Source organism: Anopheles ziemanni, chromosome 2, assembly GCF_943734765.1.
Source record: "Anopheles ziemanni chromosome 2, idAnoZiCoDA_A2_x.2, whole genome shotgun sequence".
NCBI classification, from domain to species: Eukaryota; Metazoa; Arthropoda; class Insecta; order Diptera; family Culicidae; genus Anopheles; species Anopheles ziemanni.
The window spans coordinates 64,634,679-64,919,770 of NC_080705.1; the positions used below are offsets into that span (position 1 = coordinate 64,634,679).

General features: G+C 44.8%; 23 protein-coding genes and 1 pseudogene across 23 annotated transcripts; 17 read left to right on the top strand and 7 right to left on the bottom strand.

Annotated features, from left to right (window-relative positions):
• The first annotated feature begins 17,557 nt into the window (after positions 1-17,557).
• On the top strand, positions 17,558-19,452 carry LOC131282890 (nascent polypeptide-associated complex subunit alpha). Its single transcript, XM_058312436.1, has 3 exons — positions 17,558-17,620; positions 18,148-18,301; positions 18,368-19,452. Exons 2-3 carry the CDS (start codon positions 18,169-18,171, stop codon positions 18,874-18,876), a joined length of 642 nt encoding a protein of 213 aa, XP_058168419.1. The 5' UTR covers positions 17,558-17,620; positions 18,148-18,168; the 3' UTR covers positions 18,877-19,452.
• A 39,375-nt stretch (positions 19,453-58,827) lies between these two features.
• LOC131282561 (NAD kinase 2, mitochondrial) lies at positions 58,828-62,204 on the top strand. The gene is made up of 4 exons (XM_058312061.1): positions 58,828-59,119; positions 60,514-61,208; positions 61,265-61,664; positions 61,735-62,204. The coding sequence occupies exons 1-4, from the start codon at positions 59,083-59,085 to the stop codon at positions 61,839-61,841; spliced, it is 1,239 nt and encodes a 412-aa protein (XP_058168044.1). The 5' UTR covers positions 58,828-59,082; the 3' UTR covers positions 61,842-62,204.
• Positions 61,902-65,109, bottom strand: LOC131282560 (diacylglycerol kinase epsilon). The gene is made up of 5 exons (XM_058312060.1): positions 64,435-65,109; positions 63,821-64,368; positions 63,588-63,753; positions 63,345-63,505; positions 61,902-63,278 (listed from the first exon to the last, which is right to left on the bottom strand). Exons 1-5 carry the CDS (start codon positions 65,093-65,095, stop codon positions 63,159-63,161), a joined length of 1,656 nt encoding a protein of 551 aa, XP_058168043.1. The 5' UTR covers positions 65,096-65,109; the 3' UTR covers positions 61,902-63,158.
• Positions 65,110-65,951: 842 nt separating this feature from the next.
• On the top strand, positions 65,952-67,675 carry LOC131288214 (probable ATP-dependent RNA helicase Dbp45A). The gene is made up of 3 exons (XM_058317334.1): positions 65,952-66,027; positions 66,093-67,160; positions 67,223-67,675. The coding sequence occupies exons 1-3, from the start codon at positions 65,952-65,954 to the stop codon at positions 67,672-67,674; spliced, it is 1,596 nt and encodes a 531-aa protein (XP_058173317.1). The 3' UTR covers position 67,675.
• Positions 67,676-67,713: 38 nt separating this feature from the next.
• LOC131282948 (small ribosomal subunit protein eS24) lies at positions 67,714-68,662 on the bottom strand. The gene is made up of 2 exons (XM_058312499.1): positions 68,576-68,662; positions 67,714-68,266 (listed from the first exon to the last, which is right to left on the bottom strand). Exon 2 carries the CDS (start codon positions 68,255-68,257, stop codon positions 67,865-67,867), a length of 393 nt encoding a protein of 130 aa, XP_058168482.1. The 5' UTR covers positions 68,258-68,266; positions 68,576-68,662; the 3' UTR covers positions 67,714-67,864.
• A 1,183-nt stretch (positions 68,663-69,845) lies between these two features.
• Positions 69,846-176,030, top strand: LOC131282494 (neogenin). Its single transcript, XM_058311975.1, has 10 exons — positions 69,846-70,153; positions 168,176-168,487; positions 169,463-170,219; positions 170,328-170,443; positions 171,418-172,033; positions 172,113-172,894; positions 173,464-174,756; positions 174,822-175,023; positions 175,096-175,229; positions 175,305-176,030. Exons 1-10 carry the CDS (start codon positions 70,060-70,062, stop codon positions 175,541-175,543), a joined length of 4,545 nt encoding a protein of 1,514 aa, XP_058167958.1. The 5' UTR covers positions 69,846-70,059; the 3' UTR covers positions 175,544-176,030.
• Positions 176,031-184,616: 8,586 nt separating this feature from the next.
• Positions 184,617-188,577, top strand: LOC131282169 (probable cytochrome P450 301a1, mitochondrial). Its single transcript, XM_058311574.1, has 7 exons — positions 184,617-184,936; positions 186,558-186,708; positions 186,793-186,905; positions 187,221-187,616; positions 187,693-187,858; positions 187,928-188,176; positions 188,251-188,577. Exons 1-7 carry the CDS (start codon positions 184,617-184,619, stop codon positions 188,575-188,577), a joined length of 1,722 nt encoding a protein of 573 aa, XP_058167557.1.
• Positions 188,578-189,916: 1,339 nt separating this feature from the next.
• On the bottom strand, positions 189,917-190,669 carry LOC131294105 (uncharacterized). The gene is made up of 4 exons (XM_058322152.1): positions 190,604-190,669; positions 190,425-190,544; positions 190,077-190,350; positions 189,917-190,011 (listed from the first exon to the last, which is right to left on the bottom strand). The coding sequence occupies exons 1-4, from the start codon at positions 190,667-190,669 to the stop codon at positions 189,917-189,919; spliced, it is 555 nt and encodes a 184-aa protein (XP_058178135.1).
• Positions 190,670-191,137: 468 nt separating this feature from the next.
• Positions 191,138-191,980, bottom strand: LOC131294106 (uncharacterized). Its single transcript, XM_058322153.1, has 5 exons — positions 191,927-191,980; positions 191,814-191,858; positions 191,626-191,736; positions 191,284-191,557; positions 191,138-191,199 (listed from the first exon to the last, which is right to left on the bottom strand). The coding sequence occupies exons 1-5, from the start codon at positions 191,978-191,980 to the stop codon at positions 191,138-191,140; spliced, it is 546 nt and encodes a 181-aa protein (XP_058178136.1).
• A 3,169-nt stretch (positions 191,981-195,149) lies between these two features.
• LOC131294108 (uncharacterized) lies at positions 195,150-195,999 on the top strand. Its single transcript, XM_058322154.1, has 3 exons — positions 195,150-195,380; positions 195,454-195,711; positions 195,784-195,999. The coding sequence occupies exons 1-3, from the start codon at positions 195,150-195,152 to the stop codon at positions 195,997-195,999; spliced, it is 705 nt and encodes a 234-aa protein (XP_058178137.1).
• A 1,921-nt stretch (positions 196,000-197,920) lies between these two features.
• LOC131294109 (palmitoleoyl-protein carboxylesterase NOTUM) lies at positions 197,921-204,852 on the bottom strand. The gene is made up of 5 exons (XM_058322155.1): positions 204,847-204,852; positions 200,006-200,420; positions 199,628-199,924; positions 199,126-199,332; positions 197,921-199,050 (listed from the first exon to the last, which is right to left on the bottom strand). Exons 1-5 carry the CDS (start codon positions 204,850-204,852, stop codon positions 197,921-197,923), a joined length of 2,055 nt encoding a protein of 684 aa, XP_058178138.1.
• A 34,381-nt stretch (positions 204,853-239,233) lies between these two features.
• On the top strand, positions 239,234-243,669 carry LOC131289180 (molybdenum cofactor biosynthesis protein 1). Its single transcript, XM_058318392.1, has 2 exons — positions 239,234-239,764; positions 242,875-243,669. The coding sequence occupies exons 1-2, from the start codon at positions 239,362-239,364 to the stop codon at positions 243,579-243,581; spliced, it is 1,110 nt and encodes a 369-aa protein (XP_058174375.1). The 5' UTR covers positions 239,234-239,361; the 3' UTR covers positions 243,582-243,669.
• Positions 243,670-243,720: 51 nt separating this feature from the next.
• Positions 243,721-244,347, bottom strand: LOC131283123 (B9 domain-containing protein 1). Its single transcript, XM_058312698.1, has one exon. It carries the CDS (start codon positions 244,345-244,347, stop codon positions 243,721-243,723), a length of 627 nt encoding a protein of 208 aa, XP_058168681.1.
• Positions 244,348-244,745: 398 nt separating this feature from the next.
• On the bottom strand, positions 244,746-246,031 carry LOC131283124 (probable prefoldin subunit 2). The gene is made up of 3 exons (XM_058312699.1): positions 245,936-246,031; positions 245,676-245,861; positions 244,746-245,549 (listed from the first exon to the last, which is right to left on the bottom strand). Exons 2-3 carry the CDS (start codon positions 245,837-245,839, stop codon positions 245,240-245,242), a joined length of 474 nt encoding a protein of 157 aa, XP_058168682.1. The 5' UTR covers positions 245,840-245,861; positions 245,936-246,031; the 3' UTR covers positions 244,746-245,239.
• Positions 246,032-247,073: 1,042 nt separating this feature from the next.
• Positions 247,074-247,765, top strand: LOC131281359 (uncharacterized). Its single transcript, XM_058310685.1, has 2 exons — positions 247,074-247,300; positions 247,365-247,765. Exons 1-2 carry the CDS (start codon positions 247,192-247,194, stop codon positions 247,490-247,492), a joined length of 237 nt encoding a protein of 78 aa, XP_058166668.1. The 5' UTR covers positions 247,074-247,191; the 3' UTR covers positions 247,493-247,765.
• Positions 247,766-251,734: 3,969 nt separating this feature from the next.
• LOC131286100 (F-box only protein 28) lies at positions 251,735-253,665 on the top strand. Its single transcript, XM_058314972.1, has 2 exons — positions 251,735-252,005; positions 252,076-253,665. The coding sequence occupies exons 1-2, from the start codon at positions 251,880-251,882 to the stop codon at positions 253,219-253,221; spliced, it is 1,272 nt and encodes a 423-aa protein (XP_058170955.1). The 5' UTR covers positions 251,735-251,879; the 3' UTR covers positions 253,222-253,665.
• A 277-nt stretch (positions 253,666-253,942) lies between these two features.
• LOC131294112 (uncharacterized) lies at positions 253,943-254,697 on the top strand (annotated as a pseudogene).
• A 505-nt stretch (positions 254,698-255,202) lies between these two features.
• On the top strand, positions 255,203-256,535 carry LOC131294113 (uncharacterized). Its single transcript, XM_058322157.1, has 3 exons — positions 255,203-255,239; positions 255,920-256,117; positions 256,186-256,535. The coding sequence occupies exons 1-3, from the start codon at positions 255,203-255,205 to the stop codon at positions 256,533-256,535; spliced, it is 585 nt and encodes a 194-aa protein (XP_058178140.1).
• A 1-nt stretch (position 256,536) lies between these two features.
• On the top strand, positions 256,537-257,798 carry LOC131294114 (F-box only protein 28-like). The gene is made up of 3 exons (XM_058322158.1): positions 256,537-256,541; positions 256,680-256,683; positions 256,730-257,798. The coding sequence occupies exons 1-3, from the start codon at positions 256,537-256,539 to the stop codon at positions 257,606-257,608; spliced, it is 888 nt and encodes a 295-aa protein (XP_058178141.1). The 3' UTR covers positions 257,609-257,798.
• Positions 257,799-258,774: 976 nt separating this feature from the next.
• Positions 258,775-259,501, top strand: LOC131294115 (uncharacterized). The gene is made up of 3 exons (XM_058322160.1): positions 258,775-258,856; positions 258,916-259,113; positions 259,176-259,501. Exons 1-3 carry the CDS (start codon positions 258,775-258,777, stop codon positions 259,499-259,501), a joined length of 606 nt encoding a protein of 201 aa, XP_058178143.1.
• A 338-nt stretch (positions 259,502-259,839) lies between these two features.
• On the top strand, positions 259,840-260,582 carry LOC131294116 (uncharacterized). Its single transcript, XM_058322161.1, has 2 exons — positions 259,840-259,930; positions 259,999-260,582. Exons 1-2 carry the CDS (start codon positions 259,840-259,842, stop codon positions 260,547-260,549), a joined length of 642 nt encoding a protein of 213 aa, XP_058178144.1. The 3' UTR covers positions 260,550-260,582.
• A 2,562-nt stretch (positions 260,583-263,144) lies between these two features.
• Positions 263,145-264,596, top strand: LOC131285727 (chymotrypsinogen B-like). The gene is made up of 2 exons (XM_058314587.1): positions 263,145-263,592; positions 263,656-264,596. The coding sequence occupies exons 1-2, from the start codon at positions 263,334-263,336 to the stop codon at positions 264,456-264,458; spliced, it is 1,062 nt and encodes a 353-aa protein (XP_058170570.1). The 5' UTR covers positions 263,145-263,333; the 3' UTR covers positions 264,459-264,596.
• A 46-nt stretch (positions 264,597-264,642) lies between these two features.
• On the top strand, positions 264,643-265,488 carry LOC131285738 (uncharacterized). The gene is made up of 3 exons (XM_058314598.1): positions 264,643-264,749; positions 264,819-265,016; positions 265,091-265,488. The coding sequence occupies exons 1-3, from the start codon at positions 264,662-264,664 to the stop codon at positions 265,438-265,440; spliced, it is 636 nt and encodes a 211-aa protein (XP_058170581.1). The 5' UTR covers positions 264,643-264,661; the 3' UTR covers positions 265,441-265,488.
• Positions 265,489-266,321: 833 nt separating this feature from the next.
• LOC131294117 (chymotrypsin-like protease CTRL-1) lies at positions 266,322-267,461 on the top strand. Its single transcript, XM_058322162.1, has 2 exons — positions 266,322-266,607; positions 266,659-267,461. Exons 1-2 carry the CDS (start codon positions 266,322-266,324, stop codon positions 267,459-267,461), a joined length of 1,089 nt encoding a protein of 362 aa, XP_058178145.1.
• The last annotated feature ends 17,631 nt before the right edge of the window (positions 267,462-285,092 follow it).

A 285,092-nucleotide genomic window follows, 5' to 3' on the forward strand; every position in this document is an offset into this window, starting at 1 on the left:
TCCTCCGGCTAATCACACTAATCGTAAAAGGGACGCTGGGAATGGATTTAATCCAACGTTTATCACCCTAAACTAAGACCCGCGCTAAAGGATGTCCTTGGTTTCGTTCATATTTTTGCGTAAAAAAAACCTCAAATTGCCGGGCTCGTTAAATTAACCGATTGGCTTTTATGCATTAACTGTTAAGACGAGTTGTGGCAAAAATATCATTTACTCATATGACGAACATATGACTCCAATTAATGAATGTGGGAGGAAAAGCTAACTCGTCCGGGGTGGAACGAAAGCCGTAATCAGACCGCCTGGAAACCGGCTCCCGGGAACTCTTCGATGCGAAAGGAAACGTTTATTTAGCTAATTTCGCACGTCACTACCTTGTTGTTTCGAATCGGTAAGCTCAGCATGGATAACCAAAGAGAATCAAATTTATCCACCTCCTTTGTTAGATTTCGTTCTTGAGAAGAATTCTAATGGTAGTTGCGTACGGTCTCAATTTTGAATTGGACAAAAACGGAGAGTCGAACTTCAATAAAGGCTTTGTATTATAGGTAGGGATACCGTACAATGTAACTTAGTTTATTGCAAAATTTTGATGAATACGATTAATGTTTCTTCTAAAATTAACACAAAGAAAAAGAATATCATTTCTTTCCTCCTCGGTTTCGACGCTTGCATATTGTTCTAATTTCAACAATTCAAAGTTCATCGAAACAAAGTCGAAAACTGTGTTCCAGAAGTTAAAGTGTCAATTTGAAAAACATTTTCTCATACGGGGTGGTGAAAAAGCGAAAGAACAGCCTGTTTCCAGGCCCGTTGTCGTGAACCGTGAACGTGTTGCCTCAGGCGATCGAGTGTGGCTTATGCGTACTTCTTTTTACTGCCACCGCAATACCATACTCTCCCCACACTTGTCATGAGGTTCCTTTTCCACGGTTTTTCTAACCTGATTCCGGTGACGCTGAGTCCGTCATCAGGTTCTGTCACACTCTGGCACCGAAGCCGGAAGTTCACTGTGTCGATCAAAGGCACACGGGAAAAAAACAGTTTCCGCCTTGCACTAGAACCACTCCAGACGGTCTAGGGCGAACGGGTTTGGCTGGAGTTTATTCGTCTAATGTGTGGTTGCAAAGTGTCATCGTGCCCAAGAGGAATAACAGACCACTCTTGGTGGGGTCGGATGTGGAGGTAGGGAAAATTGTACATCCACTATGGAGTGATCGGCAAAAAGAAATCCATCGACCGCTTGTTCACGATCGGCATGGTTGACATATGGAGGTGGCTTGCTTGGATTAAATTCACTTAAACGAGCAACAGCCTTTGAAAAATAAGTTTCACGTTGAAGTTCAAATCTATCGCTTTTAATTGTTTTCTTAAAGTTTCTTTGCTTTTTGTCCTACTTTTATTTGAAATCTGGTTTCAAACTTCCATTTGCAGAAATGAAAACGACGCTCTGTTGTGCTAAAATGAGCCACATTCGAGGTAGAATCTCCACCACCACAGGTTCATTGTGGAGGAAAAATCTCCACTTTTTCCCAAGCCAAACAATTTTTAGGTGTCCTTAATGCCGCTAGCATTGCGTAACATGTTCACGCTGAAGGAAAACCAACAACCAAGTCAAATTGGTATCGTAAGAATCAATTAAACCGTAACGAAAGTAGTGGTTTGTCTCGACTGTCGAAGCAGCCGGCACATTCCCGTTTACTTAATTTTCCCACCGGACTCATTGCATAGCGAGGAACCTTTTTCTTCATCGTTCCTCAATAAACGTGGTCACTGTTCAACCCAGCAAGCGATACCATTGGGCTCAACCATCTTTAGTAGGTCGTCGTAATTATACGTCCCACAAAAGGAGTTAATCAATTGCATCATTACCGGCATCAAGGTCGTTGCCGTCGGAGGTAAATTGCGTAACAAAAATGGAGGAAGAGATTGTTTTTTTTCTGCAAGTTCTAACCCAGTTCGTGATCAGTTGAGTTATTTCAAATTTTGAACGCTTCCAAAGAACAAAAATTACCAAACAGAAGAGTTATTGGAATGTGAAGATCAATTTTAATTAATCTTAATACGAAACACGAGGGATGCATGTAAGATATTTATGGTCGTATAAAAAGTCGCACTCTTCCGAGAAAGAATATTTGCACGCGGGCTGTAAAAGTCTTTCCGGTTGGAAAATTCTAAGGTGGGACCAACCGCGCATAGAAACCGGAAAATGTAGGCCCAGACCACCGGCATGTCCACTTTATGGCACTCCATTTTTTTTTGTCTATTTTACTTCCCTTCTTCCAGTATCATAAATCCCATAAATAGTTTTGTCTAAGGAACACCACGTGCCACAGTCTAACCATGCATTTCGTAAGGAAATTGATAAAAAGCGGAGAGAATCAAAGTGCAGTGGCCGGGAAAAGAAACACAAAAAAGCCAATCGAGAACATCCCTCTTACGGGCAGCCTAATGCACTACTCGGTAGGTAATATAATTTGTGGTCCGGTCGCAGGCGCTGCACCGGGGCACATTTTCCCCTCTCGAGGAAAAGTTTTCACTCGCCTATCGGGTTTCGGTCGTGGTCGCGGCCGCAAATACCGTTGACACGATGGCTTCAGGAGGATGTACGTACCGAGGTTAACTAATAATTAGTTCGTGTAAGCCTTTTTCGGTTGTATCCTGCTTAAACAGTTGGTGTCCAGTTTTAGAGCGACCCATTTCATAAAATTCTCCCTCAGCTTGAATCGAGACTCCCGCACGCGAAGGATGTATGATTGAAGGGGGACAATGGAAATTAAAATTCATTCATCATACCATAAATCTCTCAAACCGACAACCTGTTGCTTATTGCTCCACCCTAGTGTGGAAACCGTCAACAACGGGTGGGTTTAGTAATTTTTCACGTTAACTCGTGCTCGACGCGATCGTGCGTTATTTTTGCATCGAACAGGATTCGCAAGTAAGGCGACGGAGAGCGGTTTCCTATCGTAAATCATACACTTGGCGTGTCGTTGCGTGGAGTACCGAGATCAAACCCATTTGATGTGTTCCGTGTTCTGTTGTGTGTGTTGATTTAAATCAAAGCAACTTCGAACAGTCGATTCGTGGGACTGTGATCATGTTACTGGAATTTGATGATTTCACACTCACCACGCACCGAAGAATAATCAGGCCAATCGATTACGTTGGCTTTGCCGAATTTGAAATAAGCCGTTTATTTAATTTCCTCTGTGAAACTCTACCAGGCACTTCCATTTCAATGCTCCAAAAGACTCGTATTATAATCGAATTTGTGTGTTTAGCGTAAAACTCAACGTAAAGTACCTTCACTGAATGAATTTCGTTTTACCTTATATGTTTCAGGCTGTCTATGCTCTTCTTCCTCGTACGTGTTAAAGAAAATCGAAGCATGATTGATGAATAAAATATATTGAATTGCTTATTTACAATTATATGAATATATTATATCATACTATATCAATATTCTAAGATCCTATAAAAGTTTGAGTTTGTTGGTAAGAACAATCATTTGCACAAATTTTCAAAATCGTTGTCTTTTTTTAAATAAATGCGAAACCAAAATAAACATATAATTGAATGAATATTTAGCAAAACTCTCAGAGAAAAATGTATCAAATAATATTGTTCATTCCACTGATAAAATATATTTATCCTTTCCAACTGAACAAATTTTGGGAATCCAATGTAAATATAACGCAATTTTCTATCGAAATTATTATTATCTATTCACGGGATTCTGATACCGGATGTGATGCCTGTTAAGTACAATGTTGCATTTCAAGTCGACCAGTTGCAACCATCAAAGTTCCCTTTTTGCCCATTGGTAAACTCAACAAGCACTACAACTACTGTGTTGGTCATGGTGATTAATATTTTATCACATTACTTGACCCGTTGGCAACGCCTCTGATCTCTGACTACCGAAATGTCTCCATCATGTAAGTGCTTCGCCATCGAACCTCCATTCATCGTTGGAATTGAGTGAAATCTCTTCCCATTCTCTGAGAAGCAACCAGCGGCAGGAAGAGGGGAAAAAATCAAATCAATCACCCGAATCGACTCCTCGTCACAGAGATCGGACAAGAGTGTTCTTCAGCGTTCGCCAATCATTCCCCCCGGGGGGACGCATGGCATCGAAGATGCGTGTCAACAATAAATCAAATTCGCGCCCATGCCAAAATCACAGGCCAGGTTGGGTTCGTTGCTTTTGTTCGCCCCGTGTTGTACGACGAGGGCGAGCAAACAAAGTCTCCCCACGACTTGGTCGCAACACCGACGCACATTTTCGCAACAATTTTGGTGGATGTTTTCCGGGCCTCGGTCAATAGGTTGTACTTTGACGTAGTTCCCGGTCGGTTGACTCCTTTGCAAGGCGAACTCACCGTGCGGCGGATGCGATCGGAGTTTTTTTTCGCTTTCTCCTTACACAGAATAAAAGGTAGGCAAATAGTGTGATACTTCTTCGCACAATCTTTGCATGAAGTTTACTCCATCTTACACGCCATAAATTGTGCCAAAGGTGGTGGAGTGTAGATTGCGATGTATTCTTGTGCGTGTGATGCTGTTTTGCCGCTACACACTTGCAAACGGCTGAACAAATAACACTATAATCCAAGCAAATCGCGACAATCCCCCGAGGAAACGGTGCCTATGATCAGCGATAAATTTCCCACGGCAACGGACTGTGGATCGCATCAGGATGCGTCGAAGACGTTCTCGGAAAGTGCGTGGTCCGATGGCCACTAATATGGGTTGATTGGTCGCGAACGAATCGTTTCGATAATTCACACGTTTCCCCCCCAAAAAGCTGATGTTGCATTTTTGTGCTACCAAACTTGTCCTCTATGAGACACATTCACATTTTCATCAATAATGGTTTCATTTTCTCCCTCGAGAAAATATCAGATAATACGCAAGCAGCACGCAACAGGTCATAGTGACCGCCTGTCAAGGAGATGACTTTCCTTTCCGTTTCGTCCTTCGAGTTTCTTTCTGTTCGGGGGGAAAATAACTCCCCAACGCTCCGGGCCGTATAAGTGTGTGTTTAGGTAGGGGTTTCCATTTTTTTTTGTACTTACTCTCTTGCCGCCTCGCTTGGCCACAGCACCAACACGTTGCCGGCAACAGGTGGAAAATTACCAACTCTCGCCGCAGTCATTTGAATTTTTATGCTTATCGCACGCCACAACGGACGGGCGTAAACATAATGCATGCTCTCGGTCCCACCGCGTCCACCCCGGGACGGGTGTGGTCGAGCGTGTTCATGTGCAGACAGTCGTGAACCTCACAGTCCCATTAGTGCAGTGGGACGAACCTCACCGTTTTTCCCACATTCAAATCCATACGCCGGATGTATTAAATGCGGCACTGTCGTTCCTTTCAATTGAAAAGCAATATCGTTTTGGAAGGCGAAACAAATGTCCGCAAAGCGTTAGAATATTTCTTTGTAGGTTATTGATATATGCCACATTTTCTTTTATTTCGACACAAAATACTACTTCAATGGAGGCGACACATCTCAATGGAGGCGCCTGGTGGTTCACACGTTTTTTTAACTAAATTTAAATTCAACTAATAAATTATATAAAAAAAAATTGGCCTTATGATAGGAAACAGTAACGATCAGCCAACCTTTGTTTTCCGTAAAAACTCGAACGAACGCATTCTGAACAGAAGTATTCAACAGAAGTATTCCCTTCCCCTCACGCCGAGTGGTGTCCAATCGGAGCTAAATCAGCGGAAAGTCACCACTTGCAATCTTTGAAGAATGCTAAGGACTATCCCAAGCCACTGCCAACTCTCCCTCTACCGGACGTAGGTTGATCCGTGGCTTACCGGCGGCGTTCGCGACGCTAGTGATTTCTATACGCGAATTTATCTCCATGTTTGCCTTAGTCGCCGCGAACCATTTATGATTGGTATCTTGTGAAGCTCGTAAACAGTCAGATAAAGTCCGTCGTTCGAGGAAAAATCGTAAGGTACGTTGGCGGGAAGCATATCTTAACACGTTCGCTGTTGGAAGTGTATACTCGACATGGGATTCGTAAGAAAAGGGATTGCTAACACGTTCACTTGAGCAGCATGTGTTTGATAAAAAAGATTAAAAACACTAGCTAGTCTCTAGATTAATCATGCATTCAAACATGGGGGAAGTTACTTTCAACGTAATGAGCACAACGGGATTATAGAAACAGATTGAGTTAGTTTCAATGCAACATTTCGTGAAATCTGCTCATATTCGAAGCACGTTTCTTTTAATTTATGGTTATCGCTTAAGTGTCCTGTTCTACCGAAACATGGGGACCAATATGCACATGAGTAAATAATCATGTTTCATTTCTTAACACTTTGTCTTTAGAGCGAAAACTTCCACCATAATACAACCAACCCGCTTTCACTGAAAGGTTCATTTCAGAATTCATATTACGTTACCGTGAAAAGTCCCACCATGGAACAACGAGTCCTTGTATCAGGAACAGGAAAGTATCGAGGTGCACACCTTTGGGAAATGAAGAAAGCAAGCGAACTTCGAGCGGGCGCCAACAGGCATACGATTCACCGCCGTTCAAATGGCCGTGAAATCGTATAAAATATGGAAAATAGAGTAACAGCAATCCCACGTCAGCAAACACTCGTTTATCTACCGCAAGTCAGCGACACTTCTCACGGATGATTAGTTGTTATTGTTGTTACCTTTCATGTACGGTGGGTGGAAATATTCCGATGCATGATTTTCAAATCTCGAAAGCCACCCCAGAGAACGGCCTGAGTGGATGATAGTTGATGCTAGCTTGAAATTTGTACTGAGTGTTTTTTGTTTTTTTGTTTTAGATTTATATTTCTTTAATGTAAGGTATAAAAAACTAACCTTCAATTTTATTGAAGCGATACCATTACCGCGAGCATTTTAACGCCACACATACTCCTGCCCGGGGTTGGTAAAAGCTTTTAAAATGAGTCACGCATTGTGGTGAAATTTCTACGTTCTCCTAATCAATGCACAGGCTATGCAACCAGAGAGGGTACAGTTAATAGTTTTAAATATAACTATTGGTAAAGTGATAGCGCGGCAAAGACAACACTCAGAACCCAGTGTCAGTTCCAGGGACTCATTAGTGGTTATATTTTAAATTTCTTATATGGTTGAGTTTCCATCATAAAGTTTATAAATGAAATATGTGACCGATTTTTCCATTAAGCGATTTGATTAAGGAAACACACTTTTAGAATAAGATTTAAATAAATAAGCTAAAAATATCGAATAACATCTAAAAATTAATCGTTCCCCGGAAGCTGGTTTAATAGTTATCTACTTTACACTTTTCCTATCATCCTTCTAGTATGATAATACCAAAATCAAATGGATGAACACTGAGTCAGCATGAGTTATTGCTTTTCTAAAATATACCCGATTTATATTGTGTCTACACCGACAGCAACAATTGTTTCCTTGGAATGTAATACAGTAGATTTTTTTATGAATTTGGTAGTTGCTTTGACTGAAACAAAAACTAGTAACGGTTCTATCACGCAACGCCTAATTACACCTGGTAGCTCTCAAAAAACTCACTTGCAAAATGCTTCACTTTCCAGGATTCTTACGTTAATAACTGTGTGTTAGAAATAATAACACACGTAACATTACTTATAAATTATATAATGTTTCCGAAAAACCATATTAGTCATACAATCATTCACTTTATCGTAAATGACATGTATATTTTACTCGCGAAACAAACCAGTCCTTTTCATTTGAATAACTTACCTTCTTTGGCGGGGTTTAGTGGCACCAACTTTTCTTTCTCAAGCACCACTTTTGATAAATTAATAAGAATTCTTGAAAAATCAAACTCACGGATGGAGGTCTCTTTGCTCTACTACTAACTTTCACTATTCACTAGACTATCTCAAACCGCTTCCTGATTGCCGTCACTGCTCAATCACTCGTCAACCAGTCTGCAATCCCGGCTTCTTCAACACTGAACCATCGAACGGAAATGCAAACGCTTTTATACGATATTCAGCGTTCGACGGGTGCCAGACCAGCGGCAAAAGCAACAGCGCAGCATAAGCATAGGACTCTCGTGTCGCGCACAAGGACCCCCTTTTTCTGCTCGTTCCCAGCCCCTCGCCCCATAGGTGCTAATGGTGATGGGCCCCCGGGTAGTGTAGGAAGGAACTTGCGTGTGCCTCTCATACACTCTGCCTTTCTCTCTTTAGCGGTCAGAGTTTTCGTCCGGTGGTTTATCGTGAGGTAGCGTGCGTGCGTGGTTGCATTTGTTGTATGGGAACAGCGTGCACGTTTTTTGCACGATTTTTACGCCGGGATTTTCCCATCGTTTTTCCCCTGTCACATTCTGGGAACTACAAGAGCTTTTACAGACATTTGGAATGTATTTAACAATACAAAGGCAGAGCTCAGCATTGTAGTCAACAATGTGGGGAAATCATTTTGAAGAAAACTTATTATTACATTATGTTTTCAGAAATTACAAAAATTACATTAATTATCAATCGTTTCGCAACACCTCATACTTTGGAATTACCAGACCCAAACCGAGTTTGTTGCACGTCGTCGTTGTGATATTTCGGTAATCTTATCTAGTGACAGCCATCAAGAATAACACGTTAATTTGGAACTATTGCGACAAGCTGTTGCATTGGTTTTCATTGCCACGGTGATTGGAGCTAGGATATCTTACGTCCGTCAACGTACACATTTTCAGGGCATTCATTCATTCGATAATTAATATTTCCTCCCACATTGCATCGAAGGTATCCGCTGGTTCAACTTTATGCACTTTTTACTGCACTCCGAGCGTATTACTACCCTCGCTGAAGGAACTACGTTTGTTGTTTGTTCGTCATTCATTCGGTTGGTTGTTGAAGCATTGTGGTTGCTAACAATTACAGATCCTTGGACTGAAGCAATCATTCAACGGATTTTTGATTGGCTTTATTGTGCAAACTCTGATTGATCGTTCGAGACTGTTGGAGATTTGTTCTATATGTGGAGAAACCGGGTTGACTCTGTAAACATGAAACGAGTAAGATGTGACAAGCAGATGTCAGTCTGTTTGACAGCTATGAATAAAGGCAAAGCTCTCTTCCTTTTTGCTAGCCAACTGAACAACACGTGTTCCTTGCTCTGCGTAAATATCATTTCAACAGGTTATGGGCCCAGGTCAGGAAACAGTCAAACATATCCAGTGAAAACAGCATATTGAAAAGGTAATACACAGTTGAAAGCATGGCACAGAACGAGAATAATATTGTAAGCACGAGTGATCCAGCTGCACGCGGAAACGGAGCACCCAGCATGACCAGCTTCCCGGGAATCGAACGCCTCACGGGCAGGGACAATTGGGCCACATGGAAATTTGCCACTCAAACATTTTTGGAGTTGGAGGATCTGTGGTGTGTGGTAAAACCGGAGCCGGCTGCGAACGGTACGAACCAAACGGTGGATACAGCGAAAGATCGTCGCGCGCGAGCAAAAATTATTCTGCTTCTTGATCCAGTAAACTATGTTCATGTGAAGGACGCCGCAACGGCGAAAGACGTATGGCAAAAATTGGAAGCAGCGTTTGAAGACCACGGGCTAACTCGACGTGTTGGATTGCTTCATAAGTTGATCAAATCAGACCTAACAGCGTGTTCATCAATGGACGAATATGTTAATCGTATAATATCGACGGCGCATCAACTGAACGGTATTGGTTTTAAGATCTCAGACGAATGGGTCGGAACATTATTGTTGGCTGGACTCCCAGACGAATATAGACCGATGATAATGGGTCTAGAAAACTCAGGATTACCTATAACCGGTGATGCGATTAAAACTAAACTGTTGCAAGAAGTAACATTTTCGTCGGCGGATGCAGCGCTGGCAATAGGCAACAACTATAGAAAGGGTGGCTGGAACGGAAACAACATGTATAATGCCGCAAATGAAAACAACAACAAAGACAATCCACGCAAAGGTCCTAAGTGCAGAAAATGTCACAAATTTGGTCACATAGCTCGAGAATGTTTCACAAATCAGGTAAATGATCAAACCTTATGTACCGCATTATCAACCATTTCCTTTAACAACAAACATGATTGGTTTATTGATTCCGGCGCCAGCATCCACATGACTTGTAACGAAGATTTCCTAGAAAATCGAAAGCCTCATACCGGACAGGTGATAGCAGCTGACGGCGTAAAGATGGACATCTCTGGTATAGGAACAGCAAAAATAAAACCAATCTGCGGACAAACAGAACTATTAGTGCATAATGTACATTTCATCCCTGGTTTAACAATAAATTTGCTGTCCGTGAACCAAATGGTCAAGAATGGGTGTACAGTGACATTTACGGCAAGTGGTTGTAATATCTTTGACAAGACTGGGAAAATAAAGGCAACCGGAAGACGTGACGGTGATCTTTTCAAACTTGAACAGCGTCCGGAGTACACGGAAGTTGTTTATGCTTGTTCGTCAAAGGTTAGTTTCGATATTTGGCACCAGCGTTTGGGACACTTGAATACAAACAGTATGAAGAATCTTGCCAACGGGCTTGCAACAGGTATTGACATCGAGGGGTCTCAAACAAATAATTGCAAAGTGTGTGCAATGGGCAAACAATGTCGTTTTCCATTCCCAAAACAAGGATCACGAGCATCCGGAATATTAGAAATAGTCCACACTGACATTTGCGGACCGATGGAGGTAATGTCTAACGGCGGGCATCGTTACTTCTTGGTATTTGTTGATGATTTCTCTCGTAAGATATGGGTTTACTATCTAAAAACGAAATCGCAAGCGGAGGTTATAAGAAATTTCAAAGAATTTCATGTTTTGGTGGAACGACAATCGGAACGTAAGCTGAAAGTGCTGCGGAGTGATAATGGAAAGGAATTTACGAATAATGAATTTCAGCAATACTTAAAACAGACTGGTATTTTTCATCAAACCACAAACCCTTACACTCCTGAACAAAACGGCATGGCTGAGCGCACAAACCGATCTATTGTTGAACGAGCGAGATGCTTGCTATACGGTGCAGAGCTGGAAAAAAAGTTCTGGGCAGAAGCTGTAAACTCGGCTGTTTACCTACTAAACCGTTCGCCCGCGCAAGCTACTGATAAAACACCAGAAGAAATTTGGAGCACAAAAAAACCCGACTTGTCACACCTACGGATTTTCGGAAGTACAGCTATGGTCCAAATCCCAAAGCAACAGAGAAGAAAATTCGACGCAAAATCGAGAGAATGCGTTTTTGTGGGATACGATGAACACACCAAGGGTTACAGAATGTATGACCCGCAGTTAAGAAAAGTAGTCATCAGTCGGGAGGTCATATTTATTAATGAAGGTACTCCTAGTAAGATGAGAGATGAAGGGCAACAAGTGATACACTTAAACATCAATGATGCAATGCCGCAACCAATATGTGAAACAAATATCGGCGATGATGTTGTAGATTCGGACAACGATTTATTTTATGACTCAGAAACGCACGAGATAGCCAATACAACAGAACCACCATCGAATCCGTCACCTCAAATAGTTATAAGACGAAGCGAAAGAGAACGTAGAGTTCCTCATCGATACGACGATTACGAAATATCACTGCCAAGACCTAATGAACACAATAGCAACTTATACGAAGGTTCGCATACATGTGCAGCTACGGCGTTAGTAGTGTGTGGCGATCCTATCTGTCATGAAGAAGCCTTGTCTCATGAATATTCTGAAGAGTGGAAAAAGGCTATGGCAGAAGAGTACAGCGCATTGATAAACAATGAAACATGGTCCTTAGTCAAATTGCCGAAAGGAAGAAAACTAATCAAATGCAAATGGGTTTATAAAAGAAAATCGGATGCTAATGGTAAGATCAAATACAAAGCACGACTGGTTGTCAAAGGATACTCGCAGCGAAAGGGGGTCGATTACGACGAAACTTACGCACCAGTAGTTCGTCACAATTCTCTGCGATATCTCTTTGCTCTCGCTACCAAGCACGACATGTTTGTTGATCACATGGATGCAACAACAGCTTTCTTACAAGGTGAACTAGAGGAAGAAATTTACATGGAGCAACCACCTTGTTTTGAAAACGAAGAAAAAGAGCTTGTTTGTCGCCTCAACAAGGCTCTCTATGGCCTTAAACAATCAAGTCGCGTATGGAACATCAAGCTAGACGCCACATTGAAACAATTTGGACTGGTTTCGTCAAAATATGATCCATGCTTATATTATCGAATTGCTGATGGAAAAATGGTGTTTGTTGCAATTTATGTAGACGACGTAATCGTTGCTTCTGACAATGAAGCGCTCAAAAACGAAATTAAAATGAAGCTAGGTAAAGCATTCTGCATGAAGGATTTGGGACCGGTCAACAGCTTTCTTGGAATTCGTATAACGCGTGGAAACGATTACATTGAGTTAGATCAGCAGGCATATATTGAATTGACGCTGGAAAAATTCAATATGAAAGAAGCAAAAGCAGTTTCAACACCGTCAAATTCAAGCATACACTTAACTAAAGATATGTCTCCACAAACACCAGCTGAAATAGAAAAGATGAAACATGTGCCGTACCAAGAAGCAGTTGGTAGCTTGATGTACCTAGCTCATTGTACTCGCCCTGACATCATGTATGCAGTAAATCAACTAAGTCGTTACAATAACAATCCCGGAGTGAAGCACTGGGAAGGCGTTAAGCACTTGTTTCGATATCTTCAAGGAACAGCTGGAATGAAACTCAAGTACCAGAAGCAAGACAACTCTAAGCTTATAGGTTACTCTGATGCGAACTGTGCAGCTGACTTAGATGACAGAAAATCAACGAGCGGATACATATTTATGTTGCAAGGAGGTGCAGTTTCCTGGTGTTGCAAGAGACAACATACCGTAGCATTGTCAACCTGTGAAGCTGAATACATGGCTTTAGCTATTACCGTTCAGGAAGCTTCATGGTGGAATGGGCTTTTGGCAGAATTAGGCGAAAATCAAGCAATTGAAATACGCTGCGATAACCAGAGCGCAATTTGTATAGCAAAGAATGGAGGGTACACACCGCGTACGAAACACATTGACATACGTCATCATTACATCAGAGATGCACTTGATCAAAACATCGTAAAGTTGAGCTATGTCAGCACTAATGAACAAACTGCAGACGGCCTGACTAAATCTCTGGATCGTTGTAAGCTGGAGCGTAATAGATCTTCGATGGGCATTAACACTTCAGCTTAAGGAGGTGTGTTGGAGATTTGTTCTATATGTGGAGAAACCGGGTTGACTCTGTAAACATGAAACGAGTAAGATGTGACAAGCAGATGTCAGTCTGTTTGACAGCTATGAATAAAGGCAAAGCTCTCTTCCTTTTTGCTAGCCAACTGAACAACACGTGTTCCTTGCTCTGCGTAAATATCATTTCAACAGAGACGAATAACTCCTTTTTACGGCGCTAGAAAATTAATCCTATATCATAAATTCAAAATGCCTCGAAGCTTGGTCGTTGTCTTTACTTTACGTCACGTATACTGGAATGCAATGGTCATGTTTGTCATGGTCATGCTTTTTCCATACCGTCTTTCTTTGTATGAAATCGCCTCAATATTAAAATAAATAATAAATAAGCAATGACACCCCAATGTAACCTACTACTAAGTTATAAACGCAACTTTCCACATTTTTAAAAACCATTTTGCATTTATCGATATTATTCAGAAAATAAATATGTGTTAAGTATTTTTTATGTTTTTTAAATGTTCACCGCATGTTAACACCTTGTCTTCCGGAAACTCCATTGTCCACGGCAGGAGAACGATGTAAAAATGTGGAATCACCAAGGAATGGATTCCAGAATGTGGATACCACGTGGGACTCAACTTAAATTTGATTTAACGGATTTTGTCGCCTACCACGTGCCAGCTAGTATTATAGCCTCGAAGTAGTTACTGTCATCACGGTGTCCGAGACATATTTAAATGCCCATAGGGCAGTTCTTTTCTAGGAAAACCTTTTGAGGCTGCTACGAATAGTGACGTTGTGACCCGCTGCAGAGACCACGAGGTAGGCTAACAAGCTCCACAAAAACGTAAGAAAATGTTTATAGTCGTTTCGTAGACAAATATCATGGCATTCAATCGTTTGAAATATTCGAACTGTTTTATTAATTTAATCATCATAAATGAAAGTCTTCCCATTTAAAAACTCTTGCACACCTGAGCAATGCCTGCCAAGGTAATACCAAAGCAATACTTGACAATCTCTGTTTTTCTGTCAGAATAGCTTACCTTGGCATTGCTCATGTGTGAAGTATCAGCGCAAGTTGTCGACAAGTTGGCGACGACAACATTGTTTTAAATTTCATTCTATACTCGTTTTTACATTAAAAATAAACAACACCAGTTGTGTTTCAATGCGAATGGTTGTTTACGCTTGGTATACTGGTTTGTTTACCATTTCTGTACTAGGTAATATTGAATTGTCAAACATTGGCGAGGTTGCAACCAAAATTTTTTGGTTGAGCAAGATTTGGTTGCAAACTTTTCCGACAGATGGCGATACTATAGAATCTGCATATTGGCAGTGAAAGTTGGCGCCAACATTGGCAATGTGTGCAAGAACTTTAAGTTGATCCTGATTCTCAAGATTAACCGCCTGTTTGAAACAGCTCTACAGTTTGTCGTTTAAACCCAGTTAGTTAAAGCGATTTCCAACGCAGCGCTGTAGTCAACTTCCTTTTGCCATAATTGACAGCTCAAACGTCAAAGCTGTCAAATCGTTCAGATTAGTGATGGGGAAACTGAATCCCTACAGGGATTCGAATCTTTCGATTCAAATCCATTATGAGATCCGGATCTTCGAATCCGAATCCCAATCCGTCATATCATACATGATCATCCAATGCCGATTTTTCATATGTTGTGTTTAATTCAATGAATGATTTACATAAAAATATCAGTACGGTTGACATTATTCTTCTAATTGTATTCAAACAACACGAACAATCTAGTCCTTTTTGGGAATATGCAGACTAACTGATTTACCCGAGTTCATTCCAAGAAGAGTAGCATTTATTATGTTTTACCTCTACCTCTAAACGCTGAACCGGTAAACCGGTTCGGGCAAAACGTTGTTTCTGACACGAACCGCGCATGTGCAACACAAGTGCGCGAGAGGAAATTTTCTCTTTTCTCTCGACGTGAGCTGATAGAATAACTAGAAAAGATGGATAAAATGTAATATGTTCCTTGAGACAAAATTACGCGTCTTGCAAAGACCTTTCATTTGAGGGGTCATTTGTGGAAATCGGCCAAGGAACTAACAAGTTATGTGAGAATGGGCTTATTTAACCTAAATTGCCAACCGACCTGATTTACCATTTCGCCCCCTCGGGCGAACACATTCCCACCTGTGGTTTTTTATCAAAAACAAGAAAGTACGGAAACATCTACCTTCAATGCAGTTGTGCGTCTTGAAAAGACCTTTCATTTAAGGGGTCAATTGTGAAAATCGGTTAAGAGAATCAATAGTTATTAACAATTTGGCAATTTTTTGCGTTTCAGTAATCGAGGTTTATTCACCTTGTTCCCGGTAAAGTGCTGTCGCTTTTCCACACAATTAGTTTTCTCAAAAACTAGAAAATATGAATAGATCTATTGTAAGACATAGTTGTGTGTCTTGAGCAGACCTGTCATTTGAGGGGTCACATGTACAAATCGGTTCAGCAATTGTAAAGTTATTAACAAATTAGTTATTTCAGCAGAAAATACCAACCAAGGTTTCTGCACCTACGCCTTAGAATTTCATAAACTAAGAATTGCGGAAGAGTCTTTGTTGCACAGAGTTATCAGTCTTTCAAAGACCTTTTATTTGAGAGGTCTGGTGCTAAAATTGGCCAAGCCACTAAAAAATTATTGAGAAATTAGTTGGTTTTTGAAGCTTGTTGCACAAAGTTTCGCAGCTTCGTTCGTAGTGGTGGGTAAACCGAATCCCCAAATCCGAATCCCAATCCAAGAAACAGTCGGAACGGTCCAAGCAGCGGATAGTGTCCTTTTGGAACTGTGGTCTTTGTGTACAAAATTTTGAAACGCCTAGTACCGCTGGTATTTGGGGGAAAGGATAGTAGTTAGGACTCACACTCCTAATGCCGGTGAGCCAAGACTTCCCGGCTATCTGTCTGGAAACGCCCGAAATTCGTTGTTTTGCAAAGGAGTACAATGGTACAACAGGATGCCGAGAGAGATTAACCAAGCGTGAAATCTTAGAGAGTTCAAACGCCTATGCGCCGTATACGTAAAGCGGGTAGTCTGACGCTGTGCTTGCAATGTATTTAGTAAATGTTGTAGTTTTTGAGCCCGTAGTATTGCATTTGTCAACACGGTCTTTGACTATGATGATGATGAGTAAAAAAATGAACAGGGACTCATTATTTTTATTATTTAATTTAACTTAATAGAATGAATGAGTCTACATAGTTTTGAGACACGCGCGCGTAATTGAGGACAATTGGTGGTCATGGCTGTACGAAAAGAACTAATAGTATCAACACATCTCGCTGTAGTTGGGTCCCTTTCTGTGCTTGACAGTGGCACCACATTATCAACCAATGGTAATTGGCGGAGGAACTACAAACAGAGCCAAAATATTCTCTTACACTCCGGAAAGTGGTGCCTCGTTAACCTTGGGGGACTCGAACCTATGGAAGAAACGAGATCGGGTCCCTTAAGTGGGTGGGTTTCACCACACTATCAATCATAGATAGCTGGCGGTGTTAACCAAAACTGTGCGAAAATATCTGCCCTACTCCGGAAAGTGGTCTCCTTTTGCTAGTTGGGAAACCTCCTTGTGCAATTGATGGCGACCGTTGTATGAATGGAGCAGAGTTGGATACGATTGTTCTGGATAGTAATGCCCCAATGCCCCCTCTCGTTTGGTGATTTATATTTAATATCGTAAGATACTTTCGTCCCTCTCAAACCTATGTAGGGGTAAGCGGTGGGACTTCTTATCATCATCATCATCATCATCATCATCATCATCATCATCATCATGTAAACAAATCAATGTCGGTCTGGAAATTGTTTATCCTAATCTGAATCCCCAGAATCCGATTCAGAATTCGGTAAAAATGGTCTGGTCCTGATAAAATGGGTTTGGTTGGGTAGAACAACTCGGATAATGGACATTCTACTGTATTTCTAGGTAAAAAATAGGTTCCAGGAATTTTTCTCTCTTTAGATCGACTAGTCAGGAAATCTCTAGATCGACTATTTATGTGACTAATTCGACTCACATCATTGTGAGTCGATTCAAACAGTTTAGGAACAAGTCAGAATCGAATCAAATCGAGTGTCAAACCAATCAAATCTGATTCGAATCCTAATCGAATCAAATCGTTAGAATCCGTCAAATGGGATTCAAATCTTTAGAATCTGTCAGATGGGATTCGAATCTTTAGAATCCGTCAAATGGGATTCGAATCTTTAGAATCCCTCTAGGGATCGAATCTTCGAATCTTCCGAGTCCCGATTCTGCCAACACTAGTTTCTTTCTGTTTCCGGCATCTCGTGCTGCTGCTCGTACCGCGTTTTGTTCTAGTGTAATAAAACTGGTGTAAGTAGTGTTTTTACGATGATAAAAAGTATTTATCGCTGATCCTGCTGTGTAACATTCTCAAAAGCGTTGGAAGACATGCGATTGAAACATGTCGGAATCGATTTCGAGTGTGAATCAGCTACCGCTTGCACAGCCGACGCACCTGAAGTGGTGCACAGGATGGATTATGCGCTTACAAGGAAATTAATGTCGAAATTAAAGCAGCATCGTGTTGCTGGCGATTGTGGGGGACAACCTTTCTATGCGCACGAAGTTCTTGCAATCGATTGTCTCATTGTACTTGATAGAAAATCATATCAACCGAATGAAATGTTGACAAATGTCGGGCCGATAAGAAAGACCGCAAACAGAAAATATTGCGGTTGAATGCGGTAGTGGCGGCTATTTTTGTTCTGGAACTTCACATTGATGTGCTCGTACCGCAGGCATGCGCCAAGGCTGTGCGGCGGAAGTGTTGTTGCTCTGTGCCTCCTGTTTTAATTGAGTGATAATTTACACACAGTTTTACTTGTTTTGTTTAACAGCTCAACCAACAACAATTAAATATGCCTGAGCTTACTGAAATTACGGAAAGCGCTGCGGCCGCCTCGAGCGCAACTGGCACCACAGAGGCGAAGCTGGAGGACGCCCTTAGCGACACAGAGACCGAGGATTCTATCCCCGAGCTCGAGGATGCTGGTGAGTAACTAAATATCACTGCTATCAGAAAAAAAAAAACATTCTAAATGGATCCATTTTTTCAAGGCGCTACCTCGGCACAGCTTTCGGCCGGTGAAATTCCGGACATCTCCAAGGCGAAACAATCGCGCGGTGAGAAGAAGGCCCGCAAAATCATGTCGAAGCTTGGTCTGAAGCCAGTGCAGGGCGTGAACCGAGTAATGATCCGCAAGTCAAAGAACATTCTGTTCGTGATAAACAACCCGGACGTGTACAAAAACCCGCACAGCGATACCTACATCATCTTTGGCGAGGCCAAGATCGAGGATCTGTCGCAGCAGGCGCAGATGAAGGCGGCCGAGAACTTCAAGGCACCGGAACCCACGCCAAGCGCGGCCGGTGAAACGTCCGGCTCGACCAACGTCGTCACCCCGATTGCCGAAGAGGATGAGGAGGAGGTGGACGACACCGGCATCGATGACAAGGATATCGAGCTGGTGATGTCGCAGGCCAACGTTAAACGTGCGAAGGCCATCCGAGCACTCAAGAACAATGAAAATGACATCGTGAACGCGATCATGGAACTAACAATGTAACCTGTCCTCGCCGTCCGGGGAGAAGGTGCAGCGCATTATCGTGAAGCAAAAATCCGCTCTATTAGTGTCACCGAAAAGGCCATGTTGGAAATCACATACATACACATTACGCAGAAGAGGAAGAAGGTCCGTGCGAGTGCCCTGTCCTTCTTGAGAATGAATTATTGTGCAGGATAAGCTTCGGTGCTCGCCGGCTTTGCTCGCATTGCATTGTAGGACGCGCGCATCTGTGCCATGCCGTGCGTGCGTTCATGTTAATGCTACTTTCAACATTAACTTTACATCCTTAAAACTGAAAAAAGTCTAAGTTTATATCTTAAAAACGGTAATAAAAATAACCACCAAAAGAAGTCACTCGCATTTTCTCGAAAGTTTACTTGTAGGGGATCCACTTTTTCTAAACACTTACCGCATGATTTGACGAGGGCCTTGGCACACAAATAGACAAGAAACCATGGTGGCATTACTCTTTTAATTGTATTTAAGTACCGAACCAAAACTGGAATGGTGGGAATAGCTTCTATTAGTGGTTGAATTGATGCGATAATAAATTTACCTGTAATTGAAGCAACTTAAGCAGGTATCGAAGCTGACCGTGGATGATTTTATTTCGATGGGGAAGATAGGTTTGTACACAATTTATTTTTATTTTGTGACTAGTGAAGTCAATAAATCCAAACTTAAACTAGCTTTTTTATTTGCAACACCAACCAAGATTACAGTTTGAGAACCGCTGAGTGTCGATTACTTTCGAATAACAAGAGATCGGCGACTGCCGTTAAAAACTAAAAAGAATGGAAAATCATTTGATGTTGTTCGTCGTGAAAAGAACTTTCATTTGAGTGGTCTACTGTTCACATCGACCTAGGGATTAAAAAGTTGTGAACGAATTGATTATTCCAACCATTATTTTGAATTATGACCAAGATGTTTGAAGCTTACTCAACTAACCTTGGTCTTTCAGACAACGCAGCTGTCACAGCTCGCTAAAACAAAAAGGGACCCAGGTAACCACGAGCTGTCATCTTTGGAACATTCAATGTTTATACCATGTGCGAGAGCGAGAGCGCACGACTAAGGAAGCAATTCCACTGTGCCTCTCCCTTTCCACCGCATCACACAAATTTGTAAACAAAATCGGAAGCAACGTTGCAAGCTTCCAGCACTTCGGAAATTTTGATTTTATCAAAAGTGGTGTCCATAACTAGTGAAAATGGCATACAAAAACAACTTTCTAGGGCAGCTTAAGCGTTCAGGTAATTTGTACAAAGTGAATGGGAAAAGATTTGATCAGGAGAGCCAACATTCTTGTGGAATGGATCGTAAGTGTTTGTGCTTGTGCTGCTCAATATTTGAATCCGAAATTTAAATAAATAATTATTTATTTTAGAAGCTCCTAGTACCAGTGTGGGTCAGCTAGAGATTAATGATGATTCTTTGATCGTCTACGATCTAGTTGTCGAAGAAGACCTCAGAAGAAAAAACGCGTTCTGGAGACGATCACGGTCAAGACAAAGTCTCAAGAATCGATGGTGTACCGGATAACGTGAGCAGTGTAGATAGCTTTGGTGGAAGTACTTTGAAGTAAGGCAACACGACGATGGAGGAATGTATAAGGTTTTTGGCAGTTGTTCAAAATCTGTTTCATTCGATTGTTGCAGTGAATGGTGGTCGATATTGGCACAAATCCATCCTATGTAGTTTGTCCAAACGATTCAGGTAAGATGATTGAAATACTAGTCGAATGCGCTAACACGTATCGTGATGTTGAATTATTATTTATTTCTAGCAATGTGAAATGTCGATATCTCTAAATTTATCTATCGATGGGTTGCCACTACACGGACGTGGCCTGGACACGTTTTGGCCGATTCTTATGAACATCCATGAGCTACCACAAGTGGCTCGGTGGCAATCTTCAGCGGCTCGTCAAAGCCACTAAGGGTCGAAGAGTTCCTAAGACATGTGTGCAGGAGCTTAACGACTTTGATTACGGAGCCATCATCAACGAAGTGCAACATGAGATAAAAGTTCGTGCAATTATAGCTGATGCAGCGGCACGAGCATTTATTAAAGGTAAGACTTTCATTCTCTCTAATTGTTACTTTACTCATCTTTGTTACGTCCGTTTTCAGGTGTGACAAACTTCAATGAAAAACATGGTTGTTTAAAGTGTACTGCCGAAGGCGAATATAATTTGAATTCCCACACATTAGTTTTGAAGGGCGTTTGTTAATCTATGTGAACCTACTGGCCTAAATGTTTGGCTAGGTTTGTTTACCTCACTGAGTGGAACCAATGCCAGGGAAATAAAATACAAGCTTGCGGCCATTCAAGTAGATGAGGAGGGTCAACATCTATTTATACGTTTATCTCATTCATTAGTGGAGTAAGTTAAGAAACGACTAATCAATCGAAAGAATAATATAAACATGTAACATATATGGGCATCCAACATAAACAATAAATACAAAATATTGGTTTTTCGTTTCATAACGACATCGATTCATTTTAATTAGAATTTGACTTTAAAACAATTCTACACATAAAAGAAATATCGATTATTAGTATACATAAACACTAGAGAAACCAATAAACAAAATGGAAATCACAATAGTGTAGTTAAAAAAACCCAATAGCAAATCACTTTTCAGTTTTCAATCCACAATCATTCCATGGAATTATGAAAAGCACCATTCGGTTGGAAAAGTAGCCAAATCAATGAAACACACAATGAAAATGATGCTCCACCAAGTGATGCGCCGACATTCATTTCCACGGAATTACCCAAAGCAAGCAACCAAATGTTGATCCACAAGACGCACCTGCAAAACCAAGATCAAAAAGAAAGATTTAATCGTTTGGCGGCAGCATATAATGAATCAAAGCAAAAGCAGTGCATCAGCATACAGATACATACTGATATATTGCGGCTACTTTTACAGACTGGTGCTTTTCGTTGTGCCAAGGAATAACTGTGGTCATCACCTGTTGAAAATGTTTGTTGATAGATATGTTGAACCAACCTGGTTTGACAAGAAGTGTTGAACCAAGCTGGTTTGAACAACTACTGAATTGATGACACTGGCAGCACTGCATGTGTCAAATGACCGGAACTGTTGAATAAAGAATTGATTCCTGTGTGTATAGTGGAATCGGTCGCACGTGTTCCTTGTTTCCCGATCCGAAATTAGACCATATACCTCTAATTCTAACAGGTTATGGGCCCAGGCCACGCGGTGTGTATTAAGTGTTGTTAATCTTTCGGGCGAAGTTTTTTTTTTTAAAAGTGAAATTAGTCGCAGTCAGAAAAACAAAAAATACAATGGATCTCTCTAAAGTGAGTGTTGTTCGATTGAATAATCGGAACTACCGAGCGTGGGCGTTCAAGGTAAAAATGGTGATGATGCGGGAGGGAACGTGGAAATACGTTGACCCGGGTGTCGCGCCGGCACCGGTAACTTCCGATTGGACGGAAGGGGATTCGAAGGCGCGAGCCACCATCGCTTTGTTGGTTGAGGACAACCAACATAACCTCATACTGGATAAAACAAGCGCCAAATCCACGTGGGATGCCCTGAAGGCTCACCACCATAAAGCTACATTAACTGGAAAAGTGGCACTTCTAAAGGAAATATGCAGCGCAAATTTCTGTGAAGGAGAGAGTATGGAGAATTTCCTCTACAGCATGGAGGAATTGTATTCTCGTCTCGAGAATGCTGGAGAAAAATTGTCACCATACATGCAAGTAGCTATGATCTTGCGGAGCCTACCAAAGGCTTTCGATACCCTCACCACCGCTTTGGAAAACCGCTCCGACGAAGATCTAACAATGGAGCTGGTGCGGTCCAAGCTACTGGATGAAAGCGAAAAATTGTATAGCGGTGATGCGGCGGAGGAGCGGGCGCTGAAAACGGGCAGCCGAACGAACAAGGAGTCTATTGTGTGCTTCTTTTGTGGAAAACCCGGTCACAAGAAGCAGGCGTGCAAGCAGTTCCTGAAGCAGAAAAGCAGCGAAAAGAAAAAGGTGATAGAACGAGCAAAAACAGTGCGCGAAAACGACCAAGCGTCGTTCCTTTTTTCGGTGCGTTCCAGTGTTCCCGGAACTACGCGTGCGTGGCTTATTGACTCTGGTGCAACATCACACTTAGCCAACGATGAAAAGTTGTTCAGCCGTTTAGACAGAAGTGTGCGTCCTGAGATTTTTACAGCGGACGGCAAATCTATCCGTACGGGTGGAATAGGGGATTGCGTGGTTATTTCGTGCGACAATGACTATGGAAAGAACGTGTCGATAACACTAACGGACGTTATTTTTGCCCCGGGTATAGAGTGCAACCTTATATCAGTGCCCAAACTTTGCAGTAAAGGTGTTCATACAGTGTTCGACAAAAGCAATTGCAAGCTTGTTTACGGTGCGAAAGTCGTGGCTACAGCTGATAAAGTGGGTGGCCTATACCGACTGAATATGGCTGATGAACGGGCCTTATTGGTGAATGACAGCCGACACACCAAGGATTGCCTTCATACATGGCATCGCAGGCTTGGACACCGAGACCCGGCAGCTCTGGAGGAGTTGGAACGAAGGAACTTGGCGTCTGGTGTTCGCATTCGTGACTGCGGAGTCAGAGTGACCTGTGAATGCTGCATCAAATGCAAAATGGTTCGACCATCATTCCCATCGGTGGCAGAAAAGACATCGACTAAAGTGCTGGATATAATCCATAGTGATGTGTGCGGCCCAATGGAGGAGACGACGCCAGGGGGATGTCGTTACTTTATGACCTTAATAGACGATCACAGTCGTTATAGTTTCGTCTATTTCCTGAAGAAAAAATCTGAGGTCGAGGATAAGATTCGCGAATTTGTGAAATTGGTTCAAAATCAGTTCGGACGTAAACCGCGGATCATTCGCTCCGATCAGGGTGGAGAATACTCCAGCAAGACACTTAGGAGATTCTACGCGGATGAAGGAATAAAGGTGGAGTACACTGCGGCGCATTCACCACAGCAGAACGGGGTTTCGGAGCGGAAAAACCGGTCTCTGAGTGAGATGGCCCGGTGTATGCTTCAGGACGCGGGCATGCACAAGCGATTTTGGGCGGAGGCAGTCAACACCGCTTGTTACATGCAAAATCGTTTGCCATCTGTTGCAGTAGACCGTACGCCGTTCGAGATCTGGTTCGGAAGAAAACCAAATTTGACCCACTTGCGACTATTTGGATGCGTTGGTTACGTGTTCATTCCGTCGGTAAAGCGTAAGAAGTTAGACGTCAAGGCGAAACGAATGACGTTCGTCGGCTATTCCGCGGAACATAAAGCGTATCGGATGCTAAACACACGGACGGGAGAAATCCAAATCAGTCGGGATGTTCGTTTTCTCGAATTCAGCGACGGATCTAAGGAGCATCATCACGATGAACCCAAACTGGAGGATAGTCCGACTGGAAGGGAAGAAATCGAGTGGTCTTTCGATGTAACAGTGAAACAGGAAGCTGAACCCGATTTGACTCACGAAACAACCTCTGAGTCCGAATTCTACGGCAGGGATTGTCCAGGTGATGGTTGGCCACGAGGGTTTTGGAACGACAACGACAACAATTGGCTTCGTGGACTGTGGGATGATGATGACTGTAAAGTTCAAGCTGGAGCTGCGGTGCCAGAGATCGAACCTCCGGAGTCTACTGATACCGTTCGTCGTTCACAGAGGAAAACAGCAGGCGTTCCGCCGGTAAGATACGACGAGGAAGTGAATTTGGTGATGGAAAGTTTGCCTGAACCAAGGACGTATAAGGAAGCTGTATCCGGTCCACAGAGCACCAAGTGGAAGTCGGCAATGGCAGAGGAAATGCAGTCCCATCGCGAAAATAATACGTGGGAGCTAGTGGAACTGCCGCCACAACGGAAGGCAATCGGGTCGAAATGGATCTACAAATGCAAGGCGGACGAAGACGGCAATCTCGTTCGTTATAAAGCACGTTTGGTGGCGCAGGGCTTTTGCCAAAAATTCGGGACCGATTATGATCTAGTTTTTGCTCCAGTCGTAAAACAGATAACTTTTCGGACGATGCTGGTTTTAGCGAGCAAAAGGAAGATGTTGGCGAAACACGTTGACATAAAGACAGCGTATCTTCATGGTCATCTCGAGGAGGAGATTTTTATGCGACAACCACCAGGGTACGAGAGTGGTAAACCGAATGAAGTCTGCAGGCTGCGTCGCAGTATTTACGGGCTCAAGCAGGCAGCTCGTGTTTGGAATAAGAAAATCGACGACGTACTGAAAACTAAGGGTTTCATTCAATCAACGGCGGACCCGTGCCTATACATTTGCAAAAAAGCGGATAAGTCCATTTTTGTACTCATTTACGTAGACGATGTAATTGTCATTTGTTACACGGAGGAGGAATTTTCTGAGGTGGTCCACGTCCTGGAACAGAACTTTACAATAAGTGTCATGGGTAATCTAAGATTCTTTCTTGGAATACGTGTTAGGCTAAACAAAGGACAATTTTGTATTGATCAGCAAGCCTACTTGGAAAAAGTTCTGGAAAGATTCGGCATGAAAGATGCAAAGCCGTCAAAATATCCGATGGATCCCGGCTTCTTAAAACGAAAGGAGGAGATTGGCAAGAAGTTGGATTCGGCGAAAGCGTACCAAAGTCTTATTGGGGCTCTGTTGTACGCTGCTGTGACCAGTAGACCCGATATTTCAATAGCTACAGCCATTCTGGGAAGGAGAGTACAAGATCCATCAGAAGCGGATTGGAATGAGGCTAAGCGAATACTACGTTACCTAAGGGGTACACTGGACAGCGTACTTTACCTCGGAAGAAGCGAACAGAAGCTGGAATGTTTTGTGGACGCCGACTGGGCAGGAGACGAGAGCGACCGCAAATCCAACTCAGGGTTCTTTTTTAAGTTCGGCGGCGGGCTCATCGGATGGGGCTGCCATAAGCAGAAGTGTGTGGCACTATCTAGCACCGAGGCCGAGTATGTATCCCTTGCCGAGTGTCTGCAGGAGGTAAAATGGGTCCTCAAGCTAATGGCAGATATTGGCGAACAACAGGTTGGTCCGGTCGTGGTCAATGAGGACAACCAAAGTTGCATTGCGATGGTTAGCGGAGACAGAGCTGAACGCAAGGCAAAACACATCGATACAAAATTCAATTTTGTGAAAGAAATGGTTCGGGACGGCATCGTGCTACTGCAGTATTGCCCGACCGAGCACATGCAAGCTGATCTACTCACGAAACCGTTGCAAGCGGTGAAGCTTCGACAACATCGGGAGGCAATCGGCATCAAAACGTTCAGCGTTGAGGAGGAGTGTTGAACCAACCTGGTTTGACAAGAAGTGTTGAACCAAGCTGGTTTGAACAACTACTGAATTGATGACACTGGCAGCACTGCATGTGTCAAATGACCGGAACTGTTGAATAAAGAATTGATTCCTGTGTGTATAGTGGAATCGGTCGCACGTGTTCCTTGTTTCCCGATCCGAAATTAGACCATATACCTCTAATTCTAACAAGATATTGGCAATTAAGCTACCAATCGTCGAAGCGGAGCGTGGCTTATGTGATTTGGTGAGCCGACAACAACATACCTCTTCTTGTCCCAAGCAGTTCGCGCCTCAGAAGCAGCAAACACCAACACAAGTAAGTAACAATACTAGTTATAAAAAGATTTGAACCAAATGATCCATATTCCCCTCTAAAGCTGGCCGTAAACGTTGCGAACTTGTTCGCGCGAACAATTTGACAACCAGGCATAATAGGTTGGACAATAATAGTTGCAACTAAATGACAAGCGAGACCGGTGGAAATACAGCGGCTGATCCCAAAGAGTGGGAGATGCAAGATCGTCAAGTGGAACTACAAACTATTTTAAATTCACCGTTTTTTTTATTTCATATCGCTATACTTTTTCACCGGGTTTGACCGTCGGTAAAAATGGCCGCCTCCATGAGTTGTCAAAACTCAAACGGCTGGGTTACAGTTCCTAATGTAGCGGTTTATTGGAAGGTGGAAAAACGTTCTAAAGATCAGACAGAATGTTCCAAAGATGCTTGTCAATTGTTAGTTGGGGAGTTTCATTTAAGGGGTCACATGTACAAATCGGTTCAGCAGTTATAAAGTTATTAGCAAATTGGCAAGTTTTTGCCTAAATGGCTATTCGAAATATTGAGTACGTTGTTCCGGAGATTTCCGAAGCTTTTCGAAAAATAAACTTTCTCAAAAACTAGACAATATTGAACGATCTATCGTTACACAAAATTGTGTGTCTTGAGCAGACCTTTCATTTAAGGGGTCACATGTACAAATCGGTTCAGCAGTTATAAAGTTATTAGCAAATTGGTTATTTCAGCAGAAAATACCAACCAAAGTTTCTGCACCTACGCCTCAGAATTTCATAAACTAAGAAGTACGGAAGAGTCTTTGTTGCACAGAGTTATCCTTTGAGGGGTCTGGCGCTAAAATTGGTCAAGCCACTAAAAAGTTATTAACAAATTAGCTATTTCAGCCATTCATAAGGCAGCTTGGTTGTTTCAATTTGAAATCTTTAATTTCTGAATGAATTTCACGACAATGACGATTCACCAGCCTGGCCATTCAACAAAGCTGCCAACTTTATCACGTTGTGCCAACGCAAAACCATCTGCCACAGCGTAAAATTGTCGCCTGAAAGGCCATTCTAAGAATCGAACCATTGTGGTCTGCCAGACGAACGTTAACGTTTCGTAACGTAAATCGTTTTCAAAGCAAAGTGAAGTTTAATTGGTGTAAATATGTCTCAAATGGTGAATGCTTTGCAATGCACTTGTAACAATAGTGAAAGCAGTGTGCCAGACGGGATATTGTGCCAAGATGCACCAACAGTCACATTCTCGGAACCTATGGTAAGTGTGGAATGTTTAAGTTTTCGTTTTTTTTTTGTATGAAAAATGTTTGGAAAACGTATATAATTAATCTATATTGCTTACTGTAATATGTGGTCATATGTGTCTTTTGACCCACGTCGTTATTACATAATAGAAACATTAATCTAATATATAAAAGTCACCGTTGTCTGTGTATATATATCCCTACCCCTCCCGAACACCTCCCCTCTAAAATTAATGAAAAACAATTATAGTTCAACAATTATTGAACGAGTTTTCACAAAAATTAGTACACATACTGCTCACATAGGGACATACCATGGTTTAAAATTTCATCTTTCTAGGAGAAAGGGAAAGGGCGGCTCCCATACTACCCCCTACCTTAAAAATGGTTAAAATGCAATATGGGTATCAATTTCGCAGTATTTATGGTTTCTAAATCAAATGACCTCACTATTAATGTTCAATCTTAGCCCAAACTCCCTCTACCCTCCTCCTCATCTTCAGCAAATCAATAGCATAGCTCAAAACGAAAAGTGTTAATTCTTATCACAAGTATGCAACGCAAAATCTACTAAGTGTATCTGTGCTAAACTTGGCTGGAGTATAATTCATTTTCTCGAACTAATTCGAACCCAGACATCCCAGATTTCTTCTATCTTCTCTAACGTAACATATATTCTCAATCACACTAAGTCGGTCTAATCAATTTATACTACACATAATCATAAGAAAGACAATTTCTCAAGTGTAAAATGTCCAACATTCTTATGCCTCCTTCCTGCCTATAACTTTCTATCGTCTGGACGATAGAAATTAAGTAAAACAATTTAATGCCACATTACTACGGATGCGACGAGTTTACAAAAAGCGTACATATCATGGGTTAACGGTTTTACTGGGGTATTTCTCATACTTGCTTCAATTGATTAATTTTAAATGGTTTAACCAAGGTGGAAGCACAATAAGATAGCTAATGCAAAATGTATATCAACATGGTTTCGTCGACTAAAGGTAATACTAAAAAATACCACTATCCCCAAAACGCTAAATTTAACATTGCAAAACTCAAGATACTGAATGAAAACACTCTTTCGTTTGGAATTTCTTTCCACCCGGATGAAATCGGGTTAATCAGCTAGTATTTGTATAAAAAAAACTGCCCTCCTACGAAAAAAGGCTACAATTGAAGCGCGATAGGCACAAATATACTTTAAATAAAAACGACAGGAACCTAAAATTCCAAAAGGAGGATTTTCGAATAGATCAGCTTTTAACAACTTTAACTTGAAAAGACCTTTCATTTAAGGGGTCAATCGTGAAAATCGGTTGAAAGAATCAATAGTTATTAACAATTTGCCACGCGGTGCCGCCGGTGGGTTGTATTCTGTTCCAATCATCTTGCATGCGTGTTTAGAGATTGTCCGTTTACGAAGGAAATCATCTAAAATCTTCCATAGGTGTTTTACCAGGTTCATATCTGGACTCTGTGGGAAGCGAATGGAGTTGTTTACGGCTGTGTGTTTAGGCTCGTTATCTTGTTGGAATAGGAATCTTACTTGAAATCCTAACTTCTCGGCGCTTTTTATACAACTGTCTTTCAAAATTTGAACGTAGGTTTTGTGATCCTTTATGCCATCAATGAAGTGCAACTACCCCACTCCTGCTGCTCTAATGCAACTCCAAACCATGTCGGAACTTTCACCATATTTCACCGTTGAAATAAGATTCTTTGTTTGCATCTCACTATTGCATTTTTTATGTGGTTAAAGCTCGTGGCTCCACCTTTTCGTTGCTTATTGTCGAATGTTTTTGTAACGAAGAATCGATCAATTGCCGATTGAGCTTTAAAACTAGGTCTGGCCACAAGTTTTGCTATCTCATTGGTAGACTCATGCAATCAAACGATTCGTTTTTCTCGTCAAAGGTTGTCTCTAACGCCTTTCGATCTATGTTGTGAACTAACTGGACATTCCGAATTAACACATTAAGCGCTCCGTTCATTTTCACTACTTTCCGTTAAGTCATTAATTCGTCATAGATCATCGACGGTAGGTAGTGAGCAGTGGTTGCATGTTCAAACATTCCTTGTTTTGGGACCTGGTTTCCCTACAAAAACGGCTCTGTCGGTTCAACGAGACTAAGAGAACGCTTAACGCGCTTTTGCCAGACCGTGGTATACTAGATTTCATTTAAATTGAAGGTAAAATCCCAAATGAGGCCCCCTAGTCGCCGCATCGTCATCATTTTTTCGATGTTAGCGCCTGGAATTAATGTAGTAGGTGGCACATCAATTCAGTTTGAATATTTGAACTGTTGAATTTCCGTTAGAAGCTGTAATGATTTGAACTAATCGGATGAACTGGGCAAGATGGACAGCATAAACCAATGATTTGGAGTGAAATAATGAGTATGAAACGGCGGCGCGCCCGCAGCGAGCGCAGCGAGCGGACTGCGCTAGGTCTACCGAAAAAGGGAGTTTGCTATAAATTTGTGAAATAAGGGGGGCCCTTGGGCCCCCCTCATACCGCACCCCTAGGTTGATAGCGTAGCCGAATTTTCATACACTCCAATCCTGTTGCACATACTTCATTGTATTTGTGAACTCCAGGAAGCGTCGGTTTATCAATGAATTCATTCATAAGCATTGTTAATGCTGTCCAAACCAGAAGTAATCTCCAACGAGCAGATTCTTTGAAGATAATTAATTATTATCACCAGTGATCGATCGAGCAATTTTTCGTTGATTCGAAGAGCGAATATACAGTGGATCACGGAAAATCACAGATTTAAGCATAAATTATATTAATATCAGCTTCAATGAAGTCCGTTACGGTGTATTGCAAAAAGCAGCAGTTTCGAGGATTGGACACTTCTCAAATAGGGCTCCGCAATGGGGAACCTATATCGTACAGTGTATAATAGGTATTGTTTTGGCTTTCCTCCATGCACCCGGAAAGTAATTTACTTTATAACAGCAATTTAGGATGAATAATAGAAAGATCCCGCTAGGCAGCTCGAAATATCATCCTAAAAACGTCCCACGCGCGTGTAACGAGCTGGTTGTCCGTTGTGGTGGTCTGGATCGTGTGCGTCGGTAGTCTTCAACGCGAAAACCTTTTACTCTCTACTCAATTCCTTCGGGTTTAGTATCAACGTGTTCGGTCCGGGCCGGGACTATGCCGACGCCGGAGAAAACAACGTGTGATGCTAAGACCTGGACTTGAAGATAACCGAGAATTCGGTCCGCGATGTGACTATGCCGACGCCGGAGGAGACGCTCTAGAATTTTCCTGAGTCCTTCGGACTGGAATAGGAAGGTTGTTTCGGTACGATCGGTCCATGCCGTGACTACGCCGACAACGGAGAAATCGCAACCGGGTTGGGAATTGAACTTGCGGATCTTCCGATTGTTTGGTCCGTGCCGTGACTATGCCGACGCCGGAGGAGACGCTCTCAAAATTTCCTTTGGGTAAGGAGGGGATTGGGACCGCTAAATTTTCGGATTGCTACAAGTGTCATGCTCACAAGTGTCGAGGTTGAGATGATGATTTATTCAATAATTTCGTCGGCTTATATACCTAAGTTGTTCCTATCGATTAAGAAGTGTGGGCGAGAAAGAAGATCTCGTTCCATAATCCGTACTTTATCGCGTTCGCGAATTACGTTCAATCCCTGTTTAAACCTGTTTATAAAAGTTTACAGTTTTCGCGGGTTGAACTTGACATAGAACTGTGCCAGGATGCGTGGTTTACTTTCTAACTTCTAAAGCTGGGGATAGACGGATGCAATATTTCACTGCAATGAAATAAAATTTGACATTGCTACCAAAAATGACAGTGAATGCAATATTTCGATGCTTAACCATCTCGTTTGGATCTTTGCAATATTGCAATGAAATACGCATAGCAATATTGCAATGACTGTCATTTTAGGTAGAAATGTCAAATTTTATTTCATTGCATTGAAATATTGCATCCGTCTATCCGCAGCTTAAGGAATTGTTCATGTTTTACTTTCTAACTTTCTTTCGTTGTTTAAGTTTGATTCTTTCCTCATTCTCTGGCCTTTTTCAACATTGCTAGCGTTGCAAGTTCCTTCATTCATTTCTCAATTTTCAAGTTCGCGCCTGTCTGTTTTGGTTACGAACGAACATATGGTCCGTCCGCTACAGCGCTAACAAACGTCCCACTTTTTTGCTATCTATGAAGAGAGGTCGATCATTTGAAATTAGTGTAGGGATAGTTGTGTTGTTGTATTTGATTATTTTCATAAACTTCACAATTCTACAGCTATTTTTGTCAAGGACTATTTTTTACTTTGTTAGCGAAGTTATTGGCCTGGTTTTCGGAGCTAAGTTTCTTCCATTTTATTGTTATCATGTTTCTGAGTTTAATTTTAACTTTTATGTCATTGAGAAGAATTAGGTTATAATAATCAGCGTGCATTAATGGGACGAACTTATAATGAGCTTCATTGATAGATTTAAAGAGAAATTCTATCATAGTATGAGTAGGGAAACGTTACTAATGTTACTCAAGTTGAGAATAGTTGAATCGATTTTGCTATCCATGAACATTCAAAGCTCTGCCCGAGAATAATTCGGGATACCTAAACGGGAAGATTGTCGGAATCGAAATTCGTAAAAGCATGTAACTGAGACAAATAAGTACTAAACCGAGAAAAGAATTAGTTAAATTCGTATACTAAAGAGTTTTTCTTTGGTAAATAAGGTTCTCCGTTTGTTTTTTTTCATTTTTAACATTTTAGGGCCGATTTGCACCAACTAAAGTGTGAAAAACCTTTTTAAGTTTTATGGTGATGTCAGGTTCCTTATTCTGTATCGGATCAACCACCATATTTGGTCATTTTATAAAGGTTTTATCACAGCTTTTAATAAGAATGTTTACTCTTAAAATTATACTAAGTGATTCGGCATCTTTAGAACCATGATAAAACATAAACATTACTTGGGTACATAATATTTTTAAATTCATTCTTTGGGTAGTATGAGGGAAAAATGGAATGAAAACCCCTCGAGATGAATAATTTAGTTAAATGAACTATAAGCCTACGTTAGTGTTGTTAAAAACTTCTACACACTCATTAACACTTACTGACTATTAATCTGGATGTGATAATGTTTCCTTAATTTTTTTCATAAATCTGTTAAACCCCCGAGGTTGCTTCATCTTAAAATTTATCTTGTTAAATTTACGTTTTGACACTTTGAGGATTTCTGATGATGTTTTTTACTTTTCAGAATATATGTCTTCAGAAATTCCCAATGTACAGCAGGAGCGAGTGCCCACTTCGGCCGCACAAGGGGCTTCGCCTACTAAAAAGCAGCAGCTTCACTGCCTCACTAAAGAAAAACAGCAGGAGAAACAAATAAAAATGATGGAGAAACAACTTTCTGAAAAGGAGAAACAAATGGAAATACTGCAGCAGAAACTTTTGGAAGAGCAAAAGGCTACCTGCGCGTGGTGCCTGCCGGTGGTACACGTGGGGTCTGATGGTGTCATATGGCATGTGTGCAGAGGCGGATTAAGTGTTCTAGAAGCCTCAAGCAGCTACAAGTTGAAGGCCCCAAAAGCATACATTGCATTCAACATTCAACATTATATTTCAACTACATTACAAACTAACATTTTCCTCAATATTATCCCATGTTTTAAATGCTAAAAGCCTTGTTTTCAAAATCATATTTCACGCCAAACCATCTTTGCGAACTATCCAAGAGAATCATTTTTCACAAATAGTATTTTCTATTAACAAAATTGACGAATAATTTAATGTGTTACATTTTAATCTAATTAGTTATTGAGTCTTTTGAATACCGAATATTTTTATCAAAAAATTCGTAAAATAACAGCTTAGTGCAATGCAAAGTATTATAACTATGTTTGGGGCAGGGCATTACTTTTGCTAGCCCATGTGCATTATCTTCAAACTATTCTGAGGATTATCCTCTTTTGCAAAATGATCTTTACACTGTTCGCTTTTATACATGTTAGTTCATCAGTATTTTTTATGTTTACTTTAAAAAACTCAAAAATGCGACGTTTGATCTCCTTTTCGTAATCAAAGCCCAATTCATTCGCAAATTCATCACACATTTGATAAGACATGCAACTTTTTTTAAAAAATAATAAAATTATTTCAACATTAAAATTAAAAAAAAAAAATAAGGTGGGTAAATGATGGGGCCCTCGATAACTTGGGGCCCTAAGCAGCTGCTTAGTTTGCTTACCCTATGATCCGCCTCTGCATCTGTGCCTCACGTAATTATATATTTAACGTGTTCTTCAAAGTTAAAATTCAATATTATTTCTCTCGTTTTGAGGTGTCGCACATTTATCTAAATCGTGCAGTGCTGTACGAAATTGTAAGGCTGCCACATATACTTCTTCTTCTTCTTCTTCTTCTTCTGTTTTCCGATTTCGGGGTATATCCTCTTACGTTGATTCGAAAACTATGTTCACTTTCACGTATTCAGAGGCGTACTGACTCTGTCCGAACTCCTATATAGGGGTTCGTCCTTTGGGAGATATATAGTAGCAGTTAGTTTGTCTGTTTTGATGGTAGTAGAGTGATAGTAGCAGTTAGTTTTGTTAATGTGAGAATACGAAATACAGTTTTGAGCTTTATTCCACGGTTTGCTACGACTACGAATAATACTTCACGCGCATCGGTTTATATACCGTTCTGGTCGTCACAACAGTGATGCCAGATCCTTAACTCTCCAAGCAGAGAAATGTCTACACAAGGTAGTTATAACTAAGGTGTGCTAAACGGTGCTTATTTCTAACACTCCTCCTCAACGTTTACACACATTACCAAAGATTCAAATTTTTACTAAATTTTGAATGTTTCACCGTTCCTAACGGCTTGGTAAAGATATCCGCAGTCATATCTTCAGTGGGACAATACCGCAGGGTCACTACATTCCTGTCTATCAAATCCTTTACATAATTTTGTTTTGTTTCAATATGTTTCGACCTTCTAGTAGTCTTTCCTGTTCCTGCAAAACTTATACATGATTGATTGTCTTCATGTATTATTGTCGGTCCACTTATATTTTCTCGCATATCTTCTAGGAGACGCCTTTGCCATACTATTTCCTGACATGCCTCAGTAAGTGCGCAATATTCAGCCTCCATAGATGATAGACTTATGCAACTCTGACGTCTACTTGTCCATGAGATTACTCCTCCTGCGTAAAGGATCATAAACCCTGTAGTAGATTTCCTACTATTAACATCTCCTGCCCAATCTGCATCCGAAAATCCTTCAAGTGTTTGATGCGATTTGCCTCCGAGATGTAAAAGCCAATTCCTTGTACCTTTCAAGTACCTTACCACTCGCTTTGCCGCTACATAATCCTTTTCGGTTGGTTCGCTGAACTTTCTTCCGAGTATTCCAACACATGCCGCAATATCAGGTCTAGCGCAATTTGCAATGTACATCAGGCTGCCTACAATGCTCCTATACTGCGTACCTTCTTTCAAGGTCGCACTTGGTTCTTCATCTCGGAAATAACCTTCATCCATTGGTGTCTTCGCCACTTTAGCGTCTGTTAGTCCAAGTTTTACAATCAATCCATCGATATGATTTTGAGCGCCAAGACTAAAAATACCTTCACTATTTCGTGATACCTGAAGCCCTAGAAAATTTTTAACTTCACCTAACATATTGATATCAAAATGGTCTTTCAATTTCTTGTAGATACTCGTTATTTCACTTTCGTCTTTACAAACAATTAGCAAATCATCTACATATACCACCAAATATGTTATTCCGGCCTTGTTTTCACGTATGAAAAGACATGGATCTGCTTCACTTGCAATAAACCCTAGTTTTTCAACTACATTGCAAAGAGCTATATTCCAACATCTTGCCGACTGCTTCAGACCATATATGCTTTTTCTTAGACGGCAAACTTTTCCTTCTTGACCAACTATTTCATAACCAGCTGGTTGACGCATATATATTTCCTCATCTATATTACCGTGTAGATACGCTGTAGCTACATCAAGATGTTTTGCGTACAATTTATCTCTTCCTGCAATTGCTAGCAGTGTACGCACCGTATTGTATCGCGTCACAGGGGCAAAAGTTTCATCATAATCGGTACCGTGAACCTGGCTAAAACCCTGCGCTACTAACCGCGCTTTGAAACGAATTACTTCTCCTTTTTCATTTATTTTCCGCTTAAAAACCCAGCGACTTCCAATAACTTTCTTACCAACCGGTAGTTCCACCAAATCCCATGTGCCATTCCTTTTATGCGACTTCAGTTCGTCGTCCATAGCAGCTTTCCAAGAAACAGCATTCGATGAGTCCATCGCCGCACGCCATGATTTTGGTTCTTCTTCGACGATCACCTTCGCCATACCAAGCACGTACCCGTCCAAGTGACCCGGCAGCTTTCCCCTGTTGCGCCGAACTGGTATCACCGCTTCCTTTTCGTTGTCGTGTTCGTCCACTTGTTCTGGGAAGTCAGCAACGGTGTCGAGGAACATTGAGTCGTCGGAACTAGTGGATCGTACGGAAAGATCCACATTGTTCGACACTACACACTTCTCAGTGTTTCCCTTTTCGTTAACTTCGTCGAAAACTACTGCGACATTAGGCTCGACACACTCACTTGCACTGACCGATTGTTTGTTCCTTATTTCTTTTTCTAAGAACTTCACATCACGACTTATTGTAATTCGATCGTCTGCCAAGTCCACAAAACGGTAGCCTTTTTGTTGTTCACAATATCCTACGAACGTTAGCTTTTTCGCTTTGCTAACGAACTTTTCCCGCTTTTGTTTTGGGATGTGTACCCATGCATCACAACCAAACACACGAAGATGATCCACCTGCGGTTTTCTGCCGAACCATTTTTCAAACGGAGTACTGTTAACAGCAGTTGAAGGCAATCTATTCTGCAAATAAGTAGCACACAGCACTGCTTCACCCCAGAATTTTGTGTCCAACTTGGCACCCAACAACATCACTGTCGCCATTTCCTGCAGGTAACGATTCTTTCTTTCTGCGACACCATTTTGTTGTGGCGTGTATGGAGTGGATGTTTGCATTAGAATGCCGTGCTTCCGATAAAAAGCTCTTAGTTTATCGTTCACATACTCCCCACCTCCATCCGACCGTATTATTTTCGGAATCTTGCCAAACTGGTTACGCATAAGAATAACGAAATCGATCAATTTATCCGGTACCTCGGCTTTAGACTTAACCAAATATACTTTTGTATATCGGCTAAAATCGTCTATCAGGGTAACAAAGTATCTGTTTCCACTTGGCGTTTTAACTGGCATTGGACCGCAGACATCACTATGCACCAGATCTAATATGCCTTTAGTTTGACGTTCTGACGCCTTTGGAAACTTAGTGCGTGAAAGCTTACCTTCCAAACACGTTTCGCAACTAAAGTTTTCGGGACACGAACGCACTTTCGCACCTTTCACTAAATTACTGTCAAACAGCAATTTCACAGCAGAATCTTCTCTGTGTCCGAAACGCTTATGCCACAAATGCCAGCAATTGTCCACATGCTGCCCCGTACGCACTACATAAGCCGAGAGTTGATGTTGCACATATATGTTCCCATTCAAAAAGCCTTGAATTACAACTCGGTCACTTTTAATGATGTTACAAAGGTTGTTCGTAAACCTTACGTCGTAACCCTCAGCACACAAACCGGACACTGACAATAGATTAGTGTTTAAATTAGGAACATATAAAATGTCTTTTAACACAATCTCACTAGCAATTCCTTTGTCATTTACGCCGCGAATCACGCCATGTCCAATTCCTGCTGATTTGATGATTTTTCCATCCGCCAAAGTTATGGCAACTGCATCATTCGCCCGATGCTTCACAACACTTTTAATTAGTTTTAGATCACTACACATATGCCTACTGGCACCGCTATCGATGATCCACCCATCGCACTTAGCCGATGAAAAATTGGCAAACGCTCTTTGCCCGACTTTATGTTTCTTCAATAAGAAACAGTTCTTTCGAACATGTCCTGGTTTCCGGCAGTGATAGCAAACCTTACCTTGTGGTTTGGACGATTCCGTATGAAGGGCTTTATCTTCCGATGCACTGCCATCTTCATTTTCCGTTCTTCTTCGGTACTCTTCGCGTAACTTGTTCATCGCGAAGTCCGAGGTCAATTCGACCTCCGGACGATTTTCTAGCGCCACTATTAAATTACCGTACGAAGGCGGCAGGCTTGACAAGATCATCGCCATGAACACACGATCTTTAAGCCCTTCGTCCATCATTTGCAGACGCGTGTGTAATTTGATCATTTCACTTAGGTGATCCGGAAGATTCCCACCTTCACATAACCTCAATGTGCATAATTTCCGTAATACGCACAGCACCGACGGGAGTCCACTACTCTTATGAACCGAACAAAGAGTATCCCAAATCTGCTTTGCCGTGGTTTTATTTAAAATATAAACCACTTGGCTGTCCTCGACAGTCGAACTTATAACTGCACGAGCCTTCGCATCTCCGGCTATCCACTGTGCATTCGCCTCTTCCGGTTTGGCCTCAGAAATGTAAGACAATAAATTCTGGCGGATTAATTCCATCTCCAAGCGGAATTTCCAGATTTCGAAATTGTCATTTCCCAAACGAGGTAGCACTACTTGATAAGCCATTTTTTAACAGAAGCCTTTTTAGACTGGGCCCATAACCTGTTAATGTGAGAATACGAAATACAGTTTTGAGCTTTATTCCACGGTTTGCTACGACTACGAATAATACTTCACGCGCATCGGTTTATATACCGTTCTGGTCGTCACAACAGTGATGCCAGATCCTTAACTCTCCAAGCAGAGAAATGTCTACACAAGGTAGTTATAACTAAGGTGTGCTAAACGGTGCTTATTTCTAACAAGTTTGTCGGTTTTGGATTAGAAATAAGGTTGGTATGTGTTTCAATACATAATTTTTCTAGTGATAGGAAGGTGTTATACGTGAGGGGGCAACAGTATTATTTTCCAGGAGCTCGAATTGGCTAGTGAATGCTCCTTGTAGCTCGAGCGTATTGGAATTTTTTATTTTCCCCGGAGATTTTTACCCGGTAGAATGCTCAAGTGGTAACCTCGCGACACTCGTTTTTGCAGAAGCTGCATTTGAATGCTGGAGTTAATTGGTGAGATAATTTTCTTTGCATTTGGAGCATTTGGCAGATTTGGCTTGGTTTAGATTATAGCTACACCTATTCTGCGACGAAGGGTATACAATGCAATCTAAAGGTATACAATGGGTGATATAAATACCGTTATGTGAATTGTTTGTATTAGGTGTCCTGTCAAACTTTTATCGATGAAAGAATAAATGAGACCCCTGCCTTCGTTTTCTTGTGCGATGATATACCTAAACTTATGCAATTACTGATATATTAGTTCGGCAACGCAATCAACCTAGGGGTGCGGTATGAGGGGGGCCCACGGGCCCCCCTTATTTCACAAATTTATAACAAACTCCCTTTTTCGGTAGACCTAGCGCAGTCCGCTCGCTGCGCTCGCTGCGGGCGCGCCGCCGTTTCAAACTCATTGGTTCATGCTGCCCATCCTGTGTAGTATAATTTACAAGGTACTTATATATATAACATTATATTACTTCTTCTTCTTCAATGGCCCGCTCGCAGTTGAGCACGTCGTGCTGACATGGCCTGGTCACCAATCGTTCTCCAGGTAGCTCGGTCCATGGCTGCAGCCCTCCAACCCCGGTCGCATCCGATGTCTCGCAGGTTCTGCTCCACTTGGTCCATCCACCGAGCTCGCTGAGCTCCTCGTCGTCTCGTGCCGGGCGGGTCGCTGGTGAGCACCTTCTTGGTGGGGCATGAGTCCGGCATCCTCATGACATGCCCCAACCAACGAATCCTGCCGGCATTCGCTACCGTCAGGATGTCCGGCTCGCCATACAGCTCAGCTAACTCGTGGTTCATCCTTCTCCTCCACACGCCCTGTTCACACACACCGCCAAAGATAGACCGGAGCACGCGCCTCTCGAAGACTGCGAGGGCGTTGGCGTCCTCCGTGAGCAGAGTCCAGGATTCATGCCCGTAGAGAACGACCGGTCTAATCAGCGTGCGGTATATGACACATTTCGTGCGTGGGAGAAGCCATCTGGACCGCAGGAGTTTGTGGAGTCCATAGTAGGCACGATTCCCCTGAACAATGCGCCTCCGGATTTCGCAGCTCACGTTGTTGTCCGGAGTTACGACAGTGCCGAGGTAGCAAAACTCCTCTACTACCTCAAGTTCGTCGCCGTCCACTGATACACTGCTCCCCAACCTGGCTCTGTCACTGTCAGAGCCTCCGACGAGCAGGTACTTCGTTTTCGTCGCATTGATCATCAATCCAATCCTTGCGGCCTCGCGTTTCAGTCGGGTGTACGCCTCGCACACCGTCCTTGTGTTCCGCCCGATGATGTCGATGTCATCCGCGAAGCCGAGGAATTGGAGAGAGCGGGTGAAAATCGTGCCACGGATGTCGAAGCCCGCGCTCCTCATGACACCTTCCAGAGCGATGTTGAATAGAAGGCAGGAGAGTCCATCACCTTGCCTCAGACCCCGATGAGATTCGAACGGATCCGACAGCATGTTCGAAATCCTCACCTTACACTGCACCCCCTCCATTGTGGCCTCTAGCAGTCGAACCAGCTTCTCGGGGAAGCTGTACTGCCGCATGGTCTTCCATAGCTCCTTCCTATCTATGGTATCGTAGGCCGCCTTGAAGTCGATGAAGAGGTGGTGCGTCGGGATCTGGTGCTCCCGGCACTTCTGGAGGATCTGCCGTAGAGTGAAGATCTGGTCGGTGGTGGATTTGCCTCCAACAAACCCAGCTTGGTAGCTTCCGACGAAATCTGTAGCAAGGGGCGCGAGTCTGCAGAAGAGTATCTGGGATAGGATTTTGTAGGCGGCATTGAGGACTGTGATGGCTCGAAAGTTGGCACAGTCCATTTTGTCACCCTTCTTGTACACTGGGTGGATGACACCCAGCTTCCAGTCCTCCGGTATCCTTTCCTGCTCCCAGATTTTCACAATTAGCTGGTGCATACTGACGGCAAGCTCTACCGAACCCATCTTGAATAGTTCTGCCACCAGCCCATCGCTGCCAGCTGCTTTGTTCTGTTTCAGCTGCTTGATGGCACTAGTGACACCTCGTCATCTACCTCCTGGCTAATGTGCTGCTCAATTCTGCCTGCGCCGCTGCTGGACTCCCCCAATTCCGCTCCGTTCAGGTGTCCGTTGAAGTAGCACTTCCACCTTTCGATCACCTCTCGCTCGTCCGTAAGAATGTTGCCCTCCTCGTCACGACACATTGCGACATTTGGCGTGAAGCCGCCTTGTGTCTTCCTCAACATCCTGTAGAACTGGCGAGTTTCCCCCGACTGTGTTAGTTGCTGCATCAGTTGTTCATCCGACTCCTCGAAGCGGCGCTTCTTGCTCTCGAAGAGCCGGGTTTGTTGTGTCCTCAGTCGTTTGTAGTGTTCCACGTTCTGACGGGTTTCGCGCTGCAGCATTCGGACGCGCGCTGCGTTCTTCTCGGATAGTGCCCGCCTGCACTCGTCATCCAACCACTCTTTCCTCTGGTTACGTGGTTCATGGCCCAGTGTCTGCTCGGCTGTGCTGCTGATGACTCGCTCCACCATACGCCAGTGGTCATCGAGGGACATTGTGGCGGTCGCGATGTTGTCCGGTAGCGCTTCCCCAAGCGCTGTCGCGTAGCCCTCGGCAACAGCAGGTGTTCGCAGCCGATCCGTGTTTAGGCGTGGGGTAGGCCGGTGACGCAGTGTGTTGACAGCGCAGAGCTTCTGCCGTAGCTTCACCATAACCAGGAAGTGGTCCGAGTCGACGTTTGCGCCCCTGTACGTCCGTACGTCGATGATGTCCGCGAAGTGCCTTCCGTCTATGAGAACGTGGTCTATTTGGGAATATGTCTGCTGTGGTGATCTCCAGGTGTAGCTGAAACGAGGTTTGTGCTGGAAGAAGGTGCTACGGATGTTCATGTGTCTCGAGGATGCGAAATTTATGAGCCGGAGGCCGTTGTCGTTGGTTAGCTGGTGGACACTAAAGCTACCAATCGTAGGTTTATAGGCCTCCTCTCGCCCGACCTGAGCATTTAGGTCTCCGATGACGATCTTCACATCATGTTGTGGGCAGCGGTCATACTCCCTTTCCAGCTGCGTATAAAAGGCGTCTTTGTCGTCATCGCTGCTCCCAAGGTGCGGGCTGTGCACATTAATAATGCTCAGGTTGAAGAAACGTCCACGTATCCTCAACCTGCACATCCTGTCGTTGATCGGCCACCATCCGATCACACGCTTCCTCTTAGCACCCATAACAAGGAACGCCGTACCGAGCTCGTGCTTGTCTCCACCACTCTGGTAGATCATGCAATCGCTACGGTAGGGGCGCTCCTAGACTCCTTTCCAGCGAACTTCACTTCTTCTGCGAGTATTCTGGTACTCCCGGGTGAGGTAAGAGACCTGCAGTTCCATGTACCGAGTATCCAATCGTAGTCCTTTTTTCGTCGCGTAGGTCTGGCATGATTGGTCCAAATCGGGTTTTCTTTTTGATGACTGTTCGTTGCAAATGTACAGCACGCAGCAAACGCAGCACTCATTTAGAATCAACTGTTTATGAGACGAGATGGCATGCAGATGTGATATTATTCGCTACCGCTCAAAAAGGCGCTCAACCCAAACAACAACTATACTTAGCGCCTTTCTGAACTTTATATTTTGCAGAAAGAAAAGGTCTTCACCGACAATGGGAAATGTGGTGGGGAAATGTGTAGATTGCCAACGAAAATCAACAAATAGACGCGAAGGATTTAAAACATTGTTCACCATCTTAGACAACGACAAATATGGCTATACAGCGGAAGAAAAAGAACGCAGGAGGAACACCCAGATTCCAATATATTACAAATTTAGGTATAGAGATAGAAATTATAGGCCTGTAAGTAGATATAAACAACTTTTTCGTATAATAAGGTGTTTTTAGATTGAAGAACGGTATTTAAGCAACTTTCGTTTTATTTATTTTCAGATCACGAAGAAACCGAGACTCTCGGATATTGATGAAAATGAGGAAATTTTCTTCTGATGTTTAATAGTTTATCAGTAATCGATTAATTATGTATTTAGTTTTCTCTCTTTCTTTTCTTTTCTTCTTTTTTTTTTTAAATGTAATTTAATAATAATCGGGTAAAGGCAAAATGAAGCCTCGTGTGCCGTGTCTACTGGTTTTGCTGTATGCATACAGCCTTTGCCTCGGCACACGGAAAGATGTGCCTTGATTATGGCAACCTTCGCCGTTGAAGCCCTAACTGCGGCGTGGAATGCGGTAATAGCAGCCTCTTTTCCGAATACGTGGCTTTACAAATCCGATTCGATGCACTCTTTCTAACACTGCATATCTTCAAGCATTTGCAAGCATATTAGAATACTCTCAAAGAAGATCAGTCTCTAAAATTAAAGAAACAAAAATTATTTTTTATAAAAAAAATTATTGATTGGTCCTTTGGGGATGTTCCGATCAAAATATTCCCAAAGAAGATCAGTCTCTAAAAAAACACAAAAAAAAATTTATAAAAAAATTATTGATTGGTCCTTTTGGGATGTTCCAATCAGAATATTCCCAAAGAAGATCAGTCTCTAAAACACAAAAAAAAAATATTTTTTATAAAAAAATTATTGAGCGGTCCTTTGGGGATGTTCCAATCCGAATATTCCCAAAGAAGATCAGTCTCTAAAATCAAAAAAAAAATTTTATAAAAAAATATTGAGTGGTCCTTCGGGGATTTTCTGATCAGAATATTCCAAAAGAAGATCAATCTTTAAAACTCAAAAGAAAAACATTTTTTTTATATAAAATATAGAGTGGTCCTTTGGGGATGTTCCAATCAGAATATTCCCAAAGAAGACCAGTCTGTAAAATAAAAAAAAAACTGCAAAATTATTCAGTGGTCCATCAATTGCATATCTTTGGGGGTGTTCTGATATGCCTTCCAAATGTCTGAGAAAAAGGTGTGCTAGAAAGAGTGCATTGCAATGCATTTCTAAAGCTACATTTGGTGAAAAGAGGCAGCTATTACCGAATTACCGGCGGCAGTTACGGCTTCAACGGCGAAGATTCCCATAATCAATGAACATCTTCCCGTATGCCGAGGCAATGGATGATCTTGCTACTATGTAGCAAAACCAAGAAACACGACGCCCGAAGCTTCATTAACCCTTTAACCGATTACATTTGAGTATTCCAAACTAAAAAAAAAGATAAAAAAAAGAAAAAAAAAATAAAAATACTCATGTCCCAGGAGTTTTCTTAGTGGGTAGGAATCCCACACTACCCATTCTCTTAGGAGAATGGGTGTCTTGATCGGGGATAACACTTGCCCTCCCGAACCAGAAGATCTTTCTCCTGGTAAAATAACAAAAAAGAAAAAAAAACGATTTCTCTCTTTTCAGAACCGGAACCAGCGCGTTGTATCGAATGAATAGATGAAAACATCCCTAGATGAATGTATGGAAGCTCCTTATGAAAACAAACTTTTCCTCGACATGTTTAGTTCGATTCACTTTCTACATGTGTATAAGATGCAACACTAGTCAATTCGCGATACGAGCATTTGGTGGATTTCAGTGGATTAAATTGGTTCGAATGTTGCCATCCTCTCTTCTAGTGGTTGAATTTGATTCATTTATTTTCATATATACTAAACGTTTTGAGCTACGAATCCGCACGCACTGAAACAAAACTATATAAACGCACAGCCTACCGTGGTTGTTGAGAAATTAAAAAAATGGGAAATTAGTCAACCAAACTTCGCATCAAGTAGTCTGATTGTGGAAAATGTAACAAAAATGTTTATAAATCAAACGCAGCACTCTTCTTCTTCTTCTTCTTCAATGGCCCGCTCGCAGTTGAGCACGTCGTGCTGACATGGCCTGGTCACCAATCGTTCTCCAGGTAGCTCGGTCCATGGGCTGCAGCCCTCCAACCCCGGTCGCATCCGATGTCTCGCAGGTTCTGCTCCACTTGGTCCATCCACCGAGCTCGCTGAGCTCCTCGTCGTCTCGTGCCGGGCGGGTCGCTGGTGAGCACCTTCTTGGTGGGGCATGAGTCCGGCATCCTCATGACATGCCCCAACCAACGAATCCTGCCGGCATTCGCCACCGTCAGGATGTCCGGCTCGCCATACAGCTCAGCTAACTCGTGGTTCATCCTTCTCCTCCACACGCCCTGTTCACACACACCGCCAAAGATAGACCGGAGCACGCGCCTCTCGAAGACTGCGAGGGCGTTGGCGTCCTCCGTGAGCAGAGTCCAGGATTCATGCCCATATAGAACGACCGGTCTAATCAGCGTGCGGTATATGACACATTTCGTGCGTGGGAGAAGCCATCTGGACCGCAGGAGTTTGTGGAGTCCATAGTAGGCACGATTCCCCTGAACAATGCGCCTCCGGATTTCGCAGCTCACGTTGTTGTCCGGAGTTACGACAGTGCCGAGGTAGCAAAACTCCTCTACTACCTCAAGTTCGTCGCCGTCCACTGATACACTGCTCCCCAACCTGGCTCTGTCACTGTCAGAGCCTCCGACGAGCAGGTACTTCGTTTTCGTCGCATTGATCATCAATCCAATCCTTGCGGCCTCGCGCTTCAGTCGGGTGTACGCCTCGCACACCGTCCTTGTGTTCCGCCCGATGATGTCGATGTCATCCGCGAAGCCGAGGAATTGGAGAGAGCGGGTGAAAATCGTGCCACGGATGTCGAAGCCCGCGCTCCTCATGACACCTTCCAGAGCGATGTTGAATAGAAGGCAGGAGAGTCCATCACCTTGCCTCAGACCCCGATGAGATTCGAACGGATCCGACAGCATGTTCGAAATCCTCACCTTACACTGCACCCCCTCCATTGTGGCCTCTAGCCGTGGCGCCACTGGACCCCCTGGAAACAAGGGTGACGAACAGAGATCTGGGTGGGAGGGATATCCGCCCTCTCGTACACTATCAGAGTGAAACTCTCGAAGGATTTGAGCGAGATTCCCGTCCTTTCCCGCCGGGACCTGGATGATCAATCTGCCTGGATTGAGTTTGGTAGTGTGCCGCAGACGGAACGGGCCTTGTAAGGTATCTTTAATCCTGGTTTTAGGTATCTAGCCCTCTGGTCTGTTCAGCCTCTCCGGAGGTTAGGATTGACCCTATGTCAGTGGACAGGACCGCGAAGACGTAGGGAGTGTTTCGGAAGGGATGCACTCTCCTGGAAGATTCACGAAGGTCACGAGTGACCCTGGTTACGAAGGAACTGTTGATTTGTTTCCGGGGGCGACCGGTTACAGATGTGTAGAATGGGCTTAGAATTTAAAAATCCCCTTTTGACCGGTAAGCAGGGCGCTGGGGTTGCTCGTGGCAAGGAAGAGGGCAGGTCTGGCTATGGGGCGACCTGTTAATTGTTGGTTAGGGATGCACCGGTGAGCTGCCCACCAAGGTGGTACCCGTCTGACTACGACCAGGTCAAACTAGAACCAGATTTGCAAGGGGCCCGGCAGAACAGCAGCCGGGCCAAAAGAGTGCACCATCAGGTGCAGAAGGAGGAAGACGGTGGGTCTTGTCTATGGGGCGACCTGTTTAATGTTGGCAAGGGTTACACCGGTGAACTGGCGCACCAAGGTGATACCCGTCTAACTACGACCAGAGCAAACCAGAAACTAGACCCGCCAAGGGCCTGGCCTGACCAGCCAGACCAAGGGATAGCACCAGCGGGTGCAGTACGAGGACGGCACGTAGACCGAGCAGGAGCTCGGTTTTGCGGGCCAGCGATCACAACATCTGATCAGAGGTGTAATGTACCGGAAACCCAGACGTAGACTAGGCAGGAGCCTGGTTTTGCGTTCTGACGATCCGTATGGTACATGAACCTGCGTGCAAGTCCCATTTACGGGTTTTTAGGAGGTATTGGTGTCAGGTAAGTCAGCTGTCGGATCGATCTTCTGAGCCGCTTAAGTTGCACTGCACCGAGTCCGTCGCCTTAGGCTTGGGAAATAGCCCCTGGTAGTCAGGGTAGTACCTGTTAGACCTTTGGAGACACGCGCTTTCACCCTTCAGGAGTTAGTTGCGTGCCACAGCGTCCGTAAACTGAGATTTTAACCTAGGGACAGATGCCTCTTCCGTCATTGCTTCTACCGTGTAGGTGCATAGCGTGACGGAAGGTGAAAGGCAAGAGGAGGGAGTAATGTTGATTGTGGTCTCGGGAGGCCACAGCCAATGTGAACCCTCGTCCAAAAAAAAAAAAAAATTGTGGCCTCTAGCAGTCGAACCAGCTTCTCGGGGAAGCTGTACTGCCGCATGGTCTTCCATAGCTCCTTCCTATCTATGGTATCGTAGGCCGCCTTGAAGTCGATGAAGAGGTGGTGCGTCGGGATCTGGTGCTCCCGGCACTTCTGGAGGATCTGCCGTAGAGTGAAGATCTGGTCGGTGGTGGATTTGCCTCCAACAAACCCAGCTTGGTAGCTTCCGACGAAATCTGTAGCAAGGGGCGCGAGTCTGCAGAAGAGTATCTGGGATAGGATTTTGTAGGCGGCATTGAGGACTGTGATGGCTCGAAAGTTGGCACAGTCCATTTTGTCACCCTTCTTGTACACTGGGTGGATGACACCCTGCTTCCAGTCCTCCGGTATCCTTTCCTGCTCCCAGATCCATTTCATTTTGTCACCCTTCTTGTACACTGGGTGGATGACACCCTGCTTCCAGTCCTCCGGTATCCTTTCCTGCTCCCAGATTTTCACAATTAGCTGGTGCATACTGACGGCAAGCTCTACCGAACCCATCTTGAATAGTTCTGCCACCAGCCCATCGCTGCCAGCTGCTTTGTTCTGTTTCAGCTGCTTGATGGCACTAGTGACTTCGTCCAAGGATGGTGGGAGCACCTCGTCATCTACCTCCTGGCTAATGTGCTGCTCAATTCTGCCTGCGCCGCTGCTGGACTCCCCCAATTCCGCTCCGTTCAGGTGTCCGTTGAAGTAGCACTTCCACCTTTCGATCACCTCTCGCTCGTCCGTAAGAATGTTGCCCTCCTCGTCACGACACATTGCGACATTTGGCGTGAAGCCGCCTTGTGTCTTCCTCAACATCCTGTAGAACTGGCGAGTTTCCCCCGACTGAGTTAGTTGCTGCATCAGTTGTTCATCCGACTCCTCGAAGCGGCGCTTCTTGCTCTCGAAGAGCCGGGTTTGTTGTGTCCTCAGTCGTTTGTAGTGTTCCACGTTCTGACGGGTTTCGCGCTGCAGCATTCGGACGCGCGCTGCGTTATTCTCGGATAGTGCCCGCCTGCACTCGTCATCGAACCACTCTTTCCTCTGGTTACGTGGTTTATGGCCCAGTGTCTGCTCGGCTGTGCTGCTGATGACTCGCTCCACCATACGCCACCCTGGTGGCAAAATCATCATGCTTTCTCGTTCTGGTGGTATCAATTGTCAATTGGACAGAATGAGAAAGCATGCTGATTTTGTCACCGGGTCATCGAGGGACATTGTGGCGGTCGCGATGTTATCCGGTAGCGCTTCCCCAAGCGCTGTCGCGTAGCCCTCGGCAACAGCAGGTGTTCGCAGCCGATCCGTGTTTAGGCGTGGGGTAGGCCGGTGACGCAGTGTGTTGACAGCGCAGAGCTTCTGCCGTAGCTTCACCATAACCAGGAAGTGGTCCGAGTCGACGTTTGCGCCCCTGTACGTCCGTAAGTCGATGATGTCCGAGAAGTGCCTTCCGTCTATGAGAACGTGGTCTATTTGGGAATATGTCTGCTGTGGTGATCCAGGTGTCCAGGTGATCCAGGTGTAGCTGAAACGAGGTTTGTGCTGGAAGAAGGTGCTACGGATGTTCATGTATCTCGAGGATGCGAAATTTATGAGCCGGAGGCCGTTGTCGTTGGTTAGCTGGTGGACACTAAAGCTACCAATCGTAGGTTTATAGGCCTCCTCTCGCCCGACCTGAGCATTTAGGTCTCCGATGACGATCTTCACATCATGTTGTGGGCAGCGGTCGTACTCCCTTTCCAGCTGCGTATAAAAGGCGTCTTTGTCGTCATCGCTCCCAAGGTGCGGGCTGTGCACATTAATAATGCTCAGGTTGAAGAAACGTCCACGTATCCTCAACCTGCACATCCTGTCGTTGATCGGCCACCATCCGATCACACGCTTCCTCATAGCACCCATAACAAGGAACGCCGTACCGAGCTCGTGCTTGTCTCCACCACTCTGGTAGATCATGCAATCGCTATGGTAGGGGCGCTCCGAGACTCCTTTCCAGCGAACTTCACTTCTTCTGCGAGTATTCTGGTACTCCCGGGAGAGGTAAGAGACCTGCAGTTCCATGTACCGAGTTTCCAATCGTAGTCCTTTTTTCGTCGCGTAGGTCTGGCATGATTGGTCCAAATCGGGTTTTCTTTTTGATGACTGTTCGTTGCAAATGTACAGAGGGTGGCTTGCAAGGCCTCTCCCCCCGCCTCCTATCTCGTCGGTGGAACAACGCATCCTAGCTGTTTTACGTCCCGTAGGATGCCAGGACAGGGTGTACAGCCGCCCCTAACATGGGGAACAGACGCTGGTTCGAGCCGCTCCTAACATGGAGAACAGACGCTCGGGGATGAACTACTAGCAAGTAGCAGTCCATTCCCCCTCTCAATTCAGCCTTGCCACCCATCCGCCCAAGGGGGTGGGTTTCCCCGTGTACCCAAGCTTGGATATTTAGGCGACAAGTTACCGTTCTGTACGTCGCGGACGTATTGAGTAGGAGTTGGGGAGGAGAGCCTATAGTAGCCTTCAGGAGGCGTCGGATCCAACCCTTTACAGAACTTGATATTAACCAGCATTAAATATCTACTGTATGATTATATTATTGTTATATTTTGCAATTAAAGCATGCTGTGATTAATGAAATTTTATAAATTTAAGTCAAAAGTTTTAAAATTTTCTTTCTATCATCAGGGGAAAGATTCTATATAATAATAACCCTTTGTAATGTTAGAGATTTTACATTATCACAAATGACATAGAATGTATTAATTACAAATTCTTAATTGATAGAAAATTTGTGTTCGTCTCGCTTACGCACACGATTTTCTTCTGAACTGAACTATAAGATGACTCGTTAGCTGTTATTCCTACATTCGCAAAATCTGCGGGAAAACTCTTGATGAATGTTACTAACGATTGCAACAACACTGATCCTTGCATTAGTTCACATTCAACTGTTTGAGGCGTCTTGCTTGTAGCATTTATTTTCTGAAGCAGCGTGTTCCAAATTACGGCTATTAAAACAACCACATATTTACTCATTTGATGGAGAAGCGTGTTTGTTTCATCTATTGTTATTGCTTTTTTATCTTTACCGTTACAAATTTTTTGCAATGCATTTTTGATTTCTCCAAACCTGGGTTTTAAAGCTAAGATCGCGTCGACTCTAGTTGACCACCGAGTCACTGAATGATTGTTTTCCTTTTTAATTTTTTTTTTGTTACAATTTTCCAACGATGGGTTGAAGAGGTAAAAATGCGTTTTAGCTGAAAAAATTGCACTGCTGCCTTATAATTTGTAGCTGTAAAATTAAAAATTGAACTTTATGAGTGATTTGCACATGGTATATTCCACTCATAGTACCTGCACTGTTCCGGTTAATGCTTGCGCGAAGGCTCAAGTATTTAGCAGACATATTGCAAAGTCAGATGACTGTGCTCTACAGTTTGCAATATCCATAATTATTGTTTTTTTACTTCTTTTTTTCAGTTTTTTATAAGATCTTAGTACTTCTCTCCAATAATTGTGTTTCTTTCCTTTCATTTATTAACTTTGTGTCTTTAGTTTGGGTTACCGTATTTTATCGAATATAGTGCGCATTTTTCTCAGATAAAAGATCGATCAAATACTATCTGCGCACTATATTCGGAAGTTACCCATTAGCAAGTAACCAAGATGAACTTCTCAATACTTTTGTTTTAGTTTAGGTACGCACTATACTCGTCTGCGCACCATACTCGATTAAATACGGTAAAATAAACCTTTTGTACAAGTTACAAATAGATGTGATGTGTTCTTTTGATTCATGGGTAATAATAAACACTTTTGGTAGTTTCCGAAAATAACAACCAAGTGCTTTCTTCTGATGCTCCGTTGGTTTTTTAGTCAAAAATGTTCTGTATTGAACTTTCTGCAGTAAACGTCATCCTCATCTTTATAAAGAGGTTTTAGAACTCTCGATATTGCCATAATCTGCAGGTTTTTTTTCATTATGTGGTCAATGAAAACATCGGAAAAGATTAGTTTTCATGTTGCAACAGTTTCAAAATCAAAATTTGAAGTTGAAACAATTATTTCAGTTTCTTGTTGGCTTTAAGACATGGTAGTTGTTTCTGGCTCCAGGATCTCCGGTGCTCCTAGAGACGGTTGAGGAGTCTGCATTTTCATTGTCAACCAATTTCGAACCATTTTAAATCTTATAAATTTACCCAAACCATTTTCTTGAAAATGAATAAATTCTTCTTCTTTTTTAATTTTCAGCGGTTTACTGCTCCACTTTCAAACCGCTTCATTAAAGTCGCTTGTTTTGCGTGATTTTATAGTGGTTAATTAACTTGTATGTCGCTAATAATTACCAAACTGAACATAGTAATATGGAATTTCTAGTAAGAATTGCAAGAACTCTTCACTTCTATCGGTCGTTTGCACACACGATCTTGGTTAAGTCTCAATTATGTAGTATGTTTAAAGGGATTCTCTGACCGGCGAGGCCCCTAGCGGCCGCCAAGTTCACCCATAGGATAATCTGCCACTGCGAATGATTTATTGTAGAAATTTGCGCACGATGCGCTCCCAGGTGGCACTTCCATCGACGTAGGAGCTAAGAGTAGAATACTAACTCTATTTTTAGTTCCATACGCTTTTTTACAAATTATAAACCTGTAACTAGTTTACTTACTTGTTTATCGGTTTTTGCCCGGGTAATCGCTTCGCTTCGTCGGCGGCTTTTTTCGATCCCTACTGACCGACCTACAGGCGCAGCGCGTACGAGGCGTCTACGGTTTCGCTTCCCTCGACGACAATTATCATATTCAAAATTGTTCATGACTTAACGCTTGGTTGACGGGCGCTTTCCGCTAAAAACAACGTTAAGCCAAGCTACCCCGAGAGTGCACGGGCCCCGTCACCAAAGTGTTAAGGCCTATAACTTGGCTTAAGTTGTTTTTAATATTATAATATCGTTAGCCGTGGGGGCTATCGTGTGTCACTCAGGTTAATGGACAATCCTCGGTAACATATTTCAACATCGGCCGCATCTGTCCCACATGCGGTACGTGGAGCTGGCGGCTCGTCTTTATCCGAAAACATTTTTAGGCTATCTGAAGATGTCGCCATCTGTGTTCGCCTTGCAGTGCGATCTTTGCGCGAGTTACAGGATGCTACCTGTACCACACATACAGAGCATACTACCCGTGGCTACATTAAGCATACTGCATATTTTGGCAGTATATACCTGATTGGTAATTAAGCATAAGACATATCTGCTTACCCACATTCATGAACTATACCTATAGAATAATATAAAAGCTAATCAAGCAATGTATACATCACCCTCAGTACATCAGTCGAATAATAAACGTCGTAAAGACGCAGAACTCGAAGAACCTGGTTGTGATTGATTTCACCCCCGAAATCCAGGAACGTTAACTGGCGCCCGAATAGGTTAGACATTCGGATAGTGAAGTGGCAGTACAGTAAAAAACAGTGAAAGTTAAGTTAAAGCTATCCTGCGCTACGTCACCGCCACCTGCACTTCAGCGATTACATCGAGAAGGACGCCGAGGACCCTTAGTAGAAACATCAAACGGGACCACTCCAACGTGTCGGCAGTATCACACCGAGTCTACGAGGCCAGATTATAATGCTGGTCCAAGTCCTCTGGTTACTGTGAGTCACATAATTTTAATACAGAAACGAAAACCTTATGTTACACAATTGAAGAAATTCGGAAACAAGCGAAACAATTATTGAAAGTAACAAAACACGATATCCTTAGAGAAATGGATCAATCAAATGACACACCTTTAACTCACAGTGAGTTCATAGAAATGGGTAGAGTACCTGACATTGTTCAGAGCATCCCAACATATAATGGACATAGCAACATATGGACCTGGATTGGTCATGTTGAAGACGTATGGAAAATATATTCACGGCTAGAGAAACATTCTATAGAATACCTCATTGTGCTTTTAACGATAAAGAGAAAAATTGTAGGAAAAGCTGCGGCAATTTTAAGCACAAGTTTAATTTCGAATGATTGGGAGACTATAAAATCAAATCTGCTTCTTCACTTTAAAGATCATAGGAGTTTGAATACCCTGTACGATGAATTAAAATCATTATACAGAGGATCGCATGAGCCGTTAAGATCATTTTACAAAAGGATACATCATGTACACGAAGCAATTGAAATTTTAGTCCGAACAGAACCTGAATATATTCAGTGCTCAGAGCATCTATTGAATTTTTATCAAAGTGAAGTTATAAATATTTTGTTTAAAGGAATGGGTAGTACATTCTTCACAAATATGTTCTTTCGAAAAGATAAACCAAAACTTTTGTCAGCAGCGTATAAAATGTGCATTGATTATGAATCTAACTGTTTTCCTTTGGTTCAAGACAGTCACTATAACCAAAATATTAACTATCCTGGAAGGCAAAATGTGAATAATAATCTCTTAACAACGGAGTTTACTCACGGTTTCCAATCAAGTTTGCAGAGTAGTCATACACAGCATGTGATGCCACTTAATAGTCAAACTAACCTACATGAAGAAAGAGCGAAGGAGTCTCATAATTATAATACGGATCCTCCGTCATTAAGACAAATGCATATTGACGAGCAGAATCCATGTGAACTATACAATGGCGAATCGTATTATTTCGATCGAGCGAAATTCCAACCGATTCGTGAAGCTCCGGATAAAATTACGCAAATAGAATGCGGAGATAATAAACAAACCCTAACTCATATGAAATCACATAAAACAGCGTTGTCCAAAAGTAAAGATGTTTTGATAAACAAATATTTTGAAAGTGTAGAAAAAGAAAATACTCTCAAAGATAATCATAAGACGAAAAAGAAAAAGAGTATACTAATAGAAGAGAATGTATCTAAAAATCAGTCTACTACAAAAATACCTAAATGAGAAACAATGAACAAATGCAAGATGATCGGAATCGACAATACTAACAAACGAAAAGTTCCTATAGTAACTTCAATATCAAGCAAAGATATTTAACGTTAACGGTAAGAAGAGGAAAAACAGAGAATTTATTAAAAAATTTATAAAAAAAATCAGAGATATACAAGATACATTTTCAAACCTAACGAAGCGTTTATGAACAAATAATTGTAAACTTAAAGTGATGGATACACAATGTTTACCTCGGAATTAGGTAATAGCAGCAAAAAAAAAAAAAATTATTAACCTGCATCGGAATCTAAGAAACGCCTTACCATCCACCTGCAGTGATGGAATATTTTCGTACGGAGCCTCAAATTTTAGAGGGGGGCAAGTTACAGGATGCTACCTGTACCACACATACAGAGCATACTACCCGTGGCTACATTAAGCATACTGCATATTTTGGCAGTATATACCTGATTGGTAATTAAGCATATGACATATCTGCTTACCCACATTCATGAACTATACCTATACAATAATATAAAAGCTAATCAAGCAATGTATACATCACCCTCAGTACATCAGTCGAATAATAAACGTCGTAAAGACGCAGAACTCAAAGAACCTGGTTGTGATTGATTTCACCCCCGAAATCCAGGAACGTTAACTCGCGCCTTATATTTCACGAAAAATATCAGGTGGAATACAATTGTCCACACAGGAACAAATAGCAGCTACTTTGCTTTATCTAATAACCGGACGAACGGTACCGGACTTGGTGACGTCCACATTCATTGAAAGACGCATGCTGCACCAAGTTATCGCCAGCTGCTGCAAAGCAATCCAAACGGCCTTAATGCAGAAATTTCTGCGCGTAAGTGCTAATTTCGAGTCTGTTGTATTGCATGCCAAATTTATTAAGGTACACATTTTTCAGTTTCCACATACCCAACATGAATGGGACACAATTGCACCGAAGTTTGAAGAAAAGTGGGACTTTCCATGCTGTGTGGGAGCAATCGATGGAATACACGTACCAGTGGCTGCCCGGAAAGGAGAAAAGAAGATGCCGGAGAATTATAAAAATTTTCGTAGTATTGTTTGGCTGGCATTAGTGAATGCAGACTGTGAAGTTCAGTTTTCAAATGTCGGTGCTCCAGGTCGGATGGCGGACGGTCGGGTCTATCGATCCAGTAGTTTGGAAACTGCTGTGAAACGAATGCCACCCGACGTGCCAGGACCAGAGGGAATTTCTAAGTATGTTCTTGTTGGAGACAAAGCATTCCAAGGATCAGAACAAATGCTGGTCCCATTTGTTGAGGACACACCAGATCGGCGTATGTTTAACAAGAGGCTTTCTCGGGCGCGGCAAGTGGTGGAGCGTACGTTCGGCCAAATCACCAACCGATTCCGAATTATAAAAATGAGCGACAAAAATTAAACAGCAGAAAAAAAAGTTCCCATTGTAACAACTTGTGTTGTTTTACATAACTTTTAAATTGCGGCCGGTAAATGCAATTTCCGCGCAGACCGGTTAACAGAATTTATCCATAATATTTCAACTCTATGCAGAAGACGTTAATTTTCCCGATGATGCGCTCATCCCCATTATCACCGAAGATAAGCGCCTACAACGAGGCGAAAGAGTTAGAGAATTATTCGTAAAACATTTTCAATCCAACGTAGTTTCTGTTCAATAAGTTCAGTATAAAGTAACAGTAACTTCAAGCTCTAATTCCTATAACTAATATTCCATTGCCATTTTATGATTTGCAATCTGCGGTATCTGGTGTCTTGACTTCCATCACTTGTTGAAGGCTTGTTGATGAACATTCGCTGCTCTGGTGTCTTTCTTCCTTTAATCAGGTGCCAATATTTCTGTAGGAGTGTCTTTTCTTGCAAAAAACATATTGAGATATTCAGTCCTGGCACGTTCAGTAGAATTCGTGGCTACAGCCGTGGCTGTCTGTTAGATGACCTGTTGATGTATCCTTTGAGTATATGGCTTCTTTATGTCTGCAATTTAATGCTAATATTTAATGCCCCAAACAACACTATGAAATGTTTATAGTTGAGCCCATCTTCGAAGCGTCCCACGGCTGAAACACGGTTGTTACTCCTTCCTCGTGCAATCCTATACTATATTTTAAAATTGTATTAACTCAGTATCCATTACAGCCCATCCAGAAGACACAACATAAGATGACATCGTAGGGACGTCTGAAGTACCAGCTAACCAACCTGCCAGTCAGCCAGCCAGGCAACGCCAGTGCGTCATTATTCCCTTAATTAGGGAAATGATAGGGCAGAGCTAGTCAGGGATGCGGCACTAGATGAAGTGTAGGAGATGCGTAAGTATGGCTACTTAGGCAGGGATAGTGTACTATGTATTTCGTTAGGGTTAGGTTAGTTAGGAGACGTTCGAATCAAACAACTGATAGGGCAGAGCTAGTCAGGGATGCGGCACTAGATGAAGTGTAGGAGATGCGTAATTATGGCTACTTAGGCAGGGATAGCGTACTATGTATTTCGTTAGGGTTAGGTTAGTTAGGAGGTTCGAGCATTTTCGAGCTCTTTTAGTTACTTCAAAGAGTTTTACATAGTCAATTTTGGTATGCCACCTATTTTTTCCTTGGTCAGGTACGGAGCATACGGAGATAGTAAAAATGTACCACCACCACCTTTTCATGCTTAGCGACAGGCCACACCAAATTTTGATTAGGGTATATTTCGCCAGGGATGTCAGGATCTAGTAAGACCACTATCTTTGAACGGAATCAACAGTAGCTGTTGCGTGGCTAATATCTTAGTTAGGACAGGTAACATGCGAGGTTGGTGGTGTAAGAAACAGCTTTTTGCCGAGTTTTTTAGGGAGTAGTGAGGGATGCTCTTATGACACCTTCGAGTCTGTTCTTAGGAACCGCCCGCCTCTTTGGGTGCCCACGGAGTGCATAATATGCATTTTTCTTGGCTTTAACAAAAAAAAAATCAAACTAGCTGTCGTAGAATACACGCAACAATCGCACCAACGTGTTTGCTAACTAGTCCGGGTACCGGGAAAAAACAAACTATCCTATCACCATGTTCATGATTGAATTCTACCCAAAATAGATGGATCCTCTTGCCCCTAAAAGTTTACCAGTTACTGCCGCATGCTACCCGCGAAGTCCTTCCTACATACACGCTCCTCATAGTCGTACTGTGTTTTTCAACTGCCATCGCTGCCAGGCCGGTAAGTATGATACAGAAGTAATTAAGGATTAGCTCACTGTTCTAATTGCACTGTTCTTCAATACATTGTTTTTACTTACATGGTCGCCTAGATGATCTTTCATATCATCTATTTGATGAATCTATGGGCCCGAAAATGCTCGCCGGAGGCTGCCGCATGTCATCGTTCTTTAGATGTTAACTGCCATTGCTGCCAGGCCTGTAAGTATGGAAAAAATGTACATCAGCCTAATGTTCCGATTGTTCATCCTTTTCATTTATGGGGTTACATGTACAAATCGGTGGAAAGAATCAAAAATTATTTACAAATTTGTTATTTCAGCAGAAAATACCTTGAAGGTATCTGTATCTAAATCCCATTCAAATGTTTATTTCATTAAATAAGAATCGAGGTAGAATATTTGTTGAATCAAGTTGTTTGCCTTGAAAAGACCTTTCATTTGAGGTGTCTGTTGCTGAAATTGACCTAGGCACTAAAAAGTTATTAGCAATTTGGCTATTTCAGTTATTATTTCAAGCTGCGACCAAGTTTTTGAAGCTTGTTGGCGCGCTGCAGCTTTATGCTAGTGGTGGGTAAACCAAATCCCCAAATCCGAATCCCAATCCAAGAAACAGTCGGTCCAAGACACTCGGATAATGGACATTCTACTGTATTTCTTTGTAAAAAATAGGTTCTAGGAATTTTTCTAGAGCCTAACTTGCAAATCGCGCAAAAAACTCAATCTATGTCCATTGGACATTCTACCCAGCGTTCGATTTGTTTAGGACAGTTTAGGAGTCAGGTTTTAGGACACAGTTTTAACAGTTTAGGATCAAGTCAGAATCGAATCAAATCGAGTCCCAAACAAATCAAAACAGATTCGAGTCCTAAACAAATCAAATCAGATTCGAATCCCAAACAAATCAAAACAGATTCGAGTCCCAAACAAATCAAATCTTTAGAATCCGTCAAAAGGGATTCGAATCTTTAGAATCCGTCAAAAGGGATTCGAATCTTTAGAATCCGTCAAATGGGATTCGAATCTTTAGAATCCCTCTAGGGATCGAATCTTCGAATCTTCCGAGTCCCGATTCTGCCAACACTAATCCCGAGCCGGTATCGGTCTATAAATATTTACCTCCTATCAATGGAGTGTGCAAAAATCTTACATTCAATTGTTTTTACAAATATATCCGTGTTTTATCGATAGCGTTCCTAAAGAGGGTAGTCGAAACGACGGTTCGAAGTGTGTTTACGGAAATTCAACATCGTGGGCGAGGTACATGCTGTGGAAATCTTGGAGCAAAGCATCTTTGGTAACTTTCCAGCCAGAACCATACGGGGCCCAAAATCGCCTTGAAGTAAAGACGATAACCACATGATGAGCACAGCGTGAGCTAGTCGGCAAGGAAAGGGAGTGAAACCTGCACCCCTGAGGTTCTTATCGCGTCAGTGTACAGCGGTGGGGAAGCCATTCGGCAAACAAGAGGCAACTGTTCGTGGACGTCGAATATCCTTATCAGTAACGAGACGCGTGTGCAAGCGGACAGTCGCCGAGTACGGAAAGACCGAATATATCCGTGGTCAGTAAAGTGAGCCAATTTTTCCAGCGTTTTTTAAACATCGCTTTCAAGAAATCCGTTGGAAATGTGAACGATTCCAACTGCACGGTTTTTAGCTACTACGAACCGATCGTGAACCATTTGGAAAAATAAGAAGTGCCTTGGATACAGCGTCGAGGGAGTGCCAGCGCCACGTTATCAAACGGCAATACAGGAATTTCCGGACCCATCGTCAACGTCGAGGTGGATTAGCACCAGACACATCTGCTCTGTGATTATCAACAACGAAACGGACGGTTTCTTGCCAAATGTTTCAACTAAATCAACTCATCCGCAATGTTTCAGGTGAGAAGCGAACGTAAATGTGCAAAACACGGTGTGGAACCGCGTCGGAACCGGTTTTTCTACGGTGCAGTAATGTTCGCATAATGACCTCGCTAAAAACAGTGTTTACAGAAGCGATACGTCGATGCACATGCACAAACCGGATTGGCAAACGTAATTTTAATCGCGCTCTCAATATCACACCATTTTTTAAGACTCACCCAACCTTGCTTGATCTTGCTTTCAAACCATGGGTTACTTCGTGGCTTTACTCCTACTCTTATTAATCTACGCACAATTAACACATGGAGCCCCGGAGAATGCGCAATCGATCTTGATCGATCTCTCCATGTGTGTTATTTGTCGAAAACTCATGCTTCGCTGGTAATTTGCGCTGTTTGCGATGAAGGGAGAGTAAAATTCTCCGCCACCAAAACGTCCAATAGACGCCAGTCGTCGCGGAATCAAAAAGAAGAGACAATCTTATCATTTCGATTACTTCCAATTGCGTGACCATTATCAGCAAACACACCCCATATGCTCGCACGTAAAAATCGGACAGCCCAGATTGGGTTCAGCTTCCAATCCATTGACGTCGTCATCCAGAAGATATTTACCGCCAAATTGTTGGGGAAAAAAAGTTCACCGAGCCGAGACATTTCAAGGTCCTCCCCCCCGCATGGATGAACGGAACGTTGCAAAAAAAAAAAAAATAAAAAAAATACAGGACCAACTCGTAGGCACAACCTCTGCGTCATGTTATGACGCCGCGTGTCTTCTTGCCGATGTGGAGATAGTACATGTTTTTATTGTTTGAAGAATAATAATAAACACATCGCATCACATGTTTGATTCACGCTTATCGTGTAAAGTATTTAAGCAAAACATGTGAGGTCATAACACGCTGGTCACTTCCGCTTACAATTTCCTGAAACTAATATCCTAGATAAAATGCACCACGTTTGCAATGAAAAAGGCGATTAGTTTAATGAGACTTATAGCTCGTAATAGTGAATGCAACTTCGGTCTACATAGACAAACTCAAGGTTTATCTGGTAGATAAGAGGTACAGAAAATCTGCATATTCACAATTTTCCTCCGTGTACGTTACGTTTTTGCCGTCCTATCAGAGAAGTGTTACTGTTATCTACTAACATTAACAGGTGATTTGTATGACTGGTAACTTACAAACTACTGACATGTTAAGATTTAATTACATTCTACCTAATAATAACAGATTGAATGAGTATAGATGGGCACGTGTACAACTTTAAGGTATTTTCTTTTCTAAAACTCGTTTACATAAAATTTAAGATTTACGGAAATTAATTTTTTCCCACCAACTTGTACTTGGCTCACTGCCTAAAAGCTTTTGTAGATTACGAAAACAATTTTTCTTCTCAATTCCGTCGCAGGATTTAAACCAGTGCTGCTCCAAAATATTACCAAACTGCGCCACTTCGGCACGAACCCGCGGGAAAAATTGCGTCGCGTGCTCGTAGTATCGAAGCTGACACGTCTCGAGTTCGAAAAAATCCGTGAAGAGCGGCTGAGCGACGAAAGCTTGGAGCAGATGATCCGCGATCGCGGCACCGACTACGATGCGATCAAGTACTACCACCAGCTGCACAAAACCGTCGAGGAGAAGGTGGTGCAATCGTTCCGAGCGCACGGCATCGAGGTGAAGGTGGTCAACCGGATAACGATCCACAAGGATGCACTGCAGTGGGCCGATCTGATCGTGCCGGTGGGGGGCGATGGTACGTTCCTGCTGGCGGCCGGCCGTGCCAGTCCGTTCTTTCTCTCGAACGGCAAGAAGACTCCCGTGGTAGGCTTTAATTCTGATCCTCGACGATCCGAGGGTCGCCTGATGCTGCCGAAGCAGTACTCGAAGCACGTTGGGGAAGCAATAGAAAAGATCATCGGTAACGATTTCCGGTGGATGCATAGGTCGCGAATCCGCACGACACTCGTCGGCACGGACACGAACGTGCGACCCTCGCCGATGGATCTGCACGAGTTTCACTCGCAACCCGTCGAGCATAAGGAAGTGATGTCGACGGCACGGAACGGGAAAAGTCGAATTTTACCCTACCTTGCGCTAAACGAGGTATGATCAAGGATTCACATAAACCTCGCACGATTTTAAGCACTCTGCATTTTTAGGTTTTTATCGGTGAAATGCTGTCGGCGCGAGTGTCCCACCTGCATCTCCGCATCGATCAGTCGGAGCTGGTGACGAAAACGAAAAGTTCCGGGCTGTGCGTCAGTACCGGCACCGGTTCGACCTCTTGGTTGACCAGCATGAACCGGCTGTCGACCAACAACGTAAAGGATCTGATGGAGATCATCAAAAGGCGTACGGCACCGGGGGCACTGGACAGCATCGATGCCGAGTCCGTGTCGCAGGAGTATAACGACGATTTAGTGTTCGCACCGGACGATCCCAGGCTGTGCTACTCGATTCGCGAACAGATCTGTGTCGGGGTGTGGCCCAACCCGAAGGGGTTGGAATCGCGCGGCTTTGCGAAGGAAATCTTTGTCAAATCGCGCTGTGTGGATGCCAGTACGTATACGGCAGGGTTATATCTCAAGAAAGTTCCAATAAACACCTTCTACTCGTACATTTCTTTCAGGTTTGGTGATAGATGGCAGTATTGCTTATAACTTCAACGACGGTGCCCGAGCCTTGCTGGAGGTTTACCCGGAAGATTCCCTTCTAACCATCGATATGGATGACTGATGCTTTTGCAATCGTTTCTACAAATGCCTGCAGGACTTAAAAACATTGCACACACAAAAAACCGTTCCCCCCTTCGTTTTGTCCCGCGCCGGGCGAATTGGTTTGGGTGCTTTCCAGATTATGTTTATGTTTAATTTTCTCCTGTTCACTCCCTGGCGCCACGTTCCGTACCGTAAAGTCCCGGGGAGGCCTGATTTGTTTCGTTATAATCGTTTATGCTCGCGGTTGGATTATGTTTTGTAATTTATTTGCGAATTTGCACGGTTTATGGTGCTGCTGACGGTGCATTTATTTATCGATCCTCTCCCATGTTATAGTACATAACTGTAAGTAGAAAGTTTAATAAATTTTATATAATGTTTTTATACAACGTTCTTCCCTCTTTTTCCTTCGAGCAGTTATCATGCGTACAGTACTTAGTTTTGATTGGTAGCATTGTTTGTTCGGACAATCAAACTATTTTGAAGAAAATGTACGCATTTATTTTGTCCCTTTCCGTTTACCGCAACCCGTACTAGACGTTGGATCCGATGCCTGCTTTTTTCTCTACTGTGGGTGTTTTTCTTTTCCAATAAAATATTCAACGATTTAACGCTTCCGATGTACACGATGAGTGTTATCAGGAGATAATCTAAACATCGCCGAACAGAAAGGGCAGCAATAATCGCGCTTCTCGTTTGTTGAAGCTGACTGATTCTTCTTTGTGGAAGCTGATTTTAAAAAGTTTAAATACATCTATCTAGAACCGAGTGTAACATTAGTTTTAACAGATTGGGAGAGATTGCAGTTTGCTTGATGATTCGGTGTAAAAGTGACGTTCTTCTTGAGATCAACATTAGCGATAGAGTATGTGGGTAAAAATTCACTTGAACGGTGAGAATACACCAGTACTAGAGAGTGGTTATATCGATTACATCTGTGGTTTAAGTTATTTCGCCTAAGGTGGATTGGTGGCTTACGCTATAAATATACTTCAATCGGTATGCACGATAGAAACAAAAGATTTTTCATGCAACACACTCGCAAACACGCCATTTAACGTTTGTTCTAATAGTAGTAACCCGGTAAAATCGGTTGCAACCCGAAAATGTTCAATGACACATAAAAGCATAAGTAGGAAGGTAAGGACTTTTGTTTGGCAAATCCGCAATTCGCTGCGGTGATACTAACAAAGACGAGCCCCAACGTGGAACCGAACACGTGATGCAGTCCACAGTTGAATAGCGGGAACATCTCACTTGAACGTGAAATATCAGATACCTCGTTTTGCTCAAACATTTTCGACTCACATCGGAGCAGTGGCTGGCTTTTCATTGCTCACTTTTTGACATTTTTCAACATCGTCGCCTGGCCGTAGTGCTGAATGTTGATATCACAGGGCGACTGCATCCACGGTTCCCCGTCCGCTTGCATCGGGAGGGTTCGTTTTAGCACGATCTAAAGGAAAGAATGGAACATTTTTGACCTAGTTTACTACTTCCGACGTTGAGTGCGTCCACTTACCCGTACACTTTTCGCCTGCCCCAACCGGACCGGTTTGCTAAGGCCCACCTGCAGCTGGGCGATATGAAATGATGAAACCACACCAAACACTTCCAAAATGCCATCGGAAATACTGTGAATTTCCTTCATGATGCTATGCGTCGGGGAGTTTTTACTCATTTCTAAACGTGGGATGGAAGAGGAAACCGTTTCGATCACGTTTTCATTTGATAGTGCCTACTAGATGTTTAGATGTTTGCTTACCCCACAGTTTGACACCGGCACCCCATGAATCAATGTTCAACACAACGACGGACTGCAGCTGAGGTAACTCGATTCGTTCGCCATCGAGGTAGAGTTCAAGGTTTTTCTCTAGTTCCACGCAATCCTGTTGGACCACTTGCTGGGTTCCGAAGCACAGGTAGAGTAGCTATGACAAAAGAAAATGATAAGCGAATGAATCTATTGCCCCAGTCGTTCCTGTATTTGAAATTTACCTTATTCACAAAACGACTACTGTACAGATAGAAGGAACTTTCTCTTGCTTTGTGGAAATTCAACGTCACCAGGGCATCAACGCCGACGCTCAAATAATTGTACACGTAAAAATGTCGTCCCGGCTTGAAACCGGGCATGTGGAAGCGTGCCAGCGAGGAGTGGGTTGTAATGGCCGCCAGCCATCGATCGAGTTGCACCGTTTCGGCGCTGGCAATGCGCGTCAGGTAGTCGATCGGATCGAACTCGTCCGGACCTTCGGCGCCCCAGCCAAGCACGCGAGATAGATCGTTTCCGGTGCCCATGGGGAGGATGGCCACCTCCGGGTGCGGCTCCACCTTCATCTGCAGGATCGTATTCAACACCCAGCCGACGGTTCCATCACCACCAGCCACTAAAATACGGCAGCGTGTCGGTGCGGCATGGATGGCCCACTGGAGGGCTTCATGGGGTCCATGCTGGCCCAGCTCGAACACTTGCAAGGGATGCAAAATGCCCCGCATTAAGGCAACAACCTGGTCGGCACCACTGCTTCCGGATTTTGAGTTAGCTATGAATGAAAAAAGAAGAGAATTAAACAAACTGTGATTACGTTGTGGATACACGGAAGCCCTACCGACGACAATCAACGGCCGCCATTTGGCTTTCCACTCCGGTGGAATGATGCCGGTGAGGTGCACTTTCGGTGCCACCTTACTCCGCGACGCTAGGATACACTTGGGTGGGAAGATCATCTCCTTAAATGGGCCAAAGTCGCACAGGGTCGTGGACACCTCACTGAAGCACTTATCGTGTGCCATCCGCTGGCACCAGGCGCACCGTTGTCCGAACAATCCCAGCTCGCTCGTTTGATCAATGTCCTCGCCGCACACGCTACACTCCGCCCCGAGCGGAAGGTTGCCCTTCACCCACAGGTGTCGACTGGTGGACCCATCATCTGCCCGGGTGCGAATGCGAAGCTGTTTGCAGGGGAACTTTTCGTCCGCCTTCCGGACGCATCCATTGTCCGAACAGACGCCGCAGCTCTCACAAAAGTGCCCGTTCGAGGACATCGACGTATCGCACACGGAGCATACGCAGGCCCGCGACAGCAGCTTCACCGATTTCCACGCATGCCGTCGGCAGTTGTCCGGTATGTACACGACATCCTCCTTCAGAAAGAAGCGCCCGGCGAGCCAGATGAACCCGAGGCCGAGCAGAACAGAAAGGAAAAGCGTAAAGCTAAAGTCCAGCATTACGCCACGAGTGTTCGAGAAGGGACGGAAGGTTAAGCGCATTAAGTGTGAACAGTCGCAAATTCGGCCGCCGTTCTGCCTTCTTTCTTCTGCCCGGCTGCAGCAAACTTTCTTTGGAATGTTAACACACACTCACTACTTTCACTTGCAAATGCATCTGCATCACGCACTATCGGTTAGGGGAGGGGAAATGTAAACGAACTCAAACCCCCGTGGAACGTTTGTGTCCCATACGACAAATCGAAGCACAAAACACCATAAACACTACGCGCTTACTCGTAATAAAACAGAACCCGTATCAGAGAAGGTTAAAGCCCGAACGCTTCAACAATATTTCAACTTCATTTCTACATCTAGCTACTTCGGACGGGCTCCTACGCCATTGACAAGTGAAATGTGACGGAAAAACGATTTTCCACTTTCTTTCTGGTGCGCGCTTGCTGGTGTTGTTTTTCCTCCGCCTTTCGCCGCAGAACAGCTGATGCGTAGTAAGAAGAACTAAAGCACGCAAAGATGTGGCGTGACGCATGTTTATTTACATTCTCCAGCCAAGGTTATTTAATTCCCTAGTATGGCTGTATAGTAATCTTGAATTAAAATAATAGAAAAAGGACAAATTTGTAATAAAACCAATAAACTGAATGAGAAGCTGACATAAATAAGTGTGCTCATTGCCAACCATCATTGTAGGCTATTTAAATTAAACTCAATTCAAAGCAACGATTTACAAGTTCGTCAATTTAAAAAATATACGGTCCTGCGTAGCTGTCAAAATTGGCCAGCGTGCTGCGATAGAAAACATTTATCACCACGCGCGTGTTGTTTGAACATTTTTGTTGATTGATTGTAATAGTTTCAACTAGGTATTTTCGAGTTATTTGAAGCATTTTACCTCAAAATGAGTTTGAGGACGGATAAGAAGTTTGCGGATTTAGGATTAACATACTGGATCACACGACAAACCGAGAAACTAGGTACATGTTCATGCCGACAGTTGCTAGAATCTTCGATGGATATGATCGCTTATATTTGTTTTCAGGATTGCGCCGGCCGACACCAATTCAGGTGGAATGCATACCTCGTATCCTGCAGGGGCAAGATTGTATCGGTGCAGCCAAAACTGGATCGGGTAAAACGTTTGCCTTCGCCTTGCCCATCCTGCAGAAATTAAGCGAAGAGCCTACGGCAAACTTTGCCCTCGTACTAACGCCAACGCACGAGCTGGCGCACCAGATAGCGGAACAATTTATCGTTGCCGGAAAGCCGATGAATGCGCGGGTTTGTGTGGTTACCGGCGGAACGGATCAGCTGCTCGAAAGCCAAAAACTGCAAGCCCGCCCGCACATCGTCGTAGCCATGCCGGGCCGGTTGGCCGACCACCTGTCGGGTTGTAATACGTACTCTTTCGCTGCCCTGCAGTTTCTGGTAGTGGACGAAGCAGATCGTGTGCTTAGTGGAAGTTTCGACGATGATTTAAAAGTGATTAACAAATTCCTGCCAGCGAAACGACAGAATCTGTTCTTTTCCGCCACGATGAAAGATTTTCTTAAGATGTCCTGCGTGCTCCCGATAGCGGACGATGCGTACGAGTGGTCGGAACAGTCGGAAGTGGCCACGGTGGAAACGCTCGATCAACGGTATATCCTGTGTGCGGATTACGATCGCGACATGATGCTGGTGGAAGCGTTGCGTGAATACAGGGAGGAACATGAAGATGCTAGCGTTATGATTTTCACAAACTCCAAGAAAGACTGCCAAGTCCTGTCGATGACGTTGGATAAGATTGGGTTTGAAAATGTGTGCCTACATGGGTTCCTACGACAGAAGGAGCGTGTGGCCGCGCTGAGTCGATTCAAATCGAAACATGTGCGAATACTAATTGCGACCGATGTGGCTAGTCGTGGACTTGATATTCCTGACGTCCAGTTAGTGTTGAACCATCGGCTACCGAAGATGCCGAATGAATATATCCACCGGGTTGGACGAACTGCTCGTGCCGGGCGGTCTGGGTTGGCGCTGTCGATCTTCCGCTTTCCGAGGGATTTGGAGTTTTTGGGAGAAATTGAGAGCCTCATCAACACGAAGCTTACCGAACATCCAGTCGATGGTGGGTGTAGCATTGGGTGATCTTCTAACCGTCTTTCAACTCAAAAATGTTTCCATTTACAGATAAACTAGTTCAGCGCATTTTCATGCAGGTGAATGTAGCGCGACGAGAAGCAGAGATGAACCTGGATAATAAGGACTTTGATGAACGACAGAGTAATTATCGTCGTATGGGTTGGATGCGGCAGGGCCTTGATCCGGACGAAATGGAAGCGAAGTGGCTGGAGGAAAAAGAAGCACGTAACCAGGCTCGTCGTGAGCGATTGAAAAAGGAAAACGAAGAACGTCGCCGGCGAGGAACGGACCTGGAACAACAGAATGCAGCCGCAGCGAGTGATCCCCGATTCCAGATGGCCGCAGCGGATAAAAAGTTTAAGAAAAGAAAATTCATTAGCGCCAACAAGCTGGACGAGCTGGTAGAAAAGAAGAAAACCGAATCGAACACCTCAGCAGGCGGCGTCAACGAGAAACGCAAAAAGATTGTGAAAAAGAAACCGAAGATTGCACAACAATAAAAACTGCACCTGATAAACAAACACAAAACACTGTCCGGGTATGGTTTCTCCTTAAATGGTAGTTTGTTGCTTATATTCTCATTCCTTTTGCGGAATGTTTCTCATTTTTCCGCGCAAGAGAAAACATATAAACTTAAAACACGGACCGACGTCGACCACCTTCGGCAGCACCGCATCAAGAGTAAGCGTCTTACTTCTTGACGGCCTGGCCAACCTTGGCCTTCTTGGTACCGCGCACCTTCTTCATACGGTTCTTGCGTTCCTTGCGCTGCTTGCGAGTCATCTTCTTCTTCTCGTACAGTCCGTGGCGACCGAGGCGGTGCTTGGGTTCGAACTTCTTGGCGTAATCCAGGGTGTCGTAGATTAGGGCGAAGCCGGTCGACTTGCCGCCACCGAAGTTGGTGCGGAAACCGAACACGAACACCACATCGGGGGTCGTTTTGTACATCGCAGCAACCTTGTCACGGATCTCCTTCTTGGGGACCGAGGCAAGCCCGGGGTGCAGGACGTCGCAGACCATCTGCTTGCGGGCCAACAGCCGGTTGGTCATGAAGCGACGAGTACGAATGGTTGCCGTGGTCATCTTGGGACTCTAAAACGATAGATAAACGAAATATTAGTCATTGTTTACAATAGCACAGTGATTTAATGCTGAGGCGTCTGTTGTTCACGTTGATGGAACATCCGCTTATTGGTCCGTCCGGTTCGTACGTCGGCACCTGGGACGTACACACACTGGAGCATAACCTCACCACGTTCCGTCAACGTTTCAACAAACGATTTATGAGCGTTTTTTCACAAATCCACAAGCCAATTTACAAATTGGTGCAGTTGATGGTTAGGTTAGGCTGTTGGCATCAGTTTATGGCATGTTTCGGGGTAATTTTGGCACGATAAACACCTTTATTTGCAGACTATCTCCGAAGTCGCAACACGTCTTCGCGAACGCACTTTATCGAAAAGAAAGAAGCATGGCGGGCCGATAGTGATGCAAGCACAGAGAGGGACCTGGTAGGTTTTTACCGATCCTTTCAATGGACTTACGAACCCATATTGAGTTAAAAGGAACTTACAATTATGTTGCCAAAAAAATAGTGAAATGAGCAAACAAGTTCGAAAAATTTTAAATAATAAAAACCCTGACTTAATGAAGCAAATTTTCCCCGAGAAAGCAGCTTTTAGTAACCAAAATACCTATAATATTTTGCTTTTGACATTCATTCTTTTTTAAACATATTTCCAGGAACTAACTCCCGTATTCCTATTCCATCGCTACTAGAATGACATATTTGACAGCTCGTCATCAGGTTGGCAGCAATGTCATTATCAAGATACTTAGTACTATGATATGCCATCTTAGAAACCTTGGCCAAGAATGACGTTTTATTTTCGACCCTCATTTTTCCGGCGAAAAGGCGAATTCCCTCTCATAATTCAGGCGAAATTTACTCTACATTTGAAACGGTAAAAATAGCCTTGAAATGTTCCGCATGTTCTAGCTCAATGACCTGAACCGGCAAACCGTTTTTTCCCGGTTCGTGTACATACACGGATGTGGAAGTGTTTGTGTACAAAATGCAAATGGGTTTGTGATCCGGTTCATTCTTCGACAGAGAAAATTGTTCTCTCTGTTTTAGGAGGGAATTTATAGAAAACATTGGAAAAGATGGTCAAAATATAGTCTCTTTCATAAGAAAAAGTTACGTGTCTTTCATAGACCTTTCGTTTAAGGGGTCATTTGTCAAAATCGGTTGAGGAGTAAAAAAGTTATTTGCAAATTGCCTCTTTTCAACCTAAATTGCTTTACGTTTTCGCCCTAAGTGCTATCTCTTTCCCACACAGGTTCCTTTCATTTTTCGCCCGAGGTGTCCTCTCTTTCCCACAAAGGTTTTTTTTCCGAAGCCGAAGCGAAAGAACAAGCAGATCAGTTTTTGTTGGACTCTCGTGAAGTGCGGAGCTACGTTGGACGTAGTGCACGATTGTACGATTGGTGGTGTGGTGTTTGTGCCATTAAAGAGTGCTTCTATTATTATTTTATCGCGCGTATCGTGCTGTGTGCAATGTTTCATTAATTTCACGACACATTTAGCATCACCAAAGCCTACGGCGAATAGTGGCTTGCCAACGAAATGAAATCGATGCTGCGGATGCGGTCGCAGAAAGGTGGTGAATACATTAGCGTGAAGTGATAATACAGTGAACCGATGCTCCCCAACAGCCATTGTTGATCGAATTGTTGATTAACAATTTGTTGGTCGAAGTCCCGAGCGAACGGGTTGTTGCACAGTGGTTGGCACACTCGATGTGCGGTGCTGGCAAGCGATCTGCGTGGAGTAGTGCCAGCAGCGTGAAACAACAGCATCAAGCAACAGCGGCAACGAGGAGATGATGCTCCGAAGCTGCACGGCACGCCGGCATCTAATCGTATGCATGGCGACGGTGTTTTCGCTAATGTTTACAAAATGTTACGCCAGTCAAGGTAAGGTAACCCAGCGGGGGAAACAGGGGAAACAAAAAGGTCGTTGATGGACATGGATGGTGCACGATGGTGAGTGCGAGTGAGAGGCGTGATTGGCGGTGCGGTATAAGTAGGCTGTGAAACGTAGACATAGCGCAGCATTAGCCAGCATAGGATCGATAACCCACCGTGGTTGGAGGCCGCGCGGACGAAAAACCGGCTGTTTCAAACTGTCCCGGCCGCTGCATACACGCGGGGTGAATAATTGCAAAGCCAAACAACATGCCTTTTTGGAGGGAAGCAGTCGGACGCCGCCGGGGTTTCCGAGGGGTCTGTTGTCGAACACGCGAAAGCTAAACTCGCGTGTCGCGTTGTGTCGCCGGTTTTGGAAAACAAATCCAACATCCAACGGGAGCAGCCGTTGGGTCCACGGCCACTTGCGCGCCTTCCCTTGCGCCGGGCAGGGAGTTGAAAATGTGACACAAATGGCGAAGAGCCTGCTAACGTTAAGAGCTAAGGACAGTCTACTATGGTTTTGTTTACTCAAACAAAATATGCAACAAACTATCCTACGAAGGGTCGCTCCTGTTTGTCGATGTTTCGTCGAAATCGAATAAATTCTGAAATTAAATCTTTTTTTAGTAAAAAATTATGAAAAGGAATGTAATTCCATCCTGAGAAAACTCTACTAAAACTAAAACTAGAAACTAAAACCAAAGGTTTAGTAAGGCATACTTCATATTTCCTTCGATTGAAAATTGCACAATTCAATCTTTTCGGTGACACGCTTTTCGTAGCTTACCACTCGAATTCTCCTTCCCGAAACGCCTAATCATTAATAATAACCCGACCTTGCACGACCCCACCAGAGATCTGAAGAAACCATTTGGCATGCAGCTTTGGAGACACATCTGGTGCTACCATTTTTGGGAAACGTATCATATTTCCTCATTTGTGGTTTTTCTTTAATTTTTTTTCCTCTTTCTTACCATAACCATACCAACCCGATTATTCAACTGTCCCGCACCAGCGCGCCAAAGCCGAGTATTGTGCAAAATGGGAGAAAAATGAAATCAACTCCTTAAACGTACCAGGGCGATGAAAAATGGCCCCAAAGACACGTCAAAGAATCAATGGGACACATCCCTCCCCGGAGCAGGGGGTGTTGGAGGGGCAATTATTGGATCTCTCTGTTGCGGGGTGCGGGCTAGCTTATGCTCTCGATGCGGTGGCGAGACGGTGGTAGGCCTCGCGTCCTCACGAGCATTATGTTTGCCTTCACGCGCCAACCGCGCGGATCAAGCCGACGACGAACCCGTTTGAAAAACCATTACTTCAACCTTCCCACCATGGGAGGGAGGAGACTGCAGGAGGCCTTTGGAGCAGGGGTGGTCGATCGACGAACCGGTACTGTTCACGACGCCGAGTTGCACACACGTCTGTGTGTGTGTGTGTGTGTGTGTGGAAACAGGAAAAGGTACCACGAGGGCCGAGCCGGCCGAGATCGGTAACAAATGGCAGTAAAATGAAGTAATTAGCCATGTTCGGACCACGCCGGCGACGTTCGCAGGTGATAATCATGCACGAGATCGGCTAAATATCGCTTACACCACCGGGGCACGGCTTATCGACGCCCGGATCGCTTTAAATTGGCCGCCCAACGGTGCAGCCGGCCGCGGTCTGGAGAACCCCCCACCCCCCCCGTCTCGCCTTGGAGAGGCAAACAAGTGCTGGAATTGTGGCGCGCGAAACAGAAGCCCGGGGCTTGCGAAGGACACACAACGTTTCGGTGCGTCCGTAAATGGGCCCCCGGTGAAAGGGGACACCGTGGCGTACCAATTCTCTGCACGCGTTATTAGGCCGACCGGGAAGATGGCAGGAAGTGATGGCAGGGGGCGATCTCTGGATCTGGGGAAGAGTGTGGTCAACCGTTCCCAAAATCCCAAAATGGATATACACCCCGATCGAATATGGAGTGGTAAGTCCCGGCACGTAAAAGGACACATTGCCCCGATTGTCGTGGATTCTTGAACAGCGTCTTCAGACGTACGACAACGTGTGGAGCACAACAAGAAAAAAACCCTACGTGGAAGATTCTTGCGTGAAGTCACGCAAACAACGCAATCTCTTTGGCGAGTCGGTGGCCATCGATAGGAGTAAGGTACACTGCAGCACAAAGTGGACAGCGACTTGCGAATGAGAGGACGACGAGAGCGAAACAATTCGAAAGTGCGCCCCTCCGTCAGGCGTCAAAAGGCGAAGGAGGACGAACCAGTTTGTGTTTCCATCTAAGGAACCATTTGTTGCTTGCCGTCGTCCGTTTCCTTGTCTCATCTCCCACGGCGCGGGAAGGTTGACCGTGGGTCCCGTTTTTTACGCGTACAAAACTGTATGTCCAACGCGGTAGTTCCCGCGTACACAACTCATCGCGATGATGTTGGTGGCTCCGGGAACGCGTTTTCTACCAGCAGGTGAAATATGTGGAAAGCTGATGTCGTCTGGGGTGTTGCAATTCACTTCAGTCTAGAACATATGCTCCAGGGATTGAGGCTTCCGATGTTAACGAGGATCGCTAGAACATCCCGCGCGAACAAGGTGCTAACTCAGACACAGACTTGGAAGCCGTTCGGTGCAACGGTGTTAACGAGTCGCGCGTGGGGTCATTTGCATCGCACGCCGGGAGCGGATTATCGTGCCTCTAACCCCGATGGCGGATGCAGGCCAGCCGCCGGCAATTGGGCTCGGTCAGACGCAGCCCGAAACGACCGTAGGCCAGCTGTTTGCGCTGTAGCGTGTCGGAGATAAGGGACAATCCGGATCGGGTCAAGAGAGCGACGACGTGGCAGAGGGCGCGGGGGAATTGGCAAGGAGCACGGACAACCTTGTACACGCGGCTGTACGTATGACTCAGCGATACCCGCCGATGACGGAAGAAGATCCGCTATGGCAGATTTCTTATCGGCTTCTAACGATGTTGTTTTAGTTTTTTTGCTTGTCGCTTCTCAACTCTGACAGTTTCTTGTCCGGCAGCTTGTCGAGCCCCAGTGAGTGCCAGCGTTTTGTTTCGGCTAATTAATTTCTTCTTTCGAAAAACAAAAAGTTGATTCCAATGTTTAAGACCTCGCGTCGGTCGACGGGTTCTTCATTAAAGCCTATTACAAAAGAGCTGAATCTTTCGAAACTGGTTGTTCGATCGACGAAATTATAATACTCCCGCATGTGAAACTGTCGCCACATTGTCCCAAAAAAACCGGATCCTTGCCCCATTAACTCGATCGGATCAAAAAATTGGTCATCGAATTGGGACTGCGCTTCCTTTCCAGAACATGCAATCAAAAGCAGCACACAAACTGCGGCATTTTTAGCTTAATGGACACCAAACGGGGCCTGTCTTCTGGTATCCGGTGGCGAAGTTTAGACGATTGAAAATCTGCTGCCAAACGGCCCACAGACATCAGCTCCTTCCCTCCGGCCTGATTGTGGCGCTTTCATTCAGCTGAATTTTGAGAATGAATCTGTACCACCAGAGGTCGCGGTGACGCTCCCATCGGTTTCGGATGTCGGGTAACACATACACCATTCGCGGTGTGATTAGAAAACCATAGCAAACTCCGTGGTTTACCGTTGGTATTAGCGGCGAGGCTGGCTCGAGTTATCAACATATAAGGTCCTGCGCGAAGCCAACAACGTGTAAACCCGGTGGCTTGGCGGAGTTTTGATGTCTGATAAGGTCACCCCAACCGTTTCCCCCCACCGGATGAAGATGGGTTCTTGTAAGGTGTTGAGGTGTTTGGGGATGATTTGAAGCTATCAATCTATATTTTAAATTGGACGCCAGTTTAAATTACTTGGTAATGAGTTGTTTTTATTTCCTACATAAATTACGCAGAACAGGAGTTCAAAAGGTAGACGGGGAGGCATGATACTGGCCGGATGATTTCTTCGGTCGAAACCGATAGGCAGATTGCCAAAATCGCGATCCTTCTTTATGGAAACGGGAACGTCAGTTGTGAAGATCACTTTATGTGCTTGCATTATTGTATCAAATAGCACATAGCCATAAACGGAGCATGTTACTACATTCGTCCGATATTTTTATTAGCCCTACACAAACATCTTTCTGTCTCTGACACGCAAACAAACAATACCCAACGATGCTCTCGGTTTGATTCGTGTGTGGCATCGGCGTATTATTACTCTGGTCGTGGCCGTGTCTATAAACGACAACCATTCGAGCCATCGCACAGATGTCTTATTTCGCATGCAAATCAGATGATTGATGTTGGTCAAGTGGTGTTTCATTGATACCCTTTTTCGTACGCCCGATCCCATCCCCCGATATTCGGGTGGTGGACATGGTGCTAATTTATGCGAAGACTGGGTGGAACATGGGGAAGAGGGCGTCGGGTGGTCGTCGTGTGGACTTATTTAGCCAGCCAGCAGGAGAGTGGCTAGGAATGAAAATAATCCATGTCCCTTGTGTTTTCTTATGATAATTCCCGCTCCGTAACATATTTATTTAGTGCCCCTGGCAGGGTTTGACCTTTTTCGGGGTTCGGGTTTATGACTTTCGGACCGCTTGGGAAAGCCGTTGTGAAAACATACAAACTTCCAAAAATCAATGCCATCCGATGGAGTGTGGTTAACCCCTTTTCTCCACAAACCCGGCCAGTGCCGTTTTGCCTTATCTTCACCGAGTGGCTTAGCAGTGATTTATCGATAACACGGTGATGATAAAACAAAAAACTTTGCAGAAGATAAAGGTTGCTGATTGCACAATCGAATTTCGGCTTGTGGTATGATTTACACATTGCGAATGGCAGCGGACACCTAATAACGTTATTACCGGTTTGAAGTGACAACCAACCTGAGCACTTCAGACCGAAAACCATCCGCACTTTGGAGCGCTTTCGCCTTCAATGGTGGCTGTGTGTTTGGAGTGGATGGAAAATTGAAACCACAAGTGTCCCCGGGGGCAGCCACTTCAGCCTGGTACGATGTCCGGCAGCATTTACCGAGCCAAGCGGAGGAGACCTCTTCAGGCGCTTCGAAAGTAGTTGACGTTGACGGTTCGGTTATGCTTACTTCATTAAATGGAGATTTTCTTGGCTTCATCTGACTCGGGCGCGAGGATAACCGTGTCAATTATCGCGAAGGTACTTCACTTTTGTCCTCGTCCTTGTCGAAAGCTGTCCCTGTGTCTTGTTTGAGCTGTCTGTGGTCAATTTCGATTATCATCATTCTCATGGACACACTACGCCGATAAGAAGTTGGCTGAAAGTCTTGAGTAAACAGTAAAACACATTCCAACAAGGAATGGATAGACCAGACCATCTAATGCTAATGGTAGTTGCTATCAAAACCGCTGCTCGATCATTTCCTTTCTCCGGCAAAAGCGACGCACCACGCATAATCCGCACAAAAGCCTAAACCAGGGGTCGGCAAAGTCCGGCCCGCCAACTGGTTTTATCCGGCCCGTAAGAAAAGTATGTAGTGCTTCATACTAAACACCAATCTGAATTATTAACGGATTTGTTCACGATGTATGGTTTGTTTTCTTACCAAATATGAAGGTTAAAATTATTCAACGAGGTGTTCCTGTTATACATTGAGAAAAATTCAAAACTCATCGAAAATAAGTATGAAAATGGTTAAAAAAGTTTAACGATGAAGTTTCAAACACTTTATCTTTTAAATCTTTTTTAAGACAATTTACTATTGAAAATTCAACATCAATCAAAAGGATACTACTTTGAAAACATGAAACGATGATTTAAGGTATTCGGCCCGCGCTTTCCGTTACCTTTTAATCATCTGGCCCTTTTCAGCAAATGTATGCCGACCCCTGCCCTAAACGGTTGGGCGTGGGATATTCTGGGAACTGGAACTTCCCGTAGGTTAATCGATTCGATACCATCGCATCTAGCAGAAAGGTGTTAGATTTCGATTTGATTAGCTTTTTATCGGGCTTCGCAAACGTCGACACGATCCGCCCTGCTTGGTGGACAGGGCACATCCAGCCACCCCTTTGCGGTGGCCATGCGTAGCTGATTATGTAAAAGTGACACGTAAACGATTGACATGTTGGCTGGCCATCCCTCCCGGGCGAGGGAACGCGGGTGCGCGGTTTATGTTGGCGGATTTGTTCTTCCCCCATGCTTCCCGCAACTGATGGAGTGGATTTGGTGGATTTTATGGCAACACCCGACTGTTGACACACCTCCTGTACACACTTTAGTTCAATTGTTGGTTCTTGTAGATTCAATTTGCATTTCGAAAGTCATTAAAATTAGGTTTAAAAATCTGCTCATGTTCTTGCTGTCTGCCAGAGATTTTATTGCTGTTCTAGGTAGTTTGTAAAAACGTATAAAATCATCAAATCGCGTCCTTGATTAGTATTTAAATTGTTAAACATCAAACAAGTCTATTCCAATCTTAATCAACATATTTGGATATTGTTCTACATATGCTGCTTCTAAATGAAATCGTTTCAAATATTCCTCCTTTGCTTTGTTATCGCTAGTTTAAGCAAACTGCTTTCTGCCACATTTGACGAGTTGGGCCAAAAACCGGGCGACTCACTTGATTCGTCTCCGGGCAATTGTCTGTGCGGCGGGCCTGACAGCATGTATGTATGTGGCAGCATTGGGGGCCAGACGGACATCGTGCGCGCATCGATTAGCATAACTGAATTGGTTGTTCTTTCGCTCGGTTAAAATGCCATTCGCTTTTGTTCGCCGCGTCACGTCCTTTCGCTGTGGTGTTCCGAGGGCGAGAGAGGGAGAAAACAATTCAATTTGAATAATTTTACATCGCCAGCAATTGATGGTGGAAACGTTGGGAAAGGGGGTGCCCGGTTGTTGGAAGTTGTTTTTCTCTATAGTGTCCTTTCTTCGGAGAGTTAGATGGTGAGGTGTGGATGTGTAAATTCCATATAGGTGGCGCCAGCGTGTGTTCCAGTGGGGTCCTTCAACATCGGATTCCGTGGAGACAGGTCCGTGGAAAACATCACCCACAATCGCATATGCTATCCCAAACCCAGCGACCACCAACACCACGAGGGGACGAAAGGGAATCGTGTCGGTAAATGAATCCCACCCGCGAATCCTTACGACACGTTTAACGTCACGAGGGTAGGTGACCATTCAGGGTTGCGCACGGCTTTCGCTGATAATCATCGATGTGTCCTGGGTGTGAAGCGTTGTTGGACCGCTTCCTTCTCCCCCCTTCGCTCGCTCCGCTTCCCCACGCCGAATCGCGTTTTCATCGGAGCATGTTGTTTTGTTTACGTACATGTCACACGTGAAAAAGGCGTTGTAAAAGTTGTCCGGCCCGGAAAATGTCCTTCGACGCCATCCTCTGGGGGAATATCTGGGGTTCGCCTGGTTGTGTGTATGTTTTTTTGGCTGTTGGCACAATCGACCAAATGAGGAAACCCACGATGGGCTCGATCGCGCGCGGTTTCGGACGGTCCTTTCGATTTGGCGCGCAGAAGCGAACGCGATTTATGGACGGCGCTCTTCTTGGACAAGGAGTGGCCTCAAGGATAAGGTTGGGAAAACCAGGGATGGAGGGGGAGGTGGGGAAGGGTATTCTATCGTGCCCCGTTGTTCATCGTGCCGGGCTGGTTAAAAAAAAGCCTCCAAGGAAACGTGCAGCATTTTCGGGGTCCTACCAAGTTGGTCACTTTTTGTGCGTTCCTTTTTCCACGTACGTTTATGCCGTACGCTGAACAGCGTAAGGAAGAGTTGGCGAACTTGTCTGGTGTTGTAAAATAAATATTATTTTTTTGTTAATGACTGTATAATCGATGTTTCCTAAGGGATTTCCCAGAATTGTTTTGAGTTCGTTTTGTTTGAAACAGATTTTTGAACAAATGCTTAGCTGAGGTTTTCACTATTTACAACTTAATTAACATTTTCGTAATCTAGGTTGTCTTAAAAATGTAAAAACTTAGGTTTATTCTTAACCTGTGTGAATATTGCTTTAATGTCATTAGGCTGAGTACAGTTGTCTTTTAGGCTTTTAACACATACACTGCAATGAAATTACTTTTAAATGAAAATGCAACATAAAAACTATAGTAATATTAAAAACAAGTTCTTCGGGATGCTATGTCTTTGCTTGGCGTTCGAAAACGATCGGTTTAATAAATGTTATAAACATTTTTTTAAAAAATATTGTACTAAAAGAGTGTGCTAAAACCGCTTGGCCGTCGTCGTGTTAAAGTAACAAATATCAAGTAACTTTAATCTTGATTTGATATTCTTGATATTCTCCGTACAAAGTACTACGCAACTAATTTTATTCTTTATTTCGTAAACACTACAAGAACTTATTGACGGTCGCTAATGATTTGCCATCCCTGAGGTATGGTTTGAAATTTCGTGTAGAATGTTTTCCCCAATCGCCGCTTTTTTGTTGTTGTTTTCCTCAATCCTCACATACCCTTCCGGATCAGGAGCAGGTTGTGCCATAAAGAAGTGTTTCACCGTTTTTTTGTGAGTTGGTTCGCGTTGGGTTTGGCCGGCGCGGACGAATGTGTCGTTCCGATTCCGGACCGCCCCGTATAGACCGGGCCGAACGTCGTACGACATTGTCGTCGAGTGTCGTCGGGGGCAAGTTTTGTAGGCGCCCATTTTGGCGCTTGTCGGGCCCGGTCGTGATGATCCTTTACTACCGGCGAAGTGTGCACGGAAAACACATGTTTCAGTTCGACGGGCAACGTCTGCAAACTTGTGTGGAGGAGGTCACACAAGCCGAGGCTTGCACGGTTGGCATATCGTACTCATCTGTGCGCTGGCTTAGCTCGTCGGATCTCCGGAACGATGGCGCAATGGCCGCATGCGGATGCGAGGATTCCAAGCAAAGCAATAAAAACCAATTCATCAAGTTCTCCGCTCGGGACCGTCCACATTACAGTACGCGACAAATGATTGCACCATCACCGCTGGACTAATTGATTAATTCTAGCCTAGATGAATTGGTGGAGGCCAAACGGGGCTACAATCTGGGATAGGGGTTAATTCGGAACTACCCAACATCCAGCGGATCAACGTCTGAGCTCTTCGGTCTCGGTGACGGTTTCATCGTATCATTATTACCAGCTACGAACGGAAGGAGCTCAACTGTAGTTGGTTGTGTGACGAGATTCCTGGAGTTTGCCCCGTGACCGTGTACTCCAACTTTCGCACCATAGTGTCATGACATCGAGCAAAAGGGCGACGAGGACGTTGGTGATGCTGATGATGATGATGATGATGAGTTGCTTCCATCTCGGATGACACTTTCTTTCCGCCGGCCGGTGGTGATTATTTACGTGGGCCGTTTGTGGCCCCGAGACTCCCGGAATTGGACCGATCATTTCTCTCGTTTCGCCGTGCCAAGTAAGGCAGGCATTTATTTCAGGTTCCCCCCGTCAGCTCCGGTGAATTGCTGTTTATTAGCCCGCACTCCGGACGCATCGCGTCAGAGGCTATCGGGGGGCAATAAATCAATTCTGGCGCACAACGCAACCGCACGGCCAAACCTCTGTTTGGTGTGGGTGTGGAACATCGTCCGTGAGCTTCCGAATCGGCCGACTTGCAAATCCGCATCCCGAAGATAGATGGCCCCGCGTGCATAGCTGCATTTTGCTGCAGGTCAACGTAGTTTGGACGGAAAATGGGTGCGCGTACACAATTTCAGAGCGAACGGGAAGTGGAACGAAAATTACCAGCAAAACAGGTGCTTAAATTTCCCGAAACTTTTCACCGCACGCACGTGCAAATGGGGGGAAATTCAGCATTCACTTGAATTTTCTGCAGCTCGTCACAAATGCACTCATTAGTGCAGAAAGGTTCCTAAACCTTAGCAAAAAGTAGAACACACCAGCAAACGAAATTAAAACGAGTTTGTTTGCGCGCTTGAAAATGTGGTGTTATGCATTTTGTGTATTGGATTTTCCTAGAATTTAGAATCCTTCCTCGCGCTTTTCACACTATACCCCGATTTGTTTGTACGTGTGTGCGTGTATGTGAAGCAGGACATTTTCCACCAAAAACATTTTGGGAAAATCTGCTACACCTCCCCCTAGTGGGGGAGGAAAAGCAGAGGTTGCCGATATTCTAAATGAATACACAATTTCGCATTGCATTTAGTGTTCGGGGTTGCGCGTTTTTATCGCCTTTTGAACCTTTTAGGAGGGAGGAAAATTAAATGAAATTTGAATTTAATAAACTTCAACCGAAGGGTGAATCTAAGCACCCAACCGTCGTCTGGTGGGCCCGATATGAATGCTGGACCGCGCTTCATTTAGCACCTAATCCTTGCAAAACAATACTGCAGCGAGAACGAACGAACGCTGGTGGTTGGCGTATTTGCATTTGAATAATAATAACATGAATATTTTCCCCGAATGCAAACGCGTACTGCCAAATCGTCCATGGTTTTGGCCGTGTTTTACAGACACGATCGACAATTAACCGGTAAACATTGGTGGCGGAAAGCTGGCCGAATTTGGGATGGGTGCGTTCCGTTACACAGTTGCCATTTGGAGTCGCCGGAATCGATGCTCGGAAAAGCCGCGTCCTTTGTGTTTGTGCGACGGAAACATTCCCCCTGCTGTGCTGTGATAATCCGGGATAAATATGCAAATTAGCAAATAATTATATGTATTGAATTTCTATTATCATCCCCGGCCCTCACCTCCTTCGGTCCCATATCGGACGGATTTTCCTTTTTTTTTTTTACACACAAACAGGTAGCGTGGTTGGGATGAAAATCGCACGGTGCGCGTCGCAAATCCTCCTCGATGAAAAATTTTTCCAGGTGTGCGTATTCTGCAAGCATCATAAAATCCGTCCGCGCCAAGGGTTGGGAGTCGTGGAAAACGGGCGTGCGCGAAAATGCAGCATAAAAGCGCGCCCGGGTGATTCGTGCGATAATGAACCGGCGCGCGTCACGCTGTGCCATGGACAATCCGGCGTCGCCGCAACGTAAAGGACACTTCGATGGCGCGCTGTGGATGGGTCCATAAAATTGTGCTATTATTGTTTGTTTATTAAGCGTTATTGCGGCACCCCGCTCTCTCTTTCCGCCGCCGACGGGTGCTTCCTTCCGGGACTTCCTTTTCCCGTCGGCGGATAATTTGTGCCACGCGGTTGTTGCTCCCGGTTTTTGGTGGCCGTCGGGGCGGTTGCGCTACAGTTTCCTACCGGTTGTTGCCTGGCGCTGGACGAACGACCGAACGGCTCGCTCGTTTTGTCCTGGCTAATGTGATTTCTCTACTTCATTAAACTGCCGTTGCCTGGCTGGGTCGGCTGCTTCGATCGACCGTCCACTTCCCGGACGGTTGTTTGGCCATGGAAACGGGCTGTGCGTCAACATGGCACAAGAAGAGCACGGGAAATTGAACCCCGTTGGGAGGAATTTTCGCGATGAACAATGCAAATAACACGCATGTCATTAGAGCCCGACCGGCGGCCGGTGGTAATGCTGAGAAAATTGATATTAATTGCGTATTGATCGATTGATTTTCGGGTAAACAACGGCGAGCATAAACTTTAATGACGACCTTTGCTGGTTGTGTTTGCCCGTACCGTTGGAAGGAAGCGTGGTATCGACGTCAATGTACGAGTAAATTTACTTTTCTATCATTAATCTCAACAAATTATTCAAAAGGGAAAGAGACAAACATTTTTTATTCATCTTTAATTATATTATTTGTAGTTGTAAGGTAAAGAATAAAGATGATAGTTTAGGTAATAAATTCTATTCTTCACATACAGTAAATATAATTGTGGCTAACAATTTTTCAACATTTTCCGCCTTAAAATATCTGCCAGGTATCAGCAGATCCTCATCTTCAGCATTCCTGCGCATCGTTACAAAACTGTACGGAGTCCACCCATTTTGTACGAACTTTTCTCGAGTAACAACACCGGAAGAAAATCCCTCACCACCTTTTCCGTTTTGGCAGCCCAGATTTGGGGATGATCGGCCACGTTGCCGCTCGACCATACGGTCATAGTTTAAAAAGTTCACTCGAAAGTTTTACTTCGGTGCGAGGTTTTACTGCCATTCGCAATGCCTTTGTCCGACGAGGTGGTCCTTTTTCATGAGCTCCTCACGCTTGAACACTCCATTTTGTCGCTTTTCCGTGTCGGTGGCTGGAAGAGGAGATAGTTCTTTTTACCACTTCCTGACCCGCCGAACCCCGAGCCGTTGGAGGAATCCTTTACTTAGGTCGCCGGTTCGCCTTTTCTGGTGGGAAAGGTGAGAGCTTATCAAATATTCACTTGGCTATAATGGGTTTTCTTCGATGTTTGCGGCGGAAGGAAGGTGGCTGGTTTGTTGGGTAAATTTTCCCCTCGGATAAGCTCGGACGGTGGCGAAGTGGTTTGCAAATTTAAAGTCAGATTTTAAACCATTAATAGCCAAATTATTTGCGGACAATGTTTGTCCGAAAAAGTTGCGGTGACAGTTTGAAAGGAGTGTTGATTTCGGTCTTTAGCGAACCGACACTCTCAAAAATAAAACGCACGTCGCACGTCGAGTTATTGCAAATCTTCGGAAGATGATAGTTGTCGCTTTTCTATCTGTTGTGCTTTAATTTAATTAGGTGCATCGCTCGGGTGCAACGCGTGCGGTTGATGCAACTTCCAGGAAGCACGTTTACGTCGCAAGATTAATGGAAGACGATACGTTCCAACGCCACCCAGGCCGACGGACGGATTTCCCCCAGTCTTCCAGTGCATACGAAGCAAGCGCTTAGATTATTCGTGTATGATTACTAATTAAATATAGAATGCACTCGTCAGTGCACCGGCCGCCTGTGTTTGTGTGCGACGAGATGAAAGCGTGCACAACATCTCGCCCGATCTGTTTGTTGTTGCGTTTTGCGCTTATCTCTACACAAATTAACACAAACTTCGTTCCGTTTGCGCGCCTTTGAAGGTGTTTTCCCTCCGGGGAGTTGGCGTACGGCTTCGGATTAGGATTTTCCCTTTCCTCTTCACCACCGGGTGAATTATGCAGATTGCGGATATTCGCTTCCGTTGGTGCAACCGGAGCGTGTTTCCTCTCGGGAAACTATGTTGTCGTTTTCTTTTACAACGGTGTGTGCGAGTCGTTTCCTCCCGAGGCCCTTCCGAACTCCTGTCCCTCGTTTGGACAGAATTGATAGTTGTGGTTTGTCGGAAAATGCAATTCAATAATAATTAACCAGTCTGTCTCCCCATTTCCCGGCGCATTTGTATTGCTGGAAAATAATAGAAGCATGATTTATAGTTCCTAAACCCGCGCATCCGATTTCCGATTGGTGAACATTAGAGTGAAACATTTTCCCTGGAAGGAAGGATGTAAAATGATGAATTTTCCGGCGACAGAATACCGTTTTCCGCACTCGTTGCAAAAGGAGGACGAATGCCGGAAACGTGAGACCCGGTGGTTGTGATCAACCGTGCCACACATCAAAGGATGAATTTTCTCTATTTTCCAATGGCGAAGGTGTATGTGTGTAGGCACATGTCATTTTATGTGTTGCTAATGGCTTCGAGGGGCAAACGGAGCTGCAGTCGACCGCAAACGCAAATGCTATCAAAGCTGTCAATACACCGGGAACAATCATCCTGGAAGGAAGTTTTCCTCCCAACCCACCTGCCGAACGCGGAGTGTGGGAGGGAAAACAGGAAAGCACAGAATTGTTAAGATTCCACCGAAGGAAATCTAAATATCTATTAGCCTAATTGCTCGTCACTACGAACGGATGCCGGAAGGAAGGGTACGCTCACATGGACCATTCCCATTCGCAAGGCCTCCGGGAAAACCGACATGAAGATGATGATGAATTTATCTTTCCTTTGAGGGGTAGAAAGAGAGAGAGAGAGATACGAAAATGGAAGGTACAAACGATCGGGGGGGTAAACTTCCTTGCGGTGACCGAAAACCAAAAAGGGCCAAACATCGTCCTTTCATCCGACCCGGTGCCGGATATTGTTTGTGGTTATATATTTTCAGGTTAATGATAGTTATTCAAAACAAGGATTGTTTGAGGTCCGTTTGGTTTGTCAAATGGCGAACACTGGGAAGCTGATCGAGTTGCAAACAAACGGCAGTATTTGATGGAAGTTGGTTGACCAACCGTTTGATGACGAAGGATCATGAGGGTTGTGTTTTATGATCCGGTGAAGCATCATGTCACGAGACATGATGTCAGAATTGATCTCTTTCCCCAAATTGTGCTATCTTTTGAAACATTTATGGTCTGCTTGTTGATTGCTATTGCTTTGCAGTTGTTTATCGGTTTCTCTAACATGTTGTTTTTTTCTATTTTTCTTTACAGGTAACTTCTTCAACTTAACTTCTCAAAGTGGTGGAAAGCGGTTGTTAAGTATTATAAACACAAACCGAGTTGATATTGTTTAAGTATTTCATAGTTTTGCTCGGGCAGTTTTTGTCGCCTGTTTTGTTTCCATTTTCGTTGTGTGACGTTGATTCTATGTTGTGTTGAGTTGATTCAACATGTCATTACATGTTTGTACATTTTAACTCATTTATGCGATACTAATCGATGAAATTGAACAAAATGTAACACAGTACTGATCTAAATCACAAAAAATCTCAAAAAACACTGAGACTGTGAAGGGGCTAACAGAAACTGTATCCTTTACTTTTTAGGGACTAGCAAATCAACCAGTTTTCATTTCGTTGATTGACTTTTAAAGTTTTTCTCTAATTTCCCCAACGCTTCTTACCTGTTTAAGCATTTTAAGGATCTTCAAACCCCTCTCCCACCAACGTATAAAAGGGGTGTGAATGTAAAGGAATTAATTTGCCCATCAAACCGCGCGCTGGGAACGTTTTTCTCGCGCGCTGCATCATATCAAATTACCATACCGTTTTCGCAGCTGAATGAATCTTCCGGTTCGCTGCGAGACGACGATGCTTTCTCCCCATTGCTGCCCGTTCGTACGATGCCAGCCATTTTCCACCTTTTTCCCGGGGCGAGCGAAATAAAGATCAAGAATAATTTGCACACTTTCTCCAACCACCACGCCCCATTCCTCCCCACCGTGTTTGAAACCGTTGAACGCATTCTTTCCGTTTGTCTTTTGCGGGGAAACTGGCAGTACGGGAACAAAAATATAAAACTCAGAATCCAGCAGAAGGATCAAAAAGGTGGTAGGATGGGGGTGGGGAAATCCTTCCCGGTGCAAAAGAATCCCTAGCGACTTGGTTTGGGGGACACGGCGAGGTTGGCGCCACTCAAATAAAAGTCAAAAAGGCGAGCAAAAATAGCACGCGAAAATTAAACGAACCGGGCGGAAACTATTCGATTCCGGTGGGGAAAATTCGCGCGCCCCTCGGTGGCTGGTGCTACCGGTTTGCCATTTCCGCCAGCGGCACTGGGCACTTCCGGCGGTCCACGGGCGCACCAGCATGACACCCGGGCCCGGTCTCCGTGTCTGTCAGACGGAATTCCGCTTTCTTTAGTCGTATACATATTTTTTTCTTTCTCATTCTACTTTTTACTCGCCCATTACACGACCCAACTTTTCCGCAGCGCCTGTGTGCTGTAGTTTTCATCCTAGCACTACCGAAATGGCAGCACTGTGCTGTAGTACGGCTTTTCATGCTCCGTTTTTCCCGCTGTTTAGCCACCGTTTTGGTCCTTCGCGGCACGACAAGAGAACGGTTCTAGTTTGCAACACTCGAGGTAGTAAATTCAGTTTTCCAGCTACTTTTGTAGCAGGCTCGACAGCAGCAACTGTTGTACGTGTCAAGGTACACACACACACTTCAGGGCTTGGTAGAGGCCATGCGGTTCCACGGGGATGCGTGAGTGAAATAAATTATTTTCCCAACACTCAAACTGGACCCAAGGATGTCCTTCGAGGTACAACTCTGTTTCTCTTCAGCCCGGGAAGGCTTATTTACTCCGGGCTAGTTTAAACTTATCCCTACGCCCGTCTCTGCTTGGACACAATGGAAACGCTGGTGGAGCCATTTGGTCGGTTTGCCTTGTTGTTGGCCCTAATCCGTCCTTTTCGACCACCGCCAAGGATGTGCTCAAGCTGAGTATGGGTTGCGGTTCCAACCGACGCGTTCCAGACGACGGCGTACGTCGCTGTACGCTGTACGGTTGATTTCCGGCTTGACATTTTCCCCGGCGCAATTGTTGTGGGCATCGCTCTACCAGCATTTCACTCTCTTTACCCCATTTTCCATTCGTCGTTTATGGTAGAGAAAATTGCTTCTTATCGACAGCTTAGCAGGCGCGCCCGTCGAGGGCTTTCCTCCTTTGGGGGGGGGGGGGGGGCTGGGAAGGCGTGTTCGGTGCGGGAAAGAAATGATGGTTTGAGGTTCTGCCACCGGATTTTCCTTCACCCAAAAGAAGGTATGCTTTTTCACTTTATTTCTTATTTTTGAATGAACAAGAAAACTCCCAGATACGTTCGACAATCATCTGCAACGAGACGCCGTTGGTTTGTTGTGAGTGAAATTACAATTTTCACCACTTTCCACATACAATCATTACGCCGGATCAAAACGGTGGGCGAACGAACGAAACCTCCTCGGAATCGCTTCGGGGCGTTGGTTTCGTTCGCAACGGGTTGATGCATTGACCTCAAAACTTTTCTCATCCTAACGCTCGCGAGGTTTGGTCCTTGCCTTGTCGTCCGTGTAACGCATGTCGGGATGTCGAAAGAAAGAACGCCAACTCCTTCAGGGCGGTCTTCGGAAGAGCAACGACGTGTTTTACGTTCGATAGCACCGAACGTTCGTATGGAGTGAAATTTGACGGTGCTCCGTCGTCATCCGGTCTGTTTGCCTTCCGTGACAGGGGCAATGGCATAATGGGAACGTCGCTGCGTCGGCGGCTGCACCCGGCCTCCCCGGAGTGGGTGTGTTTGGCTTTCTCAAGCAAAAGAAAAAAAAAAACAACTGGAGTAGGAGAAAAGAAAAGCTACCGGAACTGATTCTAGAGAAAATGAGCGCCGCAAGTACGACACGATACGTTTAGCAAACGCGTTCTCGAACAGTTTTCCCTACATTAAACGAGCAAGACTCGCGCGAAGGTTGGGTTTTCTCTAACACGATCGAACGAAGCGTTGTCCCGAAGCTGTATCCTTTTTTTACTTCGTTTAGGATTCTAGAAACGAGAGGTGGAAACCCAGAAGATGGGAGTTTCCTTTTATGCATGCTGTAAGAAAATCAAATTACAACCGGTTGGAAATATTTCATAATGGATAAAACTTTTGAATGTCCCGAATATAGTGTTTCTTGGAAATTCGTTTTTAAATTCAAACTCATATTTTATACAAAACAAAGTGCTTTTATGGATCTTCTAATATTCCTGAAGCATGCAACTCTTCTGGGCTCCAAGCAATTTCGAAGAAAACTTCGGCAGACAAAATCTGTTTTCATTTTTTGTCCTTTCGTGTGTGTTGACGAAAAATGATGATGAAGACGCCTAGCGCCTCTCTTATGTGTGTGTGTGTGTGAGTGTGACTGTGGCAAGCCAATAGGATACAGTATTTAATGTTTGCTGTTTTATCGTGCCGGCAGGCAATATTGTTGACTGTAAAAACCCCTTTCAGCGGTCGGTCCTGTTGCTTTTGGTGCTCATATTTAAACTGCTTAAAACCATACGGCACTTTACGGGATCGGAAACCGTAGCAAAGCGGTACTACCTACATACTCGGTTGGACCGGGGAAAATCACAGACGTTTCGCAAACACAGACACACAGTCATACACACATAACGATTACGTCTGCAGTGGCATTTTGGTGAAGCGTACGTTGTTTTTCCCACGAGGGTAAGATGTGCCGTTTGGATGTGAGACGATATGAAAAGCGTCTCGATGGTACGGGATGATCATCATAATGATGGTGATGATGATGATAATAGTAGTGCTAGTGTTGATTCTGTGCAGCAAGGATGTGTTGCAATGCATTGCATTCGTTTTTAACGGAAGGCAAAAACACACCCACCGTGCTTCCGTTCGGAAACAGTTTTCCGACTCCACTTTCCATCCATCGCTTATCGCTTTCCCGGGCTGCAACTTTGACTTTGCTAACAACGGCTTTGACAAATGGGAAGGGCAACCCTCATCAACTGTATTTGCCAGTTTTCCCCCCAAATCCGGACGCCACCGACCCGACCGGTACGATACGCGGGAAAATCCACCCGGCAGCATCCGCGCAAGAGAGTTGAAGAAAACTAAACCAACAAACAAAATATTTAAAAAAAGAAATGTACGTGAAAAGTGTTACCATTTTACGAGATTGAGTAATTGCGTTTACATTTCCCTCGGCAAGTCCCATCCTGGCGGGGGCAGGGCGGAGGGTTTGATGCAAGCGGGAAAGCTGCAACCTTTCCCAGAATGTTTTTCCAAAAGTGTTCGCGTTTTTCTGGTTTGTTTATCCCGCGGCCCCCGTTGCTCGGTTCGGTTCGGTGTTTTTGTTTCCCGAACCCCGATGAATGCGTCGTGGGTCGGAAAATTCAGCATCCTTTAGTTTGTCTCGCGTTCGGTGGAGTTTTTTTTTGCTTCCCGCCCCGCTTTTCACCCACCTCCACGATGGAGAAAAATAATAAACGCAGACATATCGACCGAGGTTTCGGTTATCATTTCCTCCGTGCACCGTGGAAAACCTCCGCGCGCTAGGGAAAAGAGTTGCGGGTCCGGGTGCTTTGATGTGGATTCTGTTCTCCGGGAAGGGAGGGAGGACTCCTCATCGTGAAACCATGAGCGCGGAGGAGATTTACCGGAAAAAGGGGTGATTTGATTATGCTTCCTCTTTTGTGCACGAAAATCCACCCACATACACACGCACACCTACAGCGTGTTCCGGCAACTTTTTCCGGAAATGTAGTCAACGCACATCACCATGACAGTTAGTCGATCCGGTTCGCTTTGGCGATCCAGTCCCGTTGGGTGTATATTGTGATTCGTCTGACGGGTTGTTTTGTTTTCCCGGCGGAGCTTTGTTGGAAAAACTGGAATGCTCCAGCTCGTCAGGTCGGGTTGGTGTTGGTCTGATTTTGATGTGTGAAATATTGTGCAAGGTGTTTCTGGTGAATAAAATTAGCATTAAATTGAATCCATCGTGTGCGTGTGTTTGTATATCCTTTAATAGAAAGGATATGTGTGTAAGGGGCTTGCGAGGGGGGTTTTTGTTGATGGGTTGTCTAGAACTAGAAAAGTACGTGCAGGTGTTTCGTCAACGAATTTTCCACAACAACGATTTTCCCCCTATCTTGTCGGTCGCTTCACATAATGTTTATGATTTAAATGGAAATTTATTTTTTCCTTCAGGTGGAATAACTTGAACAATTTTCATAAAATTGACTAAACCGTATGCGTGATAATGTTTGCACCATTTAGCATTGAAATAAATTAAAATATCCTCAAAAATTTTAAGTTGTAGTTTTTTAAAATAAATTCTAAAGGAAAATGTTTGTCAATGTTTTTAAGCAAGTAACTCTTCGATTGAGTTGCCATTTGTGGCCTCCATACACTTTCGGAATGCACTGCACGTTCTAAAACTGTAACTTGGATACATTACTCTCCAAAAATTGATCAATGTTTCCTGAGGCTTGTCATACTTGGTTGGCGTTTAGAGTAAGCCTTGACCTTCATAAAGCGCAATATTGAGCAACCCGGTATCCAGGATGGCAGCCGAGTATCCTTCGACCAATACATAAGACGTTCCTGCAACCAGTTTGGAGTGCGTTTGGAGGTATGGTACGGAGCTCCATTTTTTTAAATACGACTTTTTTGCAGCTAACCACAGTGTTCTTTTATCCAACAAAGGACATACTTTTTTTAAAATTTCACTGTGGACCACGGTTCCTGTGTAGACGATTTTATGTGATCTGATGCAATAACCGCCCGAGTAAAAACTGACCACGAGTGCCCATCCTCTGAGAATGGTTATCCAACCTTTTCCTTATCTAAGACCCTTTCAACCGTCCACCGGGATACTCCTATGGCAACGATAATACCTTTTTGCTACATTTGTGCGAGCATTTATATAGCTTTACTTCGCATTTTATATAGCTTTACTTTAATGTCCAAAATGATATAAAATTTATGCATAAATGATTCTCATTTCGTCCATGCTGAGGAAATTATGTTGAGACTAGCTGGTGTTCAACTGTCACGATATTTTAAATCCGTTAATAAATCGCCCATTTATCGAAACGTGATCGGCGCTCCTGCAAACAAACGGGCCCGGTGGTTTTGCGGTGGTCTAGAACTTCAATGCACCTCCTCTCGGTGCCTCGTGACTATGTCGGCCGGGAAGATTATCACAATCGAACGCGCTCCGACCGTGCTGCAGGCCGGATTTTATCGACTCTTTTATTGCTATCTCCTGCAAAGATTCATGCTTCGATACGGCACCTTCATCCGGTGCACAGTTCTTTCACATTTCACCTCTTGCGGCTTCGGCCGAACCGTGTCTTCTGAACCGATGCAACAATTAATATGCTCTACGGGTTGTCTAGGCTTGCCGGCGAACCGCCCGGTCCGTGATGCGATTCGTGCCATTTTAGATTGGATTCAATTTTACCCAAGTTGCGACGTTTGCGACGTTTGCGGCTGGAAGCAAACTTAATGTGCGATGAGTTCAGGATGTGCCTTAAGGTTGAGAGAAATGGGCGATACTAGCACGGTTTTCGTTTTTACAGCAGCGAAAGTTCGTTGTCTCTATTTTATTGGCTCCTTTGAGGCACCTTGTAGGCGTTCGGAGTTAGCTGCGTAAGACATAATATACGTTCCTCTTTACCTTTGCCGCCAAGTATCCTGGATAAAGCACAGACCAACTTTTGTGATCATATCTCCGGTGGCAACGAAAGGAACATCACTACCTTGTGTTGTGCAAAAAACTCGCCGGTGCATGACGTCGATGAACTCTCCGTTCTCGATCAATAAAGCGGTGGTTTTCCCTCGTTGAAGTTGTGTTTGCAACTCCTGGGACGGCCTTTAATCCGCCTCGGCACCGGATCGTATCAGATGTTGTTGTTCCTCCGGCGGACCGGCCGGTTGCGTTGAGTTTCTTTGTTACTTTAGCCCGAGTGGAACGGTAGAGTGGAGAACCTTCTAAATCTGCCTTCGGTTCGGTTGCAACGGCCTCCTCTGCCGAGCCGTACGTTGTGCTTGTTGATCGTGATAAATCTTTTTAATATTTTCCCCGAGCATCCTTCGCTCAGATTTCATCCTTCAATCGTCTCCGGTTGCTGCACCGTTCCGAGATGCCGAGCTCCGAGTCGAGTCGGGACTAGTTTAAGTCATCCCCTCTCTATAGTCTATCCCGAAAAATCCTACAACATATCCGGGGACCGACTCCGACTTCGAAAGGTTCTTGCCGGAGGTTGGAGAAAGGTCGGTTTCGGTAGGGATTAAGTACGGTAATGTTATTTCCTCCCGGTTCTGTCGGGTGCTCCAGGGTTCTCCGGGTTCGCCAGGGTTGGTAGCGTACAGAACGCCACATCGCCGGGCTAAGCCACTGTATGGAAGTCATTACTTGGGGGCTTTTCGCTTGCTTTCCTGGTTTTGCTCGACCAACAACAACAACATCGCCGACCGAAAAATGTGTATGGAAACAATTATTAATGTAGAACATAAACTATTAAAATAAATTACGGCAACATTTGTAACCGCTCCCAGCATCCAATGCTTCTTTACCCCCGCTCCCCCAGCCACCACTCGAGGCAGCGTGCGGTTGTTGTTTTTTCCTCCGAGGGACGGATTTTTGGAGACTACTCCTAAAATAATCCACATGATCTTCAACGACCGGATCGGAACGGACGGTCTCTGGTTTTGTCTAGTCCTTTTGTGTGGCTTCCCTGTCTGCCCTTGGCTTAGCTGTGCGTTTTGTGCCAAAGCAGGAAAAGAATCTTTATCGACGATGAGGTAGATATCCAAAGGTCGTTCGAATGCATCGTGGAAGATTCACGAAACGTAGAGGAAAGTAAGGAACACGGCGATTAATTACGCACTTTATGGACCTCCGATGCAACCCTCGGTGCGGAAGGAAGCGAAGCTCATCGGATGGTGACGCGTTACTTCTGAGTGAGGTCAGAGGTGTGCGGTCAGAGTGGCAAAGCGTGTAGTGTATTGCCTTTGTACTGGTGATAAATTGGAGGTGCTTTAAACTCTACGGCAAGAACTCATGGCGACACACAGCTAGCTGCAGGGAACATCGTTTTTAGATCCGATTAATCATTGAACAGTTTCCAAAATGTGACTTGTTCCTAAAGTTGTTAGGGAATAACAATTCTGAGAATTGTGTACAAAAAGCTACTTTAATTACTTAAAGGTAGAACATAAGTCTTCTGTGGAACTGTATGGTTTAGTATGTTTCCCAATCTTAAATATATCTCGATGGCTTTAATGTGTGGCCCTATTCCGAATTCCTCTCAATTAGGACGAACTCCAGCAGGAAGAAAACAAGAATGGGAAATCCTACCCATAAGGAAATGGACGCATTGGAATCCATTTGTCAATTTAGGCCAAACAACGGCGGCTGCGAACGTCGCCAAGGGTGGTCCGAGCCGAAAACGAGAACCGAACGGTCGTCGTATCCTGCTCGGTAGGGTTCGCGTCTGGCGGTCATCCTGCCGTTATCTGTTGTGTCCCAGTTTTCGGTTTCTATTTTGTTTCCCCTGGTGGAAAAACCGGAAGAATCACAGCCACCGGTCAACCGGGCCGTGACACAACAAATTCTTTCCGACCAATTTGAGGGCTGACCCGCTGCTGCGACCGTTTGCTTAATGGACGTGACATTCGTGTGCGGGCACACAGACAGCCTGAGGGTGGCTCGATTGGCAGAGAGAAGTGAAGTGCTCTATTGCTTCCAACCACTCGGGATGGTCATTTGTTAGCCTCGGCTAAGAGGATCAGCGATAATAAAGCGTCAAAAATCTATTTACGAGATTGTTGCCATGAATCAAACACTGAAAGCGTGTGTTTGCTGCTGTGGAGCGTTCTCGTACGATCATCGAGGCCTTGCGAGAAATATGGCGATGGTGGTGTTGCCGATGGGCCGGCAGCTGGGCTGACCGAAGGCGTCGGTTTTCCGAAGTGTCAAATTTCCCAGCAGGAGCCTGTGCGGTGAAATTGGCGTCCCTGCCAGCCTGCCAGCTGTTCGAACCATTTGCTCCGGTTTTGTGGTTATGGAGTTCGTTCTCCGGAGCTACACCGGGGAGAGTGCTCAAGAAGGTGGATAACTAGGTCAACAGTAGGAACGGGCAACGTTCATGTACATTTCTCGACCACCGCCACCATTCACCATAGCGGTTCCCTTGTTTGTTATCTGCCTGTGGGGTCCCGGTTCCGCGCCAAGCGCTTGGTTTCGCCAAGATAAGAAAATTGAATGATGTAAAGCGATGGTTTTGCCATCTTCGCACCCTTAAACGGTCCTCCACGGGACCGAGAGTGCTCTGATCGGCTTTCGGAGGAGTTGGAGAGAGAGAAAAAGAAGTTGGAAAACGAAGGGCGTAAGAATAAAAATATCATGTTACATCACCGTTTGACCAGGCGCGGTTAGTTCGGCCTATGTCATGAAGGGAGTCTCTCTAGATTGCTGGACGACTTCCGAGCGGTTTCACTTTCACCGTTGAAGAAAAACGGTTGTATGTGGTTACCCCCGTCCTGTTTTTTCGGCGAGCTAATGTCACAAAAACCGCCTGCTATTGCTTGTCATAAAATGGATTTATCGGATTGATGATTGTGGTTTATGCGTCCGTAACTACGCGCGGGAAAGCCTTTCCGAACCTCCCACGGGAACGGAACTAATGGTGATTTAATTTGACTCGAACGATGGGACGTGATTTGGTGAACTGGAGTAGGGTATCGAACGACGCACAATCAGCCTTCCAAACGTTGGAGAAGGACGTTTTTATTATGAGAACAGTTGTCGGTTGATTCCACCGATAGTTCCGGGCCTCTCGGGTATCTGAGGCTCGTTTGCAAAATGGCAGTAATGAAATGAAACCGAATGAGGGATTTAATCAGGCAGGCAGCACACACCACTTCCACTTCCACCAGCTGATGCTTATCGTCTTCACATCTTCACTTTCTTGGGCTTCCGATGTTGGAGTTCCAGGGTGCGGTCCGTTTGCCGGCGAAGGTTCACTCGTGAAAACGAGGGAAAGAACGCCTCGGGCACTACTGGGAGAAATTGTCTATCGCCAGTCGAAAGCGGTCGCAGAGATCGCTCGATCGATTCGATGCATCGAAACGGTAGAAATGTGTGTGTGTATGTTAGCGTGTCGTGTGGAACCAAATCGCAGATTCGTGAGGTTTTCGATGTCGGATACCTTCCGGCAGTCTTTCGCCGATGTGAGGACTCCCGGGAAAGGCTGACCCACGGAACCCGTGTGCTACCATGCACCAAATTTCGCTCCCCGAAAGCTCGTACGTATTTGCCATTAATGTGTAATGTGGCGCCGACGCTTCTGACCGTGTTCACCCGTTAACCTCGTAGCAGCCCCTTTACTTGATGCTGGGGTTGAGCATCGTGAGACCTGCGGGGGTTTAAATTTTTTGTTTCATGGCGAAGGTAAAAGGCCAAAGAAAGTTCGTTCAAGTCCGGTTCCGGGCCGGGAGCATCGGTTTTCAGGGGGAATGTGAGTGAATTGGAACTTCATCGAGGTATTGCATTCTCCGGGATAGGTATCTCGATTGTCTTGGGGATCCGCGCAGTTTGTTCTACGTACGATGCTTACAACTTTATTCGAATTCCAGCGTGCGGCAGCAAATAATTCGCCGTTGTCGAAAACATCCTGTTGACACGTACGGAATGGGCTTGTCAATGCCATCGTTTGGCATTCGGGGAAATCCTTGCAACGCACGCTGGATCTCCTCAATCCAGGACTCGTGGAAGCCTCGCTCTTGGGTGGCCCGTTTGTCGGTTGCCAACTCCGCAAACTGCGTTCGCGCAAAGATGCAATCAGGACTATATAGTGTGTGTTGCATTGGTTACGTTGCCACGCGATCCAATTGTATGCGCATCGGGGATTAAGGGAGTGGAATTAAATTTGCATTTATGACAAACTGCAGCACGCGCGCTTCAGAAAACGTTACCACGGAAGGCGTTTGGTATTTCAAAGGCAGGCATGACAGGCAACTATATAGAGTTACTATAGAGTCCGTTGTAACGTGTGTGAATCAAAGAGCGCCCGAACGCTCCCCGAACACATAATCGCGGCTTTATCAATATTGTCCCCATCTCGAGTGCGTGGGTGCTTGCTTCGAATGAGGTGCTCTATTCCTGGGAAGGATTTTGGAGCATAAATCTAAGGGTAAGGTTCACCTACCCAGATGCGGAGGTGGAATATTTGTTTCCCGTTGATTTCTCGATACACGACAAATGATTTACCGAACATGGCATTTGTTTGTGGTAGAAATGGTCGTATTTTTGTAGACTTTGTATGTTGGTGTTTTATTTCTGGTTCACAAAGGGAACATGCTGTTTTCCGCAAAAGTGTTCTTGTAGCTTGTTGTAACTGTAGATGGATTGGTGTTTTGTGAACAAAAAAACGAAACAGCGGCTGGTTTTTATCCCCATCATCTATTTTTCGTTATTATTGTACAAATGTGTTGCGCCGAAACAGACGGACTATCTATTTTTTATGTATTTCACTTCAAATGATTTATACATTATAGATCATCCAGTATTTGTGGTTATTTTATGAACAACATGTGGACACATAGGGTATGTGGTCATATAGTGGTGCTAGTACTAACAGTGGTTGTAGAACAAAATTCCAACTCTAAGACGAAACAAATACAATAGAGATATTTATTTTTCTATGAAATGTTCTTATCTTTGTTCAAAAGATAAACCTTCCCATTCCATAATTAATTAAGGCTCCAAAATTAATGTTTTCTAATCAAGTTGTACCACCTCGACGGCGTGGGTTCGAATCCCAACCGAGACCGGACCCTCCCCTGTACGAGAGGACTGACTACCCACGTACAACAGGGAAACAAGTCTCGTAAGCCCTTAACGGGCAGGCATGACCAAGAGGTCGTTACGCCAAGAAGAAGAAGAAGAAGAAGAATCAAGTTGTACTAATATGCTGGATTTCTTAAGAATTTATCGGATATCCCATGATTTCCTTAAGGCGCCACTATTGGTACCGTTACCCTACAAGTAATAAATGTTTTTCATACGAATATTTTTAAACTGGAAACTATAAAATCGAACTAAAAGTAACATAAAATAGTTATTGATAGCTATCATCCGCCGGAAATTGTTTCCGTTAAGCATCGAACTGAAGGCTCGTCGTTTTAACCGAATTTGTCAACAGTTCCGTTTTGATAAAGTTGATCTAAAACGGGGTTTTTTTTATCCAACCTTTTTGATTCTTTGGTGTTTCGAGGAAACGTGCCTTCTCCACCGTCAATCCAGCAGTCTCTTTCCGGGCGGCACGGAGGCAAAGCTTAATTTTTACCTTCTGTTAGGTCGCGCTGCGGTGCTGCTGCTTCCTTCCTGAACCCGGATCGCCCAGATCGAAGCTATGGGATCGGGGTTTTTTTGTTCCTCTCCACAATCACGCCCCAAGTGACAGTTCGTGGTGTCCGTCGCGGTTTCTTCGCTTCGTATCTCGTGCGCCTGAGTCGGTCGCACACACCATTTTAAAGCTGACTGTGGCATTTTTTCCTCCCCGTCTCGGGCATGCTGGCATTTGCTGCGCGCTGGTCCAACTTTTTTTTCTCACTTTTTCGGGTGGCGCGCGAATGGCCCCCGGGCGTCGGCGGCGACTCAATCCAGGGCGCCGTGCGGATTCCTGATCGCAATCTTCGGGGCGGAACTGTCAAACGGAATCGCTTCAGCGTCGAGAGATGAGGAAACAAAAGGTTAAAAAGAAATACACTCAAATGCACGTCCGTGTTGCGCGGGGGTGCCGCGGGCGATAATGCGATGCACGAGGAGGGGGTCGAAAACACGCGGACCGTTTGAAAACGCAACCTCGTTTCGGGATGTGGGGGGCTCGAATGGTGGAATAATAGCGAATGCTCTGGCTCCGGCGGGTGGAGTTCGGTGGAAAATGGTGCACGGGGCTTGGGGCGAGCGCGTCGGTAATAAATAATTTTTATTGCCGTCACAATTTTCCACCAGCGAAGGGAACGGGGGAGACGGAGGGCGCTAGATAAAGGACCGAACTCACCGCACTCAATTAGTCCGATTGGCGCGAGTCAACCGACTCTATGTCGTTCCGTTCCGTTTTCGGAAGGTATGCCATCTACGAGATGGCTCTTGTTAAATGCTGCAAGCTGATCACTCTGGAGGTGATTTTTTCCTCCGTTGGCAGCTTTTTAGTTACCAGCTTCCAGCATTTTAGGGTGCAGTTTTGCTTAGTTTCGTTTTTTTAGTGAGTTTTTAAAATGGGAAGGCATTAAATAGATGGAGAATTGTTTTAAGCTTTAATACACTCTTTAAAGATTAAGTATCGGACCATTTGCACAGTACAATTATAATAAACGTTTTCATTGTTTGCAAAACTGATCAACGGCATTTTTTAATTATAGCTTATCTTGCATAATACTCGCTATGAATGTCGTTAATTAAGTGTAGCTCCTTAGTTGAACGCTTTAGCGCTGGAACACACGAGCCTGCTTCCTTTCGCGAAGGTGTAGGCTGCTTTCCACAATTAATAGCTTCCCTCGCTATAGCTGGTAATTAATGCTCCGGGTTTTCCTTGTTTTCTTATCTCATTCGCAGGTCAGTAAGCATTATTTCGTCATTCTTCTTGAGGAAAACCCATAAAGAGAAAAATAACGACAACGAAAGGACTTAGATCGGAAGGCGCGCGTGCAATAAAAGTTTGCCTCCTCCAGGGCCGGGAATTGGGTTATTGGTTTTGTAGAGCAAACCAATCTGCAGTTGAGTCGAACCTTTCGAGAGCGCTCTCGATAGGATCGAAACCGTAAGAAAGGATGCTTCGTGCGCGGGCGGGGGTGTGTCCTGTTTTCCCCGTTTCCTCTCGACCCTTTCCGTTCCGGGCCGTCCGGAACGAGGACCAGTTTTATCCTCGCCGTAGTGACATCATCTGTTGATGGGTACCGGAGAATGTGTTTCTGGGTTCGATGGGATAAAATTATACCGCATAGCTTCCCTCGTGTTTGCTCCTTTTTTCCCCCGTTCCTCTTCCAGCCCACTTCGTCGGTATTCTTGGCTGCGGATCCTGTTCCCATTTTTACGCCCGGGATGGGTATTCGATCCGATGATTGTGCTTTCCTCCTACCGATAACTGGGTTACCAATGGTTCGGTTTTTATTTTCGTTATGGGGTTTTATTTTTCTGTTTTCGTTCCATTTTGGTTGACCCCGGACGCGAGGGCATTAGTTCGGTTGTTTCTCGTAGCTACTGTGACTTTAACAACGTTTTAAGAGGATCAACGGAAACAATACCCAACTATTATGTATGTTAGGTTATCATCAGAGTTCTGACCAATGAGCTTCGACAAAATTTGTTTAAATAACGCTTTTTGTTCTCTCCATTTTTACCAATCAGTCTGCATGTGTGTCTTTTAATTTAGTATTTACCGCTTTTGAAACTTGTCTTGTCTTTTAAATTATAAAGAAAAACTTCATAATTTAGGTTTGTATGAGTTGATTTTAATCTGAAGTGTCACACTGCATCAACAAATTCTTGTTGATCGTGAAAATCCTTTTTTTTAAATCGTTTCTGTACTTTGCGAGGACAAGAGATCTAAATGCATTCTTTAATGCGAATACACTCTGCATTTCGGTGGTTCCACCAATGCTTGAAAAAGCGTCGTAAAATGCCAGTTCAAAAGGAGGTTTTATTCCTTCACGTGGGAAGGAAAAGGAATACTGGCGGCAGGGAGATGGCACAAATCGATGGCAAATGGGTCGTCGTCTTTACAGTCGTGCTATGCACCAGGAGAAGAAGTATTTTCGCCTCCAAAGCACTGTTGGTCGATATTTGCAGAGGTCGGTGTCAGTTCGAGTTTTGCTTTGACATCAATACCAGACGGGGCCTCGGGTCCTGGCAAGAAAACAAGTTGAACCGTTTGAACACTTCATATGCCATGGTTGGGTAACATACATTTCCCCTGTCTCTGGCTGAACCCTCGCTTCCCTGCTGCCGTTTGCCGGTTTTTGATGTTGATGGGCGTTTATCTAACGACTCGATGTCGTCGAAATCGATTTTTCATCGTTCAAAGGATTCCTTTTTGTGTTTTTTTATTCTCCTTACATTAACGTTGATCTCGTTATTTGTACGCGTCTACGCTATGTGTTCCCGTTACGATGCCCGACTAGCTTCTTATGTGCGTGGATAAAGAAAAGATATGCCTGTGAGAGAGAGAGAGAGAGAGAGAAGTCAAATAACTTACACCGGATTTCGGTTTGACATTGTTCAGGTTCGTTACTCATCGATTTCCAGCCAAACCGTTCGAAGCGATGGATTTAACCATCCTTCGGGACGCTGCAGGTTTGAGTGAACCTCGGGACCATTTCTCGATCGAATCTTCCCATCCGCTCGCGGGAAGAAATAATTCTTGACAATTTTGCTTCCTTATATTGCGTCCGTGCAAAACTTCTCGGTTACCGAGAAGCGGTACAATAAAATCTTAATAAGACATAAAAAAAGGCCAGCGTTCTCGATATGGCCGTTCGGTTTCCTTTTTCGGGAACTCGGTCCCGTGCGAGTTTCGCCGGTTCCTTATGCGGCGGTGGTGGTGGTGCATCGAAGCGAAACCAATAATTTCGCCTGCACGGAAGGGTTATGATATTGGAAATTCGGAATCACAGCCCGTCACGGCCCGGCGGTTTGGAACGTGCCAAGAATCTATATTTTCCGGTGCTATCGATGTACATTAATGTGGCGAAAAAACTCTATTGCTGGAGCGCTTGCAAAAGTTATGCAAAAGTGATATTATACCTTGAAGATGATTGCAGATTTCATGAAATTGGAATATTCTTGTTATGATTTTCTCCGGTACGTGCCATCGATGGGTTGTTTTCAACCGTTAGAAGTTTCGAAGAAGAGATCACGTCAACGTGGCTGAGTGCAGCTGTTATTCAGTTTGTTTGTACTTGTTTTCTTTTCCGACCTCTTCCGGAACCGTTCTATTAGCACATAATTATTCTTCTCGAGCGGCGACCACTGGCCGGAAATAAATATTCATCGAATTGTTGCGCTACAACAGTACGCTGTGTAATAAATCGCGCGAAATGTTTGAAAGATAAACATTCATTAAGTGTCTGTATGTGGCTGTGTGAGTGGGCTGTGGAAGGAAAGAAAACTAGCCAGCCTTTCCATCCCCGAAAAACGGTGCTGCAGTGAAGTGTAGCTACATTAGCGCGCATCAGTCACCGGGCGAGAAAAATCGTTCCTTCATTTTCCATTCCCAACCCGCGGGTGGGTGGGAGGGTGAAAAGCACAGCAAAACAACAAAAAAAAACGGAACCCGCACGGAGTGAGCGATGCTCTCGAAGAAATCTCGTTAGATGTGAACGCGGGCAAAGGCTAAAAATGTACCGGCCGCTTCCGAAAATAAAAGTGAATATTTGGGAAATGAATGTAGCATTGTTTTTCCGCCGGTTTCCGTTATTTCCGAATGGTGTATTTGTGTGTGGGTGTTTGTAGAAAACAAAAAATACGGTAAACTTTTTCATCCCGCATTTTCCTTTGCTACAAACCAGCTGAGTAGTGATGGAATTTTTCGGAGTTCGTAAACAAATAAGAAACATAATGAACAGAGGAGGAATTTTCGGGGAACAACAACAGAATGCTTTTCTCCTCCGCAGCATTGTTCGGTTTGGTCTCTCATCGTATCGACGGGGTTCGACATTTATTTGATTTCGCTGTTTTCTCGTTAGCTTTTGCGTGTTTGGTTTGTTTTTTTCCCCTCCAAACTTGAGCGCACATTCTAATGGCACATGTTTCGGCTGCCAAATGGGACAGAAAAACTCATTAAAATAATGCGCCGGAGGTTGGGGAGGAGGAGGTCGTGGGCGTCCTACCCATTGAAAGTGCATCGGGGAAAAGGTGATGCTTCGTGCCACGGCATGGATGGATGTGGGACGAGATCCGTTTAGAATGTGTCTCATTAATTAGCACTGCACGTCTTTGACGCTCGATCGAGCATCTTGATTATTTCTGGGTAGCGCTCCGTGCCACGCTCGGTACGTAAATGATTGGAACCGGAAAAACCTTGACCGGCACACGTGCACACGAACGATTCGCTGTGATTCCTGCTCCCCAACTAGATGTAACTAGTGATTCGTGCAAATGCTGCCTGAGACTGCCTTCGACTTGTCGATGGAGTATTTCTCATCGCCTTTCAGGCTAACGTTGATGGGCTGAAACGCAGTCGAGTCGAGTTCCTTCGGTTCCATCGTACGTGTCGTTCGCCGCAAGCAGATCCTGCAGGAAGCAGCAATATCCCCTCCACGATTCCCCTTCACCCACGCTCCGCTCGCCGATGTTACCATGATAAAACTGATGCTTTTTGCATCGATGCTAATTTGCTCTCTTTCGCCATCGTCTTGCGCTATCGATTTTTTGCTGCCGCTGCTACTACTAATTAGCACAGTCTTAGTGTCTTGTTAGACGGTTCGATGGCTTGGTGTGGAGAGGACAATGGCACCGCAGCGTGCGAGCGTGGAGGAGAAGGATGCAAATTCGAAAAAGCTTTTACGCCTCGATGCTTCTTCGTTCGATGCTCCGTCTTTTGCTGGCGCAAGCCGGCACTTTGGTAGTGAGAATATCTTAATTTTTAATGATACGGCAATGAGGGTGGCCAGATGACTGGGGTGGTGGGTTTTAGTGCCCGTGTTCTGCTTGTAATTATCGTTATATTTTTACGAGCCAAAAGGACAACAGCTACAAGTAACGAACCACAAACATTAATATTGAAAAGATTAACGTCAAAGTTTCATATATTTATACATAGCATATTGATGCTTCACATTACAAACAATTATGTTTGAAATTTTATTAGTGGTTTTTTTTAGATCAATTGTGGTGTCAATGAGCATATTTTAAGTAGTTTCACAATGCATTCACAACATTACAGATTAAAACACATAAATCGCTTCTATTCATCCCTTACGGAGTAAAATATCCTCCGCAACGTTTCCTCTTTGTGCAGAATTCTTTTTCTTAGTTATGTACTCATACATATTTTTACCACAGAAAAGAAGCGAAGGGAAACCAATCTGCCCGTGAACGCATTCAAAATCCATTGTGTGGTTTTCGGAAATGGATTGCGGTCGCTCGGTACAGATGTCCGACGCAGCATCGAAATCCGAAAAGAATGGGATTTGTGACGGAATGGCGTTCAAGTAATGATCCAAGTTGACGAAGTGAGGGGAAGATGTTTTATAAAAAAAAATGCACATACGCAAGCTGGAAATACAGATGAACTCGACTGGGTTGAGCGAAGTACGTTGACAAATTTCCCTCATCGGCGGAGACAATGGTGGGCATTAGACTTTAAAAAAAACCCTCAACCGGAGCAGGCATGCACTGAAGTGGATCACGGTGTAAGATAAACCCTACAAAAAGACGCTCGAGAGCTCGGGCGGACAAAAGAGGCGAGAGTAAAATACAAACACGTAAGAATGGAAGGGTTACAAAACCGACTGAAAACAGAAACCACCACCGGGCGGAGAGGAAATGGAAAGGATTGGACGGACTTTCCCGAGTGTGTCTTTGACAGAGCGTAAACGGTGCAAAGCGTAGGAAAGCGGAACATTGTTGTCCGCCTTCGCGCCACTGGCAGTAACACCGTCCTGCCGTAGAATGGTAGAAGGACGATCCCATGCTTCAATGTTGAATAAATACCGCAATCAGCTCAGCGGGAGTAGTAACACATTGTCTGATATGGGGATTGTTTTCTGTGCCGTTGTATGAGCCAGTGTAGCTTCGCAAGGACGAACTGGTGGACCATAGCTGTTGAGGAATGGAAAAAGAACGACTAGAATAGCAATGGTTAAAAATAAATATTTCATTCCATCTGCATGTAGTCCGAAGCCACTTGGCGCCATAAAATCGAAAAATTATTACCTTTTTTTACAAAACTGAACAACTGGGTGGGTTGATAAAATCATGGTAAAACCGAATTTTTATTCCTCACTCGAAAAACGATAAGTATAAAAAATAACACATCTTCTATGCTTAGCACTTGTTTGTGTGAAAGATCAATTTTTTTTCTACAGGACCTGTGAGAGGTATAACAAAAGGAATCTTTAAATAAATAACGATAAAACAGTTTTAGACTCCCGGAGCCGATTTGGAAAAGAATCGTGAAATAAGTATTGTGCACGATTCGAATAAATGTGACCCTTTCTAGGGAAAAGGGTTGAATGAAGAACAGGGCCTCATGCTGTGTTAAGGCTATTCAGCAAAAAATCCTCCCACACAATACAGCTCCAACATGTAACCTGAAACAAAAAGAGCAAAAAAGGCTCAGCATAAGTCTCGGCTGCCGCTGTGCGCCATAAAAGTGAAGCCTGCATGTGCGCTCGTATCGGGTAATGATGTTGTCGGGAGCTGAGGAGGAAGATATGGCGGACACTGTGGGCAAGTGTCTTTTATTTACATTTTGGCTCCCCTTCAATGGATCAGATTTGCTGCGATCGTTTTTTTCCCATCCTTTACGGCATCGGAACTCATCGTGGGGCTGATGTGTTTCTGAGGTACATTTTGGACGAGAGAACATAACAATGAAGGCGGTAGGGTTTTTGGCTCGGTCTGGATAACGTCCATCGCAACGCTTCACGACACTACAAAAGATCATAAAATACGGAATTAAATGCATTCTTCTTTTGTTTGCAACCTTCTGCGCCCGCTCTTTCGGTTTCTTCTGGACAAAGTCCTTTTTTATAACGCTATGCTCCATCGTTTGAACAAATTATTTACTGCTCGTTATCGCATGACAGAAGTCTCGGTTCGAGCGGAGCGCGGAAAATGGCTGACCTTTGACTGGCATTCGAACTCTAGATCCCCTGTTGCCGATTGCCTTGCCGGGACTGGGAAAATGGGAAGAGTAAGTGCAGTGAAGCGCGGAATACCTGCTCAAGTGTCTGCTTCCGATGACGAGGGCGAGACTCATTGTAAAAGATCGCTGCACTCGACTCACCAGTTGGAAAATTGTGCAACATTTTGTGCAAGAACAAGCGCAGCGGAGTGGTTTAGCGTATCCGGAAACATGTTGCGGAACTCGTTGTGAATCGAACGGCAACTGGAGAGCACCCAAACCCCATCACGCCAACCAATTGTTAGCGCGCAAACGGAAGCGGAGGATGCTAAATTGTTCCAACAGAGAACATTCATTGACTTCTGGGACTCCCGCCCAGGACACGAGAACGACGCACCGGAACATCATTCCGCGTTGCCTGGCGTTGATCATGCTGTCACCAACAGCAACACACTGAAGCAACCGAGTCAGGAGCACTAGAGAGTGGAATTAAAAATTCCTACCATTTGGTACGCAGCTGCAAATTTGTAATTGTGAAGCCAGCAGCTGTCCTTTGTCGCTCTCGAAGAGCTGACAATTTGATGAGAAACGCTGCCCGGCTGAACGAAGGAAGGAAAGGAAGCAGTTTTCCTTACATTGTCTCCAGTAAGAGGATTTGAAGGCGACATCCTTTCCAGGAAAGTGAAATTGAAACTAGTTGTAATCCCATTCGTCGATTCTTAGTTGTTTGTACAGAGACTAAGACTGTTTCAATCATTTCTGCAGATATTACTGTTTGCTCTTAAGAGCCATCGTTCGGAAGTGGCAATATCGTCAGCATGGCTTTACAAGCCTACGATGTTGGCAGGGATTATTTGGTTAGTTCAAGTTTGAGCCATGAGTTGTACTGGCATAATAAGTCAATTTTCTCTGAAACTACTTTCAATTCATAATATCTTTATGGCTCATTCATTATTATCCTCATATATTAGATTATAAAGTGATTATAAGCTAAGCGTATTATTTTCTCCATAAATGAACACAAAATCATCAAACGGTAACATCAAACCAAAGTGGACCCTTTTCGTCCCGCTAGCTCACTCCTTGTGTTGCGTGAATCGTGTCTCAAAACGACAATTATGCGTACCTTCCACGATGGAAAAGCGGACTGTGGCATCTTCCTTCGACCACAGAACAAAGACACTCCGCGTCTTTTGAGGTGGTTTTTCGAGGAAAACTCTCTGCTTTGTTCGTCCCAGCTACTACTTCTCCTATGGTATTTCATTAGCGCGGATAAATAAGAGGTAAAGTACGAGCATAAATTACTAACGATCCCCCCCTCGCTGTACGGTGGAAGGAAGTGATCGTTCGAGTGGTGCGGGTTAGTTGCAAACGGTCGTCGTTGCGTTAGTGCTGGAGCATTTGCTCACGTTAGCTTTGTTCAACTCCCTTGCACGTGCGACGGTGAAAACGCGAGCGTACACGTGGCCGAGCACGCGGAAGTTGCAAGACAAGTCCGACGCGGTTGGTGTCGCCCGCGAGTGTTTGCACATTAAAATTTAACCCCACTTTGATATTCATAACGCGGGGTCTTTGGAATCGCGGGAAAAAGGGAACGATTTTCCCCGGCCGTATGAAACCAAGTCACCTTTCGACGCTCCTTTATTTGAAAGGAAATAAACCGACATTTGCTTCGAATCGGGCGATAATGGGTGGGGATGAGTTGGTGGTAAGGGTTGAAAGAAAGTGCCTCCCTCTCTTCCTTTCCCATCCCCCGAAGGTTTGGCAAATGGAGCATACATTACAGTCCTGGCGGGGGCCGAAAAGGAAGTCAAGTGATTAATTAACTGTGTAGCGATATCTTAGATAAATATCTTCGCGGGTTCAACCTTTTCCTAGCCGCCCGCCGTGACTTTTACTCCTTGGCGGGAAAGGGTGGAATGGAAATTTAAACTTATTTGCAAACGGATTTCTTTACTCGCGTCTCGAAGGAGTTCCACTGGCAAGCAACCACTCAGCGTTGTACATTTTCCGAAGGGTCTTGGGCTGGGTTGGCCCTTGTTTGCCGAACATTTATCATCACTTTGCCAGGCGGTGGGCCACCGTTTGATTCCGGCGGGATGTTGCGGGATTCCGATCCCCGAAGGTTGATGCCATCGGGAGTCATAGCAGTGTCAGGATTATCCCGGGCATCGGATTGTTGTTCGTTAAGCGCCGTAAAGAGTACGTTGGATAGCTTTTTCTTCCGATGAAATAATCAGATTTTATAGCACGTACCCCACCCAACTACAGAAACAATGTCAGATCGACGGGCATCGACCACCAGGCGGCGGCACTTTTCTTCCCGCGTGGAATGCTTCCGAGCGCGAAAAACTTATAGGCATGCGCTTGGCCGGGGTTTTTTTTCTTCTCTAGCCTTCTTTCTTCCGTTCGATGGACTCGGCGGAAACATGGAAAAATACTTACCCGACCAGCAGACTCGGGTCGGTGGAAATTTGCATAACGAAAATGTATTGTGTACCCGGCTTTGGGTGTTACTGGTGTTGCTGGGGGCTTTCCCGGCCTCTCTGCTTATAGGGCGATATCGTTTGGAAAATGCTGAGAAACGATGGAGTTTAAAATGTCGACGGTTAGCGTCGTTTTTACCGGAACGATAATTTAACAGCAAAGCTATCCTCACTACAGGGGCGAAGCTTTGTGCTTTAGATTATGTTTCTTGAACGTCACAAATGGTTTTGGCTGCTATTTTAACATGTTGGTCGTTATTTTCTGTTCTTTGAATGTTGTTTTTTTTTTGTTTAAAATCAAACAACTTCTTTTTTACTAATAAAATGTTTCGATAAACCGATGATCCAGGTGACTTAAAGTACAAGTAGAGAAACATAGGATGCACGCATCCGAACGCTTCTATTAAAGGTGGTAAAAATGGTTTGCTCCTCCTTGCTTCACCAGTCGATCTCCGTAGTTCTCGTCACCTTCGACACATTGATGGTTTGCGCGCTTCACCAACCATCATTATTGTTATTGTTATTATTATCATTATGCAAATGGAGCACCGTCTGACGAAGTTACTGACATTAGTTACCCCTACGTGCGGGAAAACGGGACCAGGAGTGACATTCGAAACGGGGCGGTCCCGGTTGGGCATCCTTCCGACGGAACGGATCGTCGAATTACATGTGCTGCATTTCCGCCGCCAGCATGCAAGACAACATTACGACCCTTCGAGAGCCATCGAGCGCTGGTGGAGGTGTTAAATGTGCTTGGAAATAAAACAAACTTCACACCTTTACGCACATGACTCTTTGGACCTGACAGAGACGAAGAGAGTGGGGAGAACGAATTTAAAGTTGGCGGAGGGAAATTATATATTCTCCCCGCTTTGCATCGTTCGATTGCCGAAACAATATTATGTTCTCATGTTTGTTGACAGTTTGATATTTTTTTCATTTCTGTTTCGTTGTTTTTTTATCGTTGTTTATTTTGTTGTTGCACTTTACACATCATGGTTACGTTGAAAATGACATCTCCGTTGGTTGTAATGACATTTTTTAGATGCAGAAAGGAGAATCCAGTTTTTAACATTTAATATTTTCGTTCGTTTCCTATCGATTTCGTTGTTGAGAAAAAGAGTTTTTTATTTAACGGGCTTTTATGTTCACTTACCTTTACTTAGCACACTGCATCGGGTATCAATTGTCCGTCAGGTGCACTTGATGTGCATTTCTAATGCAATCCAGGTGTCGTTCGTCGGGGGGCAAACTGTATCGCTTTCCACAAAAGAGGGACCCGGTGTGTCCCTTTTTTCCTAGTAACATGTGACGGCGCCACGACAGTTTCCCGTGTCGAAGAAACCCGCCACCTTCAATGGAAGTTGTTTGACAACTTCCCATACATATTTCATACGCAATATTGCTTCCTCGCCGGGGCGGCATCAGGGAACGATCGATCGGTCGGTGCAACCCGATACCAGGAAGGAAAAGGTGCTTCAATGAAGTCACCAGGCTAGCCAGAAGGACGCGTTTTCACCTTCGTCGAGGGAAAATTGACGAAGGCGCGCCGCCCAGAGCCGTTTACAGCCTGACAGACGTTTGACGGACGGCGAGGCCAGCAGCCAGGTGATGTAGACGGTGCGCGACAGCCCGTCGGACAAGTGGCAATCGATAGTCAAACGGCTAGTTCCTGTCAAGTCGTGGAGTCATAGTCCATTCCCATGGGGAAAGGGGGAAGGGTGGTTCGGTGTGAACGGTGAGCCATAATTTATGCAACCGTGTGTGCGGTGTAGCGTTCGTCTTCGTTCCGGTGCACATGGCACAGGGCACAGGATATACCCTGCAATTGCCCGCCCACCGGCGAGGGTTCCACGTGATTTATGACACGCCACATACGAACTCGAACATTGCTGATAGTGGGAACGTGTCAGATTGGAAATTTAGCTCCGTCCGCCGTTCTTTGCAGCTCCATTAACATAGGATTCTTATATCTCCAGGTCTGCTTCAGTTATTTTCTTACTTTATGTTTATTTGCATTTTAAACAAACAGTGGAGAAATATCTTGTTTGTTCTCTGTGGTTATTGTTTGTTTGGCCTTCTCCTTCAGTCACTCGTCGCATTGTTCGTTTATTGTTATATCGTAATTGTTAGATGTTTTGATGCGTTAGGATTCTTGTTCTAATTATTTCGGCATTGAGTGAAAGACGGTTATCTTAAGCAGCGATCGAGACGCAAAGACACGATTCTATTTTAAGAGTCTATTTCTCGGTAAATCCCTCTGAAAACGAGATGGTTTAAGCGGGAACGGGGAAAAAGCGTTACCCGTAAAGGGTTCAAGTGCAAACTGAGCTGCCAAAACTCGGATAGGAGTCTAAGGTGCAAGGGCCGACATCATGACCGCACGTGCTTTCCAATTAACTCGGGAGATGATGACGATGGATAGATGGCTCCGATACGGGAGGATCGCCAGGAGGCGGGTCAACCCGTCCCGTGGTGTTGTGGTGACGGGGTGTTGAAAAACATGACTCTATGATCTTCATTACATTTTCCCATCAGGCGAAGAGTCTGAATGTCCATGCAGCGCGGCACTTTCTCTTCGCTTCTTAGAGGATCATCTTGAAGCAGTCCGAAGTAAAAACCAAAAGTAACACAGAAACACACCGGGGGCCCTCCAAAACCTCCATCACGGGATATCATATGGATGGTGCTTTATGGTGGTGGTTTCCGAAAGCGAGAAGCATAAAAGGAAAAATCTACGGCAGAACTGAGCTCGAGTGATGAATGATCTGGGGCCAACTTTGCGCTCCTGGCGTTGCCAAACTTCACCTTTATACAGAGAGAGAAAGAGTGTTGTTCGTTGCCGGCATGTGCTGTTGACGATTGACGTGAAAACAACATCAGTTCGGTGCCACGATGTAATCTCTAACACGGAACGAACGGCGCTTTGCGTCATGTAACCTGCATAACACTTCTTAGTTGATGCAAAAGGAATCCCTCACTTCAGCGGATATTTACTACCACTCTCTAATTTACTAACCTTCGGTTTTACTGATTTACAAAACCGCCATCGGTTAGATTTCAGTAGAGATGCATATTAGAAAAGAAATAATTTCCATCGAAACTGTGTAATATATCCCTTGGATATCCTTTCTTACTTTTTTGTATGGAGTTTTGTGAACATTAAAAGTTCTACCAATACTGAACCAATACTGTCCATTCTGAAAAAAATTTCTGAAAGCACTGCAGAAGTTGTTAAAGGTTTGATTAAAACACGTTTTTTTTAAATAAAAGCTCCTACATTTTAAATTTGAGACTCAGTTTTACTAACACAAACAAATCAAATATAAAAGATCCCTACAGTACTTGACAAGAAAACAGCACATCATTCATTCGGCAAATCTTTAATTGTGTTACATAAACCAAAGGTTGTCTGCAGCATTCGGTAATTTTTACGTTCAAAAATAATCATTCGTAGCAATTACGGGGGTTTCATTAACACTAACCCAAATTTAGACTCATACATGGTTCTAATAAAAATAACGCCGGCTACTACTGTAATCCAATGACAGCAACATATGTCAAGGTGTTTTCATCAAAAGTTAAACAGCAGGGTATATACAACACGGGGCAATCGATAAAATGTCAATCATTTTAAACAACCCGTCATTGTAACTATTATATTAAAACTTAGCTCTCAAGTAAAGACCAAAAACCATAACTCTTTTCTCATCCACTTCTTCACCGAGCATCGCGAGGCGTCAAGCTAGTTTTTTTTATACACGGTAAACAAACAAGTTAATTTATGTCTATTAAGTGAAGTCTTTCTCAACATTTATATTTGTGTCGGCATGCGGCCGCTCACAACATTTTAAACTGGTTTTAAGTTTGACTATTTCTTCTAAGTTAGCTAGCTCATTTGACGTTTAGCATATTGAAAGTTTGTTGAAAAATAAATCTCTACTCTACTTGAAACTGTTCAAAATTCACGCTTCAATTAGCCACTCAAACACATAATGTAAGGTGCATCCTTGGACAAAGCAGAGCCGTTTGTACAATAAAAACGACGAGCAAACATTGACTTGCCCAAGTGAGACATCCGGGGTTCGGTGTCGCCGTGAACGATCGAAAGTTTGTTCCCAACAATCGGCGTCGGTTTGCTCCGGCCAAACTTTGTGCCATCTCCTCCTTCGACCGCCAAGTGTGTGCGGCCGCAGACGATGGCGGCATCTTCTTGCTTCAAAGTCAAATACAAGACCTTCCCTTTTAGGCCAAGAGGAAACGTTCGCTTTGGCACGGGTCTTTCGTGTGGACGGGGATTTTCCTGCGACGCGCATCCTGTCCGAAATTCCATCAGTGGTGGCGACCGCTTCGGTTCCTTCACATTCGTGTGTCCTTGCCCGGCTTGTCTTCTGCTGTCGCAGATTTGCACGATTACGCGCCGTCGCGCCCCGGTGTTTGCGGTGATTTTATGGGACGATTTTCCATCCCGCAGCCCATCTCATTCTTCATCGCGACTGACGTTTACACTGTCATGAATGTCATCACATGAACAGTGCTTCGGTGTGCATGTGCATGGCTGCTGGCTCTCCTGCGGCGGGGAATGATTGTGTCCCGTAATGGCAGCAGAACAATGACCGCAGAAATGTCACCGTTTTCCCTCCCGGTGAACCTGTCTCCTCTTTCTCGCAGCGAGCATTACGTTCGGTGAAGTTTATTTTGGCTAGCCTCACTGTGGAACTGTTGCTCCTGCTTGCAAGCTTCCCTGCTTGCGGTCGTGGTTTTTGGTCGGAGCTTTTGAAATTGTGCCAAGAATCGTTCCATATCGGTGGAACGCTATTAGAGAATGATTTGCATTTTCCGCTGCTAGCGCGAAGGCTAGCGTCATAATATATTGCATTTTATTGCAACTGATTTTCTTTCTTCTTTTCTGATTTTTTTATCTCTAGTTTTTCACTCTTTATACTTAGTTTTACTCGTTTCTTTTATATTTGTTGCTTTATAAAATGTTCTTTACCGTCGGTTGGGATTTCTTTTTCCAAATGCTGTCAATTGATTTATTCATTTCTTCTCATATAGCTCTCTTCCTATTTCTTTTGTTTTCTCTCAAAACCAATCTGATACAATTACGTGCTGGATCCAATGCCGTACATGCCTGGCTCGCCACATTGCTCGCTAGAAATTGACACAATGTTCAACAGTGTCGTCACGTTGGCGTTACGTGCAGGGTAATATTTTTACATTACATTCATACGATGCCCTGGCAACGCCGACCGGGACGGTTGGACATCGCTCAATGAGATACAATGAAGCACGGGCCACCCACCTATTCGTTCCCTGTTCCTCTGCCACTGTGGTTTATAAAAGATGCAACTTTTTGCCTTTGTCTGGAGACCTGTACTGTGCGGAAACACTACGCTACATGAGCAGCATGAGCAAAGAACACAATGTTCGCTAAACTCGGAACCACGACAACACCAGAATGCCCTCATCGTGGTCACTTGCGCTTTTTTGTCTCCTGTCCTTTTTCGCTTGTATGCAGCGGGCTGGTGCAAGTGCACCGAGGGGATTCGTACACTTTCCCATCCCGTTTCCCATGTGGTGGCGTTGTCACCGAGTCAGATGAAGTTAGTCAAACTCTTCGCAACCGAGAGCTGTCACCCGCACCGGGGTATTTCATCTTCTCTTCTTTCGCTCCCTCGTTGGTATGTGTGGGAGAGAGAGAGCTGTATACGCTGGGGATGACACTCGGAAGGGATGCCACGAATAGTAATCACTTCCCCGGAATGCAACTGCTGTTACCACCGTGGTTCCCGTGCTGGAGCTGCTCAAAGACAAAGTCTTCAAAAACTTTGGCACGACCAGGCTCGCTCCAGCACATCGATTCCACTTCGGAGAACCGGCGGGTGGAAAAAAAAAGTCTTGGCTTATCAAGATAAACACCATCACCTAAATCTGGCACCGGTTGCTCGGAAGGGTTTTGGTTTATGGCCAAATATAGCGCCCGCACCCGCGTGTCGTTGTTGTAGCGGGACCGCAGCCAAATATAGACATTGACCAGACATCCGTTGTTCCGGCTATCGATTCGGCTAGCGGTGTTTGCGCCGGGATAATACCCGGGAAAACCCGGAGGGTTTGCCGAAGGGACCGAACCGATATACGTGACGGCGTTTTCCGATGTCGGTGCCATTTTTTAGCTCCCACTCCACGCATCCTCCTCCCCAGGGAGCGAGAGAATACGAAATTCTAGAGGTGTGTTTCGGCGATGGAGCTGTGGGAAAAACCGTGTACCTATTTACTGTCACTACTCCTGCCCGGATTGTGGTGGTTTTGCTTGCAGCGCGGAAGATAACTCTAACCGGTGCCGTTACGGTTAAGTTATGAAATTTAATAAACTTTTACGATATGGTGATATTACGCCACTAACGCCAAGGGAACACGGGGGTTAAGATAAATGATGGATAAAAAAAAACAGGGCAACGCGATAAAAGGGCAGGTTCCATCGGAGGGTTCGATAGCGCTTGCGTGAAGTGCGGAGATTTTTCTCTTGGCGTCGGAAAAAATGGCCTGGGAAGTTTTCGTTCTTTCGATTCACGTGCCTGTTGATGTTTTCTTCGTTGTTCAATATGAAAAGAGTCTTGATTTGCGAATTTTAATGGTGTATTTCTATTCCATACATTTTGTTCAAACGATACCTATACTTATGTCTTGTTTTTCTTGATTTCGTTACAGGTGTGTAAGATGGAATTACAGGAGGTGGATGACTTCTTCAAGTGGCCCATTATTACAGGTTCTAGGAAAGGAAAATCAAATGTCATTTACGGTTTTTGCTGTGTACATACATGGAATGTGGATTTATTTGGGATTAACAATTTCTGAGAATATTGAATGCAAACATATTTATGATTGGAATATTTGAATGTATTTTGGCTGGCATGGAAGCACATCTAATGATGTATCTGTTAAGCAAAGGTATCCTTTATTTTGCTCCTAAATTTTTCGGTCACCACTACTGGAAGCTGCAATCAAAAATTAAATACTGTAAAAGGTAAGAGCCCCAGGATAACGAAATTATGCTGAACGTAAATTAAAAAGCCGCAATGTCCCGGTTCCGATTTTTGGGTCAGCCATCATTTATCTCGTGTCACATTTGTCATCGGCTCGGAATGGTTCTCCAGCGGTATTTACGGACTGGTGGAAACTGCTACTGGGACAGGAAATACCCGCCGGTTCAAAAATATTTACCTTTGTGCGATTCGATGTGCTCTCAGAAACATCGGAGGGCAATTAGAGTGGTATGTGCGCACCGGGCAATATTTATGTGGATAAAAGTTTTGTTTTGCTGGTGCGTCTTTCCGTGGAACACTTAACGTTTGTGTTTTTTTTCCATCCCTGTCGGTTATCCGGAGGCCTATTTATTGCTTGGATGTTTATTATTTATTTTTCATTTTCCATCATTGCACAACTTGGTAGGGATTTTTTTTCGGGCGGAGGACATTTTTGTTACACTTGTGGGGGAATACGAAGGCACCACCAAATCCTGCAGGAAGCTGGATGGAAAATCCATCATAGAACTGACGCATCTTCCAAGAACGTGTGGCATTCGAATTGTGGCAGAGAATAGTGTAAAGTTTATAGTTTATTTATATATGCATCTTTTATGACACACTTCGATTTCGTTTGAAAGGAGGTGAATGAGATGGTAGTAAAAATAAATGAAATGGTACGATGCATCTGCTGGTCGTATGAGGTAGGAATTATTATCGATTTTTCTTTATCCTTCAGAATGGTAGCTGCGTTTATAGTTTTCCAGCAAGAGCGAGAGGTTTGAGATGGACCATTTGGTTTTGTTATTTCATGAACGTTTTGTTTACTATCGACACTTCAAAAGTCACATTAGCCTGTCGGGTTGGTTGTGCTGTTGCGAAGTCAGGTTTTATGTTCAAGCGAAGTTTATAAATATTTAATGTCGTAATTGCAGTTTTTGCCGATGTCAAAATTAAATCATAATTCCACAGCACTTAAGAGGCATTTCAATTCAAAACACTCTAGTTCCAGTTTCACCACTTCAGTTGTGGAAAAATGTGCTGCTGGTGCTGGTGCTTTGCCGGTGGCCATATGTTACCGTACGTAGTTGCAGAATGGATTTAGCGATGCGTTTTTTATTTGCACGCCATTTTCTGTTTTTTGAATTCGTCCTTCGGCGCTTTTATCTATAGAACACTTTTTTTCTTCTTCTTTAGTACCTACCCAATGTGGTATGGAGTGTGAAATTTGATATTTTCACAATACGCTGCGAGGCCCCCTTCCCCGTCCAGATCCATCGGTTCGTTTATGGCATGTGAGCATCCGCGCTCTTTCTTCTGCTCGATGGGTTGCGTCCATTGAAACGTACATTTTTACGCTCAACCTACCATCACCGTACTGCATTGCACTCGTTATTTCCATGGGATTTGGTTGGTTTAGATTTTTCCTTTTGGTGTTTCAACGTTTTTTTTTTGTTGTAGCCCAAACCGTAGCACATTTTAACAATACCAGCCCTGGTGGTGTGTGCTAAAGCTATCCATTTTGCCTGAGCCTATTTTTGTTTTCTAGCGCGCTACCAGCTCACTTTTTTCCACGCCATTTTTCCCTCCATGGTCTGCCATCGACCCGCGCTGCGCTCAAATCACCCCCAAGGAAAATGATGGTGGAAAACCGCGAGCGTGTGGTTTTAGATAATAACGCAGGGAGATATTCTTTTTTTTATTATCATTCTGTATCGGAATAACAAACGGAATTATTTACGACCCACGAGACCGAGCGCTGATGGAGCGAAGCGGAGGGCAGAGGAGAGGAGAGTTTTTCCTTTTTCCTCCTACCCACCCCCCCAGGTTTGCTTCCGCTGTTCCATTTCGAGCAGTGTGGTTGACGAGAATTATTTTGCTTTCCATGCTGGTCGGTTGCAGAATTTTTTACTTCTAAACCGCTAAATACTAACCTCTGGGGATGTAAAGGGTTCATCTGACCAACAATCTACAGCTGTATAATCTATGTGGTTAGTGGTCTGCGCTTTTTGCAGTGGTTTCTGTATTATTTTGTGGCCGTAATGCTGTAGCATTTGTTTTCATTAAGTTAAATCGTGTATTTCTGTAGGATAATCATCTATGTTTTATTATTCTGGATAAGAACACGGGTTGGTATGATTTTCTATTCTGAACTGTTGTCAAATATATAGTAGAGCGCTTTAACCTAATGGAATCCACCTGTCATCAGTTTAATTGAACTAAATCCGAGCGTCATTAGATGACGCCAGTTGCAGACTTGACTCCAATATGACTGGCTACTTCGGGGATCAATCCATCAAACACAGCACATCTCTCAACGTTCGGCGACGTTCGATTGGTACTTGACCTCAATCGCCGGGTGGATTGAGGATTTCGCCATCGTCAGCACACTTAACGCCCCCTCCCGCATGGTCGAAGTTCAAACAACTTGCGCAAATGAACGTCCACACGGCGTAACGCTTCTCCAGACATCCCATCTTGTCCACCCGTTTTCCTTATGAGGCGACTGCAATTGGCAGGTTTGTCTTCGCTTAATAGACTACCCAAACACACGGAACCGGTCGAACCGAGCGCATGCATTACCATCTCGGTGCACCGTGCAACCGTCTTTCGAGTAGTTTCGATTCAATTTTGCCGTTGAGTGCACATTTAAATTGAACTTTCCGCTCGGCATCTTTGAGTTTCCTCAGGTTTGTCGAAGGTCGAAGGCGAGACGTTACGACGTCCGTCAATTTGGCGCATCTTTGCGGAATGTGTGACGGTGGTAGGGAGTCTGCATGTGTGTGTGTGTGTTGTATCAGGTCAAATAAACATCATTCCGAATGGGATGGAAAACACTGGCCAACTCCTGAACCACGGAAGGACACTCCATCGGCTGTAAAAGCAAAGTTTGCCATCCGGTGCTGGTTGGAGTCCAGCTGGTAGAAGGTGCTGCTGGCGATGACCATCTTTTGGTGGAGTATGTGCCCGGTCACATCAGGCTCTAAGTTAATAAAGTGTCCAGCGGAGAGAATGGAGCTATTCACACATTGACCACTGAACCAACAAATGGAGGACGAACGGAACAAATCTCCATTCCGGAACCTCGCACATAGTCGCCAAGGAAAGTCCCGACATATAGCGAGACAGGAGAGAGTCCCTGGGAATGAACAAAGTGTAAATTTATTGTGCTCATTGTGTCGAAGCTAGTCAGGATCGTGTTGGGGTGAGCGAAGATATTGTCCGCAAGGAGTTTGGCCGGACGCCGATTCGACCGCAGTGGCGAGATACATCCATTATGCAGTCGTATGCAAATTCGAGCTTAATCTCTGAATAACAGTTTTTCGACGGATTCTGTCCCGTTGGGTGGAGGTGCCGGAGTGAAGGCCAGTGGCGCTGGCTCGGATGTCCGAGCTAAACAAATTCTAAAATGTAAATAACAACGAAGCCGGCTGATCCCGGCCACGAGAATTGTGGTGAATGTAGCGGCGGCATAGGCTCTTTGGAAGCGGATCAGAACAAACCAGCATGGGGCACGGGTGAGATGGACTGGTACAACCATCACGGCGCGCGATGCTCATGTCGTTGCCCGAACCCCCTCCCTCTCGAGGGTTTGACCAGAATAGGAACCAACGTGCTATAGAGGTAGGACTGTGCAGACACGCCGTCGTTCGCTGCACGTTCTTTCGGGGTTCAGAATGTTATCTGCTAATTCAATCAATTTTAATTGAACATTGAATTGATAATGGCCACGGACGGTCACCGGGGACTAGCGGTGGGACCGCAACCGCACAGGAGAACCTTCATCGCGCCGACTTAGTCCGTGTGCGCCACAAAAGGGCTTGCATTCGGCGGGTGTTTCCATCCCAAAGGGTTTCCCCCACTGAGAACGTCGTCCCGTCGCCATTACCGGGCGAAACCAGCTCGAACTGTGGTCTCTATTCTTGACGCCGAACGCATTCGCCTACCTGGGACCCGGAGCATTATGATTATGCTCCGATTATTCCACCCATCCCCTGCGATGCTGTGAAGCGTTATTGTTGCAATACTCTATCGATACATTCCAAACTCCATATCGGAAGGGAGGGGCGGGGCGACGGACGACGGGACGTGCCTGTTGCAACGGTTATGTTTAACAAGCATGTGCACCCAGGTAGGTGCTTTGTTTGTTGTTGATCTTCACGGCTTTGTTTCGCCTTTTGGGAGTCCGGGCGTACCACAGGACGAACACCATGGACACGTGTCCTTGCCGCTGTACGCTAACAATCGGTTTCATCTACGATCCGACGACGATGTATAGACGAACCGGACTGTGGACCATCTGGAGTCGTGGTCGCAGCGTCCGGTGAACCGGACTCAATTTAATGACATTAATCCGTTCCGGCGCAGAAGAATGTAAATTGTGACCGTATTAACTGGAGGCCGCCTCCGAACGTCTTTCGGAACGACAGAAGGAGCGTGTTATTATGTTGTCAGAGGTGCGTTGCATAGGGAGACGGTTATATACGGTTCATTAATCACGTATTGCTACTCCTTTCGGTAAGGTTTGATGAGGTTGTTTGTAGCGATTTGCTTCGTCTTCAATTTCGATTTGTCCGGCAGACGCTCGTGAACATCGTGAACAATTTGTGTACTCCAATTTACCATCGTGTCGATAGCTTTCACATCACGTACCGTGAGCTACATTTAGTGTAATAAAATTACGTGATAACTCTTTTTCTCCCCCGTTTTGCTGCATCTAATCACGAATCAGTTCGCTTTGCTTTTTTCTCTCCATGAATGCCACCGTCACAATGGCATCTAGTTTCTTGGTAGAGGGGAGGGAGGCAAACAATGGGGGTAAGAATAAATTAATGATATCAAATTCCGGTCTTCCGGAGCTTTTCTTTGGCGTGCCTGGGAACGTGCAGTTCCGGTGAGAATAATGGTCACGACTGCCGGTCGCGGCACGGATTCCGGGGAAAAGTCCGAAATTTATGTGCTTCTAATGTGGAATGCTTTGGTCGTTGTCTTAAATCAAATTTGTTATAGTCGCTCCTAATGGCTCCTCGGACACGTGGGTGTTGAAGGGGGAGAAAGGGGAGGCCTAAGCGCTTCTAGTTCCTCCGGTTTCCGGTGGTATGTTTGGTGGCGGTTGAATGTGGTTTGAATTTTTATCGAATTCTCTCTGCATCGCCTCCAAAGACATGTTGTGGGGTTTATTTTCCCACTTTAAAATGAAGCTCCCTTTCTGCTCTAGCATAACAGGGCCGTGTTGGGCCCGGTGATGGTGTTTGTGTAATGTTTGGGTGGTCCCAGTTTAAACTATAAACGCGAAGTGAACGATGATTCAATTAATCAAAGTACCGCCGATTGCGTTCCGGCGAGAAGCGTGCGGTACGAGCTGTTGTCGGGTGGGGTTTATGCGTGTCAAGCTGATTGGTATGCTTTCGGAAGACTAATTCGTCATATGCACTACACACCCCCCGTTGGAAGCGTTGTTTGGTGCAGATTGAGGGCAACACATGCAACGCTTGCATTTAGTGATCAACTTTTGGCATAAACCTAAGCGCCGCGCAGCTGTTCTTACAAACGACAGCGTTCGGTCGGAGCAAACCCCCCGGACAGCTGCGTTTCGGTGCTAGGTTGCGGCTTCCTCACTGTCCCTTTCCCCCCACGTTCCCACCGTGAGGCCAAGACCGTAACCATCCCGTCACCTCATGGGCATAAAATCGTTCCGGCAAAGTGGCGAAAGAATAACGACCGGCAAACGGTTTTGATCGCCATCACCCGGCGAACTATCTAACAATTTTTCATGCCTTACCACCACATTCCCATCTGACGACGGTGGTCAGTCGCGTGCATGCTCGAACGAGTGGCAAGCAGATTATCATAAGCCGTGTTTTAGCATGTTTTTTCCTCCCTCATCGACCATCAGCTTCAATTCTCTTTCCCTACCGGGACGTTGTACTACCGATGCACACATGTGATGGTTGGTTTTTGGAACGAGAATTTCCCGATCCCGAAACTCACGAAATATTCCCTCCGCGCGTCCTGCCTTTTCCACCCATCGTCACTTCAGTCTCGAATGTTGTTCTTTTGGGTTTTGATCCAGAATATGCTTTTCTCTTCGTTTTTGGTTTGGTCCAGAGATACGCTATGTGTGTGTGTGCGTGGCGTGTGCTCGATCGAGTCGATGTGTGGAGCGAATGAAGAAAGAACAACAAACCATAGCAGCATATTTCTCGCCTCGCCTCTCGCCTCGCGGTGTTCCAGGATGTGTTTTAATTTTTACCTCCCTTTCATCCGATCCTTCTTTTTCACCGGTCTGCCCAAAAACCATCCAGATCATCCTTGCATTTGATGCACATGCATTTATGCAGCAGCAGCAGCAGCAGCAATGTTTTCACCCCAACAAAAAAAATAACAGCCCTCACCGTTTTCCAACCCTCTGACAGCTGACAACTGTTTAACAAAGTGCATATGCGTGCCAGCGCACTTTCGGTTGCACACCTCTTAGCGTGCTTTTTTTGTTGTCTCCATCCTTGTTTTTCGGGGTTGCACATTGCAACTGCAGTGCTCGATTGTTTTGCTTCGCTCGGTTTTCTTTCCATCCCTCGAGTCCCTCGAGATGGTTTCTCGTTCGCTCTGAATGCTTTAAATAGTGATAGCAAAAATTAATATGGGAAATGCTTCCCGAAATTAGACAATGAATTTTTGGGGAGCGCTTTTAGTTTTTGTACGTCTTGGTTTTAATTAAAATGAAGTGGCGCAAATTTTTCACTTGACGTAAGCACAATTTGTGGTAATACGGCCATTTGTATTTGCATACCATTTCTGTTCCTCATTTCCTTTTTCTACGTACACGGTTTCGCACGGTCGGTGAAGAAGTTGAATTAAACTAATATATCTTAGGGAAAAATAAATGTATTCTAAAAAACAGACTGATCAACATCAGCAGCTCGCACGCAGGGCATTCAAGAATCCGTTAAACCGAAGCCGGTGGCGTAAGGTGTCCCTCCGTCGAAGAATTCCCCGTACGCTGGCAACCAATCCGGGCGGTTCGCGTATTGGGTTTCCTTCGGAGAATCTCTTCGACTCGCGTTCGGTTATTTACAGTGCGCCATAAAATGCACTCGAGACGTGTGAAGTTACCGAGAGGGGTTGGTTACTCCTGCCCGAGCCCGAGGACAGGTCAGAGGCGGATGGATTTTTAATACGTTTTATTTTGCCTTAACCGTTAATCCGAAAGGGCCTCTGCAAACCGCTAACTTCGAACACATTAACGGTTGATCCGTCACTTTACGGTGATCCGAGTTGGGTGTGTGGGTTTGCTGTGCGGATCGTGTTTCAGTTGGGTGCCCCGGCAAGACCTGGACGTGATATTCTTGGAAGCTTGCAGACATCGACAGGTCTTACCAGCGCGCACGTGGTTTCGATTAACCATAACTCATACGAGATATGTGCATCCTTTGGAAGATCGTACGAAGTGTTAACCATTATAGATTCGACCGGAAAAATGCAAAAGACCAACAAAGATGTTCTTCTGAAACTGTATTTTATAAAAGTACTTTGTAGAGATTACTGATTTTCACAATCTTAACGATGTTGAGTACTTTTGGGAAACACCAATTTGCCCGACAAGTAATGAAATAATGGGGTTTCATGTTTCCTTATCGCCATGGTGTCATGTTTCGGTGGACTACCAATCTAGACAGTCATGTAGATGACTGGTGTCATGCAGTCTGCTAATCGTTCGCTGACTCTCCAGCAAGCTCATCCATCATGTTAGGCAAGTGACCAGCTATACTTGTAGGGGGATTCCCAAAATGCGATGTAGTTCAAGGTAAAAGTTGCAACCCTACACTGAGTGACCACAGAGTCTAGACGGAACATTGGATGTGGGCCGTGGTCCCCGTCAATTTCTGTTTCAATCAGTTCTGAACACCCGTTTAAGAATAGCTATTGTTCTCACCCAATTATAGGGTACAAGATGTCCCAAACCCCGGAAGTGCTACTCTCGTTTGGGCTTATTTTCTTTAATTAAGTACTTCCCCACATGTTTCCCATTGGGGGTACGTTCTATCTCGATGGACCTATTGCGCCGGGATGCTCCGAATGTGAATGTTCTAACAAAGCCGAAACAAAACTCAAACCGCAATGACAGATACCGTCTGCGAGGCCAAGCGTAACGATGCCAAACGAGATGGCGAATTGGAGTGTGTTTATCAGAGGTTCTGCAAGCGTTCGGTCTTTGGTTTCTGGGATTGGCCTGAACGCTTGAGGACACAGTTAGATTTCTACGAAGGTTACTGTAGCCTATCGAACTGATTGGATGTCAACCAAAGGTTCTTCCGATGGATATTCTCCCTGAGTGGTAGAGCGTTGGTGTAAGCATTTGCAAAACAATTTGTAATGGATGACTAATTATCGGTTCGGTATGGGTAACGGTTCCAACCTCGTTGCTCCAGAGATCGTCGGGTACGGTGGTGCAGATGGACTGCTGAGAGTCGAGTCGAGGAAAGTTGGTTAGATAGGAAACTTTTTCCGCTCGATCGAACCAGGCCCGGGCACTCCCGGTTCGGTTGTTTCTCATCTGCCTCGATGGGTTTGAACTTTTACAGAAGCTTCCATCGGTGCGGGATGGTCTTCGATCGGTTTTGTAAAGTTATCCTGTTCAGGTTGACTGATCTTGATCGACGAAACGTTTCCAGAACTATTTCCTTCGTCACACTGTTGCTTCTTGATGTTTGCAACGATGGTTGCTACATTCTTTGGTAAATTATTTACTTCGGTTAAAGTGTTTCTAATTCGCATAGTGTACACACCGTGTCATTTTCGTACAAGTTTAAGTGTTGTTTTACTTTTTACTTACTAGTTTTGAAATCAATATAAGGATTTTTGTTTTATGTGTCTGAAACAATGTGTTCATCACCAATATTGTATTTTAGTTTGATGCTTCTACATGCGCGCACATTTGCTCCACAATAATGTTCAGTGAATCTTTTCTCATTGGTTCGAAAAATACTGCATAATGAAAACCCGACTCTTTTTCATCGACACAACACAAAGCCTTTCCCTTCGGGGCTCATCATCAGGTCTGGAAGTAAATAAAATGGTCGAAAGTGAATGATCACAGCACTTTCCCGGCCGTCCAGACAGGCTCCTCCCCCCTTTGGGGCACCTACGAAATTAATGATGTCGAAAAACAATTATTTGCTTTTAAAATTGTCATAATTCGGCGTCTCCGGTAGGGGCTTCCGCTGCGCATCGCGGGCCGCGCGAGTGTTTAATTTATTTATTTGATACTTTTATTTGACTCCACTCTTCGGCGCAAACGGGCGGTCCTCGTGTGGCGGATGTTGCACGGAAAAACTGTCGGGTGGGGCGGGCCGGGGGATGCGTTGGTTTGTTTTCACCGCCCGCTGCCTGCTTGGTTGCATTTATTCACTCATTTGCATACAAATGCCACCGTCCGCAGGGCGCTATCTCGGATGCCGTCGTCGGCTGCGTCACCGAATATGCACTTCTGCTCACCGTATTTCGTTGGTTGCTGCTTCCCGGGCTCACATACCTTGTTGTCTGTTCGAAAACCCATCGCGTGCCGTTTTCTTCCGACGGCATTCCATGAGAAAGATATCAATGGTTAGAGTCATCTAGGGTTCGATATGGTTCTATTGGTTTCGGGGCAACTTTCCATCGACTTCGCAGGCCAATGTTGTGCATGTCCCGTCCCTGTCTTTCTCTCCACTTCATGGATGAAGACATTATCGTTGTTGATCACCAGCATCGACAGTCGCGAAGGGATCGGGGGTTAATGGCAGACAGCTCCATGATAGGGCACTTCCAGAAGAGCGACTTTTTGACTTCCTTCCCCCATCGGCATCGGCACGACCCTTGGAAAGAAAGCACCACATAATTGTCAGCCGCACACGCCCGAACCGTATATTTTATTATTGAGAAATTTTTTCGTGGACGATGTAGTTTTTATCGCATCATAAGTTTTCCGATGATTTTTTTGTCTGTCGCCCAAGATAACGATTCTCAAAAGGGGGGAAAAAGGAAGTTGCAGATAAAACGTTCGGGACAGCCACCCTGGCGAGCACAACAAAAACATTATAATAGTGCTTTTACGGAAAAGGCTTTATTTTTCTAACATAAATGGCTGGAATTCCGGCTTTTCGCTAGACCGTAACGAAAACCGGGTAAAGAAAGCGCTGATTTCGATGAATATGATATCTCCATCCGAGGCATCGCGTCATGCCCAAGTTGGGTTTCGAATGCCTGCACTCGCGAGTGTGAAGACATTTTTATTTTCCTATTGTTTCGGCTGGTGTGGGTTTGTGGGAAAAGTCCAATAGGGAATTGCTATCAAAGTTTACATTCTTATTCAACTTGAAACTGTAAGTACTTCGCGGTGGAGCAATCATCTTTCCAGTGTCAGTTTTAACGCTAGTTCATAATTTCCTACAACATTTATGCTGCATTGTTGGTGGATACTTTTTGTTTGATTACTGGATACGAACACGGCTTTGCAGGAGAATCAAAACATTAAAAGTTTGAGTGACGTAACAATACTGCATTAAAATGCTTAAATAGATCTAACATTGCCACAAGAAAAGAATCGTCCGTAAAATATGGTCAAATTACACGGCAGAATGTTCTTATGACCGTCTTGCACTCCGTGTGCTCATGTTTTTATTTTTAGATTCTTTAAACAAGATCCCATCATTCCGGCCTCGGAAATGAAGACGCTCATGCGGGAAAAAATGAAATGTTTGTTATTTGCATACTTCTCATCTCCTTCCGGAAAACGCAAACGCAGGCGGCAGAAGATGTTTGCTTTCGGCCGCGGCGGTAATCTGGCGAGCGGGAAAACTTCGGTCCTCAGTCCGTACCCGTAGCGTGTAGACGTTGTGTCCACATTTTATTGATCCTCTGGGGGTGCAAATGAAACGTTTGCTCATAACTTAAGTAGCGCCCGCACCGAAAATGCTGCTCATTGTTACTTTTCCTTTCGTTCACGGAAACACCACGCTTCCGAACATTTTCCGCCAGGTTAGTCTTTGAGCCGGTGGGAAACGTGAGAATCGGTGTCTGTCGTTTGGTGGGCTTACTTTGTGATGGTTTCTTTCCTACGTAGATAGGACTAAACCGCCACCGGAAGATGACCGTCGCCCGTGTTCTAATTTTTCTCTGTTTGGTTCTCTTCTTCGCAGGTGAGTTTCCAAGGGTTGCTAACGATGTTCGCCAGGTGATAAATGCAGGGACCACTATCTTCTTCTGAGGAAAGATGGGGGGATATTTACACTGTTTTTGAATGTCTACATTCTAATGCGAAGAAGTGCGCTCCAAAGTTCCATGGCATGAAACGTACCGTGCGGGAAAATCCAAATGTAGCACATCGAACAACTTAGTTCTATCTTTATACTCCTGTAAGAAGGCAAATGGAAATTTCGAACCATCTGTTGCCCCCGAAGGAAGCATTCATTCAATATTTCACATTTGCACGAAAAAAAGTATAAAAAGCACACACTTTTCAAAGCCCCTCTCACGGGTATTGGAAGGAAAAATAAACTCCCGAAATTGAGCCAGGAAAAAGTGCCACTTCGGCAAAGGTGATAAATGGTTGAAAATAAATCTTCACCTCGTTGTCAAAATACGAAATCGAACGACTCGCGCCCGCCAACGGGTTTGTCCGTGTGTCTATGGCCAATTTGGACGCGAGTGCATCGCCGGCGACGTGCGCCCCGAAGGCCAAGGAAAAGCACCGCCGAAGGTCCGCGCTAGAGGAGATGCCTTTCTTTCGAGCGAGCGTACCACACGTCTGTTCCTAGCACGAGTAAATGCCACGACCGAATGGCACTTGAGCACGGGATGGGTTTTCGGAAATGATTGATTTCGGTTTCATCAGCCTCCTGCGAGCGCGTGAACGCCTAAGGCCGAGAACTGCTTCCCAGAGTTCGTGCCCTAATCAAACCAACTAGAGGATGCCCCTAAAATGAAAAAAAGATCGCCTAATTCGTAAAGTTCCAATATCGTACCGACGGCACTGCAGCACAGTTGTAACGAATTTGATTTATGTGTGAATTTGTGGAGCAATAAAAATCCGCCCGAGTGAGTCGCGCCGAGATTTATGAAGATGTTGCGCCGTATGCTGCCTGGTGAGACCTCGGCTGCGTGTCCTTTCGGGTTTCGTGCCCTTCCCAACCCCGCAAATGCATTTGTTGCTCATAAACCCACCCGCCCTGCTTGCCGGTTTTTAGCATGTGTTCACGTTCGTTCGTGCGCCAGTTTTCCCAAGTAGCTGTTTGGTCGATGAAATCTGTGTCATACGCGGATGGACCCTGGCGAAGTGGGACGGCGTTGGGGAAATCCGGTGGAGAGGCTCTAGGTTCCTGATGAACTCGTGACACTGGCGTGTTGGTTTTACGACCTGCCCGAAAGCCGTAAGGGAAATCGATGCTTGTTTATTAGAATCGTAAGGTGAAAGTTGAAGCGAGTACGTTTTCTTCCAACACCAACAAATTTTATATATAGCTCCAATCTCTCGAAGGAGCAGACCGTGAAATTCAGATCTTGCTATTCGCCGCGGAGGCATTTTCTGCCTCTTTTGTCATTATATGTGTTTGATCACTTGCTATAAATTTTAAGGAATTGTTTATGATTGGTAATTTTGATGGTTGTATGATTTATGACATTTCAGGAGTTGCTAATTAGAAATACATCTTCATTTACTTATTTTTCGTCACTTATGCTCTTTAAAATGGTTGTGATGTTGCGTATAGTAAATATTAAAAAAAAAACTACAAGAAGTTGGCTCATACATCTTGTGATTTTTATCATGGACGTTAGGATCTCTTAAACGTTCTCTGGTGCATTTAAAAAATAAATTGTTCGTACTTACACCCTCGTTGACCGGGTGTTATTGATAGGGAAATATGCTCGTGATGCCACATTAACGCAGGAGATGCATTGAATGCCCAATAAACAGCTTCGTTTTGTGCCACCCTTTCCCACATTCAATTTTCCGACTCAACGGCAGCTCAACGGACGGCTATCAGCTTCTGGTTTGGTGGTTATTGGTGGAAAATTATGTTCCGTGGCTTTTTTTCCACTTTATTCGTACACTCTCTCGCACTCGTGTGTGGTCGAAAGGGAGCGAAAGTTACCAGCAATACACAAAGGACACGATGATTGCATATGTGGGTGTGTAGGTGGGGACGAAAGACGATGCCACAAATATCCAAACACACACACACTCACAAACACGGTGGCTCGTGGTCGATGGAGCGCTTTATCCTCTTGCACAGTTAGGTGTGTCCATCGGTTCGAATCGGTCCTCGGCAAAGGAAGACGAGAAGGATCAATGGTAGCGGTGTGTTGATACGGTGGCATATTTATGCCCCAACATTTCCAAATCCGGGGCACCGGCAAAGTACGGCCGTTGGACAATTGTACTTCGTTCAGCGCACGGCTCGGGGAACAGCACTTTTCTAATAATAAAACTTTTCAAATCGAGCGGAACGGTATCGATCGGTATTTACACGCCATTTGAGGATTACTTTATAGAAAGGGAAGGTTTGCAGCGCGGTGTAAACGGAGTGTTAAATGCCTATCGCTTTGGTTAGGTTGATCGAATGGATACTCTATTTTGTGGTCAATATTGGATGCTGTATTGGGAAAAGAATGCTTTTGAGGGAAGTAGAACCGCAGTTTGTTACTGGTTGTTTTTTAAATTTTTTTTTTTTGCTTTCGATTAACCCGCCGGTGATTATGTTAAACGCTCGTTTTGCTCAATGATGGTCTAGTTTTGTGTTCGATTTTCATTCATATTTACAACAACATTGACCCTGCATCGATGAAACCGGCGGGAATATTAAGTTCGCCTTGCTTCCTTGTCAGAAACACTTCCTCCACAAGGCGTTCCGTGCAGCGAAAAGCAATTTATCTGATGAGTTTTATGTGCGTTATGATTACGATCTCACACTTGAACACATTCGCACAAGCAATGGTGGGCTCGAGAAATGGCGCGAAGGGAAGGGAAGAAAAGAAATGTGCCTAAGTGCGAGCGAGAACTCCTTCCCGTTGGCGTCGCTTGGGCGATTGCGATCGGTCGATTTGATGAAGGCAATATTTTAACGAGTTTTACGAGCACCTCCAACATATTCGCCTAAATGATTTGGCACGTTCGAGAACGATAAATGTGAGAAAGAGGCGAGATGTGAAGAAAAAAAACTGGATATTCTGTTTATGCCAACCTTAAACTCCCTTGAAAGCATACATCAGTCAAGGTGAGATGAATATTCAATCATATTCATCAACTTCTAATAAGAGGTAAAGAAGAGTATTTTCAGAGTTAGAGGTTGGTTATTTAAAACACCCGTTTAAATTCATCTATCTACTAAATTATATTTTTAAAATTAAACTAACTTTTTAAATTAATTTTTTATACTCGACTACGAGAAACGCGCATTCTTCATTAATGTTATACTTTTCCTTGTTTTATTGTACATTGCGTTTGCAATTACAATGAAAAAGTTGCTTAATCATACCCTTTTTATTTCCATTGTTTCAAGCTTTCTGCAATCACTCCCGACAAAGTATTCAAAGTAGTTGCGCATCAAAATAGCACGAAAAGCAAAGAAAAACACCCCCCAACAGTATCGATAACCAAAGGACCTTAAGAGCTTAAGGGAGTTGCCTTTTCTTCTTGCTTATCGTCTCGAAAACATTGGCAATCGCAACCGCTTTGTGTGCCCGGCGCTCCGAGCGGATATTAAGCGTACTTTTGAACTTTCTACCCGTTTTGCCCGCCTCATCTGCTGCATCGCGCGTCAGTGTAGTGATTTCCTCACTTTTCCTAGAGCTTCCCTTCGGAAACACACCCTGAGACGCTCGGGGATATTTGACGGGCATCATCGCACTTTTCGTTTTCAATCACCGTCTGCATCGCGTTCGTCTGCACCTTCGGGCAGTTCATCTGTTACACAGTTGCAGAACTTTTCCTCAGCTCCGTTGTAGTTTTTCGGCACGGCATGGGGAGAGATAGAGAGGAGGGGTGGGGGGGGGGGGTGTTTCCTCCCGCGGCCAGTTTTATGCTGATCAGTTTGTCCTTTTTCCTTTCCCAAAGGAAGTCAGGAGGGTAGGAGTCACTCCCCCGGGGGTCGAAGAAAACCGATGAGCAGCAGAAATGCATCGATCAAATCGATCTGTGCATCTTTCAGTCGCTCTATACTGTTCCATTCTTTTCTCTCCCTTTAGTCATTTATTTGTTTTCCATCATCCCCTTTTTCCCTTCTCCCTTGTTTGACACTATTTGGTCTTTTTTTCCCGTTCAACCGTGGCTTCATGCATTTGGCCCGCAGCGACGTCGCAAACAAAGTAATTCCGTCCAAAAAGTTAATCCGTCCTTCCATAATCCCTAAGCGCGAACCGCTGCGTTCTACCGATGCCAATTCGATAATGTGCGCGTCGTTGTACAGTTCAGGGGGAGAGGGGGGAGACAATATCGATTCTTTTGGCTGGAAAAATCGGGATCCGAAATAGGGGTGGGGGTGCGAAACGAAAGCTGCAAAGTTTTTCATAATTCCACATGCCACATTCGGCATTCCCGGTGTGCCCCCTTATGCCCTGGCTTGGTAACACGCGCCCGTTCTGGATGGTCGGTGTGGCATGTGTTCGCTTTTGGCACGGTGTTGATGATCGTAAGTAGTGTTGTGTCAAGTAGCTCTTTTCATTGAGCAGAGCAGAGCCTGCTCGCTCAATTAGATGAGCAGAGCGAGCCACCTAGCTCAGCTGCTCAGCTTGCTACTGAGCTGAGCTGTTGTTACTGAGGTGGCTCACCAACTGAGGTGGCTCACCTACTGAGGTGGCTCACCTACTGAGGTGGCTCACCTACTGGTGGCTCATCAAACTCAGTTGTGCGGTGGCTCAGTAAACTCAGTTGTGCTGGTGGCTCAGCAAACTCAATTGTGCGGTGGCTCATCAAACTCAATTGTACTGGTGGCTCTTCAAACTCATTTGTACCGGTGGCTCAGTAAACACAGTATGTTTTATGTCCATGAACCGACAATTGAGTAACATTGTAAAACTGATAAGTTAGATGGTCAAACATGTTCGTTTAATGCGGTTTTTAACACGTTAACCGCCATGTCAGTCCCTGGGGACTGACCGTTTCCGTTGGGTGAAGTTTTCGTTCACGCCACGTAGGTTCCTTGGGACTGACAAATCTATGAGTCGTGGCGGTCGATCAGTGTCGGCCCGCCAGTGTCGGTCCGCCAGTGTCGGTCCGCCAGTGTCGGTCCGCCAGTGTCGGTCCGCCAGTGTCGGTCCGCCAGTGTCGGTCCGCCAGTGTCGGTCCGCCAGTGTCGGTCCGCCAGTGTCGGTCCGCCAGTGTCGGTCCGCCAGTGTCGGTCCGCCAGTGTCGGTCCGCCAGTGTCGGTCCGCCAGTGTCGGTCCGCCAGTGTCGGTCCGCCAGTGTCGGTCCGCCAGTGTCGGTCTTAGGCAAAGTTGAAGGGTAAGACTTTCCCCTTCGTGTCCTCCTTCTTGTCTCTCCTTAGTTTTTGCAGGCCGTTTGCTCTGAGCGAGGCGCGGATATCGCGGCGCGTTTGGGTTATGTTTCTTTTATTTTTATTCTCTTTGTCGCACTTGTACGGATTGCATGCGCGTATGTGTGATTGTGCATGGGTCTATTGGACCCGCTAGTTTTTTTGGGTTATGTTTTTTTTTGTTTTTATTCTCTTCGTCGCACTGGTACGCATTGCGTGCGCGTATGTGTGATTGTTTACGGGTTTATTGGAACGTTTGTACCAGCTTTGTTTCTATAAACTGCGGTTACTTTTTCGTCTCGTTTGCGTTTGAAGCTTATTCGTGTTATTGCTATTTTTTAATATATTTGTGCAGCAGAAGCATGTAGCGGAAAGCATGACAGTAAAAATAAGGATGTTTTATATTAATGATTTGGCTCTAATTAACGTCGCTACACATCTGTACGGATTTTTACGAAAAATAATCAATAAGGTCCGTGGCATGTAAAATTACACTGGGCCCAAAGTTAATCCGGACGCTCAAAAATGAGCATGCGTCCGATTTCGTTTCCGTTTGTAGGTGTTGGGAAATTCTTTACTTAATCGAATTTCAATTCGTCAGGAAAAACACCTTTATCTGTTATCTTATGCCCTAAATTAGTTACGACTGATTTGAAAAATTTACATTTACTGGGGTTAAGTTTAAGATTATATTTTCTTAATCTACAAAATACTAGGTTACTGATATGATGCTGTGCACTGCATCCATTAACAATTATATCGTCTATATATACAAATACGAGTTCAGGTGTCAACCCGGCCATGGGTATTGCCATCATTCTTTGGAAGCTGTTGGGGCTAATGTTTCGTCCAAATGGCATTCTTGTGAATTGGTAATAGCCTGAAGGAGTTGAGAACGCTGTATATCTTCGCGAGTCTTTGTCGAGAGAGATGTGATGGAAGCCTGACATAAAGTCTAAAATACTGAAGTACTTGGCTCTTCCTAATTGATCTAAAATTCTGTTAAGCCTTCATAATGGAAATTTGTCAATCACGATTTTCTTGTTTAACTGTCGAAAATCTACAACTTATTTCAATTTTTTGTTTCCTTCATCTGATTTCTTCGGTACCTTAAGAATTGGTGAGTTGTATACTGAGACAGAATGTTCTACAATGTTGTCTTTCAGCATTTTGTCGACTTGCTTGCTTGTTGATTTGATCTGCTTGTGAATGGAATTGTTTGTAATTCGGAATGTAGGTTTTTTCTCCTTCAATTGAATTTGTTGTGTAAAAGTTGTTGTTTTTGATTGGATCAGATTAGCAGCACAAAAAAAGAGCAGTTCTTCGGAGATTTTGCGATACTTTTTGAAGTTTTATACTATTTAATGATGTCTAAAACTGATAGTTTGCTAATGTAAGGCTAATTCCATGTGTTTGAAAACTTTTTCCATGATAGTTATGATAGATTCGTTATGATAGATAAATGATGATTTTTCGTTCCAGCAAAGTTGTGTGACGCATATTTCAACGAAAACTTCAATAATCGAAATCGAATCATCCGGAAGCTTCTAACGATGCGCAAGAGTTGTCTGAATCGATGATAACAAATATCATGAACGGAACCTTACTTACATACCACTTTAGCTAACAAAAATACGATGAAATCAAACTATCCGACTTTACGTTTGGCCGTCAACATTCTGACCTTTTCCACTCTATTGTTTATAGTGCCGCTTTTGGAGGATTTTTTAAACCTTTTTTTGCACGTACTTCGTAGCAAGGTGCACCAAGAAGATGCAATGAACAAACATCATTATTATCAGTTCTAAGTACTCTAAAATCGAGCACAAAGTCGGACGCATGCTCATTTTTGAGCGTCCGGATTAACTTTGGGCCCAGTGTAATTTTACATGCCTCGGACCTTATTGATTATTTTTCGTAAAAATCCGTACAGATGTGTAGCGACGTTAATTAGAGCCAAATCATTAATATAAAACATCCTTATTTTTACTGTCATGCTTTCCGCTACATGCTTCTGCTGCACAAATATATTAAAAAATAGCAATAACACGAATAAGCTTCAAACGCAAACGAGACGAAAAAGTAACCGCAGTTTATAGAAACAAAGCTGGTACAAACGTTCCAATAAACCCGTAAACAATCACACATACGCGCACGCAATGCGTACCAGTGCGACGAAGAGAATAAAAACAAAAAAAAACATAACCCAAAAAAACTAGCGGGTCCAATAGACCCATGCACAATCACACATACGCGCATGCAATCCGTACAAGTGCGACAAAGAGAATAAAAATAAAAGAAACATAACCCAAACGCGCCGCGATATCCGCGCCTCGCTCAGAGCAAACGGCCTGCAAAAACTAAGGAGAGACAAGAAGGAGGACACGAAGGGGAAAGTCTTACCCTTCAACTTTGCCTAAGACCGACACTGGCGGACCGACACTGATCGACCGCCACGACTTATAGATTTGTCAGTCCCAAGGGACCTACGTGGCGTGAACGAAAACTTCACCCAACGGAAACGGTCAGTCCCCAGGGACTGACATGGCGGTTAACGTGTTACCAACCGCATTAAACGAACATGTTTGACCATCTAACCATCAGTTTTACAATGTTACTCAATTGTCGGTTCATGGACATAAAACATACTGTGTTTACTGAGCCACCGGTACAAATGAGTTTAAAGAGCCACCAGTACAATTGAGTTTGATGAGCCACTGCACAATTGAGTTTGCTGAGCCACCAGCACAACTGAGTTTACTGAGTCACCGCACAACTGAGTTTGATGGGCCACCAGTAGGTGAGCCACCAGTAGGTGAGCCACCTCAGTAGGTGAGCCACCTCAGTAGGTGAGCCACCTCAGTAGGTGAGCCACCTCAGTAGGTGAGCCACCTCAGTAGGTGAGCAAGCTCAGTTGGTGAGCCACCTCAGTTTTTGTTTCAGAGAGGTAGCTCTCTGCTCAGTGAGGTGAGCAGAGCGGCTCAGGTAGCTCATCTGCTCACTACACAACACTAATCGTAAGTACCCTCGTGCTCACCCCTGGCGAAAAAAAACTCGGAGAACAATCTTTATCAAATCCAAACCATTCGTACAGCGAGCGGTGCCCGTTTCATCCTCCCGACGGTGACGGTTGTGTTGGTTGTGCACTACGCACCGAGCCATATTCGGAGTACCCAGTGGAATTGTCCTTAAGGGGCGATTTTTCCGACGGGTTGAAGTTAATTCTCCATCCAGTCCGGCGGTGTGCCCCGTGGCGTGCAGGGTTTTTCAGGGAAAACCATATTGTCGGCGTCCGCGTGTCGAGGTTTTTGCCACGGGGGGTTTTGCCATTTTTTTTCCCTCCCCTTCATGTTGCATGGAAAAGGGGTGACTTTTTCGGGACGACATTATCCACTTGCCGCTGATGGAAATGATTATTCTTTAGATTTCATTAGACCGATTGTTATCGCCCGGGCTGGATGTTGTCGTATGAATATCTCATGTTTTGTATACTGTTTTCGTGGCTTAGCATGGAATTGATTTATGTTTTATGGAATTGAATATTATGCTTAACGAGTTCTGTGGTGATGGTATTAGTTACAGGATGGAAACGCAGTTGTTTGATGGTAATTTAGATTGCAGCCACTCTTTTCTATTCAAACATATCTGTTGCTTAGAAACGTTTTTCACTTTTTTTTATTTATTTTAGAATCATTATCTAAAATTATCTATAACTTATTTCAGCTTTATCCCTGTAAATGCAATTTCAATATGGCTCTCGTTATTCTTATTGTACAAACAATGTTTTGCTTGTTTATTTGCAAATTCAAGCGACATTTTAGATCTCTAATCCATGTAAAGTTCCAATGATACGCTGCAGGTTTAAAAAAAAAACATTATCGCCGTCCTGAACAACAAACCCCATTTCAACTATTCTTGGTTGGTTCAAATACGCACAATCAAGATTAGCGGAGCTTTGTGAAAGTCAATTTAATTTCCCCGTACGTGCAGCGTTGAGGCTTGCAATGGGCTGTGGTATCCGGCTTTTCACCCTCCCACCATATCCCCGAGGAAATTCTGCCTCACCCCGTGGAATGCATTTCCCCACCTGCTTTGTAGGGCCTTCATCATCATCAGCATCATCGTGACACGTTCGACGGGTCGGGTCGCGATCTTGTAAGAGAAAAAGCTAATTTAGATGTATATTGGATGCGTCCCGCGGCGTTTGGGTCCATTCGTTTGTGATAATCTAATTCAAGCGTTCATTCTGGCGTATTTGTTGGATGTGGAAATGGTGTGTATGTGTTGTGCACTCTCAAATGAATGCAATTTTGCCAGTCGGGGGTTATCAAAGCTATGCTGTGATTAAAATTTAGATATGTCACAAGGGTGGCTATCGATTGAAGTTCTTGTCTACTCCGTGTACGTTCTATCGTGCGTTAAAATTAAGTGGTTTATACTAAACCAGATTGCGACTGTGTCGTCATGATTCTCACAAATGTGTTTACACGTGACTTGGATGAAGTTAAACGAGGTTATTTCAAATATAATTTACTGAACTTGTTTCTTTAGAGTTTGATCTAGATGAGTTTAAAAGGGCATCAAACGGTGAAAGTCTGTTGAAATTGATACTGGTTTTCGGAAGTGAAACCTATTTAGCGTGCAGGATGTGAATTCTACGGTTAAGCGTTGATCCGCAAGGTGTGTCAAGAGGGGGACCGTAATTTATTTAAAATATCATCGAACCGTGGAATGATCTCATCAACGCAAGAAGTACCTGCGGGCTTTTCGCACTGGCAGATTAAACCTGCTGGATTTATTCTTCAGGCAACATAAACGAATCCGACGCACGTTGAACGCGTTCACCTTTGCAAGCGAAGGACGATCCGTGGCCAGCCGTACCACGCGATAATCGCCAAATGAAATCATCACAATCTTTGCTTCCCAAGCGATGCCGGTGATATCGAAATAATTTCCTTGCCCATCTCTCGCCCAAACGGCGTCAGGTCGTCGTGTCTCCGCCCTTTGGAATGAGATTGAAATTTCCGCAGCGAAGCCCGCGAACTCCAATCTGCAACCCGACAGCAACAACCACGAACGCTAACGTGTGGCATCTGCGAAAATATTGTCGTATAATATGGAGTCGCTCTTGACTACCGAATTATTTGGGCACTCCTCGTTTGCCTGCCGCCTTCAGTAGTCCTTTCAGTACTTGAATGATTTGCCAAAAGCTGCCACACACACGCTCAAGAAGTACATTAAGCGAACACTTCCCGTTGCTCCCCGTTCCGTTCGCACTGACGTTGTGCTGGCATCGACCAAACGTAATTTATTCTCAATCAGTGAGAATTTGAAGAATTTGTCAAGCAGAAATTTATTAATTCAATAGAGAATCCGACGGGCTCCGGTTTGGGGGCATTCTGTGCTCGAGATGCTGCAGTGGATCCCACTCCTCGATGTGGCTTACATTAAATTACTTCCAGCGTTTTGTGCACCGTGTGGGTTGCGATTCGCTGATTTCATGCGCGTAGAAACGTTGTCATCACGTGTACTCCGTGGATATATCCGGTGGAGTGAGATCTTGGAAATCAGTTCCCCAAATGCGTGTGGATGACTCAACGCCTACCGGCAACGTAACGTGCCAGTAATTCCATTTCGGGTGGAAGAAACCGTCGGGGGGTACCTATTTGGCACGATGGTTCCAAGTGGTTCCCCTTTCGGCTCTCAAACATTTCACAAGGAGCAAGAGCAAGCACTCCAAGCTTCCAGCATTGGCAAACTGGCATCCTTTGACGGTAGGTAGGGAAGCACACGGTGGTTCATAAAGGTACGCGGCTGTAGATCGGGCTGTGTCAAACGGCGAACAATGTTTGCCAACCCTTCGGAAGGCTGCGTCGTCTACAACGATTGCCGTCTCCCGGGAACGGTACTACCGGGTAGGGTGCCGTAATGATGCTGATTGTTATTTTAGGGGTTGCCTGTGTCGAGTCATCGGATGCTGGCGCATTATGAGTGCGTGTTAGTATGGATATGTGTGTGCGTGCATGTACATAGAACTCGGAAGAGGATTGTAGATGGCGCACGTAAACGTCTGGAGAGGGTTACATACTTGTCCCTAGGACTCGCAGGCATAAGCATTCGGAGGGTGAAGGTGCTCGACTGTAAAATTCCCAACGCATCGGGAAGTCCAGGAGGATGGACTCAAGTCGCAAGGATGAACTCTTCGAGTGGACGAAACTTCAGACCAGAGCCATTTGCCAGAGCCCACCTTTGTGGTTGTGGGAAAATTCAGTAACTCATTGTTCGGACATTGTCTGTGGAAGGTCGCACTGATTCAGTGAAGTTTCCCGTCCATTTTGCCGGCCGTAAGATTCACTGACTAAGGAACGTTCTGAACACTTGGTGGCTTCCTATTTCCTGGCCTCATTCTCCCGAAAAACGCTTGCCAAGGTACTTAATGTTCCAACTTTTCCATCCTCCATCCGTGTGGTGTACGTTTGCAGTTCAGTTTTTAGCCCTCGGAATCGTTTACGGATCGTTTTCATCTTAATTGCTTCGGTATTGCAGATACACGTTTGCGTTCGGTCGTGCTGGTGGTAAAAGTTTCAAGTGCCACGTTTTGTAATCGAACCTTCAGCTCCGGAATATCACACCACCGGCTCAAATGTGAGCTGATGAGGAGTAAAAATTACATCCAAATACCCACAATCCCTTTCGGTCCCTGGATTAGGGACAATGGCGCGTAAATGTAAATGCAGCACGGGCAGCGAAAGGACACTTGTTCGTTTGTGAACCGAACCCTTAATCCCCTGCTTCCGGGGATGAAAAATTCTTTAATTTAAATAGTACATGGTGCCGGCGATAATATATCGCAGCATATTTCAACTCCTCCCGACTGTGCCGGATAAGCTGAATGGTAAATATACCCACACACACCCGGTCGCAGAAATACACTTAGGTCTCTGGATCGTTCATCCATAGGGGTGATGAGGAGTCGTGAAGCCCAGAAAGGTCCGGGGAATCACTCCAACCCGACCGGCATTCGTCTATGTCGATGGCGGGGTCGGGTTTAAAATGCAAACGATCCTTCGTAAGGGCAACGTTGGAGTGAGTATCAGACGTTGTTTTACGTTTCACTGGTACTAGAGGTACTCTAGGTGATTTAGGTTTGCTCCTTACCTTGATCATCATGAGTCTTGGAAAACTGGACGGTTGTTCCAGTTAGTCCTGCAAAATATTTCATATGAATTTCACTCAGTAAAATAAAAATCCTTCATGGATTTGTCGCTGTATTAAGCATGTTTCAAATGGGTAACACTCGAAACGAAAGAGCGGTTAAAAAATACATTAAATTATTTCTCCGTATCTAATCAACCTGGCGAAAACAGTAAGTTAACAAGTAGTTGTATTCGCTTAGTTCGAAATAAACAGTTAAAAAATCTCACTTACAGCAAAGCTCCTAATGTCCTTGTAAAGCCTATCCCTCGATGGTTGTAGAGCAGAGACTTACCCCCACCCACCGATCCGTCTATCTACACGTTCATCTTATCGAGTTTGTCGACCTTAATTCCACATGTTTGCCCGAAATTGAAATTGATCAAGAAATTAAATTTCACCCAACCCCTGCAGGATAAAACCCCTAACCAAGGATGGGTGCTATTTTGAGATAAGGGTGGGTTTTTTTTTCTCTAGTAAATGAAAGTGGTCCTGTTTTACGAAAGGATATTTCACTGCGGTAAAAAGAGAGAGCTAGAAAAAAAAGTGAAAGAAGCCAATGGGGAGGGTATTTGAAATGGTTCCGGTCAAGTAATACCGCACGTGGGTAATTGAAGGTTAGCCATCGATCGCAGGGAAACTACCACGTGTTTTCCCGGGTATATCGATAAATTATCCTGTCATGGGTTAGGGTGTGTGTAACCAATTGGAAAACAAGAACTACAGCCTTCGCGGGTCTAATGTTTATAAGGGTGAAGTGAAGATTCGCAGCGGTTAAAAAGACGGGCGTTGATATTATTCGTGGAATTGATGCCACGAAGCATGAAGCGATGTTATTAAAATGAAACGGAGATGCGATGAAAAGATTTGAAAGTTGAGTATTCTAATTTGGCTTTTTTTGTAAACAATCGTTTTGGTTCCTACAAATCATCTTGAATTCATAATTTGTATGTAACATTACTTATTAAACCAACTATTTGACCCTTAAAAATGTTTTATAATTTCTTAATGTCAACACATTACACCAATATTCCTTCGTGTTGGATCCTGCTTTGAACCTTTCCTCGCATTCGTTGCCCTGGCCAACAACTAACGTTAAACAGAGTGTGAAACTGAAAATTAACCACTTTTCTTTCTTTCTCAACTTCAACCAGTCCTTATGGATCACTTTTAGTGGTGGGAAGGTGGTTGTCCTAATGGAAATATTGTTAACTTATCTGAACTTTACCTTGCAACATGTCCCGGTCTGGTGACAGATAGTGAAAAATTTTCTAATCGAATTATGTTCCGACACCGATCCTCCTTTTTTGCCCCCGATTATGCTTCTCATATCATTGAGGCACCTAGCAGAGTGCCCCTTACGACCGTCGAGCGATGTTAACGAACAAATCGATTTGTGCATCAGTGAACACAGCCCCAGAAGACGATGTCAGACGACGTGTGGTTACTTTCGTGTTAATTAGTGCAAACTTCGATTTTGCCTGTTTGCCAACCTTGCGACCCGTTCCACTGTGCATCGGTGCTCTCTGACTTGCCAAGATGCCCGTTCGCTATCGTTCGATTGTGTATGCTGTGGAGCGAAGGAGTTGAGCTTTAAGTAGCGTATCGATTACCGAAGACGATGGAATTGGCAATCAACCTCATTTGCGTGCGTCTGGGATGGTGCGAGGGATTAGAGGAAATAAAATGATAAAAATAATCTTTACTTAGGACTGCTCGCTTCTGGTTTGAGTTAAGTATACGAGTTGTTGGAAGGACCTCGTTATAAAAAAATTATCAGGCTGGAAAATTGCCTTGTTAACCATTATGTTGAAAGTAAAAATGAGGCACTTTTTCTAAGAATGTATGGGAAAAGCAGCAGCAAGCAAGCATGAGTTTAGTATCTTTTTTCAGTGAGCGACATTATTTATGGAACTTCATCATCGCATTCGCACTGGAACATCTGTGTTGGTAAATGTTTCATACTGAATCATCTACTTCTTTTTTTAACCAAAGGACAAACATTTTACCAAGAACAGTTCTCAAACAACATTTCATTTTTGAAAAATTTAATTACTTTCCATTGCAATATATTGTCGCACCCCCTGGAAAAAGAACTTCTCCCATCCTTTCTCCGAACTCTTCCCTTCCTGCACAGGCACACAGACTTGCGATAATTAATTTCTCCCATTTTTCTAACTCATCATTCACTAACGTTTTATCTTTGCATCGTTCTCTGTTGCAGGTAAGGTGGAACTCAACCTCCCTTCTCCAGCTTCGCCGATGCCCGAGGGTGTATGAAAACGTTTCGAGCCGTTCACGGCGGACAATCCAGCAGTCCAAGTCGCTCGCCGGTTGGTGGTGCTACTTCAGGGAAGGAGTTAGTGAGCTTGTTAAGGTGTTGCGCTTGCAGAAAACTTTGTCCTGACGATCGTCCGAGACAGTTTTAACTTTACCAGCACCAGAATGATGCCACCGGGTACCGATTGTAGAACGGCTGCTTTATACTGAGGTCTTTGAAGTAGTTAATTTATCAAGTGGATTCTGTTCGGAACTGGGAATGTTTTCAGCCCGGTTAATCCGTGCTGCGGTATTCTAAGTTTGAAATTGCTTTGTCGTGTTTCGCGCAACGAAATATTTCCTTTCTCTTGGATACTTTTTGCTCGCAAATGAGAAAATACCGAACAAGTCTGGATTGTAATTATTAAACAATTTGCATGTTATTTGAATCATGCTCCAAGAAATTGTCTATGGCAAAAGTTCGTTGGAAATTTTCTTGCTGAAATATGACCCTCTGAAATAAATTCAGAGTTGTGATGAATGAAGACTTTATTACAATCCATACTCTCATAAACGTGACCATCCCGAAGAAGTGGCACAAACCAATCGGAATCGGAAACCTCTAGGCTGATCGAGAACAGCGGCAAGAAGCAATAAATTCAGCCAATCCCTCCTCGCCGAAGGGATATAAATGTTCTAATTTATCGTCACGACAGATGGCGCTGGGATGGACTGCAAATACTCACACGCTCGCCCGCTTCCCGTGCCTCTTCCGGGGCTGCGGTTTTGCGAGGAACTCGTGCTCGCCGGGTGTAACAGTAACCACCGCAGCCCATAATCGTTACAACATGACCGATTAACCCGGGCCTGCTGGGCTGGTCGGTCGATCGTCAGGAAAACATGTCCTGCTTCAGGGCGCTCGACGGTCGCCGGAACCATCACGGGTAGGGGACGGGTGGACGGGTTAGCGAGCGAGCGAGCGTGTGAGTGAATGAAGAATTTGTAACACGTCGACGGGCGCCATGCACAGTTGCAGTTAGTTGAGAAGTTTCAACGATGTTCATCGAACCGTTTATTCAATGGTGGGATGGTATAAACGTTTTCAGTCGAAGTTTAAATGGGTTTTCGATTTGGAAAATTCCCTCCTGCGAGCCTGGCCTATGGTTTTTGTGATGAATAAACTCCATTTCTTGTTCGTTTTTGTCAACCTTTTGCTAACCTAGCAGTGAGGCGGATGAGTAAAATTTAATTACCTGCTTCTGCTTCTTTTTCAATCACAGTTTTATGAAGCCAACGTAATTAACATGAGTTGCTTTGCCTATTTATGCTATTGCTATTTATGTTGCAAAGTCTGGAAACTTTTTGCCACACCCCTAGGGGAATCGGTAACCGGTAAAATAAAAGCCTCCGTGAGTGAGTTGTGCAGTTTTGCGAACTTTCGCTCCACGTCGCAAAACCGGGTGTTCTAGGTGAAAGTTGATCGTTTTCGAAATGAATATCTCCGCTTTCTGACGAATTGGTATCCGGTCAGCTATTCTAACGTCCGTCGAGGCTCGTCTGCAACTTACTCCGAAGGCTGTGGTCGACGCCCAACCAAACGTTTTCACCGTGCTCTTTTGGTGAATACAACTGCGGGTATGCTTCCCGAACACTACGTATATATACCGATGCAATCGTTCAACCGGGTTCGGTCATGTGAAACAAAGCCACCACGTGGTTTTACAACTGGCGGTTGGAATGGGGATTTTATTTTTGCACTCATGCATCCTCGGCCCTTTGGAAGCGGTGTGTCCGAACGACGTAAATGTTTTTCCAACCATACACATTTTCCAGTAAGAGGCTTGAAACATTTCCTCTCGTTGCGTTCGTCGATGAAGGACTGGATCGTGTGGGTTCCAGGGCATCATCTGCATGCCAGTTGTCCGTAGTGACCGCACGAGCAGGCATATTACGCTTATCGCAACCGGTGAAGGTTTTCCTCGGGGGTCGCGTTCGATAAAAATCTACCCTTCGCAGTCATTTTCGTGTTGTAATCAGCTTTCACAAATCATCACCACCGTTCGGATCAGACATCCCGAGTTTTCACCCTTCGTATCGGTCGGGGTTGTTGAGCTGATGCTGTTTTCAGACTGGTTTATTTTAGTTTAAATGGACCTTCAGTGATTGTCAAACTAAGGATAATTAGATGAACTTTCACACATTTCAATAATTTTGTTATAAATCTTAATTATTCAATATTAATAGTTCTATCTCAGTATTAGAAAATACATTTTTCTATTCTAAAAATATATCTATTATTAATTAATGCTTCACATACTAAACAGGGTTTCCCGGCAAAGGATAAATGTTTGCATTGCGTACCAAAGCCACCGTGCAGTCGTGTGAAGCGCTTGGGGCGGGATTGAATGCACTTGCGATGATTTTATCTGCGACGTAGCATCATCGTGCATTACACGGTCTGCGAAGGGAAATACACACATAGCCAAATCTAGTTGGCTCAATCGGCTCCAGACAGCCGCCGCCCGACGCCCATCATGATTTTTTCATCCAGCCCCTCGGTTCCCTCCCCCGACGAAGTATGTAAACATGACCGATAAACAATAATCAAGTACGATATTTGCTCTTGCCTTTGGATGGAGATCGAGAATGGGTAAACATGTCTGCCGTATTGCTTTGTTTTTTGTGTTTGGTTTTTCCTTCGGCAGGGGGGTGGAGAGTCGCGGTCCATGGTGTTTTTTCCAAACAGGCGTAGTTCTCGCGTAAGACCGGGGCCAGTGTAAGGGGTGCGTTACGGGGCCTCGTTAGTTTAAAACCGACAGGCTTTCCCGTCGCGAAATGCGGAATGATTGACAGTGGCTTTGGTAAAAATATTTACATCGATTTCGTGGTGCGTTTCCGCGTAGTTTGCAATCCAAGGGTCGGGATTATGTGCTTGCCAGCTCCTCCCATTCATGCCATGAAGGGTTCATAATAAGCCTCAAGAATCCGTCACATTTCAATGACGAGTTTGAGTTGCTGGATTATAGCACGATGCCTACGAATGTTTCGATGCGGAACATGTGAAAGCTACAGTAATCGGTTGCCGTGATGAGCGAAAAGTAATGGATGTAAATTGTTTTAAATGAGTACGTGGTTTCAGATTCAAAATGTTCACCCCCCTAAAGGTGTTTGATTGTCCTATCGTTGATTTTAAAATTAATACATTCCTAGTACGAGTCACAGTCGTCAATTGTACACTGCTCTTTGCTCAACACTGCCAAGCGTTTTAGAACATTTCATAGTTCAATAATTTTTAATAATTATTTTATATTAATCAAATTATATGACTTGTTTTTCAACCAATAATAAATAGACTAAGCCTTAAGGCTAATTTTAAACAACTATTACCGCCTACTACGTTGTTAGTGTGCGTTGTTTTTTAACCAATAATAAATAGACTAAGCCTTAAGGCTAATTTTAATCAACTATTACCGCCTACCACGTTGTTAGTGTAATGCTGTATCAGTTTTGTAGCAAGTTCGGAATAGTCTGTCGCCGTCTATGTGCGTCATTGGCAGTTAAATTGTTAAAGAGGTTGAAGTTTCAGCTTTTGTAATATCCAAAGCTAGCAAGATTAATTAATGAAAATCCCGTCTTAAGTAGTGGTACCGTTTTACCAGTAAGCCTCGTAACCGCGAAGTGGTAAAGAAGCGATCCGAAACGTACCGTTAGTTGATGGTATGCTAAACCTTAGCTGAATTGCAGTTGACAACGACACAAGCTGATCAGAAAAGGAAGGGCCAAGTTAGGAAATGAGCTGGATATTGCAAAAGTTTTTAAATTGAATCTTGTGTCAGATGTTGCATGCGTTCTTTTCGTTTCTGTTAAGTTTTTTGGCAGAATAACCATGCATATGTAATGGTATGCTGGGGTCGCAGCATATGCATGCAACATTACTGTTAATATATTCCAGCCATGCGGAATACAAGGGAAAACATTACACATAGAAGCTAGTTTCATTTGGTTTAATTTCGTGCCACTATGAGACGTGTTGAATAGTTACATGTTCTGGTACATTTGTGTTTGCCAATTTTATGTAGAATGGATGTTCATAAATTCAGCCTAGTTCCTCTGAAGTTTTGTAAGGCAATTCCTGGCATATTCATTATCCATGTGTTTGGATCACATGCAACTGCCTATCCTAAAAACAGTTGTCGTTTTTCCTGTTTTCAAATTTTATTTTAATTGGATAAAATTGCATGGCATTGTTTACTTTGCATAATTATATCCAAGTTCTGGAACCATTCCAGCCGATATACAGTAATTTATTATTGCTATACACTCCGGCACATCTCGCACGAATCCCGGCGGAAAAATCAACGCAAACGTCGTCTCGTGAAGCGGCTCATAAAACGCTTACCATTTGCGAGCCCAAAACATGAAGCTTTTATGGAGCACATTCGGTGTTGTAAACACCTCCGATTCGCACCTTCCACCGAGTGTTATGGCGCTTCGGCGCTTTTTATGCAAAACATTACGCCCCTCCGCCAGCCATTAGACAAACGTAGAGCATTACATTACATGTTAACTTATTTTTAACGTCTAGAAAAAAAACACGAATGTGACTGCTTGTCACTTTCTCTCTCTCTTTCTCTCTCTCTGCTCACCGAAAGTAGTTCAACTGATGTGCCATACAGCCACATTTTATACGAATGTGCGTGTATCGCATGGCACCGTAAAAGGCTCTGAATGATCTGACCCTGTTTACCCTGTAAGCGCACAAGCAAAACATGCCTGAAGCTGTAATGACTATGTGTTTTAACCGTTCGTTAAAAAGAGAAGAAAAAAAAACAAAGACGAAACTAATACCACAAAAATTCCATCCGACCTTTTAAAAAAACACTAGCAACCCATCGGTGCTATTATCCTTCCGTCGCGCTGGAGATGAAGTGTAATCGTTTGCATGGAAATGGAATGGAACGCGTCCGTGCGCGAAGAGGATTTGATGGTTTCATGCTACATCGTTTGGGGCTTTACCGAGCCGCTGCTACCGAAAAGCTTCCGAAAACCCGAGTACGTTATCAAAACACGGGGCTGGATGTCGAAAATACAGGTGCAAACTAAACCTCGCTAAACCGACAGCCCATCGAAACGCCGACCCCGAGTGTAATCTTGCAGGGCGCGGCACTCCCAACAACGAGCCCAGGACACGGCGGGGAGGATGTTTGTCCTCCGGCGCAATTCCTGTCAAAAACGAAACGTTAAACGACGGGTTGGCAGGTACGACCGGGTTTTGATATTAATATTGCTATTGTTGCCGTGTTACGATACCGCCATTACAACAGCTTGGCATCGATTCGTGTTTGGCTCGGTTGGAATGTTGCCGAATCATGTCAGCTGCAGACAAAGAAGCGTTTTTTAGTACTGTATTCAAAATCTTCTGGGTTGTCAAATTTTCGTGAAGCCTTCTCATGTGCTGTGTTCTCCTTGGTGTACATCGATCGTTTGGTTTTTCTTCTGATATCGGAGTGGATTTTTAGAAAATTGTATATTATAGCTTTATTGCGCATCATCATAACCAACGGTTTAACTATGAGGGGTTATAGATTACTGTTTTGATTTAATGCCATAAGTAACTTATTAGAATTATGCGTAACTATGATAAAAATCAAATGAAATCATTATTGTAAGTAAGCTAAGGCATACGCTGTATTAATAATCAAAAAAACGCTGCCCAGCGCTTGGTGGCACGATGTAGAACTATCGGTGTCCCAAATGTACCCTCTGGCGCTGAATTTAAAATTCCACGAAACCCTCCCATTTCACGAAGGATTTAATAGAAGCAACACCACTCGGAGGGTAGAAGTCAAGTGGAGAAACAACGTCGACATTGAGATGCCTCTTTTCGAGAAGCCTACAGTAAAGTAAAAAAAAAAGAAAGAGGGCAGGAAAAAGATTCACATCCCCTTCACGGGGATGTAAAATGACCCACTCAGCAAATCACGCATTTTGCACCACGAATGCTCTCGACGCCGACGGAAGACGACGAATACGCCGGTAAACGACGATTTGGTCATTATTTACTGTCCTTTATCGTGATGTCATTTGCATCGTCCTGAGAGGGAAAGGTGTCCTTTTCTCCGTCGACTGACAACGGTTCGTGTACTTTTTTTTGTTATCAACTCCGCTCACGCTTCCTCGGCTGCCAAGCGGCGAAAGTGTACCTTTGGAGATTTCATTCATCTCCTCAATCCCCCGTTGCTCGTTGACGTGTCCTTTCATAATCATGCCTCGTGTCGAAGTGGTGCGAGCGGGAGCGGAAGAAGAAAAACGGGCGCGCATCTTCTCATCCACCCAAATGGAAAGCTAAGTGAAAAGTTCCGTATCAGTTTCGGTTGGCTGAAAAATGTCCATCTTGGGGATGGGCGGAAAGATGGCCAGACGAGTCATTTCATTTTCAACCGGCTTCTTATGGTTTCCTCCTATGGACCGTCGGGGAATAGGGTTGATAATTTTCCACAACTAAAGGCTGGTGAAACTTAAATCGTTTAAGAAATGCTGCTTATATTATGATCCATTTAAAAAAAATCAATGTAAACCAAGCAAGTTGAAAGTTTTATGTTGAAAAGAAAAAAAAATCCCCGTTGTCATCGCTCGGATGTTAGTTTATAGGAAAACATTAAAAGATACGCAGAAAGAAGATTCTAGGGTGGATCAGTGGGCAAGGCCTTGCTTTCAGCATTTGTTTTTCGCTCCCTTCCACAAAGATGGCAGATAAGAAAACCAACAACACGACATGGCCGAAACAAATAAAAGGAAACTGCGAAATGCCTAAAAGGCGGAAAATTCGTACGCACGGCACACCTTTTTATCGTGGTCCTTAGCGATGTTTCTGGTTTTTTGTTGAAGCAAAAAAAGCGAACACATGACAACAACAACAACAACAAAAAGAAGGTGCCAACGGGAAATAACGTTCGCCACAGGAAACCGAAAGTAGGCAAAATTGAGTTACACGAAAAAAAAAACCGGTCGGCCGTCGCTCGGTCGAAAGGCGCACTTCCTCTCGGATGTGCTGGTGAGAAAATGCCGGGGAAAGTGGTTGCGGAAATGTACATAACGTAAATGCCTTCATTGTGACAACCGCCAAGCACACGGACCAACAAAGCGTGGTGGAACTGTATTGCCGATGGATCTTGATGAGGGTTTCCCTTCGTTTCGTTCTTTTTGGGTCGTTTTTCTTCGCATATCTTTAACGCCGGGTTGTTCCTTTCCTTTTTCCTTATATTGACCACTGCCGGTACGCTGGTTGGTCGCAAGTTTTCCGCCTGTTTTGATGTGGTGAAAAGGCCTTTCAATTCACCCGTGCCACACTGGGGAAGGATCTAGGGCAGAGGGGCATTAGAAAAAAAAGGTTAAGCCTAATTTTAGGATGGGTCAAGGGCTCTCGAAGCATGGTATATTAGAGTATTGACAAAAGAAAAAATATATATTTGGGTACTAAGCACATAATTTGATGCTCTTGCCATTGTAGCAATAAGCTTTGGGCAATACAGTCGTAACCTCGTGATGGGTTTACAATAGGTTCGAGTAATGAATAATTACTTGATATGGTTGTAGCACAAGTTGGATTTATTTGGGCCTATTTTGGGTTTTTTGTGATGTGATAATGTTTGTGGGATGAAAGATACGAATATACAGTGCGTGTTTCTACGGATTTATGAATATTAATCGAAAAACTCTTAATTACCTATCTCGAAGCGTTCATCTCACCGCGAGCAGTTAATTTCTATGCAAATTGTGTTATGCTTTTATTCCTATCGAAACATTTGACCTTTTTCGTGGAAAATGTCGAACCACTCCATTTAGCAAAAAAACAAAACAAATAATATAAAATGAAACTCAAATCTCAGAATCCCTCCACTTTCCTTTGTTTATAAAGCGCTCGAAAAATAAATTTCATTCGTTTTGGCCTCTTTTGACGGGTTTGACAGGAACACTGTCCTTCGTGCGTAAATGATAGAGTTTGAAATTCAATTTCTACTTCCATATACATTCTATATCAAACCAATATGACGGCAACACAAACTCGCTCAAATTGATTTTCAGTCTTCCGCCCGCTGGCAGCGTTATCCGCTTGATTTGAGTCACGAACGCGTTGGGAGAACGGTCACTATCGGATTGATTCGCTATTCTTATGTCAATCAGAGGGATAAAAGTGTACTGCGGATGAGCCACACGAGCGTGTGAAAAGAAAACATTTTAATTATTCAGCAAAATTCTCATTAGCTTGTGTTGTCCATCAGTGTCACAACAGGTCTGTCAGAATGATGGTTTTTGACGATGGGAACTCCCTAAGTTTGTTGTTTTTTTTTCAATTCCATTAAAATCTTGTCTTTTCTAGCGCACGACGGTAAACAATGATTGCATTCACCTTTTATTGAAACTTTTGTTGAAAACATACACAATGAATGGTTTTGAAATGATTTTTCTCTATCCATTTTTTTACAATTTGCCTGCCATTGGATGCTTTACTTGGACAAAACGATGACGGAGGGTTCTTTTCTGTTTGTTTTTTCTTAACACCTGTGCCATTTATTTTCCTTACGACTTCCGAACTGGTTATTTTTAATTTAGTTTTCCATTTAAATACAATTTTCATTTGGATTGTTTGTACTTGGACTGAATGATGATTTACTAAACATAGAATAAGCGTAAATGTTCTATTTATTACTTTTTTAAAGTGTATAGTCAGGATTCTATTGGGCTCATTACGAAAAGATGTTTTTCGGGAATCTGAAAACTGAAAAACTAAGAAGAAAAATCCAAACTGTCATATTTTTTTACTGAAACGGTTCGACCACTATGTATAAAAGAGAAGAAAATATATTGTCTTTGAGAAAAAAAGTAATTATTGCACTGCTCAAAAGTGAACCGAGGAAACGTTTCGGTGGTGAATAACAAAGTTCACGCTTTAGTGCAAGTAATTGAGGCAAAAGTTATGAGTTAACGCGTCTCGGCTGGCGCAGCTCCGTCGTTCATGCGTTCGATGGAGGCGCCTGGTGGTGGTTGGTTTGATCCTCGCCGACCGGACCGCGAACCGTGTGGTGGCACTGTGTCGAGCTGGTGTGGTCATGGTTGAGTTATAAATTTAATGAGAGATTACGGTCAGCTACCGTACCGACGTTTCGGTACGTGATGGAAAGGGAAAACGCCTCGAATTGGCGAGTCACAAGTGTCCGCAAGAACCTGCCCAAGAGTGTCCAATGCGGGGTGAAAATTAGCACGATGAATTATTGAACATTTACACACAACTTATGTGCACAATTCTCAATGGGGCGTACGATAATCGTGCGTTAATATTTACGACCCATTTGCGCGCATCACCTCCGCCGATAGTGGTGGTCCAAGAAGTGTTACTTTCCGCCCCGGGGAATTGTCTCATGCTGGTAGCTTTCTGACATCGGAAGACATTCCTTGAGTGAGATTGTTTGATGCACACACATTATATTATTCCTTTTGGTTGCCTGCTTGTCCCTCGAAGAGATACAAAGGGAAAGTCTTGTGCTTGTTCCATGCTCGAGCAATCATTGGAATGCAAGAATTTTGTTTTACATTGCAATGCATACATGTCCCATCGGTTCCCAGTCAGGGGACACCGAAAAGAACAAGCTTCCGTATGTGATTCCCCTTGGCCGCAACACTGGCCTTCCTTCTCTTCTTGATTGCTGGATGAAAAAGAACGTTTCTTGCAGTAAAAGCTCACTCACTTTGCTTACAATTTAATGCCGTATGGCTTTATATCGCTTTCCGTTGAGGCGTTAATGTTCCCTTAGGAATCTTCAATCAGCATTGCACCAACCATACCAATATCCGGTAACAACGCTGGTGAGGGACAGCTGCGTTGCGAATATTTTGCAAGCAAGACCAGAAGCAAACGGAAGTAGCCTACGCCATCTTCGGCTTCAACCGTTTGCATGAAAAATGGTCTTGAGGGACAAATACGAGCTACGGTACTGTGGAATCCTTCCTTTTGCCAGTGTCGGGATTGTTTGCCTCCGGGTTTTATTTTTATGGCAACATCGATGAATTGTGCGTTGGCTGTGCAAGGAGGAATTTTATCCATACAATGAAACCCGATATGAGACCGACATCAATTTAAATCCAAAAATTATATCACGATAACAATAAGAGAAACTGTTTCATGGGTGAAATATTGTTCGTTTAACATTTTCAAACAACAAACTAATGTAGATGCTACGTAGATATTTACAAAAACAAAATAATTTTAGTTCCATTTTCCAACACATAGCGCTGAAGGGTTAAAGATTTATCGTCAGTTTCGTCAGCCAGTCGTCGCCGTTCGTGAATAGTTTTGCAGACACTGCGCCTTCCCGGCAAAAAAACCGGTCGCCAAACGGTCGCTAACGAGGGCATGCCCGGTCCCGGGCAGGAAGGTAACAAAGTTGTTTCCTTATTCGTTGCTTCCAGCGGCCCACCGCGTTGCCTCCCCGCCGAAGCAAAATTACCAACGAAGAAGTACATTATCCATCCATCTGCAGCCTAAAGTCGCAATTGTTACGGCAAGGGATGCGAGGGTAATGGCGGCGGGGGTGGGCGGTAATACGTGCGAACCATTAAATTGAAACCCTGAGAAGCCCGGCACACGAAGCTCTCCATCGAGTGCCTGGGTGTGCTTTTATTTTTATGTCCATCTTTTTCCGTCGGTTAGACGTTCCGTGCAGACGCAAATCTCCGGCGCACGAAGGGCTTCCAAGGACTAGCATGTCGACGTGCGACGATACGCACCGGGAAAACGGTTCCGTCGCGTACACCGGAGAGATGGGTACAGTATACCCGACGGAAGGACTGCTAGTCGCATTACCACCCTACCCCTACCCCAAAGTTCCCATCCCACACCAGATGGTGCATGATCGAACGGATGGTCGGTTCGAATGGTTTCGCTGCGACCGGGACAGACATCCCCATCTGCTGCTCCGGGCGAGAAACACTTGGGCATTACTTCTGGTTGTTTAATTTTTTGATTTATACTATTTCCGTACGTCTCTCGTCTTTCGCTCGTTTGGTAGCCTTTTTCTCCCCTGGACAAGCCGCTTGTGCGTTTGTGTTCGGGTGCTCGACGGAGCGGAAGTAAATTATTACCAGGATTTTGTGTCTTGTGCTTCTTCGTCGGGGGCTTGGGTGCTCCTACCGACGAAAGGAAAACGGAGGTTCGACACACGCACATGTGCAAAACAATGTGCGAATAGACACATTTATTGTGTAAGAAAGTGTGAAATTGGATTTGCAAAACAGTATCTACGGAACGATCTTTGCTGGTGATTTCCGGAAGCGAGGAGGACTCTGAGGCATAAACCTAAAATGATGTGTGACTTTTGATCTCACTTCCAAATGTTTTTTTGTTTTTACTAAGCGCTCAAAAAGATAGTCTTGTTGGCAGTTTTAATGCGTATAATTTATCCATTTTAATAATTTTATAGCTGCACCGGAATTCAATTTGCGGGAAAAGTGCCAAGTGATTTTTGTATCATAAAATATGATTATTAACTGTTCATTTATCATCAACGATGCTTGGTTCTTGGTACTGCTTGGAAAATTGTTTCGTGAAAACAAAAACTCCCAACGGGCGTGCTTTCATTTATTTCCATGTTTTCATTTGTTTATTGACTGTCGATTAATAATTTAATAATTTCCAATCCAACAGAGTGTGTTTCCCTGTTTTCCCCGGGCAAGTAAAGCGATATGCTACCCGTTTTGTGTAGCAGTTTTCCACGCCCGCAAGCTGACGACCCGTGTTCCCATGGGTTTCATGTTGTTGCATTCGATCGACCCTTGTGAAACTGAACTACTGCCAATAAAGTTCTGCCATAACCGGATGATACCTGTCGGCAATGAAACCTGCCATCATTACGTCCAGGTTGCACCGGTCAAGCAAGCACAGGTTGATGGTCCGTAAATTTATTGCAAACAAAACGTTCGAGCAGTAATTTGATTGTCGATTACATCTCGTGCTCTCGTGCGCTTCCGGACGGCACCGGCTGCAAACGTGCTGCATCAACCGCCCGGAAGCATCAACTTCGTCTGTGCGAATCAATTTCGTACATTTTCCGGCGCCCGGCGTTTGATTTTCGGACTCGATATGACGAGATTCGATACCAGTTTTCCACCCACGCGCTTCGAAGCGAAAAGCGATCCCACTGGCTAGTATTTGGTACTGCTATTGGTTTTGCCATGGGCCCTGGTGCTCGTTCGAGATCAAACGGTTGTGTTTCGTTTCCACTGCCTTGGCTTACCGACCGACCATATGGCTCCGACAGGTGGATTTATCTGCTCTTCACGTACTGCTACCATGGTGGTGCTTCTGTTGAAAGTTGACTCCTTAAAGTCAGGCGCAGGAAGCCGGAAGAGGCAGGGCGGTGCTGTGTTACTGCTGGAGTATTGATCTCTCGTATTCAAAATCAAAACATCAATGATTTCACGAGGTCTTAAATGTCTGTGTGCTTTGTGGCGGTGGCCCCGGTTCCCAACTCGTCTTCTTCCCGGTTGGTTTACTCGGAGCCTTGGAAAAGTGGGAAAACTGTAGCGAATGAAACTGGCTGCCGTCTCGGAGTAAACATAGCAGCGTTGGTAACAAAATTGGATTTCTGCATCGTAGAAAATTATCGTTTGATGTTTTTTCGAGCTAGTTCGTGCAGGAGTACGTTTCGCTTTCGTTTATCATCCGCACATTAAATGTGTGCTAGAGGTTGTGGGAAGCTAGAAGCGGGCGGTTTCTAATGCAGCACCGAATTTTTCACCACGGCGTTTCCCGCTTTACGCTCTGTGGCGCCCGCTTTCTGCTCGGTGCTCAATTAGAATGTAATCTAAATTTATTTCTCTTTTTATTTGATGTCAAAACAAATTAAGCTTGAACGAAAACCTTCGTAGATTTTCCTTCCGTGTGTTTGTGGGTGTTTTTTTAAAAGTGTGTATGGTGTACAATTCAATTCAAGCACTTCAAATAAAATACCCATTAAAGCTACTTGCAAATTCTAGTATATTCCATAAACATTATATTTTTTACTTTCTGCTACAAAATTGAGTTTACTTTTTTCTTTCTGCTACAAAATTGCATTCTTCAAAAGCTTTGAGTAGTTAGAGACATAACTTACAATTCTGTTCCTTGATTGAAGGCACAGTTGTAAACCAGGACCGTTTCATTTATGTTGCAAATGAAATTTTTATTACTACCACAATTCACCAACGACTCATAAAACGGTGAGCACTGCGAGTCAAGCTTGGAAACGCAAACTCTATAGCGTGGACGCGTTTAACGGCATAGCAAATTTATTTCATGTGTTTTTTCTCTGTTTCTCTTGTTTACTTACAGGTGAGCTTTATTATCGAGCGTGCATATGCTAGTGGACGAGATATGTGTTCTAGAGCTAGCAATTATCAGCGATACGTGAGTTTGGACTTCTTCTCTGCAAAACGCTAGAACGTTCATGCGGAAAGCTTCACTTGTGAAATTTTTTAAATTGCAAAAAGCAAATTAAATTACTACCGGTTAATTCAGTTGAAACTAATTCATCTTTTATGTTTACTGCTCGGGTGATCGTTAACGACATCCCCAATGTTCCGGCGAGCGCCATAAAATGGTCCAACGAAAATCACGAACGAACGGTGGAAACAAAAGAAATGCAGAGTCGAAGAAACTCTCTGTCGTGGTGTTAACCGATGGCGCTCCACTACAAGATGTCATCGGGAGGATGGGGGCTTGTCGTTGGTTTTAATGTGCGATAACATAAAGTTTCAATTCTTATGCTTCCCCTCTGGCTGAACGTGCACAAAATCTCTCGATGCGATCATCGCATGCCCATCAGGTCTTAGTCCGTATGATGGATGGAAGTGCATTGTGCGGTGCGCTCCGTTATTTCTATTTGTGACCATAAACACGAATCCGTCTAGTCTGATATTTTGACAGCTCACAACGGTTTTGGTCGTATCGTTAATTTTTCGATTTTGTTCTCACCCTGCCCCACTGAAATGCAATACACTGACAGATGACAAGACACCTTTCTGTGGCTTGTAGAAGAGTTGAAACAATAGATTTGACATGCCGCAACATGCCGTTAATGGTGGTCTTCGGATTTTGGAAAATATTTCATCCTAATGACTCGTTGGGGAATTTCCCCTCTCTGGTGGAGTACCCCTTTCTACCTGTATCTACGTACGACTCTCCGGAAAAAAGGCCAGACAGAACCAACTATATCAAGTACAGCATCGAATGCAGCTGCAATTAGGGCTGGGGTTTCCGATGCGCTCCGCCAAGAAAAACATATGCCACCGGTGTACCGATTTTGGAACAAAGTTCAAGCCAAATCCCAACCCTGACGTCGCCGCCGTCGCGTGGTAGGTTATCGGTATGTGGATGTTTCCTTCTTTACTGGAAAATGCTATTTTTGGAATGAAAACAAACCGGTAGCTGGGTTTTTTCCGAAGCCCGCCTTCAAAAGACGCAAGACGTCTCGGAGCGAAGACGTGGGGGAAAGAATATGAGCAATTGACTTCGGGTTCAGCGCGGGCAGCTCCTTGGAAAAGAACGAAAACTCAACATTGTGTCCGATGCGAGTGTCTGCGCGCAGCCGTTTTTCATGCCTCCCTCCCGGCCGACAAACGGAAACGGTGCCGCGTGTGGTTTTGCCTTCAGGCTCCGACAATCTCCAACACACGGTGGGTGGGTAGAAGTGCAACTGCATCGTGTCGGTAACATATTCCCTTCCATGCTCGCGGTGTGCTGCACATTTGCGTGCACAGTTGTGAGGATGGGTTAACGGCGGGCGTTGGATTTTAGTGCAGTGTGGACGGTAACATAAACCGTTTGAAGTGGTTTGCTTCGAAACTGTTTCTTTGGTGGTCGCCTTCCGGTGCACTCTCACACACACACAAAGCCACACACGAGTCCGTGTGGGGCCAAATGTTTTGGGATATGTCATTAAAGAGCAAATGGTTTGTTTAGCACCCCGCGAGTTTCGACTTTAAATTAGAGTTTACTAATTAATTTTATTGTTGCCGCAATTATTTTCACTGGCTAATGCTGTCTCTGTAAAAAAGTATCTCCAAGTCAGACAGTTTGTTGCCTGCAATAATGTTAATTCGGAGGGGCATATTTTTTTTCGTAGTTGTTTCTCATTTCTTTTGCGAGTGAAGGTGTATCTGCTGCAGACATTTTAATCATCCCATATGTCTTTCGGCGTTGTTATTTCATTTCATTTTGATGATTTTATGTTTACCTAGGCACAAGACCTACTAATTATCCTGTTACTAAAATGTCTTATTCTTACATCAACTCATCAAACAAACCAGCGTATTGAATTTTTATTTTAGCTTTTATCCACCTCCTGATACATTAATTATTTTTACTAATTTTCTAGAATTAATTAGTTTTCACTACAAACAGCCACAAACTAGATTACCATAAGAGTACATCAAATGTATTGGACCCGTACTTCGGCACATAAATGTCATCTTCACCCGCGCTAGACATAAACTTTGATCACCCTTCGCCCTTTGTTTCCGTTTACGATCAATTCCTTTTTCTCACGCTTTTCACCGGTCGCGGTTCCTTTGCTCTCCCCTTCATCGTGGGCGTCCTGCCTGTTTTACTCCCTTTTACAGCTGTTGCACCGAAACGCTGGGTCGCTAGAGCGTGTCTTGAGCCATTTTGTACTGGACCATACTTTCCCACACTCGTTCGTGAGCCGAAACAGTTATGCTCTATACGAGCTTCGCCATTATTCAGCCAACCAAACAAAACTTCATTTAAGCACTTCCCAACCGACCGAGGGTTGGGTTAAGGCATCGTGTGTGCGAAATAAAATTCTTCCATTCCCAACCGTTGGCAAAATTGACCGCTCCGTTGGTTGCTAAAAGAACACTGCAGAGAGGTTTAAATCTTTAATAACCAAAATCGTTCAACTGCACCTGTTTTTGTTCTTATTTTCATTCGCCTCTAGTCCGGACTACCATTGGTAGGGAATCGGCCAATACTAACGCCATACTAGCAAGATTTGCAAATGAAAAATGATTCATAGACCAATTCAGGCCAAGACCACCTGGGAAGCTATAACCAGTCGTATGCCCCTAGTTTCCATTTCCTCCAGTCGCACTATAGCTGTCAAAATAACCGATTCAACATTCAAGAGCGCACAACCGTTGAAAGAAAACGGTGAACCAGAAAATTGGCTAACCTCTGGCCCCCTTCCACCCGCCATTGTCCATCGAAGGTGTTGACAAGCCCTCGGAAAGCCTGCCCATGCAGAAGATTAATTCCCGCAGCCGTTGATGGACCCTTCCAATCAGGATGTTTTTTTATGCTTTCCGCTCCCACAGCATATTTGTTTGGAGTATAAAAAAGAAAGAAAATTCTCTAGCGTGAAACCTCGTCGCGCAGCAGTAAAATTAAAACAAACAGAAAGATTAATTAAGGCAATCGGTTTATTTTGGCGAGCGGCATCGTAGGGCTTTTTCCGCTTGCAAGGGTTTGTTGGTGCTTCCTTCTGAAGAGAAGTAGCAAAAGTTACCATCAGTTGATAACAATTCTTTCGTCTCGAGTTTTATTAGCAAGCGTCCGCCAGATGGAATGGAGCGGGTAGAGGAAAATCAGTAAAAAAGCCGGAAGTTTGCCGGAGCGCAATTTGACGCTGTGGAAAATCTTTTTAGCACATTGGGGCATTCTTTTTCCATCCGCGAGCGCGCGCTCGCGATTCAGTCCGACCTCCGACCATTTGTTGCTCAATAAATCAAACTTCTAGAGTGGCTCATTATTTTATGTTGTTTGTTGTGGGTGTGTGTATGTGTGTATTGGTTGTTTTTTGCGCCTCCCAATGGCCACTATGGTTAAAAGAAAAGTAGCGACCAAGTGCGCGCGGCTCGTGATCGATTATCTTCCACTCCGATCGCAATCATTCACAGCACCGCTGACAGCAATGTCAACAATTATTTGCGTTTTCGCCATTTAGCGAATCCATGGGTAGTTCGTTGCGAGTTGGGTCGGGGGAGGGGGAGTGGTAAAAAAAAACAAACCATCGACGATGAGATGCGATGATGATGATGGTTATGCTCTGGCTAAACCGAACCGCGTGTCGCATCGGAGATTCATAATCGATGCACGGTATCTCTTGATCCCAAGCCTTTCATCCATTTATTTGAGTGTATGTGTGTGTGTGTGTGTTTGGGGGTCGTGTGCCGGCAACACGCTTCGTGAACGGCTTTGGTTCGAACCGTGAACGTGATTAGCACGCGCCACCCCGAGTCCGGAGCGGGAGCGACACATTAACATAAGTGCCTTTACGATGGCATCCTCGGTAAAAACGATGCTAATGCGATCTTTCGGCATGCTGCTGATGTACGGCTTGTTGTTTTTTTCTTCTACGACATTTCGTTCCAAACTCGCGCCGATTTATTGCCTCCATTCATTTTGCTCCCGGTTGGTGGCGAAATCGTGATCTATAAAACCGGCATTTTCGCTCATTTAATGGCCAAATTCGATCAACGCTCACCGCATGGGCCTTTTCTGCAATCATCGTATTTTAGATCTAGATTATTGTGTGTTATGATGAACAGAGAGAGAGAGAGGAGTGTTTTTGTGTTCCTATCAATCGAACGACAATCAACTCCAGGGCATCGAAACGAGGACATTAATTCCATCGCTTTATTTCCAGCTCGTCCAGATAATTCAGCGCGTAGTGTGCCATTTTTTTTTTGTTCCTGTCCCAAAATGTGTGGCGCCAATTTTTTTCCCCCCGCCTCGACGCCGTATGCTATGTTATTATTTAATTACACGCGCAGCATTTATCAGCAAACGATGCTAATGAGCGAGTTGGTCGGTGAAACATGCTCCGCTCAACTGGTGATGACGGTTACGAATGTGTTTATCAAATGGCAACTGCGTATTTAAATTTTCCCCCAACTGTTGCCCACTTTCCCATCGTGTTTAATTGGTTTTTTTCTCGGAGCGGAACATGGTCAAGTTGTGGTTTTTTAGTTTGCTTCACCACCATCGACACCAATCTTCCGTAGGTCAAGAAGCATTTTGTGTAAACTCTTTTTAAACTCAATGTTGCAACGTGTCGAGCAGTTTTGCATCATAACCCGTGATTGACAGGTTCGTTAATCTTGGTAATTGCAAACTCACTGCACTGAGCGTACGAAACGGGAACGGGGGTGGCACGGGGGGATGCAATGTCGTTTGGTTCTGACAGATGAGATTTTCCTTTTCCCGCCAAGTATTTCAATGCTGGTCAGTTGCATCGACATTTACATTGCTCCTTTTTGCATGCTTCAACATCTTTTCACCAGCAGAAAGCCAATCGAGTAACAATCTGCTTCGCACACTAATTTGCAATTAGCAGCGATGGTCCTGTTCGATGGGATTGGTTCTCCATCATTAGTCGGGAAAGAGCTTAGCCAATTTTCAACCTTCTACTGCTCCGCGCAGCTGATTTCCCAATTCAATCAGCAGCTTTCCGTTGATTCACTCTGATTGTGCACTCTCTTTATTTTGCCCGCTTTTATCGCGGGCCCCCCAAATAAATAAACTATCCACGCTAACTAACTCCTCCGACCCGCCGAACAGCGCCAGGAAGCTGGACGAACCGGTTCCGGCAGGAACATTATTTAGCTGATAATTCTGTAGTTTGCTCTTCAATTAATAAATCCGCCCATTTTTCGGCCATTCTTCTTCTCGCTGTGCCCCGGCGGAAGCGTTTCCCGTTCCGGTGCGGGGTAAACTTTTCCTTCTCGCCAAACGCGGCTGCTGCAAGCGAGAAAAATCTTGCACGCGGCAACAGTTCCCCGGCTAAGGGCGTTTTCTTCCTAATTTTTCCTGCCACTTCGGTTTGTCTGTCTGTTCGTCCGTGTCCGCTGTTAGTTCCGAGTTGAGTTTGGAAATCTTTTTCATTTTCAGTCCGCCCTCTTTAGAACCCACTTTTCTATACGATGCTTTCTTATAACCGCGAACAGAACGTTTCGGAAGAGGAACGAGAAGAACAAACAAGGAAACACGGTACGGTTGTATGCAACGAAACTGAATCAGAACAAAGATAAGAATAATAAAAGTGGAAGAAAAGATGGCAAACTTTTCAGCAGCTGGAACCAAAACTGCGAAACAGCGAACACAAGATGAGTTTGGACAAGAATGATAGAGGAAATTGAACGAAACTTTATGATGGTCATCGTATCGGAAGGCTTCCCTCGCCGTTTTTCTCCCCATCCCGTATTATATCCTTTTCTAATTTTGGGTTTTCATTTCATTCGGCTCGTCATCGACAGCCTTTGCCACATTTCCTCGTGGCGGTGGACCTTTTTACCCGTGACAATATGTTCGCCGAACGCCGTTTGCAATAAACGTTGGCTCCTGTTAGCTTTAAAATCTGCTAGTCTTTTTTATGCTGTCCGTTGGAAAATACGTTCGAAATAGAAAATTTGAAACACAGACATCGAGAAACGGAGCACGAAAAAAATATCACCTTAATGAAATCGAGAGAAAAACCCATTTCGCTTGCCAAAATTGACCGGAAGCGGTATATTTGAAGGACTTTCTCCCTTGAACGAAAATGGAAGCCGAAGGTGGCTCCAGACGTTTCCTTTTTTCCCCATCCGCTTCGAATCGGTTTGAAGCTTTACGTTTTCGTCCGAGGATGTTGGAAGTGACCGGCACTAGTTTTCCACAAGGACTACCCGTTTGTGTGTGTATTTATGTGCCTGTCTGTTGGTATTGGTTGGTGTGTCGACGTCTGACTACGATCATAATTGTGCCCGAACTTTTCCAAACGCTTTCTTCCCTCCAAGGAAACGTCGAGTGATTTCGGATTTGGAAAACCGATTTGCGGAAAACTGCTGACTCACGGTCGAGAATTTGATGGAAAAGCACACAAAAACACACACACACAAACTACCCGGAAGGAGGGTGCGAGGTTTTCAAGTGGTCAAGACACGCTCCTGCGGCCCGGGGTTAATGGCCGGTGAATCGAACGGGGAAGGCGAGTCATCATGAGTCGATTCATTTACAGCTCAGCTTCGTCCGGTGGAGTTGAGGGAAATGGGTTAGTTTTCTCATCCCTATATCATCGGGCAGTTGACTTCTTGTTGGTCCACTCGGGAAGAATCGAAAGGATGTCCCTCTGGAGTTCAGCTATCGAGAGGATTTGGAGCAGTTTGCACTTCGGTAATGCACACTCTGTGACAGCATTGGAACTGAAGTGGATCCGGTATATCCTCGAAATGGAAGCACCGGTTATTCGCTTTCAAGTGATACTTTGCGCCAGCAATAAAGCTGTAACATCAAGTAGCTCCATCAAGCTGTTTTATTAGCTTCGAGCATGGGTTGGACGGAGAAAATGCAACCGCCACTGGACTTTAAAGCTCGCCCGGTGTCATGCGTTATGAATTGCGTTTAAATTGTGGGGCCGGTCGGAAGCAAGTGTCGTTGAAATCGCATCCTCGACGCACACTTACGGCCCGGGTGTGAGGCTGAGCCTCTTCTCTGGAGTCCACTCCAGTCGAACGCACGATAATAATGTCAATTCATTTCGCAACGATGCGACCATTACCGGGATTATGGTTTCGATGACTTTCGTGCGCACGCTGCCCCGAAGATAGCCCAGAGTTCCCGAGGTTTGTGAGTGTGTATGTGTGTGTGCTTGTTGTGACCCTTTGGGGAATGGGTGGCGCCCTATCTATCCCGGACCATGGGCGATGCGTTCGGGTTGGAGTTCGTTCCATCGTCGGACGGTGCTCTCTCAATGAAACGGATGCGTTTTTCTGTCCGAGTTGACAGTTTTATGCGGAATATTTCTTATTTATGCACATTCTATCGCCCCATTAATGAAGAGAAATGGTCGCCCCACACTCCCCATCCCACCCTGTGGGGAGGTTCTCCGGATGGGAGCATCCCGGATTGTCCAGCTATTCCACGCCGTAAAACGCTGGCAGGTTGAGTGCGCAGTAAGATCGTACAGCATTGACCATCCAAAGGGACGTCCCGTTTTCCCATCGCCTGGCAAATGGAATTCCAGCGTCCCCGAACGTTCGTGACGACATCGTAAAACAAAACCAAAAGAATAGCACAATCGTGAGCCCTCTCGATGGCGTTTCATTCGTCGGACAGTTGCGACAGTTTTTGTGCAGTAGGCAACAGCGGAAACAATCTGTTAGCCTCAAACCACACCATGCGCTCCCCCGGGTTGCAGAAAGGAATTGTGTCGAAGGAGGAGAACCAACTCCGTCGAGGAGGAGCTCGGTGTTGTTTGGCCGGCCTTCCCCGAGCCCGCCCAACCGGAGCGCCATAATTCTTCATTCTGTGTATCGTGATTTTCCATTTCAATTACTAGAGCGCTCGGTTTTGCCGGAGTGATTGGGACTTTGGGGGAACCACCGGAAGTGCTAGCCCCGAGGATCATCTAATGGTGTACCGATGGCGACTGTGTCTTTCTCCCAAGACATTCGATGGACCAACGTCCGTCGACGTCGACATCGGCATGTTGTTTGATGTAATGGTTTTCCTCTCGAAGGGAGGGAGTTTGCTGATGTGTTTTTGTTATTTTTACTTGTTCCTCCCCCCGAAAAACGAGATCTGCTGCAGGGGAATTCAACACTAAACTTCATGCCTTTTGTCAATGACGCAGACACGTGGCCGGTGCGGTCTGTTGTTTTCCCCAAATACCTACACACACAGGATAATGGTTTTCTTTTTCCACGCTACCGTGTAGCAACTATCATTGTTTGCTTGTTTTGGGATACAACGAACCGACGGTTTTATTGGCAAACTTCTCTTGGGTGTTTTTATTTTTCTAAGCAAGGGGAAACACCGGAGATTTGTAGCGAAAATGCGGCTCCATTAGCAGCCGCCTAAGTAGAACATCAAACAATGAAACACAGATGAAGATACTGTCGATAAGTCACGGTGTGTTTCGGTGTTGAATCCAATAGAGCGGACGATTGGAATCGTTTCCGGCGTTTGGCGATTGTTAATTAGTCCCGTTTGCGATGGGAGAAGATGTTATTTTCCCTCCCAAAATTTCCCAGCGAACACTGCTCCAGCAAAGTGGAGTTTATCCGTTCGCAAAACATACTGGAATATGTCGCTGTGAAATATGAACAGAAGTTCTGCAACAGTTCGGTCGGGCCAAAGCGGAAGGAACAGATCAACGTTAAAGCTTTCCTTCCCGCTCCGCCAGATTGAACGAAGTTGTTGTGACTTAAAGTTGGCTGCAAGTTCTAGATATTGCTCCGCCGAAAGAGTCCCCGGAGGAAGGTGACACACACATCCCCGAACCCGGTTCTTCCAAATGTGTCGGTAAACAACTGTCGGCAAGCAAGCGACGAGCGACTCGGCTGGAAATGGCAATCGGAACCGAAGCAAACTGGTGAGGTAAAACTTTTCCCCCCGGGTCTCCAAGGGACGACTCCCGCGGAAACGTCGCACATCCCCGGTGTGTATGTTTTTCTTTGGCGACTAAGTGTGTGTATGTGTGTGTGGGAGTGTGGCCCATATGGGAGCGAGTTATCCCTAGCAGAAAAGGAAGCAAAGCTTGGAAAAAGCAGCACGGAAAAGTTTTTCCCTTCACCGGATGCCCCCGAGGCCGAGGTAGTAGTAGCGCGTGGAATTGTTTCGTCGTTCCGTTGTGCTGTTACCCGGTGTTGCGTTTGTTTACCGAGAATAGAATGAAAATGAGAAATTGATTGCAAATTCCTGCACGATTGCCGGCTGCGCTGGTTCGTTAGCCGTTCGATTGCCATCCTTGGCACGCGGAGCGCTTAATGCCAGTTTTCCGTCGGCGTGGAACGGTGGCATAATTCGCAGCCATGCCGCCATGCGAGCGGAGAACTTTTCTCCTGTTCGTGGTGGAATGAAGCAACGGTAGGTTGTTGGTAACGAAACATTGCGCATGGTAAGAGTTACGATTGAGCCATATGTTTTCGATGAGAAAGTGTTAGAACATGTTTTATGGCAGTAGGCTTATAAATATACTCCTGAACTTTTTGTCTTTTATCGCTAATCAAGTCAACAGCTATTTCTAACTCCTTTGCATTAACTGTAATATTTTATTGATAATATTGTGTGAAATAAAATAAGGAACTTGATCCCTCCCAAACCCTCCCCCATCCCATCCAATGCTCGTGAAAGCCTTTCCAACCGGAATTGGAGAAACTTTTTGCCCCTTATCGTCAGCACGCTATCGCTGAACGAAAGGGCGTGCCGACGAGCCGAACGTGTTCTTTGTGCTTAGCGCTAGAATCGATTCTAATCAGTGCACTCAGGGGCCGGCCGGAAAAGTCTCTCCGTCGGAACTCACCCCACGCATCCAGCAGGAAGTTGGACTGAAATAAGTTTTGCGGTCGGTTCCGAATGACCACAGAAATCGTTTTTCCAAAAGGCCTTCCTTAGCCATGGGAAGGACGGCTACTAGTGTCGGTTCACCACTCCCTCGAATTGCCCGGTTACATCGGGTACCTCCCGAATCATTATATTTCATAGCTTCGAATGGTTTATGCATGACTTCCCATAACTGTTCCCCATAGTGGTGGGGAAATCGGGGGGAAAGAATGCTCGCTTCACTTCCGGTTCACGAGTTTCCCGAACGAAATCCTCCCTTTTTTCTATCCTAAGACGGGTCGCGAGCTGAGTTGGCGGAAAGTTCCTTCCTCGCTCGAGCGCGATAACCTCCGGGGAAATGAATGAAGTTCAAGCTGTCAGACAACACACACACACATTCCCCCCGGCATGAATGTCTACGCGGACGATTGCACGCCGCATGTGTGGACATTGTGATACACAGAATTGAACGACTGTGTGCGAAGAAATCTATTCTCGATTCGTTCTGCGAGGATGCATCCTTAAGGGTGCGTCTCTTCCCCCTGTAGAAGGGATGTACCGAGTTCCGGGCGTCGTAGAAACTGTGCCGGAAGCTGGTGACGATTGGGGGAACGTGAAAGAATAAAGCGTACCTCCGGTAGGCTTCTTCGTGGGGGGAAATATAAAGCTACATCTCACGCGGCGCCACCGGTCTGTTCTATCACCATCCCCGGCATGGGGTGACTTCTTCCGGTTGGCTCGAACTCCCTGTGACCCTCCCCACTCTCGGGGTGGGGAAAATGTATAAAAATTCATTAAACTACCATACCGGCATTCGGTTGCAAAGTAAATAAAAATCAATTTTTCCCCGATGGCGCCCTACCGAGTGGGGGGGGCAATCTTTTGCGAACAACACGCAGGAGTGTGTGCTTTATTTATTTACGTTTATTCTTTCTGGGGCCGCCTCGGCGTTTCGGCATTTTTTTGATTTGCCGTCGATATGTCCGACGTTTCTCGTTTCACCACTTCGATTGATCGAAACGCGTAACGGAGGAGCCGTTTGATGTTTCGCTGACTCTCCGGGACGCCCGGAGTGAAACTTCCATTATCGAACACCATCGAAAGTGAAATGGTACGGAACTACCGGTATCTCCTGGTGTCACTGGAGGGCCCTCTTCTATCGCGAGCGAACGGTCGACGACAGTCACTTGCCGTAGCAGCATGCCCAAAACGTTTTCTGTGAAGACAGTCGTAGACAGTTCCACTCAATTGCAGTTAGTATCGGTGCGTTTAGTACTCGGGTTTGCCAAACGGGTGCCCTGGTTGTCCGGACCGACCCGCATCTCCTCACCCAACGAGAAACGAGATCTAGAGTCGGTGACATGAATTTGTAATCGAACATGGTTAGATGGGAGATTTTATCGCCAACGCAATGGAAAGGGGGCGAAGTTGCCACATGAACAGGTGGTGCGAGATACGCACCGGAAAGTACCTGCACGGTAGAGTGTGTAGATCGGAATCGGCACACCGCTAGGGGGAACGTACATGACAGAGTATTTGGTTTTTCGAAATTTTCGATTAGTGTAGACTGTCAATCAGACTCACTCTCGTTGGCTAGGAGCGTGAGGGATAGGAGGTTCTGAAGGTTCTGAGGCGCCGGTTTTTTGTCCACAGGGTCAGTACTTGATTTGTAGCGAACGCGCGACAAACGAGGCGCGGATGGTTGTATGACAACTGTCCCTGCCGGCACGCACCTTTTGCTGTCATAGACATACGTGTCGATTCTCGCGAGTCCCGCGTTTTTCATTCGGCGTTCCATACCCGTTTTACATCCAATGCCAACACCAGACTACATGCGCTCCCATATCTGTAGAGTTTGGTTGGTCAATTTAAATAAATTAAATGTACACAGAGCGTAGCTGCCCAATGCAGGCGAGCAGAACTTTAAACATAGGCAATCTAAAAACGCGAGACACACAATCTAATGACCTAACAGTTTTGTTTTTATTGCTTCTGCCTCTGTGATTGTGGGGAAATTTGTCATCTTTACAATGCTATGTTGTGTTTGAAGTAGAAGCAGTTCGATGTAGTCGTCCTTCTTGGTTCCTCTTGGATTCGTTGCCCTCCAAAAGTGTGGTCCAGTTTAAAGCCAGCTTCCAACCGCTACCCCTTTTAGCGTTGCATTGTCCCCTGTTTTAAATACGACTTCAAATCGGACAGATAATTTATCTTAATTGATAGATTGGAAGCGATTTACGCACGGTCTCGCTCCCAGCGCACGCCCCGTGCCCGCTTTTGATGTTTCGAAAATGATTTCCTACACCGTGGACCAATCTCCCCGCCGCTCGTCGTCATCCCTGGGACGAGATCGGTTAACGATGAATAATGACATCGCTGTCCTGGACCGGAGGATACGACTCCGAGGGACAAAACTGTCCCGTTTGAGATGGGTATGCCGAGGGGTTCCCTGGGTTGGGCGGACGTGGGTGCGTTCGGTACTTATTAATTACAGACTCGCAGCAATACGGGACGCAGTTCGGGGATGGGCAATGCAGCAGCAATGACGCGACGGATTGGAGGGAGGCACTTTCGGGGGCTTGAGATTTATAAATTGGCATTGAAAATTGCCAACAATCAGGGAGGACGGATCGGATCTCCCAACATCATTGTCTCTCGGCTTCTGTGACTTCCCTTTGGCTACGCAAATGCTGGTAGCACGATCTCCAAAGGTTACCCCGCACGAATGCTCAGCTGACCACGTTGTGGACGTCGGCATATTGAATGCGCTCTGATTGAATGCAGCATATTTGGATCCCCGAGCCAAGCCCTCAAATGCGAGGCGAACCCTCGTTATGAACCCGGCGTTGGATGCATCGTCGCATTCTGCTTATGCTGCGTGCTGCGGTCCCAAGAGTCCGGGATGACTGTGTGTCGAGGTTCTGTTTTGTTTCGGCCGGCGGCTTGTCAAACCGTAATCTGATTTTCCACTCCGATGCCATTTGAAGACATTAATTTAATTGAGTAAAGCGGCACCGAACGCGCACCCGATTAGTACTACTTGTGTTGTGTACTTTGGAAGAGTTGGGACGGGACTGTGGGTGGGCCCAGAACTCGACGGGGAGAACATTGTGTCCATTTGTTAAGGTAAGAGGTTTGGGTGGTTTAACCTACTCTAATCAAGGTCTAACAAACGTTCAACTTTGAAATATTCTAAACTGCTCAAAACATTTTAGGATACATTTATTTACGTGTTTAAAAATTGGCAATTTTAGATAAATATTGATACCAACGGTCAATAATATAAATCATATGCTTTTATAAATTTATAGAATAATCTTTTATTTAAGTTTTATGCTTTGGTATTTCATTTTTAGCCTCTTTACAATAAAGATGATTTATTTCACGCCGGTTTCCTTTGTTTTTCCTTCACGGAAAGCAGCCTCAGCAGCATGTACTTAACAATTGGCCATCAACTTTATGTCCGCCAATAAAACGCCATTACATACAACCTACTTCAAGCGGGAAAATGTTAATAGATGACACTGTTTAAACACATCACCAGTCCCTACTTAACGACCAGCGAATGTCCGCCAGGATAGTATCGGCCATTTTCACCCACAACTCTCCGTCCGATTTCGAGACCGGGCTGGGTCACAACATCAACATCCAAAGCCATCCTTGGCCTTTGTGCCACCCACGACACACGGAACGGACGGATCTCTCCGGGTCGCGTCACCATTTAATTGGAAGCTAACTTTTGACGGCGGATGTGCACTGCGTGTAGAACGTGATGTGTAGAACTGCCACCAGCTGCCGGTTGGCCATCAGCAGAACGCTGTCATGTCGTGCAACTCGCACTCAGCATCCTCGGTGAGCCTCGCCTACCGATGGAAAAGTTTTAGGGCAACCCATTGCCGCCCGTTTGGCCGACTTTTTGGAGTGCGATAGGAATGATGGTTTGGAAATAGCCCGGAGAAAAGCTGGTTACATCCCGCAGGACGTACACTTCACTTACCATCACCAACACCGACCGGCCCACGGAGCGTCTCTCCGGCGTTCTGTCCATTGAGGAACGTAATTTTGTTTGTTATTTCTGAAAATTTAATCACCACTTGCACACCCGGCGAGTGTCATCGGCGGGACCAAGCGCATTTCCGGGGTGTGGGTTTTATCAAACCATCCCGACGCCGGAAAACTAATTCCCAAAACTCATTCCGAACCTCCCGGGTGAATGGGGGTGCGCTGTAAAACTTGCCACTCGGAAATGGAAGTGCAACAGGCACGCTCGAAGCAGATGTGGGAGATACATTCAATTCTCTTTTTCGGTCGGGATGGGGAAGGACTTACCCCGAAAAACAGGATGTCCGACAGGATTGTATTTGTTTGCCAATGGTGCACTTTGCACCGAGTTTTAATGATGTTAGAAACATATTGGTAATTCGTTCTAGGACCTCTCACGTGCTTGATAATACAACTCAAGGCTGAAGATATTTTCCCCAACTTGAAGAATTACCAACACTTTTTATTCATATTATTCATACAAGAAGAGCTTTAATTAGCATTATTTAGCAAATATAAATGTTGTCCGTCATTGAAAATCAAGTTATTGGTTAATACGAGAATTAAATAGTATTCTTAAATCTCAGAAAACGACATTCCAACAGACATGATAAAAGAACATTTCAAGACTCAGCAAAAGCTGCTTCTCATTGAATTCTGCCAACTCATTGCGTGCCAACCAGCTGGTTGTGTCGGATAAAACTCCATCCAACCTGTCCTCCATCATGCCGCTCTTGTGAATCGATTTTCACAACTTCCTCCTCTTCGCCACTCACTTTCATCGTGGTTCTGAGTCGTGGATGGGAAACAAAAACAGAACGCCTGCAAAACATATGCTTTTCATTAGCGCCAATCACTTAGCGCCCCTCGGACGGGCGGATGAGCTGGCCGCGATGACAGGGCACGTATCGATGAAGTCCTATCGAGTGGTTTTAATGAACATGGCTGGCCGCCGCCATCAGATGGTCAGTGAAAATTACAGCGAGTAACACCAGAGGGAATTGTGGAAAATGTGTAGCCAAAGAAAAATGCGAGGGAGAACCGGCAACCGGAAGTCCGCCCGACACCGCGACCGCCGAGCTCGGGATCGCCCTTTAATTGAATAAACTCTTCACCATTGATTGATTAATCGTTTGACGTGTCGAGGCCCCGAATGCTTACGTATGTGACCTACTGCAGATGCATTTACTTTATTTTACCCTCTTTCTTTCCCTTTCCCTTCCAGCACTCGAATTCACGGTGGAACCCTCCGACGTGACGGTTCCGGAGGGAAACTCGGTCCTGCTGCAGTGCGCGGGACGCGCGGATCTAAAGGTGCTGCAGGATGGTAAGGTAATGCCGAATATACGGTGGCGAGGACCGGACGGGCAAGACATTGGCATCGTCGGCGATACGTTCCGGTCGTACCTATCCAATGGTTCGCTGTACATCAGCTCGGTCGAGAGCAACCGAGGGTTGACCGGGTTCTATCACTGTCTGCTCAGCGTGGACGGTATCGGAACGATCGTCAGCAGATCGGCACGGATTTCCATCGCAGGTGAGTTAGTTTTTCGCAGCTTTTACAATCGAGTTTATTAGTTGTAACATGTATTTCACAAGATCTACACTTTCAAATGTTAAGTTGACATAAGATTAATTTTCGTTTTTTCGCATGTTGATTATTATGTTTTTTATCCAGCACTTTATAACTTCAACAAGCAACGATGGTGTGGTAATAAGTTGTACTACCAATATTTTAAATACCACAATTTAAATACTCGTTTTTGAATCCTGCATCTATTCATTAGAAAATATTAAATTTAACTTTGTTCAACACTGAGGCGGAACGAAACTATTTAATCACTGCAGCGCAAGCTATTTGAATTAATTAGTAATATTGAATTTAATAAAAAATTTGAAATTTAATTCCAATTTAAAAATTTGTGTAAATTTTAAATTGTAAAATAAGGTATAGTGCAAAAGCATCGAATTCTCAATAAGCAACGAGAAGAATAATAAATTTATCTCATTAATACAAGAATGTAATGAAAATTATCCAATGCACTACTTTTGTATTCAAGTATTTATTATTTAAAGAGAAAAAAATATGAAAATAAGGCTGTTTTTAACAAAATGGTTAAACATCTTCGGAGGTGATGTATTTGTGCAGTGTATTTGTATAAAAATAGATAGATATCGATGTACGCGATATTACGATATGTTATTTGTAAGCCCTTCTGAGTTCAGCTCCGTTCTATATTTATTTTCGTCACGTTGAATTGCGAATCAAATAAAAAAAACTTAGTAAATTTTTCACACAAAACTAATTTGTCTAAAAATACTAAGCCGTACAAAAGAAGTGTTGTTGAGTATGAACAGGAAACTATTAAAAAATGATAAATTAGCTGTTGAAAAATGTATTTCTATGATGAATGCGTCCGGATCAATGAAGCAAACGAGAGAAGAGAGTAAATTGTGAAATGGGAAATATAAAACCCGAGTAAACAACATGCCATTCATTGCCCCGTTTCAGATCTACCTGACATTGATCAGGAATCGCACGAAATCTACCTTTACGCGGGCCAGACGGCATACTTCAAGTGCATGTCCAGCCTGCTTCCGTTCACACTCGAGTCACGCTATCACACCGAGTGGTTGAAGGATGATGTGCCCCTTCGTCTTGATCTCACCCGAATGCTCCTGCTACCATCCGGGGCGCTCGAAATCGACGAGGTCGTCGCGTCCGATCGGGGCACCTACCAGTGCAACGTGACCGCCGGCACGTTCTCCCGGCTCAGCAGCAAATCGAACCTGAACATCAAATCCACCGCAGGCCAGCCGCAAAGCTTCGCCCCACCGGCGTTCGTCATCGTCCCGCAGCCGCAAACGGTACGCGAGGGGGACACGGTCATACTGGACTGCGCGGCCAACGGTAATCCGAAGCCGACGATCCGGTGGCTGCGCAACGGTGAGGACATCGACATGGCCGACCTTGACTCGCGCTTCCGCATCATGGGCACGGGCTCGCTGCAGATCAACTCGATCCAGGACACGGACGCCGGCGACTACCAGTGTCGGGCGGGCAACACCGAGGACTCGCTCGACGCGTCGGCCACGGTACAGGTGCAGGTGCCCCCCAAGTTCATCCTCAGCCCGGAGGACAAGGTCGCGTACGAGAAGGAGGAGCTGGAGCTGTCCTGTTCGATCCACGGCAAACCGACGCCCGTCATCCAGTGGCTGAAGAACGGCGACCTCATCACGCCGAGCGAGTACATGCAAATTGTTGGCGGGTAAGTGGTCCCTCTCCCTCTCTCTCCATTCACCACACGGTCTCCCTTTTCCTCGCTAGCACATTAATCTTCTAACGTTCTATCGCTTGTTTACCTTCTTGCGTGCAGGCACAACTTGAAGATCTTCGGACTTATCGGGTCGGACGCGGGAATGTTCCAGTGTATCGGCACGAACCCGGCCGGAAGTGTGCAGGCCGCAGCGCGGCTGGAAATCATCGAGCCAGGTAATTGATGGTTTCCCAATGTTTTCCTAACCCAAACCACCTCGCTCATACAACGAGACACCGTACAACGAGACCCCTTCGGCACATCATCGCCACCGCAGCGCCTGTGTCCGGGTTTCTAGGGGGAAAGAGTTTTATGCTCTGACAAATGGATCGGCAGTAGAGTCTGTGTAGAGTTTGTCGGTTGTTTTCTTTTTTATTTTCTACTTTTACTTTACTGGCAGATTGGGATCGATTTGTAGCACTTTGTTGTATGCGTTCTTGCCCGGGTTGTTTTTTTCTTGAGCAATCATTTTAATACACATTTGTTTTTGTATTTATTTCTTTTCTTTTTGTATCTTTTTTTTCATTTCTTGTGTTCGACACCATCACCATCGACGCGCCACGGCATTCGGTTTCGTTTATCTTCCGTTCGGATTTCGGTCGTGGTCCATGTCTTCTTCTTGCGAACACCATCGGGACCGCCACCACCGTCACTTGTGTGTGGGTTCGGCACAACCACCGCCATCCCCGGGGCCGTGCCCTCTCTTCTCGTTTGATTATGATTTATTATCGTTTTGCCCATTTGTGGATGACTTTGCATGCAAACGATACTTTCTTCTTGGTTCGATTTTCCGTGTTTTGATGGGGTGGATCGTCTCTGTGTCCCTTGTCTATGTTCCATTTTTCCTTTTGGTGTCGTTTACATTTTCTTCCACTGTTTGTACGCACGTACGGTTTTGTTTGTGTGTATGCATGCCTTTCGCTCGAAAACCCTCCCCGTGTGACGGTTTGGCAATTTATTTTATGTTACGTGACTCGTTACCGATTCATCCCGTGCTGTGTCACGTGTGTCCTTCGGGATGCTTTGATCCGTATCATTGTCACCGTATTTTTGTGTACTATTGTGTCACCGTTTGCGCGTTCGTCTGCATGTTTGTGTTTGCCATTGATCCCTGAACCCCTAACCCTGACCGCCACACACGACGATGCAGGTGCACCGAAACGACATAAGGGCAAAAAGTTCCACCAGACTCAATCGAAGACCAAATCGTACGAAAAATCACCGCTGCTTCAGTCCGATCCGAAGTTCTCGAAAACGCTCCTGGACAGTCTGGTGTCCACGAGGAGCAAGCAACGGTCCGGCAACGACGAACGCGACAAGCTACCCTACGACTACACCGACGACGATGACTATTTGGACCATGAACGACTGCCATTCGGTAGCCACGACGACGACGACGACGACGACGTCGATGACGAGGAGGACAATGAGGACGAAGACGAGGACGGTAGAATCTACCATCTCAAACCTGACCAGGACCCGCACAAATTCCTCGAATCCCTGATCCGGACGAAGCCCCCTGAGACCGGTCAGCCTTTGCCTAATCAAAAGTCTCCCCTCAATGCCGGCAATATTTGGATCCACACGAAACCGCCGTTCGCAGATGGTAGCGGGAAGTACACGGCACCATTGCCAGGACCTCCGCGTGGACTGCAGGCCCAGATCGTGCAGTCCCGGTTCATCACACTCAGCTGGTTGGAGCCGGCGAAGAACCCGGACGAAGTTATCTCCTATTCCGTGTACTATCGTATGCATACCAGTGATAGGTAAGGCCTTGGGGATAGTTAGGGAAGCATGGTCGACTTTTCTTGACGACACTATTCTGCCTTCGATTTTAAACTCTAGAGAGCGCAAAGTGATGACAAACTCGCGGGACGAACAGCAAGTGAACATCCAATCGCTGCAACCCGGTAAAAACTACCATTTCCGGGTGGTGGGCAACAGTAACCACGGGCCGGGCGAGTCATCGGAACCGTTCGAAGTGCGCACACTGTCGGAGGAGAACATTGCCGGTGCGCCGCAGAACCTTCGCGGGTACGCCGTCACCGAGAAGGACATCCATCTGCAGTGGGACCCACCGACGGTCACGAACGGGCTCATCACCAAGTACCGGGTGTACTACGCCGAAACGGACAACGGGTCGGAGATGTACCTGGACACGGCGACGACGGAGCTAATCATCAACGAGCTGCGTCCGTACACGAAGTACACGATGTACGTGGTGCCGTTCAACCAGGTCGGGATGGGCGACCCATCGCGCGAGTTCGACGTGAAGACGTACTCATCCACGCCGTCCGAACCGCCGGCCAATGTGACACTCGAAACGACCAGCTCAACGTCGATTACCATCCGATGGGAACCGCCGGCGGTGGAGGATCGAAACGGACAGATCACGGGCTACAAGATCAAGTACCGGAAGAACAAAAAAGCCCTGCAGGTGGAAACGACACCCGCCAACGTGCGCTACTATATACTGAAGGACCTGGAGAAGATGTCGGCGTATCAGGTGAAGATTGCCGCCATGACGATCAATGGAACGGGACCGTTCACCGAGTGGCACCACATCGAAACGTACGAGAATGATTTGGACGAGTCACAGGTGCCCGGGCAGCCTGCTTGGATAAGGAGTAAGTTTTTCGTATTGGTTTGAGTATAGACTATAGTGAGTGAGTAGAATATCACTATTGGACCATTGATTTAAATCCTCACGGATAGTTTTGTAACTCCTTTTTTGTTTGAATCCTGTACAAAGATTCATATATAGTGAATGAGTAAGTTAAAGAGTTGTTAGACGCCACACAGATTCCCATCCGAAGGAAGGATTCGAATCAGAAGTAGGGATTCGATCCCAAGTGTGAGTAAAAGAGTTACTAGTCATCACAGAGGAATCTCCAATTGGGATTTCAATCCCTGTTTAGGATTCGTTTCTTTCTCTGTGGAAACTATTAACTTTCATACTCTCTCTAGTGATTCAACTCCTTTGAATCTCTACTTGGGATTCGAATTGCTGTGGCGACTAGCAATACTTTTACTCACTGATTCACTATTTTAGGAATCGAATACCTGATAAGTATTCAAATCTGTGGCATGACTTGCAACTTCTTTTTAAATCGCAAAAGAATAACTGAAAGTTTTGATTGTTTTCGGTTGTGTTGTCAGATGCAAATCTCTAAATTTTTTTATTATTACATTACAGCCCGTCCTGGCGCGGATAATATCACCGTCTCGTGGGGACCACCGGTGCATCAGGAGATTAAGGTGCGCAGCTACATCCTCGGCTGGGGTAAGGGAATCCCCGATGAAGACACGGCGGAGATTGAAGAGAATATGCGTCACTTTGAGATAACAAGTCTCGAGCCGAATAGTGAGTATGTCATCTCGTTGCGTGCCCGCAACGGAATGGGTGACGGTGCGCCAAAGTACGATACGGTGCGAACGCGTGAGGATGCTCCTATTGAAGCTCCCACGCCGCTCGAGGTTCCCGTGGGCCTGCGGGCGATTCCAATGATCTCGGGTACATCGATCGTGGTGTACTGGACGGATACGACGCTTAGCAAGAGCCAGCACGTGACGGATAACCGACATTACGTCGTACGGTATAGTCCGAATGGTTCGAATCGGTTTCGGTACTACAACACAACGATGTTGAGCTGTATGATTGGTGATCTGCGCCCCAGCACACAGTATGAGTTTGCGGTAAAGGTAGTCAAAGGCCACCGTCAGTCTGCTTGGTCCATGTCCGTGTTAAACTCAACGGTACAGGCCTCTCCAGTATCACCTCCGCTGGATCTCAAGGTAACGTTTGATCCTCGCAACCCTCTCACCGCCATTCTACATTGGAACTCACCGAAACACGTCAGTGGCGTTATTGCCGGCTATCAAGTGCTCTACACGATCGACACGAACAAACGCGACCGCGACTGGAACATCGAATCAACGACCGGTGAAAAGACATCGGCCGAAATTCCCAACCTCGATCCACACACGACATACTACTTCAAGGTACAGACACGCCTTCCGAAAGGAGTCGGTCCATTCTCGGCCATGGTGTCGCTGATGACGGGCGCCGAGCTAGACTCGAGCGGGAACATCACGCTGGAGAAATCGTTCTCCTCCGAGCTGATCTACGTAATCGCCGGGTTCGGCCTGCTGACGTTGATCGTGCTAATCGGGGTGGTCGCCTTAAAGTGTCGCCGGAAGCCCGAGGGTACGCCGGAGCACGCGAAGAAAAGTTACCAGAAAAATAATGCCGGCATTATAAAACCACCAGACCTTTGGATCCATCACGACCAGATGGAACTGAAGAACATGGACAAGAGCAACCACAGTACGACTCCCGGCTCGGTGGACGGAGGTGCCTCGAGCAGTGGGACGATGACACTGCCTCGGTCGGTGGGCGGCCACGATAACGACAGTGAAACACCCATCACGCACGTCACCAATTCTCTGGATAAACGTAGCTACGTGCCGGGATGGGTAGGAATAGGTGGTAAGGGATAAGTGTGGATGGCAATTGGGAGACATTTTTAAAATGACTTTTTTTTTCCTTGCCAGGGACGACAACACCGTTAAGTTCAACGATGGAGCGACCACAGTATCCCCGCACTCAGTACAGCATGGCCGCCAGACCTCATATAGCGATGGATCAGCAGACACTTTCGCAGCAGAACCTTCTCCAGCAAGCACCACAACTACCGCCCGCTAATCCACTCGCTCAGACCCCTGAGAATCCGTACACTTATGATAGCAGTTATAGGTAAGTCGCGACTAAAGGTTTAAGAGAACCGTACTAGTATATTTAAATTTTTATTTACATTTTCCCATGTAGTCCCAACGTTACCTACGCACAAGGTATGGCAGTGGACGCTCCAAAACGCGGGCAAGGACACCCGCTGAAGAGCTTCAGCGTACCTGCTCCGCCCGCATCGACCCCGATCATCAATGGCCAGGGCAAGCATGGCAGTAAGCATCCTATCCTCGATCGACCACTAGATCATTTTTTAAACCATATATTAACCTCTGTTTCTTCGTCCTCAGCTCCCACGCCGGCCGTCACGATACGCCCGCAGAACTCATCGCCGTACAAGAAACCCTCGCTCTCGTCCGGTTCGCTCACGAACCGACTGCAGACCGGTCCCGTGGTGGCCCACTCGAACGATGAAATCCAGCGGCTAGCACCGTCCACCTCGACCGAAGAGCTGAACCAGGAGATGGCCAACCTGGAGGGACTGATGAAAGACTTGAGTGCAATAACGGCGAACGAGTTCGAGTGCTGAAGGGTCCGCGCTCCAGAGCATCGTACTAACTCTGCTTTCTGCCACCTTCGAGCGACGACCGGAGGCAACGATGAAGATTGATGACGAGGGTGGTTTAACATGCGTGATGAAAACTGTTTAGTCATTATTAATTTTAATTTCGCAAACGAATGAACGGTACGGAACGAATGAGCGAGTGAGTGAGAGTTGATTGAATGATTAATTAGAGGAGCAAGATTCCTAGGCGCGTGTGTGAATCTGCGCGGATGTACGCGCGCGTGACAAAATGCACCAATATGGGCACATATTCGATAAATAGTATGCATCTACTCTAAAACCTTCTGCGGAGATCGTCGGAAGAATACACTGCCTGTTGTGCCATCGACACGGCAGGAGAAACATTAATTTATTGAACTACGAATAGATCATAAACACACTCATAAGCAGTACTACGACGATAGATTCGCTAAGCAAACGAAACACATAAAAATAGCTTTCCATCGCTAGCATGCGGCGAGGATGGAAAGTTATTGAGATTAGAGAAAATATTGCGCATAAAGTGATGCGCCGCGGTGGAAAGGACACGCAATTTATAGGCAAGTCTGTAGACTGTAGGTTAGGCGTGCGGTTGTTCCAATTGTCATATAGCTGTGGAAAATTCTTAACGTAAAAATTTTGTTCCCATTTGCCAGCAAGCAAACCTACAAACAATCCTCCCTTTAAAGGGAAAAACGCTCTCTCCATCTTTTTCTTAATCTTAAAGACTCCATGATATGTGGTACTATGTAAATATCATAGTAGGCTTAGCAAAAACAAAAAACAAGCAAACTATACAACCATTTGTAAAAGTGGTGTGTGGTCGAGTTTTGACCTAATGAAATTTAATCACGTTTCAGTTTCGATCAGCCAGAGGACTAGTTCCCTCCACAATGCAACCAAACGGAACGGACGGGTTGATGAAATACGATAACGTGGTGTATCAGCCCCAGCGGTACGAAAACCAAAATCTTAGGCCCAGTGATTAGTTATTGCACGCAGCAAGTACGTCGTAGCGTAGATTAAGTAGAAAAACAAACCTACAGGCATTTATTTATAATTATTTAAACAAATATAGACTCACATTCATCTGCTATACCAACGTTTAACCTATCAAATGAACAAACAAACAAACAGGGATCAATGTAACACGCCACACCATGCCACCTACTGCCATATTAAAGTCGTATTAAGGGAGCTGGTTTAGGTTCAGATTATTTTTAATTGTTTGCAGTACTCGTATCCGCAAAATGCATCCGTCTGAAAACAAAAACGATTTTTATTTTTATTTCTCGGTTTTATTTTTATTTCTTGTTTGCTCGTATCCTGTAAGGAATAAGAAAGAAACTTAGAAAGCTACGCTAAGTTTGGAATTGATATTCTGGGCCATGTAAGGGCGGCACCATTCTCATCTGTATCATAAGCATCACCACCAGCCATCCACCGGATTCGGTCGCGAAGTCTGGTGTTTAAGTGTAATCATCAGTCGTATATGTAAAAATATGATCATCTAAGTGTGTTGTAAAACATTTTCGAACCATTTTTTTACACACGTCAGGCCCAACAAAATAAGTCAGGAAGGAATGTAGGCTCATTTAATCATTTACATTTCATAAACATTGTGTCACATCAAGAACAATGAGGTATACAAGCTGGTTCACAACACACTGTAGTCGATTTCTCAGAGGAAAACAAAACCATACCCACATACGCACACCACAATCACACCAACTGAAGCTAGAAGAAGGTTTTGTAGGTAGGAATTCGTAGTGAACTATAAGAATACGTGAAAACAGCGTATATGACAACAAGTCTACCGTCGACAGATATAACGCAGCTAGAATTTGATATTCCGGGGCAAACATAACTCGGTGTCTCTATGAAAAACGGGGTTAGAGTAGAAGAAGCACATAATTTCAAAGGTTTCCAATTGCATTGTAAATATACGACACATTTGAATTCGGATTACGAAAACTAAAAAACTAGTTATCCAATTGGTATCATATGTAAAGTAAAATATGTTTCAAAACAACAGTATACCTTTAATCCTTACCGTATTCCTGTCTGCGAGAATGGAAAACGAGCGAAATTCCCAGTAAAACATGGCATTCGATTTACGATTCGGTACTTCGTTCATGAATGTATGTATGTTCGGTACACATAATGTAAAACGTAAAAAAAGGTTGGATTTGTTTTATCCAATGATATTTCGATATGGTTTTGATTTAACTAATTTGTTGGCAGAATGAAAGAACATCAACGATTGCTGATGGAGTAACTGAACGCAAACCTACATAACGATATCATCTAAATGATCACAAACAAGTAAAAAAAACAGAACTAAAGGGCGGAAGCGGGAAAGAATAGGGAGGAAATGAAAACATACAACATGTTTATAACGAATATGTAAGCCTAAAACTGATAGCATTTTTCTAACATTACTGTATTTATACACACAAGTAACTGATGAAAGTAACAAAAAAAAACCGTAAAGAAGTATAAATTGATGAAAAACATGAAATAAAAAATTAAAAGATTTGGTAATTACACTATTCTGCATTTTCTCTTATCGTAGTGCTTTTTGTAGGAAACGAAAAAGTAGCTATTGGAAGGTAGACGATAAAACTCATTTAAAAATTAAAAATAGCATCTTTCTTATGGTTGGTATGTAAGGGTTACATGCACATTCATCCTGTCACAACTCCCCTCGCCTGCCACGATCGTTCGCTGATCTGGCTTCGTGGAATCAAATTCCGTTTCTCAGCCATGGACCATCGTTCTCTTCGACTCTCCACCTGTAACGGCGTCTCTCTGGGTCTGTTTTTCTCTCATGTATAGTACAGGCCTACCTTTCCGAAAAAATGGCTTCGATTTCTCATTCAACATTCCCACCACGCAACGGGGCACAGTTAGTGAAACCGCGAGTCGAAGCGTCCAAGCAGCAGCAACGCTACGTACGTCACGACGACGCGGTTTCAGTGTTTCTCGCGCATCCGATCGTTGAAGTCACTCGTGCACCCAGAGTTCCCCCAGCGAGAGTTTCGTGTCTCGCGCTGTGTGAAATTCATTGTATGTGGTGCCGTTTTCTTCTCCACCAACAATTTTTTTTTTTTTTACTTCCGAGACTCTCCAGTCTACTGGTGGGTTTATATGGTATGGAAGTGAAAATCGGATCATAAGTTGCGTGGCACGTTATCAAAACGTGGTGTGTGTATGTGGGTTGTGAAGTGTACGCATTTAAATCCGGTTGCAGTCGTTCACCGTGGTCCCTTCGCTTGCTTCCTCTCTATTTTCTTCGCGAATAGTGAACAAAGTCCCACCGAACCTCGCGCATCAATCGAATAATACCGCCTGACCTCCAAAGAAAATTGTGAGAGAAAGAAAAAAAATACGAATAATCTGTTGAGCAATCGACCTTTTGTGTCTCGTGGAGGGCCACTTTTGGGCTGGATGGAAACTTGTTTCCCCGTCGAATGCACGTTGAACGGTGGGTTTTATTCCCACCGCCCAAGGGTCAAGGTTAATTGGCACACAGAGGTGTTCAGAGGCGGACAGTGGAAGAAATCAAAACTAGTTATGATTGAAACGCCATCATGATGCTGCCAACGAATCACGGACACCAGTTGCTTACCTCTGGCGGTGGTAAAAGTGAATCAAAAGACACATCTGCCTTCGGAACACACCCAACAAAATGCCATTCCGAAAGCCGTGGACGATCCGGGGCTATATTGATTCAGCCCTCGTGGCCCCGACCGATACCACCACCATCGATCCCCGCGTTTGCCTTTGGGGTTTGGTCTCGATCAAACAAATTCCATAAGTGCGAACGGCGGACGCCACACGACGACGACGATGACGAGGGGGATCCTCGAATGCCAGGTGGGCCAATCACGCGCAGAAGAGAAATCTTCCGCCGGGGCGCTGGCTGATGAGATGCCGATGGCGTCGGCGACGTGGCAGCAGCCGAAAACGAGGCGGCTCGAGCGGGCACCGCGAAACCCATCCCTATATCTGTCTACCGTGCGTTCGCCGACGAAGGTTTTCGAAAAAGTGAAACCCACCCCTGAAGCTGCGACGTTTCGAGTTGGGGCCCCACCGCGTCCGGCGTTTTCGGTTCGGTTGGCGAAGGAAAAGCTGAGAAGTAACGTCGAAATCTCACTTTCAAACGGCAGAATGTTTGTTGCACCTGCACCGTGGAAGAATGGCACGGAAGGCTGCATCGCTTGGTGGACGCCGGATGCAAACCTTCTTCTTGATGGTTGTTTCTTACACTTCTGCTGTGACGGAAGCTGTGATTTATTTGCACTGCAATTTACACCTTTGACCACCCTCTGCCGAATGCTCCCCGTTCTAATGGCATAAATCAACAGGTGATTTGCAAACGCTGCGAGGCAGACGTTCTTAAAAGGAAGTTTGGTTTTGCCCACATCATTTTGATCACTTACAGCACAGGAAAGCTGAAGGTCATTTAAACATTGTCTTTCATTCATGTGTTTCATACCCAGCATGGATAATATCAAATCTTTTTATTTAAAATATAACATTTTGTTGTTCAGTCTTTCAATAATTAAAAAGAGGGAAAGCAAATCAAAATATTTGTACCTTTCATCACATTTTTTTTATTTCTGAGTTAAACATTTTGCAAATTCAATTTTCGATCAAAAGTTACATAATTTGTTGTTTACCAAAAATTAAAAAATGTTTACCAAAAACCAAAAGTTATAATTGTTAGGGACTTTATTTCTCAATATTTGACGATTATGTAAGCTTAACCTTAACAATCAATTGTTTTAGAAACATCCGAATCATAAAAATGGCTTATTTCTTTTTAATTGATTTTCTTGTAATTTTTTCAATTTATTTTGTGTTCAGTGTCATATCAAATCAAAAGTAAAGTTGACAGTTGTTAAAAATGACTGCCATTTGAACACAAAATTAACTTCTTTTGATTTTGTGATACGATGTTCTTTGCTTGAAACCAAAGTTCGTTTCTGTAGTTGAAAAATTAAGGAAAAAGTACAAAATGTTTACCAATGAAAACGTTATCGAAAAAGAAACAATTGAAGTAAGACGCTTCAAGTAATTGAGTAATATCTTGCAACACTAAGGAGATTGTATTCCCATTGTCGCATTTAAATGCATACGCTCCAGGTATGCCTCACGAACTGAAGGTATCCATTACAGATTGAAAAGGCCAAAAACCCTTCACGAGAGCTCACTTGTGCCACCCAAAAGCGATGGCGATGGCCTTCGCACACGTTACTGAAGAGCTGTTGCGTTTCCTATTCTTTTTGTTTTGCAGATAAAAATAATGTACAATTGTTTCGCGAACACTCGGTTCACGGCCGATGGGATCTTAAGGAGCGGTTGCGGTTAAGAGCATGACGGTACATACGGTCCCCGTGCGAACTCACCTAGTACGAGGGTTGCCTTTTAAGTTTCGGGATTTGGAAAAACTGGTGATGCAATCTGTTAATTAACAATTTTATCGTAAAGTTTGACGTTTTTGAGGTTATCCGTTCTCAGAACGTTTTGACATACGAACGTTATTTGTGTTGTTAAAAAAATGTTAAAATGGTCATTCGACACGAGTCTTTTTTGAGAGATCTTCGCTTCTTCAGGTGTTGAAAAACGTTGAAATTTCAGTTTATTTTTTACGTACGGGAATTAAAAGAAGTCATTTGGTGCTAGATCCAGGACTATATGGTGGATGACTCATCAAATCAATGTTTTGAGTACTCAAAACTGCAGTTGTTTGAGCCGATGTGTGAGAGCTCGCATTGTCGTGGTGACGGGTGATCCGTCGACGGCGGTTGAATTTCCTGATTTGTTGGAAGGCAACTGGCAAACAAATTGTTGTGTACCACTCAGAATAGACTGTTCTGCGTTGTTATAGAGGTTTGGTTGCGATATATCCAGTTTTTTGGAAAAAACATGCGACCATTTGCTTGGAAGTGCTTCGTGCGTGAACAACTTTGGTTGGATTCGCCTCATCTTGAAACACCCATACAGTCGATTGCAGTTTAGTTTCGGGCTCATTCGCGTAAATCCACGACTCATCACCTGTCACGATATCAAAGACGAGTTTTGAAGCACCCCAATCGTATTTTTCGAGCATTTTTTCCGACCAACCGACACGAGTATTTTTTTGAGAGATTGACAAATTGTGTGAAATCCAACACGAACAATTTTTTTTGACAGTTAAATGTTCATGCAATATTAAGTATATGCTGGTCCCAGTAATACCTAAGGTTGTCTCTATCTCACAAAAAGTCACATGACGATCTTGCAATATCCGTTCACGCACAGCATCAATTGTTTTCGGAACGACAACTGATTTTGGACGACCTTCACGAAATTCATCTTGGAGTGAACTCCGACCACGATTTAATTTTCCAAACCATCGATAATTACTGATAATTGATGGAGCTTTATCACCAAAAGTTGAATTAAGTTCATTCATGCACTACTGCTGTGTCAATTCTCGTCGAAAACTGCAAAAAATAATCGCACGAAAACGTCCACGACCCAATTCCACAATTTGGCGGGCATTGACACTTTAAACATTTTTTTAACAACATAAATAGCGCTCGTATGTCAAAACGTTCTGAGTACGTATAACCTCAAAAACGTCAAACTTTACGGTAAAATTGTTAGTTGGTAGATTGCATCACCAGTTTTTTCAAATCCCGAAACTTAAAAGGCAACCTACGTATGACATACATAAATTAGCTCAAAAATAAACACGCACAATGGCACAGCGAGGAGGCTGAACAGGAGCGTCTTTCTGGCCGCCGACACTGAGCCAAAGTTCATCGCATGGAGCTGTCCACTGGGGCAACCATGGATACCGAGGCGACTTCTGCAACGCACCCAATTTTTGTGGCTCAAGAGTCGCCACGCTAGCGAAAACCGGTCCGCTGATCGGCAAACAGCGTTTGGTTTTTCTTTTCTTTTTGTCGCTGGCCCCCTTTCGAGTCTTGTTAAGCGAATGGCGCGAAGGAACGGTTCAGTGGCTCCGTGGCTAACCTTGACTCGACTCCGGTCGACACAAACAGGTCCGTTGCGTGGTGCGCTTGCAGCTTCCGACGGTGCTCCGGCCAGCTTCGAGCTTCAACCGGTCGATTAATGGATCTCGCAACCGATGCTTCCAGTCGGTGCCGTAAGGGACTTTGGCGATTAACCGAAGATTGCTTCACCAGCACTGGCTCAAGAACTCAAGGTATTTTGTAGCCCGAGTCGATGCACATTATTCGCTGATGCAACCGATGATCTTTAACCCCTCACAGTTATGCTAAGTTGAGAAAATGACTCGAAAAAATTGTCACACTATTTTTTACATTTTTGTGTAGTTTTTGGTCTAGAACTCAAGAAAAATATATATTTTTTATTATGTGTTATTTATGATTATAATCAGGAATAGTTTTCTGATAATAAGCTAAAAATTGGTTCAATTTCATCGATTAGTGTCAAACATATGAATAAAAGCTTATAAACACGTAAGAACATGTTTTCGAAGCAGGTACACTCGAATTAAACGATGCGCAATGAATGTAGAAATAAAATGTGCGACAAAAAATGCCCAAGTCAGGCTCGTTCAAAGCAGTATAAATTCCATCGCTTCCAAAACAGTGAAGGGATTAATAAAACTTTTGAACTCCAACAGGTGAAAGGGATAGTGAGAACGTAGCAAAAAAGGAGTGTTGATAACTCTTTAAAATATTGTTCGCTTTGTGTTCTGGTTCTTTAGAAGAAGTTAAAGTTTCATTAAAAAATTATAAGGTTGTGAAAATTAATTAAGTCATAATGTTATTTAAAAATATTTAAATAATTTTTCTATATTGGAAAAGATTATGGTTTGATTTGAATTTAAACAAACGATGTTTTGAAATGAATCAAAAGAAAATGCCACCAAATTTAACATTCTGTTCATGTATGATTTCTTTACTGTTGCCATTTCCCTGATACAAAACGAAGAATCCTCGTTTCGCAAAGCTTTTCGAATGGTCTAATCAGTTACGCATTTAACGGCTTCAACCTTTGAATGTTTTTCGACCGTCTCTCCTGTTTTTTAGGTCGTTTAAAAATGGGATTTTCGAAACATTTGATCCACTTTGGATTCCCCAACATGCCAAAGAAAGGAAAAGAAAAAAAACGATCATGTGGCAAAGGCGTGGGCAAAAGAGTTCGTCGGTGATTTTGATATCGATCACTGGGAGCTGTCAGAGGTATTGCAACTCGTATTGCAGGGCTCGGATTGCGTTGGTGAAAGTCGGCAAATCGTCCAAACTGGGGCAAATGGAGAGAAAAGCAAACAAGTTAACTGGCGGCCCACTGATAGGAACGATTGAGCGGTGTTACATTACCGAATTTTATCACGCACGTTCGCGTGAAGGGAAAAAGATCGGATCGAGGGAAAAAGATCGACTTGAGGTGCTTCTAGCTTTAAGGCAAACAACAAATGGTGTCACTGTGTTTTGTTGTGGGGTAAACATTTGCAGCAAGCAACGGACAAACTGTTTTGTAAAGCCTTTTACGATTTGTAAATATTGACTTGATGTTTGTTGTAACGTCTTTTTTGCTGCTAAACATACGTGTGAGTACAAATAGGATCCAGAATCAACTCAGGACTAAGCATCGGACAGAGGTGATCCTCCGATATATTCAACCGCGTCCGTCGTTCTCACAAATTTTGAATTTGAGTTGTGAAATTGTGTCCCCGTGTATGATGGAATCAACTTGGATTCCTCCACCAACCACAGCCGAAACAGCGTGAATAAAATGAGAATATTATTCAGCAAAATATATGGAAAAGAAACGCGACCACGAACGCTTTCATCGAGAGCGAATTTTAATGACCCTAACCAGTTTCTCGTCGAGTGAAGGTGGATCGTGTTTCTGATGATTTTTGCTAACATTTATCCAATCCACAGTTCAGTGTCGTCCGATCCGGCTCTATCGAGCTCGACCAGAGTGAAGTGTTGTGAATCATTGTCGCTTTCGTGATCGTGATCGTGAGCAGTGTTGTGTTGTGCTCTCGTCCAGTGTGTAGTGCACAATGAACCACGCCCGGCAACGGCTGATACGTGAGCTGACTGCGGCCTGGCCCGCCGTTCCGAGGCCCTCGCGGTCCGGACAGCTTCCTGTTTGCCAGCAACAGACCAGAGCCAGCAGCAGCAGCACCGACAGCCCGATCCGCTACACACATTCCACGGCGTCCTGTCCGCATATGGTCGAGGCGTTGAATGTGGCCGGTGCGACCTCAGCTCAGCAGCAGCAACCTCAGAGCGCCCGCAACACGATCCGCCTGGAAGATGCCCGTCCCTACTCGGAGGTGCCCGGTCCTAAGCCACTGCCGATTCTGGGCAACACCTGGCGGTAAGAACGAACGACTCCAGCGAAAGGGAACTTTGGAGGTATTCAGGGAATTCTAGTCCTTGATTGGATTGGACTGGGAACAGGTTCTCCCGTCAAGTGGGAGAAACATTTTGGGTGCGAATTTGCGTCACAACTTCTCGAAAATCCGCGATCAGATCGTTAGTTGTTTGCATTTTGCGTCAATGAAGCTGGGAATAACGACGAATTTTTATTTTGAAAACGCAAATGACATTTTTGGAAACGGTGGAAATTGCCTATTTGGATGAAGAAACAAAAATTCAGGCTTTATTTTGATGAAGTTATTTGTTACTGACGTCCATCTCAGCCAATTACACTCTTCAGCCAGTCGTATCTAGCATAGAACGAAGCTTTTGAACATAAAAATAAAACATTAAAAAAGTAAGGTTTCAAAACCGGTTCTATTCGCTTTTGGTCTGCTTCGCTTCGCCATTCGTCGTCACATGTCAATGGCATAAGATGCGATCATAGAGTCGCCTCTTCGTCACAACATTTTTACTTTGGATTTTTTGCTTAAAAGATGATGGATGCCTTACTATCAGGAACCTATCGTGAAGGAATGGCTTAAATTTTGAACCCCCAAAATGATAAATGGATTGGCAGTAGGTTTCTACACAATGTACCGGTTTAGCTAACGGAACTTTGCACAATGAGAAATGTATAACGATCAATTTTGAAAGAAGACATCAATTATTTGTTGTATATTTTAAAATTATGATTTTTTAAATTGTTTAGATCCTTTCACCAAATTTATTCCATACTTTGTTTATCTTTGATCTCTAAGCCCTAAATAGTAATCTTTACCTATTGCTCCATAATTAATGTTTATACAATGCGATATATGCTACATACAATTAAGCGAATATCGTTAATAGTTCATTAAGATCGACTGCGTTTAAAGCACACTTGTTGTGAGATATTTTTTTTTGTTTTTGAAGTTTACTTCTAATGAAGGAAGTATATTTTCTACCCTACCTATGTTTTTTATTTTGCAAGTAGGTTTCAAGGCTTTTAGCTGATTTAATGATCCTTTTTTTCCTGTGGGGTTTATTCACTCAGATGGTAATTAGGAAATTTAATCAGCAAAAACACCTTGTTCAGTTTTTACTATTTTTTTGTTTTTTTTTAATCGAAAAAACAACAGATTCGCATAAATCAGGTTGCATTTATTGTGGACATAAATGCTGTTATACTGTAAAATAGCTGTAAAGCTTTTTAAACAAAGTAAAACAAATAATTTTATGACAACAAAGTTCTGCAATGCAAAAAAATGTTGCTTCATAGCTTGTTCAATGTGTAGCGATTGGAAGAGTTATTTTTTCTATCGACAACGATGTTGTGAACGCCCCATTACCTTTTCAAATTGAGCTCGATAATGTTCTTTTTCCCTGTTAAAAAAGCATTGGTAATAGAATGATCGTTGTTCTGTACACATCGATTACATTGTTTGCCGGCTCGCTGGATGTCGAAGTGAAATTGTGGCGATGCCATCGGCACATCAAACGATCGACTCAGAGTGGCGGTAAACGGTGTAAAAGCAACCCACTAGGTAACCCGATTGCTCACTTTCCTTACCTTCTTTCTTACCCTTCCCACCGGACAGTGTTTTCCCCATCATCGGCCAGTACAAAATTTCTGACGTGGCAATGATATCGTTCCTGCTGCACCGTGACTACGGTCGGATCGTGCGCCTCGGTGGCCTCATCGGTCGTCCCGATTTGCTGTTCGTCTACGATTGCGACGAGATCGAGAAGGTATGGCGGCGCAATTTTCCCCGTCCCCGGGTCTTTTTTATGTTTTTCTTTAACTATTTTGTTTTCGTCCTATCCCGCGTGCAGGTTTACCGTAACGAGGGTCCGACACCGTTCCGACCGTCGATGCCTAGCCTCGTGAAGTACAAGAGCGAACTGAGGAAAGACTTCTTCGGTGATCTACCGGGTGTCGTCGGGGTGTAAGTATGCGATTGCGGGAAAGTGGTGTCCGATTACACTCCAGCCCGATGGCTTAATTGAGGGCAGAAAAACAACCATTACGACCAACCAGGCAAGCAGCATACTTTGTATGTTGTATCAGTTTGATCCAAATATAGGATGGACAAACAACGTAAACAACCTATAAAAGATGAGCCAGTTTATTTTGTTTTCCTCGTCAGGTGTCAACGTAATAAATTTAACTGCAGTCTCAATGAATAACATCTATCCATAAGCAATCGGTAGTTGTAAACTCACGAGGAAGATCAATCAACTTGTTATTCTCTCTCCCACAGTCACGGTGAGCCGTGGCGCGAGTTTCGATCGCGCGTCCAAAAACCGGTCCTCCAGCTGTCGACTGTCCGCCGCTATGTGTCACCACTCGAGCAGGTGACGGAAGAGTTCATCGACCGGTGCCAGCAGCTGCTGGACGATCGTCAGGAGCTACCGGACGACTTTGACAACGAGATCCACAAGTGGTCCCTGGAGTGCATCGGTCTGGTAGCGCTCGACGCACGGCTCGGATGCCTGGAGCCTAACCTGGACCCAAAGTCTGAACCGCAGCAGATTATCAACGCGGCGAAGTACGCCCTGCGCAATGTGGCCACGCTCGAGCTTAAGGCACCGTACTGGCGATACTTCCCGACACCGATCTGGTACAAGTACGTCAACAATATGGACTACTTCGTGAAGTAAGTATCGATGACCAAATCAGAAGGGAAGACTAAGGGAAGATATCTCATTCGAGGCATATACTGTTCCTTCCAGAGTATGTATGAAGTACATCAAAAACGCCACACAGAGGATGAAACTGAATGAAGGCCGTGCGCTCGATGGAGAGCCGTCGCTGCTGGAGCGTGTCATCAAGAGCGAAAACAACGAAAAGCTAGCCGTTATTATGGCGTTGGATATGATTCTGGTTGGCATCGATACGGTAAGCATGGCCTTCTAAGACTCAACCGACGCAATATAACGTATAATGTCTTCATGGGAATGTGAACAGATTTCCATGGCCGTTTGTTCGATTCTGTACCAGCTGGCTACACGACCCGTCGAGCAGCAGAAATTGTACGAGGAGCTGAAGCGCCTAATGCCGGACCCGAAGACTCCCCTCACAATCCAACTGCTCGATCAGGCGCACTACCTGAAAGCATTTATCAAGGAGGTGCTGCGAGTGTACAGCACGGTCATCGGCAATGGCCGCACGCTACAAGAGGATACCGTCATCTGTGGCTATCGGATTCCGAAGGGGGTCAGTACAGTACTACATAGATCTTTTGTTTTGCTAGTAGAATTTTGGTTATTTATTTTTATTTGCTGTTGCAGGTACAATGCGTCTTCCCGAATCTAGTCCTTGGCACGATGGAAGAGTACGTGACCGACGCGCAGCGGTTCAAGCCGGAACGCTGGCTAAAGCCGGCCCAGGGTGGCTCCGGTGATCAGCTTCATCCGTTCGCTTCGCTACCGTACGGATACGGTGCGCGCATGTGCCTCGGGCGACGCTTTGCCGATTTGGAGATGCAAATACTGCTGGCTAAGCTGTTGCGATCGTTCAAGCTCGAGTACCATCACAAACCACTGGAATACGTCGTCACATTCATGTACGCCCCCGAGGGTGCCCTCAAGTTCAAAATGACACCACGCGAGGACTAACACGAGAGCGCTGTTGCTGGATGCCCAAGCTGAATCTTATCTGATCTGAGGTTATGTACCACTTTGTTGAGGTTGTATTTTTAAATCCAAGGAATAAACTGTTTTTGAATGGAGGAATCGGTTTAACTATGATGACGCTGAGAAAACTGTTGGATATAACTGTTGACTATATGGGACGAGGGCAATTTTGAATGTAGTGCTTCAATCGATTGCAATGATCGGTGTTGTTCCACAAATGTTGAGGACAATTCTGGAAAAAAATGAATGACGACTCTTGTATTCTCTATAGGTCCACGTTGCGATGGCAGCCTGTACCTACCAGAAAGTTCTGGAAGTTGACACAGCTCACAAAGTCCACTCCGAGTTTGCTGCAGCCCTGCTCATCGTCAGTGCTGGAAGTCTGCAGGCACTGCAAGGTGTTGCCCTGGAACAGCTGCATTAGGACCGGATCATGCCTCGTAGCCTCCTCGATGAGGGACATTATTTTCACCTGATCCAGCAGTCCGTTAACCATCGTTCCGGTTGCATTCAGAGCACACTCCACAAAGCACTACATGATCACAAGGGCACAATGTTAGCAGCGACGTGTCACTTGACGGAGCTTTCGGGGCATCGTGTGGCGACTTACCTTGCCTCGTTCGTAGATCAGCTTTCGCTGCAGTGGTTCCCCGCCGTGTAGGTTCTTACAATTGCGCAGCAAATCCTCATCAATCATTGATGGAAGGCGACAGCAATCCTTTGGATGCTAGGGAATTAAAAGAGTCTCAATTGCCATACGACCATATTAAAGTCAGCATGCCGGTTGAGGAAAGGCGTCTCACCGCTTCCAGTGGAGGTTGGTTACAGTTCACCTGCTCCTGGTCTGCACGAATGGTGCCACTAAACCAGCACAATATGATCACCAATGCCCATGGCGCACTAGACTGACCGTTCTGTAGCCTTTGGACCATCGTCGCGCGTTATGTCTGCCCGGAGCAACGCTCGTACGATGAATGTGAGGTGTACCTTTTTGTGAAATCTGCTCGTTCTGTTGCATTGTTATAGCTCAAATTTGGTGCTGAACCCTGACCAACACGATAGATAGAGTATATTTGTTGGAGGAAAACACGTTGAAAAGTACATACTGCTACTTCAACCATGTCGAGACGGGTTTTTAGAATGATTTTAAAGTCCACACGTGTCACATCGGGTAGTGTTCCAGTACATTGTGCATTGATTGATGTTGAACGGTTACATTTTATTACAATGTTACGCTGCTTCCAAATTACGCCACAAGAGAGTAAACAATCCAAAACATAGCAAATGGTATACAAGAATTATGATTCGCTGAAGGTCGCCCTCACCCGTTCTGGGATGGTTGCACTTTCGTCGACAAGAGAATGCCCTTTCCATACCTTTGCTGTAACTTTGATATTACTTTCGTGCAAAGTGTAGCTGAAAGATAAACAAAACTCATGAACGGGAAACCCTCGCTAACCGTCCAGCCCAAAGCTACCAACCATTTATCCACCGATCCGCAGGGCAGTTGACCATAATAGTTTCGGCGAGGCAACGGTTGTAAATATACGCGACCGGGTTACATCGGGAGCGCTTCCTCATTGACGGATCTTCAAGGGCTTTCGAAACAGCGGCGGCACAGAACGTGATCGCCCACGTGAACGGTTTCTGCAGGGCCGGCTCGAGACTACCACGGTACTCTCGGTACTTGCCCGTCACCAACTTTCCTTCGTTGGAAAACATACCAATAGCGCCATAGTAGCACTGGTGGATGCACTACCGACAAGATAGAAAATGTAAGTTGATAATGCGGTTACAATATTGCGCGTTCGGTCGGTATAGTTAAGTACCAGAAGCAAATCGTTGTCTACGTCACGATTAGTCTCTTTCACGAACTTTTCGTAGCATTTGGCGAAGGGTTCCTTAGGAAAATTGTGCTCGATCATGCAACAGGTTTGGGCGTCGGATTTCTGCAAAATATAAATAAAGAAATTAGTAACGAACAGAAGTATCAATCAAAGTTACTTACAGGGTTTCCATCAAAGTTAAAGTCCACTATGGACGCCACCTGAAATAGGATAATACCACCTCGCATTAGAATATTCACATGTACTCGAGTTATAAATCAACCTTCACCTGAACGATAAGTACAGTCAATCGCAAAACCGACCTAACGTCCACAATAAACATGCTGGAAGTAGTTTCCAGCGGAAAATGACCACAATCATGGGGAAAGTGCAAATGTGGTCACTTTTTCGCAAGCGGAAACGTTAGCTCGATTCAGATTATCAGGTGAGTTACAATTAATAGCTGTGCACTTTTAATTATGTACCATGACGCTGGTGCTAGTGTCATCGTCTAGATATTGGGAGTACACAAATCTGGACCAAGTAAAAGCGAGGAGAAAAAGTTTGACACTCATCGCTTCCAGTACTTTTCATTGCAATAAAACATTTGACTGATTTTTCAATGATGATGGTGTGGTATTTATTCATTTTTATCGGTCTCAAGTTTTCCGGTTTCGTTGGATATCAGGAATAATTCCGCTTTTACACACAAGCTATTACGGCTGCCGGCCACGTTGCTTGAAGCATTCTCCACTCTTGAGCTTATTGCAAAAATCGGCTGTAGGAAGAAAGATATTCGATATTAAGCTTACGCTTTCGGTGAACATATCTAACACAAACGTGAACCTGCTGGAATACGTACTGTTCTGCCATTTGTCGGCCGGGCATCCATCGAACGTATGCTTCATGATGCACCCCAGAAGAAAACCACCGATCGGTGAACAATCTTTGTCCTGAACCTTCGCGTCGATATGATCCTTCGCATTGTCGAGTCGCTCGTTGCACGTGTTCGCTATCTCGACCGCTTTTTCCTTCCAATCCCCATCGAGCCGGTTGGCGTACTCGAGCACCTTTTCCGGCACGAGTTGCTTTCCGTTCATCACACCGAGCGATTGCAGTTCACATTGCACAATGCACTACAAACAGCGTAAGAGTACGTCCCAATTTTTCCCTCCAATTTATTTGTTTTTGTGTGTAGACTCACCGAAATTTTCTCCCGCGGGTGGGATGCGTCGTCAGCAGCTGACGAGCAATTATCCGCTTCGTTCATCGGGATTATAGACTCCAACTGGCAGCAGTCGTCAATTTTGTCGCCCTATGTGAAAAAAAGAACCAGAATGCAGTTAATACGAACGCTTGTTTGAATACTGTTTCTTTTCAAGTGGACCTTACCTTATCCATAAGATTTTTGCAATCCTCATCGGCACTGGCCAGTTGCTGTGGAAAGAAAAACAAACTTCTTTAACATGAGACGCCCCAGAACGTACCTTCGCGATACAACATACCAACGAGCAGAAAACGATCGCAAATGTAAGAACAAACGCTTGCTTCAGGACCATGATTCTCGAGTCGTTCTGGCTGCGGTGGATGTAACGGTCCGTGACTGACTAGCGAAGAGGGTGCCTCAGTTTGTCACCTAAAAACCTTTAGATGCTTGTTTTATACGATCCAGAGGTGGGTGAAAAAAACACGGTAGCAAAAATACAGGCCCATCACAAATGAGCATTGCTAATGCAGATGCAACACGATAAAGAGTATGACAAATGGATGCAATGTTTCAAAAAGATGACTCACTTACGACATGAGTTATCCACTGAACACGTGTTGAGGTTTTGTTTCCCTCCGATATAAAATCAGCAAACAAATTGATTTTGTACGTTTAAATCATTTTAATTTATCAAATATTATAAAAGAACCGTTATTATAAAAGAATAATTATGGTACAAATGTAATGCTATTTATTGTAAAATGTATCTTTTGAAATCATAAAGTAAAATAAAAAAATTCAACAAACACATTATGCTTGGAAAACACTATGTACGAACAAGCTTTATTAAGAATGATCAAAAGATACGCAAATTTAAAGCTTCTGCATTTTTTAGCAGAACGGAACGCGTTACCTAACCTTGTTGTACTGGGGGCTAGCGGACTTTTTGAAGAATCGCAACCAGAGGCCCTGGGCATGTGTCGCTCCCAGCACTACACATCCTGAGGATGTCGCGAAGGTATTTCCAGGTGGAATGGATCTGCTCAACTGGTCATGCCACTCGTCGGGAAATTACTCCCTGAGCAAATACAATTTGATCGGGACTTTTGTGCTCCTACCTATTCGAAACAATACGTGTCCACTAAAACACTACATGTACAGATCCTAGCTATTGTCGAACTGGGTTTCTCGTTGGCGGCCAGAGTCTCCATACTTCATGGCTTAACGTGACGCGCGATAAGTTTCTCGATCTGGCAACATAAATAAGCTTTCAGTTGCTGAAGTCACGACATGGGAGATGGAAGACACTTACAATGAAAGTTAATTCTTAACAAAAAACTACTCCCCAATTACCTGATGTTGTGAAATGCATTTGTTGGAAGCCTAGATTAGTTTATATACAATAATTGTTATGGTTTACTTGGCAGTTGCACCGCAAATACACACGATATTTGCCTGGGTTTTATGATTAACTGCCTACTTTAACTTACCATATATGGTATATAATTATACGTTTATTTGAATTAGAATTATCTGCTACAGAAGACGGTAACTAACTAACTTTTAATTCTGATGCTGAAGATGCTGGAGCTGGTGATGGAGCTAGCATTGGGGCTGGTACTGCGGCTGGTGCTGGAGGTGGCGCAACATGAAGGGAGATCATGTTGCGTTGACCGTGGGTGCGCTGCGTTGGTATGCTTCCTGGCGTCAGCATAATGTTGGCATCATGATGTCAGCATAACTATATATTTAATTCTATTCCTGTTATTTGGAGAAATTTTCAGAATAATAGATTAAACTTGCTAAAATATCAGAAGAACATTCGTTACGGCCTACGAGGTCGTATAAATCGTAAAAAGTATAATTTAAAAATTGCAGCTGGAACAGCAAAGAATGTTTGGTAAATTCTTAATTGAATAAGATACAATATTTCGCTCTTCATTCGTAAAATTTCTTTGGAACTGATAAATTTACTGCTGCTTTTAAGAATACATTAAATTATACATACAAACTTAGAACTATGCCGTAAATATTAGTAATGGAATTTGATAAGTTCAACAGATATGCGAGAGATGATATGTTTATTAGGCTTCAGTTTTCATCGTCTTCCATGTAAAGGTTCAGTAATTCAGCAGGGTGGCACGCCCGCCTTCACCTGGGCACAGACCGGTGACTCATTCCAGTGTTCGTCGGGACAGTTGCTTAACGTCAACTGCGACACGCACATTTGATACATAACTGGGTAAAGGTTGCAGCTAGACCGAATATTCTCGATGTCCCGCTTAATATCGTCACTAATGTTGGCGCAACTTTTGGCGGCATTCGTTACCACCTCTCGCATCGAGTCGTCTTGCACCGTCAGGGAGGAGATGTACTTCTCTGGGTTCACTTCGCCAGCCTCATTTATCAAACCCATCGCATCGTACGCACAGCTAAGAATACACTTAATAGGAGAAAGTAACATAAGGCAGGGGAAGGAGAGAGCAATTAATCTATCATAAACTTACGACCAACCGTTCTTCCGACCCGACGTTGCCTTTATCGTTAGTATTCTTCAAGCAGTTTTGCACGATATCGTCTGGCAGACTGGGTAGCTGCCGGCAGCATCCAGAAGCTTCGGCCTGGTGGAGGAAAGTTAACGTTAAATAAAAGTGTTTCAGCATAGGGAAACCACAACTTACGAAATCTTCTGAGCGTACGCATTGACCCGCGACGGTGTGCCATCCGAGGTGGACAACAAGCATCACCAGAACGCTTGCCTGTAAAGCGAAAGGAATGCCCATGTTGTGCCGCTACCAAGGTCCTTTGCAAAATGAACATGAAGCAAACAAGAAAACGTTTGTTTATAACGGATAGCGAACGTGGTCAACGTCATTCCTTCGATTAAAGCGAAGCAAATCGATGGTTACAGTTGAAGCTAAATTCTGTAACAAAATTATACAACGATCAAAGGTGATAATGTGGTGATAGAGTGTAAAAAAACAAAACTGTTGAATAATTTAATCATTTCTATGTTAATATTCATTCATTCAAAAACAGCCTACATACAACAACATCAGTTAAAAAAGCATCAAACGTTGCATATAATATAATCTAAACCTAAAAAAGAGATCAAGAGTAAGTGTTGGAACACACATGATCAAAAGTGGTTGCAAAGTTTCAATTTTGCGATGCAGTTCACTCCTAAAATCGAATTGAAAAGGTTGTTGGAATGAGTCACTGAATTGATGCTAGGGAAATCCCTTATTATTTACTTTAACCCGTAGTTCCCTGTTGCTAATTATTGAGATTAGAATCTCCCGCGCTCTGCACGCGAGTAGATACATGAAAAATATTGTCTACAACAATAAAACCACTGGATCGAACACATCGTTTGTCTTACGCAACCAGTAATCCCGATCGGATCCAATCGTAACTTCCTGCCATCGAGACAGTTTACAGAGACCCATAAATCACAGTTTTAACCGACGTTCAAGCATCAGTGTCGATTCAAACGGAGCACTTAAACCTTGTATTCTAGGATGTGGCCAAAAGTGTTGCTGTGTGGCCTGCTAGTCGTTGGTTTCGCGTTGCTGGCTGTTACCGCCAACAGTGAAGAGTTGCTGCGTGGCCAGGAAAGTTGCCTCCGTCATCCAGATTTTCCCAGCCCGACCGAGTGTTGCTCGCAGCCTCGCTGGATCAATCAGTATGCGGTCCATCGGTGCCGATTTATCCATGCGGAGGTCGATGGAGACCGGTACGAGCGTGGGTCGGTAAGTATAGGGCGGAAGTGGGAGGAGACGAATTTTATATGATACACAACCTTGTTCTCCAATTTTGGGCTAGTGTGCGGCACGTTGTGGTCTGTACCGGATCAACATCACGATGACCGATCGCATCCATCGGGTGCGCATCTTTCGGCCCCGGTTGCAGACGCGGGGCGTCGATCCGGCCTGGATCAGCGTGGTCTTGAAGGCGCTCAGCTACTGCAAGCCGAAAATCACCCATCTGCAGGGTCGCTACGTGCGGAACAACGAGGAGATGGAGCAGTGCGAGATAGCCGAGGACATGTTCGGCGATTGCGTGCAGGCGCAAATGTTTATGGTAAGCGCTGTACACTCGAAATGTATCTGCCAATTAGATCCTTACGGAGAAATGCCTATCGATACTTATCAGCACTGCCCTCGGACCACGTGGCTCTCGTCGCATTCGTGCAACGCTATGCGGGAGCTGCTGGTCGACGGATGTCCCTTCAAATCGCTCGGCGATGTGGTTATCCTGCACGACGAGGGGCGAGTTCGCGGTGACGACCCCTATGACGACACATACGACCGACCGTACCGGAATGGACGGACCGAAAGGCCACGCCATGGCGACGACTACGATTACTAGGAAGGACGGGGAGAGGTAGGGCAGGCTAAGGAAGAGGATGAATGCAAATAAACATTTTTGCTCAAATTAAGAAAATGAATAAAATAAGAGAAAATTATAATCAAATGTTGCATACAAACTCTTTCGTATTGCATGCAATTTTATTCAAAAGGCCATATTGTGTACAAGGCATCGAATACAGTGTTTTTCAGGTCAATTTGTTCAAGTGAAGCTTTTCAGATTAGTTTACTTTAAATTTGAGTAAACAGCGTTGGGTAGTGTAAAGTTCTAAATATAAACGAATGAATCATTCAAGTTATATACTTAAGCACTGTTACAAAATCGTTCGAATGTAGTATATGTTTCTGGAATTATTAAAACACATTTTCTTTCAAACTTTAATTTCAACAAACCCGGTTTGTAATACATTTTTAATCGTGTTTATTTTAAAATATTTTCAATGGGTGACAACGATATTCTCCCTCGTTTCGCCCAAACCCAACTCGACTACCAAAGCCAAGACTGGGGTTGGCCTGTGTTAAATTAATTGGATAGATTCTTTGCAACGCTTATTATAAATAGTCTGGGAACCGAGGAAAAGGAGGAAAATTATATTTACAGAAGAGCGTTCGCTGGCGAAGCTGCGTGCAACTGGCAGAATGTAGCGCGCCACGTTGCATCCTATTTTGGACGCGCCCGCAAAAATAAAACACCGATTGAATTGGTAAACGATGCTGCTAAAACGTATGACTAATCGCAGGTACAGTTAATACAGATTAAGCTTATCCTACTCGTACACGCGTGTCCTAAGCTGCCCCTATCGCTTGGAACTATCGAGCTCGTTCATGCCATTCAAAAACAAAAAAAAACCCATTCATGCATTCGGTGAGGTAGTCATTTCGTTCGGGCTTACTTATCTAGTGTTCGTTATTTGTACTTCCTACGCCTACTACCTATTTACAAAGCGTCACCGGCCGGTGCGTCAACTTTCCTACTGACGCCTTGCCCAGCGCGGACGGACTTTTATGGGATAGGATTTACACACGAGTGGAACTGACAGCATGACTCTCTTCGCATGTTACGGCCAAGCGAGTGAAGATGTTATTTTAAATTGACAATTAAAGCGAGGGATAACAGAGTCGAAAGTCACTGGCACCGGCCGACGCGCTCCTTCGCTACTACTCTACTACAAATACTGGGTCTTGATGTTCATCTTGGGTGGAAGTGGCTGGTTTTAGTCGTTTGTCACAAAGCTCTGGAGTATTCACAGGTTTACCGGTTACATTTTGCAGCACTTCGCTTCGACTGAACTTGGCATATCAGTATCTTGTTTTTATCGTTTCGCTCCTCTTGGAACAACCTTGGGTCAAATAAATACTTTGAACATGAACTTATGAAATAGTACAACTAAAGGCAAAAAAACGCGTTCATACAAATTCCTTGTCAGTCGCTTATTACTCGCAGGAAGCTATCAGTGGATCGGGCAGAATCTGCTCGATTCGAGCAGATCTATGTTTTTGCCAGACTAAATCGTGCTGTGGGCAATATAATGACGCGATGATAGAACTGTATTAAATTGTTGTTAAACGTCGTTTGCGGTTCGTTGAAGTTGTCCACACTTCGATCTAGCTTAAGAGTAGACAGGTATGTCTAATATAATTCATCTGGACGTGGATCCTATGGGCTGCTCTACAGAATACTACTGTATTAATCTTCCCTTCTACTCGCTAACGCATTATCGGTCCGATGCACTCTCCGCGTCCCTCACTAGCAAGGTGGATTAGGAGTCGATCGTTCGCTGAACCGGAGGTTTTAGGAGTGGTGGGGGACACTTAATGCTTAAGTACGATCTTTTGGCTTGTTTTGGAATGATGCAGCCATGGGATTGCCGCACTGTAAGAGGAGTTGGATGCAGGTTAGGGAGGAGGGTCGGTTGCCCACGCTACGTCACCTGTTGCGTGAGCAGATTGACCAGCTCGGCGCGGTCCATGTTGTTCAGTGTCTGCATGTCGACGCCGAGGGCCGTCGCGACCGCGTCCATGTCGAGCCCGAACGAGGCGAGCAGCTCGAGGAACTTCATCTCTTCGCCCGTCAGCGGGTTGGTGAGCGTCGGACAGGAGTGGTTGCACTGCGGCCAACTGCACCGCTCCAGCAGCCGCAGCGAGCACTTCTTTGGTTCGGGAATGTTCAGTGCCTGGGGCGCCCGGTTGCGGCCACCGCCGCCGTTCCCACCGCGTGCCTTCCGGTTGCGATTTCTGTGGGCGTTCTGGCGTTTCTTGTTCTGATTCCGCAGCTTGTGTGGAGGAGACTGCTCGTTCGTCGCAACCGTCGTCGCTGGGGTGCGAGAGACGTCCGGTTGTTGCTGTTGCTTCTTCGTCTGCCCCGGATGGTGACGCTGGTTGTGGCGCTTCGGTTGATTGTTGTGGCCCACGGGTTGGTTACCGTTGGCTGGGATAGGCGTGCTGGTACTACTATTTTTTGGCGATCGATCTAGTTTAGGAACTTTCGTTGAACCGGTGGAATCGGCGGGACCGCTCGGGTCGGTACCGTTTGGCTTCTTCAGGTTCTGACGCTTACGTCGCTCCTGTCGCCGGCGTTCCCGTTCTTCTTTGGTTAGCTTCGGACGGGGTGGCCGGTCCGAGGTCTGTTCCGTGCCCACGGATCCGGTGGTCGTTTGTAATTGCTTTCTCTGTTGCTGCTGCTGCTGCTGCTGCTGCTGCTTGTTCTTTCTGCGGCCACCCTGCGGATTGTGCTTGCGGTGGAGCTTCTGAGGGCTTCGGTTGACCGAACGCCACTGCGACTGCCGCTCGTCGGCGTTCGATTGCTCCCAGCATCGGAGTGCGTCCGCCAGCGAAATGTCGTCGATTTTCAGCTTCATCCAGTCGCGCTTCGTTAGCACCGAATGGCCGATGCACGACGGTGCGAACACCGCCGACACGTTGTTGAGCGATTCCCGCAGCGCACCGCCCATGTCGTGGATGTAGTTCCACTGCTGCGGGGTGACCGGTGCCCCTACACTGTCCGCCCGCATCTGTGCCTCATCGAACAACCATTGGAACACGAACAGGGGAGCTGCAAGAAGCAAGAAAACCTCGTTTAGTACCATCACTCGTATGAAAAAATCAGCAGCCATCCTTGATCACTTACATTTCAGCGTGTTGTACAACCGATGTCCGAAGTAGCAACGCCACGGTTCCTTCGAGTGTTCGGCCACGCAGGCTTGCGGCAGCGCACCGTCCCACATTTTCCACCCCTGACGAACGGCCTCGGAGGCAGCGACCGCTCCCGGGGTGTACGGTTCACGATCCAGGAACCAGCCGGAGTCACTAACGCCCCGAACGCTTACTTTCAAACCTGCAGAGCAAACAACAAGATTGAGTATTAAAACCGAATCAGTAAAAGTAGGTTTCCGCGAAAGAAAATAGAAATAACTTGGTTTAGTACAAATGATTATTTGAACGTGCACGCATGTTGCCTATATTACGGCGTAGTGTATGATTTAGAACAGAAATTACGTTCTTCTTTCAAAGCAGCCCCAAAATCAGAGGTAGGCAACTTCACAAACAGAGAGAATATTTTCAGAGGATACAAAGTGTCATGACGATATAATGTTAAAGAAAAAATAAAAGTCATGAATGGATCGCCTTACCTCGCTCATTCTGCAGAAACGTGCGCACTTTGTCCAGATTCAGCATCACACCGAGTCCACCAGCAGATGAACCGGCCATCAGCAGGTCCGCCCCCTGGGAATGGCCCAGCCCGAGCGGCACCAGATCGGACATGACCTGGCGCACAATCAGCGAGCCCATGAAGCGCAGACCGTCGCGGGTGTCGGGCCGGATCTTGGTACCACTCCAGGAGTCACTGCTGCAGTACGGCACGAACACGTGGTTCGCGTTGTACCAGTAGGGATTTTCCGACGGCATCGGAGACAGAAGTCCGCCAACTAGGAGAAAAACAAATAATATAAATTAATACCATCGTTATGACACCGTCCCAAGCAGAGATCGCTCTGTTGAAAACTCACCATCTCTCGTTTCGGGCCACTGCACCGACGTCATCAGGTGGCGCTGCTTGAGCCAGCGCGTCCGGCACGACTTGTGATCGAAGCAGTGCCAGCCACCCTCGAAAAACACGACCCACCGTCGCGAGCCGGGCGACTTGCGCAGGTAGAAGCCGGCCTGCGACCCATCGTTGCAGGTCACCGTCCGGTTGGACAGAAACACTCGCTTCAGCAGTGGCTGCGAGGACGAGGCCCCTCCATTGCCCGCCGATGCCATCCGCCCGCCGCCCGACGCATCGAGCCGCTGTATCGAGTTGCTTTCGATGGAAATGTTCGCCCGATGATGCCGGCTGTGCGGGTGGTTGGGGGAGTTTACGTTTGCCGAACGACACCGAACACTGGGCAGCGAGTGTACCATGAGTAGGATGATAACTGTCACCTAAAGAGAGGGGGAGAGTGAGCAAGAGCGAAAGAAAGACGATGCGTTAAAATAGGCGCTCTCATAACGGTACAAAAGACTTCAACGATGGCGAAAGTGACGAACTTTGTTTCGCAAGAAATAAAAATTGGAACAATCTGTAAAACTGGTAGGAAGGTAAATGGTAATTATAATTGGCATTCCATTGTTAAAAAAATACATTATTCATTACAATGAATTCGGGCTGACTTTAAGAAAAACGTTTTTCACATGCAACGGCTTAGAATGAGTTTGAAAGAACCCTCTTGAACGCAAGTTGAATAACCACAACAGGCAGTCTGGCAGTTGAAATGTTCTCTGAAATACTTGAACTCTATAACCACGTCCTGTAAATAATCACGACCGTTGGCCATAGTTTATCTGAAACAACTTTCAACAACGCACTTGCCGATTTGAAAACATCTCCCGGGATGAACGTTAGGCTTGCGATACACAAACATGTCTCTCGCCGCTCACAAGGATATTCTTAGAAACCAGTGCCGGATATGGAAATGGCTTTGATCGTCCGCAAAAAAACCCCGCTGGGCAGCGAACCATCTGCGGAGTCGGTGCAGAACAAACGAAACGATGGATTTCCAATCAATCGCGGCCAGTTGCGGACGGTAAACGCCAGCCGGGCGTCGGACGTTCGGCGAAACCGGTGAAAAACCGCAGGACATCTAGGCCGTACGGCCACGACCCCGTTCTCCCCGGTTCCGGCGGCGAGGGATCGATTGGGCGGGCATTAATCCGACTACCGGCACTTGCGCACGGCACGCCGGTAGCCAGACGCCATGGGACAATAAATCAATCTTCGCGCGCCGCGGGAGCGAAAATGTGGCGAAGGCCGGACCGAGGCTGACGCCGCGCGGCCGCCGACCGGACATAAACAAACGATTAATTTACCTCTGTTCGTCCGGCTTATCGTTGCCACTCCAATTTATCTACTCTCCCGCTGATCGGCGACGGCGGCCTCGCATTTTAGGCCGGCTGATCAAAGCCGCCGCCCCGCTGGCCCTGCCTGGAGAGGAGGCCGATTTGGCTACGATCGAGGCGGTGGCTGTGGAGAGCCCACGGGCCCCGGGGTGGATTTGTGGAATTGAGAAAACCGAAAAATCGAGAGAAAAAAGCACAAAATACATGCCAACGAATCGATCGATCGGGGTGCGAGCCGGGCGAAGATCACGTCACGGACCGTCTGTCGATGCGATCAGGGAACGCCGCATTTAACCGGCAGGACGATCGAACCGGCGAAGAACAACAAGAAGGTAGAAAGAAAAAGAACAACTCCGGAGATAGCTAGCAAACAACCACAGACTGCCGGCGATCTGTGCGCCGGAAGATGGCGACGAAAGAAATCAAAATAAACAAACCTTCGTTTTTCGCGGTACCCGAGACCGCGGCCGAAGGGAGCTTGGGCCGGGGCGGCTAGTGGCGTTTGGCGTGGGCAGCTGTTTATAGCTCGCTATCGCACTTGCAGACAGGTAATTAATAATACCAACAATGTGTAGTACCGAGTGTGCCCCCGCCACGGTCCTCCCGGCTTTGCCGGGCGCTTCCGAAGCGCGAGCCGACGCGCTAGACTCGGCGGGAGCGCAAACAAACGCGCTGACTGCACGCGGCTTTATCGGTTCCTGTTTACCGAAGCGTCTGGGGGTCGGTCGGCATCGGCTGCCACGGTTTGCCCCCACCGAGCGGGTCGGGGTGTTTTGAAGCGCAGGGGTTTCCCGGTCCCGTCTCGGAATCTGGGACAAACACACGCCGGCGATTCGATCGATTTCTTGTACATGCTCATGCTTTCGAACACAACTATTCCACATCCAACAGAATTGACGATTACGAGACTTTTTTACTTAACAAAAATGAACCGAAGTAAACCAAGCAGATATGTTTCACAAAGAATAAAGTTCACACGCAACGAAAAATAGTTTCGAAAATAAAATTAACTATTATTTGCAACTTGAAAGATGTACTGGGTGGTTCATTTGATTTTTCATTTTTTAGTAAATTTTTTGCGGATACAGATCGGCTCGTTGATTATTATTTGTTGAACGAGTTTGTTGCCCTGTTTACATACCCTGTGATGTAAATGTTTACCCTCAAACATATCGCCTTTCAAAAAAAAAGGAATGAGAAAAACGGTTCAATAAAGTGAGTCAATTCGGAGTGAGCGAGTTGTAATGGAGAGTGAATTCTTTAATTCACTCTGAATGATTTGGCTTACTCCCAAATCATGATCCAATTCGTTCTTGCGTTGAAGAAATCATGATGACGTTTTTTTATGCACCCAAAAAAAACGTGAAGGGGTTTTAAGGCTCCAATCGTTGCACATCTTGTGGCTCTACTGTTCCATAATTCTTGTTTGTGAGTCAAACCATTCTGAGCGAGCCAAATCTTTCTGCATTACTTTAATCACAAATGATAAAATAAAACTCACTTTTTCATTCTTTTTCTTTCTTCAGTTTGCACATCACTACAGCAAATATCTATCAATTTCCCCCAAATAGTGGTTTTTATCACTAGATTATTTGAAGAGTATCTGGGAGAATAATATTAGGAAATAATTTCGGTCCATCAAGGTTGATACAAGTTGAATATGTTTGTTTGATCAACATTGGGAAACTCAACCACTATTGTCTTTGATGATTTAATGGAATCTTCAATATGTTATTAAATAGATCTTTATGCAACCTTGAAATGTTGTAACTTTGTTTTCTAATTATTCTGGTTGGTCAACACTAAATCTTAAATTCACCTCGGTTTTCCCTGAATGTAACACAAGTCAAGGAGTGCTAGAAAATATCACACTAGTTTTGATATTTGCACTGAATGTCAGTTCATCGATCCAGATCGATTTCAACCACTTGAGCTGTAAATCAGTACGTAAAATAATACACAACAGCAGTATCCACTGCAGCACAGGTGCATAAAGCCACTGCATATGCACGTTCCTTGGAGTGGATCGCAACGAAATTCACCGTACGATTTTCATCTTTACACCGAAGCACCTGGCCTATAGAAGGAAGCCGCGAGGCACGCACGGCGGAAGAGAAAAATGATCCAAAACAGAGTTTCGCTCGAGTTCGCTCCTTCCTTCCCACCTTCACCGCCGTCACCGTCGGCCGCACTTACGACGTCGGCGTCGGCGGCATCAGCAGAAGAAGCGAGCCTTCGGGAGCCCAGCGGGGCGCGCGGATCCGGTGCGGAGCGGCCCACCGGATCGGAAACATAACAAACCGAAGATCAAAGAAAAATCACCGACCAAATAACACTCTCACCCATACCGATGCGCTGGGCGATATTGCGCCGGACACCCCGCAAACCGCAAAGGTCGCAAAGGCCGATCCAGTACCGAACACACGGACACACGCTCGTGCGGGTATGCGTGCACACATACAGAAGCAACATCGCGGGCTCGCGATCTCGAAATTGAACGTTCGAGATAAAAAAAAAGGAAAACAACAAAAATAATTCAGCGTCTTCGGCCGTCTTCCCGACTACTGGCGCAATGTTTCTTTGGAGCAAGCGGGACCCACCGTACCTGAAGACAGGAGGGAAAATCGGACCCGTAGGGTGGAAGGTGTCCGCCCGAGCGCGGTCGACGAGGCTCGTTACCCGCCGGTTTGCGGGTCAACCATATTTTGTTTTCCTTTTTTTCGCTCTCGTCTCCTTCATACCCTTAATCATACGCTCCGGAACTTGCGACCGGCCCGACACGCCATCCTGAGCGGGGCGGCAGGGGTGTCGGGCTTGTACCCCGTTCCTGTCACGGTTCCTCGCGATCGGTAGTAGGTAGTTCGAGTGTTGTGGTTCGCTTTTCGGCGTTTCGGGATGGAATGTGTATTTTTTTTTTTGGTTCAGTTCGCGCGCGCCCGAAAGAAGGCCGCCGATTCTCTCACCTGTTGGAACGTCGCGGCCTTTGCCCGACGAGGGGTGGGGAGAGGGTAAGTGGGTGCATCAGGCAGCATCACTACATTAAACGCACTCACGTGGTTTCTGATAAACATGGTGTTTTGCCCGTCGCTTCACCGTCGATCGGTGGAGTTTTCTGTTCTTAATTTCAGTTTTTCGCCGCAAAAGGAAAACTCCACCCAAAGCGATCGTACTCGATGCGTTTGATTTATAAAATAAAATTTTATACTTTATAATTACAAATCTACCTAATTGGAAAATGAGAAACGGTACTTTAAAGCAGTTAATAGAAAATTGAAGATCAATAACAGTTTCAAATAGAAATACTTCTTTCACTTGACAAACTTGTAAAATAAATATTTTATCAAATTTTCCAACTGGTTTGGAATTTGAACAACATTAAAGGAGTTTAATGATTTACTGTAGTATTTACAAGCTCCTTGGATTAATTTACAATAATAAATCCATGTCTTGTAATAGTTTTCCACTCACATACCTCCATCTTCCAATGTTCCATTCCACGCATCCACCATCCCCTATCCTCGACCTTTTCCCCTATGCTGTGTCCTTCCGCTCTCCTTGCCCTCGTTTTCCCAATGTGACCCACGAACGCGAACGATTAGCATCCGGACGCGGCAGCCGGGCGCTTTTATTGTAAAGGTAAAATTGCACGTAAATTACATACATTTGTACGACCCTGACCGTATATTAGCGGCGGCGAGTTGCAGTCTTGCATCTTTTGTGCATCCGTTTTTGCATTCGTGCCACAGCCCGCCACCGCTTCCCTGTCCCGCTTTATCCTTCTTCTCGAACTCGCCTTGTTTCGTGTTGTTGTTTCGTGGAGTTGGAACCGACACCCCGGAACTGTTTAAAATCTTTCCGCATTGGATAGGCAAATGGTTTAAGTGGGACGAGAAAAAGGGAAGGAATTCATCAAAATTTAAGTATTGAAGTGAGGGTTACTTGGATTGAATTAAGTATGTCAATTCAAACGTAAAGGTAACATTTTTGAAGGGCACCTGTTTGCCGAGCACTGGAACACACCTTGTGACCGCCATACCGCTTTTATATTTCATAACTTGGCATAGGCAACAGGTGTAGCTCGGCCTTTTCCAAATTAAGTAAAAATTTGGTAAGCAACAAATTAATTTAAATTTTCTATTATGGTAACTCAGAAGTCAAAAAGGGCTGAAGTAGTTATACAAAAACATATCCTCCATTAAAAGGCTAAGGTGAATGATAAAAACATTTCAACCCGACGATCCCCCCGCTATCCTAAACTAAAACAACGCCCTCCGTTTTGCTTTGCGAAAACGACAAACACAGCGGAGAGAAAACAATCGAGTGCAGCTGACGCCTTGCGGCTTTTCCGCTGCCGGCTCCACTCGCTCCCCCACCCCTTTTGGGACGGCGAACGCGTGCGCAAACGTGCGATTAATCGTCTTATAATTGGACGGCGGTTTAGCTGTCGGTAATTATAATGTAATTTAAATAATTTTCCATCCAATTAATGGCCGCCGAAGCCGAAAGGCAGCGGTCGGCCGCGTAAACGGCGGCATGTTTCGATTAGCGCGTACCGCGCGTCTCCCGGGTTTCTTCCCCCCGTGGTCGCCGCGAAGAGGGGCGAATTGGAAAATCACACCAAACGTCGGTGGATGCACCGCGAAGCGATTGGGAAACTTGACGCACGCCCGCACGGGAAATGTGACGCCACGGAGCACGCGGGGCCTCGCACCTCGCGGGGGGGTTTCTCGGTCAGCACATAATCCGCACCAGCAGCCGTGAGATCAAAGGGAATGGCGACCGCGTGCCGTTCGGAATACCCGCTCCGTGGGCGTCTTTGTTCCCCTTTGAACGTTTCCGCAAAACTATCCGCGACGTTACGACGCGCGACCAACCGTTGGCAACCGTTGGACTCGTGGACTCTTCATCTTTTTCGCTTCTTCTTGCCAGGAGGAAAACTATTTCGGGGCACATGAACCAACCGAATGAACCGGCCGGCAGAAGTGCACTGAATGTTACAGCGATTGAAGTGCATGTTTTTATTTACGCCCCGACGGCGAACCCCGCTCGGACGATGAAGGAAGGACGATCGACGACCGTTTGATCCTATCCAGGCACGGAACGATAGGAATCCCGCTTGAAACATCTAACGAAAACTTCAAACGAGAACCCCATCAGCGCCAAATAGTCGTTTGTGTGCGTTCAAATCTTAAAGAATACATACATCCGTTGAAGGAGTAGCAAGTGATTTATTTGCTTATTATTTGTGTTACAAAAACAATGTTCAAAAACAAAACAATCATTTGTTTGGAAACAAAAATATGATGATTCCGATATCCCCAAAATATTTTCTAACATAAACTATTAAAAACAATTTAACATAAATTATTCAACCGTCATCTGTTTCATCTGAGTTTTAGCAGAATGAATTTCGGAGCCATAAAAGATTCTCAAGTTGTTAACTCTTTCAAGCAAAGCTTACAGGTGTTACCTGCCACCTTCTCCTCGAAAGCGGGTGATTTTGTCTCTAAAGCAAATTGTTTTGAAATAGCTCATCGACTGTTGTCTCTAACTCAGCTCACACTAAAATAACTGGGTTTGTCTAAAGCCGAAAACCAGGTAATAAACAAAGTCATTATGGCTATGCTAGATTGTAAAACTCCAAGAACAATAGACACATTATTTTTGTATGCTTTAAAGTTATTTTTACGTAATTTTGAATGATTTTCCGCATAATTTGTTAAATGCATGCGTACGCCTATCAGCTAAGAAGGTAGCATTGTGGTGTTTTACTCGGTGGCATAAATGTACTAGCTTAGATGAACCAATGTCACTTGACAGCTAAAAGATTGCGTTTATGCCATTGAGTTAAACACCACAATGCTGGCTTCTTAGTTGATATGCGTATGCATGTACGTATAAAAAATATACGCACAAGTTTTCAAAAATACATAAGAATAGTTTTAAATCATTTTAAATCGTCGCCATCATTAGAGTTTTAAAATGTAGCATAACCACAATGACTTAGTTTATTCCCTATTTTTTGGCAGGAGACAAACCCAGATGAGTTAGAGACTAATTCAGATGGCTTAGCGACAAAGTCAGATGAGTTAGAGACAGAAATCGATGAGATATTTCAATACCAGATGCTTTAAAGACAACAGTTGATGAGCTATTTAAAAAGTTAAAGGGTTAAAGCTCAACATAGGTGGCAAAGCCTGTATGACTTGTTTCCTTTGACCACGGTTGTTGCTTCTCTTGTTATGCTGCTTTGAAAACTTCCTGTGATGAGTTTCTTTCCAAATTAGGCGTAGGTGTAGGAACGATGCCGACAAAAGAAAACCAACACAAACGCGGAGCGTATCATTTACGCAATCCTTCCGTTGTGTTTCGGCACGCACCGAAAGGCGCGCCAATTTCGAATGCCAACGAATATCCTTCAAACCAGTGGCCGCTCCCCTGTTGGCGTACTTTCTGGTGCCTCCGACTCCTCGCCTACCCACGATCGATGGGAAAACGGTTGTCAACTAGTGCTAATGATCGCACACCGCGCTTGCGATCGTCCATCATGGCGCCCTAATTGAAACATCCTTTCCCGATGGGAATCCGACACTCACCACCCCCCGCGTCCCCCAAAACAGGCGCGCACGCCGCGTGACGAGCGTGTCTTTAATCATAATCCGACCCGGCCGTTGGCCCGCCCCGACCGATCTAGCCGTTGATCGGTTTTGCAGCGGTGGAAAACGCGGCGGGCCCTTCGCGGGACGAACGAGAAAGCGAACGCCCGTCGACGACCCGTCCTCGTTCCCCCTGGATCCCCTCCCCCAAGGTCGACCGGCGGTCCCTTTTTGATCTCCGGCGCGTCTCCGTACCTGAGCTGCCACTGGGTCGGCCAAAGATCAAAGGGTTTCTCTTACCGGGTTTCGCCCTTCTTTCAGTTCTCCGGGTTGTGTTGTGTTTTTTTTTCTTCCTCCCTCCTGGTTTCTTCCTATTTTGTTTTTTTTTATTTTGCACAGCAATGCTCGCCTTGCGGTGGCATGCGCGCACGTGCCTCGGACTCTTGTTTCCTTTCTCCCTCGCGCTTACTAGTTGGGCTTTTTTTTCAAAGCTCCATTTTTCCCTCCGCAGCGGCACGCGGGACGGTTTCTTTCCTTCCAATCGATCAATTTCATGGAGCCGATCGTGCGCGAGATGATGGTTTGCGGTGTGGTGAAAAGGAAACACAGAATCCTCCTCGCACCGCGGGCCCGATAGATTCCTAGTCGAAACGAAGCCGTGCGGAGAGAAAGAGAGAGAGAGAAAGAAAACAACCAGCATCCGCGAGGGTTGGCGGTAGTGGTGGAACAAAACCGGCAGCCGCAACAACAAATCGGGTAATTATTTCAGCGGAATCGAATGCGCGACCGATCCCGCGGTTCCCCTTTTGCGTGGCCCCCTTACCGTTTCGGGTCGGGAAAGTCGCTGCCTTTTGTACCTTTCCACCGGAGCGCCACAAATTGTGGAGCAGACAACTCGGTGGGGAGGGGGAAGAAAGGGGCACAAAAAAAACCGACACCAAAGGAGCATCATTAACGATATAATAATGATAGTAAACTGTGCCTGAAATTATACATAATTTAGTAATAAGTGATAATAAGTAAGCCTGGGTGGCGGCAAGCGGCCTTTTAACTTTTCCAAAGGGTCCGGTTTTGGGTTTCCCGAAGGTGGATTGAATTTAATCGCATTCGAAAATGTCTAACAAAATCAAAACAGGTTCGAATTCTCTATGACGCATGTATTTAAAAGCGGTGGAATTTGTTTGAACAAATTTAAATAAAAATTACCACCTGCACTGATTCTACGTTTAAAAGGTCCTTCGAAATTACTAAAGTGTGTTTTCAAAATTAAAACGTCCTTCCTTAAAACGTTCTTCGTGTCTCACTACCTCCTTTGCATGTTGCGAGAGGTCACTCCGCGAGATTCTCGGTTGGTAAACAACTCTCTCCCACTCCCTCCCTCCTACCGCATCCCGAAAGCATCAACACACCAGACGCCACCACTCGAAAGCATATCAAAATAAACGAACTGATAGCGATCGAAACACTGGACGACGGAACGTTCGCACGGCGTCCTCTTCGGCTGATTATATTTGATAGAGCACCGATTGCCGCCGATGGCCGTTGCTTGTGGTGGTGGTGGGGAGGGTATCTTTGCCGTTGATAAGATGCCATAATAAGCGTGCTTGCTTCTTTCCCCGGGCCCCTTCTCGCAGCGCGGCGCTGTTTGATCTTTCCCTTTTTGTTTTCCGTTATCTGCGCGGGAGTGTCGGCGCCCCAAACGGTCAAACGATCCAACCGATGCTGCCGGAACGGGCCAAACATAAAACATTCCGGCCCGCTGGGGTGCCACGTGGGTGTTGGGCTTGTTCGCTCGACTGACGGGGGATACCCGCCCAAAGTGTGGGTCCTCAGTTTCGGTAGTTGCTTGACAATGTGTTGCTACCTTTCTACTTACCAGTGTTGCTGTCGCGTGAAGGAATGCCATTATGAGGCTGCTCTGCACGCTAGACGAATGGTTGTGCCCTCTGTTTTCAAGCCTTTCAGGGCTGTTTAATGTCACGAGATTCCGCTTCCGCTCGACACTTCCTTTTCCTCGTTTTTTTTACCACCAAACTCTTCCGTTCAAATTGATTTCAAACCAAGCTCATCCACTTTTGATATGAATTCTTTTCACTCACAACTCGCTCACTTCGACAGCGTTTAGTTAAGGAAGCATCGATTTGCTTTTCGCTCGCTGTTTTAATTTTCCTCCGAATTTTCCACACCCCGAATGCGCTCGCGTTTTGCGTCTTCCACGTACATCAACACGGCACCGCTGCGATCGATCTGCTTCACGACGGATCGGCGACACTTTGATGCCAGAGTGAAATGGCTCGGAGATGGCGGAAAAACTCACGACAAGCTTTCGCGCTTCGCTGAAACGGAGGAATTAGCGCCCCGCCGTTTGATGTTTCTTTACGACGCTCCGCAAGGGGAATGCGGGCACATGCGGGGAGAAAACAACACTTTGGCTTGGCAAAAAAAAACACAAGAGAAACAAAAACACATCCACAGCCAAGATCAAAGAAACTCTCGCTTCGCGCTCACACACTTTGCACCGTTTCGGAAGGAGTATTTGGGAATTTCGCTTTGAAGCCGACGAAGGCCGAACATTGCTTCCTTGATGGTTGGATGGCACAGATTCACCGCATTCTTTTCATGCCTCAGCAGCGGGCCACTCCCGGCGATCGACACGAGGTCCTCTTACGGTTTAAACTCATAGTTTTCAAGAGGCACGACTTAAAGCTTGCGGAAACGAATGAATACACCGTGCTTGTGGCGTATTTTTTTAGAACAAATCAGAAATTGAACTCGAACCGGAAAATACACGTTGGCGCCCGGAACTTTGCCGACCACGCAGGCTGTCTAGTGAGGCCAACAGGGACCGCGCGTATACGAGACGAAACTACACTTCACACATCTCACTCGGACGGCGGACAGTTGGAAAGTGCTGCCCGGATCGGTCGCTGCGCTCGGTTGTACCTTCCGAAACTCGCCAGCAACCCCGGCACTCACGCGCGATTCGCTCATCCCATTCCGCGCTCGCACCGGAGCACTCATATCACTTGCGCCGTGAGTGGCGCGATGTTTTGGAACGAATATCCTGCGCGGCCAACGGGGATGCTGCGGTAACGGTCGACAGGTAGCATCGAACGTGGCGTAGGTAGGGAAGGGCTGGGAAGGTCAACAGGAGAATGGAAAACCCGAAACGGCTATTTCCCAGCACGCTTCTGTCGTGGGCTTCATGGCAATATCTCGGGCCAGTTCGGGTTTTCCCGGCAGTAAAGGCAGAGGTCCTTGTGCACCTGAAGAAAAGCAAACAAGTTAACTCGTCGACTTTACCTCCAAAATGTTGAAAACTCACTGTTTATTTATTTATTTCGATTTGTTCACCGGATTTTTGTTTGTGATTGAACCTAAAATAAGTATTTAAATCTATGTTTACAATCTTCATGAAAAAAAAACATTACAAACTGAACACAATTTCCTTTAATTAGTGCAAGACGTAAATCTTAATATTATGACTTTTTTTTTAAACTAGCCGTGCTAATATTAAAAACGCGACGGACGCGAAAAATATTAAACATTTTGCCCATTGAGACAGTCGGTGCGGTACTCGTATAGTATATCGTACTTGTATGTAGAAATCTAATAGCTTTCTTGAATCTTTTGGGGCCCGTTAAGGCGTAGAAACATTTAGTTTTGTTTTTATGAAAACAACGCCATTTTACTTTAATTTAAATAACTTGGTTTGGTTTAAATTGACTTATATTGTTAACCAAAAAGAGAACGTTTGAATCGTTTTCCTCAAATTTGGCTCAAATTACTGTACTTCAGACTCCATCATATTATCAATTATGTTTATCGATTATGGTATGTTTTGTCTCTAGACTTTCTTTTTCTTCTTTATTGTCATTATAACTAATATTAAAAATACATGATCTTAAAATGTGTATTTACTAGATCTTTTTACTTTTCAATTCTTCTTTCCCAAATAAAAATCCGTCGACCTTCCTTAGGTTACATTTTTATGATCCTTCTAAGGATATAACCTCACAATGTCCATCATTGTCATTTCATAAAACTTTATCTGTCTAGCGTACAATATTTATTTGATCCTATGATAGATAAATTCAACGGACGAGAAATTCTCGGTAGTAATTATAAACATACAAACAGGTAAAGCGGCACACTAATACTGGGTACTTTATCGTACCCTCCCCGCCGGGAATTTGTAACCTACAGTGTAACCTTCAAAATAGATGCTTCTGTTGCGAAATAAACTATTCGCTAAAGAGCCTTTGCGAAGCCTCAAAGCCAACCGGTCCCCGATGTCGGCCGGAACGGTGCACCGGTGTTTGGTTGATGCAGCGCAGAGGAATCCCGCCGGTTGCCACGGGCTGACGATGGATCGCTGGATGTGTTTTATAACCCGCCCAATGCATCATACAGTGCATTACCCGGCGAACCTACGGGCACAGAAAAAAAACGCACATATACATGCACACACACACAAACGTGCCGGACACCGCAAAGCCGTCAACCAACACCGTCCGTCCCGAACGGCGGCATGATAAAACAGGCAACTTTATGTCTATTTTATATATATATTAATTAATGGTGATGATCATCGTTAAAAATTTTAAACCTCAGCCCCATCATATCGGGTTTAGAGGCATGCTTTGAGGCGTACCGCAACCGGTACGCCGGTCAACACTCAAACCCTACACACACACACACGCACACACGGACACTGAAGGGGCTCACTCTGTGGAGACTGGAAGGAAAGCGATTTGCGACTCACGGCTTACGCGGGAAAACCACTTCGTTCACGTTACATTTTCCATCAACCATGCCAGGGGGGAGGGTCCCCGGTCGGTGTGTGAAGTCCGAAGGAGGAAAATGAATTCTCTCGCCGACACGCCGACGTAACGAGCGCAACCTGCTGCTGCTAATGAACGATCAAGGCGGCTGAGGATGCAGCTGGAAGATCGTTTCCACGCTTCGTGGCATCCAGAAACGGGAAGCCGGTTTCAGAAACACTCTCAGTTCGGCGTTAAAAAATAAATAAATACGCACGGTGATGCGCTTTTTTGCATTTCCGTGCTTTACGACCGCGGCCGGGATCAGTCGCGACTTGCGACCTAGGGATAGGGTGAAATATATGGGCTGTTTTATTATATTTAATTCCCCGTGCCGTCCGTAATCCCGCGGTTGTAATGCGTTTTTAATGTAATTTTCATTTAAATGCCTTTAACCGACTCCGACTTGTCTCTAAACGCCGACTTAAGCCACCGCCACCGCAGAGAATTTCGACTACCGAAGGATCATAAAGCTTCCTCACTACAAGTTGTGTGCGTTTGTGAGTGTTGGTGGCTCAAAAATCTCCCCTCCACACCCCACAGTAGCATTTTCCCCGCACCTTGAAGCGCTAATGACACTAATAATCTTTCCCCGAGGGCGTGATCCGAACGCACAGAAGTCGCAGCACCGAACGGGACGTCGATCCGATGGCCGAAGTCCCACCAGCTCCAGCCGGTCGGGAGTCCGCTTTCGGGGGGGATTATTGCTGCACGGGAGATCTACGAGGTGGCTCGCGGACCTCGCCGGCGCGTCAGGTTTATCGCGGCTTCATAAAGCGGCACTGATGAATATACAATCAACTACTAGTTTTACGATTTAATTTATGCTCCTCCTGCTCGGGAGGTTCGCATCGGTTTGCTTGCTCGCCTCGCCGAGCCTGCCCGCTGCATCATCAGCATAACCGTATAGTCATTAGGGTCGGGCGGCAAGAACACCTCCAATTTTCGGCCGGAGAGTAGAGTCTTTTCTTTCTCCTCTCCACGATGCGCGTCGTTGAGTACGATGATTTGAGCAGTAGCACGTGGTAAAAAGATGCTAACCGCCGGCCGTATAAAACCGAAGGTGTCGATCCCGATGACTGCCCGGACTTCAGGGGAGGGGGGGTTACGTCCAAAGAGGAGGCCTCAACTTGGGTGGGAATGCGCCAAAGCGCGGCCAGGGCGTTCGAACCGACCAACATTATGAAAGCCTCGTATGGAAATAGCCGAAGGAAGTTCTCTACCTTTTGTTTACCGAAAAGCAACATGTGATCTCAGCTGTCACTAATCTTATTAAAATGTGCTCCATCGTTTAGTAAAATAGCTTCTAATGTGGCCATTTACGAACGCATTCGATAAGTTTTGCCTGTTTTTGTTTCTTTGGTTTTGTGTTGACCGGCAAAACTACGAACCCCACAATTTCACAGCGAAAACATCCGCCGATCTCCGCCGTAAGACAGGATTATAGGTTCCTTAGTGGCTTCATTTTAAGCGCTTGTAATAGCTTCCTCGTCCTTGTGCTCCGTTCTCCCACCGTTTGTCCGCGCTCTCGTCCAGTTGTGTGTTGTCCCCGGGCCCGAAAAGCACCACGTTAAGCCGATCGTATTTTGGTTAATATTTTGCCGCATTTCTAACACTTCATCTTCTCGTTTGACATGCCATTTGGAGCCGAGATGCCCTGTGCTCCTATGCCCATTTTTTGTGGTTGATGGGGAAGGGGTTGGAGGGGGGGGGGGGGGGAGGGTGATATCTGACCGGTTTCAAGGAAGCCGGAGGAAAAAAAATGCTAAACCGAAAAATAAAATAATATGGTACAATCAAAAAGCGAAAACCTTTAAGCCTCGGCCACCGGGAAAAAAGCGGGGCAACCGGGGCTGGAAGAACGCGAGCGCCTCCTCGCGCGATCCGAGCCTCACGGAGCCTCCTGAGTTTGGTTTTTTTTATTTATTTTTTTTTTGGGAACGGGGAAGCGCGCCGAAATACAGGTCGTTAAAATGAAATAGTAATATTGTATAAATGAGACGAAAAATGAGTCCGCCCGTAAGTGTGTCTTCGGGTGTGTGTGTTTGTGTGTGTCTGTACGTGCGTGTCGGTGCCTTTTCATACGGCGGCAAACTTCAAACGGCTCCGTTGTTTACATAATAGTGGTCTTTTGATACGGAAACAATAGACTGACAGGATGAAAGAAAAACCGCCGCCGCCAACAACAGCTGTACTAAATCGCTCACCTTTTCTTTTCTTTCCTTCCTTCACATTCCGCCAGCTCGTTCTCGCCAGGGTTCGCTTCTCGCTCACTATTTCCACTTCGATCCCGCGACGATCGGTTTCCCCGTTGTTGTTTTGTGCTGTGTGAGCTTTTTCCTCCGTCTCTCCTTTCTTCCGTCTTTCGAGCATCGTGTTCTCCGTTTTGGTTTTTTCCTACTCTTTCGCGTGGTTTTCCTTAACATTTTTCTATCCCATTTCTACCGGTTTTATACCTTCGTTCACTCTCCTCCTTTCCAAACGGTTCCGGTTCGGGAAAGGAGAAACGATTTAACGCTTTTCCCAACGGATTGGGAGCCTTTTCCCGATCGTGCACCGTTTTCCTGTCCAGATCAAACGTCTGCTTTCGTAAATTGATTTTCCCATCCGTCCCAAGGCTAACGTCAGTAGTTTTAGTCAGTTTTAAAAATATGTGTTTGTTCATAAGCATTCCTACAGGAAAAGGAAAACTAAAGAAAACACAGCTGGAATAAAAACGAGGGCTAAAACTTCCTAGGGCAAGCGAACAGGAGCCATATAATGTCCTAGCATTTTACAGAGATGGATTCAAATTTTTGATTTTTTAATTTTATAAGCATTGTGTAAATTGTGGACCAGCAGTTTTTGTTAAAATTTGTAAAAACTTTAAAGTATTATCAAACAACGTAAAATAGAAAAGAAACGGAATCGAAGTGTAGTATTAAAATATTGTGGAATTTGTAAGACGAAAGAAATATGTATCTAGCACAACGGAACGAATGCAAATAAATTAAAAAAAAAAGAGATCAAAATACGCAACATTCATTCGTAAGCGTTTCTTGGTGGAACCACCGGGGAAAATAATTACAGTTTCCGACCGCATACCAGTGCATATTGGATAACTATCGACTGGAAAGCTCGTTAGCATAGCACGCTTCTGGAGGACGAAGGCCCGTACCGCACGGTCGGCTCGAAAAGGAAATTACGAATTATGAAGCACATCCCTCCAGAAACCAAACCAACACCAATGGAGCCGTCCGCCGACGGTACAAGGGCTCGATAATTGCCATGAGGTGGGCTACGATGCCGATTTTCCTACCGCACCAACCGTGAGCATCGGCACCCATTTCCAGCACCGATCAGCACCACGATTGATCAATCTTCCAATTGCTGGCTCCTCCTCCCACCCCGGGCTGGCGTGGTGTCCTTTCGTCCCGTCCCGAACACAACACATTCTGGCGCTGAGCCGGTGGCGCTTGCGGCGTGTCGGAAGCGACGTTTAGCGCATTCCACCGACATTCCGGGGTGAATTGTTTTCCGCGCGCGCGCGCGCCCTTGTGCACGAAGGCCCCCCTCCCGGGGGAGGGCTATGCAGGCGGGGAGAATGTCGGATGTCGGTTCTGGGCGAAGAAATTCCCAAATCAAATTTATGTTTTCCTCCGGTCCGGCCGATTTCCGGTAATAATTGACGCGTTCGGGCCTTGGTACGCGCAATTACGCCCGAGCAATTATGGTTCGCTTGTTAGTACGTTTGGTTGAGGTAGTTTTTGTTGTTGTTTCGTGAAGAGTGTTTTTCTTTAAAACGGCGGCACTTGTTTGGCCCCGGCGGATGTGGACCCGAAGGCGTCATGCATTCCTGATCGGTGACGCATCGACACGCTCGTGAGAAATTGTGCGTAATTCGATGTACGAACATCTGGATAGTGATTAACCTTTATGGGAAACGATGCGGGAATTCCAAATTTGAGAATAGGTACATGTCCAATTGCTTCTCAACAGGTTGTAACTGTTTAGCAACATTTAGCAATTTGTGACTTCAATAAATAACTATGACGGAATTCTTAACGCTTCTACTGCCAAGGTTATCATTTTTTACAGCCAGCTATCATGAGTTCAAAACTGTTGTTTCCATAAAAGCAAATATATAATGAAACATAAAAGCTGTAGCAATCCCAAAAATTTATTCTCCTTAAAACATAGTCTTGGTTATGTTTTTTGTTCGAACCGTTCTCATAAGAAAATGTATTTAAAAAAAACTACAAAGTAATTGTACTAAAAAATGTCCTGAAAACAATTTGGTAGTGAAAGTAAAAAATAATTGGTGGACCTGATATAATCTGCAAGCCATGTGTTTTATCAGATGCGTTGGTCGAGGCAGCGATCCTTTTAAGTTGTTCTTTCTATAACAATTTAATTATGAAGAATTTCATCTACCAAATTTTTAGAACGAGCTCACTTGATCACACTTTGTTCTAACCAAGACGCTGCACTAAACCGTTCCAGATGGCATGGACAAAAACAGCTACACTTCGACAAATAACTCAGCCAAACAGACTCCAGCATCGTCTCGGCATTTGCCCGGAACACCCCAAGTCCACCAAGTAGGAGCGGCATGATCCCAGCTGACTCCGGTGACTCCGAGCTGACACCGAACCCGAACCTTCGTCCACACTGGAGTCTCCCTAATGAGAGCGGGGAATGTTGCAAAAGGGTACAGGAGAGTGGAGAGGGGAGCTTTGCGCCACCTTCGGGGAAGGCCTTCCAACCGGACAGCGGTTCCGTTTTCGCTTCGTTTCGTTCCGTTCCACTTCCAGCCGACACGGTATATATATAGTTGAGGCTGGTTCGAACCGCTCCGAACAGCGGGTACGAGATGCGCGCGGTGGAGGGAAGAGTTTTTGCCCCCGGTCGGCTGGTTTTCCTTTGATCTTGAAAATGGCGTGTGCCCCGTTGAATTTATACCTTATTTATTCGTTCCGATACTACCAAACCGGGCCAGCGTCGTAGCCACCGCGTGGCTTCGTTGGCATGGATTGACAAGTGCCGGCCAACAATGTTCGGCAAGCTTTCTCAACACGGCTAAGACATTTCATTACGTTTCGGTTCTCTTCGACAATTATTCGCCAATATTGTCTTGTAGGAACGAACACTACATTATAACTACAGTTACAGGGTCCGCAGTCATACAATGGCAGGCCCCAACCGGTACAGGGATTCATGAACGTGCTAGGGGGATTGCCTGTACGGGTAGAGGGATATCCGCGGGCATATAATTGCAAACCGCGGTGGCTGAGGGGAATCAAGCTGGCGTATTGTTGCGATTGTCAACCGGTCGCAAAATAGTAGGTATCTGGCAACCGTGCATGATTCAAATGTGTCGCACAAATGACCGTTAGATGGCGTGCTAAACAACTAATCGAACACGTTGAAAGGAAATATCAAATTTAGTTTTTGATATAATATTTTTTCCGTAAATACTAAATACGAAATTTCATTTGAACGTAGTTTTTCGTCGTTTTTACTTGAAATCTAACGGTTACTCATGCGATACATTTGAGTGTGCGGTGCACAGCACCGCTCATGCACGGTTGCCAGATACCTACTATTTTGCGACCGGTTGACAATCGCAACAATACGCCAGCTTGATTCCCCTCAGCCACCGCGGTTTGCAATTATATGCCCGCGGATATCCCTCTACCGGTACAGGCAATCCCCCTAGCACGTTCATGAATCCCTGTACCGGTTGGGGCCTGCCATTGTATGGCTGCGGACCCTGTATTTAATCTTAAGGCTGGGTTAAACACAAAAAACATTTAGAAAGAGATGTTTGTGGGTAAAGGATAAACATCTGGTATGTAATCGTTAAATAAAGGACTTGCTAAAATCTAATGTAGCTCTTTGAAAATAGTTGTGTCCATCTCAGGTTCAGTGGATTTAAACCTCTTTCTATAACAGATAGAAATGCAAAAGCTCCATAATTTGAGTCAAAGTATCTAATTCGAAATGTTTCCATCCAAACAAATCAACAAATTTAGCATTGAATCTAACTGATCCTAGTAAGCCGGGAAATGGTTTGTAATTTTATTATAAACATTTCTCAATTCCTCTCCCACACCTATTAAATCGGTTCAGTGTTTTGTGAACTAAAAAACTAGCAAGTATTGCCAAACTTACTGAACAGCATTCGCATCAAGAGGGTAAAATTTGAGAGTTTGTGCTGTAACTTATCAACCCACCTACCTCGATCGCGCAGCCCTTGCCTTGAGTTGAGCCCGATGGTCTGATGGTGTGGCGCTGCCATTCGTCGAGCGCAGTGTCCAGCGTCATCAACAACAGCCCCAACGACACCGCGGCAGCCGCCAGCGGCGAGAGTGTGTTTGTGTGTGCGTAGCCTCAAGAAAAACCGGCCTGGGTGAGGAAAAAGAGGAAAAAGAATAGAGCCGCGCCAAACCGAGCCGCCTCTTTCGTCGCATCGTTCAACACTATACGGCCACAAAGGCTGGAAGCAACCGGTCCGATCAACAGAAGCAATAGTGTCGGGGAGCCTTCCCTCTAGCATCATTTTCACGTGCCGGTGGTGTTGCCGCTCCTTGCGGACAACGAAGAGTGACGATCGGTTGATGCGGTTTTAATGCCGTACCAACGGCGACGGTGCCACCGCCGAGGACGAGGATGAAGATGATCGGAGGTGATCGAGTGGACTCCAGCTGGCGCGAAAGGGTTGACGAGGGTAATGGGACAGGCAGGGGGTGAGATGGGCGTCGGGCGAAGCCGGTGGGAAATGATTGTGCATAACTTTATCATTGTGACCGTTTCGGCATTCCTTTGATGTTGGGCTCCCCGTCTCGCTGGCCGGTGCTTTCTCGTCCAAACCCGCGCCGATCATTTGCTCACTGCGTTTTTTTTTTGTTTAAGTTTTCTACCGCGCTCGTAAAGGACGTCGGAAGCATGTACGGACCCTTACCGACCAACTGGGGACGCACGAGGCAGGATACAAGGCGTAAGGGTTGGGGCCAAGAAATTGACCGGTTTAATGTTGTTTTATTTCTCACTCGTCGATATTTTCTTCGCCCGATCCCAGCGTCACATCCATCGATGGAGATTATCCTGTCGACGCGATGTTTTCGTGCAATCAGCTTCCACCATCGCAAGCGAGGCTAATAACTTAAGGGAACTTGATTGTTTTCTAAAGCTCAACCGGTGAAATTAGTACCCTCATATCCCAGCGCCACTAAACGAGGTCATGCTTCGAAAGTGGTTAACATATTCTCGAATTGTCAGTATCTTTCGAAGTTTTTAAATTTAAATTCATTTTACCTACGGTAGGTCAATGCCTTCACTATCCCTTAAAGAAGAGTTTCTCATTTTTCAAGGGCGGTGCATTTTCAAAAGAAACAATAAGCAAACGAAAGAAATTACAACGTAGACATAGTTTTTTTTGGCCAAAAAAGGCCAAAATTTCAGAATAAGTTAATTCAAACTGTATGCGTCTAGTCTCAATGTTAGTGTGTTTTGAGATTCATATAAAAGGAACAAAGCAATTAAAAAGAATTCAAACATGTATTCTTAATTTCGTTCAGAATTTCCCATAGTTCTTCATAAACAATTTAATACGCATTTGACAAATCTAGATCTGAATTGTATGTAGGAGTTTGATAGTATACTTGTTTGATAGTTTTTGGTTTGAAAGCTTTTTGTTACTTTTCTATTTAATGTTGAGATTTTTTTTTAAATATGAGTGCTTCCTGTTGCTAGGCTTTCTTGACATTTTGACGAATGTGTGATTGATTGAGAATATCTGCTTAAGATTATAACCGACTCCCAAAACTACTTTCCAAATCGGTGCCATGAGGGTTAACTTAATACGCTCCATCGACCAGAACTAATCACTTCTCATTTAGCGACAAGAAGCAAGGGGGATCCCTTCCTCCCGGTACGTCAATCAGTTGCCGAACAGAGAAGCTTACGTGTGCTTAAGAAAACCGTGTTGCTCCAGCTGACGTTGTCTGGTCCACCGAGAGGACGCTTCCTTAAATGTGCGACACAAAAACCAAAAATAACCAAATCACCGCAAAAGCCTTTCCACAAAGCTGACCATCATAATCGCCCCCGAAGTGACGCACTCGGCGGCCTGTTTGTCTGTTCGGAGGAGCCGTCAGCTTTTCCAGCCACCAAAAACCAGATGACCAAACCTTGCTCCGGCTACCGGTTCGAGAAAAAATAAAATCAAAAAACCTCACGAAACAAAACTCGTCAAATCGGTTTCTCTCTCGGTTCGCCCCGCACCGCGCCTTCGCGCGACCAAGCGCCCTTCGGACGCACGGCGCACATCAAAGCTCACGAGTAGCTCTCGCCTACCAGCGCTACCAGTTTTCCCAGTGCAGCATTCCTTCCCTGCGCTAATGCCCGGCCACAAGCCCGGGACCTCTGCGGTGGGCAGTGCGGGACCTCGGCAGCCCGTTACGACGGCCTCGGCGTCGGCGCGTAGTACGGTAGCTCTAGTGACTAAATTGCTTCTGACATTAAGATTATATGTGTATACATATTACCTCGTTTCGCCGGCGTTTCTCCCGCGCTTCCCGTAGAAAGCTCCCGCACCCTTCAGCTTCGACTCCTTGCTTCGGCTACGGTGGGAGTGTGCTTCTTCCCTCTTGTGCGCCTTGTCCTGTGTTTTTTTTTTTGTTGTTGTGTCCTCTCTTTCCCTGGGCGGGGAGTAAAACCGGTGGCAAAAGCCGATACCTGGCGATTCGATACGAGCCCGAACCAAACGAAAGCCCTTCCCGTTTCCCCGGGCCTTCTTTGCACACAGGATTCGGTCAGCTCTTCGGCTTAAGAGTTCTTCCTTTTCCTTCCCCCGTGTATCACTTACCGGGGCGGAACGCCGCAAGACGTATTGCAGGTGAAATTCAAAGGATCCTTTGCGAGATGATGTTTTCTATTTTATTTTTTTGCTTGTAGGTTCGAACCTTGATATTTTAGTTTAACTTGTGTTATTTGCTTGTTTACAAGTTGAAAGAGCTAGATTAGTTATAAGTAAATTATTTATAAAATGATTCATTTTGCTTCCAATCTTTTTTTAAACCCTCTACATCAGTTAATATTCATTTATTATTATTTCATCCTGTACCAATATATTCGCGTATTTTTCATACGAATAATTTTATTTTGAAACACTCCTGAAATGTCTTGATTAAAACCAAAGGTAAACTGAATGTCCTCCAGTAACTGCGCGACCAACCCAACGGGCCGAACACCAAACAGAAGCCGACACTTGCCGCCGAACCGCGTGGAAGCAAACCGGACGGACGATCTTCATCAAGCAGCACCGCCAGGACCCTTGCCGATATTGAGCGGCTTCCAGCCTTACGCCGAGCGTCCGGGGCGGCGACTGGAACGAATACGAAAACAGCCGGAAAGCGGGCAGCACCCAGGACAAGAGTGCGGACCGGGTGGGGTTTGGCGAAGGGAAGCAAAAACATTATACCATCCGACGGCGATGTGCCGCAGCGCAAAGCCCCGGGACGACCGGTTCGGGCCTTGCGAATTCGCTACACTTCATTGATCGATTGGTCGCATGCGATCGTGACGGGGATCAAGGGAGAAGGGAGGGAGGAGGCGACGGGTCGACCCAAGTGAGAGCAAGTGATCTCGGTCGGGACACATTAACCGACACGGGATGTCAGCCTCAGGTGGCACACCCTAGGAAACTAGCACTCGACCGAATGATTGGGACTCATCTGAAAACGCAAGCGGCGATCCTTTGCAGGGACCTTGAGAGAGAGAGAGAGTGAGAGAGAGAAAGAGAGGATCTTCGCAGGGTTCTTGCAAGTAAGGCGATACTGGATACTGGACCCTTTCCACCGTCCACTCGGCCGAGCCCGGTGAGACTAATTATGTAATGCGTGCATGATGGGCGAGAAGATTTTCTTTGTATTTCGGGTGGGGATTCGGGAAAAAGAAACGCAACACCAGGCGGATCGTTATGGACAGGGCAGAACCGAAAGGATACCTGTCACATCCGATACGGATAGTTGCGATTGCGACGCTCATGTACACGCCGGGGTCGAGCATGGTGGGTGGTAAAGGGGATCAGTGAGATGAAGGAACGCTCTACTGGAAAGCTTAGAAATGGTGGTATAAAGATAACGGAAAATAGACACGAAATTTCACGCACCATAGAAGTGATAAATTTTGAAAATAATGGATTTAAAGTTAGGTAAAATTGTAAGATGTCTTAAAATATGATGGATTAAAGTATTTATAAAATTAATTTATAGTTGACAAAAAAAACTTAAACATGTAATAATGATTTTTTAAAACTATCACGTAGGCAATGATTAGAAAGGGAGCATAAAGTATAGATGCAATTCAAAGGTTTTTACCAGTGTTGGAGACATCATTTGCGTGCTTATGGAAAAAGAAATAAAAAAATGTTGGACACATTAGGAAAAAGCTACCTCTTTACAGAGGTCATCAATAACAAACAAATAAAATATTTTTCTCTGTTTAAAAGAGTCCTTCTGAATAAAATCGCAACATTATTTCCGAAAGAGTCGACAAATAAAGAGCATGGCATTTTCCAAACTTATAAAACTTAAAAGACAAAACGGTAAAAGACAATGCGCCAACAACAAATTAGAGAAGAAACGAGAGCAAAACCCCTCTCCAACACAGAAGAACAGCATGAGCATAACGGCGGCCACATAAAAATACTACACGTACACACGCTAAATAATAATGAATATACACCGACAAAGTAATAAACCAATTACGAAAAGATCAAAGGGACCGCCACTCCAAAGGGAGCGAGAAAAGTTTCCACTCCGCGCCCGCTGCCTCCCGTTCGTCCGCCCCATGGACACGCTCGTCCCTAAATAATCACTCTCTGCCCCGGCTCTCTTCGGGTCTTTGTCGTTTTGAGGGCTCTGTTTTCCTCGCCGTTCGCCGCCGCTGCCGTGTTGGTAGGGCTTGATGGGTTTCGAACCGAGGCGGCATAAAAAAAACACACAGTCGGACAACGGAAAACTGTGTCCGCCAGAGTGCGTGTATGTAGTAATAACAATATTGCGTGTACCGTTTGTCACCCGCCAACCGCCGGCCACTTTTGCCATCGCAAGCTAAGGGGCCCAAACTCTCGCACACACACGCACACAATTTTACTGTCCTTAGTTGCAACCCGGTGGACAACCGTTTATTGCCACAATAAGGCCACTCGCTCTCGTACAAGCAGTGAATGATAGTGGTCCAGGGCAGCTTGCTGAAGCGTTCTGTGTCTAACGCTGCCGCACCGCAATTCCTCCCACTCGACCGAACCACCCCCCACCTTGTTAGGGTGGGAGGCTGCCCGCATGCTACCAGCACCCAAAATCAGATCATAAATTATCGCGTTCACGCATGCGCGCAGATAAGAAGGAGCCACATACCCATCGCTGTGGGCTTCTTTATGGCCCGCAACAACATGCACACACACGCACACACACCCCGTTAACAAGGGAGCTCGCGGGTCAAGCGGCACACGGCCAATGAGTGTGGAACCGGAAGCCACACGCTTGGTGTACGCTTTTGATCTGTCTTCGGTTGCACGGTGTCGGCTTAGATAGCGAGAGATCAACGGTTCCGAGGCTGAAACGGGGGGTTGAACATTTATTTTACTTGAAACCATGATATCAGCAAGTGTTTATAAAGCATACAAGATTAAAATCCTCATAACTCGATGTCAAACAAATAACGATGTCAACAATCCGTAACATCCAAAAATGACTTCATACGAGTTTTTAGTAATAAAAATGATATCGAAAAGTAAGGTTTATGTCACTTGATATCCAAAACATGCTCTTCTTTTAGTTTTGGAGAAGAGAATTTGACTCACTTATTTGATTGGACGAAGAAATATTTGTTCAATACAACTTCGACCCGTCGATTCATGAAAACAATAAGAAGATAATTTAGATAATTTAATATATTTATATGTTTACGAACATTCGGATAATAAGATTAATAAGATGTTAGTTTTTCGATTTAAATTTGTTTGCGAAACATTTATGGCCTCGATCTTTTCAAATGATGACCGTTGGAAGTTTCTGAAAGATAATATATTCAAAGATATCTAAGATAAAATGGTATGATTAACACCATGCAAAACTTGGAAAAAAGACAAAACACCCAACACCCCCTAACAAAAAAAGATAAGTTTCATTTCGCACCGGTTCATCACTCACCGAATCCATTGATTTCCAACCATTCTCCAGTGAACCGTAGGTGAAAATTTTGTCACCTTTACCGATCGAAACACTGTTTGAAAGACATCTTTAACCCGAGCCGAGCGTGTCGGGGTGCACCGCTAATCCTTAAGCCGATACAAATCCTGCCGACAGGAAGGCCCGCCCGTGGAAAGCACTCTGCCGGAGCAACTATAGCATTCTTTCATTCCCAAGCCATTCCGTGTGCACTTGGGCATCAAATCAGTCAAACGATTCTTTCAACGATCGCCTCCGGCCGAAACCGACACGCATGCACGCAGTGCGAGCAACGCAAAAGGGAATGCTAGGGAAAAGTTTCACACAAAGGGAGACATTTAAATTTTCAAAAACTTCAAAGCGTTCCGCCGTCGACGGGGAACCCTGGCGGCGGTGCGGTGCGTTGGTCCCTGCCGGCGGGAGAAGCTTCAAAAAGGGCGCGTTTCTGAGCCCGCAAGACAGGACACCTGGAGTCCCACTTTCGCGAGCCGACCGAAACGTGGCAGGAAACCGCACCGGGAAAGGTACAGATTAACTTACGGCCGGTTATCGGTTAAGAGCATGTCATCTTGGTTGTCTAGCGGCAAACGAAAGGGCCTCTAGTTTAGTCCGTCGTCGAAGTCGTTGTGGGACCACCCAAGCAGTCGAGGATCTTCTTCCGAACCCTCCAAGCATTGGGTGGGTCTGACAGGAGTTAAGCGGTGCCGAAAACCGAAGGAAGTTTTCCTAAAAATGCTTCCTCTGCGGTCAATTGAACAAGTGTCTCCTTTTACTCTTGTTTGGGTTCGGTGTTATTCCTCTCTCTCACTTGCTCAGGAATACTCTCTTTCTCCTTGTTCTTCACTCCTTCTCTCTCTTCACCATTATCATTAAAGTCTTTCATTCGGTTTCCCAAACAACTATCCGATTAGGCAAGCAACCCAAAAAAAAAAAAAACTCAAGAACCTTCCCGAACCGCACGGGACGATCCTCCGCGTTCCGGTGTCGGGGTGCGGAAATAAAACGGAAGTGCAGGCCGGAACTATCATTAAAGATCGGAAGAAGGAAGCTGGGCCTCCAGCGGTACCCTCCGGCCGAACCACCATCAATCGTCACCGACACCATCGGTTGGTCGGGCTGGCTTTGGGAAGATGAAGTAGAACATACAATTTAAAAAAAACGCATGAAACCTGTGTGCGTGTGTGTGTATGTGTTGGGAGCAGAGCGAGCCTACGACGGCGAAGATCACGCAAGAACAAACGAACATACACGGACGGATACATGGAGAAGGCGAGGGCCCGAACAACAACACTTCTTCTCCACGCGAGGTATTTATCTTCGTAACCGCCGGCACTCGCCTTTCCACCTCTCGTCGGCTTCCTCCCCTTCCCCCTTCCTCCCTCGGCCGCGCTCATCAGCCCACTGATCGCCAGCGCCGTCGCCGCAACCGCCGCCCACCGTCAAGCGGACCGGAACACAAAAGAACCGGACTGATCAAGGGAAAAGGCCGCTGAAGTGCGCCCGGATTTATTTACAATCCAGATCAAAGGGAATGCCGACCGACGGCAGCATACCGTCGGCCGGGGACGACGCCGCCGCCGTCGAGCTGGTCGCTCAATGCGCTCAGCCGCTGTCGCTGCCGGTCTGGCGACGCGATTGACAAACGCCCGAACGTTACGGCGAGGCTGCGCGTTTGCGCCGCTTTCTCGAGCAGAGATCTCGCGAAGCATCTCTCCCTCTCTCGCTCTCGTTTTTTCACTCTCTCTCTCTCTGTGAGTGATTTTGCACTCACGCATCGCGATCCCGAACACACGATCGGTGGCACTCATTAATACGATCGTTGAAAGCGATTCAGCTGAAGGCCGATGGTAGTGTGCTGGGTTTTCCGCTTGTCACTGTACCCTGTTTATGGAAAAATGCTCAATTTCCCAAACCCCAAATTTGTGTTTACCTTCAAGGCGTTGAAAAAGGGGATGCTGCAGTAGTTGACTTTTGCTAACCTATGGTGAGTTTGCTGGGTAAACTCCAGTTTAATGGCAAGTTTTCCGTACATCTAAATTCGTAGAATGTACAAATTGAAACCGACTATCTGTATACAGTTTGGCTAAAATAATCGTACATACTTTATCTTGAGAGCAAAGATTCCTTGATAATATTAACTTCTGGATAATGTTTGCAGTATTTTTCATCGAGATTGTGACTGGGTTTCGAACGAAAAAATTATTAGTTATGATAGCTTTAGCAAGCTAACATAGGCTTTAGTTTTAGCACCTTTTTCCCAGAAAGGCCACTGATATTTCGTTGGTCATTAAACTGTAATAACTGGAATAAATCGAGGCGATATACGATGCACCTTTAACAGAGAATGTTGACATGAGGATCAAGTAGGGAAAACATTGTTGAGGAAGCAAAGGTATAATTTAGCCTCTCGTATGTTATGAAACATCCATGATTCAATTCACCTGGCATGTAAGCGAACGTTGGCAAAATACAAAATTAGTTACCTCAACTAGAATGAAATCCATGTTTGGAAAATAAACCAACCAATCTTCAACAACCTACGAAACTTCAAGGCCCAATTCAAACGAAACACGATCACTGATACACATCATATGATTATGATTGCGGGTGACGTGCGGTTGCTACAAAGCAACCACCAGTTCAATTGTATCTTTACATATAAAATCTATATTACCACGTTCCGTTGGCACACTGCTGTCCTGCGCAATCCCAGGAACCTCGGAAAACCGCGCCCAGGATAGAAAAGTGCGAAGAAAGAGGAAAGATCGTAATTGGTTATTTGAACAGTTTCCAAATCTATTTAGAAAAAAAAAGTGTCCCGAACCACACGATCAACCAGGGTTCCTCACGCCGCCACACCCCTCCCCATCTGCTCCCCATCCTCTCCGCGCGGACACTTCCCTTCGGGCGAGATGATGATCAGCAGCATTGCAGGGCGCGCATACAAACATCAGAGAAAAGATACCGACAGTCCGATTACACAGAAGATGGCTTACAAAAAGGGAGAAGATAACAAGCATAAATAGATTATGTTCTTTTCTTCACATTTCTCCCGCACTGCCCCCATCCCGCGCCATACCTCTGCGCGTCCCTCTCGGCACGTTCGCTCTGCTTCCCTTCGTGCCCTTCGTGCACAACAAAGCCCACAGGCAGCGAACGCGGCGTACGACGCAACGGTTCGGGGTCCCTTTTGCTTGCGCGCCTCGGAAAGGGTTGATCGCGAGTATGGCGGACGCGTCCTGAGGCACTCGAAACGGGGAACCTTTCGAACGCCGCTTTTAGCTTAGAAGCGGTTTAGAAAAGCCAGTCCCGTTCCCGGCCCTGTTTGGGTTTTCTCCGCGACCGTCGTCAAGCCGGCCGTAAGTTCGGCGCTTTTTGGCAAAGGTTGCGTAGAAGGGAAGGAAGGGGAAACGGCAGCAAAATTAGATTTTCCAACATCGTTGGCAGATGGTTGGTGGGCTCTGCGAGAAAGAGAGTCCTCTCTTCAAGAGTTTCCCGCAGGTTCCCCGGGATCGCATGAGGCTATCGGTCCCGCAGAGGGAAAAAAGTGGCCTCGGATCGGCGCACGATCAAAGGGTTGACTCCTTTTTTGTGCAAATGAACTGATGCGTGGATGTGTTAGTGTGTGTGAGTGTGCGTTTGAGTCTCTTAGAGTTCGGTGCTAACGATCAGCTGCCTAAAGTGGCAAACCTTTTCCGATCGCGATAGTACCGGCTGGCGTGCTTTGGTGCAATATTTATTAGCAATTATTATGATTTAATTTAATTCCTATTCTTCGTCAAGATTTTTCTAAAGGAAATTTAATTTGAACTATATGCAATTCATATTTTAACTTAACCTTAATGGTTTTAATTTACACTAAATTTGAGGTACTTTTACATTTGAGCACATTAATATATTTCTTATTCGCAAAGGTCTAATTGAAATTGCTCAACATTTTCTAACTAAGATTAAAAATCATAAATGGGTAACAACTCTGAACTTAATGCAGCTGGTTGTTTCAATTATAAGGTTCTGATTACTTTTGCTACCCTGAAACCAAGGAACTGGAATATGATTTGATCGATTCCCAAAATTGGTTTGATGATTCAGTGTAAATAACTCTTATGTCCTGTGGAACAAATTGCCATCGTTCATGCGGTTTTAAAGTTCGGGACAATGAATCATAGTTTTTTTTTCATGAAAGATGTAAGGTACATGACTAAAATAAGAACAATTTCCATCAGTGTATTTTACCGGAAATACTTGCTAACCCTACGAACGAAATGAGTAATCATTTATCTTTCATCAGCGACATTTTTCATCAAATCAAATATCGCACTCTCACAGTTGATTGAGCATGAAAACGAGAACGGCAACGGGCAAACACGGTGTCCGTAATTCATGGAAAAACAAACATTCCGATCCCTATCCGGTGCCGACATCCTGTTCAGGGAGCCTTCTTCAGCCGCCGAGGACGACCGGAATGCTCGCAATGGTTGGAACCGCCGAATCACCTGCTGGGGCCGGACAGGATCCGCCACACACCGCCAAAACCCAGCACTGGAGATTCCTGGTACTGCTCCGGGGGTGCTTCGCCAACATCCGGCAAACCCTCTGAGGCTGCTGCTGCTGCTGCTACCCCACACGGCGGCTTTCCACGAATCACCCGGCCTCGGGACCGTGTACGGTCCCTCGTTAACAAGCGCCCGCACCGATCGGCATCAGCCCATAAAATGTAACCAATCGCGCCAACAACAACGGCGGGACCCGGTATCGACCACTCCGAGCTAGAATGTTGCTGCTCGCGGCGGGACGCCATCGTGGGACGAAATCGGTACGGTTGAAGTCACCGAAAACAAACAAACGCTGGCCGCGGGGCCGTCGCCATCGCCATAATACGACACGATTGACGATCGACGTCGTCCGGCGGGTTTCGGGACGGGTTCCCTGTGCGGCGATCACGTCGATGTGCCGCTGCTGACGCGGTTACGGCGCGCAACCCACGGCGCACGGGAGTGGTCCGCCTTCGGGCTCCGCTCTAAGCCGGTTCTAATGTTTCGATTTTTCGGGCAATATCTCACCATGGGCCCCGGACATCCCGCTGTGTTTTCTCAGGAACGCCGCACCGGAGCGAGCGGGATGGTTGCGAGCGACAGAGAACCCGGCACGTCGCTTCCTTTCGGCCCGCGGAGGTGATTTATCTTGATGTCAAAATATTTAACGAACCATGTTCATTTGCTTCATAACAACAGACACCTTCGCTGCTAACGATCGACGATGCCGGTGGTACTCGTTATAAATTGTTGTGGCTCTCTGGGTTTCGGTCTCCGAGGCTTCGGATCAAGGATACCGCACCGACAATGTCGCACCTCAGGGATGCGCCCTATATCGGCAATCTATGGAACGTCTTAATTTATGTCGTTGATGCGACGTGTATCCTATAGAAAGATGTCAACCACGTGTGAGACATTTTCCTTTCGCAAAGCCCGCGGAAATATTAAGGGGGAAAGGATACTTTTGTCCTTTTTAATTCCTGTGATTTATTTCACCACGCGGCACGAACATAAAGTGTTCTAGAAATTAAAAAACGACTATTATTAGAATGGAGAAAAAATTAGTTCAATAAAACAATCAGAATCGAAACAGAATTCAGCCTCGAATAACGTGTGCATAACGAGCATTTAAATTATGCCTTTTTTCTTCCAGACCCGTTTATCCTGCGGATGCATAAAAGTAAAAGGCCCAATAAATAAACGTGGTACAGAATCAAAACAAGAGGAAAACGTTCTCAAAAAAAAAAAATAACAAGCCTCGGTAAAAAAACCTAAAATTCACCCCATCACGACGGTGAGCGACGGTGGTCCACGCTACGTGCAACAATGTTGTCGTAAATATTGTATTTTTTACAACTTCTCTCCTCATCTTCACCGCCGGATAACCGTTTAACGCACAATGAATCCGTTTGGTAGCATGGCAAATATATCTCGGTTGAAAAAAGGAATTCTACTAAGCAACACACTTTAGTTTACTACACTAATCCTTTCCAAATGGGTCAAATACGGCAACAATTTCGTTTTTTTTTCTTTTTGCCACTGGCGCCTGGTAATGCGCACCCACCGGTTAGCACGATCGTTAAACCCATCTGATCCATCGATGTGAAAATGGATAGCACCAACGACGGTGGGCCGAACCGTCGACCGGTTCGTTGGGTCGAGACCTGCGTGAGCGCGAAATTAAATACCACTTGACAGTAACATATTTTCTGATCCAAACATACAATGTCTTCGTCGGCAGCTTCGATCGGTGATCGGTGAGGTTTCGATAACCTCCTGAGGGAGAACGGATACGGAACCGAACATCAAGCGAAACCAGTGAAACCCCTGTTCCCTTTGATGCTTCCGCTTGTAGGTTGTTTTGAATCCGTTAGTAAAGTTCAGTTATGTGGATAGAAGGTAAGATATTTATTCAGCACATCGATTTTGTTAAGTTCTTCTGATGTTCAGTAGCGATCGCGTCTAGTTTATTGTATCATACAGTCTGTTCTCGAGTTACGCGGTTCTCGACTTACGCGGATTCGGAGATACGCGGTTTTCAAAATTTGACAGTAGATTGGGTTTATTACATCGATTTAAATTCCTGAGATGTACAACCACACGAATAAATATGTAAATTACACATTTGCATAACTTACGCTTTTTATTTCGTTTGTTGCAATTTATGTTGTTTGAATACGCTTGCATTGCATTCATATTAATGAACAAAGCAAAATTTTGAATATTCTATGATACATGTACACAAGAGCTCGATCTCTTAACTCCTAGTATAAACTATGTGTCAAGCAATATTCGAGATACGCGGAAATTCGAGATACGCGGATTTCTCTGGTCCCCATTATCCGCGTAACTCGGGAACAGACTGTACATTAAATCAGTACCAACTGGTGTTTTCATTCTAGATTTCCAAATTTTTGTTTTACACCATGTACTTTCTTTCTAGACGACCAGAGGACCCACGAATCCTCCGACGAGTCGCTTTCACTCGTCACCCAACGAGTCTCATCCAATTCGGATGAGAATCCAAAAAAAGAAAAACAAACGAGCGACGAAGCGAAAAATGAATCATATCATTGGCGGAGATGAGGCATGGCGAAAGAGGGTAAAATGTGTCTCTACGCAACGATTTTCCCTTTGATCTGGTGCCGCCTGTGACAGATTGCGTATTTTAGATTTTCTTCGGACCTTTCTTTTTTCTTCTAGACAGACCACCACCACCCGACGGACAAGAGAGCCCTCGAGCGAAGGCCCTTTCAAGCCCCTTCAACTGTACCTCCCGCGTACACTCCGGGTCGAGCATCCTTTGCTTCCCGTCGCCATCGGGCCCTCGGAGGTCGATCGACGAGAAAACGGTTAAGTGCGTGCTGGTTGATTCTGCTGAAACAAAAAATGTTTTTCTTACGATTTTGGATTGTTTGGTTAAAAAACAATAAAAATGTTTTTTTTTTTGACGAGGTTCGTCGCTTGAACGAAGTCTTTCGTTTTGTACTGTGGAGTCAGCTAGTATGTTGCTCACTATAAAAGTGAATTAGAATAACATTGAACACCCAGTTTCTTGAGGTATTAAAATATTTAACATTCCTGTAAACATCGTACACACTACTAAACTTACCATATAACTCTCCAACGTGTTTACCGACGCAAAAAGAACAGTTCAACTTTATCCTCGCCAGATCTCGACCGATAAAGCTGCATTAAAAACAAACCATTGGCATCTTGCGTGGTGGTGCTTACACATCGACCAGCCTCCGAGTTCTTGCGATATTTATTTGCGCCATTCTACAATCGGCACAACAGGTCGGCACCGCTCCAGCTCAACTGTATCGGGTTTCAATTGTTTTATTGCCAATAAGCCAAACGAGAGGAATCATGAGATTCGTATGGGATTTCGCTCCGCAAACGATCACCTCGATTCGTCAGTGCCTCTAAGCAGCGGCCGCCGGGGGTACGTAAACTATGCCGCCAATTCCGACGCTCGAAACATGCTCCGGCGGCATCTGGGACTGGGAGAGGCGGTCGAACGCTAACGCACGTTTTCCCAGCCACAACACGCTGGCAGCAGTTGCGGCGTCGTTGCGCGGCGAAGAGCCAGATTTATGGGCCTAATCAAGACACCTATGGTGCGCTGTTTGATGGGGTTCACATTTTTTCGGGGTTTAGTCTTTCACCGTCGTCAGTTGCCGCGGGTTTGTTGGGGCGGCGATGAACAATCCAGTTTGATCAGTTAAAATTAATTTTCTCGACTGATGCCTTTTTTTTATTTGAAGCTTACAAAAACGTTCAAGATGCGAACTCGCGATATGATGGATAGATATCAGTGGCCAACGCATCGGCCACAACAAAGAAGGATCGCTGCCGAATGCTAACCTCCACCGGAGTCCTGTGCGTAAGATGGCATGATCGTGGTTCTCACGCGTCCGATCGAAGCCATTGGTGATCTCCGGTGTCGGCAAAGTTGGGTGGGTCGCCGATTGGTGAACCGTCATAAATTTTGCAGGCTTAATATTTGGTCCAACCTTATCAGCGGTGCGTAATCTGCGCTTCGATCGTATGTTTTACATATTATTGGAGAGGTTGTTTGCTGGGAACAGCGCGGTAAGATAAAACGATTGCACTAACAAACGGTCTGTGTTCTAACGCCAGGAAATGGTCGCAATGTCAAGGAACGGCACGTTTAGGAAATATTCAAATGTGATTTTAATCAAATGAAACTTTTCTAGATCAAACTCTTGTGTTAAATTAACTTTTGTTTATTGAACAAATTCAAATTTTGGTATGGGAAATGAAGCTTCCCCAGCCCATGTGCCTCGGTTATTTTACAAATTTATTACAAACTCCCATTTTCGGTAGACCTAGCGCAGTCCGCTCGCCTCGGGCGCGCCGCCGTTTCAAATTCATTTTTTCGGGTAAACTCATTGGTTCATACTGTCCAGCATGTGTAGTATAATTTAAAAGGTTAATTAATAAGTCAAAGTATATTACCCTGCATTCAACCTACACTGCACGATTAATATAAACCTTTCTGTTCTTTTCAACGAACCGTTAGTGTTCAAATATTCGAAACGAATGCATGTGTCGCGCTTTGCATAGCGTCAGGCGCAAATGTGAGCCAGTAAGAAGACGGGAATTCAGACCGGGGCCTCATTTACCCTTTTACCGGTTGAAATTTTGTTTACCACTCACGAGCAGACAAGAAAGGGGAGTAAAACTGCAAATTTGGTATGTTTCATCAACAGAGCAAAGAATTGAGGCGTTTGGAATCTGTTCTGGAGGAAGACTGCGTATGAGGCAGACCAACATACTTAATTTCGCCAAACATGGTGACCAAAATGATCCATATCCCATGACTACACACGGAAGAGCAGTTTCTATCCGCGACAACAAGGACACTATGTTCTAGGATTTCCAATTACATATTTCGCGAAGATTTTTGCGATGATCTCCCACAAGTATTCAGGTATGTTGGTAAACACTTTTTAAACCAACTGTCACAATAATGGAGGAGTAGAAAATAGTTTTGACCCGACCTCTCTTTTTACTGATCTTGAGTCAGTTCTACAGTGGTGGGTTTTTCAGCTCCAGCCTTTTAAAACTTCTATCCGGCAAAGAGACAAATATTTGGGGGCTGAGCAGAGTGTAGTTTAAATAGATATATTTCATTTTTGATCATGAATCAAATGAGTAATCATGCGCCTTTATCAATATAGTATGAAAAGCCAATCACTGTTTAAATCGGATCGGACCAATTTATACGATCCAGTTCCGACCTGGCAACACTGCACCTACGACAAACTGTCAAACGAACATCTGTTTCTTGACACCTGTTGCTTCTAAAAGTGCGTCGTGCAGTGCAATAGTTTCTTATTATGTTTTAAGTAAGCAGTTTAAAAAACTGCTGATTTGTGATAAAACAACAATGCATCGATTGTTGGAAAATTCAGTGCGTGCAATAGCCACACCAAATAGCTCCAAGCAATGGCTGCCGAATCAATTACGCTGTGCATCCCTTCACATGACAAGGTTGCTGTTATCAGAAACCGACAAAAAGTCGCATTCGTCGGAAAGCGCTCCATCTTCAGTGACTTCAACTATCGATAACGATGATAAGGTGAGCTAACATATAGAATTGTTTCGATTAGAAGCATAACCGATTGTCGAACATTTGCACAACGAAGGCAAATTATCGTTGGTTGTGTGAACGCGATGTTTACATCGCTCGTCATTGTTTACGTTTTGTTTTTGACCATTCTTTACCAAAGTGCCTGCATATTGTGAAGGTAATACATAGTGATGAACAACATGGGTTAGCTTATCTGGAAAAATGCAAACTAAATGTGAGATATAACAGAACATAATATTTTAAAACTGAAATTTTACAAAGGCAAGAATTTGAGGGCAATTGTAGTATTTTTAAATGCTTTTACCGCAAAGTCTAACTACAAAGTCCACACTACAGCGCGACGTCCCGTCACGAAACGCGACGTCGCCTGACAGGCGACCGAACTCCATACAAAAAAAGTGTCGCTCAAATCGCGCTAGACGATGCCTAGTGTAGAAACAGCGAAAAACGCGACATCACGTTAGCTCTTGTTAATACCCTTATTAGACGAGGGCTTTTTCTGTCATCTTTGCCCAGTATTTTTCTGCCAAAATTGGCTTTTGACATAAAAATGCTACCCGCTCGTGTAATAACGCAAAGTTCCACAAAATGTGTTTTTCGGTTAATTGATCATTTTTATGTTCGAATTTAGCGTATTGTTCAACCTAGAGTAACGAACAAAATCTGTTGCAAAAAACAGAGCAAAAAGTAAACAAATCGCCACTTTGACATAAAAATACTAGTCGAAAGAAAATCGGAACCAGTTGTGCTCGGTTCCGTTTTTCTGACAGCAATATTGCTGTCAATGGCCATCTGACACTATCTTCCAAAATCGACGGACAGAAATATTCCTCGTCTAATAAGGGTATAAATGTCAATTCTAAACGTAAGCAAACCGACAGCTGGACAAAACGTAAACAAACCGAAACACAAACACGAACAAAACAACCAATATTCTCCACGAAATATCGGATTTTTCGTTTTACTACTTATTTCTAGCCTTCACAAATGTAATTCAGTTATCAAACTCCGTTTTAATTGATACTTTTACCAAAGTTTTATCGGGTGCCAAAACGTAAACGAACTGCTCTTCAACAAGTAGGAGATGACGGAAAAATATATACCTCCTACGGCGAGCCAAAATATCGTCGTTGTCTGTTTTAGTTTGTTTTCTCAGTGAATTTCAAATGTAGAAGCGCCAAACTTACTTAGAGTTCATATGATAAGTAGTTATCATGTCATGCAAATATCATGCATTACTAGGGGTGGATGGGGTAATACGCACCCCTTAAGGAAAACTATAAAATTGTCTAACAACTTGGCTCTTGATTGTTGATTTTATCACTGGATAGGATTCATAAAGGTTCAAACTAGTTACCATTTCAGGAATGTTTGCTTTTTTTGCTAAGAAAAACGTATTTTTCCAGTTTTGAAAAAGTTCAATTTTTGATCGATCTGTATCTGGTTGAGGCAAAACGTACCTTTGCTAGGGGTAATACGCACCACAACAAAGGGGTAATACGCACCACAACAAAGGGGCAATACGCACCATAACAAAGAGGCAATACGCACCACAACAAAGAGGCAACATCCACCGTCAAATAAAGATAGTTTGTTTAAAAACTGGTGCATTTTACCCCGACATACTGGGTGCATATTGCCCCCATTCATAGTTCCCCACATTTTCAACTAAAATATGAGTAAATTTGCATACTTTCCGAAATTTTCATGAATAGTCTCAAGCACTGATTCTCAATTCACTAAATTTCGTATTCCTCGTGGGTAAATATCGGTTTTTGCACTTAATATTCCTTAGCGGAATGGTAAGTCACATTATAACAAAAACTGTCTGAGCTGAGAATCATTTTGTTTTGCGTTTATTTCGCGTTTCTGTTAATGTAGAGCTATCAAACTCACAGGGAAACCATATTTCAGGTTGATCTTGCAGGGTGACTGCTTTTTACGCATTGAAAACTCGTTTTTCAAGGGAAATGGGAAAGAGTGCGTATTGCCTCAGGGGTGCGTATTACCCCAGCCACCCCTAAATCAAAATTCAACAAAAAAATTTCGGCGAGTTTTCGCCCCACATTATTTCCACATACTTCCCTGCTTCTGTCGCACAATGGCTTGCGCGATTGTTCTGCCGAAACTGGGCTTCTTTTGAAACGGGACGTCGCGAAACGCGACGTCGCCCCACAGGCGCTGAACTCCATACAAAAAAAAAGTGAGCGGTCCACCTCGACGTCGGGGGCTCGAATCCCAACCGAGTCCGGACCCGCCCTTTTAAGAAAGGACTGACTATCCACGTACACAAAAGGAAAAAGTCTTGTAAGTCCTTAATGGGGGCAGGCATGACCAAGACGGTCGTTACGCTAAAAAGAAGAAAAAGTAAAATTGTACAGTACAGTATATTGTAAATGTTTATAGGTGGTGTTTGAATACTTTTCATACCAAATACCAATCGATAGATTGTGTAAGCAAGACCACTCGGAGATAATTTTAACAGACTTGCAACAAGACATTATTGTTGTCTAGGAAATGCAAACTGCATCTTTTTGCTCGTTACAACATATAGGATGATTCATTTCAAAGGGTTCCTATTTCCATGCCCGAGGTGTGAAGTAGCAAACCAACTGTTATTGCAATGCAAATGACTATCGTGGCTATTAACCCGAGTTTCACTATTGCTAGGGCGATGCAAATTTTACTCGTTTCATTTTACATTGCATTCTGTTGTCATGTCAGTTTCCACCTGATAATCTGTTTAGCTTCGCGCCAATTCGTTGTTATTAGCATCCAGATGCTAAGCAAATAATGATCTCCTTTAGCAACAATTTGTGTTCAAAAAACCGTAAATATTGACGTATGGCATGAACACATTTCACTACGCGTATAAATAGAATGACTCTTCCGTTTTCTGCTACCAAAATTTTTCGGCAAACAAACCCAAATTTATGTTTATCATAACAAAAATAACTGTGCTAAACTATAAGCTATCGGTATTGTAGTGTTTCAAAATTATTTCCTTCCAACAACCGGCGATTGTAGCGTTGAGATAACGCGGTGTTCGAAACGAGAGTTTTTGAACGATTTGCCCCGCAACCTTCACCCGTCGCAACGGCGATAACGTCGGTGGGCAACCGCTGGAAGAAAAGAAGAAGTCTGCACTTTGTCACGTCTTCACTTTCTTCCCCAATTCCGCCTGCGCGGCGCCGGTGCGTAAAAACGTGGTATTGGTTAAAAGCATCTCTGTAGTAAATAAACGCATTTTTCTGTGAGGGAAGAATGAAACGTAGCAGCAGGGAAGGGTGTGTAGAAGGAGGGCAAGGCCTGTGCCATTTCGTAAGCGTATTTCTCGTGTTAGGGATATTTGGGACGCAATGGATAAGATAACCGTCGTTATGCTGGATGGTTTGCGATAATAAAAAACAAGTGAGATAATTATGTTTTCAGTCCCAATTTGTATTTCTTAAGATGTTGAAGTCTTACAAAACAATGTGTAGTATTTAGTATTTTTATGCCAAGTTTCGAAATAATTAAAGAAGAAAAACTGTCTTTGCATTATTGTAAAAAAGAAGTGAGTTTTTAGGTATTTAAGCTTCGAAAAAATACCGTTCTGGACCACATACATTCCGACTAGTTTCAATTTAAAATATTGGGTAACCGATTTTGTACCCAAGCGATCAAACATGTGCATATGCATCTTGAACAATTAATGTAGACAAACCCACTGTATGTTTAGTAAGATAATCCAGTGGTACTGTTGGTCCCCAAAACACCTTACGCATAAATTATTCCACACATTGGTGTGTGCGTTCGTACGGCCATTCCGATTGCCGAGTGTGCGTGCTGCAACTGGTGTCTACGTGCCGTTATGCTCGTTTTGTGCTACTACGTTGTTTACAAATATAACGTAGACATCGACAATGCCGCCACCCCGCGAACGAACGAACAACAACACCAACAAGAACCGGCCAGCCGCGGGCTGCTGGCCCGTAAACAAGAGTGAGCGTTCCATCGGCCTGTACTAACGTTGGCGTTTTTCCTTGCTACCTACTTTCAGAACGAATCGACAGCTCGACGCGATCGGATCGTGACCGTAGCAGAGCAGCAGCGCGAAAAACTCCTCTCGTCACCACTGAGCGACCGTTTCGGACGTTTCCACAGCTATCTGCGCATATCGCTGACCGAGCGGTGCAACCTACGCTGCAAGTATTGCATGCCCGCGGAAGGCGTGCCGTTGACCCAGAAAGAGCGACTGCTAACCAGCGCCGAGGTAATCCGGCTCGCGAACCTCTTCGTCGCGGAAGGTGTACGCAAGATACGGCTCACCGGCGGCGAACCAACCGTACGCAAGGACCTCACCGAGATCGTCGGCCAGCTGAAGGCCAACCCGCTGCTGGAGAGCGTCGGTATAACCACCAACGGACTGATGCTGACGCGACAGCTCGTCGGGCTGCAGCGCGCCGGGCTCGATGCGCTCAACATCAGCCTGGACACGCTCCGGGTGGCCCGGTACGAGCAGATCACCCGGCGGAAGGGCTGGGAGCGTGTGATCGCCGGCATCGACCTGGCCATCCAGCTCGGCTACCGGCCCAAGGTGAACTGTGTCCTCATGAAAGGTAGGTTCCTATTGGTTCTTTTTCGGGTGTGTTTGTGTGTGTGCCTGTGTGTGTTACTGCAGTGTGCATTTGTGGTCCAAAACAGTGCAGTGCACCGGAAATCATGTCGCAAAACGAGGACTGGAAAACCTGGAACAATGCATATTATTTTTGGTTCTTCTGATGATTGTGAGAACTTTGAAACTGATAAACATGAACTACCAAAAGTTTAATGAAGTGCATAGAAAGTGTGTGTTGAACCACGGTTGCATCTTTAAATCAACGACTTTTAAAAGTGATAAGAACACGAACGAATGCGAAAAGGAAACAGTTCGACCGTCAGTTTTAGTTTAAAACATAAATATTTGATAACAGAATGTGATTATTGTGGATAAGACAGTACTTCAATCGGCATAATCTAATTCCAAGCTAATTTTCGAGTGTGTGAGGTGTTAGCGATTGTTTTGTTGTACAAGTGGTGGTTCAAGTGCATCTGCACGTGGTATCGTTGCTAGGGAAGAAAAGTGTGGTTGATTTGCAAAATACTTAAACGTCCCTGGAAACTGGTAGTTGTTGAAGTCAAAGATCATTCGAATCGAACATAGTTCCGTCTTTGTACTTCCTTTCTTGGAGGGAACCTTCTCGTGCTTGTTTCAGTTCCGCTGCGCTTCAGTTGTGCCCTTATGTAATCCGGTTTCTGGTGTCAAAGGGATAACCTTCGTAGGCGTGTTTGATCGTCCGTTGGCATGTTTCGCCTATCGGATAGCTGTTGATCGTGTTTGTTTATTTCACACGATCACACTTTATTCCAGTCTTTGTTGAGGTACGTGAGCCCCGGGTTGCATGTTGCCACTGTTCTGTGCCACTGTCCTACGGCACTGCAGGAGAACCCTGACACACATTCACACATTTCGGACGGGCCCTTCTTGCTGCTGCATGTCCAATGTGCTGTGTCGTCTCCATTCTTGCCTTTTCCTCTCCCTCCATGCAGGGTTCAATGATGACGAAATTTGTGACTTTGTCGAGCTGACGAAGGATCGCGATGTGGACGTGCGGTTCATCGAGTACATGCCGTTCAGTGGCAACCGGTGGGAGACGGAGAAGATGGTCTCGTACCGGACGATGCTGGACACGATCCGGGCCCGCTATCCGGCGTTCGAGCCCCTGCCGAACGGGCCGAACGATACGTCCAAGGCGTACCGGGTGCCGGGCTACCGGGGCCAGATGGGTTTTATCACCTCGATGACGGAACACTTCTGTGGCAGCTGCAACCGGTTGCGCATTACGGCGGACGGGAACCTGAAGGTGTGCCTGTTCGGCAACACCGAGGTGTCGCTCCGCGATGCACTCCGCAGTCCCGGGTGCTCCGAGGACGATCTGCGGTGTCTTATCTCGGCTGCGGTGAAGCGTAAGAAGAAGCAGCACGCAGGTTAGTTGGTCCGGAAACGGGTTCTATCGGATGCGGTCATAAACGCCAATCAGCGAATTCCTTTTTCGGTGCCACCCGATTCAACTGGCTCCCCTTAATTGTTTACCCCCACTCCCCCTTTCGCAGGCATGCTTAATCTTTCCCAGATGGAAAACCGCCCGATGATACTGATCGGTGGGTAGCGTCGGCGGGAGACCGGAGACGATAAAAGGACACAACGCCGTACCCATAGATGGACCGATGCATACACGAAACAGGGCTATTCTGTAGCTCCACCAGGGTAAGAAGCCAGGGGAACGTTTCCATCTTGGCGGACGGGGTGAATAAATGGCGATCCCGAGGCCATACTGGTGGCAACCTAACCAACTCTAACTAGACCGTCCGTTCAATCATGAACACTGTAGAGAACATTAGAAAGCAGGTTCTATGACCTCCAGCGCGCTTAGTGTACGGAGTAACGAGAAAAAACCCAATCAGCTTAATAAAAAGCTGAGAAGACATCGTTCATTGACGATCAGAGATGATTCAGTGTTCGTGAGACCATAGAACTATGGTTACTGTAAACGGAAAAAAGTGCACATAAAGACGAACTAGCATTTATGGGCTCCAAAAACTACATTTTTCAATCGTCGGAGAAAACTTAAAGCTCTGCATTTAGATCAGTTCTTTACCTCCATAATACTTGAATAATCTAACATTGTAATTTCAAATTTGGTTGTATACGAAAATGCAATCAAATTCTGCAAAACGTTCAAAAGTAACCAATGGAAAACCGACATATTTTAAATATGCATTTGAAAAAGTCACATGCCATGTGTAAATGTTTGCCATGCGTCTAATCTAAGCAAACCCTGTCGCTTGTCAGGACTCAATTTCGCAGCCGTAAAACAAAGAGTAGGAATAGAAGTTTATTTTTACAAACGGTTTAAAAATCTTTTTGACGAAATGGCCGCTGGTTCAGGCCCAGTGTGAGTCACTTCACCGTCGATTCAGGTCCGGTGTTTACATATCTCATCCGTCGGTGTGCGTGTGGTGCCGGTCGTGAAAGGAAACTGGATAGCAGAAAAAGGCCACTTGATCGACGCGAAGCTCTTCTGAAACATCGGCCAAAAGAGGCAGGCAGTGCAGAATCGCAGTTTGTGTGCGTCAAAGATTGTGCGGTACGCCAAAATGAAACGCAATGGTGGAATGTTTCGCGAACCCGCGCGGCAGAGAACGTTAACCGGAAGCAAGGCAACGCACACAACACGGTTACCGTCTGGTTCGGTACTGTTAAATATATTCTTTTTTTTTCCTCTTCGATTTTCTCTCCAACACAGAACCGATATCTCGAACCTGTTTGCCTGACGCATACTGTGTTTACATAATGCGCAAAACGTTGATCAGCATAAACAACGGTGACCTCGAAGCATGCATCGTTCGGTCATTACTTTATTTTAATCAATCGCTTAAGATTCACGGTCTGGTCAAAGTCCGTCCAGGGTCCCCGATATTCTTTGGTTTACTTTGTGTGAAATAAAAAAAAAAGAAAAACTAGGCCACAATGCATTGTACGAGGCCCTTAGGTTCAAAAAGTTCAAAAGTCATTAGAATATTTAAGTACACACAGCCATTACCACTTACGGGTAGCAAATGTCCATGACACCAAATGCATCGAATGTGGCGCGCAATTAAAATCCAACTTTTCGTGTTTCTCCCACAGAAACAGCAGCACTAGCAACAACTCCATTTGTAAAATCTCACCGTTTGTCAGGCGCACCGGCACTGGCGGCACATGGCGCGTTGGGCGGTGTGCGCCACTACTCCTCACTCAGTCACGTGGATGAGCACACGGGTCGCGCGACGATGGTTGATGTGGACGATAAAGTATCGACGAAGCGGGTCGCCAAAGCACAGGCCACCGTGTACGTTGGGCCGACCATTGCGGCGCTGATCGAAAATAACGAACTGAAGAAGGGCGACGTCCTCTCGATCTCGCAGATGGCCGCGATCGTGGCTGCCAAGAAGACGTCCGATTTGATACCGCTCTGCCACAACATTCCACTGTCGTCCATCAAGGTCGAGACAAGCCTGAACAGCTCCACCAACGAGGTGCACATCCTGGCGAAGGTAAAGTGCGACGGAAAGACGGGCGTCGAGATGGAGGCACTGACGGCGGTGTCCGTTGCGGCGCTGACCGTGTACGACATGTGCAAGGCGGTTTCGCACGAGATACTGATCAAGAATATCATGCTGGTGGAGAAAACGGGCGGCAAGAGCGAGTTCTATCGGAAGCAGTTCACTCACGAGCCAACGCTCGAGACCCGTACAATGGAATCCCGCGAACCGGATCGTGTGCCGGTTGCAACGCGCGGCTACCGAACGGACCCAATCGTTACGACCGAACCGTTCGTTCCGATGTACATTTAGCGAGCGAGAAGAAAAGACAAGACCTCCCATCATGTAGCCTGTAAAGTGTCTTTATTCATCAACAATCGTCACCATTTATCGCCACGATCCCGCCATCATCGTTCTCGTTTCGGTTCAGCAATGCGTAGAATTTGTTATCCTAGAATTTGTTATCCACAGTGGCCTGGCCCCAGTCGAGCGCCATCCGGTTGCTACCGCGCGAAATGGCCTGCAATCGTACCACCAGCTCGCCGTACGTTTCCACCGAAAGACCCTTATGCTTGGACCCATCGGCCAGTATCTTTGGATCGCGCATTTCCGGATTGACACCGCTCAGCCAGCTCATCGCGGCCGAACACATGTTGTCGTACTTGGGAATGAACAGTGGAGCACGCATCGTTCGCTCCGTTAGCCCATCACCTCCAGCCCCACTGAGCGGACAGTGAACCCTGGCGTACCCGCGGTTAGTCTCCACGTTCCACAGGTTCGCACCGTACAGGCTGAAAACGATCTGCGGCCAGCCGTACGGGTTGGTGGATTTCATTGTGAACTCGATCGGCATATTGAACACCACCGTGCGATAGTCGGACTCGGTGCGGGCACTCTGTGTGACGGCTGAATGCAATCCGGACACGAGTTCCCAATCCGGACCGGCAACCACGTCGTATCGGCAGAACAATCCATTACCGTCGGGGCCCATCGGGAAGTAGGCCGACTCCAGCTGCCCAGTGATGGTGAGATGAAAGAAGCTTTCACTCTCACCGGAAGTAAGCTGCAGTTCCATCATGGTGATCCTGGGTGGGCAGAACAATTTCTTCTTCAAAACAAACAAGCATTGAAAATTTATCACGTCACTGCTAAACACTACACTGTGGAAGGACTAGTGTAGCTACCTTGGTGTGTTGTGTTCCTGTTTCCTGGGCAACCAATTCAGCAGGCGTTGTAAGCGAGATTCGTCGAATGGGGAAAGCTGTTGCTGTTCGTATATACACAAGCGAACAACTTTTAAAACATGGTGTATTTTTGGTGCATTTAAGTTTCATGTTTAGCCGTTAGTTATATTAGATGTAAGCCAGTTTTAATGGGGTAAAATAAATATTCTCTTAACATATAACCTTTTGTTGCTTAATTATACCATACCAAGGCGACGAAACAAGTAACCCGCGACACTGTGATATAAGCACTCACGTACAACACCTTAGTTTAAAGATATTGCGATTGCATCGTGTTTGTTTTAATGGTTCTTATTCGTTAGTCGAATTTAAATTAACAATCAAGAACAATGCCGAAGAACTTTTGCCATGTCGATGAAAAGAGATGTGCGCGTGCGGATCGGTGTGTGAGCGTGAATTATGGGTCACAAAACTGCAGTCGACATTGCAACGACACTTGGCGCGTACGTTAATTCGATTATCCGGTGTGACCTTCGGGATGGATGAGACGCTTTCCACGAACATTTTGGGGCAAGCGGTACAGATGACTCATTCCGCGATATTAGATGACTCCGGCGAGATAGCTCCAACGGCATGAAAATAAATTCATTTGCACGAAAAAGAAAGATAAGCGGACGGCGAGCAAGGAGAAGATTGACAAATCCCCCCTCCGAACTGGCCAGTTCCGATCGCACGGAAGCTCAACTCGATCGGGGCGAGTGGGTGGTGTAAGTAGTGTTCGACCTTCTATAGATTGCCAACCAGCACATTGCGGTTGCCGGAAGATTTATCATCACTCGTTTCCTTTTCGCTCGCCGTTGGCTGCGACGGTTCCTGACCGCGCACTTTGATATTGTTTTCGTCCTTAAACTGGTTAATCTCTAACCCCTTCTTGGTGATCTGATCCTTGCCTTCTTCGATCAGCTTCTCCAGCTGGTTCTTGTTTTGTTCGAGTTGTGGCAGGACGACCTCTACTGTTTGCTCCACCAGCACGCCACCAATTAATCGGAAGCATTTTCGACTAGGTTCAACCGTTTTCAGTGTGTCGATGACGGTTCTAAATGCAGCAGGTAGGAGGGTGGATAGAAAGAACATTGAGGTTAGACAATTACAAATATGCCCAAAATTGTGGCCAGATAAGGCAATGTCGGCGGTGCGGTTGAACACTTTCACCCCCACTTACTTGTGCTCCTTGAGGTCCATCTCGATCGAGTTCAGATTATTGACCAGATTTCGCTGTTGATTCCGCAGCTGCTGGAACTCGGCGTAGACTTCCTCTTGACTTTTTTTCTCCTTTGGTTTGCCGCTGCCACTGCCGGCTGCTGCCGATGCCGTTTGGGTTGCCATTGCCTTGCGGGAGGATCAGTTACTAGCGGGAGAAAGCAGTTGGAATATAGAGGCCGACTAATCCGCAGGCCACTGGGGTTCTCGGGATCAAATTACTTTATTTGGAAGGATAATTTCCACTCCGTTTACGAACACTTTTCCTTCACAAAAATGCGTGATCCCGATGCTCGAACTACCCGACCTGGTGCTTTTGGTGAACTGTCATAGTTGTCACTTCCAGATGTCAATGTGTTTATGAAAATTGTATGAAGGTGCGTCCACACCATGGATTATTTTTCTTTAAATTTTTGGATATTACCAAAAATTTTAAAATAAAAAACTAGACTGAAGGTATACTGAGGATAAGTTTGTACACCACTTCATTCAAGCAATATAAGTTTGAGACGCGCTACTGTAGCTAGTAGAAGCTCATCACATCCAAAGTGTGGTGCAACAGTTTTTACTTACTACTAATCTTCAAATTAGATATTCACCACAGATACCACGGACTCTGTTCGAAACAAAGGTTCGGTTCGTTGATGTGTACGAAAATTGGCTGCTCAATTCGATCGGATTAATTTGACAGAAGTCCGTGCTAAGGCTAATTATCTTTAATTTATTCAAACAAGGCAGCACAATCATGTGTAAGTTGTTGAACAGAACTTGTTTTTAAATCTCGTTTTTAATATCTTAGTTGTTGAACTGAGCTTGTTTTTGAATCTCGTTTTTAATATCTGTTTTTTATATCTTGTTTTACCTTCCTACTTGGCAACAGTTTTAATTCACACTAATTTATGAATAAGTGGAATATTTGATAATATTATCAATTTACGTACTTATTTTAAAAAATAGGAATGAGAACGATATCAATAGTTAACATATGTTAACTTTGAGTTACTTGTAATGGCCTTATCACACTGATCACCAATGGTGGCTTGGCGATGGCACTGGACTGTCAAACTGGTGTATTGAGCAAGCTCATTGCACCAGCGGCCCCCTCGTTTGACAGTCCAGTGCTTTTTCCATGCCACCATTGACCATAGATGACCAGTGTGATAACGCCATAATAATTGCTGTCGTGTAGACACACCTTAATGATGGGTGAAACTAGATTCAGTTTCAAACTAATTTGAATGGACTCATTACAAGCTATCTTGAACATGGGTTTACAGTACACTTTACATGTATATCCTTGCTACAACACAGTATCATAAACTCATTGATCCGGGATCAACTTGTCAATTGGTGGAATGCTTTTTTTTAAGAAAAAGGGTCGCGAAGATTGCTCGTAACTCCAGAACGAACTGTTTGCTGTTTTCCGGTGATAAACAATATATCCAAGCCCTCGACTACGCTAGAATCGTAATATAATTATGAATCAACTACTTGATAAAGTGCTGAGTTTTATCAACTATTGGTGGTTTCGATATCTCATGATAACAGAGCTGTACATGGTGGAAAGCTGGGAACGTGTGACCATTCGTAAGCAACGTTAGGAGTGCCGAATTGAGTCACGTTAACTAAGACCTACTTTCTTCTTCCGTAGACCTATTTCTGTTCGCAATATTCCTTCTGCAATGGTGCTTCAACTGCAAGGTTCTGTTGCCCTTCACCGGCAACTTGATCGGCATACAACCTGTGGACCAGCAGATAGCATCGATTTCACGGGGCTGAGCAATCCCGCGTCCCCAAAGAAGCTAGTACTAGGCGAGCGAACCCATTGAAAAGTATTTACAAACCTGTGCGCCACGAGGACATGGCAGCAGAGCAGTTAAATCTCATCATCTTTATCCTATAATCAAGAATCTGACGTATTGAATCGACTTCGATTGGATTAAGTGAAATTCTTCGTGTTTACACTAGTGTTTACCAGTGAATCTGTCGAATGAGTGTTTGGTAAAGGAAATTAATGTAAAACCAAATCTCCTTTGTTGGCTTCTTCTTTGCAGACTGTATGGGTAAGGAACCTGGTGGTTTATCGAAATTTTTCCTTTGTCGATTGGTAACATGCGTTTAAAGAAATGATTATGCTATCGACTTCCATCCCGAATGTGCCAGATGGCATTGCAGACGACTGATAACCCGGAATGTGTTCACTCGGAAATCACGTTCCCTTATCAGAAGTGTTCCACACGACCAATACTTCGAAGGATTTCTCATCGTTCGTTAACGATAAGCGTGGACTTGAATAAGCTTGTCGCATTAGTCAGATATTTTGATTGATCGATTATCTATAAACTGGATTTGAGCTGTATGGGGACAGCATGACCACATGAGCAACAAATACAAACGACACTCGACCCCTTATCGCAGCATAAATTTGTCGCAATGAAGCTGATAAGGAATGCAGCGCTGTTCAAAGCGTTTTTTTACATGCTTCTTAGACACAGTTTTTTGGATAAGGTAAGCTGTACTTTAAATAATTATTTTAGACAAAGTTCTTTGGATATACTGAAATGTTTCGACGAAGCCGTTTCTTGTATTGGACTGATTTCGTATGTTTAGCAAAAACATCTTTGATCGCGATTTGCTAGAGAAATCCGTGAAAATACCATCCTCCCCCCTTCTGTCCTCTCCTTCCAGCCCCAACCTATCCTCATCGTGCCTTCTTGTTTTGAAGAAATACAATGTTTTTCATTTATGTGCTTGCTTCCTTTCCCAACGATTTTTTAAAAATCTTCATCACCAGCTGTCAAAGCATAGTTTATGACTGATCCTCTGCGTTCTACACATCGTGCTATTGGTTGCTAGGTTTAGTGATGGAGAAACTGAATCCCTACAGGGATTCGAATCTTTCGATTCAAATCCATTCTGAGATCCGGATCTCCGAATCCGAATCCCAATCCGTCATATTGGTACCTATCGCGAAAGCAGTCGATAAAATTTACCAACCCGTTTGATTATATCGACCGATAAATTTATCTACTCGAATTGGTATCGCGAATGTATTCAACTGAGCAGTCGGTAAAATCATAACAACCCATAAAAATACCTATCGAGTGGTTTCGCCGTCTGTCAAATTACCATGGAAACCTAGAGTTTGTTTACTTTTAACAACGTTACAATTAGTGCGACTTCTATCGTATCGAGAAGCATTTTAGTTCTTGAAGCATCCAAAACATTAGAATGATAAATTCATTATTCTTTTTAAGTGATGCGGAGAATGAAGAGGAGATAGGCGATTGTAGAAGCATTTTGATCCGCTTGAATTATCGGATAAAACGTAAGCATATTGGCTCAACAATCGTTGCCACTGTTTTAACATGTTCCTTTTTCAGCTTCATTAACAATTACCGAGTTCCGAAGAGGCTGTTTGAAGAAATCCTTGCCAAAGTGGAACTAGCATAAGCATAAGCGTGGGTTATTGGCGGAAGAAAAATTGAGAAGGGTCAGGGTGTTAATGCACGAACCAAAAAACAAAATACGTGAATTTATAAGAACAGGGAACACAATGCATAACTGTACAAAAGAAAAATACTATTTTTTTATATCGTTGACATTTTTTGGAACCTCAAATTAATATACTTAATGAATTTTTGAAATTATAAAAGTTATACAATATTTTGGAAAACACCTTTAAGTATCTTCACTGAAAATTACAAATCGATCCGACAGCTCTATAAAATGAAAATTGGTCCGAAGTACGAGAAATACGGAACGTTTGAGGGGTATCGACCGACAACGGCAAATAAAAATTTTTTAAATTTGTTTAAAAACTTGTTTTCTTTAGCAGAACGATAGAAAATTACTATTTCTAGGCATTCTAAAAGTTTCATGCTGATACGACAATCCAATCAATTGTTATTTGAATATAAAACTACAATAACTACCCGTGTAGGCGGTTAAATAAAAAAAAACAAATTAAAAAAAAAAAAAAAATTCACCAGAAAAATAATTTTTTTGATGGGCTAAAATGGTTAAAAAATAATAAGAAGCGAAAAATTAACACAGAATAACATTTTTACATTTTTTAAAATAAATTTTACCACGGTCAACAGCTCTTTTTAGTATATCGGATGGGTTGAGGCAGTAGTTAAATATATCGGTCGATATAAAAAAAATGTTTCGTTCGCGATGCAAATTAAAGACTTTTTTAACAACTGCTAGATTTTTTTCCCACGATTTGTACGGTAGCCATGGCAATTGTACACGCGTTTTTACGGGTTGATAAATTTGATGCGTTGCGATACCATTCCGCCATTACTGTCATTATATCGGTCGATATGTTTATCGACCGGTTGTTAACTTGGTTCGCGATAGGTACCATTATGATATTGGGGGACTTACCTTTCGAGGTGATTGCTCGGGACCGTTGTAGGGAAGGAACAAGATCAGGTCCCTTAAGTAGTACTGGTGGGTTTCACCACACTATCAATCATTGATAGCTGGCGGTGTTAACCAAAACTGTGCGAAAATAACTGCCCTACTACGGAAAGTGATCTCCTTTTGCTAGTTGGGAAATCTAAGATGTACCTCCTTGTGCAACCAATGGCAACCGTTGTATGAATGGAGCAGAGTTGGATACGATTGTTCTGGAGAGTAATGGCCCATTGCCCCCTCCCGTTTGATAATTTCCCAAGGAGAACCTTGCTGCACGTTCCTACCAAAGGTGTACATGCCTACCTAAAAGAACCTTGCCAAGTGTATTTTTGGTAGGCATGGACTCCTCATTACCTACCAATATTTTTTTTTTTGGGAGGCACCGCAGTGGAGAGAGGTACTGGCTGTCAAACCTTTGTTTGTTTACTGTTTACAGTTGACTGTGCAAGCCTGGCCAACTAGCAGCGAGTTAAGAATAACGCTTTCGCGGGTTTGGGTGTCGGAATCGAAGTGAAGTGTTTAAACAACAACAAACATGGAAGGAAAAGGGCAGGAAAGAAAACAGGAAGGGACAATAACCCTTATCGACAGGCACAGAAACTGCAACGCAGTGTAAATAGTTGGTCGGTGGCGGTTGGACTTCGTGGCGATCGCCGGTTGTTACCGGGTGTAACAAAGTATCGGTGGCCAGTGTTCGATAGCAGCGCTTGGATCGACCGACTCGGGGTGGTTAACCGGGGTCGTGTTCGTCTTAAACCTATGTAGAGGTAAGCGGTGGAACTCAGCATCATCATCATCATCTTCATCGTCATCATCATCATGTAAACAAATCAATGTCGGTCTGGAAATTGTGTATCCTAATCTGAATCCCCAGAATCCGATTCAGAATCCGGTAAAAATGGTCTGGTCCTGATGAAATGGGTTTGGTTGGGTAGAACAACTCGGATAATGGACATTCTACTGTATTTCTTTGTAAAAAATAGGTTCCAGGAATTTTTCTAGAGCCTAACTTGCAAATCGCGCAAAAAACTCAATCTATGTCCATTGGACATTCTACCCAGCGTTCGATTTGAGTAAACTTAAATCAATTACATTGTTTCCAGATCGGCTAGTTATGTGACTAATTCGACTCAAATCATTGTGAGTCGATTCAAACAGTTTAAGATCAAGTCAGAATCGAATCAAATCGAGTCCCAAACCAATCAAATCTGATACAAATCCTAATCGAATCAAATCTTTAGAATCCGTCAAATGGGATCCAAATTTCTAGAATCTGTCACACGTTTTCCAGACTGCACCGTCGCGTAACGCGACATCGCCTGACAGGCGCTGAACTCCATGCAAAAAAAACTTAGCGCGATTCGCGCGACATCGCGCAAGGTTTTTTTTATATTGAGTTCAGCTCCTGTCAGGCGAAGTCGCGCTGTAGTGTGGACCCTGAGTCAGATGGGATTCGAATCTTTAGAACCCGTCAAATGGGATTCTAATCTTTAGAATCCGTCTAGGGATCGAATCTTCGAATCATCCGAATCCCGATTCTGCCAACACTAGCTAGGTTTGACAGCGACAGCCTTTTGTCTGATTGTGCGTTGTTTTCTTTGCCTTTTCGTGACTATTGTGCTTCCGTGGAAAAGCTATTTGGAAAACAAGCTTGCAGGGCAGCGTTGAACGTGCCCTGCAAAGTGAGTTCGTAATACACAAGTTCCTCGGAGGAAGCCCCAGCCAATAAAAGTGCAAAACAATGGCCACTGTGTCGGATGGCGAACAGCCGAGCGCATCGGGAATGAATTTTCTGGATCTACCCGATTGTATGATTGAAGAAGTGCTGGAGTACTTGAGCTACGATGAAATCGCCAAGAAGCGTATAGTGAGTGCTGGAGGCAGGTGGAAAGACGAAGGTGTTGGAATTAAATGGTGTTTTGGTTTCTTGTTTGCAGATTTGTCGGAAAATTGATCGCATTTGTCAGTCGTTGCTGAACCGGGGTTACATAAAGATGATACGGTCGCACAACGTGAATCTGAAGGCTATCAAGTCGCAATTGCCACGGCGCGAATCGGAACGTCGTAATCATCCCCTGTCCAAGCACTCGGATATTCTGACGTGCGTCGAAACGCGTATCTCGATGCTTTCCATGACCTACTCAAAGTACATCGAACGGGAGCTGTGCTGCTTCATCCCGGGCAAAGTGATTGACGAGGTGCTGAACATCCTGCGGATCGTCGAGAACACGTCGCGTCCGCTGCGGGCGCACGAGGTGCTGCAGGAGCTGCGCGACATTTCATCCATGGCGATCGAACACTTCGACGAGAACATCGCCGGGGGTCTGAAAAGACTGCTGACCCAGCAGAATCCGCACCATCCGGTCCCGGTCTCGGTGAATCCGTTCCCGAACATCTGCTATTATCAGAACGAGTTGCCCGAAGTATTGCCGGTGGAGAAGTTCATGGTACCTTACGCAACCGTTACACAGACGCCTGCCCCACCGCCACCACCGCCCCCCGCAATGGCCGGTCCCTCGACGTCCGGTACAATGATATCTCTCTACTGCCAAAGCGGATGCAACTCGAGTCGCGAAAACGGTGCATCGATCGTGCGTATCAATCTGAAGGCGCGCAAAATGCGATACGACATCAACCGCATCGATCACACGATGGCCAGCTTCAAGGCCGACTTGCGCAACATACGGGTGCACATGCTACGGCAGAGCGCCGAGATGAAGGACCTACGCCGCCGGTTAGACGAATCGGAGACCAAAAACCGTGAGCTGATGGCCAAGATCAATCAGTTCAGCAACGACAACCCGCAGGCCGTCGCACTCAAGACGGAGCTGGCGAAGGACTCGATCAAGCGCAGCATAAAATTCATCAAACGGGCCATCTCGGAAACGGAACCGGGTCTGTCCGGCTTCACGGCTGGGCTGCCTCACCCGGATGGGGACTCACTGTCTTCCGCCTTCGATTCTGTGCCATTTTCCCTTGGAACCTTCCCACTGCTGTCTTCGGACGAGGAAGAATTTCTAACACCCACGACGACGCTAGAGGACGGCCCTAGTGCGGTCAAAAAGGTTCGATTTAGCGAGTAAGCGTGGGTCTCCTTGCGCCTCCACTGAAGTATTTTACTTGTAAGCGCGAGCCCCGGCCCACGATGTGGCAATATGTTGTATACCAACTGTAGAGCGTAGCGTAGCCTTTTGATCGAATCGAAGGACATTCGTCTCCCGTGCCGCCATGCCGTTGCCCCGGGGCCAACGCGCTCGTCAGGCAGGTAGGCAGGGGACATCGATTGGCATAATACGAATATCATAAATCGTAGTACTAACAACTAGAATATACGTTTTTTATACGATCCTTTTCTTCGTAGTTGCGGTGAACCACAAAAACACCCACGAAACATATAATTGTACACTTGTTTGATTGCTTTGCCTATCGTTTAATGTAAAAAAAAAACAAAAAAAAAACAGAAGAACGGCTTGTATCCTAAATCGTCAAAGTAAGATTCATTACTACATAGGGAGCAATCACGAATAACTGAAAAATAAAAAAAAAAGATCTTCAACATGCTTATCGCGTTTTCCGTGTACGGTTCGCACAATCTGTCCACGTACCCTATAATTGTGTTAGAATGCGTCACAAATACCATTAGTACAAAAACACTTGTACTAAGCACACACTCCTTGTCGGGGAATTTAGTTGTCAATTATCAGTGATAAGAGTCTTGGATATATTTCTGTAGAATATATATAAGTCCAGCACCACAACCTTCCGACGATCATACCGAGTATGTCCACGCAGTAACGTGCCGCAATGGATTCAGCAGGGATACTCGTTGGTTTGCTACTAATTTATTGCGTCCAAAGTGAAGCGTTTCACAGCAATCCGTTTGATGGTATTACCGGTAAACCCTTGTCAGAAACCTGGTGCCGTAAATTAACTGTTTCGTTTCAGTAATCCGAGGATGTAAACAGTACGCAAATGTGGTCGATTACAATGGAGCGCTTGAATATTTTGCTACCGATAACTTGCAGCACGTGGGACGGACGCCCGGTTCCAAGTACTTCCGCTTTGGCATCGTAGGGCCAACCGATGGGCACATCCGTTTCGGAGGTTCACCGTACCCATACGGTAAGGATGTGATTGAGATCGGTATGTATAATTTGGTGTTCAAAGAAACAATCGAAAAACAACGGATAAGAACGGTAATTTCTAGTGCTCTCCGGCTGGGTTAACACGAAAAGCGCTGGACAACGCCAGTTTCGTACGAGACCGCACGCGAAGGAGATAAACGTGCGTCTGGCCGAGGTGGAAACGCCCAATCTGCTGTCCCCATACCGACCGACCATGTTCGTGCTGGAGGTGTTCAACAATGGAACCGTCCAGGTGCGGAAGGACGGAGAAGGCCATCCATTCCTGCAGTTTCGCGATGGAAACCGTTACCTGCCGGTCGACTATATGGCTTTCACTAAATGGGGCAAGATCGATCTCATCTACTTCTATGATTGTCCACTGAAGGAGCCGCTCGGTGGCGACGATTCTATTTTTTGAACTGTATGGTCATGTAATTAAAGATGATGGATTTTATTTTTATTACCGAAAGCACATTTATCCAAACTCCCCGAGATCGTTTTGTCTAAAATGTATATTCTTTAAAGGAATAATATAAAACATCGCAAAAGATAGTCAACGTGATCGTACGTCTTTTCTCCGCCAGAACCGTACATTGGGATGATTTTAAAGCTTATCCTTTCGTGAAAGAAACCACTCATCCGGATGGGGACTCGCTGTCTTCCGCCTTCGATTCTGTGCCATTTTCCCTTGGAACCTTCCCACTGCTGTCTTCGGACGAGGAAGAATTTCTAACACCCACGACGACGCTAGAGGACGGCCCTAGTGCGGTCAAAAAGGTTCGATTTAGCGAGTAAGCGTGGGTCTCCTTGCGCCTCCACTGAAGTATTTTACTTGTAAGCGCGAGCCCCGGCCCACGATGTGGCAATATGTTGTATACCAACTGTAGAGCGTAGCGTAGCCTTTTGATCGAATCGAAGGACATTCGTCTCCCGTGCCGCCATGCCGTTGCCCCGGGGCCAACGCGCTCTTCAGGCAGGTAGGCAGGGGACATCGATTGGCATAATACGAATATCATAAATCGTAGTACTAACAACTAGAATATACGTTTTTTATACGATCCTTTTCTTCGTAGTTGCGGTGAACCACAAAAACACCCACGAAACATATAATTGTACACTTGTTTGATTGCTTTGCCTATCGTTTAATGTAAAAAAAAAAACAAAACAAAAACAGAAGAACAGCTTGTATTCTAAATCGTCAAAGTAAGATTCATTACTACAGGGAGCAATCACGAATAACTGAAAAATAAAAAAAAAGATCTTCAACATGCTTATCGCGTTTTCCGTGTACGGTTCGCACAATCTGTCCACGTACCTTATACTTGTGTTGGAATGCGTCACAAATACCCTTAGCACAAAGACACTTGTACTAAACACATACTCTATGTCGGGGAATTTATTTGTGAATTATCAGTGATAATGGTCTTGGATTCCTCATGTGAGAACATATTTATAAATCCAGCACCACAACCTTCCGACGATCATACCGAGTAGGTCCACGCAGTAACGTTCCGCAATGGATTCAGCAGGGATACTCGTTGGCTTACTACTAATTTATTGTGTTCAAAGTGAAGCGTTTCACAGCAATCCGTTTGATGGTATTACCGGTAAACCCTTGCCAGAAACCTGGTGCCGTAAATCAGCTGTTTCGTTTCAGTAATCCGAGGATGTAAACAGTACGCAAATGTGGTCGATTACAATGGAGCGCTTGAATATTTTGCTACCGATAACTTGCAGCACGTGGGACGGACGCCCGGTTCCAAGTACTTCCGCTTTGGAATTGTAGGGCCAAACGATGGGCACATCCGTTTCGGAGGTTCGCCGTACCCGTACGGTAAGGATGTGATTGAGATCGGTATGTACTCGTATAATTTGATGTTCGAAAACGATCGAAAAGCATCGATTAAGAACGGTAATTTCTAGTGCTCTCCGGGTGGGCTAACACGAAAAGTGTTGGACGACGTCAGCATCGTACGAGACCGCACGAGAAGGAGGTAAACGTGCTTCTGGCCGAGGTGGAAACGCCCAAACTGTTGTCCCCATTCCGACCGACCATGTTCGTGCTGGAGGTGTTCAACAATGGAACTGTCCAGGTGAGGAAGGACGGTGAAAGCCATCCATTGCTGCAGTTTCGCGATGGCAATCGTTCCCTGCCGGTCGATTATATGGCTTTCACTAAATGGGACAAGGATCTCATCTACTTCTATGATTGTCCACTGAAGGAGACGCTCGGTGGCGACGATTCTATTTTTTTGAATTGTACGGTCGTTTAATATGGTGTATTTTATTTTTATTACCGAAAGCACATTTATCCATACCCCCCGAGGTTATTTTTTCTAAAATGTATATTCTTTAAAGGAATAATATAAAAAATCGCAAAAGATAGTCAACGTGATCGTACGTCTTTTCTCCGCCAGAACCGTACATTGGGAGGATTTTAAAGCTTATCCTTTCGTGAAAGAAACAGTATGAATGTGTGAATGTCGAGAACACGTCGCGTCCGCTGTGGGCGCACGAGGTGCTGCAGGAGCTGCGCGACATTTCATCCATGGCGATCGAACACTTCGACGAGAACATCGCCGGGGGTCTGAAAAGACTGCTGACCCAGCAGAATCCACATCATCCGGTCCCGGTCTCGGTGAATCCGTTCCCGAACATCTGCTATTATCAGAACGAGTTGCCCGAAGTATTGCCGGTGGAGAAGTTCATGGTACCTTACGCAACCGTTACCCAGACGCCTGCCCCACCGCCACCATCGCCCCCTGCAATGGCCGGTCCCTCGACATCTGGTACAATGATATCTCTCTACTGCCAAAGCGGATGCAACTCGAGTCGCGAAAACTGTGCATCGATCGTGCGTATCAATCTGAAGGCTCGCAAAATGCGGTACGACATCAACCGCATCGATCACACGATGGCCAGCTTCAAGGCCGACTTGCGCAACATACGGGTGCACATGCTACGGCAGAACGCCGAAATGAAGGACCTACGCCGCGGGTTAGTCGAATCGGAGACCAAAAACCGTGAGCTGATGGCCAAGATCAATCAGTTCAGCAACGACAACCCGCAGGCCGTCGCACTCAAGACGGAGCTGGCGAAGGACTCGATCAAGCGCAGCATAAAATTCATCAAACGGGCCATCTCAGAAACGGAACCGGGTTTGTCCGGCTTCACGGCTGGGCTGCCTCACCCGGATGGGGACTCGCTGTCTTCCGCCTTCGATTCTGTGCCATTTTCCCTTGGAACCTTCCCACTGCTGTCTTCGGACGAGGAAGAATTTCTAACACCCACGACGACGCTAGAGGACGGCCCTAGTGCGGTCAAAAAGGTTCGATTTAGCGAGTAAGCGTGGGTCTCCTTGCGCCTCCACTGAAGTATTTTACTTGTAAGCGCGAGCCCCGGCCCACGATGTGGCAATATGTTGTATACCAACTGTAGAGCGTAGCGTAGCCTTTTGATCGAACCGAAGGACATTCGTCTCCCGTGCCGCCATGCCGTTGCCCCGGGGCCAACGCGCTCGTCAGGCAGGCAGGCAGGGGACACCCAAGTAACATTTTAAGTTTTATCATGGTTCTAACGATGTTGTTCATGCTCATCATTAAGTCTCATCTTAAAAGTAAAATATCTTAAAGGCTGTGATAAAACCTTCATAAACCCGTTTTAAGTGTAAGAGGGCCCACTCTACAGAACGTTGTCAAAACCATCCCTTAAGATCTTTTCTAGACCAAAAATCACTGATTGGTTTTAAGAGAAGGTTTTAAGAAGGACTTAACAGCGTATTTACAGGCTCTTCAAGTCTACTAAGATTTTAGACTTAATGAGCGGTTTTATAGCTATCCTCAAAAGGTTTTAAGGATGTCAAAATTATTAAAACTATTTTGCCTGCTGAGAAACCTCTATAAAACCAATTGGACTTGGTACACCCATGTTAAAACATTGATAAAACTTGTTAAAGTCTAATAGGTCTTGGAAGTGTTACTTGGGCATCGATTGGCATAATACGAATATCATAAATCGTAGTACTGACAACTAGAATATACGTTTTTTATACGATCCTTTTCTTCGTAGTTGCGGTGAACCACAAAAACACCCACGAGACATATAATTGTACACTTGTTTGATTGCTTTGCCTATCGTTTGATGTAAAAAAAAAAAACAAAAAAAAAACAGAAGAACAGCTTGTATCCTAAATCGTCAAAGTAAGATTCATTACTACATAGGGAGCAATCACGAATAACTGAAAAATAAAAAAAAAGATCTTCAACATGCTTATCGCGTTTTCCGTGTACGGTTCGCACAATCTGTCCACGTACCTTATACTTGTGTTGGAATGCGTCACAAATACCTTTAGTACAAAGACACTTGTACTAAGCACACACTCCTTGTCGGGGGATTTAGTTGTCAAATATCAGTGATAAGAGTCTTGGATATATTTCTGTTGAATATATATAAGTCCAGCACCACAACCTTCCGACGATCATACCGAGTAGGTCCACGCAGTAACGTTCCGCAATGGATTCAGCAGGGATACTCGTTGGTTTGCTACTAATTTATTGCGTCCAAAGTGAAGCGATTCACAGCAATCCTTTTGATGGTATTACCGGTAAACCCTTGCCAGAAACCTGGTGCCGTAAATCAGCTGTTTCGTTTCAGTAATCCGAGGATGCAAACAGTACGCAAATGTGGGCGATTACAATAGAGCGCTTGAATATTTTGCTACCGATAACTTGCAGCACGTGGGACGGACGCCCGGTTCCAAGTACTTCCGCTTTGGCATCGTAGGGCCAAGCGATGCGCACATCCGTTTCGGTGGTTCACCGTACCCATACGGTAAGGATGTGATTGAGATAGGTATGTATAACTTGGTGTTCGAAGATGATCGAAAAACAACGGATAAGAACGGTAATTTCTAGTGCTCTCCGGCTGGGCTAACACGAAAAGCGCTGGACGACGTCAGCATCGTACGAGACCGCACGAGAAGGAGGTAAACGTTCGTCTGGCTCAGGTGGAAACGCCCAATCTGCTGTCCCCATTCCGACCGACCATGTTCGTGCTGGAGGTGTTCAACAATGGAACCGTCCAGGTGCGGAAGGACGGTGAAAGACATTCATTTCTGCAGTTTCGCGATGGCAATCGTTCCCTGCCGGTCGATTATATGGCTTTCACTAAATGGGGCAATAACAATCTGATCTTCTTCTATGATTGTCCACTGAAGAAGCCGCTCGGTGGCGACATTTAAAGATGATGGATTTTATTTTTATTACCAAAAACACATTTATCCAAACTCCCCGAGGTTATTTTTTCTAAAATGTATATTCTTTAAAGGAATAATATAAAAAAATCGCAAAAGATAGTAAACGTGATCGTACGTCTTTCTTCAACCAGAACCGTACATTGGGAGGATTTTAAAACTTATCCTTTCGTGAAAGAAACAGTATGAATGTGTGACTTGATCTTCCGTTGTTGGATCGTTGTATTGGTTATGCTGTTGCAACAGATCAACGTTATGCTCGTTTCACCTCAACCTCCCGGGTGTGGCCAGTACCCTAGGCATCGTCGACGAAGCAAGATCCAAACATGTTCCTCTTCTACGCAGTGAGCCTTGGGATGATCGTTCTGCTGGCTCAGCCCGGCCATTCCACGACAATCCACAGTAACTCCTTTGATGGTGAGTTTGGTTGCTGTGATTGTTTTGCCAGTCTCCGAGAGAGTAAATGAGCTAATCTATATTTCCAGCTATCAAGGGATGCCTCCAGTTCGACGAAGTTCCCGGTTACAACGAAACGCAGACGTACTTCGTTGTGGACAAGCTCCGTAACGTCGGTCGCACGCACAACTCGCGCTACATCCGGATGGGTGTTGTCGGCAAGAGCGATGGACATATCCGCTTCGGACGATCGCCCTACCCGTACGACGAAACCGTGATCGAGATTGTGCTTGCCGGCTGGTGGAACACGCAAAGTGTGTTCCGGCGACAGACTCGTCGGCGGGACCACTCGTTCGACAACGTGGTGCTGAAGGAAGCCAGCACGCCGCAGCTTTTGTCCCGCTCGGAGCCACTGGTGTTCCAGCTGGAGGTGTTCGACAACGGGCGGATCCAGCTGACGAGGGATGGAGAACGGCGTCCGTTTTTGGAGTATGCCGATAATAGGGAAACGATTCCTATGGATTATATTGCGTTCACCAGGTGGGAGGTGGATATGATTTACTTTTACGACTGCCCGTTGTCAAACGACGCTGTAAATCCCATCGACGACACAGTTCTTTTGCGGTGTAGCTTAGCTTAAGATGATTATTTTCCATCAGACGTAAGGATACGATAAAAACGTCCGAGTTTAGAGGTGGTAGGCTTCAGTAGATAAAAAATAAAATAAATACCAAAATAAACATTGACAACGATGGAACTTTTCATTTGAACATAAATCTAGGTTCGTTCAAGGCCAGGCATATGTCACCAATATTTTGGGCTTCGACTATTGTTTTCTTGATCTTTACACTAGCGGTTCCTATTGTGGTCCTTTTTTTGCTTACCCCCCACAGGGAAAGGAGCTTTTCAACAAGTAAAAGCCAGGTAGAGAAGGGCTGGTAACCAAACACACCCCTCAGGTTATAGGAACCCAATTTTTTTATTCGGTGAGAATATCCCAACTGCTTGAAGTAGGTACCTGGGTGGATATAGGTTTTGGCATTAAACGAAGGACGTGCAAAAAAGATGACCTGCGAAAGAGCGTGGACTCGAATTGGTCACATAATCAATTGCATCATTTTGCGGCTTAAAAACATTGAACATTTATATAGTAAGTTGTTTTTTTAATGGCATTTCAATTGAAGTATGTACAGTTGAGAATGGTTTAAGCAAATATAATATAGTTGTATACTTTTATCTTGCTTCATAATTTATTTATTTTCTGCCAATTACACTAGTTTGAAGAATGTGTCTTACTTTTTTTTATACAAAATACAATCTCTGGAAAAAGGGGGAATCTCTTGCGGCAATGGAAACAATTACATCATTGGTGGCATGTAAGACATGGGTGGGTGTGATATAAGATAAGAAGGTACATATTTACTAGAATGTGTTACTATCAGTTGTGCAATAACTACGTAGTTAGTTATCTTGGTGCAGGCATGGAAGATTAAATACCACATCTCATCTTTACGTCTTATCTGCATAGTATACTTATTGCATCGCTGTATAAAACAAAAGCATGCATTACCGTTGACTCTATAGCCTTTACAAAGTGGAAAGGGACTATGCTATTCTTCTACCATTGCCCTTTGTTGGTCGATGACTGTCACTGTCTACCCGAAAAAAAGTGTATTATTGATAACTTTAAAAAAATATTTTCAAAATGCAAACTTACTCGACTTATTGTGGTCTGGAACGAGTGCAATAGCATTTTTTACTGTTTTAATTTTTCATTCACAATCTCGACAATCTCTCGTGAAAATTGAAATATGTGAAAAGCTTACTCAAACTCATAATTGTGTTCTATATGTAAATATATTTTCGGAAGGCAGTAACGACAGGCTTGCTATTTACGCATTGAACACGTGTCACGTTAAGTATGAACAAACAGACGTTCCTTCGTTGTCACGTGCTCTTGTACCGCTCTCCATTGATAAAATAATCTTTCTATCGGAGCTAATATTCGAAGAGATTGAGAAAAACCAAAGTTAAATAAAAGTAGATTAACCGGTAGCTTGATATATTACAAGCAACGACGTCAATCATTTTAAGTAAACTATATAGAACTACCAATGACCTTGATTCTTCAGTTTGTGTTCAGTTTGATAAGTAGAGTTTTCATTTGATATAGGAAAATTCAAATGAAATTTTATCACTGGTTTCCAGGTCTTTTTTTAACGAACACTAACTTTCCCAGTCCTGCATTATATATATATATCCTTGTTCGAAATGCAAGATTTCATCACTTATCTTATCTGATGCATGATCAAAATAAAAACCAATCGCTTCTATCATTTTACGTAGTCACGTAAAGTAAGGCTTAACCGGACACACAGTCTGGGTTATCTCGTCAAAGCAAGTGAGCGGATATGATCGCGCGCAAAGTATTTATCTTAACGATCGTTCTTGTGCTGATTAGCTTTAGGCAAGGATGCCGACAGTTCGACAAACTTACCCGGATAAAATAACACCATGGCAACAACTGCTTTTGGCTGGCGCACGAGTAACTCTCCGTATCGTTCAGCGTATCCTTTCGTAGTGGAGCTGAACGTCGGTGCTTGACGCGTCGGCTCGATCATTCGTATTGCGCAGGTAAAGTAAACCTCTACACAATTCTGTCCTAGCCCTGGCCTGGCCCTGCTGTTACGGATGGAAGTGTTCAACAATAGGCGCGTCCGGCTGAAGAGGCTGGAGAGCGTCGGCCGTGTTTTTAGTATAGCTACAGCCAGTGTGTTATTCCGACGGATTGTAAAATCTTTATCAAATTCGACGTTGATTTGATCTACTTCTACGAAAATCCGCTGGAGGACAAATCGGTGAATTTTCTATTTTTTGAGCATAGTTTTATCAAATTAAAGTAAAAAATTTACTGTGTGTTTCTCCGGGTGGATTAGATTTAAGTAGGATTGAATTTGATACGATCTAGTTCGAGTCCAACACAAACACAGCGGCATCACGAAGATCACAACAAACCCTCCATAAAATACTCCGGGAATTCCCAGGCATTGAAAGGCGATTTCAAACCGGCTTAGGTACAGCTGTGTTTGTTTTCTTAAAAATCAAGAGCCCAATCTTCAACGTTCAAACAGCTGATAAGTAGTATAGAACCTGTTTCTGAAAAAGATCTCGCACGAGCACCACCTCAGGATGTGAACCGTCCGTACACCACCACAATGTTCAGTAATGCGCCATAAACCGACGGGGACGAAACGGGTCAGGTTCCCATTAGTCCCATCTCGGGGATCGCCAGCGAACGATCTCGCTGCTACAAGCGTCCGCTAGAAGGAAATCGAGTGGTCCATAAAAATACCGGTTCCTTTTTTCGGGATTTTGAGAACGCACATGCATTAGGCTTTGTTGCAGTTAATAGTTTGGTGCCACGATGGTTGGCCGTCGATCGAGTATGTTGCACACGTTGCTAGCGGCGGTTTGTTTAGTCGTGTATAGTTCGCTGGCACCGCCAGGATCCGCACAGCGGTGCGGACAGGTGCAGGTAACCAAGCAAGGACTCATTTTTGGTGGTTACGCCTCAACGCCGGGCATGTGGCCATGGCACGTTGCCCTGATGCATCGCGAGTCTCCGGTCAGAACGTCGTACAAGTGTGGTGGTATCATCGTCAACAAGGACACAGTGCTAACAGGTTGGTAGCGGTCATGGGGGCACCCATTTGGAATTTGGCTCATTGTGATTCGTTCCATTTTAGCGTATCACTGTGTGGTTGAAAATCAACGACCGATCGCCGCCAGTCGCTTGATAGCCCGTGCGGGTGTGTTCGACCTGGACGTCGGCGGAAAGACCGTACAGGATAACCGGGTGTTTGAAGTGATATCGCCACCGGGCGCTAGTGCACAATCGTTCAATGACGACATAGCGATCCTCAAAATGCAAACAGAATTCATCTACGACGATTACGTGCAACCGGTGTGCATTCGTGCCGTGCCGCAAGACATTTCGGAACTGGTCGGAACGTACGGGACCGTGGTCGGTTGGGGTTGGACGGAGTTTAGCTCCACCTCGGCCATCCTGCGCCAGGCGAGCATTCCGGTGGTCAGCGCGGAAGACTGTCTCAATAGTGACCGGGTGCTGTTCAGCCAGGTGCTCACGACGAAGCTCTACTGTGCCGGGAGTCGCAATGGAACCTCTAGCTGCAACGGGGACAGCGGTGGAGGAATGTTCTTCCAGATGGGCAACTACTGGTTCCTGCGTGGGCTGACATCATTCTCGGCAGTAGATGGAAAACTGAGCGGTATTTGTGATTCTCACAATTACGTCGGGTATACCGATGTTAGTAAATATACCGACTGGCTGCAGCAGAACGGTGTCCGGTTCGAGGATCCGCTGCTTAACAGCACGCCAACTAGGAAACCGGGTGGGCCATCCGGCAATACCACGCTCATACGGCTGTCCGTGAACCCCAAGATGAAGAAGTTCTTGCAGCAGCAAAAAGGCAACGTTTTGTTAAGAGTGTCGCTGAACGGTAGGAAGGTGGAGAGTTTGTTTCAATAAACAGGAATTGTGCGCGGAGCGCGATTTCACCGAGACAGCAAACGACCTTGTAGTGGTATCATTGTGGCGTCGAGACGAACCAAAAACTAGTTTTACGGGTTTTTAGATTGGGTTCTCGAACCACCGCTAATGACTGGCCCGACCCAAAGAAACAGTCCATCGTGGTCCGTTACTGTGTAAGAAGTGAGATCGTGAGCAGTGAAATGTCGAAGAACGTCGCACGTATGCTTCTTATGCTTTACGGAGCATTCCTCCCAACAGTGGCCGCTCAATTCCGCAATCCTTTCGATGGTGATTAGGTGGTCAAATTGTGCGAATGTTCGAACATATTTCGTTGTAACAATCAATAAACTATTCCAGCCGCTCAGGGATGCTTGCTGTACGATAACGTACCCGGATACAACGAAACGTTGGAATATTTCGCTACGGATGGTTTCAAGCACGTCGGCACGACCCGAAACTCAAAGTACATTCGAGTGGGTATGGTTGGGCCTTCGGACGGTATTATTCGCTTTAGCAAATCGCGTTTCCCGTATGGCGAAACTGTTTGCGAAGTTTGTAAGTAATTCGGCCGCGTGAAAACCTCAACGATACAATACCTAGCTAGGGTTAAATTTCCAATGCTTTTGCAGGTCTCTCGGGATTGTCGAATCAGAAGACGGAAGTAAATCGACATACGCGCACCAGCAACAGCGAGTATATCAACACACTGGTGAAGAACGCTCTGACGCCAAGCATTCTGTCTAAAACGCGACCGCTGATGTTCCGCCTGGAGGTGTTCGACAATGGGAACGTGCACTTGACCAAGGATGGCGAACGAACACCCTTCTTAGAATTTAACGACAATTACAGTCAGCGCGACTTGGATTACATTGCCTTTACGAAGTGGAATCTGGAACTGTTCTACTTCTACGACTGTCCGTTGGAGGCAGATATTAACCACGCCGACGATACGGTGCTGCTAAGGTGCAATTTAGCATAGTTTAGAGTTTTGCAACCCTCGGATCTGCGATCAATTTCATCTCATTGTAAAGAGGACAACAAAAGCAATGGTTGGACTAGAGAAACATGCCATTTCATCATATCCAGTTTTACCACACTTTGGAGTCCTTCCAATCCTGTGTCATCTTATCTGGAATAAATTTTTATCGCACTAATTTAATTATAAAAAGTAAAAAGTAGTGTATAAAAATGTATTTTTTCTCGATTTTTCTACTCAATATATTCATCGATTGGGGGCCCGCGACAGCCGAGCGGTAACGCAGGTTAGAAAATCAGCCTATGAGCGCCGAGGCTCACCACCTCGACGACGTGGGTTCGAATCCCATCCGAAACCGGACCCTCCCCTTTACGAAAGGACTGACTATCCACGTACACTTAGGGTAAAAGTCTCGTAAGCCCTTAACGGGCAAGCATGACCAACAAGGTCGTTTACGTCAAGAAGAAGTAGAAGAATATTCATCGATATTCACAACTCAATATTAGCATAATAAACGTGGATTTCGATAACTCGACACCCATAACCCTTTACAATAGTTTAATTGTAATTGAGATAAACATGATAAGCCAAATTTGCCACCATCTTCAGAGAAATTAAACAATTACCTGTGCCTATGCTTTGATTGTACTTTTTCTTCTGTTCATTATTTACTTCGTAACTGAACCGGTAAAATACCGTCGGGCAGTAAAAAAGTTTAAAACTTTACTAGCGAGTCTACTGTAAATTAAACAAAACAAAAATTTTTCACGGAGCACCCACAAATGTGCACATACACAAAGAAAAAGATTGAGTTATTTATTCAAATGACCGGTTTCGTTTTGGACGATACTGTGGAAGTAGTTAGTCGATGTTTAGAAATTGCCATGGTCGAACGTTGGATTCTCACGCTGTTGCTGGCGGTCTGCTTAGTTGTCTCTGCTTCATTGGCTCAACCAAGCGCCGAAGTGGGATGTGGAAAGGTGCTAGCATCCAAGGATCCCCTTGGACTTATTTTTAACGGGTTTGAATCAACACCGGGCATGTGGCCATGGCACGTTGCTCTGATGCATCTCGAGGCGTTTTGTGCAACGGCAGACGAAACATCCTGTCCAATAATGCCGCTGTATAAGTGTGGAGGAACAATCATCAACAGGGACACTGTGCTCACAGGTTCGTAAGTGACCAGACTGAGATTGCATTCATAATTTGGTTTGTTTGCAGCTTATCATTGTGTGGCTGGAATCGAAGGGCCGATCGAAGTCGAACGCCTAGTAGTCCGTGGTGGATTATTTGATCTTCTCCATGAACCCGATCAAGAAAACCATGTGTTAGAGGTGTTATTTCCGCCGGAAGCGAGTGTGAAAACGTTCGACGGCGATATAGCGGTACTCAAAATGCAGACGGAATTCGAATACGGTGTCAACATTCAACCGGCGTGCATTCGTACCACAAAACAGCCGATCGACGATCTGGTTGAAATGCAGGGTACTGTGATTGGTTGGGGCTTGACCGAGCGAGGCTTCATCTCACGTACCCTGATTGAGGCAAACGTTCCGGTGGTCAGTCCTAATGAGTGTCTGCAAGGCGATTCGAGATTCCATCTAGCACTGACGTCGAAGATATACTGTGCCGGCAGCCGTAATGGCACCTCGAGCTGCAACGGAGACAGCGGTGGAGGAATGTTCTTCTACATGGGAGGCCACTGGTTCCTGCACGGTTTGACATCGTTCTCGCCGGGTGACCCTAAAAAACCTGGTGTTTGTGATTCTCATAATTATGTCGCGTACACCAACGTAGCCAAGTACATCACCTGGCTCCAGGAAAAAGGTGTTACGTTCGAGGATCCGTTGATCAGTGGCATGCCCACAGGAGAAATGGCCGTTGGTTTTGCAGGATCTGGAAACACCAGATTGATACGGTTGACCCTTAACGCAAAGTTGAAGAAGTTATTGCAACAGCAAAAAGGTGAATTTTTACTGAGAATGACTTTAAATGGCAAAAAGGTAAATAGTGAATTTGAATGAGCCAAAATCGGAATTATGCAGTGTTAATGAGATGTAAATTGGCTTCGATGCATCGTTCTAAGATTTTTTCTTACGGTTTCGAATGCAAATGATTGTATGCAAATTTTGGATTTAAATTTCGAAACATAAAAGACACGTAGAGAGTCAATATAACAGCTTCCAGCGTTTTAAATATCATAAACTCGAAGGAAACTTTTTAGCATATTATCAAGAAGACGTTTAGAAGTCGCTTGCCGTCCTTAATTGATGTTAAAATCAAGAACTAATATGCAAATCGTGGTGCAGGGATCTTCAAAGACCGAAAATGTTAACGTTCAAATTGCGGCAACTGGTTTAACAGGTTAATTTCGTTACGCGAATTTGTGAAACACAATTCAAAGATGCAGTCTTTTATCGTCTGTGGTCTTGTGAGGAGCGAAACATCACACCTAGAGTCCAATGGCAGGTTTCCTGATATTCATACTGAGTTTTGCCGGCCTCTGCTCAGCTTCATTGGGATTTGAATATCGTAATCATTTCGATGGTAAGTGTGTTAAACGAGGAGTACTGCTTGAGTGTTGAGAATATATTTTAACATTCGAATAACTATATTACAGCGGTTCACGGATGTTTACAATACGACAAGGTACCCAGATACAACGAGTCTGTGGAGTACTTTGCGACGGATAACTTCCGACACATTGGTACTACACCAAACTCCAAGTACATTCGAGTGGGCATGGTAGGAGAAACCGACGGAACCTTGCGCTTCGGAGCGACTCGTTATCCGTACGATGGATTTGTTTGGGAAGTTTGTATGTAATCTAGTGCCTGGATGAAAATTGGGAGAAAGCCTTGTTACACACATGCTCTATTTGCAGATCTCGCAGGGTTACCCGGTCAAGACACGCAGATTAGTCGGCAAACGCGTAGCAACAACGAGGATTACTACAACACGCCACTGAAAAAGACCACTACCCCTAACATAATGTCCCAAACTCGGCCTTTCATGTTCCGAATTGAGGTGTTCAATAATGGCATGGTGCATCTGATCAAAGATGGCGAAAAAATACCATTTTTGGAATTCGAAGATGGCGAGAATAACTTGGAAATGAACTATATTGGTTTTACCCTTTGGGAACGTAATGTGTTCTACTTCTACGACTGTCCATTGAACACGGAGTCCAATAATATAGATGATACACTCCTGCTAAAGTGTAGTTTGGCTTAAGAAGGGACGTGGAACAGGCCGCGATGGTATGAACATACAATACAGCGTTTTACATCTCAGCTAGCAACCGGGGCAGTGTATGTAGAACATCAAGAATGATAGCCTACTGTAGAGTATTTGATGTTGAATCGCAAAACCCACAAGTGGCAACACAAACGGGTAAGTAGAAAAATCATCACTTTCTAGGATCTACCAGAATGAAAGTTGACGCATGGATGTATGAAGTAGAGACGACCAGTTGAAAGGTACAGGATAAGGTAGGCTATGATCGCTTTTTCGCATCAGGAAGCGAGCGGGAATCACAACAATCCTCGCAAAAGTATGTTTTCGACCGGAAAGCGATTTTCCCCTACTTTTACCTGCACCCCTCGACTGGTCGTGCCTACTTCGAACATCCACGCGACAACTTTCATTCTGGTAGATCCTAGAAAGTGATGGATATTCTACTTACCGGTTTGTGTTGCCACTTGTGGGTTTTGCTATTCTACATCAAATACTCTGCAGTAGGCTATCATTCTTGATGTTCTACATACACTGCCCCGGTTGCTAGGTGAGCTGTAAAACGCTGTATCCTGTACCTTTCAACTGGTCGTCTCTACTTCATACATCCATGCGTCAACTTTCATTCTGGTAGATCCTAGAAAGTGATGATTTTTCTACTTACCCGTTTGTGTTGCCACTTGTGGGTTTTGCGATTCAACATCAAATACTCTACAGTAGGCTATCATTCTTGATGTTCTACATACACTGCCCCGGTTGCTAGCTGAGATGTAAAACGCTGTAAAAATAATTTTGATAAAGCATGCGAAAATATACTTCTGAGAGACTTACACAAATTTATTACAGTATTACAGTACACAAATTATAAATATTACAGTAAATTCCGAATCAACCGATTTAAGGGTGGTACTGGATTATCGGATAAGTCAAACCAAATTTTTAAATGTTAAAAAAAGAGCCACAAGGTTTTGGTCCAAAAATAACAAATCAAATTTTTCCTTAGCATCTGAGAAATAATTCAGCAACCATTTAAAAAATCATTTTTATTTTGAGCATCTTTTTTGTTGCATACGAGCGAGCAGATTTGCTTGTCTCATTAAAAATATAGTGGTTAGAACCACTGTAACGTTTCAGTTCAACGAAGCCGACCGAACGGAAACATGTTTTCTGAAGATATAAAAAGGATCGAAGGATGCGCCTATGGGCTCTTTTCAACGATGCAAGAGAAAGTGTCTCTAATAGGTAAATATATTTTAAAAAAATCAACGACGGAAAACGATAAAAGCCAGACAATGTTTTGGCGTATCGAATACTTAAAAATTTATGTTAAAAATAAACGTTTATTCAAAGGCACGAAAAGCTGTTGCCTTTTTCCGCAAAAGCGACGTTAAAGACAACCTGTCTTTAACAATACTGAAAACCTAGAACGATCATCTGGCCGCAAAAAAAATTGAAAGTATAATGTGATTGAAGACAAAAATGAAAATATAATAAAGCCCGGATGGTAAATTTAAAATAATGCACGATCATTTTCGCAGAATGCGAAACAGCGGCCACCGTGTTCTATGTGTGGTGAGGGCGCCTCGTGATGCATACGTGAAAAAAGGTTAAGATATTTTTAGGCCATCTAGACGAGAACGATCGATCTTTGCAAGAGACCGGTTTCGTTGTGGGTAATATTTGTGAAGCGCTTAGTTGATGCTTACATATCACCATGGTCGAACGTTTGTGCAGCATTGTCCACACTGTTGCACTACTGATGGTGTGCTTAGTCGTGTCCGCTTCATTGGTTCCTGCAAGTGCCAAAGTGGGATGTGGAAAGGTGCTAACATCTAAGGATCCCCTTAGACTTATTTTGAATGGATTTGAATCGGAACCAGGCATGTGGCCATGGCACGTTGCTCTGATGCATCTCGAGGCGTTTTGTGCTACGGCAGGCGAAACATCTTGTCCAATTATTCCGCGTTACAAGTGTGGTGGTACAATCATCAACAAGGACACAGTGCTTACAGGTTTGACGAGATTGGCGTGTCATTAAATATTTCGTTTATTTGCGCCCTAGCCTGATGCTGATTTATTCTCGCTTTATTGCAGCTCATCATTGTGTGGCTGGAATCAGCATTGTACACCTAAAAGTACGTGCGGGTATATTTGATCTGAACGATAAACCTGGAGAAGACAACCAGGTACTGCAAATTTTAGCCCCACCGGAGGCGAGTGTGAAATCGAACGACGGCGATATAGCGGTACTCAAACTGCAGACGGAATTCGAATACGGTTTCAACGTTCAACCGGCGTGCATTCGTGCCTCAAAACAGCCCATTTACGATCTGGTTGGAATGTATGGTACAGTGGTTGGTTGGGGCTTAACCGAGCGTGGGACTACCTCAAGAACTCTGCTTGCGGCAAACGTTCCGGTGGTCAGTCCTTATGACTGCTGGAATAGCAACTCGGCATTCTATCTGGCACTGACATCGAAGATATACTGCGCCGGCAGCCGTAATGGGACCTCGAGCTGCTCTGGGGATAGCGGTGGAGGATTGTTCTTCTACATGGGAGGCCACTGGTTCCTGCACGGTTTGACATCGTTCACGCCGGGTGACCTGCGACGGTCTGGTACCTGTGAACCTCATAATTATATCGCGTATACCAACGTAGCCGAGTACATCACCTGGCTCCAGGAAAAGGGTATTACGTTCGAGGACCCGTTGATCAGTGGCATGCCTACAGGGGAAATGGCCGTTGGTTCTGTAGGATCTAGAAACACCACCCTGTTGCGGTTGTCCGTAAACTTGATATTGAAAAAGATCTTGCAACAGCAAAAAGGTGAATTTTTACTGAGAATAACTCTAAATGGTAGGAAGGCAGAGAGTTTGTTTGAATGAGCAGAAATCGAACATTTATGCGTATGATCGTGTTCTGTATTTGTTGTAACTATTATTTCTGGTAGCTCAAAATACAAATGTATAAAATAAATGTATGAGTATGCAAATTTAGACCAATATGATCTAAACATAATATAATCTAAAAATAAATATATCAGGCTTGGCACGAGCCGCATCAAATACTATATAAAATGCTTCCCTCATTTAATCGCAATTGATCAGACGGTACAACTTGCAGGAGTCGAATTTTTTTGGCAAACATTTCTTCATTTTTCTTAATTAATTGCTTTGGTACGTGCTTGGTATGTGTTGAGTGGTACATGGTGGTGGAGAGTTAATGGTAAAGCGTAAGACTTGTGCATTCAAATTACGTCTTTAGAGAACTGGTTTTACGGGTTAGTTTCTTGGCACAGATTTGAGCACACTTGAGGAATGCAAACCGAACATGCAGTCTTTTGTCGTCTGCGGCCTTGCGAGGATCGAGAACAACACACCTAGAGTCCAATGGCAAATTTTTTGGTGCTCATGCTGGGTGTTGCCGGCCTCTGTTCAACTTTATTGGGATTTGAATATCGTAATCATTTCGATGGTAAGTGTGTTAAACGAGGAGTACTGTTTGAGTGTGGAAAATATATTTTAACAATCGAATAACTATATTACAGCGGTTCACGGATGTTTGCAGTACGACAAGGTACCCAGATACAACCAGTCTGTGGAATACTTTGCGACGGATAACTTCCGACACATTGGTACTACACCAAACTCCAAGTACATTCGAGTGGGCATGGTAGGGGAGACCGACGGAACCTTGCGCTTCGGAGCGACACAATATCCGCACGATGGATTTGTTTGGGAAGTTTGTATGTGATCTACTGTCTGGAACAAAATTGGAAGAAAGTGATGTTGCACACAGGCTCTATTTGCAGATCTCGCAGGACTACCCGGTCAATACACGGAGATTAGCCGACAAACGCGTTCCGGCACCGAGAATTACGAGAACACATCGCTGAAAAAGATCACTACCCCCAACATAATGTCCAAAACTCGGCCCTACATGTTTCGGATTGAGGTGCTCCATAACGGCATGGTACACTTGACCAAGGATGGCGAAAAAAAACCGTTTTTGGAATTCGAAGATGGTGCACATAAGTTGGAACTGAGTTATATTGGTTTTACCTTATGGAATTATGATGTGTTCTACTTCTACGACTGTCCATTGAACACGGAGTCCAATAATGTTGATGATACAGTGCTGTTAAAGTGTAGTTTGGCATAAGAATCCGCGATGGTATGAACTCACAATAAAAATAAATCCGATAAAGCACGTGCAAATATGTTCATGATACATGTGTTCAAATTTGGTTATGTAATTTAGCTGAACAACGGAAATGTGAACATCTCGGAAATTCTTTCCGAGGCTAGTGAAATCTGCTTCTTTGACGTGTCTAACCATTTTGTTGCCTACAAGTTTCTTGTACATGGATAGTCAGATCTCTCATACATGCATACAGGGGGTTTTGGTTTTCTTTTGGGATCCGAAGCAATGATGAGGAGAGGGTACACTAGCTTACGTCGGATGATTTTCTAACCACCGTAAACTTCCGGTTGTCCCAGAGCACCATTATTAAAATCCCAATATGATTATTACATACTAAAAATTCAACTCATTTTGAATTAGAGTTAAAATAGATCATATAAAAGAAAGCATTTAGGTTTAATTCTATCTACCTTAACTATTGTCTTCGCTTTGGTTCTTTGGTATCCGAGAATATCCTGTTGTTGCTTTGTTTACTTAAAGAATGTTCTGACCCTAAGACTTAATTTTTTTGTTTACTACGGTCCATTGCCTCAAGAAAAAAAACCCCTTTTGTACCCAGAAGTATTAAAAAAAAATTAGCTTACCGGTACCGGAGACATGTTGCACGTTTGCTAATTTGCTTGACTTCGTCACCCTCGACTTCCAAAACAGCACGAGGCGAATATCACAGCCACTTGTAAGGCTTCCCAGTCAAGGCGACGTCGTCTTTCGGGGCCAACTAACGTTTCGAACCGGGACAGAGATTCAAGCGGCAATCGGAATGGATGGTTCGTCAAGTGACCGCATCGCTGGCTCAATTGGTTCCGTCCCGACTAAGGGCTTTGCGGGCGAATAGAAGACAAAAACTGGAATGAGAAACAATACATATAACCTCACGGTAGAACCCTCTATTGCTATGAGTGAGCCTGTAAGTTACCCATTTCCCCGGCAGTTCCTCAGGGCGACTGCCGACGAAGCCGAACGAATTAGTGCGGTTTTACCTATAGGACAGGGATGGGAAACACAAAAACTACACGCGCTCATCACTGGCCGGTTGGCGGCGGTACGTACCCTTGTGCCACATCATGGCCGGTGTTCAATGTGCTGTGCGCTTGCGGTCATTGTGCTGGTGTGGCAGAACTCTCGGCGGTCGCCTGTCGGACATCTCAGTCGAGCGTCAGTAACGATAGAGTGGTGATTGTCGCGCACGCCGCGTGCTTGCTAGAGGCACAAAATGGTGTTGTTTTCTTTTGTTACTGTTACTGTTTATACGTTTCCTAGAGAATCTCAACTCATTTCGATGATGATGAATTGAAATAGCAATGGTTTTACGTGGTTAATTCTATCAATCCTCCAATAAACTGTTTGAAGTGATATCGATAATGAAAGAGGCACGTGATCAGTGAACGAACGACAACAACACGACCACTATGGCTAGCACCATGGATACGTTGCTGATTTTTCTGCATACCTGTCACGTCTATTGTCACATCGCAATAGGCTGGTTGATGGCGAATTGCAGTACGCTCAACGATGGACTTCTCGAATGCTGGCAGCAAGTTCTCCACTGGGTAAGTACCGCTTGAAACAAGTTCTCCCAACCAGCAAATATAGCGTCACGAGCCTCCTTTATAACTAATAATCGAGAAAAAACACCCGCCCTCACCCGCCTGTAGAGGCGTTGAATGAAAATGAAAGTTTTCCTTTGCTGCGCTATTAGAAAGTGAATTTTTCAACCAATCGATCGAATGGGCTTACAAGCAGATGCAACCCAAACCCGGCTGGCTTCCGTTTTTCATTAGCGTGCCATTCGTTTCTGTGCGTGTAGCGCCGACCAAAAGTAATGATATCCATTTACATTCGCTGGTATAAATCTTCTCGTGGATTGTTTATCGTGCATCACGAGTGGCAGGACTACTCGATCACCGTCTGAAAGCGAAAAAATAATGAATTAATAAGGCAATTGATTTACACATCAAACAACACACGGAGCTGGTTTGTTTGGGTATTGATTGATTTACAACTTTCAAACAAACATCTGCATGCGTTGCGTGTATTGGATAGACAGATTGAAAGAGCATTATGATCATAATAATTGCACCATATTTGTTTGATAAGAAAACTAGATTCTTTTCTATTTTTACATTCATTTTTGTCATAACCTTAATATTATAGTGGTTTCTTGTTTAATGTGTGAATGTTCCAAGCGATATTGCCAAATTATGGATCAAAGATTCTTTTTTTCAAAAAAGAACAAAGTTTTTTGGCTACAAAACATGCTTTGCCAATTCAAATGTTCTGCAGGGCAGGTGGACCAACGAACTTTTTTAATGCAAGCAGGCGGTGATTAGCATACTTTACAATTCACCAACAGCCCCATCATCGCCGTCCTTCACCGTGACCGCCGGGGGAAGTGAACCACGTGTCGGATAGTTTGCATATCTGTATCCGGTTATGTTGCTGAATGTGTGGGGTGCCGGTGTTAATGTGCCATAGTTTTTGTATATCACTCCACGCTGCAGTTTTGGTGTGCATTTCAGGTATCAAAGTGTGGTTGGAGCAAGAGGACGGCGATAGGTTTGTCCCGCTATACCAGGGGTCGGCATAGTCTTGCCCGCAGGCCAAATCTGGCCTACTACTCTAGCAGATTTTATCTGGCCTGCTTGAACATTTTTATATAACTTACAAGAATAACCAGAGATTTTTGAAAAGATAAAAATAGCAATCAAGAAATGGTAGTGAAAATAAACTTTCCTTACGTTCGTTAAGTTTATTTTAATGTTAAAAGATAGAACAGTGCTTGTTTCCGAGCATATAACCGTGAAAAATCTTTGAAAAAATTTAGGTACTTCAAAACAAGCAGTTGGTGCGAACAATTTTCAAAAAGACAAAGTACATCAATCTGAAACTGGATGTACAGAAATTATTTGTGCACATGTAAAAGCTATTCAGAATTAAACCTTCATTGCCTATTTGTTTGTATCATAAACAGAATGAATTTAGATAATGTATTATACAAAAATTGTTTGAAACTTATACTGACGGTCTAGTCAAGATTGAATAGTGGTAGTCAAGAAATATTCTATTACTCACTCACAAAAAAATATCACTATCCCTCCAAAAAATTAAAGGACTGTATCATTAAATAAAAATTTCTTATGGTATCTGACCAGTGGTTTGAATTTAGCTACCTGCCCCTTTTCGAGAAATGTGTGCCGATCCCTGGGCTATACGATGCTTTCGTTGGTAAAAGCTACATGATTTTATGTAGACTTATCAAAAGTAATGCATGGCTTTGAATACGGCTTTTTGATGCACGTGGTTTATTTTACTTGTGAATTTTAAAAGAAAACCAAAAATGTTAAGGGATATAATATAATTTAACCGTTACCGAAACGGAAAAAAATATATATGAAAGGGGGTTTCTTCCAAGAAACTAATTAAACCTGGTGTCTGGCAAAAGTGATCATGCTGAGTATTTGGCTAATGACCAAGTTGTATGATGGATGCATTTTCTAGTTCGACCGACAGGCCATTTCAAAATTGCGTTTGAAGTGCAATGTTACTGTGAGTCGGTCTTTGCTGAAAGGCGTGCAATAGTTCGGTACAAAAATACCTTACTAATGATTGCATCAATCCTTCCTTGCACATGTTTGTTTGACTTATTCCGTTTTTGAAAACAGACCTGTCTGTTTATATCATGCGGCATCATTTACGAACAAAAAGGCGAACCGGCTCAACGTGTTCTGGAGACACGCACGGGAAAGCCACAGCACGGCGAACCACCGGGATTATTTTCCACTCGGTTCCATTGATTCCGAGCCGCGCCGCACCCTTCACCGCACGTCACGACAATTGGCTTCCCCTTCTCGCACCCCTTCGAACGTCAGCGTCAAGCAACAAAACAACATTGTTCGCGGGCCTCGCAACATGGGGCGGTGCGGTCAGCACTGCGCATCCGACCGGCGATCAAAACAAAAACTCCGCAGAGGAAAACCACTCCCTGCGCCACCCGCCCGTCGGTGCCTTACCATCCGCTTGGCGGCCGTGCGTGGCCGCGGACGCCGATTATTGTTCGGCTGTTGTTCGGTCGTCGTAGGGAAAATCATCGGACCGGGTCAGGAAAGAGTGAGCGAATAAAAAAGTGGAAAAATTAAACGGGTGGCGCCGACCACCAACCAACCAGCCCGGCCGGGAGAGGATGGTATGATGATTCAGGCGGTGGTCGGTTCGTTTTGGTTGCCGCTTCGCGTCGCTCGGCGCCCGGCGCTGCTGCTGCTGCTGGAGCACATACACACAGACCCCGCGCACGGTCGCTTCAGTTGCCGATTTGATGTACTACACCGCGGACGACGTCAAGGTGCACGGGTTCTCCGGTTGATACGGCTTCCGAGAGGGACGCGTGGACAGCGGCAAAACGCGTACCGACCTCACACCAAAGACAGTGAAAATATAGGATCAAGGAGGGTGCAAAACCCCCCCTGGCGATCGATCGATTCGGGGTTGGCCACGCGGGTGAAACAATGCGAAGCGCAACAGGCTAAGAAAAGAACTGCTAACCTCGGGGACGAGCAGTGTGTGACGAGGTATTGTTGGTAAAATGTTGGTCCGGGGAAACCCTAACCTCATTGCGAAAAATTGAAGTAAAAACCAAGGTGTCGCCGACGATCATGCTGACGAAGATCGTGCCGGCGTGACATTGTTTCTTTTTTCCAGCTGATAGATTTTTCCTAAACCGTGTGTCCGCTTTTTTTTCTCTTCGGTGAACCATGTGGAGTTGTTGTTTAAATTCAATTTGTGTGTCAGAGTCTAAGGGCGAGTGCGTGTGGATTTCGAAACGGATGTTAGAGTTCTTCCCGTGCGCGGAAAGGTTGGGAAACGAATTTCCACCTTTTTCCCTCGATTTTGGAACCTTCTTTTCCAGAGTTCTGCCTTGCTTGAAGTGACATAAAAAATTCCAACGAAGTTGCTGAAGCGTTTCAAGAGAGTTTAGCTCAACTCCCACACCCACACTAAACGCGCGTTTTAGCGTTTAGATGCGCACATCCTATGGGCGACAATCAATTTAACGCCCCTCTAAGAGCTGAGAGGGCCGGAGGTGTCGGATGTGTTTTCACGGTTCGTGGAATTCTCGACAGTGTCTTTCGCCGGCGAACTGGAAGTCCCCACGCCGGTGCACTTGCGGGTATTTACTAATCCATCTGATTAGTCCCCAAGCCGTGACTCCACATCGTCGTCGTCGTCGTCGTGACACCAACTCCCGCCTTTACTTAATCCACCGGGGTGTAGTAGTGTGTCATTTGCATGGTCAAAGTGTCCGGGGTGTTGTGGTTGCTGACAGGTTTTGCCTTCACTAATGAATTTACCTCGGTCCGGTGATGTGTCCAGCCCGAGGAGCTTCTGCTCGAAGCACCGCTGACCTGACGCTCGGCAGATTGGTTGCCAGAGATATCGATTAGTATCCGTTATGTCCGGAGCGATATCTGGCCGAGTCGTGTGTCGAATCGTTCGCGGTAAAGTTCGTTCATCAGATTTGCAACCCATCAATTCTAATTCACAACTCAAGAAGATCGTGTTGGTGATAAGAAAGTGGCGTGTGTTTTTTTCTCTCTCTTTTTTATCTATAACTGTGCCTAAATTTTTCCTGAAGGGAAATTCTTGTTGTTTCCAGTGTGTGTGTGTGTGTGTGTGTGTGTGTGTGTGTTTGTGTACCAGTGCTGCTACCGGTTAACTGCACGTCGACGGAGTGTTGGGTGCTAAAATTAATCCATCAATCAGTAATTACGGTATGGTGAAAATATAGGTTATGATAAGTGTCCATTATGACTTCCGATGGCGCACGCTTCGTCTCACGAGCGAGTACAAGCTTTGGTGTCTTCACAGTGTTCGGTGAAAAAGGTGGAATTGGAAAATAGAGGAGCGTGAAAGAAAACCAGCGCGAAAAGTTTATTGATAGACGCGAGACGGGCAAAATAGGAGAGAAAAGAAAAAAACATTATGAAAGAGAATAGGCAACCCTCGCAAGGGTAATTACGGGCTTTTGGGGGGAGAGAAAAAAAAATCACCCCGAAGAAGTGAGAAGCGGCATTCCGGCAGCGGTTTGGGTATGTCCTAGCGAGGAAAAGCTCACCCAAAGCCTGAACTGTGTGTATTTTGTGTGTGTGCGTCTCTCTAGTGATAGTGCCGAAATGCAAGATTAACGCAATCGAAAGGCCTCGTGATGATGATCGAAGGTGCTACCGTACGTTAAGTAGCCCCACGTTAAAGGGCCCCATCTTAAAGCGAAAGGAAAAGTGAAAACACAAAGAAAGAAACATCCAAGTTCTCGCCGGCAGGCGGATGGAGCGGTGGCGGCATTGCAATGTGCAGCAAAGGAAAGCCGTTTTATGTTGCGTTGATTACCGTGCGAGCACGTGCTCGGAGTGTTACGAAAAAATAGATTCGAGGAGCTAAGGAAAAACGTGAAACGAAGAAACGACGAGGCTTTAAAATGGCGTACGTCGTCTGGCGGGTGCTAATGAAGCAGTACTCGAAAGTTCGGCTCGGCATCCAGAAGAGTCCATCGGAGGAGGATGAAGTGAGTGAGCGGGGGAGGTATGCGGGATGTGGCCGTTATATTAAATTAGTTTGTGATTGACGGCGATAATGATCGTCTATTCATGATTCATGAATGAGAATTTATCCATGACGTTTAGCTCGTTTGTTTGAATGAAAATACTTCAGTCATTTCCTTAGTCCTATTAGTTTTCAATTTTAAAACTATTTATTGAAATATTTTGTAAAAAACTTTGCGTCAAAATTGCTCCCAAAGGGTCAAACGGTTGCGACAATGGTGGAATTCATTTTCTTTCCCATCTCAATTCCCATTGAGCCCACTGTTAGATACGGTAGTCGTGGTGCGGCATTTGCAATTAATACGACTTCAGAGGTCCGTTTCCGAAAGCCCATAACCTAATATCCAATTTCACGGCCGTGGCCAACACGCGGCCATGCGCAACGCGCAATCGGAGGACTCCCGCGTCGTGCGTGGTTCCCTCATTTCCGTCCAACCGAGTCTTGCGGCGTTTCTTGGCCGCCGGTGACCACACGGACGACGAAGAGGGAAGCGGGGGAGTGAAAATTAGCGGAAAAGCGAACTCGCTGGTCGCGTATTCACTTCACTCGGACACTTCCACCAGTCGGGATGGTTGGACTGCTACATGCGTAGGAAGCCTCCTGGAGGCCGCAGCGGGGGAAAAGTAAACCACAACCACTCCCTCCTCGATCCACCCCTTCTCGGGACCGCGAGACGCAAATGTGCACTTTCCCGCCCAATCGGGCAAAATGAAAAGATAGTGAAAAACAATAAGCAAACAGGAAATCCGAACCGAATCGAAATGAAAAGAAAGGAAATAAGGAAAGAAAACGACAAAGAAATGAAAAACTACTCTCACCCATCCCGCGCCCGGCAAACAACGCGGTTGAAGATTCGATTTGGGAGGCAGCAGCAGCTGCTGGTTACTACCCTCTTCGTTTGCTCATCTCCGAAAATGGGACCGAAATCATCTTCGTTCAATTTTTGAGCCATTTAATGGACCACGCGGATGTCTTTGCACTTTAATGGTGATGGCATATGCGTGCATGTGTGTGTGCGTGTGTATGGAATGTCCCTAATGAGGAACGGGTTTATGATTTCGAAAAGGCTTTTGGTGGGAGCCGGTGGTCGAGGATGGGGGTGGGCATTTTTGTCGTCTGCGTCGTTGGCGTAATTCATAGTTTTGTTCGGGAAAGAAAGTGTGCTCCTAGACCACCCTCGATGAGGTTAGCAATGTTTGCCGATGGGGGATGTGAAATTTTGCAATTTTTGATCAAGTTTTGTCATACTCGTGCATTGGATACGGATATTTGGAGGGTAGATTAAATGGGTCAATTATTTCCACGAACTATTAGCTAATTTTTCGCCTTTCTTATCAAGCTATAAAATATTCTCACTACTGGCAAATACCATATTTCTCTAAGTAGAAGTACGTAAATAGTACTAAACTAATGTAGATAAGAACTATTTTTGAGATACCTGGTACAACATAGACGGTCTAGTTTAAAGACATTTTGTTGACAGACATACCTTTAAGAAATAGTAATTTAATCAGAAAAATCAAAAAGTAAATTTATAAATATAAAGACAACAAAAAGTAGGAAAATAAGCTATACATAATCATACAATTAGTCGCACACGTGACCGTTTTTTCATATTTTTTTTTTGTTATTTTAAATCGTCAGATGATTTCTTTTAAAATAATTGATTGTACTAAAATCAATATAAACGCATTTCACGTTAGATACGTTATCTAAAATAAAACTGAAAAATATGATTCTGTCATTTTTCAGCAATAAGATAGCAACATTTAATGTTTCCAAAACTGCAAACTAATACTATCTACGTACCTTTCGTCTGATTGAACTTCCCAATCGGTAACGTGAAGGTTTTGTTTGACGAGACAGCCCTGTATTAAGTTTCCCTCCTAAATAAACGTTGGGCCCAAGAATCCTTTGCCAAATGGAATCCACTCCCTTGAAAGAATATATGTATTTCTTTCGAAAACAGAGGAGCGGTCACATGAAGGGGAAAAAAATCAACCAACCAATGTCGGTCGCCCGCATTGCAACCGGGGCTGCCGGCATCCGCTTCGTGTGATAGAATTAGCATATTATAGCTTTAGTCCATTATTTTGATGAGTAACACGCGATCGCCCGCGCTGGAAAGGGGAGCATGGGTGAGGGATTGGTGGAAAATTCAAGTGCAGGCAGCTGGAAATCCCGGTAGGGCGAGGCATATATAAATACACCTAGAACAGGCGACAACATGGAGCACCGGAGAACAGGGTGATTGTTATGCAACGAGTACACGATGATGGCGGTGGATTAAACGGTGGACAATGTCGCCTGGAGTGGGGGAGGGAAAAACTATTCGAATGAAACCGCGGATCGGAGCGGTCGTGCGGTGGTCAGGGAATGCGTCCGTTCATCACTGTTGGCCTTGGGGGTTTTCAATGGTGCGCTCCGATCGATCGAAGTGATTTCTTTACAAGTGTCCACGCCCTAGATGCGGGTTGGAGAAATGGCTAGCCCTGCTTCCGGCCGGCCGTCCCTGGCAGCGGATATCACGCCGGATGGCAGGATGGCATGAAAATTTGTGGTTTTCCCGCACGGCCTCGAGGCGGATCGCGGGACCGTTTCTCCGTTACGGACAGGTTTACGTGGGGCCACAAATTTTCGCCAGCAGCCCCCTGGTTTTTTAATGGCACCTGGTGGCCGGAACCGGTGCTGCACCGCTGGACAGGCCAAATAGAACGGAAAGCGCTACACACCCAGACGCGCGCACCCGACGGTCATTAGGCTCGTCTTCCAATTTCACTGAACCGTGGCGTTGCTGGGCCATCGTTACCTGCGAGACGGTGGTTCGGGGTGTCCGCGTGTGTGTCTGGGATTGGGAGAGGGTGAACCACTCCCCTGGGGGTGTCCGATGTCTTATCCACCCGCTGGAAGGTTCCCTAATTGGATGGACTGTTGTTGCTGCTTCTGCAACCGTCGTTCTTCAAGCCATCGGGGACTAGGGAAGGTGTTTTTGCAATACACTCACGGGCAAAAGGTATTTTTATTTGAACATTTCACGCAACCAGACATGCTTGAAATAGTTGCCCCGTTTGTGTCTGCTATCGCCGCGAACGGAAGTACACTACCTTTGAGATGTTTTGCAAGGACGGTATAAGTATGTAGGTTAAATTTGTCGCCATTGTTCTTGTGGGGTCTTTTCGCTTTTGCATGTTACGTAGTGTGTGGTCACTTTATATGTTTGCCTTTTTACAACAATCTTAAGCGTATGATAAACCTAACGAATTGTTAAGTTTATATTGTTTTTACAATTACATTTAAACGAAGCGAGTCCATAAGAGATACTGTTTAAATAGGCAAGAGAATTCTTCCACTGAAAGGGAAACTCTCTGCTACTTTTTTTGTAAAACGATCCGATGATGCATTGTGAAAGGGAAAGGACTCGTGCTTGCGAAATATTAGCACGTGTTTTCAGCATACCTATGATGTTCATCGTTTCCCCAGACAGATCGGACAATTTCCCCATTGACGAAATGTTGCTCCTATCTGCCGCACACACGCGTTGCATATTGCATTCGCATGTTTAGATGCACACGCAATGCGAAACTGAAGGGGGTGGTGCAGGGAAATGCATCGAAGAAATGCACGTTCATATATTATGTGCTTACCGGGGCTTCGAGAAGTGGCAGTAATGTGCCCCGTGTAGAGTTTCACTGAAGGTCCGTTTGGAGCGGTGCTTTTTGTGGTATTTCTGTCCCAGCACGAGCCCTTCTGCATAAAAGGTGCAGAATGGAAGGCACGTTTTATTAGTTTGTTCCTATTTTTCTGTCTTTCAAACCTTAGAAGTGTGGTGTATATTTTAAATGATAGTAAAAATGTACCGGCTTTAAAAGTAAAGTGATGCTTATGAATTCTAAAATAACTCATTAGTAATTTAACAGGTTCCAGGTACTGTACTAGGTTTCGATTGAAATCACCTAAATTTTATGGTTACTAGCTTGACGCCCCGGGGATGTGTAAATGATGTTCGGCAAAGAAGGGTTGGAGAAAAGAATTGAGAATGTTTTAACACTTTAGAGAGGCGAAACTTTATATGAAACACTTCCAAAAAATTCGAAACTCAGTGCTGGACATAACTTTCATTTTTATGCTATTTAGTTGTAGTTATTATAAATTATTGTTCTAAGTAAACACTAGGGTAAGTGCACCTATAGTGGAGCTAGTACCAATAGTGGTTGTAGTGGAATAAAATCCTAGCTCTACGCCGATAAATATACAATGGAGTTATTTGTTCTTCTATGAAATGTTCTTTGATCTTCTGCGGAGTGTTAAAAAGATGAACCATCTCATTCCGTAATAAGGAAGCTCCAAAATTCATATTTTCAAAACAGGTTGTCCCAACATGCTGCATTCCTTAAGAATCTATAACGAATATCGTGATTTGCTTAAGGCTATAAATCACTGCAAAATCATTAAAACTATATGATTTCGCTTCTGACATACCCCAATATAATTGATTTATACGAACTTAGTGCATTTTAGCATAATTTTATTATATTTTCATAGTTTTTACTATAGTGCCACTATAGTCACAAAAACCCAAGTTGTTCCTATAGTAGCCATAGATTTTTACACAAGTATATTTTAGTTTTATTTCGGTTTTGGCCAGTATAATCAGGTAAGTTTAGTGATTTTATTCTGTTTCAACAAAATAAACAAAACGGAACTGGAGAGAAGGCTCAGCAGAAGAAGCGGAAGAAAAAAAAAGAAAGCGGGCGAAAGATACGCTATAAAGCATATACTATAGTTTTAGCTGTAATATTCAGAGCATTTGTTATGAATTAAAATTGGACATATTTCGGTAAAACAATACAGTCTTTTCAATGACAACGCATTAGTCAAGGAGTATTTTACCGTTCTGTTTGAAACATGCTTCAAAAATAAGTAATAGTCAAAATATATTCAAGCTTTTCGTACTACCACCACTATAGGAACACGATACCACAACTATAGGAACCATACCACCATAATAGGAGCAACCGACTAGGAAGAAAAATACGTTTTTTTCGTGTATTTTGTATGGTTTACGGTGAAAATAGATGTTTTTCAGAAGAAAAGTCATGTTTCGATCATAATTGATTCAAATATGTTTAATATTGTGTTCTTAACACTCATAAATTACACCTAATTGGTATTTACATTACTAAGTGCACCACTATTGGTACAGTTACCCTACCGTAAGTTGTAGAAAATCTTTGTCAACACAAATATAAATTTTATGCATTTTCATGATGTGCTGTTTTTTTGGTTTAGCATTGCAGAGGTCATTCATGTTCTTTCTGTTAGTAAAACTGAGTTTCAAATGTAAAATTTAGATGATTTTATCTAAAAACTGGAATAAAAAAAAATCTTCAGCATCATCTACAGTGGTTAAAGTTAACTTTATTCAAATATTTTTCGAGTTTTCTGTGAACACAAACCTCTAAACTTAAAAAAGCTAAAATATTTTATAGATAAAAGTAATACATACAAAACAGAATGAGAAAATAGTAAAGCGAATATAACAAAAAAAAAAAAATGCCAAGGTAAAACCTGTATAAAAAAAGTAATAATATCAAGTAAAATTGTAATAATTCAAATTCACACAA

Coding starts and splice junctions, on each gene's coding strand:
- LOC131294117 (XM_058322162.1), top strand. CDS start 266,322: ATGGTCGAACGTTGGATTCTCACGCTGTTGCTGGCGGTCTGCTTAGTT. Junction 266,608..266,658: donor CAGGGACACTGTGCTCACAG/GTTCGTAAGTGA, acceptor GTTTGTTTGCAG/CTTATCATTGTGTGGCTGGA.
- LOC131294108 (XM_058322154.1), top strand. CDS start 195,150: ATGTGGCCAAAAGTGTTGCTGTGTGGCCTGCTAGTCGTTGGTTTCGCG. Junction 195,381..195,453: donor ACCGGTACGAGCGTGGGTCG/GTAAGTATAGGG, acceptor ATTTTGGGCTAG/TGTGCGGCACGTTGTGGTCT. Junction 195,712..195,783: donor TGCAGGCGCAAATGTTTATG/GTAAGCGCTGTA, acceptor GATACTTATCAG/CACTGCCCTCGGACCACGTG.
- LOC131282169 (XM_058311574.1), top strand. CDS start 184,617: ATGAACCACGCCCGGCAACGGCTGATACGTGAGCTGACTGCGGCCTGG. Junction 184,937..186,557: donor ATTCTGGGCAACACCTGGCG/GTAAGAACGAAC, acceptor CCCACCGGACAG/TGTTTTCCCCATCATCGGCC. Junction 187,617..187,692: donor AATATGGACTACTTCGTGAA/GTAAGTATCGAT, acceptor TGTTCCTTCCAG/AGTATGTATGAAGTACATCA.
- LOC131282561 (XM_058312061.1), top strand. CDS start 59,083: ATGTTTCAACTAAATCAACTCATCCGCAATGTTTCAG. Junction 61,209..61,264: donor CCTACCTTGCGCTAAACGAG/GTATGATCAAGG, acceptor CTGCATTTTTAG/GTTTTTATCGGTGAAATGCT. Junction 61,665..61,734: donor ATCGCGCTGTGTGGATGCCA/GTACGTATACGG, acceptor CATTTCTTTCAG/GTTTGGTGATAGATGGCAGT.
- LOC131282560 (XM_058312060.1), bottom strand. CDS start 65,095: ATGCGCTTAACCTTCCGTCCCTTCTCGAACACTCGTGGCGTAATGCTG. Junction 63,754..63,820: donor GTAGTCGTTTTGTGAATAAG/GTAAATTTCAAA, acceptor CTTTTGTCATAG/CTACTCTACCTGTGCTTCGG. Junction 63,279..63,344: donor GGCAGGCGAAAAGTGTACGG/GTAAGTGGACGC, acceptor TCTTTCCTTTAG/ATCGTGCTAAAACGAACCCT.
- LOC131285727 (XM_058314587.1), top strand. CDS start 263,334: ATGGTTGGCCGTCGATCGAGTATGTTGCACACGTTGCTAGCGGCGGTT. Junction 263,593..263,655: donor CAAGGACACAGTGCTAACAG/GTTGGTAGCGGT, acceptor GTTCCATTTTAG/CGTATCACTGTGTGGTTGAA.
- LOC131282890 (XM_058312436.1), top strand. CDS start 18,169: ATGCCTGAGCTTACTGAAATTACGGAAAGCGCTGCGGCCGCCTCGAGC. Junction 18,302..18,367: donor CCCCGAGCTCGAGGATGCTG/GTGAGTAACTAA, acceptor CATTTTTTCAAG/GCGCTACCTCGGCACAGCTT.
- LOC131283123 (XM_058312698.1), bottom strand. CDS start 244,347: ATGATGGAACTGCAGCTTACTTCCGGTGAGAGTGAAAGCTTCTTTCAT.
- LOC131294109 (XM_058322155.1), bottom strand. Junction 199,925..200,005: donor GTGGCCCGAAACGAGAGATG/GTGAGTTTTCAA, acceptor TTTTTCTCCTAG/TTGGCGGACTTCTGTCTCCG. Junction 199,051..199,125: donor GTTGTACAACACGCTGAAAT/GTAAGTGATCAA, acceptor TGCTTCTTGCAG/CTCCCCTGTTCGTGTTCCAA.
- LOC131285738 (XM_058314598.1), top strand. CDS start 264,662: ATGTCGAAGAACGTCGCACGTATGCTTCTTATGCTTTACGGAGCATTC. Junction 264,750..264,818: donor ATTCCGCAATCCTTTCGATG/GTGATTAGGTGG, acceptor AAACTATTCCAG/CCGCTCAGGGATGCTTGCTG. Junction 265,017..265,090: donor CGAAACTGTTTGCGAAGTTT/GTAAGTAATTCG, acceptor ATGCTTTTGCAG/GTCTCTCGGGATTGTCGAAT.
- LOC131282948 (XM_058312499.1), bottom strand. CDS start 68,257: ATGACCACGGCAACCATTCGTACTCGTCGCTTCATGACCAACCGGCTG.
- LOC131289180 (XM_058318392.1), top strand. CDS start 239,362: ATGCCCGCGGAAGGCGTGCCGTTGACCCAGAAAGAGCGACTGCTAACC. Junction 239,765..242,874: donor GAACTGTGTCCTCATGAAAG/GTAGGTTCCTAT, acceptor TTTCTCCCACAG/AAACAGCAGCACTAGCAACA.
- LOC131283124 (XM_058312699.1), bottom strand. CDS start 245,839: ATGGCAACCCAAACGGCATCGGCAGCAGCCGGCAGTGGCAGCGGCAAA. Junction 245,550..245,675: donor ATGGACCTCAAGGAGCACAA/GTAAGTGGGGGT, acceptor TGCTGCATTTAG/AACCGTCATCGACACACTGA.
- LOC131286100 (XM_058314972.1), top strand. CDS start 251,880: ATGGCCACTGTGTCGGATGGCGAACAGCCGAGCGCATCGGGAATGAAT. Junction 252,006..252,075: donor AAATCGCCAAGAAGCGTATA/GTGAGTGCTGGA, acceptor TCTTGTTTGCAG/ATTTGTCGGAAAATTGATCG.
- LOC131294115 (XM_058322160.1), top strand. CDS start 258,775: ATGGATTCAGCAGGGATACTCGTTGGTTTGCTACTAATTTATTGCGTC. Junction 258,857..258,915: donor TCACAGCAATCCTTTTGATG/GTATTACCGGTA, acceptor GTTTCGTTTCAG/TAATCCGAGGATGCAAACAG. Junction 259,114..259,175: donor TAAGGATGTGATTGAGATAG/GTATGTATAACT, acceptor GGTAATTTCTAG/TGCTCTCCGGCTGGGCTAAC.
- LOC131294106 (XM_058322153.1), bottom strand. CDS start 191,980: ATGGTCCTGAAGCAAGCGTTTGTTCTTACATTTGCGATCGTTTTCTGC. Junction 191,859..191,926: donor CGATCGTTTTCTGCTCGTTG/GTATGTTGTATC, acceptor TTCTTTCCACAG/CAACTGGCCAGTGCCGATGA. Junction 191,558..191,625: donor ACCCGCGGGAGAAAATTTCG/GTGAGTCTACAC, acceptor CGCTGTTTGTAG/TGCATTGTGCAATGTGAACT.
- LOC131294116 (XM_058322161.1), top strand. CDS start 259,840: ATGTTCCTCTTCTACGCAGTGAGCCTTGGGATGATCGTTCTGCTGGCT. Junction 259,931..259,998: donor CCACAGTAACTCCTTTGATG/GTGAGTTTGGTT, acceptor CTATATTTCCAG/CTATCAAGGGATGCCTCCAG.
- LOC131294105 (XM_058322152.1), bottom strand. CDS start 190,669: ATGCGAGGTGGTATTATCCTATTTCAGGTGGCGTCCATAGTGGACTTT. Junction 190,351..190,424: donor TAGACAACGATTTGCTTCTG/GTACTTAACTAT, acceptor TCTTGTCGGTAG/TGCATCCACCAGTGCTACTA. Junction 190,012..190,076: donor TGCGGATCGGTGGATAAATG/GTTGGTAGCTTT, acceptor TTTATCTTTCAG/CTACACTTTGCACGAAAGTA.
- LOC131281359 (XM_058310685.1), top strand. CDS start 247,192: ATGAATCAACTACTTGATAAAGTGCTGAGTTTTATCAACTATTGGTGG. Junction 247,301..247,364: donor CTGGGAACGTGTGACCATTC/GTAAGCAACGTT, acceptor CTTCTTCCGTAG/ACCTATTTCTGTTCGCAATA.
- LOC131288214 (XM_058317334.1), top strand. CDS start 65,952: ATGAGTTTGAGGACGGATAAGAAGTTTGCGGATTTAGGATTAACATAC. Junction 66,028..66,092: donor ACGACAAACCGAGAAACTAG/GTACATGTTCAT, acceptor ATTTGTTTTCAG/GATTGCGCCGGCCGACACCA. Junction 67,161..67,222: donor TACCGAACATCCAGTCGATG/GTGGGTGTAGCA, acceptor TTCCATTTACAG/ATAAACTAGTTCAGCGCATT.
- LOC131282494 (XM_058311975.1), top strand. CDS start 70,060: ATGATGCTCCGAAGCTGCACGGCACGCCGGCATCTAATCGTATGCATG. Junction 168,488..169,462: donor GGCACGGATTTCCATCGCAG/GTGAGTTAGTTT, acceptor GCCCCGTTTCAG/ATCTACCTGACATTGATCAG. Junction 172,034..172,112: donor CGTATGCATACCAGTGATAG/GTAAGGCCTTGG, acceptor TTTAAACTCTAG/AGAGCGCAAAGTGATGACAA.
- LOC131294113 (XM_058322157.1), top strand. CDS start 255,203: ATGCCGTTGCCCCGGGGCCAACGCGCTCTTCAGGCAG. Junction 255,240..255,919: donor CCAACGCGCTCTTCAGGCAG/GTAGGCAGGGGA, acceptor GTTTCGTTTCAG/TAATCCGAGGATGTAAACAG. Junction 256,118..256,185: donor TAAGGATGTGATTGAGATCG/GTATGTACTCGT, acceptor GGTAATTTCTAG/TGCTCTCCGGGTGGGCTAAC.